General features: G+C 43.5%; 3 protein-coding genes and 1 long non-coding RNA gene across 12 annotated transcripts; 2 read left to right on the plus strand and 2 right to left on the minus strand.

Moving 5' to 3' along the window:
* Positions 1-8,380: 8,380 nt before the first annotated feature.
* On the plus strand, positions 8,381-45,977 carry LONRF1 (LON peptidase N-terminal domain and ring finger 1). Its single transcript, XM_082715494.1, has 12 exons — positions 8,381-9,290; positions 20,369-20,487; positions 21,427-21,549; positions 31,257-31,406; positions 31,917-32,157; positions 32,258-32,354; positions 33,497-33,611; positions 36,517-36,638; positions 38,962-39,120; positions 39,206-39,368; positions 42,187-42,339; positions 44,651-45,977. Exons 1-12 carry the CDS (start codon positions 8,576-8,578, stop codon positions 44,807-44,809), a joined length of 2,316 nt encoding a protein of 771 aa, XP_082571620.1. The 5' UTR covers positions 8,381-8,575; the 3' UTR covers positions 44,810-45,977.
* LOC309855330 (uncharacterized protein) lies at positions 36,650-155,445 on the minus strand. 5 transcript variants are annotated; one of them, XM_082715508.1, is made up of 9 exons: positions 155,214-155,445; positions 154,271-154,416; positions 152,937-153,044; positions 151,261-151,373; positions 148,363-148,599; positions 125,454-125,580; positions 39,644-39,750; positions 37,769-38,508; positions 36,650-37,552 (listed from the first exon to the last, which is right to left on the minus strand). In XM_082715508.1, the coding sequence occupies exons 1-4, from the start codon at positions 155,274-155,276 to the stop codon at positions 151,277-151,279; spliced, it is 414 nt and encodes a 137-aa protein (XP_082571634.1). In that variant the 5' UTR covers positions 155,277-155,445; the 3' UTR covers positions 36,650-37,552; positions 37,769-38,508; positions 39,644-39,750; positions 125,454-125,580; positions 148,363-148,599; positions 151,261-151,276. The 5 variants fall into 5 exon arrangements, 3 of the variants coding, with proteins under 3 accessions (XP_082571634.1, XP_082571635.1, XP_082571636.1); XM_082715509.1 differs by lacking the exons at positions 36,650-37,552; positions 37,769-38,508; positions 39,644-39,750; positions 125,454-125,580 and adding an exon at positions 144,117-144,679; XM_082715510.1 differs by lacking the exons at positions 36,650-37,552; positions 37,769-38,508; positions 39,644-39,750; ... (1 more) ...; positions 148,363-148,599; positions 151,261-151,373 and adding an exon at positions 152,015-152,183.
* Positions 155,446-173,568: 18,123 nt separating this feature from the next.
* Positions 173,569-220,309, minus strand: PRAG1 (PEAK1 related, kinase-activating pseudokinase 1). Its single transcript, XM_082715637.1, has 6 exons — positions 220,199-220,309; positions 215,336-215,826; positions 211,509-213,343; positions 192,142-192,299; positions 180,921-181,678; positions 173,569-174,927 (listed from the first exon to the last, which is right to left on the minus strand). Exons 2-6 carry the CDS (start codon positions 215,663-215,665, stop codon positions 173,734-173,736), a joined length of 4,275 nt encoding a protein of 1,424 aa, XP_082571763.1. The 5' UTR covers positions 215,666-215,826; positions 220,199-220,309; the 3' UTR covers positions 173,569-173,733.
* On the plus strand, positions 220,194-229,790 carry LOC309855399. Of its 5 annotated transcripts, none has more exons than XR_014306778.1 (4): positions 220,194-220,282; positions 221,109-221,300; positions 221,429-221,545; positions 221,778-222,756. It is a non-coding gene; the product is annotated as an uncharacterized lncRNA (long non-coding RNA). The 5 variants fall into 5 exon arrangements; XR_014306779.1 differs by lacking the exon at positions 220,194-220,282 and adding an exon at positions 220,553-220,715; XR_014306781.1 differs by lacking the exon at positions 220,194-220,282 and adding an exon at positions 229,532-229,790 and having other exon boundaries at positions 220,726-221,300; positions 221,778-222,709.
* The last annotated feature ends 58,568 nt before the right edge of the window (positions 229,791-288,358 follow it).

Raw genomic sequence — 288,358 nt, forward strand, 5'->3', positions numbered from 1 at the left:
TTACAAACTTCAAGGGAAGGTGCCTGGTTAGCTCCCAGGTCTTAGTAGGCCAGTGGCCTCTTCTCTAGGTGTCTTCCACATCTGTCCTGCTTCTCCTAGCACGCAGCCAGCTGGGCCAGCATCACAGTATCAGGGCTTGCTGGGCTGGTGGATTCAAGGTTCCAGATCACCACCAGCATATGGTGTACCTCCATCACTTCTCTTTTGCTGATCTGGATAAAGGCTGTCTCAAAGATCCGTGGGTACTTGAATATAGCACACTCTCCCTTGGAGAGTTGTCGCTCCCTTGTGTAGTTGTCGCTGCAGTGTCCCCGTGGAGGTAACACAAGTAGTCATTACGCACTGCTTTCCGCTGTGTTATATGGGTAGGCTCGCTGCTCAGGGCTATCTTTTACCAAGACATCTCTCTGTGGGTCCTCCATACCTCCCTCACCACACCTCACAAGGCAGGCCACCAGCACTCCCCAGGTGGTGGTGACAGGTGGCTGAGCCTGGTCTGTGCAGACCCCGTTTGGTTCCGGGGCTCTCCGAGAGGATCAGCCAAAAAGGTGTGGGCGTGCTGATTACCTACCACTCAGCCCTTTGCAGCCGGCCCGGGACAAGCCTCCCCTAGCCGCCCCCTTGGTCTCCACCGCTGCTGATTGTCACCCTTCAATGTGAGCCAATCCCAAACGCGCCTTTCTCCGGAGCCTTCCTTACAACCAACCCCAGGGCCACCTTTAACCCTCTCTTGCCCATTGTGACCTACAGACGTCCCACCACCCTCTGTCCTCCTTCTGCCAGGGCAGACCCCTACCGGTAGGGACTCCACCCCGCAGACTCAAAGACCCCGCCCACAGCCCGGCGGAATTGCAGGCGCATGCGCAGACAGCGCCTTCTACAGGGACTGGCAAACCTCTGGGGGCGGGAGAAGGGGGCTTGTAATTACAAAGTTAAAGATTTCACACGTGGGCCCAAACTGCATCGTTTTCCACTGGAAAATTATCAAAAGGCAGGTGCTGTATTTGTTCAGAAATTACAGTCTTTCTGAGCTGGAAGGGACTTCAGAAATTATGTATTACAACCCCCTCATCTTACACAGAGTTGGAGTAACTTTTCCCACAGGCACCCAGAATCCAGGAGGCTGACCCTCTGACTGAGATGCTTTTCGGCATCACGCAGTGTCTTTTAACTGACAGCATCTCTGCATTTGCAAACTTTCCTTATATATAGAAGTGGCATTTTCCCCCCCAGATAAACACAAAGCAAGTTTGATTTATCCTATGAACAAATCCAAAACATTCTTTGAAACGAGTTGTTTTAACAGATGTACGGTTGACCCTTGAAAACATGAGGGGGTGTAGGGGTGGGTAGGAGGCCTGACCCCTGCCTGTCTAAAATTCTGAGGATAACTTTTGACTGCCCCAAAACTTAACTATTGAGAGCCTACGGATAATATAAACATTCTATTAACGCACGTGTTATGTGTTATATGTATTATATACTGTATTCTTAAAGCAAGTAGAGGAAAGAAAATGTTATTAAGAAAATTATAAGGAGGAGAAAACACATTTATAGGACTGTACAGTATCTATAGAAAAAGAGTCTTCCTGGATGTGGACCTTCACAGCCCAAACGTACATTGTTTAAGGGTAAGTTGTAGATGGAAGCTTAGTGTTCACCGCTATTGAGAGCTGCATTTGAGCTATTTAGCTATATTTGGAATCAAGTAACTTGACTACATCAAATTTAGGAGAAACAAAAATGGAGGTGTTCTATCACTCAAAATGCCTCTTCTGCTCAGAAAGATTTGCTCTAAATCTGGAGGAGCACTTGCTATGGGATAGGCCTTAATTCTTTTAGGCCTGGGTTGATGTAATAAGGGAAATGATACAGTGATACCAGGATAAAGAAATCCTCCAAAGTTGAAGGCACTCGAAGCGAAGTCACCCTGGTAATAAATGGGTTTGCGGGAAGAAGCATTGGTTCCCTCCACACTGGATAAGAAGGATCGTCTAACAAATGAGTCAGAGTCAAAGATGTCAGGCCCTGAATTTTTACAAAGATCAGGGTCAGAATGAGATTAAAGTAGTGGCCAGAATTCTGGGAGTTCATAGGAGCTAGCCTGCTAAGAGGGAGAAGGGGTCGCCATAAAGCCATATACGTACCGGAACATACTCCCATGCTTCCCAGTTTACTTACAGCTCCAATCAAGACATTTTGGATTGTAAGCCAATTTATTCAGAGTTATTATGTGTTTGTGATTTGGTTTCATAAGGGAGCTAATGGGATGAATTAAGACATGACATAAGAATGTAAGAACGATCTTACGGGATTAGATCCCCAGACCATCCAGCCCAGTGTTCTCTTACTGACAGAAACACCAAAGAGTGAATCATGGGCAAGCATCACTGTCTTTCTGGGCTGACCTAAAACTTTGGTTGGGCCTGACTTCCCTTAGTAGTATTTTAATGTATCCATCATTCTTAAACTTGTTCAAAACTGTTTATTTTGGGGATAATAAGTTTTCCATACTGGATGACAGAGTCTGTGTTGTTTACTTAACTTATTTCCTGTAAGTCATAAGAATGTCTCTTCATCTAGCTATATCAGAGTTGCAAAAGGAATAGAAAAACATTCTTCTGTCTTCCCAAGGCCCTAAGCCAGCCTGGTCTAGAGCACACACTGGACACTGAATAAAGATGGTCTATAACACCTGTCCACCTGATACATTCCATATCTTCATCTTCCTCTGGTTTTCTCTTAACTTTCAACCTTAGCCTGTGGCTCATTCCACCATTATCTCCTTGCCCTGACTCTCTCATCTGTATATTTTCATCTCCTGGTTGTGAACTCTTACCTGAAGTTATCCTGTCTCCTTTTTTGGAGAACTCGTGGACCATCTTAGGACACAGGTCATCTGACCTAAGCTACTCATAGCCTTCTTAACGTGCTGAATCTCCTTCACCAACTCAAATGCCTACCCTCCCAAATAACTTATTTCAGTCTTTCAGAGGAAACTATACACATGTTCACTTTATACACATCATTCTTTCTTCTATGAATTCAATCTGAAATTTTTACAATTCAATAACTCCGATTCTAAAAAAGTCACCCAGGAGTTGAAAATGAGCCAGGCAAAAGTGCGTTGGAAGCCTTTATCCTCTGAGCCAAATGTTAGTCTGACCAAACTGTATAATCTTGGGAATGTACAAATGAAATGAAACTGCATTGGAGGGGGACAGAAGTGGGGGTTCCTCTATAGTTCATGGGTATGATGAATTTATTAGCTTTCCAGGACATACGTGAATTTTCCAAAAGTATATTTGCTTGGTGCTGTCCACTAGGGTTAGGGATTCCTTTTCAAGTAAGCTGACATTGGAACTTTATTTCTACTTCTCTTTCTAAATATAATTACTCTTTTGTTAGATCCTGTCAGAGGAAACTGTGTTGCAGGTTTCATGCCACATGCTTAATTCCATAAACTTCACCCTCCCTGCTAGTAGTGGCACAATGACTGCACCAAAGCATTAGTGCTTTATAATTTTCAAATATTTAAAGCTTCATTTGCTATGTTAGGTGGTTTTACAGTCGACCCTTGAATAATGCAGGGGATAGAAGTACTGACCACCCCTTACAGTCAAAAACTCGTATAACTTTCAACACCCCTAACTTGACTGCCGATAGCCTACTGTTGACCAAAACCTTACCAATAACACAAACATTTGATTAACATATATACTGTATATTCTATGTATTTATACTTCATTCTCACAATAGAGTAAGCTAGAGCAAATATTATTAAGAAAACCATAAGAAAAAGATACATTTACAGTACTATCCTGTATCTATCAGAAGAAATCCACGTATAAGTGGGGACCTGCACAGTTCAAACTTGTGTTGTTCAACTATGCGTTTCTTTGTTCTTCTGAAGTGCAAATACATATATAGTGTGGCTGAGTATAATTTTCTTTATATCTGTTTCCACTTGCAAGATTCTTATCTAAAGAATACCAAAATCAGTTGTGCTGTTTTAGTTGGAGAATGTTGGTGGCTTGGGCCAGGGTGACTGTGGGAGTGTGGAGCGAGGGAGGGACGGGGTGAAAGGTCATAGGGGGAGGGGGGCAGCAAGAAGGGGTCAGATTCTGGATATATTCTGAAGGCAGAACCCAAAAGATCTTTTGGCAGACCAGATGAGACGTATAAGAGGCAGAGAGGAGAAATGAAGAAAATCAATTGTCCTAGTGTGTTAGCGGTAAATATGTTTTCATCACTAACAAGAATGAAGACTATCAGGTGATAACATTAATTTGTCGGTGACTCATTCAACAAGGATTGTCCAGTGTCTTTTCAGTGCCCTAGGTCCTGGAGACACATCGGTGACCAGGATGGGCAGAAATCGCAGCTCTTCAGGAGTTTACATTCTCGAGAGTGGAGACAAATAATATATAAGGAGACGAGGATAAATGCTAAATGCATGGGGCAGGGTGCAGACAACGAAGGAGAATAGAGAGGACCAGGGAAGTTCATATGTGGTTAGTTCTTAGAGCTTATTAAATAATATCTGGGATTTATTCCTGCATCTGTTTCTAACAGCTTGATACTGGGAAATATATTCATTTTATCAATTTGACTACCAATACAATAGAATATGGGTCACATACTTAGTATTTCTAGATTTATTACAGTATTGGAAAGAAGAATGAAGAATAGCGCCCAGGCTAAGTGTAGTGTGCTCCCTGAGCACACGTACAGTGTTACCCGTGAAGATAACAGAATATTTGAATAATGAGTAGCAAAGTACTTGCTTAGACAGTAGTCACTGCAGACAATTGGGTTTAGGTATCTACATAGCATCACCTCTATTTAACCTACTCAGGTTGTCCTCATTAGGGCTTTTCACTTAGAACACCATTATAGCAATCATATACTGTATTTTTAGCATCTTATATAAACTTCCCTACAAATGCCCAAGTTATATAACCACCCCCCCCCCAGACTTTTCTCCAGCCTCTCAGAGACTTACAGTAGGGGCGAGGACATGTGCGTGATGGGAAGATCCCTGTTCTGGGATGGAAAATGCTCACGTCCTAGAGGCTGGTTCCCCTTTCCCTGGACGGGGCTGGGTGTGTATCTGCAAAATGTGCTTCCTGATACCCACTTCTATTCTCAGCCTTGCCTCTGCTGTTACATTTTCATGTAACAGGTGTCACGTTGCTGTGTTCCTGAGCTTGGAAGGCTCTCTGCCTCCTGTCAGTTGTGTTCCAACAAACCCCTGGGGCTCAGCTCCAGAGGCAGAGGCACCTGAGAGATGGTTCTAGTTCCCTCATTTCACAGATGGCAAATGAGGCTCAGGGAGGCCCGCTGACTTCCTCCCAGAGAGAGAGTACAAAAATGGGCAGCCTTAGGTCACCGGATTGCCCCTCTGGGAGGACTTCCGTTAAACCAGGAGTTTTGCAGATTTTAGTGTTCTCATACACATAAAATTAGGGCTATGTGAGAGGTGGTCTCTGAAGACCCTTTCATCTGTGCATTATGGTCAGATATGCTACTGGGTGTGTACTGATTATATTGGACTTTAGAGTTCACTGTGTTCCATGCAGTGGTTAGAATGTTACCAGGAAGAGGACATAATTTTGCTTGGCTCTTTAAAGCTTAAATTCAGTTTTTCTCTTTTAATGGTAAGAATGTGAAGAAACAAATGGTAAATTCACCCACGGCAAAAAAAAAAAAAAAGAAAGAAAAAAAAAAAAGAGGCTCAAATACACATCTTCAGCTGACTCATGTCCAGGAAAAGCACTATGTTACGTTATTCTTAAATAGGAGTTTACCTAACTATATCAGGAAAAGTCTCCTTCTGGTGTGGCTGAGGGGGGGAGGGCAGGGATACGGAGGGAATGATGGTGATAAGCATTTTCCAAATTAGGAAACAGATATGCTTTTCTTCTTACTCTCTTACATAACTGATCTATTTTAGAAGACAACACTAAAAAACTGAAATGAAATACAAATCTCATGATTTTACTACTTTGTTAGCAAAGACAGAAGCAAGTAATGCTCGCAGGAAAAGAGGGGAGAGCTCCCCCCCAGTGCTCTCCTTCCTGCCAGGGCGCTGTTCTCCCCGCTCCCCTGGGGGTTCCCTCTCCTCCACCGCAGCCTCCCGGGCGGGCGAGCCAGAGACCAAAGTCTGAATTTTAGAAAAATGAATGAAGAAAGGGACTCATTTTTCTCTTCTCTTCCTTTAAAAGGCAGTCACATCAAAGTGCATACCTCTCCTCTTTTGGTGGCACAGAATGATGGAAGACTGACCTGTCCACAGCCGGTGATTGTTTTGCCCCAGACTTCCTGTTTCAGAGGGAAATTGTGCAGCACACAAAGGCGAGAGAGGCGGTACAGCCTCTTACATAAATAAGTTACATAAATGAGAACCAGTTATGTAAATGTATAAACCAGCAAACATGAATTATAACCATTCACAAATGCCAAGGAGATCACGGCAAGATTCCTCCCACGGTACCATTTTTTTCCCCTCTCACATTATTGCAATTGTACCATTTTATTTCACACCAGAATCAGATGTAGTTATCTGTCACATTTATTAGGGAAAGAAACTCCAAAGGACAGATGATACTTCACACTACTTTCTGAACCACACATTTTACTTGGGGGGGAAATTCCATAAGAAAACCTGATTTGAACTATATATAAGATTTATCAATTTATACTTCCTGTGTAATCATGAACACATGCATTAAGTATTTACTAATGTACATTTTGCCAGCTGCTGGAATGTATGTATCACAAAAAGTCAATGTCCATATATATATGGATATTTGTTTTACCAGTTATGGTTTCAAGTCTCAAATGAGAATGTGGGCATCTGACTAAAGTCATTTTTAATAATATTGAGGGAAGGTGGTAATATGGGGGGGGATTAAATTCAAGATTATGCGTATAATTTAATCCCAATCTTCCCCACCTCAAATGATTGAGGAGCTGCTCCTTGTTTCTTGGCTACAGTTTCAGGTGAGGTGTGAATGGTAAATGAGGCTGTTCCCTCTGTACCCTGTCAGGAGTGGGAACCTCAGCTTTTCCCCAGCTAGCTTTTTCCTTGTTCCTTTTGGGGCAATATAGCTGCATCTTTTCTGAAGTCACAGAATTTGCTCATTGTGTAGTAGAAACATATGTAACTCAAAAAGCAGTTTTGAGCCTAACTGCCTGTTCCATATAAAGAAGGATGCTAATTAAACCTTTGCCAATTTCAGGCATAGCAGGCTCAGGTTAACATTTCATTTACCAACTTCCTTGATTTTGAAAATCTTGTGTAATATATTTCTAGGATCTAACACAGTAACCTAACAGTGAAATGAGAGTAGGAAGCAGAGCCTCTGTATATTATTAGCTGTGTGATTTGGGACAGGTAACCTTCCCTCTCTGGGCCATTGCTTCTAACCATCTGAAAAAGGACTGAAAGTTCTAAGTCACTTCCAGGAGTAAGTAACAATCTAGTGGCCTCTAATCAAATCTGTATTTTTAGCTGAGAGCTTTAAATTCTGACATCAAGTTTAAAGGAAATATAGTCCGTTATATAAAACCCAGATCTTTTTTTTTTCTTCCATTGGCAGTACTGCAGACCCTGCTTGGGTTGTAGTGTTATTGTGACTGACATATGAAAACTATTTTATCTTGGTGGTTTCTCTTTAAAAATGTCAAATATAGGGCTTAGCCAGCTTTACAGCGTTGAATGAGATGTGAAGAGTACCATCTGACACCTTGGGAACTTGTGGGCTTCCTTCCTGGAAGTGGGGGTGTTTTAAAAGGGAAAGGTCACAGTAACTTGCCAATGGAGGGAGTCGGCTCAGGAACGTGGATGGGGTCATTTCGTCTCTAAAGTTGACCTAGCCTAGACTTGAGGCGGCACTAAGTCATCAGACCGACTTTGCGCGTTCTTAGGTCTTCTGCCTCTACATGTCCATCTGCAACTTGGGTGTAAAGAAAATGCAGACCTGCACCTGACATCTTCACCGGGAAGCTCCCACCGGCCAGGAAGAGAGGGCGGGTCCCCACTCAGGACGCCGGCCATGTCAGGGGAGTGCTGGCGATCTGGGCTTTAGTCCCCGGGAGGCCAGCCGCCGGCAGAAAAGTACCAACCAGGCAGGCATTAGGAGAGAAGCCTTGGCAGGTGAGGGTACGCGTCCAGCGGAAAGGCGAGGTGGGTGGAGGCCTGGGCTCCTAGGGGCTTTGTTCAATTACAAGCCAGGCCCCTGTTTCAGGAGAAGCCAATTAGATCCCCGCTGGGGGATCATCTGACCTCGGGTTCCTCCCCAGGAGGGGCTTCGGAAGGGGCGGGGCGAGGCTGTAGGCTCCTCCGGGACCCGGGGCGCAGGCCGTGCGGGGGAGTCCCGGGCGCTTCAGCCACGCTCCGCCCCGCCCCGCGCCCGCCAGGCCCCGCCCCCGGGGCTTCCCGGGCGCGCGCCGCCCCGCTGTGTCCGCGCGCCACGCCCCCCAGCTCGCGGGCCGCGTGCGGAGCCGCGCGCCCCGGAGGCTCCGCGACCGTGGCGGCGGGCGGCGGCGGCGGAGCAGCCCTCCGCGGGCCATGTCTTCTCCGGACGTGGCGAGGAGCTCCCCAGGAGGGAGCCGGGAGATGGCCCCCACGCCGCGGAGCCCGGGCCGGTTCTGGGAAGTGGGCGGCGGCAGCGGCGACCGGCTGGAGCGCGCGGCGGCAGAGTCGGAGCGCTGGGAGCTGCTGCTCCGCCGCGGCGAGCTGCTGGCGCTGGGCGGCCACCTGAAGGGAGCGCTGGAGGCGTACGCGGCGGCGCTGCGCCGCGGGGCCCCGGTCAGGCCCGAGTGCCTCGGCACCCTGGTGGACTGCCTGGTGCTCAACTACCGGCTCCGCCACGGGCTTGGCTGGAGCGCGACCCTGGCAGCGGGCGCAGACCTCGGTGCCGGCGGGTTGCTCAGCTGCCTGGGCTGCCGGGGCTTCCTGAGCGAGCCGGTGACCGTGCCCTGTGGCCACAGCTACTGCCGTCGCTGCCTGCGGAGAGAGCTCCGCGCCCGCTGCCGCCTCTGCCGGGACCGGCTGCCGCCTGCCGCCGCCACTGATGCTGAGGGCACCACCCCGCGGCCGCCGCCTCTGGCCGCCGCCATCGCCGCCTCGGGCTTCAGAACCAGCGTCGTCCTCAACCACCTGGCCGAGAAGTGGTTCCCGGGCCAGCGGGAGCGAGCCCGCGCGGCTGGCCGGCTCGGGGAGCTGCTGCACCAGGGGCGCTACCGGGAGGCCCTGGCCGCCGCCTGCGAGGCGCTGCGAGCAGGTGACCGCGCGGGGATGCGGCGTGGGCCCGGCCGACCCCACCCTCCTTTCCCCGACGGCCCGGCTACCCGGAGCTCGTCTGCGCCCCAGGGAGACTTCGCTGCCTCCCCGAGGCCGCCCGACTCCCGCTTGTAGGGTTTCGGGGTCCTGGAGGGTGTGGGAGGGGGCGGCGCCCCGGGGTGCTTCGGTCACAATGGGGATCGCCTTCGGAGCCGAGTGTGACGCGGCGCAGGGAGGGGCGCACAGGCTCGGGGTTCCCTCGGCCGCGGCCTTGCGGTCAGGAGGGAGCGTCCCGAGCGGAGCGGGTGGTCGGGGCGAGGCCGCGGGAGCGCGGGATGGGGTGGAAGTTGGGCGAGCCGGAGCGACCGCTCGCTTCCTGCCGCGCTCTTTCCTGTAATTGGCCCGCCAGACCCGGCCGGGCCGGGTCCGCCGCGGGCACACGACAGCCGGGGCGGGGAGAGGATCCCTCTGGCCGAGGCTGGGCGTACAACGTTTACGGTCGTACCCCACAAAAGTCACTGGGGCAATTGGAAGCCGCGGGAGGGCAGAATTGCATAAGCTGGGTGGGGGGGGGGTTGTGTAACGGGTGACGTCCGGTGGGCGTGGCGGGAGCTCGGCGCCGGCACCCAGCTCCGGGAGGCCCCGCCGGCCGCTGGGCTTGGGGCGGGTGTCGGAGCTGCTCGGGGATGTCCAGGCTTACCTGAAAATGCCGGTTTACCTCTCTATTCCCGGATCACACTTATTTCGTAAACACACGTGGCTTACTTTTCGAATACCCCTAGTTTCACGGTCAAGATGAAGGGGTAGTCTCTGATGAGTTCTTAGACACCCTTGTTTGCCTTTCCACACTGGATCAAGATGTGGGGAAAAGCCTTTTAGATCTTTGGTCTGTTTCTTCTCCTCCAAGAAGCAGCTTCGGCTTCCTAACCTAGGTTAGCACTTTTTAAGATGGTTTTAGGCTGTGGAAAGGGACACTGCCAGACTCTTCTAGGGAGAATAAAGAGTTCTATAAATCGGTGGTTTCCCCACCCCGGGGGTGGGGCGGGGATTTTACCCCCCAGGAGGCATTATCTAGAGCGGTGTCTGGTAATACCTGGAGACATTTTTGATTGCCACCGATTGTGGGAGTAGTGCTGGTACATCTCATGGGTAGGGGCTGGGGATGCCGCTAAACATTGGAGAGAGCACCGGACAGCCTCCCACACAGTTACCAGCCCCCCAATGTCAACAGTGTCACTGTTACGTCTTGTGTTAAATAAGCCTATTTCAAAATTGGTGTCTTTATTGGCATGAAATAATGCTGGAGAGAATAATCCTGGAGAAAGACATCTAAAATATAAACGGATATTATCAGGTAAATTTATAAACTGTTTAACTGAAACTCTCTTTTTTTGTGGGATTTTTTTTTTTTTAATCCTAGGTGCTTAGTCATTTCGAATAGTGACAGTATACTATTTAATAATACCTTTAGAGTTCAAAACATAAACTTGGCATATTTTCATAGTCTTTCAGAATCTTTATGGGAAGTGTAGGTAGTTATAAAATGGAGTAGAATGATAGACCTAGAACAAAAGAGAACTAGTTGGAGTACAAAATTCTGATACAGACAGCTCCGCCTTTCTGGGTAGTTTGAGTGAGGAAGTGCAGACCATCTAGGCCACAGTCTTCATTTAAAAAAAAAAAAAATGAAGCCCAAGCTAGGGCAGTGAAATGACTTGTCTACAGTCACACAGCTAGCTGGTTGTAGAGGCAACATTGTATCATCCGTTTCTCCTGTTGCACGAGGGTTGGTCCTGGCTTTATAGCTCAACCATTGAAAATGTTTAACCAGTTCCCAGGGGAGTTTTGTCACTAGTATAAAATAAAGGCTGAAACTTTCTGATAGCACTATAAGGCATTAAATACTGCACTCTGTAAGAATTTAATCAGGACTTACTAGGAATTCAGGTCTGAGTCTACAGAACAGTGCACACATTTACTATTAGGTTTGGCTTAATGTTCTATAACAAGTAATCTTTTTAATTAAGGAAGATTTGGGCCTTGGATTGAGGATATTATTTTTAACAGAAAAAAAACCCATATCTGCTTTCCTTTTGTAAAGACAATTTGCATGGTCAGCACATGGGAATTTTGCCTGTTCAGCCACTGAAATCTTACTAGTGTGGAACTAGAACTCAAGTCTTAGTTCACCTCATTAACCTATTTTTTCCCTCTTCTGAGGTCTTTGAAAAATCATTAATTTCATACTCAAAAATGTATCTGAATGTTAGTAACAAGGTTAAGTTTTTTGATACCATAAATTTTTAGTGCAACATAAACTCTTAAGAGTTTAACAAATTGTAGTTGGTGAAATATAGATATCAAGTGTTCTAACAATTTGGAGGTGAATAAAAATGTTCAGTAGGGTTATAAATCTGTAGTTACGCTTTAACTTTTTCAGTGTCAGCTAGTTAACTAGATAGGCGTTTGAAATGTGTTTATATAATTGTACAGTTGTAGCTCCCCATGCTACTTTTCATTACTGAAAGACCTTCACTGTAATTTCTTTTTAGAATTCTTATCATGAAAAACAAAATACTATTAACTAGAAAAAGAATCTAGTCTGCAGTTAGCCCACACCTGTTCCAGTTTATCCCTGTTGACAAGAAAAGAAGGCTTGAAAACCTTTTTCCAAAATCAGAAGTTTCCCATTGAGATTACATAAGTTTCTGTTGAATTGAAATATATTCAGATAACATTTAATCTATTGATCTTTTGGTATTAACTCAGATGTTTCATAACTTTCTGTCTCTTTAGTTTAGGGCTATTGTGTAAAAGTCTCTTCTGTGTTGAGTCTTTATACTTACTGAAATTATCCCAGTTTGCTATGCTGTGTTCCCTTTAATTTTTAATGAGTTTTTACACTGACTTGCCTCTTCCCCATATATACCCCCCCTCCCAAAAGAAGACAAAAGAACATTGTAAATTAGTTTGAACTGTTCTTGTTTTTTTTTTTTTTGTTTGTTTGTTTTTTTAAGAATGTCATTCAGGGGAGAGCAGTTAATTTAAAATACTTGTACATTTTTGTCTTTAGTATTAATTATGTAGTTCTTGCATATTATCAAGCATTAAAAAAATTATTTAATCATTTGATCTTCACAAAGAATCCTGTGGAATACCCTTACCTCAGAAGGAAATTGAGGCAGCTGTCATTCGGGTGCAGGATGGCCTAGTGGTTAAAGCTGTACACCTTGGCAGCTGACTGCCTGGGCGTGTGTCCCAGCGCAGCCCTCCACTTAACTCTCTGACCTTGGGCCTGTTGTCTGACCTTACTGTTTTGGTTTCCTTATTTGAAAAGCGAGAATATCTGGTAGATAGATAACTCCCAGATGGATCACAGTAGGTTAACAACTACCTAGGGGTGTTAGGAGAACTGAGATGTAAAATGCTTTGAATGGTACCTGACAGAGTAATGCCTGGTAAATATTAGTTAAAAAATTTTAGGGGTGCCTGGGTGGCTCAGTGCGTTGGGCATCTGCCTTATGCTCAGGTAGTGATCTCAGGGTCCTGGGATACAGCTCCTAATTGGGGAGCTGGGCTCCCTGCCTCTCCCGCTGCCCCCTCCTCCCCCTGCTCATGCTCTCTCTCAGGCTCTTGCTTTCTCTCAAATAAAATCTTTAAAAAATATATTTTTTAAATGTAAAAGCTGTGCTGCAACTAGATGATTTAGCTACAATTAAAATCTAAATTTTATGACATCAAGTCCTGTTCTTTTCTCTCTCCCACATTAATAATATTACCAGCGTGAGGGTTAAATCCTGATTCTAGCCTATATATGTGAGTTAGTAGTGACATTTTAGCATCCATCAATAAAGTACAGATCCTGAAAGGCTTTAGTTATAAAAAGATGAGCCAAATTGTAGGTAAATGCTGAATACACTTACAGAAACTGTAAAGGTGTTTAATATCTTAACTCGGTTAAGGTAAAGAGATTTAAATTGATTTAATCAGTAAACTTAGTATGTCCTAACTTACTCTGTAAAACACTTGAAACAGTAAACATTGACATTTACTTGGTGTTTCATAGTGCACAAAATATTTTCTTTTCCATTATCTTAACTGATCCTTACAAAAGATCATGCGAGGTAGAAGGGCAACTTGAGCATTCCTAGCTCCGAGACTGAAGAAGAGTGCTCCAAGAATTTTAAGTGCCTTTCTTGAGGCAAGCAAATAAGCAAGTTAGAACTGAAAGCAGAAGCACCAAGTGTGTGGATGTTGCTTCTAAGACTCAAATTGATTTTAAAAATTAGCATACAAATCCTGAATCTCACGTATTCTTATTCGGCAGGTTTTTACTGAGGACTTACTACATACGTGTTATGTTTTAGTTGCTGAAAATAGAGAAGTGGACAAAATAAAGACCCTGTCCTTATGGAGTTTATATTTTTTTTATTTCATTTGAAATCACAGCAAACTTGTATTTATTGAAAAGGGGCTTATTGCTTACTTGACCTCTGACAAATCGAGCCCATATGCAGTACATTTCTGATTCACCCTTTTTTAAAATCAGAAGTCATGTTAAGGATTTTTGTGATGCCTCAGGGTCATTACAAAGACCAGTTACAGTGGCAGATTCTTACTGATATAGAAGATGGGAAAACAGGTTATGTAAATATTAAGTGTTCTGTTCATTCCTTTTCTTTGTTCATCAAACAATGCAGAATTTACCAAAACTCTTGTTATATTAGATTTCTACTTATTTGTATATAAACCTTTGGTGTATTCAGAATTTGTTTTTCTATGTAGTGGAATATTCTAAGAGGCTTAGATACATTCAAGTGAAAATTTAAATGGGTTTATAGAGTATCCCATGCCTTGCATTGTAAAGATATTTTTTCAAAATTGTTACTATGTTTAATTGTAGGTGAATGACTTAGGCTCTAAAATGCAAGACAGAAACTTCTGTTCAAATTCCACCCCCTCTCCCCCTTTGGTCAGATGGGATCAGTCTGGTCCCCCCACTTCCCCTCCTTTTGTCCGGTTTGCACTACCAATCCCTAAGATGTTTGTCACGCAGCAAAGATTTATTTGGGGAAGAGAAAGGAAAACACTCTAATACCTTGTATCAAGAGCTAATCTCATTGCTATTCAACTTATTTTGAAACATTTTATAATAGTAACAGTACCTATTATTTATTATTTGTGTGCCAGGCATTGTGTTAATGTCTGCGTAGTCCTTACAACTGTCTTACGACATAGGTGTCACCAGCATTGTATAGGTCAGGAGCCGGATGAATAAAGAGTAAGGTAAACTGTTCAACCTGGGATCTAAACTCAGATGCTCTGAATTCAATGGTTAATGCCAGACTATCCCATTCATAGTATACCAGTAATCAATCACTAATAACTTGTCAATTGGTGGCTTTCAGTTTAAAGATTTATTTTAGAAAGAGAGAGCATGAGGTGGGGGGGGGGGGCAGAGGCAAGAGGATGAGGCCAGAGTGCATCCCAAGCAGACTCCTTGGCTGAGCGTGGAGTCCAGGTGGGGGTCCCGATTTCAGGACCCTGAGATCATGAGTTGAAATCAAGAGTCAGCCTCTTTACCCACTGAGCCACCCAAGTGGCTTCTATGATAACCAAGCCCTACCATACTGAACTTGAAAAAGTGACAGAAGACAAGAAATTTGGCATTTTGGTTGGCCACTGAGGTTGTTGAAACAGCTCAACATACAAATCTAAGAAAAAGGCACTCAGAGGAATGAGTAAAAGATTATGAATGTGGAATGTTTATTCTTATGCATAAACAATGTAGCCAGTAAATATATAGTTTTAAAGGTCAGACTTACTGAAGAAATGCACATTAAAACAATGCTTTTTTGTGTTTTTCTAGGAAACAAAAATACACAGCTTGTGGGAATGTAAAAATAAGTTTTTATAAAAGGGCCAGCAGAATGTATTGAAACTTTGAATATATAATTTTCTACACAGCCATTCAACTTTCTAGACTAAGGAAATAGATATATAAAGGCATACAGATGTTCCTTGTAGTACCTCCTTTTTTTTTTTTTTAAATAAAAGATTTATTTTAGCACACAAATGGGGAGGTGGGGCAGAGGGAGAGAATTTCAAGCACGTTCCTGCTGAGTGTGGAGCCTGAGGCTGGGCTCCATCCCAGGACCCTAAGGTCATGACCTGAGCAGAAATCAAGAGTAGGACCATCAACCAAGCCACCCAGGGGTCCCTGTAGTATGCTTTATATTAGCAAACATTAGAAGTAAAAACTGCTGAGTAGTGTATTTTGAAATAGATTGTGAATATGGTAGGATATTTTGCAACCATTAAAAACCATGTGGATTTAATTACAGTGACCAAAAAGCAGGTTGTAAACTGTATATAGGGTAGAGTTCATAAAACTGTAAAATTAAAAATGTAATCTACACACATAGGAAAAACTGGCCAACACTGGTTGTTTCTTTATGGTGGGAACATTTCTTAATTAAAAATTTCTTTCTTAATATGTAGGTTTTTCAAATTGTGTAAGTAAACATTTTTATAATCTGAAAAAAAGTTTCTTGAAGATGAACTAAGGAAACTACCTTAGGATTGGAACAAGGACGATTAATGGGGATTCTGAAGAGCTCTCCTCGGCCCCTGAAATGCCTCGGCCGCTTAAGACCTGCTTTCCTCAGATGTGAAGCAGAATTTTATCTCTGTTTTTTTATTTGCCTGGTGACTGGCAATATTACTGGGTCTAAGAGAAGAGAAAATGGGAGCGTGCATTAAGGAGCATAAGGGACAGATTTTAATGAAGTTTCCCTTGTTCAGCAAACATTTAGCAAAGCCAGGATTTGAGGACACAAAGACAGGAAATAATGGAGAGAGCTCAAAAATAGATTTTAGACCGAATGCATTGCACATACAGTGAAGGGACACAGTCATAATAGCCAACATTTATAATGGACCAAGCCCTGTGCTGGGTGTTTTGTATATATTAACTTATTCTTGAGTAATACTGTGAGGTAAATACTGTTATTTGCAGAGGTGAACAGCAAGAACTCTCCGGCCAGACTGCCTGAGCGAGAATCTTGAAGCCACCACTTCCTAGCTTTTTGATCTTGGGCAAATTGTTTAAACTGTGTCCCGTCTCCTTATCTGGGAAAATGTGCCAGACCCACATAGGTTGTTCGGAAGGTTGCAAATCATAGGAAGTGGTGTTTCTTAAATAAAAATAAATTTGGGGAAACACTCTCAATTTTGTAGTTGAGGAAACAGGTACCAGAGGTGTTTGGCTGTCTGCCCCAGGCGCAGTGAGTGGAGGGGCCAGAAGTTGAACCCAGCAGTGTGAGAACCTCAGAGCTCCTGTTCTTGATCCGCAGTGATGTGCCAAGTGAGGGTAGACTCAGAAGAAAGCATCTTGAGAAAGAGATTGGTGAGCTGAGTCCCGATTGGTTGCAAAATAGTTCCCCAGACCAAGGGGAGGTGCGGTATTGAAGTAGAGCTCTGCCAAGGAGAGAGGTCTGTGAGCAAAGGAAGGAGGCATGAACTAGAACGGCAGACGTGGGGCAGGCTGAGTTTAGGTATTACTGGAACCTCAAATGGGAGCTGGATAATGATGGGAAGTGAGGCTGGAGAGGGGCAGGCGCCAGGTGTGTAGGAATTTGCGTGTTGTACTAATAGACCCACCTGATCTTCTGGATGGTGAGGATATAGGTAGGGGAAGACTGGAGGCAGGGAGAGCAGTTAGCAAGCTCTTGCAAAAATCTTGAGATTTAGATCCAGACCCTTAAGTAAGGCTGTTAGCAGAAAGATTGGAAAAGACCGGGGACAGATTTGAGAATTATAGGAAGTAAAATTGACAAAATTGGGGATTTGATTTGGGAAGTCAGTGGTTTTACTAGTAGAGAATACAGTAAAAAGACTTTTTTTTTTAAATAACGATTTTATTTATTTGAGAGAGAGACAGTGAGAGAGAGCATGAGCGAGGAGAAGGTCAGAGGGAGAAGCAGACTCCCCATGCAGCTGGGAGCCCGATGCGGGACTCGATCCCGGGACTCCGGGATCATGACCTGAGCCGAAGGCAGTCGTCCAACCAACTGAGCCACCCAGGCGTCCCTTTTTTTTTTTTTTTTAAAGATTTTATTCATTTGAGGGAGAGAGCACTAGCAGGGGGAGGGGCAGAGGGAGAGAGAAGCAGTCTCCTCACTGAGCAGGGAGTCCACTCTGGGGCTCCATCCCAGGACTCTGTGATCATGACCTGAGCTGAAGGCAGACACTTAACCCACAGAGCCACCCAGGTACCCCAAGATCTTTTTTTTTTTTTTTTTTTAAATGGAAATGTACTGTGTGTGTGAAAATTACAGCAGGCAGTTGGAAATTTGGTGAATCTGAAGGCAGGTTGAAAAGCTCAGAACTGAAGAGAAAGCTTTGGGAGTTAAATCATGCTTTTAGTACAATTAGCCCAAATCGTATTTCTTCACTTTTCAACAGATTGGCTCCGTTATGTGCCAGGCAGTAGGGTGCCCACAGTAGTGGCCTGAGAGGCCCCCCTCCAACAGCATGCTCTATGAGGTGACTTGTTCACGCCAAGGTCCTCAAGGCCAGGTGCAGAACATACTGGGAACATTTGTTGACCCTTTCAGACTTGAGTTCTAACACAACTGGGCTGATAGTTGTTTTTTGGGGAGTAAAGAAGAGTGGTTTATAGTTCCCTTTTACAGAAGTTTACATGGAGGGCAGACATTGTATGCTTTGATGATTCCAGGGTCTCAATTAGTGCATTTGGCTCTTTTTTAGAATTAAGGGTTTGAAATAAGTGGGCGGGATGACCCTAATCTCTTAAGAAGCTTTAGGAATTTCAACTCACTTGATGAGGTTTTTTCCCCCCCTTATAAAGTCATTTAAAATAATTATTCCATTAACATTTGATGTTCTTTTTTTTTTTTTTTAAGATTTTATTTATTTGACAAAGAGATCACAAGTAGGCAGAGAGGCAGGCAGACAGAGAGAGGGGGAAGCAGGCTCCCTGTAGAGCAGATTCTGATGTGGGGCTCGATCCCAGGACCCTGAGATCATGACCTGAGCCAAAGGCAGAGGCTTAACCCACTGAGCCACCCAGGTGCCCCTAACTTTTGATGTTCTTAACAAAAATGTTACAAAGTATTAGAGAGCAAGACTTTTAAAATCTAGCCCTCTTGTTGTTTTATGTGTATCTTCTGTCTTCTCCCAATACATACTAACTTCTTAGGCTGCCTTTAGAGCATCTCAAGATCCTGAGTGTGTGTGTGTTGAGAGGAGAGGGGAAACCATCTTTTTTCACTTTGGTCAGAGTGGAGAAGTGTGATACGTTGGCTGGGTGTTGTCAACAACGACAGACGTGGCCTCAGACACTTGCTACAGTGCTAACCCAAAGAAGCTGTATTCAGTACTGAAAGCATTGATAAAAGGGTTGGATATTCAGAAGTTTTGAATGTGTGGGGCATCAAGTGTGATGCAGTGGGGGACCTGCTGTAAAAGGAAAAAATTGAAATGAAAAAAGCCCCTCAGGGAACCAAGAATGGAAAGGGCTGCTTGCTGCCACAGTGAACTCCCTCTCTTTGAGATGCAAAGAAGGGAGGCTCAAGGATGCTGTTGGAAGCACCCGGCTCTGGGTGAGCAGACCTTAACGGGTCCAGGTTCTTTTGGTGCTTTTGAACTACTCATTCTTGGACCATTTTGGCACATGCTGCTCTCAGTTTTCTGAACTGCAGTAGTTTTTTCAAATCAAGATTACATGATCCATTTCATAATAAAATAAAGTTTTCTAATTGGATTGTAAACTCCTCAAAGATAGGGATAAAAGAAAATCTTCCGAGCACCAACAGGGTCAAGTTTTGTGCCAGGACTCTTCATTCTTGATTGATGAATCCATATTGAGTTTTCAGTTTCCATGTGTTTTTATTCAGAGATAATGGTTTCCAGTTACATTCCTTTACGAAACAAAAGACAAAATATTCTAGATGTGTCTTTTTTATTTAGGAAGCATGAAATATTTTCTTGAAATATTTCATTCTTCTTTGAAAATTTCCATTGGTATAAATTCGAAGAAACAACATAGTTCCAATTCTTAAGCATCAGCTGAAAAAGGCCAGTCCCATTGTCGGGAGTTCTCTGTAGGAAAGCAATCATCTAAAAAGTAAAGTAAACCAGGGAGCTATTGAGTTTTATTACCGTTTTGTCTTTTTTTTATTTCAATGAGGGTCTTTCCCCTCTTCACAATGAATGCCTTATTTCATAAGCATATATTTTTGAAGGCTTCAAAGATGACTAGCTTTAAAAGAGATTAATTTTGTCTGTAGATGTGCTGAAAATCAGTTTCTGGCTTAGACTTCAGATTTTGAATCTATGTACCTGTAACAAGTGATGGTAGTATCACAGACGGTGCCACCTAACTGAAATTCTGACCGCCACTGGGTACGAATTTGGTTTCTCAAGTACAGAGGTAGAGGACGGTAGTCAAAATATCCACAAAGCTTTTGTCTCAGAAACATTCGAAATTAGATGTGTTTGGCAGTGACAAAATATCATTTCTGCTAATGGCAGGAATTAAAATTTTGACCTCTTAAATTATCAATCCATTTCCTCCAGAATCAGGACCATTGTGTACCCTCCTAAGTTTGAGCCTTGGTCAGTCTTTGTTCCTGTGGAAATTGTATGTGGAGTAGTTGCACGTATGGTTGTTTGTCAGTGAGGATTTAGAAATTGAGGTTTGAAAAATTAAGATTTCCCACGAAGAGGCAAATCTTCGAAACCTCTAAGATCTGGTTTTCAGGTATGTGTAGAATGCCCTCTCTATTTTAAGAAAACACTTTTTTTCTTAGAGGTGATTATTTACATTATAAAATATTTTCAGTACTTAATGATCCGCTCCTGTGCTAAATTTATCTACATACAGTCTTAACGATTAAACGTCTAGATAAAATTCAACACTTACATGGGTTGCACCTATACTCTGCTTTGGTGGTTATTAGCTGGAATCACTAAGTCAATTCTTAATCTAGTTTGTATTTTGTGGATCTGACAATAATATTTTAAAAATAAACCTTTATAAAATATTTGTTTCAGAGCCCAGTGATGTGACTCTAAAAATTTACCGAGCGGAATCATACGCTGGTCTTCAAGAGTTTAAAGCCGCCATAGAAGATTTAAATGCAGTCCTCTTTCAACTGCCAAATTGGCCTGAGGTAAAGTTACTGTTTTACATTTACATATTTAAAAATTTCACCTGTAGGGAACATGAATTCAGTTATGGTTATAAGTTTAAACAAAATAGATTTGTTGGCTCTTTAAAAAAACATATAGCGTTCTAGAAATCTAGGGTTAGTATTTTGAGCAGATGGCTATAAAGCAATTTTTTAAACCCTAAGAAACCTTCATTTCCTAACTAAAGAACAACCTGGATTTAAGGCACTGAGGAAAAAAAGTAATAATAATAAGAGACTTGAGTATGCAAAATTTCCTCAAAGAGATACAACTGGTCCTGTTGGATCCAAACTGAAAATTGGTGGAGGAGGTGTACTGATGGGAAGGGAAGAGACTGGAAAATGGAGGCATCATCATGGGGACTAGATGAGGAGTGATTTAACACAGTAAATGGGGACACCAGAGGTTGCCTTGCAAAATATAAGTAATCAGTTTACTAATTCTTTATCCAATTGCCAAAGCAAATCAGTTCATGTCCCATATATGTTCTTCAAGCTAGAAGTTACTATTTTATATGACTTTTCCCCCATTTGAAACGATGCCTTTGAGGACAGTATATTAAGGATGCTCTAAAAAATTATAAATTAATATGAAAAATGATACCAAATCCCATGCTGGCTTGACTGGTTAGTATAAGGCAAATATAATGATTGAAAATGATCTGTATGGACAGCTTTAGAACTCTTAAAAAAGAAGGAATCCTCTGCATTTATTACTGAAGTGACAGTTTTGAAGTCATTTTCCCATAAGTGCTTCTCCAGGGAAGCATGTAAACATACCTTGAAATGCTCTGGGCTCCTCAGTTATTCAGAATTTCAAAATGCACATTTCCAAGCAAACCATTTTTTTTTTTTTGTAGATACTGATTTTTCAAAAATAATTGTGTCAGTAAAAGTTGTGTATTTGTGCTTTCATTGAAGGTCTACTTCAGGAAAGGAAAAGTACTCCAGGATGCTGGTTTTTTAGGTGATGCCTTACAGCTCTTTCTTCAGTGCTTAGCTCTGGATGAGGATTTTGCACCTGCAAAGCTAGAAGTGGAAAAGGTAATCGGTTTACCAATTATAGTAGTTGGAGGCAGGTCTGAGACACAGGTCTTTTTAAAAATGCTAATTATAATTAGAAACTTGGGGTAAGAACATAAGGAGTCCAGTAAGTCAAATTTAGCAGCAGTTTGACAAGTGGGCTCTCAGGGTCATACACTTAGTGTATCGAGTTTTTACTGAAATCAAAACATTTCATTTGCAGATACTTAAATGTGTTATTTTTGCTTAAATTTAGGTGCTTTCTACTGGTTTGTTTGATTGGAGCCAAACTAATCATCCTTAATTGTTGTCATGATATTCCTGCTCAGAATTTTTTTTTTCTAGTTAAAGCAAAACTGGTCTATAACATTACATGTTTCCATATACATTATAAGAGATACCACTAAAAGGCTGTTTACAATCCATCATCATACGGGGGCTCCCTTCCCCCATTTCACCTAACCCCCTTACTCTCTGATAAACACCAATCTCTTTTTCCATATCTGGGAGTTTTTGTTCTGTTTGTTCATTTCTTTTTTGTTTCTGTATTAGATCCCACATGTGAGTGAAGTCATACCATGTTTATCTTTCTTCTTCTGACTTATTTCACTTGTCATAATACCTTTAGGGTCCATTTGTGTTGTCACAAGTTTTTTTCTGGGCTAAGTGGTAGTCCATTGTATATGTATGACTTATCGTTATTCAATCAGCCATTGATGGACATTTAGGTTTTTTCCACTTCTCAGCTATTGTAAACAATGCTGCACTGAACATAGGAATGCACACGTCTTTCCAAATCACTGTTTTTGCATGCTGAGGATAAGTACACAGAAGTGGAAGTTCTATTAATTTGTTGAGGAATCTCCATACTGTTTTCCACAGTGGCTTTACCAAGAACGGTATACAGGGTCCACTTTTTACCGTATCTTCTCCAAGCCTTGTTATCTCTTGTGATAACAAGAATGGTAATAGCCATTCTAACCATTTGAGATGATACCTTATTGTGGTTTAGGTCGGTATTTCCCTGATTAATGATGTTAAACATCCCTTATGGTCCTGTTGGCCATTGGTATGTTTTCTTTGGAAAAAAAAATGTCTATTCAGATCCTCTACCCATTTTTTAATTAGGTTGTCTTTTTTTTTTTTAAAGATTTTATTTATTTATTTATTTGACAGAGATAGAGACTGGGAGAGAGGGAACACAAGCAGGGGGAGTGGGAAAGGGAGAAGCAGGCTCCCCGTGGAGCAGGGAGCCCGATGTGGGGCTCCATCCCTGGATCCCAGGATCATGACCTGAGGCGAAGGCAGAGGCTCAACCTACTGAGCCACCCAGGTGCTCCAGGTTGTCTTTTTGTTGTTGAGTTGTAGGCGTTCTTTATATATCTTGTATATTAATCCCTTAGCAGATATACAATTTGCAAAAATCTCCCATTCAGTAGGTTGCCTTTTTGTTTTGATGATTTCTTTTGCTGTGCTAAAGCTTTTTAGTTTGATGCAATCCCATTTGTTTATTATTGCTCTTTTCCTTGGTATTGGAGTCACAAACATACTGCTAAAGCCCATACTGAGGAGCTTACCACCTATGTCCTTCTAGAAATTTTATGATATCAGGTCTTATATTCAAGTCTTTAATCCATTTGAGTTAATTTCTGTCTCTGGTGCAAGACACTGGTCTAGTTTCATTCCTTTGCATGTGGCTCTCCAGCTTTCCCCAGCACCATTTATTGAAGAGACTCATTTCTCCATTGTAAATTAATTGTGTAAATTAATTGTCTGTATATGTGTGCCTTTAATTCTGGGTTCGTAATTCGGGTTCACTGATGGCATGTGTGCATTTTTATGCCATTATTATATTGTTTCAATTACTCTAGATTTGTTCTGTAGTTTGAAATCAGCATTGTTCTCCTTTCTCAAGATTGCTTTGGCTATTTGGGATCTTTTGTGATTTTTGACAATTTTAGAATTATTTGGTCTAGTTCTGTGGAAAAATACCATTGGAATTTTGATAAGAATTACATTGAATCTGTAGATTGCTTTGGGGAGTATGGACATTTTAACAATAGTAATTCCTCCAGTCTATGAGCATTCCTGGAATAAATCCCATTTGATCATCGTGTATGAACTTTTGCTGTATTTTTAAATTCAGTTTGCTAGTATTTTGTTGAGGATTTTTGCATTAATGTCAGTCACTGATAATGGCCTGTAATTTTCTTTTTCTGTGGTTTCTTGTCAGCTTGCTGGCCTCAGAAAGATTTGGGGAGTGTTCCTTTTTCAATTTTTTTAAAAAGTTGAGAAGGATAGGTATTAAATTTTCGAATGTTTGGTAGAATTCACTAGTAAGCCATCTGGTTCTGAACTTTTGTTCGTTGGGAGGTTTTTGATTACTGATTCAATCTTACTAGTAATTGATCTATTCAAATTTTCGGTTTCTTCATGATTCAGTCTTAGAGGATTGTGTGTTTCTATGAATCTATACATTTCTTCTAGGTTGTCCAATTTGTTGGCATGTAATAGTAGTAGTATCTTATAATCCTTTATATTTTGGTGGTGTCAGTCATAATTCATTTCTGATTTTATCAGAGTGCTCTTTTTTTTATTATTTGGCAGGGTTTTTTTTTTAACTTTTTAAAATTCTAGTATAAAAAAATAAATAAAATAAAATTCTAGTATAACTGACATACAGTGTTATATTACTTTCACATGTATACTATGGTAGTGATACAGTAGTTCTATACATTACTCAGTGTTTATCATTTTAAGTATATTCTTAATCCCTTCATCTATTTCACCTGTCCTCCCCTTCCCTTCTGGCAGTCACCCATTCTTTAAGAGTCTGTTTTTCTTTCTTTGTCCTTTTGTTTTGTTCTTTAAATTCCATATGGGAGTGAAATCATATGGTATTTATCTTTCTGCGACTGACTTAAATTTCATTTAGCATTATATTCTCTAGATCCATCCATGTTGTCGCAAATGGCAAGATTTCATACCTTTTTATGGCCAAGTAAAATTCCATTGTGTGTATGTACTTCTTCTTTTATCCATTCAGCTGTTGCTTCCATAGTTTAGCTATTGTGGATAATGCTGCAATAAACACAAGTGTGCATTATAACTTTTTAAATTAATGTTGATTTCTTTGGGTAAATATCCAGTAGTGGAATTAGTGGATCATATAGTACTTTATTTTTAGTTTTTTGAGGGAACTTCACAAAGTTTTTCATAGTGGCTGCACCAGCTTGCATTCCTACGCATTCCTTGCGTAAATGTTTCTTTTTCTCCACATCCTAGCCAACACCTTTTATTTCTTGTGTTTTTTATTTTAGTCATTTGACAGGTGTGAGAAGATATCTCATTGTGGTTTTATTTGCATTTCCCTGATGATTAGAAATATTGAGCATCTTTTCATGAATCTGTTGTCCATTCGTATGTCTTTGGGAAGATGTCTTTTATATGTCCTGTACCCATTTTAATTGGGTTATTTTGTGTGGGGGGGGTGAGTTGTGTAAGTTCTTTACATATTTTGGATATTAACCTCTTGTTGGTGTATTATTTGCAAGCATCTTCTTCCATCCAGCAGGATGTCTTCTGTTTTGTTGATGGTTTTTTTTTTTTTTTTTTTTTTTTTAGATTTTATTTATTTATTTGGCAGAGAGAGATCACAGGTAGGCAGAGAGTCAGGCAGAAAGAGAAGGAAGCAGGCTCCCTGCTGAGCGGAGAGCCCCATGTGGGGCTTGATCCCAGGACCCTGAGATCATGACCTGAGCCCGAGGCAGAGGCTTTAACCCACTGAGCCACCCAGGCGCCCCTCACATTGAGGTTTTTAATCCATTTTGGAACTTAATTTTGTGTATGGTATAAGAAAGTGGGTGGGGGGGGAGGTGGTCCAGTTTCATTCTTTTGCATGTAGCTGACCAGTTTTCCCAGTACCATTTGTTGAAGAGACTTTTTCCCATTGGATATTCTTTCCTACTTTGTTGAAGATTGATTGACCATATAATTGTGAGTTTATTTCTGGGTTTTCTATTACATTCCATTAATCTATGTGTCTGGTTTTGTACTAGTACCATACCGTTTTGATTACAACAACTTTACAATATACTTGAAGTCTGGAATTGTGACACCTCTAGCCTTGCTCTTCTTTTTCAAAATTGCTTTGGCTATTTGGGGTCTTTTGTGGTTCCATACAGATTTTATTTAGGATTGTTTCCAGTTGTGTGAAAAATGGTGTTAGTATTTTGATAGGGATTGTACTATCCAAAGATTGCTTTGGATAGTACAGACATTTTAACATTTGTTCTCCCAATCAGTGAGCATGGAATGTCTTTCCATTTATTTGTGTCATCTTCAGTTTCTTTCATCTATATTTTATAGTTTTCACAATACAGGTCTTTCACCTCTTCAGTTAGGTTTTTCCCTGGTATCCTATTGTTTTCGGTGCAATTATAAATGGGATTGTTTTCCTGATTTCCTTCTGCTGCTTCATTATTAGTGTATAGAAGTGCAGTGGATTGCTACACATTCATTTTGTTATTTTGCAACTTTACTGAATTCATTTATCAGTTCTAGTAGTTTTTTGGTGGAGTCTTTAGGGTTTTCTATATAGAGTATTATGTCCTACAAATAGTGAACTTTAATTCCTCCTCACCAATTTGGATGCCTTTATACCTTTTTCTTATCTGATTGTTGTGGCCAGGACTTCCAATACTGTGTTACAGAAAAGTGGTGAGAGTGGACGTCTTTGTTTCATTCCTGACCTTAGAGGCAAATCTCTGTTTTTTCCTCTCTGAGGGTGATACCAGCTATGAGTTTTTCATATAAGGCCTTAATTATGTTGAAGTATGTTCCCTCAAAACATACTTTAAGAGGTTTTTTCATGAATGGATGTTCTACCTTGTCGAATGCTTCTTCTGTCTCTACTGAAATGATCATATAGTTTTTTATCCTTTCTCTTACTGATGTGATATATCACATTGACTGATTTGTAAGTATGGATGTAACGGTGGTTTAATGGATGTGGTCATGCTGAATGATTTTGTTTAACGTGCTGTTGGATCCTGTTTGCTAGTATTTTGTTGAGGATTTTTTTATCTGTGTTCATCAGAGATACTGGCCTGTAGTTTTCTTTTTTTGTATTGTCTTCATCTGGTTTTGGTGTTGGGATAATGCTAACTTCATAAAATGAATTTGGAATCTGTCCTTCCTTTAGGTTTTTTTGGAATAGTTTGAGAATATATATTAATTCTTACATGTTTGGTTAGATTTCTTCTATGAAGCCATCTGCTCCTGGACTTTGATATGTTGGGAGGTTTTTAATTACTGATCAATTTCATTGCTAGGAATTGGTCTGTCCAAATTTTCTCTCTCTCTAATAATGCAAGAGCCCTTTTTTCTTTTTAGTCTTGACATTTGCCAATTTTATTAATGTGTCCAGTGACCCAGCTCTTAGTTCTTTGATCTTCCCTTTTTTTGTGTTTCATTTATTTCAGCTGTGATCTTTATTAATTCCTTTCTTCTAGGACTTTGGGCTTTCTCTTTTTTTTTCTAGCTTCTTTAGGTATAAAGTTAGTTTGTTTGAGATTTTTCTTATTTCTTGAGGTAGACCCCTTAGAACATCTTTTGCTGCATCCCGGAGATTTTAGTAATTGTCCCTCTGTTTTATCTCTGGCTATTTTTTTAAGTTTCTTATTTATCTGATGGTACAAAGATTTGTTGTTTTGTAGCATGATGTTTAATCTCCACATTTTGGTTGGTTTTTTGCCTTGTAAGTCATTATTAGTTTTATACCATTGTGGTTGAAGATGCTTGGTATGATTTCTTTATTCTTTAAGTGAGGCTTGTTTTGTGGACTAACGTGATCTATTCTGGAAAACGTTCCATGTGCACTTGAAATTTTTGGATGCAGTTTGGATACAGTGTTCTGTATATATCTCTTAAGTTCATCTGGTCTAATGTATCATTTAAGGCCAATGGTTCCTTGTTAATTTTCTGTCAGGATGAACTATCCACTGATGTAAATGGAGTGTTAAAGTCCTTCATTATTATTGTATTACTGTCAGTTTTCCCCTTTAGGTAAGTTTTATTTGCTTTATATGTCTTGGTGCTCTTGTGTTGGGTGTATATACGTTTATAAATATTATGTTTACTTGTTGGATCTTGTTTATCATTATGGAATGCCCTTCTCTACTATTAAAGTTCTCGCTTTGAAGTCTATTTTGTATGTTATGCATATAGCTATACCAGCTTTCTTTTCATTTCCATTTGCTCAGAACACCTTTTTCCATCCATTCACTTGCACTGTGTATGTGTCCTTATTTGTGAAGTGTGTCTGGCAGGCAGCATATGGATGGATCTTATTATCTATTCAGCCATCCTGCGTCGTCTGATTGGAGAGTGTGGTCTGTTTGCATTTAGAGTAAATCTTGATAGGTATGTGTATATTGCCATTTGGTTAATGATTTTTTTTACTCTTTTCATCATTCCGTGTCTCTTTTCTCTTTCTCTCTCTGCTTGTGGTTTTATGGCTTTCTTTAGTGCTTTGCTTAGATTATTTTCCCATTTTCTTTTGGATATTTACCATCAGTTTTTGCTTTGTGGTCACCAAAGGGTTCACATAGAACTTCGTTTGTATGTAATGGTCTGTTTCAAGTTGATAGCAACTTAAATTTGAACACATTCCAAAACTTTATATTTTTCTCCACCTGCTCACCTTTTATATTTTTATATGTCACCTTATACATCTAATTTATGCATTTCTTAACCAATTATTGTAGTTTTAATTTTTTTGACTTTTAACCTTTAGACTTGCTTTATAAGTGATTGATATACTTTTACTATTTTCCACTAAGATGTTTACTTTGATGTTTTCAATTAGTGCCACTTTTTTTCAGTTCTGAGAAGTCCCATTAACATGTCCTGTAGGGCCAGTACAGTGGTGATGTATTCCATTAGCCTTTGCTTGTATGGAACACTCTTAATCTTTTTTTCAGTTCTGAATGACAGTCTTGCTGGGTAGAGAATTCTCGGATGGAAGTTTTTTCATTTCAGCCCTTTAAATAGGTCATGCCACTTTCTTCTGACCTGCAAAGTTTCTGGTGATAAATCTGATGGCCTATGGGGTTTCCCTTTCAAATAATAAGTTTTTCTTTTGCTGCTTTTAGAAGTCTGTCTTGAAATTTTTCTGTTACCATTATAATGTGTTTTAGTGTGAATCTCTGTGGGTTCATCTTCTTTGGTACCCTGTACTTCCTGGACCTAGAGATTCTGTTTTCTTCCCCAGGTTAGAGAAGCTTTCTGGCCCTTTCTCTTCTCACTTTGGGACCCCTAACTAAGGAATTTTTATTGGGCTGCTTTTTGCTTTTAATTTCCAGTGTAAGTTTTGCTTATTTTCAAGGTGCTCATAGTAGTACCCCAATTTGTTTTGCCTTAATTTTCTCCATAATCCACATATCACTTTCCAGAGTTTGTTTTATGGTGTGTTAGTAGGTGTTAAGTAAAAAGGAGGAGTCCTCTGATTAAATGATTTTGGGGAACAATGGGTTAAACCAAGGTAAACAGGTTTCTTCAGAAGTTCTCAGAGGTTTTGCTCTGCTAACATGAGAGCAGCATTCAGCTTTTGTCAAACATATTCACAGAGCATCTGGAAAGACTAGAGTCTTTGAAAAATTTTTTGGGAATATCTGTCCCCATATAATTGTAGTGTCATCATGATGCTCTCTTCAGTATCCACAAAACATGAGGTGTTATTTATCACCTTGATAGTGTTTTTTACATTGTGGCTTTTTGTCAGAGTCACCTTGGGTGCTTGGTAAATGCAAAGATTCCTGGACTTCACCACAGACTGTTGGAATTAATCTCTGGAATTTGGGCATAGTTTTACAAGAACCCAGGGAGATTCTTGTGCATTTAGAAGGATGACAACTTTGAAAATGTTCTCAGATTCCCCCATGCCTCATGAATATGGCTAATAACCAGTATATCCTCCATGAGGCTTCTAGCCCATTGATTTAAGGAAAAATTGTTTACTATTGTGTGTATTCTGTTTTATATTTGTTAGTGGTCTCTCCCTGAGGAGACTGCAGACTTTTTAAGGGCTTATAAGTTTGCATTTTCCATGCTAATAAATATCCTTCTATTTCTGTAAATATTTAAAAAGTTGACCTTTAATAAGGTTAGGAGAAGGCAAAACAGCTGATGCTTTGAAATATTTTTCTCCCAATAGGCTTTTTGTAAATTGTGGTATACTTTACATATGATGCGTGGATTTTATAGTCCACTGTTTTGGAAATTATACATCCATGTAACAGCACTCCAATTGAGATGTAGAATATTTCCATCATGCTAGAACTCTCACTCATTTCCTTTTCAACAAATCCCCTGTATCCCTGCTCCCAGAGGCAATTATTGTTTAGATTTTTATTAGAGTATAAATAGAGTAGTTTTGCTTATTCTAAACTTCATGCAAGTGGAGTCACACAACATGTATCTTGTGTCTGGCTTTTTTTTTTTTTTTTGGCAGAACATAATAGTTTTGAGATATATCTAGCAATTTTTAAAAGTTTTCATTGTTCACTAAGCATTCCATTGTAGAAGCATAGCACAACTTATGGTATTAGTGATTTTCATTTGTGTTGTTACCAGTTGCTGCTATGAACTAACGTTCTTGTATAAGTTGTTTTGTGGATGTGTTTTTCTATTTCTTTGGTAAGTACCTACTGGATCTGCTGGGGCCTAGAGTAGGTGAGCATTTAAGACTCAGACCAGGGGAAATGTAAAAACATACAAATTTTAAAATGCTTGTTCATTAAAGGGGCATTGCTAGAGCTCCTACCAGATATTCTTTTATTTACGTTGACTATATCTCCTGTTTATTTACATTGTAATGATTCAGGACTAATCTCATTTTTGTGAGATCGAGAGAGAGTATAACTGAATGACCAAACTTCTGGATGTAGACTTTAAGAAATGCTCCGCTGTTCTTTTAATACAACTTATTTGACAAAGACATTTGAGCCCTTCTCATTTCCTTCTAGCCAGGTTCTTCCCCTAACTTAACCTACTGTGGTGGTGGTTGTTGTTTTGAGAGTTTCGATGTGTATAGATGTATTAAAATTTCTGGGTGCTTCTATCAGGAATAGGATGGCTGCCTTCCAGGTGCACTCCCAGCTACTCTGGGCCAGCTGCCGTAGGGTGCTCTCATCCCAGAGCTGGGCAGTGATAGCTGCCCGCGCAGGTTACTTGTTCAGTGAGTAGCTAAAGTTAGTATAAACCATGGAATTTTAAGAGTTTTGTAATTAGGTGAGTTCTTTTGTTCACTTAAACACTCAGAGCCCAGCCTTACAATACAGTTTGGGGTGAACTGTGAACCATTTTGACAGGATAGGACTCCCTAAAGTTCAGAGGTACATACGATCTCCTAAGATCTCTTCTTTTTACAATCCTTCATTAAAAAGTTGGTTTATATTTTGGGTTCCTTCTTGGGCTAGTAGTCTAGCTGCTCCCATACCTTCCTTTGAATGATTTCTTTGAGGTGATCTGACCCCCATTTAAAGCACACCTTGCTTTTACAAGACTTTCGAATAATTTGGCAGTTCTGCTTATTACTTAATCTCTTCCTCCTCTGCTCATTGTCTGCTAGGAAATTTTTCTAAAATTTCGTAAATATTAGATACTTTAAATTATTCCTAACCAAATATTTTATATTTTCCATTACTTTTATAATATTTCTCTTACAGATTTTATGTGATTTATTATCACCTGAGAACTTAAAAGAAGGCCTGAAGGACTCTTCCTGGAGCTCATTGCCATGTAGTAAAAACAAACATTTTGGTTTTCCTTCAGTAATGGAAGAATCTCATTCTGCCAGCGAGCTTAGTCCAGAGCAGGTAAGGGGTGAGGAAGGATTTTCATGGGTGTAGTGCATCTGTTTCTTTACACATTACGATTCTCACTTCCTTTGTTTGGAGTACTAGAATCTATTTAGGCACTTTTAATCTATAAAGCATTGTCTTAGATTTTTGTCTGTAGCCTTTGATTTCACACTAAACTTTTATGTAAAATACTTGATCATTAATCACAATTTTAGGTCACCCTGCGTATCAGAAAACTTTGGTGGAAAATATAGAACACGGTATTTATTTTAGTTGCCTCAGAGTTGGAACAAGTATATTAGCATAACTGTGTAAACCTCATTGTAATATTAGCTTGACGTCCAGAGCTGCATAATTAGTGGCAAACGTCATCTATCAGGGTATTAGAATTAATAGTTGGTGTTTTTAATTGAACAGTAAAATGAACCTCGTGAGACACTGGTATTTCATTTCAGTGGATTCTTGGTGAGAGCAATAAAGGATATTGAAGATACACAGTTACCCTTGTTTATTGTATTTTTGTAGAACGAAGAAGTACCAGAGGTCACGTCTGAGCTTATCAGAGGAAGCTTAAACCGCGCTTGGTCAGCACAGGCTATAAATTCAACAGAAATGCCTGCCAGAGAGGACTGTTTAAAAAGAGTGTCCTCGGAACCTTTACTGTCTGTTCAAGAAAAAGGTGCTCTGCTGAAAAGAAAGTTGTCTCTTTTAGACCAGGATGTGATTGTAGATGAAGATGGAAGAAATAAGCTTAAAAAACAAGGAGGTAAAAATGTCACTACAGTCATAGAAAACACATTTACTTATTTAGAATGGTCTTTAAACTTTTTCCTAAAGATAATAGTCCTGTCTCTTTGTTTTAATAGAAACTCGTAATGAAGGCTGTACATTTTCATTAACTTCTGGTGACATTCCAGAAGAATTAATCGATGTCTCAGATTTTGAGTGTTCTCTCTGCATGAGGTAAGTACATAAGGTTTTATCAGTGAGAATATTTTAAAGTACAGAGTAGATAAAGGTAACCCACTGTAATAATAGGCATTGTAAAGTGACAGAATCCTGGACTAAATCAAAAGATAGAAATACCTTGCACACCTTGGGCAAATAACTTAATCTCTGAACACTATTTGGATTTTTCTTACTTAGAAAGTGGAGTCAGTATTTGCATAGCCTACACTGCAGGTGGTGTAAGACTTACCCGACTTAAATATAAAAAAGTTACTAGGAAACTGGAAATACTGTAGAAGTTACACATATTATTGAAATGTAGGTACATCCATTTTTTTTTTAAAAGTAAAATTGGATAAAGATTTCCATCATGCAGAATGCTTGTAGTTCTAGAAGACTAAGAGTTTCAAAAGAACAGTTTCCACTGAGATTGTGGTGGAGTCAAGGGAACAGCGCATGGAGAGTCAGGAGACCTGGTGCCAGCCACATCGGGCTGGTAGGAACTAGCTGAGTTCCCAGCAGGCCCCCTGCCTCTGAGCCTTCGCGTCTTCGACTCTGAGCTGAGGGCTAGGGTAGATGACTGCTCAAGTACCTGTGTATCTAACAATACTTCGAGGCAGTTCAGAAGTATCATGTTTCAGGAAAGAATTAGAATGTAAGTAAAATCAGTCTTTTCTATATTCTTTATTACACATGGTATTAAACCTAATATTTAAGATTCAACTGTAAGGTTTACTGGGTTCTTGTTAATAAATTTTAGACAGTAAGGCTTTTATAAGCATATTAAGAGGCCATTTTAAAGTGATAAGAATCTATACAATCATGGTGAATATTTTATGTTAATTCTTTTGCACATAGTCTCTGAAATCTGGTGTGTGTTTTACATTTATTGTACTTCTCAGTTTGGACCAGCCACATTTCAAGTGTTCAGTAGCCCCATGTGGTGAGTGGCTGTTCCATTAGTCAGTTTAGCATTAGGCTTTTGGCAGGGTACCCCTGTTGATGAGAACTTTTAAAAGGTTCAGGAGGGCATAATTACCTTTGTCACTGCCCCTTCCTTCCTCTCCTGCCCCCCAGCCCCTCCTTAGAGAGTAGTGTTCACATTTTCCAATGGAGAGTTTAATGTGAAAACTAACAGGTATTTTGGTTGTTTTCAGGTTGTTTTTTGAGCCAGTAACAACCCCTTGTGGACACTCATTCTGTAAGAATTGCCTTGAGCGTTGTTTAGATCATACACCATATTGTCCTCTTTGCAAAGAAAGCTTAAAAGAGGTAAACATTCGTCTATTTATCTGCTTATTTGTCTTAAGCTTGGCAACGTTGATTTCTGTTTGACCACAGAAATAGTGATTATCGTGTTCAGAATAAATTACATTATGTAGGCTGAGTGACCAAGGAGGATGACATTTCAGTATCCAAATGCTAGTGCTGGAGAAATGTGAGTTTAGAGAGCACAGGGGAAAGTAGGGTGGTCCTAGAAGCCAAGTCCCACGTACTTACTTATTTTTGAAGAAGGTGGGGGATGGTCAAGTACCTGGTCTAGAACTGGTTCCATTTTAATGATGACACTATTGGGGAAACCCAATTGCCCTATCTCCCGCCCTTAATAGGTTAGATTTCAGCCCTAGTCCTACCCCCTTAAGGTATGGACCAACTCTGTCCAATAGAATTTTTTGCATTGTTGGAAATATCTGTGCTGTCCAACATGGTAGTCACTAGCCACATGTGGTAATTAAGCACTTGAAATGTGGCTAGTGTGACTGGGGAACTGTATTTTAGACTGTAATTCTCATGTAAGTGGGCACATGTGACTGACTGGTGGCTACCCTTTGGGCAGCCCAGCTCTAGAAAGTGCTATATTAGAAGAGAGGGAGGCACAACTTTCCACACCCCTTGTATGGTCAGTGGTAACCTGTGTTAGGGAAACAGCTAGATCCCAGGTGCATCTCCTCTGTCGCCAGTGGGAGGACCGCATTCTCCCAGTCCTGCTTGGGTGACTGGAGCCCCCATAAGCGGAGGCCCGGCTGTAGAACTCGAAGCTCCAACTGCAGGAATAGCATTGATCAGGGAGAGTGATCCTGTCTCTGTGGGTGACAGGACTGCTTAAAGAAAAAAGTGCCTTCCAATATGAATGAAAAATGGATAAGACATTTTGCAGTTCAATGTACATAGTTATTTTCTGTATAGAAAACTCAGCTCTGTACAGATACCGTAATAATACATACGTGCTATTACATTTGATATGGGTCTTACATAACAAGCCGGTATGTGAGACATAAAACCATATACAGAATTTTCATAAAGTCCAGAAACAAGATAAACTCAAAGAGTTTGCTAGTTCCATTCCAACTGCTATACTTTCAGGTGAAGTACTCTAACTGTGCTTTTTTCCAGGTTTTTAGATACTCTGTAGTATATTTATTATGCTTTCTCTCAAGTTAATAATTAAATATGTGGCTTCAAATGTAGAGAGAGCTCACCTTATAAGCATATTAGTCATAAATACCGTTAACGTACTGTTTGAAAATAATCTTACCCTGTGCCCTAAGGATACCCTGTATAATAGGTAAATTTCTAATATTTAAAGAACAAATTGATATACTCTCTAGTTTTACTTTTGCTTGTCATTTTCTTTTGCTCATTTTTTTCATTTGAATGTATTTTAAAGATAGGATTTTTATAGCAGCATAATAGTCCATTGATTTAACATTTCTCTTACATGTTGAGTATGTAAGTTGGTTTTTTTTTTTTTTTTTTTTTTTAAATATGCTATGCTTTACGTCTTTGACTATTTCCTTAGGATAAAATTTCTGGAAGGTTGAATTACTGATCAAAAGTCATATATTCATAAGACTCTTAAAACCAATTGCTGCGTTGCTTGGTCCTCCAGAAATATTGTACAAATTTAGATTCCTGTCGGTAATGTAAGAGAGGTTGTATTTCCCCAAATTTAGTACATGAGTATTACATTATATATTATGTATAACATATTGCACCCTGGTTTTCAAAATGTGTTCCCCTGCACTTGGGAACTTGTTAGAAATACAAATTCTGAGCCCCTACTGCAGAGCCACGAAGTTAGAAACTGTGGGCTAGGGCTCAGCAATCTGCATTTTAACAACCCTGACGGAGGCTCACGTTTGAAAACCACTCCTGTCCCCCGTTTCCCAACCTCTCACATTCCCCCCTCCTCTGTTCCTCATCGGATAATGACAAACCCTTATTTTTTTGCCGCATCTGCAGATTAAAAGTACGGCTTCTCTTTAATCCTGTGATTGTTTCCCAAGAGTTGTGCCTCGCTAGTTTTATGAAATTATACTGGTCATGTTCTTGTTCCAAAATCCTGGACACACACTCTGACCTGGTCCCCGGCCTCAGGCAGTTTTAAACTTACCTACAGGAGTAGAAGGTCTCCTTGTCCACCGAGGCGTCCGGGGCAGGCTGTGATGATGGCCTTTTATGTGGTAAAGGTGGTTAAAATGGGCCTCTTGGGAGATGGAAAACTAGTTAAGCAGACTTCGTGGAAAAGGTAAAGTTGCAGCAAGACAGGCAGGAGGGAGAGGGACGCCTTTAGCAGCTGCAGCAGAGAAGGACAGAAATGCGCGAGGGGCAGTTTTTCCGAGGGCTGAGGGAGAAATACAAATGCACGGTTTTATACAGAGGGGGAAAGCAACCGCTCCCTCAGGGTCTGAGTGATAGCAGGTGACGGTGGAAGGAAAATCTGAAAGAAAAATGATCTGGGAACTTCACCCCTGAAATAGGGAACCCAACTTAAACAAGGCGAGGGCCTTATTTTCTTTATTCCTTAGCTTTTGTTCCTTCGACAAAATGCTAGTTTGAAGTACCCAGGAGCGGCGGGAGAGAAGTTGGCCTTTGGTGTGGGAGAGGGCAGGGCAGGCCTGACTGCTGCTGAGAGAGGATTTGTGGCCACCGCAAGACCAGGGGCTTCTGTCCAGGGCGCAGTTTCCACTGCAGCCGTGTAGCCTTCAGGGTCTCAGGCATGGCCTGGGCAGGTGGACCCGTGTGGCACCATCCATTGTCATGTCCCCCCTCCCCCATTAACTCAGACTCGACTGTATAAATATGTCATTAAGGCTTTACTCTATTCAGTTCAACTGTTTTGCCTGTTTTATACCGTAGGAAAAGCACTGGAATGTAAAATAATATTGTCTTTTAGTATCTAGCAGATAGGAGGTACTGTGTCACACAGCTGTTGGAAGAATTGATAGTGAAGTATCTGCCTGATGAGCTGTCTGAGAGAAAAAAAATATATGATGAAGAAACTGCTGAGCTCTCACAGTAAGTTTCTTCTCATAAAGTTACTGTGATCCCCACCCCTTGACACAGTAAGGAGAGACCTCCTCCCAGCGAGCTGGATCCTGTCTGCAGTCCAAGCCAGTCTAGCCAGAGGCGCATTTTAAACAAACCGTGGTCAGCTTCCCCTGTCCTCAACAGACATAAGTTTTTAAGAGTTTCTCTGGTAACTTCCAGATCTTCCCCTGGAGGCTGGCAACTCGGCTCTTTGCCCCAAGCAGGTTTTTAGGTGGAGGAGGGATTTCCTGCAGGGACTTCAGGCCGTGGAACTGGGAATGGAGCCCTCAGGTGCCTCGGTGCCCCGAGGCAGGACAAGAAGAGGGTTGAGGAGAGAGGGCCCTGATTGGCAGGCGCGGGAGCCAATTAGAGCTTGGGGAAGGGGGTGGGACCTTGAGGCTGAGACTGAAATTGGAAGGAGTGACTTAGGGGCCAAATTCTCAGTCAGTGAGGATTATTGACTGGTACAGCTGGTATAGACCGCTGTGAAGAGCGAGCACACAAGGGCTAGTCGGGGCTGGGGAGGTCGGACTTGCTTCTGTTGCTCTGTATTCTTTCTTCCTCGTCCTTCTCTTCCGTTCTTTTCCCTTCATGTCTTTCCCTCTTGCTCCAGTCACCCGAGTCTCTCAAAATTTTCCTAGGTATTTAATTTCTTGACTTTTTCTTCCACCCTGAAGAACAGAATTGCAGTTTTTACATAATACTTTGTTTGCTTTCACTATTTTTCAAAATACATTTTTTTCTTACTTTCTAAGAAAAAACTGTGCTTGCAAAATTAGTATGTGTCCACTGACTGTCTTCACTGGGCCAGGGGCCTTCCACAGAAGAACGATTTCCAGTGTTCTCTGTACCAAAATGGATACTGATTGGTCTTCCATGGAACTCATGTTCTGTTGTGTGATCTTTAGGATAGAAAATATTTTGATACGACGATTATGAACCTTTTTGGTCAACAGTGTGAAAAGCCAGATATAAGAAAGCCTCAGATATAATTTAGAAATCTTAAATATAGTAACACAACCAAACTGCCAAAGACTGGAATCTTCAAATGACAGGAAGGAGTCACGGGAGGGGGTGCTGAGTGAGGCAGGGAGGTCGGAGGGAGTCTTGCCGCTTACCAACAGGGGATTTTTTAAGAGGTAGCTCATCCCCAGGTACTCGAGAGTTTTCCTAATTAATAGATCCACTGCTTGTCAACCTACGAGCTGTAAGAAGACCCAATAGAGTGCTCAGTGAGGGTAGAATACACATTTTCAAAAGAGGAACGAGCACTTGTATTATGAAATATTACTTTAATATAGTTATGCCTTTTTGAAGAAAAACTAGAAAATACTGTAAATGAGCCTGTGGGGAAAGGGAGGAGGAAGGTCACAATCTATAACCTGAAAGGAATCGCCCATGAGCATTTTGATCTATATCCTTCTAGATTTTAATATATGTATAAATACATTTTAAACAAAAATGAGATCATTTTATTCTGTTAGTCTATAATCTCCTGTTATTTATTTTTTTTTCCAAGTCAACATGTACACATCTTTTAATGAAAACAGTGTTTCATTTTGTGGATAGGCCTGTAGGATTTTAGTAGTCCCTCTTCTAAGTTTTGGTTACTGTATACAACGTTACAGTAAACTGTCCCAAAGTGCTTATAGAATTATTTCTAGAAGTTCAAAGGATATGAACTTTTTAAAGTTTTTGACACACGCAGCCAAATTCTTGTCCAGCAGGGTTGTCTGGTTTCAAACTGTGCTCCGCACTGCCGGTTTGTCCCACGAACTTGCCAGGACTGGGCGTTGCCTTTATGCTGCTTATTTCCTGTCAATCTGGCAGTGAAAAATATTCTCTAATTTTAATCATCCTGAAAAAAGAGTTAATCTGTTTTTCATAGTGCATTTGAAAATATTTTCAAATGCACTAAGAATCTTAAGGATTTGCTCTTTGTCTCTTGTGGGAGCTCGTTTTTCCTTCTCTAAGAGTATTTTATGGACAAAAGGTTAACTTGAACTTACATATATTTTAAACAAATTTTTAATACCAAATACTAATTATACCTTTTATTCGTAAAGATGATTTAGCTCTATATAATAACTTGGTATCTTAAATTCAGATTTACTTTGATAAAAGGATCCCAGATTTTTAAGATTACTATTGCATCTGGGAGAGTTTAATGAAGAGATGCGGATTCTTGCTCTTGGCAAAAATAAAAATCACCTCATTTAGAGCTAATTGTTTATATTAACTTATAATGTGGCAAGCTTCACAGATTTTTTTATGTTCTGATGTGTGATAATGAAACTTTTTTCTTCTTCAGCTTGACCAAGAATGTTCCAATATTTGTTTGCACTATGGCCTACCCCACTGTGCCTTGCCCTCTTCATGTATTTGAGCCAAGATACAGATTGATGATTCGAAGAAGTATGCAAACTGGGACTAAGCAATTTGGAATGTGTGTCAGTGACACACAAAATAGGTACGCTTTTCTGTGCATAAATATTTTTGTTTGTATCGGAACTCGCATGCCTGAGCTTTGATATTTATCAGAAGTTCTCTCTTAGTTTTGCAGATTATGGCTGTATGTTACAAATTAGGAATGTACATTTCTTACCTGATGGAAGGTCTGTGGTTGATACCGTTGGAGGAAAACGGTTTAGAGTTTTAAAAAGGGGAATGAAAGATGGATATTGCACTGCAGACATTGAATATCTGGAAGATGTGAAGGTATGAAAAGATGCTATTTTCACCACCTCAGTATCCTCTGCCCGAGTCCTTACACAGACATGCAGGCTGATACTTTTCCAGGCACATAAAACGCTTCTTCCTCTCAGAGATCCTCACTGATCTGAACTTTGGTATTTATCAGAAGTTCTCTCTTAGTTTTGCAGATTATGGCTGTATGTTACAAATTAGGAATGTACATTTCTTACCTGTTGGAAGGTCTGTGGTTGATACCATTGGAGGAAAACAGTTTAGAGTTCTAGAGTTAGACATTTTACCTGCAAGTTCCCTTTTTCTTGTCTCGTTCTTATGGAGAGTTCCAGGTGAGCCAGGGTGTCCAGAACGTAGGTCTTCATTTCTCCAGGCTCTAGAACCAGCATGGCGCCTGGAAGTATGTGGGCATGGTGGATGCTGAGTCCATCTAAGTTAGGAAAGCTGCTAATCCCTGCCCTTCTTGATTAAATTTAGTAGTCAAAACTGATACAATCAGCAGACTGAAATGTGACATAAATGTAAACACAAAATCTTTTAAAAACTGCTCTATATGTGTGTGACATAACCTTAATGATAAAGGGACATAGTTGGGTGATGTGTTCAAAGTCTAGGGCTTCACGGAGAAAGTACCATCACTACACTTCCTGGTGACGGCTTACCTGGGGAGGTTTATTGGGATGACCTTCTTGGAAAGGGTTCATGGGGCCCTTCTGATGTTTCCAGTAGCTCAGACACCATCTGCAGTTAGGTTAGGTACCAAATTAAAGGCAGTTTCTTTTGGAAGGACATTATAAAACCACTGAACTTACCCTCACTCTGTTCATGGACTTTTCCCACTGGGCCCTTCATTTTAATTGCTTACTGAATGTTAACATTAGGCACTTCTACAAACAAGCTCATTGAATTTGCAAAACTCAGCTAGCAGATGAGGGAGGTAAAAAAAAAAAGTTAATTTGCCTAAGATCTTAGAGGCAGAGTCCTAAAACTGAAAGCAAGCTTTCTGGCCCCTGAGTGCTCTGCTTTCATATGCGGTTCTGCCTCTCTGGTGAACTCGATTAGTCTGATAGTGCCTGTCCTAGCTTATTTAAAGATCCATGGGGACACGACACTTCTTTTCTGGTGGCCTATGGCACATATTTCCCTTCCCCTTCCCCATCACCTCAAAAGGAGTTGAAATTCTGAGCTGATTGATAACGTCTGTGCCTTGATAACCAGACACACTTGGTTAACGGAATCATGTGCTAAAGGCAATATTCCTTGTAAAAGTTTTAGCTTTTTGCAAGTTTACATCTTCACATTTGGATTTGATGACAAAATCCCTTGAGTATATAGCTAAGCCTGTGACTGTCGATACGGGGCAAGAGAATAGCATATTGAAAGCATTATGGATTTGAGGTTTAGAGACAGTTCTCTGTCTTTGTAGTCTTAGGAATGTCTCATAATTTTTCCTCCTCCTAAGGCCTCATCCCCATAATGATTTGTTGTCTTCTTTGGAAGAGCTTCTCAAGTTTGTTTTTTACAGCAAATCCTTTTCTTTTTTTCCTTAGTGTAGTGATTCTGTTTTCTGACATCTACTGAAGACTTCAAGTTCTACTTGCTTTTAGCCAGCTCCGTTTTCCATCTCAGGCACTCACCTTTTTGTCATTGTTTTCTCCAGCGCGTGGTTTCCTTGAATTTTAGCAGGGTGCAAAGTAGCAGTTTTCTTTAATACTTTTAACAAGTCACAAGTTTGTTTCCAGCTCCTGTCAAGACCAATGTGTGTTAGCAGGGGACTGAACCTTCTGTCATCATTCCAAGACCAGAATTCAATTGTATGGTTCCTCTGTCTTTTTTATTAACAAAATTTACCAGTTTAATCATTTTTAAGTCTGTAGTTCAGTGGCATTAAGTACATTCACACTGTGCAAAAAGCAGGTGATTTTTAATTTTTCATTTCCGATCTTTCAAAAATAAAAAGTATATTGTTTTTATAGTGAGTCACTCTAAAAGTATCAAAGGCTGAGTCAGGCCTGGTGTTTGTTCGGAGGACTTAATGTATGTGAAGTGGAGCACTCCCTGGCACGGAGCGAGTGGGCTAGAAGCGTGTGCCGAAGAAATCAATGCAGGATGGATGAGTTAATGCTCTATTTTTTCTCCTGGGTTCTGTGAGGCTACTCCTTCTGGATCTTAGGTTGCAAGGCGGATGCGTTGAATTTCGTGTTGTCTGCAGGATGCAGGGAGGGATGATGGAGGTAGCCCAGCCTTGGCCTTCAGAGGAAGCACTTCATCTTGGCATAATTTATTCTCTCTTTTCTGATGTACTGGTTTTAGTTTCTTGTTATTACCCAGTTCCCTGGTAAGAAGGTGTCCTCATGGTTTGCCTCCGTCCCATTCCTGGGTTCTGCTGTGGTAGCTCTGCCTAAAACTTTCCCCGCTGGTCTTCCCTTTTATTGTTCCACTATTTTCAAGGGCCATTAATCCATAAAGCCGAAAAGGAATGCTAAATTTGCATAGCCCTTTATCCAAGCACTCACCCTCAGGAGTCCCGCTCCCACCTGGAGGCTGTCGGGAGGGTTCCACAGTATTGTGGACAAGTGGGGTGGCCCTCCATGGTGCTTCTTCCGTCTGGCCGTGGGCAGCACGTGAAGCAGAAATGCACAATATATATATGTGATATATATTTTTTATATACATATATATACATATATATTGCAGAGTACTCTGATCCAGCACTGGAATAGGTATTGCCTCTTTCTAAATTCTTACTATTTTCTCATTTCTGTAGGGTTAGTGATAAGGGACCGGAAGACTAGACACAAGTCTTAACTGACTGTTGTGTTGTTTCTAGGTTGAGGATGAGGAGGAAATCAAGAACCTCAGACAGCTTCATGATCTGGTCTACTCACAAGCCTGCAGCTGGTTTCAGAATTTAAGGGACAGATTTCGAAGCCAGATTCTTCAGCACTTTGGCTCAATGCCTGGGACGGAGGAGAACCTGCAGGTGGGACGGCCTGGGTATCGTTTCCAAAAGTCTTCTTTAAATAAACTCACAGTAGTGGATTTTTAAGTTCTGTTTTCCTTTTGCACAGCATTTCCTTGTCCCTGCTGTCTTTCAAGTCATGACCCTGTTCTCCTTTGATGTCCACTACAGTTTGCTCAGGAATGGGCAAGGACAGAGTTGTTACCTGAGGTAGCTGTAGCTGTGAGTGCGTAGAACAAAGCCCTTCACAGGGGATTTGCTTGAAGGAGGCATAAGGAGTGGAAGGTAGAATATTCTGGTAAAATGGTACCCACCTAGTAAGTTGTGATTAAGAGACCTTGTCAGCCTTGGAGCCAGTCAGCTCTTCTGTGACAGCTGGGTTTTGTGTCTCTTCACATTTAACACTTCACTCCTCAAGAAACTTTCGTTCTGATGGTCTTGCTCAAGTACTTAAGGTTTATGCTTAACTTTAATGTATAGAAGGCACTTCTGTGCAAGCCGATCAGTGCAGTCGGCACTGTAAGACGCACAAAAAGAGGTATCCTCATTCTGGAAAATCTGATGACAGATCCATCAAAACACTAACTTTTAGACCTAAGCATTTTGAATTGATTAAAATGTTGATGGTCAGAGGGTAGTAGATTTCATAATGGAATGTCTAGAAAGAGATGAAGAGGGAGAGAGACTAGATCCCAGTGTGATGGACACTGCCTCTCATTCTGGTTTTCAAAGGCTCGCCTAAGTCTGTCTGAATCCCAGTTGAATCCTTCACCTGAACTTCTAACACCGGACCATCTTCTTTGAACGGAGTATCCCTCTGCGTCCCAGCAGTTGCCACACATTTGTTTTATCGTGGCTACCTGAATCTGATTAGCTGGGACAGAATGGCCTTTGATAATCGTCAAATTGAACAAGTAGATTTTAAATGTAAAAATCCAACCTTGCCTTCACACCCTTCCCTTTTATTATCCAGTCCTCTAGCACTGCTTTCTGGTCGTATTGTCGGGAGTCAGGACTCCGTCAGGAAAACAAAAGCGGCCGCGCTGTATGATCCAGGCGGGAGGGGTTTACTGTAGGACGTAGAGTTGACACAGCTGTTGGCAGAGCTGGAGGAGTGAAGATTAGGGACCTCATGGGTGGGAGATAGGGGACCTGCCACCATAGATCTCAGCCTGACGCAGTGAAGCACCATCTTCTCAAGAACTTGCAGGAAGTTTTTGTAATTCTTAGGAAGACCAGGGAGGTACCCACCAGTATCAGTCTGTAGCAGGTGGCTGCTAAAAATTCTCTGGAATGCTCCTGCGGATCTGCCAACACTTTGCAACAGTCTCAGGAGAACAATGGTTTCTTCTTTTCCAACTTCCACATCTCACAGAAGTGTGCCTCTCCTTAGCCAAGTCTAACCCAGAACCATGTGAGGGAACGGATTCTGGGAAACGTTTCCAACCCCCTGAAATGCGAGGAGGAGGAGGTGGTGATGCTGAGCTGAGCAGAGATAGTCCACGAACACAGCAACTTCAGTGTGATTCCAGGAGATTCTAGAGGGAGCACCTTTTGCCATTCTGAAACCTTGGGTTTCAGGTTCAATAAGAAGCAAGCCCATGTGCAACAGAAGTGCCTTAAAAATTCTTGTGTACAAATTCCAAGTTCTTCCAGTAGCTTGCAGACAGCCCTTGCAACACACCAGAGCAGCATCCGAAGGACTTCTTTGCTGGAAATGTTTATTTTTTAAACAAAGCTAGAGGCGGAGACCTTTTCGTATCTTGCCTAGGATTCCACAGTTCTTTGCAGACATTTTTAAATATCCACTTAACGTTTTAGATATGTATTTTAAGAAAGTAGTTCTGAGGACAGTTTGTCCCCGTGGCACATCTGGTGTGTCGCTGTCTTTGACGGCTCGTCTCCTCTTTCCCTGGCTACTCCATGTGTGTCTTTCCCATTGAAGACCTCACCCCTCATGCAATTCGAGAGAACTTTTCACTGCCGCCGCTGGCGTCTTAGTGGAGAGAGGTCAGACCTGCTGCTGAACAGGACACCAGGCACAGGACGGTCCCCAGAGGTCCGCAGCCTGAAGCAGAGAGACCCTGGCGCAAGGCAGCGCAGGACCAAGGAGAGAGGGCCGGCCCTGGCGTCAGGTCTGGGTTTTAGTCTGGTGTCCCCTTGCCCCTTTCATTCGGGCATAAGAGCCTTCCTTACCTGCCTGTTAGAAGAATTTGAGAGACACTCTTGGACACATAGTAAAGCGCTCAGTGACCAGTGGCTTGTTGGTTTGTTACTGCTTTTGTCCCAGAGATGTGCCTTGTATTAACACTATGAACTTGATCGTTTTTAGGCAACCCCTAACGGACCGGCTTGGTGTTGGTGGCTGCTGGCCGTTCTCCCTGTAGATCCCCGGTACCAGCTGTCTGTCTTGTCGATGAAGTCTTTGAAAGAACGGTTGACAAAGATACAGCATATACTGACCTATTTTTCTAGAGACCAATCTAAGTAAACTGACTGCTTGGATCTTCCTTTAAAGTTACCCTGATCTGGCTGTGCCAACGGCCAGATTGTCTGCTGCCTTTTGCACATCCAGTGCTGGTTTGAGAAATGTAAGGAAACCTTTCTTTTTTTCCCCCCCTTCCTTCAACCTCCTGAATCATGTGGTTCTGCAAATCAATACCTTCAAGTAGGACGGAGACCACTAAGAACTTGCACAGAAAAACACGCACTGAATGTGTGTCAGACCTCTACATTGTCATGAAGTTGCACTATGTACCATATTCTAAAATGAAATGAGACCCGTGTGTATGTGGGGTGTGTGTGTGTGTGCGCGCGCGTGTGTGCATTTTCTCTGGCTTTAAAATTTTAAAAGAAAAAAAAAAAAGCCATAGAGAGCAGACCTTGCTGAGGGTTGGTTATTGTCCGAGTTTACAACAGCAGTGAGACAAGTTTTTGGGAGTTGAATTCGCCTCAGATGTATCTGTCCTAAATGCTTCTATTTGCACAAGTCTGTAAGCTACGGTATTGAGTATCTCTCTCGGTTGGAAATCCTGCTCTTGCTGAACTGTCTTGACCACTGACTATGACACAGTTCCTTATTTATATAAATACTTGCGTCCTAGAGGCCGGCAGGCTGGGGATGCAGAATCTAGAGCCAGTTTTCAGGAACAATTGCAAACCTGCCATGGTACTGTGCATCTATTCATAAAACACTCAAAACTGTGAAAATATGGTTTACATTTAACTGTACATAAAGGTAAATGGAGAACTCAACTCAGTACCAGTTAGTTTGTACATTTTAGGGGGCTTTTCACATTAACTGCCCATCTATATAATTTATAGTTTGACATGATGTGTTAAAAAGAATTACATAGGATACACGCATTAAGGATCTGGGGGAGGAGGAGAAGCTTAATGTAGAACTAAGCTTTTAAAGTATGTTTTATTTTTTAATTCTGGTCTTGGTGCAAATGTTAGTTATGCCTTATTCATATCACAATTAGATCACCATGCTGTGACATGGTTTATATTCTTGCTGCCCTAGATACTTTTGTAATTATTTGTTGCAAACTTGTGACTGTCCCTATTAACTTTCTTTTATGTAAGTACTTTGTAAAAGTTTCTTAAACTTTTGCTTTTGCTTATTTAATTTTGAATAAAAGCTAAATTCATAATAATTTTTTTCTTATATGTTAGGTCAGTGTCCTAAAGATCAGATGAGTTTTGCTTATTGTTTTGTGACATGAGAAGCTTATAGCCTTCAAAATACTTCTTTTGATCATATTTGACTAAATAATCCAGTGTCTGAAGGTGGCTTTAGACCCTAAAACAAACCTTTAAAGTACCATTTTTCAACATTTAGAATTAGGGTAAAGACATGATTCTTCACATTACCCCCACTGGAGATTCCTAGATTAAACACCAGGCCCCAATTTCCCGGGTAGGATTTTCCAAATATAGATAAGTCTTTGAACAGCGAATATTCTTATAAAAAATATATTCACAAATGACTGTCTAGTGAACTCTCCTTTGCTCCCACAATTATGCTAATTTGTGCTAATTAGCTAATTTATGCTAATTATGCTAGTTAAGGATTTGTCGAAAGAGTGGGCCATTCCCCAAAAGTACCTTACTGGTAGTTCTGGAGTGGTAAACTTTCTTATAATAAACTATTGAATGCCTGTCGAGTAGTGTCCGGGTAGTAATACACATGCAGATTTTACCTGTAGTTCTCAAAATATGTAGGAGAAAGAAGTAGGATTTACCTGATGCTGAATCTACGGCTGATAAGTGCACACACAAATGGGCATGAAAGGATCTCTGTCTGCATGTACATACTACATGTACATACATACATGTACATGGGAATTCATGAGTTTTATCATTTGACCCTAATTTTGTGATGAATGTTGTTATTATATCTATAGATTTTCTTAGAACCCTGGACAATTATTTTCATCCTGTACCTTACGAACCATTTATCCAGAAAGGGAAACAAAGACCTGATTGATTTCTTACCCTCATCACTTGACATGACTAAGTACATTCACTTTTGAACATTTCAAGTCCAAGTAGCTAGTTGCTGCTCTTCCCTAAATACACCCGCCTCCACATGCCCATATCTTCCTGTTCTTCAAGGAACCCAGACGCCTTCGCTCAAATAGAACTCTGAACTCCATAGCACTTTCCTTGTACTTTGCTGATGGCACTGATGGGGGAGGTAACTGAATCGTGCATAAACCCTCTCACGAGTATTATGACTGGTGTCTAGCAGTTTAGACAGATTTAATAGGATGACCCCTGAACTGAAATAAATGCCCATTAAGAAGAGAGACTGTATGAATATGGTTAGACTGAGCAATGCCTTTGCCTTCTCTCCTCCAAATCCAACAAAATGACAGTAAAGAAAATGAAATCTAATGATGTTGTGAAACCAAAAATCCATCAGTTGACAAATGCTTTTGAGGAATTTCTGAGATAGGGAAACGACATGATTTAGAAGACGGAGGAGAGCACAGCTTTGTGGAAGTGGAAGACTGTCCCCCAAACTAGGGGAGGATCTTAGAAGACTCCAGAGGATTTCTGGGGGAGCTAACACCTGACAAAAGTAGTCATTTGGCTTCTTCCCTACTTGGGCTGAGCCGTAGGTAGCAACAGCAGTAGTTCTCGAGCCAAATCGCAGAATGGGGACACTGGGCGAGAGAAGGCCCGTGAAACATTAGCTATAGATCCCCAGTAGGAATGAGAGCCCACACTCTAAGACCGCAGAAGCCTCCTGCACTACCTCATGTGGCCGTGTGTCCTTACGTTCCCCCACAGTTAACGGAGGCAGGTGACCTGTGACTGAACCAGCAATTCCGAAAGAATGAACAAGGATCCCAAATGTCAAAGATAAATAGACAAGTCCTAGAAATTTGAGGAAAAATTCTAAATGAGACAACAAACTCAACAGTCTTCGATTTGAGGATGTGTAATTCCAAAAAATCGGGAAATCTAAAAATGTTTTTAGACAATCCCTGGTACCACAGAAACATTCAACAAAAGTTTGTTGAATCAGTGAATGAATCATAAAAATAAGTAGATGAGCAAAATAGAAGAATGCATGCAAAGAATGAATGAGTGAGGTGGAAGGTTGGATCGGGGCCCTTTCCAGAACACAAGGAGAGACCCGTTAAAGTGTGAGACGTGGAGGATTGGTTCAGATTTTAACATCCATCTAATAGAAGCCTTTTAAGGAGAGTGCAAGAGAAGAAGCAATTAATACAAGTAGTTTTCTCAGACCTCAAGACAAAAATAATCTTGCTTTCTCAGGGACCAACCTGACTCATTTAAAGGGAAAGAAGGCAAGCTTACACAGGCAGACGGAGGACAAACAGAATAGCAATAACTCCATTGTCTGGCATTGATCTGCAATGACAGGACTGGCCTAGTATGAATTCAATATAAATTTTCTTCATAAAAAATAAATTTTTTTCATAAACTAATGCTTAAATGCCAGCACTTTAAAAATGTTAAGTGGTTTATACATTAAACATTTATAACAGTTTAATAAATGAGTTATCTTGCAGACCTGCCTCCAAATAGCTTTTGGCTATTCACCAAAATTAAATGTATGCATAAGGATTTTTTGGGGTCCTGGCTTAGGGTATTGAAAAGAGCATAGGCTTACTTTGAACATGTAGTAAGACCATATTTAATCCACAGAAAAATCCTGTGAAGTAGGCATTCTCCTGTACGGATGAGAAAACTGGAAGACTAAGTAGTTAAGTGATTGTCAAAGGATTTACACAGGTAATGTGTGGTGAAACTGACTTTGAACCCAGGCATCTGGCTCGATCTTACCACCGTAAGAAGTTATAAAACATTTAAGAAGGTCAGTGTGTAAGGAAGGGTCTGGAAATGATTCACTTGACTTTCTGACATCACAGGCTTGACACATGATAGGCATTATACAGTGATTAAATTAAAGCTTGTTTTTAAGCAGCTCACCCAGGTTGTGAGATGGCCAAGTCAGGCTTGGCCATATACTTCTGGGAGCAGTGTAAATTGCTAATAACCTTTTTAGAAAGTTATGTGGCAGTGTATGTATCGAGGATCATTAAAATGGTCATATTCTTTGACCCAATCTTATTTTAAAGGAAGTACATTGATTCAAGAAAATAGAATCCACATGAATGATGATACTCTTAATGTCTCTAGAACAGCAAAAACTTAGAAACAACCAGTGCCTATTATTGGTAACAAATGGAGAGAACATGTGAAAAAGTACAATCCAAAAGTACAATTATACCACGATTACCATGGTATATTTAAAAAGTAGAAAACACTATGTAAAAATGAAATCAATAAATCAACAGGTGGTATATTTTTCTTTAGAAATTCCTGTATGTCTTTCCTGTAGGGATGGCTAGCCATCTAGAGCTCATCTGTTCAATCTACAACTACTTACTCCTTGGGATTTACTATTTGAAATTGTGATTCCGTGAACCTTTATGAACAGCATGGTTGCACTGATCAAGTTTGTCATGTTTCAAGTACACAAAAGCTTGAAGACCGGAAACTGGAAATAGTAGTCAAGAATGACTGTAGAGGGGCGCCTGGGTGGCTCAGTGGGTTAAGCCGCTGCCTTCGGCTCAGGTCATGATCTCAGGGTCCTGGGATTGAGTCCCGCATCAGGCTCTCTGCTCAGCAGGGAGCCTGCTTCCCTCTCTCTCTCTCTCTCTGCCTGCCTCTCTGCCTCCTTGTGATATCTGCCTGTCAAATAAATTTAAAAAAAAAAGAATGACTGTAGAGGCATATACCTTTAAGACAAAACAATAACAACAAAAAATCCTCTCGGAGTATTTGGCATTATCCTTCCACTGTTTGCTATTAGGGAATATCAAGAGAAGTGACTGTGAAAACCTAGGTTTAGTGGTAAAAATGACCACGCTAACCAAAGGACTTCCAGGAAAGACAGTGGAATAGGAAGATACCCAACTCATCTTGTCCCATAGATACTTCTACATAACACCCAACCAGTGTAAATAACCCAGAATGTGACACAAAGACTGGCAGGACAAACCCTCCAAAGTCAAATATAAAGATGCCACACCAAGAACAGTAATAAGAGCAGATGAGGTCGGGAACCAAGCTGACCTACAAGACTGTCTACAGGAGGGGCGGGGGACAACTAAAGGCACAGAAAAGGGTACAGATCCCATGCCAGGCACCTGAAGCATGGGGACCCCCACTGGAAAAAGGAATCCCCCCCCCCACATTTGTCTTTGAAAACCAGAGAGGCCTAACATCCCAAGTTCATATAATCAGTGATGTAACACCTGGAACTTTAAAAATAAGCAGACTCCACTCTGGGAGAGCAGGAGTGCAGTAAGAAACTGAGTTCCCACCTTTAAAGAGACAGCACAACAAACATGCACACTGAGATAAAGCATAGAAGCAGCAGTTTGAAAAAAAGACGGATATACTGGAAGGAAGTTTATTTACTACTCTCAGAACATGCTCTGGAAGGGCAGGAATCTTTAAGAGACTTCTTTGAGAACAAAAGAACTGTCAGATACCATTTCCTTCCTCCACCCCCCAGCCTAGACACCCAGACACCTGCAGGAACCAGTGCAGCTCCAACACTCTGCCTAGCATGCTCACAGTGAAACCAGCCCTTCTGTTCTACAGACCCACCTACTTTAACCCACCATCAGCAGGAGACCACACAAAATGGTGCCACAACTCTGGCAGTGTATTAGCAGCCCAAGAGGGCCAAGACCACTCCAAGGTGATTCAAGCCACTGGTGTGGGGAGAAATAACCACATATCAATTTGACATTTGTCCCAGCAATAGGTTAGGAGCAGACATCTGGTCTGACTGCAGGCCCCACCCACAACACAAGGACAACACAAGGAGAGCTCTCCACAGTTTAGTGCTACTACAGTTTTGGCAAATATCTGGTTGGACTCAACACAAGCCCAAGATATTAACATCACAGGCACCAAATCCTGCCCACAATAGGCAAAAAAAGCCACTGCAGACAACCGAAGTCAAACACAGGTCAGGCACAATAGTAGGATATGTGCAACCCACAGGGACATGGGGGCATTGTCCTGCAGGGCCACTACTTTCAAGAGCAGGAGACATAGCTGACTTTTTACTAACACAGAGAAACAGACACGGAGAGTTAGACAAAATGAGGAGACAGAAGAATAGGTCCCAAATTAAAGAACAGGACAAAGCCATGAGACCTAAATGAAATGAAGTAAAATGTGTGATAAAGAACTTAAAATAATGGTCATAAAGATACTCCTTGGACTTGAGAAAAGAATGGAGGATCTCAAAGAGATAGGAAACATAAAAAAGAACCAACCAGGGATGAAGAACTCAGTAACTGAAATAAAAATACACTAGAGGGAGTAAAGAGGAGACCAGCAGAAGCAGAAGGATAGATCAGCAACCTGGAGGACAGAGTAATGGAAAGGAATCAAGCTGAATAGGAGAAAGAAAAGAATTGCATTAAAAAGAAAATGAGAAGAGACTAAGGGAATTCAGTGACCCCCACCAAGCATAGTAATATGCACTTTATAGGGATCCCAGAAGGAGAAGAGAGGAAAAAGGGAGCCAAAAATTTAGAGAAATAGCCAAAAATTCCCCTCATCTGGAGAAACAGATTTCTAGATCTAGGAGATAGACACCCTCTAACAAAATCAGTCCAAGGAGGTCCACACAAAGGCACACAGTAATTAAAATGGCAAGAAGTTGTGATAAAGAGAATTTTACAAGTAGTGAGAGAAAAGAAAACTTTATGGGGTTTCTCTTCTATGTAACAGTTATCAGAGGCTTTTTCAGTAGAAACTGCACAAACCAGAAGGGAGTAGCATGTTCAAAGTGTTGAAAGAGAAAAACCTACATCCAGGAATAGTACATCCAGCAAGGCCATCATTCTGAATAGGAGAGAGAAATAGTTTCCCAGACCAAAAAAAAAAAAAAAAAAAAGCTTAAGGAATGCTTCACCACTAAAAATTATTATTAAAGGGCACTCTCTGAGTGGAAAGGGAAATCAATAAGCAGGAATAAGAAAAATAGGAAAACACAAAAGCAAATGATATATCTATAAAAATCCATTAAGGGTTTCAATAAAAGGTTAAAGTATGACACTATAGTTCTACGATGGGGGGTGAGGGAGGAGAGGGAGTAAAAGCTTAGTGCTTTTAGAATGTGTTTAAACAACCACTAATTTAATATAGACTGCTATATGCTCAAGGTATTATATATAAACCTAATAGTAACTATTAAATAAAAAAAAAAAACTGGTAATAGAATTTGCAAAAAATAAAGAAATGGAATACACACATCTCACTTAAGAAAGCCAACAAACCATAAAGGAGAGCAGAGAAGAAAAGAACAGAGTAAAAAACAATCATAAAGCAAACAACAAAATGGCATTAAGAACACACCTATCAATAATTACCTTGAGGGGGGCCCTGTGGCTCAATTGCTTAAGTGTCTGACTCTCGATTTCTGCTCAGGTCATGATCTGAGGGTTGTGAGAACAAGCCCTATGAAGGGCTCTGTGCTGGGTATGGAGCCTGCCTAAGATTCTCTTTCTCCCTCTCCCTCTACTGGTCCCGAACTGCCCGCTCGTGCTCTTTCTCAACTAAAAAATAATAAAAATTACCTTAAATGTAAATGATGAACTAAACATTCCATCAAAAGACACAGGGTGACAGAATGTATACAAAAGCAAAATTCATCTACATGCTGCCTACAAAAAACTCATTTCAGACTTAAAGACACATGCATATTGAAAGTGAAGGGATGGGAAAGCAGTTATGCAAATGGAAGTGAAAAGAAAGCCAAGGTAGCAAGACTTACATGGGACAAAATGGACCTTCAAACAAATAATGTAATAAGAGACAAAGAGGAACATTACATAATCATGAAGGGAAAAATCCAAGAAGAAGATATAACTATTGTAAATATTTATGCACTCAACGTGGGAACACCCAAATACATAAAGCCCCATTAACAAAGTAGGTAATTGATAGTAATATAATAGTAGTAAAATGCTTTAACACCCCACATACATCAATGAATATATCCTCTAAACAAAAAATCAACAAGGAAACAGTGACTTTGAAGGACACATTGGACCAGATGAATCTGATATAATCAGAACATTCTAACCTAAAACAGCAGAATACACATTCTTTTCAAATGCGCAGAGAACATTCTTCACAATAGATTACATATTGGGCTGCAAAACAAGCATCAACAAATTCAAAATCACTGAAGACATACCCCACATCATCCTTTTCTAATCACAGTGCTATGAAACCAGAAATAAAACATAAGAAAAAATTGATCGAACACAGATACATGTAGCTTAAATAACATGCTACTAAAAAGTAAGTGGGTCAACCAAGAAACCAAAGAGCATTTCAAAATTTACATGATGACAAATGAAAATACAATGGTCCAAAATCTGGGATGCAGCAAAATCTATTCTAAGAGGGAAGTTGATGGCAATATAGGCCTACCTCAAGAATCAAGAAAAATCTCAAACTAACCTTACACCTAAAGGAGCTAGAAGAATGACAAAACCCAAAACAGCAGAAGGAAGGAAATAAAGATTAGATCAGAAATAAATGAAATAAAAACTTAAAAATAAATTAATGAAACCAGGAGCTGGTTCTTTAAATAAACAAAATTGATAAACCTTTAGACAGACTCATCTAAGAGAGAGAGGACTCAAAACAGAAATAAAAGGAGAAATACCACCACAGAAAGACAAAGGGTAAAAGTATATTATAAAAAATTATATAACAAAATGGACAACGTTGAAGAAATGGATAAAATCCTAACCACCTAGCCACCCTAAACTGAAGCAGGAAGAAGTAGAAAATTTGACCAGACCAGTTACTGGCAATGAAATTGAAACAGTAATCAAAAAATTTCCAACAAAGAGAAGTCCAGGACCCTACACAAATACAAGCAAACACAGCCAGATATTTAGTGAAGAGTCAATCCATACTCTTCTCAAACTATTCCCAAAAAATAGAACAGGACACAAAGCTTCCAAATTCATTCTACAAGTCCAGAATTGCCCTCATACCAAAAGCAGATGAAGACACTATAAAAAACAAACAATAAAACACCCCAAACAAACAAAAAACAACAAAAACTATAAGCCTATCTCTGATGAGCATGGATGCCAAAATCATCAAAAAGTATTAGTAAACCAAATCCAACAATACATTAAAAAAAAAAAAAATCACTCAACATACCATGACCATGTGGGATTACTCCTAGGAGGCAAGGGGTTCAGTATTCCCAAATCAATCAACATGATACACCACATCAACAAGAGAAAGGATAAAAAGTTTATGTTCATTTCAGTGGACACAGAAAAAGCATTTGACAGAGTTTAAAGTCCATTTATGATACCTCAGAATAATAAAGTCCATATATTAAAAAACCCATAGTTAACATCAAACTCAATGGCGAAAACTGAGAGCCTTTCCCCTAAGATCAGGAATGAGACAAGGATGTCCACTCTCACCACTTTTATTCAACATAAGATTAGTAGCCCTAGCCACAGCAACCAAATAAGAAAAAGGAATAAAAGGCATCCAAATTGGTAAAGAAGAAGTAACTTTCGCTGTTTCCATAGGACATGATACTGTATACGGAATACCTTAAAGACTCCACCAAAAAACATACTAACACTGATAAATGAATTCAATAAGGCTGCAGGATACAAAGTTAATATAAAGAAATCCATTGTGCTTTTATGCACAAATAATAATCAGCAGAAAGAGTAATCAAGAAAATAATAAATATTAAATATTTAATTTATAAATTAATATGTTTAATTTATAAATATTTATATAAATTTATAAATATAAATTTATAAATATTAAATAATATTAAATAATAATCAGCAGAAAGAGTAATCAAGAAAACAATTCTATTTAGACCAAAAAGAATAAAATATCCAAGAATAAATTCTGCTGAAGTAAAAGACCTATACTGTGAAAACTATGAAATATGTATGAAAGAAACTGAAGAAAATATAAACAAATGGAAAGATATTTCATGCCCATTGACTAGTCTTAAGAACAAATATTGTTAAAATATCCATATCACCAAAAGCAATCTACAGATTTAATGTAATTTCTATCAAAATACAAGCAGCATTTTTCACAGAATAACAATCCTAAAATTGTATGAGCCACAAAAGACTCCACAGCCAAAAAGACTGAATAGCCAAAGTAGTCTTGAAATAGAACAAAAAAACTGGAGGTTTCATGATCCCAGATCTCAAGTTATACTACAAAGCTGTAGTAATCAAAACAGTACGGGACTGGCACAAAAACAGAAATATAGATCAACAGAATGAAACTGAGAGCCTAGAAATAAACACCCATTTTTGGGTCAATTAATCTATGACAAGGGAGTCAAGAATATCCAATAGGGAAAAAACCATCTCTTCAACAAAGGCTGGGAAAACTGGACAGCTACATGCAAAAGAATGAAACTGACCACTGTCTTATACCATACCCAAAAATAAACTCAAAATGGATTAAAGACCTAAATGTGAGATTTGAAACCATAACAATCCCAGAAGAGAGAACAGGCAATAATGTCTCTAACATTGGTCATAGCAACATTTTTCTAGATAGGTCTCCTAAGGCAAGGGAAAGAAAAAAAGCAAAAATAAACTAGTCGAACTACATCAAAATAAAAAGCTTTTGCACAACAGAAGAAACAAAAACAAAATTAAAAGACAACTTCCTGAATGGGAGAAGATATTTGCAAAGGATATATTCAGGGGTTAGTATCCAAAACATATAAAAAACATACACAATTCCAGACCCCCCACCAAAAAACCCTAATAATTCAATTAAAAATGGGCAGAAGATATGAACGAATGAATGTCTTCTCCAAAGAAGACATCCAGATGACCAAGAGACACATGAAAAGATGCTCAACATTGCTCATCACCAGGGAAATGCAATAAAAACTACATTGAGGTATGATCTCACATCTGTCATAATGGCTAGAGTCAAAAATAAGAAACAACAGTGATGGGGAGGGTGTAGAGAAAAAAGAAGCCTCATGATGGGAATACAAACTGGTGCAGCCACTATCGAGAACAGCATGGGAATTCCCCAGAAAGAAAGATAGGATTACCATATAAGATACCAGTAATGCCACCACTGGGTATATACCCAAAAGATACAAAAACATTAATTTGAAAAGATAATGTGCACCCCTATGTTTGTTGTAGCATTATTTACAATAGCTAAAATGTGGAAGCAACCATATTGTCTACTGATTGATAAATGGATAAAGAAGATTGGCATATGTATGCCATGGAATATTGTTCAGCCATGAAAAAATAAAATCTTGCCATTTGCAACAACAATGGTGGATCTGGAGAGTATAATGCTAAGTGAAATAAGAGAAAGACAAATGCCATATGATTTCCCTCATGAGGAATTTAAGAAAACAAATAAGCAAAGAAGAAGAAAGACAAATAAAAAACAGAATTTTACATATAGAGAACAAACTAGTAGTTACCAGAAGGGAAGTGCTTGGAGTGGGGGTGGGGAATAGATATAAGGTATTTAGAGTACACTTACATGATAAGCAGTGAGTACTACATAGAAATATTAAATAGCTATATTGCATATCTGAAACTAATATGACATGCATTAATCACATTGGAATTTAAAAAATAAATTTAAAAAAACATGGTACTCAGAATTCTTATAAGATTTTTCCTTTTGTAACGGGAACAATATAGAAAGTAAAGTTAAATGACTTTTTAAGACTGACACTTTTACAACCTATTAGTTTTATAGATTATAGTACATTCTTTCTGTATAAAGGATACCACTTTGGGGCACCTGGGTGGCTCAGTGGGTTAAAGCCTCTGCCTTCAGCTCAGGTCATGATCTCAGGGTCCTGGGATCAAGCCCCGCATGGGGCAATCTGCTTAGCAGGGAGCCTGCTTCCTCCTCTCTCTCTGCCTGCCTTTCTGCTGACTTGTGATTTCTGTCAAATAAATAAATAAAATCTTAAAAAATAAAAAAGGATACCACTTTAAACAACCAAATTTAAATCCAGGCCCCTTTACTAACTAGCTGTTTGGGCTTGGGTAGGTGTTTTCAAATATATATAAAACCTCAGCTTTCTCCTTTTCAAAATAGGGGGTTAGAGACAATGTATATAAAATATGCAGCAGAAGAGTAAGTACTCCAATGAGAAATAACCACGATTATTGTAACTATATGTCTAACACGAACATCTGAAGATAGTCTTCTACAGAATCATTAAACAGGAATACTCAGGGAAGGCAAGAATACAGAAGGGCCTAAGTGGAGAATGTTCTAGGCTATCCAACCTGTGGTATTAAAAACTCTACTCATAAAAAGTTTGACTTGACATTGTCCAGCATCAGTCCTCTGCCATTCAGTTTTATATTCCCTGAATAAATTTTTCATTTATCCTTAAAGAAGAACAAAAGCGAGAAATACAGGGAAGATTCAACTCTTGTTTTAGAAGACAAAAGAAAAGTGGGAATTGTCATGGCTTTCGGGGGTTAGCTACGGCTCTTTAGTTTGCAGCAATATTGAAGGAGTGAAATTCAGCAGAATAGAGAATGTGAATCTGGAATTTGGGTTTAATTTCCACTTCGGCAACTCAGAAACAACACTGGATGTCTTAGAAATTTATTTTCAGGAAGTGGCATTATCCAACACTATTACCTTCCTCTGAGTTAGAGCATAAAGTTCAATTTATTACTTTTTGACACATGAAAAATCTTTGTGTAGAGTGAATTTTGTTTATATTCAGAAACTGCACTATATAATTTGGAAAGGTGGCAAGATAATTCATTGATACACTTGTGTTCTCCTTATATGCCTACCGCTATTAAAGTTATTTCAAGGGGCGCCTGGACGGCTCAGTCGTTGGGCATCTGTCTTCCGCTCAGGACATGATCCCAGGGTCCTGGGATTGAGCCCCACAATAGGCTCCCTGCTCAGCGGGAAGCCTGCTTCTCCCTCTCTGACTCCCTCTGCTAGTGTTCCCTCTCTCGCTGTGTCTCCCTGTCAAATAAATAAATAAAATCTTAAAAAAAAAAATTTCAAGTAGGTCAATTTTTAATTTCTGGCTTCAAGGGATTTAGGCCTGGCAAATATATACGTATATCATATACATATACATGTGTATTTTGTTGCAAAAAAAATGTGATTAATAAAAGCCTTTCAAGTATAAAATATGTTATATAACCTTCTTGGAAGGATAATAGAATGGAATTAAAGAAAAAAAGGATTAAAGAAGAGATTGTATATTTTTGAAAAATGGTTATGGGTAAAAATCAAATTACTTTCATATTTATTCCATTTACATTTAAAAATAGTCTTATACTGCTTTATTGGAAAATATTGTTACTGTAAGCTGAAAATTGCACTTTTTTGTCATTATTTAAATTTATGATAAAAAACATACATCTCAACTTAAAATATGTGAAGAGGAACTTTTTCCTCAAAATTTTTAGGGACTTCATGAACAAAAATGTTTGAAGACTACTTGGGTAGACCACCTCTTCTCATGAATTTTTCTGATAGTCTCTCCCTGCATCATTTACCCCCTTCACCACGTCAAGAAAAACGTTCCTAAATTCTGATGCAATCATCTTGCTCCCTGGCTTGAAAACCTCTGATAGTCCCTGTGCGGTCAGAGGAAGGATAAAGTCTAACCTCTTCAGCTCTACCTTCAGCCTACAGTGCTTCTCAGCCTCTTACTGCATTTTTTTCCACATATTTCCTGACACGATCTCCAAGAACACTCCACTACCAGCCCTATGCATTGGTTTCTTATCTTAGAAGCCATATTTCTCTACACTGTATAGTGAAACTCTACTTATCCTCCAAGGCTGAACTAAAAAATCACTCTGCTGTCAAATGCCTAACTTATCAAGTAGCACGAATGGTCTTTCTGCTTGGCCCTATTTTACTTGCTGCCTGTCCTGATTATAACAGCCATCATGCATTGTATTTTTTCCACGTTTTGTATTGTTAACTCAGATTTCACGTAGGATATTCTTTTTTTTTTTTTTTAAAGATTATATGTATTTATTTATTTAGTCAGAGAGAGAGAGAGTGCGCAAGCACAAGGAGGCAAAGTGGCAGGCAGAGGCAGAGAGAGAAGCAGGCTCCCTGCTGAGCAAGGAGCCCAATGCAGGACTCGATCCCAGGACCCTGGAATCATGACCTGAGCCGAAGGCAGTGGCTTAACCGACTGAGCCACCCAGGTGTCCCTCATGTAGGATATTCTTACCCCTTCGTGTAGTTTCAACTAGCAGAGATCTAAATTAAAACAAAACAAACAACAATAGAACAAAGGTATATGGCATTATGTGTTCCAGATTTAAAATAGCTTCTGCATTCTTTAAAATGCCTTTATTACTCAGTACTCAATGAATAATTACCAAACTTTAATCCATTTGATTATAAACCAGTGCCACTGAAATTAGTCAAGATACTCCAAGGAAGCAAAAGCAGATCAGATACTTCCAAAATGCAAAGAAGGAAGGATAAGAGAGAGGAAGGAAGGGAGGGGAAAAAAGATGTGTGGCTGTGGGGTTACTGAAGTGAATTTTACTATCATGAACAAATTGAGTATGGAGGTAAAGAAATAATGATGTAGCAGCATACAGTGTAATTCATTGTTGAAAGGTAGAACATGCTAGAACATGTTTAAGCAAGGATAAAAACAAAATGGCAAGGTGAAAGGTTTTAAGAACTCCTTATGCAACCCAGGGAGTGAACGAAAAACATACCTTTAGTTCCAAGAATATTTCCACCTCAGTGGAGTTCGAACAGACCTGTGATTTACCTCTTGCTCTCAAATGCTCAACCCCCAAACAGGGCAGTAAGTGGCAAGTGAAAGAGTTGCAAAGGTTGTTATTCACAACCTTTGTGTGGGGGACCCCGCAGCAGGCATGGACGTAGACATGTGCATAACAAAGAACAACAATCAGTCTGGCAAGTGACCTAGGTTTTTACCTGGAGCTTCCAGCTTCAAAACAAAAATTCATTCAAGTCTAATAGTTTCTAAGGCTTGGACTCAAACTTGAACATTATAGTTCAGTTTTCTTAGGTAAATGGTAGACTCTTAATATGAATATTCAGACCTTTTATTTCTAAAAAAAAGTTCTCCTGAATATAATGTAAAAAAATAATGTGCTGATTTTCTACTCTTGGTGGTTTATCCCCTATCTTCTATATCTCTTACTTCCTCTTGTATCCTCCTCACCTCTTTGTTTTCAGTTCTCTAGGCTGTTTTCATTATCCTCCTCAAAGTCAGTCGATAGTCACTTAAATCTGTTCTTATTTGAGAACTATGTTATTAAGTCTTCATCACTAAGATGATTTTCTTCTATTGTCTATCATAATTCAGGTTAATGCTGATTTTTTTTTTGTTGGGGGGGGGGCATGTGGACGGAGGGGCAAAGGGAGAGGGGAAGAATCTCAAGCAGGCTCCATGCCCGTGTGGGGCTGGATCTCACGACCCTGAGATCATGACTAGAGCCAAAAATCAAGAATCAGATGCCTAACCGACTGAGCCACCTAGGCCCTATGGTTAACTCTGATTTTTAATATTTTGATTTGAAATGCTCTTTAATCATTTCAAACATGGGGTGTCTCGGTGGCTCAGTGGGTTAAAGCCTCTGCCTTTGGCTCAGGTCATGATCTCAGGGTCCTTGGATCGAGCCCCACATTGCGGGGGGGGGGGTCTCTGCTCAGCAGGGAGCCTGCTTCCCCCCCCACCTGCCTCTCTGCCTACTTGTGATCTCTGTCAAATAAATAAATAAAATCTTTAAAAAAAGAAACATGCTACTTTAATGATAAATTCATTCCAGAGTCTTGTGTTATAATTTTTCTCTATATCATTGTTCTCTTAAAAATCAGACTTATTCCTGGCTGCCACAAAGATACCAAAAGAAAACTATAGACCAATATTCCTTATGCATATAGAGGACTTTGTTTTGAAGAACTGACCAAACCAATCCTAAAATTAATGGAAATGCTGACACAGTTATAAAAAAGTAGAAGGACTCACACTCCCTGATTTCAAGATTTACCACAAAGCTGTGGTAAACAAGGTTGTGCACTTTGCTCCTCAGCCTCAGGACATTAACACAGCCTTCCTTTCAGACTGATAAGGATTATGAGGCAAAGGCTCTGTGGGAAGCATGGGGGAAAGCCGGTTGAAAATTCCCTTTCTTAAATCATAACTGATTCTAGTAACTTCAGGTGGAGGATCTGTAGGTAGAGATAACATTGCCAAACACAAGGAAAGGAAGGACGTGGAGAAATATTAGCAGGTCAGACTCAACATAATCATGCTTTTGGGTCCCAGAACATCTGTTTATCATTCCCCTCAGTGTGGCTGGTAAATGTGAGGCACGGCCAGGAAAATCCACCCTTCCATCCCAAGTCAAAATATCTGAATGCTTCTAGCACCTTGTACATATCGTCGTTACTCAAAAAGCACGTACAGAATGACTACAGAGATTTGGATATACATGAATAAATGAGTTCACGTTACCACCAACTTGGTAAGATTTTCAAAATTTAGACTAGGGGCGACAAGGACAGAGGAGGAGGATCGTAGGCTTCTCTTGCCACACGGATACACGTAGATAACACCCAGTCAGTGTGACTGATGACCCAAAGACTGGCGGAACAGAGTATCCAAAGCAAATGTAGGGAAGAGGCCACACGGAAGAGGGCAGAGATGGGGTCAGGAGCTGGACGGCAGGAAGGTCCGTGGGAGGGAGGGACGCCTCGAGCACACAGACCGGAGAGAAGGAGACCCAACAGCAACCACCCCGGGTGCTGGGGACTCGCACCGAGAAGACAAACCCCTGATAACATTTGGCTTTGAAAATCAGAGGGGCCTAACTTCATGAGTTCTTACAATCAGTGGGGCTTAACACCTGGAGCTTTAAAAGTCAGCGGGCTTGGCTCTGGGAGAGCCAGGAGGGCAGGAGGAACCCGAGGCTCCTGCCGTTGAGGAGACAGCATGACAAACAGACCCGCTGAGTACAGCATAGGAGCAGCCATTGGGAAGAAGCCGGGAGTATATGGAAAGATTTATTTGCTAATCTCCAAGTGTATGCCAGAAGGGGCAGGGATCTTTGGAAGATTCCTCTTGGGACAAAAAGCTGGCAGGTGCCACTTCCCTTGCCTGCCCCCGGGCCTTGACACAGAGATTTCTGAGAGAACAAGCACAATTCCAACATTCTCCACCTAGCTTGCTAGCAGGGTGCTTTATGCCCGAGTTCTCCTGCGGACTCGCCCCCTCCCACACACCTTGCCCAGGGGTCTATCCAAACGAGTACCACAGTGTCACAGCATGTAAGCAGCCGCCCCAAGGGTCAGCAGCACCTCAAAGTGACTCCTGCCCTGGGGAGAGGGGATGAAACCCACACGTGCCAGTTCAGCTGCTGCCCCAGCGCGGGGCTGAGAGCAGTCACATGGTCTGACTGCAGCCTGCCCCTCCCCCAACAACAAAACCTTCACAGGTGACAACACAGGGAAAGCACCTGCAGTCGGGTGCTACTCATCTCTGGCAAACACCTGGCCCGACTCCACTCAAGCCCAAGGCAGCTCAGACTGGCAACAACACAGGGATCAAAATCTGCCCACAACAGGCAAAGAGAGCCATTACGGATGATTGGACTGAAGGCAAAAGCAGCTCAGTCACAACAGCAGGGCCCAACCTGTACACCCAGGAGACACCCCCAAAGTGCCAGGATCTGAGCAGGGGACATTGCATCACAGGGCACTCTCGGACCTCTTCCGCATAAGGCCACTACTTTCAAGAGCAAGAGACTTGGCTGACTTTTCCCAACACACAGAAATAGGCACAGAGAGTCAGACAGAAGGAGAGGAACAGAAAAGCATGTCCTTAATGAAAGACCAGGACAGGGACAGAGCACAAGAACTAAACAAAATGGAGAGAAGTAATCTGCTTGATAGGGAATTTAAACTAATGCTCGTAAAGGATCAGAGAGAACTATAAAAACAACTGTAAAACAAGTAACAAAATGGCAATAAGTCCATACCTAGCAATAATTACCTTTGAATATAAATGTACTGACTGCTCCAATCTGAAGACATAGGGAGGTAGAATAGATTAAAAAAAAAAAAAAAAAAAAAGGAAGACCCATCGATATGCTGCCTACAAGAGACTCATTCAGCATTAAAGACACCTGTACCTGTAGTTAAAAGTAAAGGGATGGAAAAGCAGTTATTATGTAAATAGAAGTGAAAAGAAAGTGGGTAGTAATAATTATATCAGACAAGAGACTTTAAAAAAGACTGTAACAAGAAACAAAGAATAACACTACATAATCATAAAGGGAACAATCCCACAGAAGATACAACAGTTGTAAATATTTACATACCCAATGTGGGTGCAGCCAAAACAACGCAGCTAATAATAAACATAAAGGAAAACATTGATAATACAATAACAGGACGAGACTTTAACACACCACTTACATCAATGGATAAATTATCTAAATAGAACATCAACAAGGAAGGGGTGGCTTTGAATGAAACTTTGCACCAGATGGATCTAACAGATATATTCAGAACATTCCATCCTGAAACAGAATACATATTTTGTTCAAGTGTGCATGGGACATTCTCCAGAACAGATCACATGTTATGCTCAAAGGACTCAACTAATCCAGAAGGTTTGCTGTCCTATCAAGCCTCTTTTCCGACCACGCTATGAGAGTAGAAATCAGCCACAAGAAAAAAATCTGGAAAGAAAACAAATACAGGTTAAATAACATGCTACTAAACAATGACTGGGTCAACCAAGAAATCAGAGAGGAATTAAAAAAGAAATACCTGCAGACAAATGAAACTGAAAATACAATGGTCCCAAATCTCTGGGGTGCAGCACAAGCTGTTCTAAGAGGGAAGTTAAGAGCAATACAGGCCTACCTCAAGAAGCAAAAAAAGTCTCCAATAAACCTAACCTCATACCCAAAGGAACTAGAAAAAGAACAACAGATAAAATACAAAACCAGAAGGAAGGAAATAATGATTAGAGCAAAAATAAATGATATGGAAACTAAAAACCCTAATAGAACAGATGAATGAAATCAGGAGCTGATTCTTTGAAAATATACCAAAATTGATAAAACTTTTGCCAAACTCATTGAGACATAAAGTCAAGGGCGGGGGGGGAGATAGACAGAGACAGAGAGAACAAAATGAGAAATGAAAGCGAAATAACAAACACATCACCGAAAGACAAAGGATTATAAGAGAATATGATGAGAAATTATATGTCAGCAAATTGGACAACCTAGAAGAAATGGATGAATTCTGAGAAACATAAGCTCCCAAAACAATCAGGAAAAAGAAAATTTGAACAAATTACCAGCAATGAAATTATATCAGTAATCAGAAAACTCCCACAAACAGAAGTCTGAGCCAGATGTCCTCACAGGTGAATTCTAGCAAACATTTAAAGAGCAGTTAATACCTATTCTTCTGAAACTATTTCAAAAAATAGAAGAGGGGCGCCTGGGTGGCTCAGTGGGTTAAGCCGCTGCCTTCAGCTCAGGTCATGATCTCAGGGTCCTGGGATTGAGTCCCGCATAGGGCTCTCTGCTCAGCAGGGAGCCTGCTTCCTCCTCTCTCTCTCTGCCTGCCTCTCTGCCTACTTGTGATCTCTCTCTGTCAAATAAATAAATAAAATCTTAAAAAAAAAAATAGAAGAGGAAGGAAAGCTTCCCAATTCATTCCACGAGGCCAGCATTACCCTGAAAACAAAACCAGACAAGACACTACAAAGAAAGAACTATAGGCTAGTATCTCTGATGCACATAGATGCCAAAATCCTAAAAAAAAAGTATTAGTAGATCAAATCCAACAACACATTAAAAAAACAAAACCAACCAACAAACAAACAAACAAAAAAACAACCTTCACCACAATCAAGTGGGATTTTTTTCCTGGGATACAAGGGTGATTCAATATTTGCAAATCAATCAACGCAATCCTTTCTCTTGCTGATGTGATATATTTTTAAGATCATTTTAATAGATGCAGGGAAAGCATTTGACAAGGTACAATGTCCATTCATGATACAAACCATCAACGTCGGTCTAGAAGGAACATGAGGGAAACTCTAGAGGCAACACAGCGGAGGGGAAACGGAGAACTTTCCCCCTAAGTCAGGAACAATATAAGGATGTCCACTGCCACCACGTTTATTCAACATAGTACTGGAAGTCCTAGCCAGAGCAATCAGACAACAAAAAGAAATAAAAGACATCCAAAATGGAAGGAGGAAGTAAAACTATCACTATTTACAGAAGATGTGATACTATATACAGAAAACTCTAAGATTCCACCAAAAAACTACTAGAACTGATAAATGAATTCACGAAGGTTGAAGGATACAAAAATTGTGTGGAAATCTCCTGCATTTCTATACAGTAATAATGAAGTAGCACAAAGAGATGTTAAGAAAATCGTCTCATTTACAATTGCATCAAAGAGAATAAAATATCTGGGAAAAAACTTTACCAAAGAGTTGAAAACCCTGTACTGACAAAACTATAAAACATGGCCGAAAGAAACTGGCAGAGTACACAAATGGAAAGATACTCCATGCTCATAGATTGGAAGAACAAATATTGTTAAAATGTTCCCACTGCCTAAAGCAATATACAAATTTAAGGCAATCTCTATGAAAATAGCAATACTTTTCACAGAGCTAAAGAAATAATCCCAATTTCCTACTTGTATGAACTGCAAAAGACCCCAAATAGCCAAAACAATCTTGAACAAAAATGTAAGTATTGTAATCCCAGATTTCAAGTTATATTACAAAGCTGTAATAATCAAACAGTTGGTACTGGCACAAAAATAGACACACAGATTAACAGAACAGAATGAGAGCCCAGAAATAAACCCATGCTTATATGGTCACTTAATTTTCAACAAGGAAGAATATCCAATGGGAAAAAGTGTCCTTAACACAGGCTATTGCAAAAACTGGACAGCTACTTGCAAAAGAATGAAACAGAAACCACACTGTACTAATTAACCAATACCATACACAAAAAGAAACTCCAAAAAGGATTAAAGACCTAAATGTGAGAACTGAAATCATAAAAATCATGCAGAGAGCACAGACAGAATTTTCTCTGACATTGGGCATAGCAACATTTTTCTAGACAGGTCTCTTAAGGGAAAGAAAAGCAAAAATAAACTAGTGGAACTACATCAAAACAAAAACTTTTGCACAGCAAAGGAAACAATCAACAAAACTAAAAGATCACCTCCTGAATGGGAGAAGTATGCAAATGACATATGTGATAAAGGGTTAGTATCCAAAATATATAAGGAACTTCTACAACTCAGCACCAAAAAACTCAAATAACCTAATTTTTAAATGGGTAGAAGACATGAAGAGCTAGTTCTCCAAAGACATACAGATGGCCAACAGCCACATGGGAAGATGCTAAACATCACTAATCACCAGGAGATACAAATCCAAACCACAAGGAGCTATCCCCTCACAGCCATCAGAATGGCTAAAGTCAAAAACACAAGAAACAAATGTTGACAAGAATGTGGAGAACAAAGAACACTTGTGCACTGCTGATGGAAATGCTGATGGAAATACAGCCACTTTGGATTACAGTATAGAGATTTCTCGAAAAATTAAAAATAGAACTACAGTATCATCCAGGAATTCCAGTACTGAGTATTTATCCAAAGGATATTAAAACATTAGTGCAAAAATCTCTATGTACCTCTATATTTATTGCAGGATTATTTACAAAAGCCAAATTATAGAAGCAACGTTCATTGATAAATGAACAGATAAAGAAAAAGTGGTGTACATACATATGTACATACACATATACCCATAAACACAATGGAATATTACTCAGCTATAAAAAAGAATGAAATCTTGCCATTTGCAACAACATGGATGAATCTAGAGGATATAATGTTAAATGAAATAAATCAGTAAGAGAAAGACAAATATCATGATTTTTCTCATCTATGGAAGAAATAAATGGAATAAAAAAGATACAAACAAAATATTTTTTAAAGATTTATTTTAGTGGGGCACCTGGGTGGCTCAGTGGGTTAAGCCACTGCCTTCAGCTCAGGTCATGATCCCAGGGTCCTGGGATAGAGCCCCACATTGGGCTCTCTGCTCAGCAGGGAGCTTGCTTTCCTTCCTCTCTCTGCCTGCCTCTCTGCCTAATTGTGATCTTTGTCAAATAAATAAATAAAATCTTTAAAAAAAAAAAGATTTATTTTAGAAAGAGTGTGTGCATGTGTGAGTTGGAGTAGGAGGAGAATCTTCAAGCAGATTCCCCACTGAGCATGGAGGCAGACATGGGGCTCCATCCCATGACCCAAGAGAGCAGAACCTGAGCCAAAACCGAGAGTCTAATGGTCAACTGACTGAGCCACCCAGGCACCCCCACAAAACAGATTCTGAACTATAGAGAACCACATGGTGGTTACCAGAGGGGAGGTGGGTGGGTGAAAGTGATTGAAAGTACACTTACCATGATGAGCACTGAGTAATGTAGAGAATTGTTGAGTCACTCTGTTGTACACCTACAACTAATATAACACTGTATGTTAATTATATTAGAATTAAGATGTTTTAAAGAAAAGGCTTTAAATATTAAAATATCAATGGGATCTACAGGGAAATAAAAATTCTATGAAGTTATAGGTATCTATGTATTTATTGGGACATGCTGTCTGTCTTTAAGTTATTTTCATTCTTACTTTTGCAGATTCTAATGCTACCTGTGTTTCGTATTGCTGACAATGCATCAAGATTAGGAATGCCAAACAGAGAAAAATCTAGGTCTCTTTAAGTGACATACTCTTGTTCACAGTAAGATCTTGAGTTCTGACAATACGCATTAACATCTACCTTGTGCTCAACTCTGGGACTGATATTTGGGATAATCAAATCAGCCTTTTAGAAGCTTAGAATTTTTGCAGGAGAAACAGGCCCATAGATGTGCTAGGTGCCCAATTAATGTGCCAGGATTGGCCATGCTATCTGGGGAGTAGGCGGTAGCTGTGAAGTAGATGAAGTGAGCGTAGCAGGTTAAGTGATAAAATGGCCAGCACTGGACAGGTGGAACAACGCTGGGGGCGGGGGTTAGTGGTCCACATAAAGGGGTGAGCAGAACTACAGGGAGCTTTGTATGGTTTACAATGTGGCCAAAAGGAGAGTGGGGGAGGGGAGAAGCTGGCCTAGACTGAGCTGAAGTGGTGGGCAGTGTCAAAAAAAAAAAAAAGGCCCTAGAAAGAACTAGATCTTTCTCCTAGAAAGCCTCATTTCTCAGATATTCATCTATTCATCTCACTCTGATTTTATTTGCATGTGACAGACCACAAAAAGCTACATTAGACTGAACCCATGTTATTTCTGCGCTCAAAAGTTTATAGCAAATATATGCAAGCCAGAATATAGAATTATCAAAATAGCTCTAATTAGTAGATGACATTGGTCAAGGGATTTACTCTTTGTTGAGCTTTTGATATGTAGATAGCATTTAGATCCTAAATCTCATGCCTGTTGATTTTCAATCTCTGGGTTATTCAGAGATATTAAGATTTATATGTATTTTAACTTTTTAATTCAAAGTGTAACAGACATAAAGAAAAGTGAGCAGACCATTAATGCATGGCTTAATCAAGTATCACAAAATGAAGATACCTAGTCGAAGGACGGGAACGTAACTACTACCTAGAAGTTCCTGTTGTACCCACTCTGAATTACTAACCTCATCTCTCCCAATTCAACTCCCTTAACTTCTAAAACGATTGCTTCATTCTACCTGTTTTTGAATTTATAAAAATGGAATCATATATTCTGTGTCCAGCTTATTTCAATCAATATTATTAGTTTATTTTCCTTGCTGCATAGCATCCCATTTTATGAACCTACCACAATTTATGTCTTCTACTGTTAATAGACATGTTACATCTTTTTTTGCCCTTATTAGTAATGCATATGTGTATGTGTATATATATATATATATATATTTTTTTTTTTTTAAAGATTTTATTTATTTACTTGACAGACAGAGATCACAAGTAGGCAGAGAGGCAGGAGGCGGGTGTGGGGGGTTGGGTAGCAGGCTTCCCATCGAGCAGAGAGTCTGATGTGAGGCTTGATCCCAGGACCCTGGGATCATGACCTGAACTGAAGGCAGAGGCTTTAACTCACTGAGCCACCCAGGCGCCCCATGCATAAGTGTATATTACTTAATGAGGACACAAGCACACATTGGAAAGTCAAAAAAGGCCCTGAGTCTAAGTGTGGTGGCATCACTTTCAACTATTGGGAAAATCCAGGAACTGGTTGGGGCTGGATTTTGTGCCATTCTGTGTTAAATTAAGGGAAGGTTGATTTGCAATGTAACCCCAAATTTGGAAGGAAACAAATGTTTCTCAATTATGCTGCGGGGAAGGCTAGGTCTAAGACATGTCTTGACTTTTTACCACATGGAGGCACCCAGAGATTCGGAATGAGATGAATATGTAAATACAATGCACATTTTCATAAGTCAGTGTCCATAATCTTATACATGAGTTTGGAGTTAAGATATGAGGAAGTTCAGACAGATATCAGAATGTTATCTTTTCCTAATTGAAGAGAAAATAGAATTTCTTACCAAGATAAAATTTTCTGATCTGCTCATTAAAATGTGTCAAGAAAACATATACTCCATTTCTCCTTGGGTGAATCTGGTGATTTGTCAAATGCTTCTAATTTTTAAAAATTTCTGTCTAGATGGTTTCCCTGTAGAGACACACAAGTGCCACCTAGTGTTCAGGAACATCAACTGCAGGCTGAGATGTCCCGCTTTTAGAGCTCTTTCTAGCCTGTTTTCCTGCAGAGTCTTTAGGGGCTGGAAAATAAGGGGACTTGGTTGCAAGCGTCAAGGCTCAGACTTCCCTTCCTTCCTCTCTCCCAGAACGGCTTGTAAATGCAGTGAAGAGTACTGCCCACACCCTAAAAAGTGAGGGTTAGGCAGATCACCTACTACAAGCTGAGTTAGATATTATTCAGTCCATTTGTTTTAGTATAACTATAATGCACATTTTTAAGAGAAAATTAAGGGGCTGGTAGTTCAGTTGTTAAGTGTCTGCCTTTGGCTGAGGTCATGATCCCAGGGTCCTGGGATTAAGACCCACATCCGGCTCCCTGCTCAGCAGGAGCCCTGCTTCTCCCTTTCCCACTCCCCCTGCCTGTGTTCCCTCTGCCACTGTGTCTCTCTCTGTCAAGTAAATAAAATCTCTCTGTCAAATAAATAAAATAAAATAAAGAAAGAAACTTAAATTATATGGGCATTTAAAAAGCAAGAAGCAAAATTTCTCTGTCACTCCAATTATCCAACCCTGTAAGTACTCTGTTCATTGTTTGAATGTGTTTTTAGACAGAAGAAGTTTACCGGAGGTTTCTTCATATGAAATTGGTAGAAAATTGGGGGAAAAAAAAAACCCAATGCAGTAGGAAACACCATCTGCCACATTTCGTCAGTTGTAGCAATAAATATTAGTAAATCTAAAAATTCCCCTCCATGAGCTTTCAAATATCCAAAATTTGTAACAATTGACACTAATAGATGAATAAATACCAAATCTAAGCTTCATGCTATCTATTAAAATGATAGCATTTAGGATTATTCCAGTTCTGTGAAAAAGGTTGATAATATTTTGATAGGGACTACACTGAATGTGTAGATTGCTCTAGGTAGCATAGACATTTTCACAATATTTTTTCTTCCAATCCATGAGCATGGAATGTTTTTCCATTTCTTTTTGTCTTCCTCAATTTCTTCCACAAATATTCTACAGTTTTCTGAGTACAGATTCTTTGTCTCTTTGGTTAGATTTATTCCTAGGTATCTTATGGTTTTGGGTGCAATTTTAAATAGGATCAACTCCTTCATTTTCTTCTGTCGCATTGTTGGGGTACAGAAATACAACTGATTTCTGTGCATTGATTTTTATCCTGCCACTTTGCTAAATTCCTGTAGGAATTTGTATGGAACCAGAAAAGATACCAAATAGTCAAAGGAATGTTGAAAAAGAAAACCAAAGCTGGGGCCATCACAATTCCAGACTTCAAGCTCAGCTACAAAACTGTAATCATCAAGATAGTATGGTACTGGCACAAAAACAGACACCTGGCTAAACAGAACAGAATAGAGAGCCCAGAAATGGACCCTCAACTCTATGGTTACCTAATCTTTGACAAATCAGGAAAGAATACTCAATGGAAAAAAGACAGTCTCTTCAACAAATGGTGTTGGGAAAATTGGACAGCCATATGCAGAAGAATGAAACTGGACCATTTTCTTGCACCGTACACAAAAATAAATTCAAAATGGATGAAAGACATAGATGTGAGATAAAAATCCATTGAAAAACAATCTGAGGGTTTTGAAGGGGCGGGGGGTGGGAGGTTGGGGGAACCAGGTGGTGGGTATTGGAGAGGGCACAGATTGCATGGAGCACTGGGTGTGGTGCAAAAACAATGAATACTGCTATGCTGAAAATAAATAAAAAATTTTAAAAAATCCATCGAAATATTTGAGAACACAAGCAGCAACCTCTTTGACTTCGGCCACAGCAAATTCTTGCTAGATATGTCTTCAAAGGCAAAGGAAACAAGCAAACAAGGAAATGAACTATTGGGACTTCATCAAGATTAAAAAGGTTTGCATAGGAAAAGAAATAGTCAACAAAACCAAAAGACAACTGACAGAATGGGAGAAGATATTTGCAAATGACATTACAGATAAAGGGCTGGTATCAAAAATCTATGAACAACTTACCAAACTCAACACCCAAAGAACAGTCCAACCAAGAAATGGGCAGAAGACATGAACAGATATTTCTGCAAGAAGACATTCAAATGGCCAACAGACACATGAAAACAAGCTCAACATCACTCAGCATCAGGGAAATACATATCAAAACAAAAATTAGAAACCACCTCACACCAGTCAGAATGGCTAAAATTAACAAGTCAGGAAATGACAGATGTTGGCAAGGATGTGGAGAAAGGAGAACCGTCTTATGTTGTTGTTGGGAATGCAAGCTGGTGCGGCCACTCTGGAAAACAGTATGGAGGTTCCTCTAAAAGTTGAAAATAGAGCTAGCCTATGACCCCCTAATTGCACTACTGGATATTTACCACAAAGATACAAATGTGATATGAAGGGGCACCTGCACCTCAATGTTCATAGCAGCAATGTCCACAATAGCCAAATTATGGAGAGAGCCCACATGTCCATCAACAGATGAATGAATAAAGAAGATGCAATACACACACACACACACACACACACGAATATTATGTAGCCATCAAAAAAGAAGTCTTGGCTGGGGGCAAGATGGCAGCAGAGTAGGGGACCTCATTTCATCTGGTCCTCTGAATTTAGCTGGATATCTATAAAAACATTCTGAACATACATAAATGCAACCTGAGATGTAAGAAGATTTATCTGGATTTCCACGAGCAAAAAAAAAAAAAAAAAACTACTACTTTTTGCAAGGTAGGAGGTGCAGAACCTTGAATCTTTGGGGGAAATATCAGAAGATAAATGGGGTGGGGAGGGAGCCTCCATAAGCCAGCCACTGGAAAGTGACAGAACTGGAGCAAAAAATTGGGACCCTCAGAAATGTGCTCTAGTGAGAGGTGCCCCCTTCTGAGAAGGGCACAGGTGATGAATAGGGCAGAATCTGGGTGGATTTTTGTTGTCTTAGGATTCCAGGAGACACAGAAAGAACAGGGGAACCTGAACCAATGGAATGTCCAAGCAGTGGAGCCAGAAGACTGGTTATGGTCAGCAAGCCTAGAAGAGACTCTTAACTCCAATCACCGTAAACCATGGGCCAAGCCTTTTGACAAGGGATGGGGCAACTCCACCCAGGCAAAGACACCTCCCTCTGGCATCATTGATGCAGGCCCCTCCCCCAGAAGACAGGTGAATGATAATTGCGATTATTTCCCACAGGACTGTAAAACTCCAGTGCCGGGGGAAAATAATAGAGGGAGCTCCATGAGGGTGTTCCTTCATGACTCGCTTACACTTCAGGCTAAAATTTTACATTTCTTTATTAGTTTCTTTATTTACATTTTTTTTTACCCCGTTCATGTTTCAAATAGATTTCCCAACCTATGTTTTTAAGTAACTTTGTAGCTTTTATTTTTTTCACATCTATGTTTTATGCACTGTATTAGCCTGTTTTTCACTCCATTCAATTTTATCTTGATATATATAAATATATCAATATATTGATATGTTGATATATATATAGATAAATATAGATTTATAGATATATCTATAACTATACATATATATTCTGATTTCTTTGCAATTTTGGGATATAGTATCTTCTAACACACAGATCAAAAATCATTCAGGAACAGGCATATCACCTTGTTTTGTCCACCCTGAGGGATTATAATCTCCTCTCACCCCCTTTGTTTTTCCTATTTTATTGTTTTGGATCATCTTGGCTTTGGTTGCATATCTGTGGTAACTTTTGATCACTTCAGATTCTTTCTAAGGTGCATTTTGCTTGGGTCGTGGTTGATATTTTGGACTCTTCATTTGCTCAACCATCCCTCAACAGAATCACTAGGAGGAGCAATTCTCAAACAAAGAAAAGACCCAGAGACAATGTTCTCTGCCAAAGAACTAATAGATATGGATATAAGCAAGATGTCAGAGATAATATAGAATCTCTATGGGCAAATATGAGATCTAATCAGGCTGAAATTAAAAATGCTATGAATGAGAAGCAGTCTAAACCAGATACTATACAAGTCATGTAAATGAGGCAGAAGAATTTATTAATTAATTAAACTGATAGAATGGAAGGAAGTGGAGGAAAAGAAGGATAGGCTGCTAGTAGCCCATGAAAATAGATCAATGATGCCATGAAACATTCCAATGTCAAAATTATTGGGATCCCTGAAGGTATGGAAAGAGAGAGAACTAGAAGGTATATTTGAGAAAATCATAGCTGAGAACTTCCCGAATATGGGGAAAGAAACAAGAATTCCTCTCCAAAAGGCAGAGAGGACCCCTCCCAAAATCAATAAAAATAGATCAACACCCCAACATATAAGAGTGAAGCTTCCAGATTATAGAGCCAAGGAAGCTATATTGAGAGCAACTAGGTGGAAGAGATTTCCTATGTATGAAGAAAGGAACATCTGAATAACATTAGACCTATCCATAGAGACCTGGCAAGACATATTCAGAGTACTAAATTAGAAGAACATGAAGCCAAGCATACTTTATCCAGCAAGGCTGTCATTCAGAACAGATGGAGAGATAAAGAGCTTCCAGGACTGGCAGAAACTGAAAGAATATGTGACCATCAAGCCAGCTCTGCAAGAAATATTAAGGTGGATTCTACAAAAGAAGAAAGACCCCAAGAGTAATATAGACCAGAAATTAACAGACAATCTACAGAAACAGGGACTTTACAGGCAATACAGTGGCTCCAAATTAATATCTTTCAATAGTTACTCTCAATGTAAATGGGCTGAATGCTTCCATCAAAGAACACAGGGTTTCAGATTGGATGAAAAAGCAGGACTCATCTATATGCTATCTATAAGAGACTCATTTTAAACCTAAAGACACCTCCAGATTGAAAGTGAGGAGGTGGAAAACAATTTACCATGCTAATGGACATCAAAAGAAAGTTGAGATGGCAATCCTTGTATCAGACAAGTTAGATTTTAACCCAAAGACTATAGTAAGAGATGTAGAGGGACACTGTATCATTCTTAACGGGTCTACCGAAGAAGAAAATTTAACAATTGTAAATATCTATGTCCCCATTGTGGAAGCCGCCAACTACATAAACCAACTAATAACCAAAATAAAGAATCATACTGATAATACATTAATAGCAGGAGACTTTAACACTAAACTCACAGCAATAGACAGGTCATCTAAGCAGAAGTTCAGCAAAGAAACAAGAGCTTTGAAGGATACATTGGACCAGATGGACTTCATAGATACATACAGAACATTCCATTCCAAAACAGCAGAATACTCATTCTTCTTGAGTGCACATCGAAATTTCTCCAGAATAGATCACATACTAGGTCACAAATAAGAGCTCAGATGATATCAAAAGGTTGAGATTATTCCATGCATATTTTCAGACCACAAGGATTTAAAACTGGAACTCAACCACAAGGAAAAATTTGGAAGGAATGCAAACACTAGAGTTAAAAAGCATATGGATGCTAAGATTTTCAATAAGATCCTAGCTAATAGGATCCAATAGTACATTAAAAAGGTTATCCACCATGAACAGGTGGGATTTATCCATGAGATGGATGTAAGAGTACATCAATATTCACAAATTAATCAATGTGATAGAACAAATCAATAAGAGAAGGGAGAAGAAGCACATAGTCCTCTCAATTGACGCAGATAAAACATTTGACAAAATACAGCATCTGTTCCTGATTAATATGATTCAAAGTATAGTTATAGAGGGAATATTCCTCAACTTCATAAAATCTATCTATGAAAAACCCACAGCAAATATCATTCTCAATGGGGAATAACTGACAGCCTTCCCTTTGAGATCAGGAACATGACAAGGATGTCCACTCTCACCACTGCTGTTCAACATAGTAATAGAAGTCCTAGCAATAGCCATCAGACAACAAAAATAAATAAAAGGTATTCAAATTGGCAATGAAGAAGTCAAACACTCTCACTTCACAGATGGCATGATACTTTATATGGAAAACCCAAAAGACTCCATCCCCAAACTACTAGAATTCATACAGCAATTCAGTAATGTGGCAGGATACAAAATTAATGTACAGAAATCAGTTCCTTATATACACTAACAATGGAAATATAGAAAGAGAAATTAGAGAATCAATTCCATTCACTATAGCACAAAGAACCATAAGATACCTGGGAATAAACTTAACCAAAGATGCAAAGGGTCTGTACTTGAGGAACTATAGAACACTCATGAAAGAAATTGAAGAAGACACAAAAAGATGGAAGACCATTCCATACTCATGGATCGGAAGAATAAACATTGTTAAAGTGTCTATACTGTCTAGAGCATCTATACTTTCAATGCCATCCCGATCAAAATTCTACAGGCATTTTTAAAAGAACTGGAACAAACAATCCTAAAATTTGTATGGAACCAAAAGAGACTCCTAATTGCTAAGGAAATGTTGAAAAAGAAAAACAACACTGGGGGCATCATATTGCCTGATTTCAAGCTTTACTACAAAGCTGTGATCACCAAGATAGCATGGTCCAGGCACAAAAACAGACACATAGACCAGTGGAACAGAGTAGAGAGCCCAGATATGGACCCTTAACTCTATGGTCAACTAATCTTCGACAAAGCAGGACAAAATATACAGTGGAAAAAAGTCTCTTCAATAAATGGTGCTGGGAAAATTGGATAGCTATGTGTAGAAGAATGAAACTCAACCATTCTCTTACACCATACACAAAGATAAACTCAAAATGAATAAAAGACCTCAACATGAGGCAGGAATCTATCAAAATCCTAGAGGAGAACATGGGCAGTAACCTCTTCGACATCAGCCACAGCAACTTCTTTCAAGATGTGTCTCCAAAGGCAAAGGAAAGAACAGCAAAAATGAACTTTTGGGACTTAATCAAGATCAAAAGCTTCTGCACAGCAAAGGAACAGTCAACAAAACAAAGAGGCAACCCACGGAATGGGAGAAGATATTTGCAAATAACACTCCAGACAAAGGGCTGATATCCAAGATCTACAAAGAACTCCTCAAACTCAACACACACTAAACAGATAATCACATCAAAAAATGGGCAGAAGACATGAACAGACACTTCTCCAAAGAAGACATACAAATTTCTTTCTTTCTTTTTTTTTTTTTTAAGATTTTTATTAATTTATTTGACAGGGAGAGAGAGATCACAAGTATGCAGAGAGGAAGGCAGAGAGATAGGGGGAAGTAGACTCCCTGCTGAGCAGAGAGCCTGATGTGGGGCTCAATCCCAGGACTCTGAGATCATTACCTGAGCCAAAGACAGAGGCTTAACCTACTGAGCCACCCAGGCATCCCTAGACATACAAATTTCTAACAGGCATGTGAAAAAATGTTCATTATCATTAGCCTCAGGGAGATTTGAATTAAAACCACATTGAGATACTACCTTACACCAGTTAGAATGGTAAACAACAAGTGTTGCAGGGGTTGTGGAGAAAGGGGAACCCTCTTATACTGTTGGTGGGAATGCAAGTTGGCAGAGCCACTTTGGAAAACAGTGTGGAGATTCCTTAAGAAATTAAAAATAGAGCTACCCTAAGATCCTGCAATTGCATTACTGGGTATCTACCCCAAAGATACAGCAGATCTTTGTGAAAAGAAGGGCCACCTGTACCCCAATGTTCATAACAGCAATGGCCACAATTGCCAAACTGTGGAAAAACCAAGATGCCTTTCAACGGACAAATGGATAAAGAAGATATGGTCCATATATACAATGGAGTATTATGCCTCCATCAGAAAGGATGAATGCTCAAATTTTATATCAGTATGGACAGGAATGGAAGAGATTATGCTGAGTGAAATAAGTCAAGCAGAGAAAGTCAATTATCATATGGTTTCTTACTTGTGGAGCATAAGGAATAACACAGAGGACATTGGGAGATGGAGAGTAGAGTGAGTTGGGGGAAATCAGAAGGGAGGGGATGAACCATGAGAGACTGTGGACTCTGAGAAACAAACTGAGGGTTTTGGAGGGGAGAAGGGTGGGGTGTTGGGTGAGCCTGGTGGTGGGTATTATGGAGGGCACGTATCGCATGGAGCACTGGGTGTGGTGCATAAACAATGAACTTTGGAACACTGAAAAGAATTAAAATTAAATTAAATTAAGTTAAATTTTAAAAAAGCATCCTGCTAAAGAATGAATGAGTCAACCAGGAAATTAAAAAGGAACTTAAACAATTCATATAAACTAATTAATATGAAAACACATCAGTTCAAAACCTATGGGATCCTGCAAAGGCAGTCCTTAGAGAGAAGTACATAGTCATCCAAGCCTCGCTCAAAAAGCAAGAAAAATTCCAAATGCATAAGCTAACCTTACACTGAGAAAACATGGAGCAAGAACTGCAAATAAAGCCTAAACCAAGCAGGAGAAGTAAAATAATAAAGATTAGAGGGGCGCCTGCATGGCTCAGTGGGTTAAGCCTCTGCCTTCTGCTCAGGTCATGATCTCAGGGTCCTGGGATCAAGCCGGGCATTGGGCTGTCTGCTCAGCAGGGAGCCTGCTCCCACCACTCCCACCCCCACCATCTCTGTCTGCCTCTCTGCCTAGTTGTGATCTCTGTCAAATAAATAAAGAATCTTAAATTAAAAAAAAAAAAGATTAGAGCAGAAATCAATGAAATATAAACTAGAAGAACAGTAGAACAGATCAATAAAGCTTGAAACTGGTTCTTTGAAAGAATTATTAAGATCAATAAACCTCTGGCCAGACTTAACCAAAAAAAAAAAAAGAAAGAGAGAGAGAAACGACCCATATTAATAAAATCACAAAAGAAGAGAAATCATGAACAGTACCAAGGAAATAGAGACAGTTACTAGAACTTATTATCAGCACTATATGCCAACAAACTAGGCAGTCTGGAAGAACTGGATACATTCCTGGATACTTACAAACTACCAAGACTGAAACAGGAGGAAATAGACAATCTAAACAGACCAATAACCAGGAAATTGGAACAGTAATCAAAAAACTCCCCCAAAACAAAAGTCTGGGGCCAGATGGCTTCCCAGGGGAATTCTACCAAACATTTAAAAAAGAAATCATACTTATTCTACTGAAACTGTTCCAAAAAATGGAATCAGAAGGAAAACTTCCAAACTCCTTCTATGAGGTCACCATTAATTACTCTGATCCCCAAAACAGACAAAGACCCCATCAAAAAGGAGAATTACAGGCCGATATCCCTGATGAAAATGGAAGCAAAAATACTCAAGAAGATCCTAGCCAATAGAATCCAACAGTACATTAAAAGGATTTTCCACCATGACAAGAGGGGATTTATCCCTGGGATGCAAGGGTGGTTCAACATTCGCAAATCAGTCAACAGGATAGAGGACACTGACAAAAGAGACAAGAAACACATGATCCTCTCAATCGATGCAGAAAAAGCATTTGACAAAATACAGCATTCTTTCCTGATTAAAACTCTTCAAAATGTAGGGATAGAAGGAACATACCTCAATATCATAAAAGCGGTCTATGAAAAGCCACAGCAAATTTCTATCTCAATGGGGAAAAACAGAGCTTTTCCCTTAATGTCAGGAACACTACAAGGATGCCCACTCTCACCACTTTTGCTGAACATAGTACTAAAAGTCCTAGCCTCAGCAGCCAGACTAACAAAAAGAAATAAAAGGCGCTCAAATTGGCAAAGAAGTCAAACTCTCCCTCTTTGCAGATGACCTGATGCCTTATGTGGAAAATCCAAGAAAATCCACCCCCAAATTACTAGAACTCATACAGCAATTCAGCAACGTGGCAGGATACCAAAATCAATGCACAGAAATCAGAGACATTTCCATATACTAACAATGTAACTGAAAAAAGAGAAATTAAGGAATTTATTCCATTTACAATAGCACCAAAACCATAAGATACCTAGGAATAAATCTAACCAAAGAGGTAAAGGATCTATACTCTAGAAACTACAGAGCATTTAAGAAATTGAAGAAGACACAAAGAGATGGAAAAACATTCAGTGCTCATTGATTGGAAGGATCAACATTGTGAAACTGTCCATGTTGCCCAGAGGAGTCTACACTTTGAATGAATTTCCTTTCAAAATACCACAGACATTTTTCACAGAGATGGAACAAACAATCCCAAAATTTGTATGGAGCCAGAAAAAGACCCTGAATTTCCAAGGAAATGTTGAAAACAAAACCAAAGCTGGGAGCATCACAATGTCTGACTTCAACCTATATTACAAAGCTGTGATCATCAAGAGAGCAAAGTACTGGCACAAAAACAGACATATAGATCAATGGAACAGAATAGAGGACCCAGATATGAACCCTCAACTCTATGGCCAACTAATCTTGGCAAATCAGGAAAGAATATCCAATGGAAAAAAGACAGTGTCTTCAATAAATAGTGCTGGGAAAATTGGACAGCCACATGCAGAAGAATGAAACGACCATTCTCTTAAACCATACACAAAGATAAACACAAAATGGATGAAAGACCTAACTGTGAGACACGAATCTATCAAAATCCTAGAGGAGAACATAGACAGTAGTAACCTCTTCACCATTGGTCAGAGTGACTTCTTTCAAGACAGGTGTCTAAAGGCAAGGGAAACAAACAGAAATAAACTTTTGGGACTTCATCAAGATCAAAAGCTTTTTTTTTTTTTTTTTAATTTTTCGCAGGCTCCCTGCGGAGCAAGGAGCCCGATGTGGGACTCGATCCCAGGACGCTGGGATCATGACCTGAGCCGAAGGCAGCTGCTTAACCAACTGAGCCACCCAGGCGTCCCAAGATCAAAAGCTTTTGCACAGCAAAGGAAACAGTCAACAAAACTAAGAGGCAACCCATGGAATGGGAGAAGATATTTGCAAATGACATTACAGATAAAAGACTGGTATCCAAGATCGATAAAGAACTTCTCAAACTCAACACCCAAAAGACAAATAATCCAATCAATAAATAGGCAGAAGACATGAACAGACATTTCTCCAAAGAAGACATACAAATGGCTAGCAGACACATGAAAAAATCTTCAAGATCACTCAGCATCAGGGAAATATAAGTCAAAACCACAATGAGGCACCACCTTACGCCAGGTAGGATGGCAAAAATTAACAAGACAGAAAACAACAAATGTTGATAAGGATGTGGAGAAAGGAGAACACTCCTATACCGTTGTTGGGAATGCAAGCTGGTGCAGCCACTCTGGAAAACAGTATGGAGGTTCCTTAAGATGTTCAAAATAGAATCACCCAATGACCCAGTGACTGGACTATACTAGGTATTTACCTAAAGATACGGATGTGGTGAAAAGAAGGGGCACATGCACCCCAATGTTCATAGCAATGTCCACAATAGCCAAACTGTGGAAGATGCTGGGATGTCCTCCAACAGATGAGTGGATAAAGATGTGGTCCATATATACAATGGAATATTACTCAGCCTTCAGAAAGGATGAATACCCACCATTTGCAGCCATATGGATGGAACTGAAGGGGATTATGCTAAGTGAAATAAGTCAAGCAGAGAAAGACAATTATCATATGGTTTCACTCATTTGTGGAACATAAGGAAGAGCATGGAGGATGACAGGGGAAGGGAGGGAAAACTGAATGGGAAGAAATCAGAGAGGGAGACAAACCATGAGAGACTTTGGACTCTGGGAAACAAACTGTGGGTTGTAGAAGGGAGGGCGGTGAGGGGATGGGGTATCGGGCTGATGGGTATTAAGGAGGGTCCATGGGGAGATGAACACTGGGTGTTATACATAACTGGTGATTCACTGAACATTACATCAAAAATTAGGGCGCCTGGGTGGCTCAGTGGGTTAAGCCGCTGCCTTCGGCTCAGGTCATGAGCTCAGGGTCCTGGGATCGAGTCCCGCATCAGGCTCTCTGCTCAGCAGGGAGCCTGCTTCCTCCTCTCTCTCTCTCTCTGCCTGCGTCTCTGCCTACTTGTGATCTCTCTCTGTCAAATAAATAAATAAAATCTTAAAAAAAAATTAATGATGTACTAGATGTTGGCTAACTGAACATCAAAAAAAAGAAATCTCCCATATGCAATGACATAGAGGGAACTGGAGGGTATTATGCTAAAATACGCCAATCAGAGAAAGTCAATTATATGATCTAACTGACACGTGAAATTTAAGAAACAAGACAGAGGATCATAGGGGAAGAGAGGAAAAAATGAAACAAGATGAAACCAGAGAGTGAGACAAACCATAAGAGACTCTTAATCTTAGCAGAAAAACTGAGGGTTGCTGGAGGGGGTAACAGGGTGATGGACATTGGGGAGGGTACGTGCTGTAATGAACACTGGGTCTTATATAAGACTAATGAATCACAGACCTGTACCCCTGAAACAAACATTATATGTTAATTAAAAAATGATACTATTTAAAGACAAGATGTGGCACGTTTTCATCTTCAACTCAATCTTACTAGTTTGTACACTGTTTGGTTGATACTTCTTTGCTATTGATGGTAAAGTATAAAATACTGCATTGAGTTGTCAAGTGGAACTTTTTAAAGATTTTATTTGTTTGAGAGAAAAAGAGAGAGGGTGACGACAAGCAGGAAGAATGGGAGGCAGAGGGAGAAGCAGGCCCCCACAGAGCAGGGAGCCCAATGTGGGGCTTGATTCTAGGAACCTAGGATCATGACCTGAGCTGAAGGCAGATGCTTAACCAATTGATCCGCCTGGGCACCTCTCAGATTGAAATTTAAAAAAATAATTTCTCTAGTCCTAAAGACATGTGCATCTCTGTGAGCTAGCTGAACTGGTGGTTCTCTCCTTTGATTGATACTACATTGATTCTGTTGACAAGATCCTGCTTTTAGGTTCAGGAAACTAACCAGAGGATTCTCCTCCAATGATCTGTGACCATGTTATTGTTTATTTTGTTTGTTTTTTTTAAGATGTTTATTGAGAGAGAGTGAGAAAGAGACAGGGAGAGCGACAGAGAGCGAGAGGGAGAGTGAGAGTGAGAGAGAACATGAGGAGGGGGAGGGGCAGAGAGAGAGAGAGAGGAGAGAAAGAGGGAGAGGTAGGCTGCCCTCTGGGCAGGGAGTCAGACTCTGGGATCACAACCTGAACTGAAGGCAGTTGCTTACCTAACTGAGCAACCCAGGTGTCCCACCATGTTATTGTTCTTTATGCCTCTTAATGACAGTGCTTGACACTGTCATCCTTGTGACATCCTTGACTTCTGTCACATCTTAAATTCAAGCCAGTCCTTGACACTACAATCTGAGAGATCTCTGAGGGCCAGGAGAACTTTGGTTATAGAACCACATTTAAGTATTCTTTCATGGCAGTTGTGATTTCTGTATTCATTCACACCATGAACATTTAGTTTGTCCCACCAAATGCTTGGCAACAAAAGTAACACCAAATCCCTGCCCTCAGGGAGAGCTCATTATAGTGGAAACAATGAATGGAGAACCACCTGGGGCATTATATAAATTCTAAAGATGGTCAGTTGATTGGTATAATGTTGGGTTGGGTGGCAATGGTGTTGTACCAAGACTCCTGGAATTAGGGACTGTAGGCTGTTTTAAAGAATAAATGTATTTAATTGGGTGACGAGGAATGAACTCTAGATAGAGCAGCATGAGCAAAAACCTAGAATTCTCTAAAAACTACAGTAATTACTAAGGAAGGAAGGTACACTTGGGCACAAAAGCCCATTGTTAGCCTGGGATGGTTCTCCCAACCTCCTAGATGAGAACTCAGACACTATCTGAAATTTCATAAACTTTCCTACATCAGTAAGCACTTATAATGTTTGATTAGCTCATAAATACAAAGAAATGCATACATTTATCTCTGCTTCAAACTTATTAGAGGATATTAGTTTATGTATTGATAAAATAAATGTTAGGAGTTTAACATGATGAGAACAAGAAACTAGTAAGTTATCTTCTTTGTATAATGTGTGGTATTAATGCCTTTGATTTTCGGGCAAACCTAGCTGGCAAGTCATGAAGATTTCATCTCTAGTAGACTAAGAGAACAACTGGTTTACCAAATTTAGGTAGGATGATTGAGTCAGGTGAGTAAAACCAGGTGTCTGGGTGGCAAGAGGAATTTTTCAGAGTGGTGCTATTTAATCTTGATGACTCATCAAAAGGTATAATCAGATAAGTAAAGATCTCTTTATAATGAAAGCCGGCTCAGGAGAAAGGCCAAAGACTCTTTGACACAGTAATACCAGGATTATAGTTTACAAGGAATTGGGTCCATGTGAGGTAATAGAAAATATAGGCATTTACTGAGTAGACTGGACTGTGTAACATTTGGAAGAAAAATATAAAGCAGATAAGATAGGAGATTCACTAAATGTGAAGGATCTACCATCTTGGAAAAGTCCATCTGACCTCCCAGTAAAGAACACAGACTCTCTTCTTTTATGGTAATGTGCTAGTTAGCAGTTCAATATATGATCACTGTAGTTTTAGTTATTTATGTTGTGCTATGACCTTCTCCACTGGATAATAGCCCAAATGGAAGAAATTGTAAGGGCCTATTTAGCCAGAGTGATTCCATCCCGTTAAACAATGACCTTGTTGTTTAAACAGTAAACTGTCCCTGCCCCTCCTTCCCCCAGGGGACTTACTTAAAACAAGTCCCAGAAACTAGTCCTCGGTAACAAAACCCAAATACAAGGGTGGGTCAGGCCAGGTAGAGGTATTCAATCAGTGGGGGCGCATACTGTCTCCCTAGCTACCAAGGAGTATGGACCCCGCCCTTTGGGTGCCTTTTTGGTGCCAATTCTGACCAAGGTGATAGGCTAGTTCAAACACCTACTATAGGGTAAACTGTGATTCTATTGGTCACTCATGTGTGACCTGTAGCTTTCTCTCTGTGTTACAATCTCATTGGCCACTTGTGCATGGCCAGGCCCAGCCACATGGCCTTTGCCCTTAAAAGTTACTCTGTGAGGCAGAGAGAGGTTGCCTCTTGCAAGAGACGGCCCTGGCTGGTCAGTTTGATTCTCAGTGCTTGGTGTGAAATAAAGCTTTGCTTGACCTTTGCTTTGTATCAGTCTCACTCCTTTGATTATGGACCCAACAAAATGGCTCAGCAAGATTTGAAAAAGAAAAAAAGTAAAACTCTGGGCTTTCTAGGGAGGAAGCAGAATGCACTGTAGGGAATAGACCAGAGTCATACGCAGGCAGGTCCCTAAGACGGCGCCCTGTGCCCACCCACCCCCCTTGCATCTACAGCAATCCTAGAGAAAGGGCAGGAGGGAGTGTTCAAACTGACTGAAAAAAAATTTTTTTAACACACCAGGGAAAAAAGGGCTCAAAATACAAATTCATTTATCAGTCCTTTAAGAAAGAGTGACGGAGCATATTCTCAAGCCAATATTAAAATATAGCATTAAACTATAATGAATAATAGGGAAAACGTGGTATTGGCCTAGAATAGACAAGTAGATCAATGGACCAAACTACCACATACCATTCATTATATAGTCATTTCACCACAAAGAGAAGAGGTTAAGCTATTCAATAAATAGTGCTGTTGCTGCCAGTGAATTCACTTAGGAAAACATAGTAAAGTAAGTTACTGTACCCATCGTTAATTTCTGAAGAATAAAGTGCTAAATATAAAAAAGTAACACAAGATTTGCACGGAAATATACAAAAGTCTATTTTAATCTTGCAGGTAAGTAAGACACAAAACCTTTGACTACATACTTATTACACACTTCTGTATAATCAAGACATCTGAAAGACAGAAGACAAAACTGATTAGAAAAAAATATTGGCAACTTGTGAGATAAAAGCCTCTATGCAGAACACATGAAGAGCTCCTAGAAATCAAGAGAAAAATATAATCCAATAGAAATTTTCAAAGTATATGAATGGCCAGTTCACAGGTTATAGGACAAGAAATACAAATGACAAACTGTTCAACCTCAATAATTTTAAGGAAAATGTGAATTAAGATAATAATGAGACCTCATTTTTATAGCCTATTAGGCTGGAAAACAATTTAGAAGATCATTAGCATCCAGTATTGGCTAAAGCATGGGGAAAATGGCACCTTGAATTCTGCTGGTGGCAGTGCAAATTTGTGTGCTGGGAAGAAAAGGCAACCTTTGAATTTTAAATTGAAAATGTTCATATTCTGTGATCCAGAAATTTTGTTTTGAGGTATATTTCTTGGAGAAATAGTAAAACATCTGCAAAGACAAGGATTATAGGATATTTATAGCAACATTATTTGTAATACCAAGGAACAGAAAACACTTCAATGATCACCAGAGAAAGGAATAGTTAAATATGCTATTTAGTTCTGGACAATAGAATATTATAAAGCATTTAAATATGAGCTGTGTTCAGAAAACACTTTTTTCTAGTGTACATGGAACATTCTCTAGAATACATCATGTGATAGGTCACAAAACAACCCTCAAATTAAAATGGATCAAAGTCATACCATGCATCGTTTCTGAGCACAACAGTATGAAACTAGAAGTTAGCCACAAGAAAAAAGTCTGGAAAGACCACAAACACATGCAGTTTAAAAAACATGCTACTAAACAATGAAAGGGCACCTGGGTGACTCAGTTAGTTAAGCGTCTGCCTTCATCTCAGGTCATGATCCCATGGTCCAGGGATGAAGTCCCACGTCAGGCTCCTGGCTTAGTGGGGAGACTGCTTCTCCCTCTCCCCACTGCTCTCTCTTGCAACTAAATAAGTAAAATCTTAAAAAAAAAAAAAAAGAAAGAAAAAGAAAATCAAAAAGTACACGGAAACAAAAAAGAAAACACAGCAGCCCAAAACCTTAGGGATGCAGCAAAAGTGTTCTTAGAGCGAGGTTTGTAGGACTACAAGTCTATCTCAAGGAGCAAGAAAAGTCTCAACCTAACTTTACATCTAAAGGAGCTAACCCTAAACCAGCAGAAGAAAGAAAATAATGAAGATTAGAACAGAAATAAATGACACAAACTGAAAAATAGAACAGATCAATGAGACCAAGAGGTGTGTTCAAAAAGATCAAGAAAACTGATAAACCCCTAGCCAGACTCATCCAAAAAAAAAAAACCCACAAAAAACAAAAAAAACCTCAAAATCAGAAATGAGAGAAATAACACCACCCCAGAAATACACTTGTAAGAGAGAATATGAAAAACTATTTGCTACATAAATTGGACAACCTAGAAGAAATGGATAAATTCCTAGAAACATATAGAAATATAGAAAAGGATAAATTCCTAGAAACCTCCCAAACCTGAAACAAGAAGAAATAAAAACCTTGAACAGATGGATTACCAGGAAGGACACTAAATCAGAAACAACAACAAAAAAACTTCTTCAAAACAAAAGCCCAGAACCAGATGGGTTCACAGGTGAATTCCACCAAACATTTAAGGAAGAATTCATACCTATTCTTTTTAAACTGTTCCCAAAAAATAGGTGGAAAATTTCCAAATTCATCCTATGAGGCCAGAATCACCCTGATACCAAAACCAGATAAAGACACCACAAAAAAAAGAACAGGCCCGTATCTCTGATGGACATAGACACAGGAATCCTCAACAAAACATTAGCAAACTGAATCCAACAATACATTGAAAACAATTTGCCACAGTCAAGTAGGTTTATTCCTTGGATGTAAGGGTGGTTCAAGGTTCATAAATCAATCGACATGATACATCACAACAAAAGACAGGATAAAAATCTTATGATAATTTCAATAGACACATTTGACAAGTACAACATTCACTCATTATAAAAGCCCTCAACAAAATAGGTCTAGAGGGACTATACCTCACAATAATTAAGGATATATATGAAAAATCCATAGTGAACATCATACTCAATGGGCAAAAATTGATAGTTTTCTTCTTAAGGTCAGGAACAAGACAAGTATGTCCATTCTCACCACCTTCATTCGACATAGACTGGAAGTCCTAGCCACAGCAATCAGACAATAAAGAGAAATAAAAGACATCCAATTTGGTAAAGAAGTATAACTTTCACTATTTGCAGATGACCTGATACTCTATATAGAAAACCCTAGAAACTCCACAAAACAAACAAACAAAGCCTATTAGAACGGGTCAATGAATTAGTGAAGTTACAGGATACAAAGTCAACATGCAGAAATCTGTTGGATTTCTACACACTGTGAATGAAATAGCAGAAAGAGAAATTAAGAAAACAATCTCATTTACAATTGCACTAAAAATAAGAAGGTACTTAGAAAAAAACCTAACTAAAGAGGTGAAAGACCTAAACCCTGAAAACTGTAAGACACTGATGGAAGAAATTGAAACTACACAAATAAATGGAAAAACATTCCATTCTCATGGATTGGAAGAACAAATATTGTTACAATGTCTGTACTACCCAAAGCAATCTTCACATTTAATGCAATTCTTATCAAAATACCACCAGCATCTTTTATAGAACTGGAACAATAATCCTAAAATAATCCTATGGAGACATAATAATTTCAGACTTCAAGTTCTATGACAAAGTGGTATTGATCAAAACAGTATGGGTACTGGCACAAAAATAGATATCCTAGATCAATGAGACAGAATAGAAAACCCAGAAATAAACCCACAATTATATGGTCAATTAATCTTCAGCAAAGCAGAAAAGAATATCCAATGGGAAAAAGTCTTCAAATGGTGTTTGGAAAACTGGTCTGCTACATGCAAAAGAATAAAACTGGGTCACTTTCTAATACCACACACAGAAATAAACTCAAAACGGATTAAAGGCTTAAATTTGAGTCCCGGAAACATAAAAATTCTAGAAGAGAGCACAGACAATGTCTTTGACACTGGTCATAACATTTTTCTAGGTATGTGTTCTGAGGCGAGGGATATAAAAGCACAAAGAAACTATCATGACTACATCAAAATAAAAAGCTTTTACACAACGAAGGAACCAACCAGCAAAACTAAAAAGACAACCTCCCGAATCACAGCAAATATTTGCAAATGATATTTCCAATAAAGGGATATATATAAAAAGATATATAACGCAAGTACATAAGTCAACAACCAAAAACAAACAGTCCAATTAAAAAATGGGAAGAACTATGAATAGCCTTTCTTCAAAGAAGACATCCAGGTGGCCAACAGATACATGAAAAGATGCTCCTCATCCCTTACCCTCAGGGAAATGGAAATCAAAACTACAAAGAAATATCACCTCATAACCTGCCAGAATGTCTAGAATCTAAAATGGAACAAAAAAGTTTTGGGGAGGATGTGGGGAAAAAGGATCCTTCTTGCACTGTTGGTAGGAATGCAAAGTAGTGCAACCACTGTGGAAACTGTAGGAAGTTTCCTCCAAAAGAAAAAAAAAAAAAAAAAAAAAAAAAAACAGAGCTACCCTAAGATCCAGCAATCGCACTACTGGATATTTACCCAAAGAATACAAAAACACTAATTCAAAGGGATACACGCACCCTGATCTTTAAAGCAACATTATTAACCATAGCCAAGATACGAAAGCAGCCCAAGTGTCCATTGATTGATGAATGGGTAAGGAAGAGGTAGTATTATGCATTATATTATACATACGCACATACACTTTACATACACACACACACACACGAATTGGGACATCATTCACCATAAAAAAAGATTGAAATCTTGCCATTTGCAATGACATGGATGGAGCTACAGAGTATAATACCAGGTGAAATAAGTCAGAGAAAGATGAATACCATGTGATTTCACTGATATATGGAAAGTAAGAAACAAAACAAATGAGTAAGGGAAAAAAAAGAGCAAGAGAGAGACAAGCCAAGAAACAGACTCTTAATTCTAGAAAACAAACTGATGGTTGCCAGAGGTGGGTAGGGGGTTGGGTGAAATAGGTGATGGATTAATGAGTTTGCTTGTCAAATGAACACCAGGTGATGTAGGGAATTGTTGACTCAGTATATTGTCCACCTGAAACTACTGTAACACTGTATATTAACTATACTGGTATTAAAATAAAAAAGTAAATTTTAAGAAATGACAATGAGCTTTGTCAGCTCACACGGAAAGCTCTGTAAGAACATTTCCCAGAGGGGCGCCTGGGTGACTCAGTTGGTTAAGCATCTGCCTTCGGCTCAGGGCATGGGATCAAGGGCCTGCTCAGCAGAGAGCTTGCTTCTCTTTCTCCTGTTCCCCTTGCTTATGCCCCCCCTCTCTGTCAAATAAATAAAATCGTTAAAAAAAAAAACCCACTTTCCTGAGTGGGATAACCAGTCTCTTTTTTGAAAGGTTTACCAAGTATGCATGATAATAAGTGGTTTGAAAGACCCCACCAAGATATGTCATTGTGAATTCACATACCACGTATTTTCTCTTCTCTTTCTGAAAGTTCCATTAGACAGATATTCTCCCCTTATTTTTGTTCTCAACTTTTTCTTTTGTCCCTTATTCTCCACCTACTTTTTCTATGTTCATGGAACTTTGTAGAATTCATGGAATTTCCTCAAAGTTAGCCTTCAAAACCTATGATTTAAATTAGCACTTTTATAAATTTCAAGGAATTCTCTTTTTGTTTTTCTTTTTAAAAAACGCATTTCCTTCAGACACTGTAAAAAAGTAATGAGAAATCTCCCTAAAACAGAGTCAGGAAGTTTCGACAACGGGAGCAGTTGTCTGCAGTCAATTGCAGAACCAATAGGAAGAGAGGGAGTTGACCTTACATGGATTTGACCTTGCCCATGGATACAACCTTGCTACTCCAGCCAGCGGAAGACATGCTTTCTTCACTGGCAATAGCTCAACCAATGAAAAACCACCATCCTTTGAACTCCCAGCTTATTCCTATAACTGTGTTCCAAGTAGCATAAATCCTACGTATATTTAACTCATTCACCAAAGAGAGATGGTTTTTGGACATGAGTTCACCATCTTTTCAGATTGCCAGTTCCCTAAATAGGGCAACCTTTCCTTTCCTACCAATGCTTGTTTCAACTGAACTTTGGTTTTGGTAAAACTCGAATGGACTTTTAGTTCCTAACAGCCTTCCCAACTTACCTACTTTCTCCTTAAAGTGTGCCTCTCTTTTGTTCCTCAGACTTGTCTATAGTTTTGCCACAGCTTGTTTATTTTAGTGTTGATCAGAGACAGGATCTAGAGAAGACCACTGACAGCTCCAGGGTGGGTGAGCAGACAGGTGCAGTATCCTTGGAGCTATCTGGGCTCACTGCTTCCTCACCTCTGAAGTTCCCTCTGCTACCTCCTCTCCTGGACCTTTTCCAATTCACCCCTTTAAAGTCAAGCCTTCTGAAGATCTAAATAGAACCCAACTTTCTGACCTGGTCTAGGCTGAACTGTGAGCCCTAGTTAAAGAGCTTCCTGAAGTGACTGAGCATAAGTTTGCAAAAAATTTAATATACTTATTCAAACTTACCAAGTTGGTCTCTCAGATATGTATCAAATGGTCACATGCTTGCTGCTGAGGGTCAGGCTAAACACTGGATGAAACTAGCCCAACTGGGAATATCCTGAATAGAATTTAGAGAAACAGATCCCTAACTTTTGGCAAGATGCTTAAAAAACCTCCTGGAAATCTTCACTGAGAAATTATAATGACTTCCTAAGTCTGCTGATTGGAACAAAATTCAGACTTATACCCAAAAGCCTGATGAACCCATTCATGATTATTACAACAGACTCCAAATTGTCTTTAAGGAGACTTCTGGTCTTCTTTAGATGTTGAAATCACCGGGGTAGCATTTAACTATACTTTTTAATGGGTAATCTGAGGTCTTTTCCTTTTAGTTAGAGGACCAGGATAAAATGGAAAAGGAGGCCCACTGATTTAACTGACCTGGCACACCAGCTTGTTCACATGTTAGATCAGTTACTTGAAAGAAGGACTGCTAATATTTTCAGCGTACAACTCCAGCAAGGAAGGTCCCTTGACAAAAGGAGAAGCTATTATTGCAAGAAACCAGGACATTGGAAAAAAAAAAAAAAGATTGTAACAAATTTAAGAGCTTCAGGTACCTTCAGCCCTCTAGCCAGCGTCCTCTTAAGGCCCAATGATGGGACTGTAAGGAACTATAGGGGCTCTTCCCAATCCTCTCTTAATTAGCTTGGGAATAAGGCTCTCCAGATAAGGAACTAATATCTCTGCCTTTATGGACACTAGAGCTGCCATCTCAATTCTTTGCCCCACTACTATAAAGCAGCCCCTGCCTCAGACACCAAAACAGCTTAAATAACGGGAGGCTTTGATAAAACCTCAAGAGGTTCCCATCTATGAATCTGTTCCACTCTGTCTAGGTTCTTTGAGAGATTCACACTGTTTTCTCCTTATTTCTTCCAACCCTGTTCATTTACTGGACTGAGATTTCTTAGGAAAATATCATGCCAGAATTTTTCTCAAAGGGGGAAAATAAATTCCAGTATTTCACAGTAGGACCCAAAGTAGTGAACAAGGGAAAATAAACAACCCCTTGCCATCCTGTGTTCTGTCTCTGATGATAGCATATAGCTGAGTCTGGGGTTGCTAGTCATTTATTCCTACAGGATCAGCTACCATCCTCTTTATGGGCAAAATCTTCAAATGATATTGGCAGAATCTATAGTGTACCTTCCATCAGGATCCAACAAATCCCTCAAAACCTCTCCCTAGAATTAATCAGTGTCTTATAAGGAAGCCTTTCAGGGCATCAAGCCTATAATAGAGGACTACAAGGCTCAGGGCCTTATTATTTCCTTACTAGTCCCTAATGGCCAAGGCTGGAGGTTTGTCCAGGACTTTCAAGCAATAAATAGCGTTGTTATCCCTCGATATCCTATTATTCCTAACCTTCATATGCTCACATGCAGTCCTACTAAAAGCAAAATTTTCACTGGAATGGACCTATGTGGTACATTTTTTTAGTATTCCAGTTGCCTTCTCTTGGGAAGAATGGCAATCCACCTGGACAGCAGTGCCCTAGGGTTACACAGGGTGTAACTTTTCACAAACCTTGGAGATAGTGAAGTTTTCTGCAGTTTCTGCTTTGTTCTTATATGTAGATTATTTGCTTCTCTGCTCCCCTTGTCAAACCTCTTCATAGGAAGAAAGCATCCATCTCTTAAAACTTTTAGACTTAAAGGGATGTAAAGTCCCCAAAGAAAAGTTGTGTTTTGCTCAAGCTCAGGTTAGATATTTAGGGCACGTGGCATCAAAATAAGGACTAGATTTAGATCCTGGTAGAGTTCAAAGAATCTTGAGTTTCCCAAAACCTAAAAGCTAAGGGCCAGTTATGAGGCTTTCTCAGGCTGGCTAACTATGGTCAAAACTGGATTCTAGGATCACATGGCTAGATTTCCAAAGAAGATGGCAGAGTAGGAGAATCCTATGCTTGCCTTGTCCCATGGAGACACATAGATAGATTCACATCATTGTGAATAACCCAGAAAATGACCCAAAGCCTAGCAGAACAAACTCTGCACAGCTAAACGTAGACAAGAGGCCACACTGAAGATGGTAGGAAGGGCAAGGGCACATTCAGTAGTTAAAAGGGGCCATGGCACTATCTGTGGGAGGTATGGATGCCCATGGGGGTGGAGGGAAGCAGACCTCAGTAGAAACCTCCAGGCACAGGGAACTCACCCAGGGAAGACAGATTCCTAACATTTGGCTTTGAAAACCAAAGGGGCCTAATTACATGAGCTCTTCTTCTTCATCATCATCTTCTTCTTCTTCTTTTTTTTTTTAAAAGATTTTATTTATTTGACCGACAGAGATCACAAGTAGGCAGAGAGGCAGGCAGAGAGAGAGGAGAAAGCAGGCTCCCTGCTGAGCAGAGAGCCCGATGCGGGGCTGGATCCCAGGACCCTGGGATCATGACCTGAGCTGAAGGCAGAGGCTTAACCCACTGAGCCACCCAGGAGCCCCTACATGAGTTCTTTCAATCTGCAGGGCTTAATACCTAGAACTTTAAAGAATCAGAAGGTTCATCTCTGGGAGAGCCAGGAGGGCAATAGGAAACTGAGTCCTCACCCTTAAAGAGACAACACAATATCTAGCCAATGGAGATTCAACGTAGAAGAGTTTGAAAAAACACTCAGGTTGTTAGCTAATCCCAGAACACGTACTGGAAGAATAGAGGTCTTTAGGAGACTTCTCTAGAACAAAGGACGTGGAAGGCAGGCACCATTTCCCTCGCCCAGCCCCCAGCCTAGATACACAGACACCTGTGAGAACAAGAGCAGCTTGAACACTCTCCACCTAACGTGCTAACAGTCCAGTGCTCCTGTGTTCTGCCCCTTCCAGCCAGGCCTGGACTTCAGGTCCCCCACAACAGACCCCGACAAACCCTGCTAATACCACGGGGCCCACCCCCAAACTCTTCTGTAGATCTAACCCCGCCAACCTGGCCAACCTTATCCCAGACTTGTAGGTTCCCTTCTCCAGGGGACCACACCTGGCCGACACCATAGACCCCACTCCAGCACTCTCCTGAAGACTTGTCCCCTCCAGTCCTGTGGGAGAAGTTTTCTAAACTGGCTCCAGGTCCCCTCCCACAACAGACCTGGAGCCGCTAACCCCCTGTGCCCTTTCCCTGCATTCTTCTGTGGATCAACCACCCCCCCACACACACACAATTGGATGGTCTCCTGCCAGACACCTAAGGGGTACCAGAATCCTGGCAAGTATGCAAGAAGCTCTAGCAGAGGCCAGCACCACCCCAGAGAGACTTATGCCTTGGGAAGAGGAAAAGTATAACACACACTCCAGTCCAACTACAGCCCCAGCAATGGGCTGGGGGAAGACATCTGGTCTGACTGCTGGCCCCACCTACCCATAAAAGCTTTGCAGGGGACAACACAGGGAGAGCCCCCTGGAGTTTGCTGTGATTGCAGTTCTGGCAAATTCCTGGTCTGACTCAACCCAAGTGCAAGGCAGCCCCAGAGTGGTGCACTAACACCACAGGGACCCAACCCTGCCCACAAAAGGCAGAGAGATCCATCGTCCTTGACCAGACTGAAGGCAAACACAGCTCAGCCACAAGAGTAGTGTGTATGCAACACACATAGGAGACATGCCTGTTGTGCCAGGATCTGTGAACAGGGGGCACAGCATTGTAGGGCACCACAGGACCTCTTCTGCATAAGGCTACTACTTTCAAGAGCTGGAGACATAGCTGACTTACCCAACACATAGAAACAGACAGACTTAGACAAAATGAAGAGACAGAAGAATAGGTGCCAAATGAAAGAATAGGACAAAAACACAGCAAGAGAGCCCAACAAAATGGTGAGGATATACCAGATAGAAGAGTTAAAGTAATGGCTTTATAAAGATACTCACTGGACATAAGAGTGGCGAATCTCAGTGAGACCCTCAACAAAGAGAAAACATAAGAAAGGACCAATCAGAGATGAAGAATTCCATAACTGAAATTAAAAATACCCCGGATGGAACGAACAGTACACTAGACGAAGCCAATGAACGGATCAGTGACCTGGAGGACAGAACAATGGAAATCCATCAAACTGAAAAAGAGAGAGGAAAAAATAATAAAAAATAAAAAGATTTCGGGAACTCAATGACTCCATGAAGTATAGTAACCTTCACCTTCTAGGGGTCCCAGAAGAGAGAGCAAAGGATGCAGAAAATTTTGAGAAATAACAGCAGAAAACTTCCTGAATCCGAGGAAGGAAACAAAAATCCACATCCAGGAGGCCCAGAGAGCCCCCAACAAAATGCAAGGAAGTCCACCCACACCAAGACACATAATAATTAAAATGGCAGAAAGTAGTGATAAAGACAGAATTTTAAAAAGCAGCAAGAGAAATGAAAACAGTTACATACAGTGGAACTCCTGTAAAGCGGGATTTTTCCACAAAAATCTTTGCAGGCTAGAGGGAGTGGCATGACATATTCAAAGTGCTGAAAGAAAATAAAAACAAAAACAAAAACAAAAAACCTTGCAACAAAGACTACTCTATTCAGCAAGACTATCATTCAGAATAGGAGAGATACAGTTTCCATACAAAAAAAAAAGTTTAAAAATGCATGACCACTAAGCCAGCCCTACAAGAAATGTTAAAGGGGACTGCTTGTGTGCAAAGACCATGAGTAGGAGTAAGAAAAGTAGGAAGCACCAAAGCAGTAAAATTAAGTATGCCTATAATAATCAGTCACCAAATAAAAGGATATAAAGTATGAACCCATAAACCCAAAAAGTGGGGCAGGGGGAAGAAAAGGAGTAACAAAGGGATTCAAACTTAAGTCTATATCAACTTAATATACATTGCTACAGGCATACAATGTTGTAGGTTTCTAATAAAGATTAGAAATAAACTTAAAAAAAAAAAAAGAAAAGATTAATGAAACAAAGTTGTTTCTTGAAAAGATTGAGAAGATTAGTAAGTCTTCGGCCATGATCATCAAAAAAAAAGCAGGAAGTGAGGACTCAAACAAAATCAGAAATGAAAGAGAAGTAACAACCAACACCCAGAAAGACAAAAGACTGTAAGACAATATTATGAAAAATTATCTGACAACAAATTGGACAATCTAGAAGAAATGGATAAATTCTGGGAAACATATAATCTCCCCCAAAAGAAATAGGAATAGAAAATTTGAACAGATTGGTTAGCAGTAATGACATTGAATAAGTAATTAAAAAAAAGAAAAGAAAAAAAACAAAACAAAACCTCCCCAAAGACTAAAGTCCAGGATGGGATGGCGTCACAAGTGAATTCTACTAAACATTTAAAGAAGAGATGAAGAGTTAATACCTATTCTTCTCAAACTACTCCAAGAAGTAGAAGAGGAAGAAAAGCTACTAAATTCAATGAGGCCACTGATACCTTACCCTGATTGATACATTGATACATTACCCTGATACCAAAAGTAGTTAAAGACAATACAAAAAAGAGAACTACAGGCCAGTGTCTCTGATGAGCATAGATGTCAAAATCCTCAACAAAATTTTAGCAAACCAACAGCACATTAAAAAAAAATAATAATTCACCATGATCAAGTAGGGTTTATTTCAGGGTTGAAAGGGTGGTTCAATATTCACAAAATCAACATGACACATCACATCAACAAGAGAGGATAAAAACCATATGATCATCTCAATAGATGCAGAAGAAGCATTTGACAAAGTACAACATCATTTATAATAAAAGCTGTCAACAGAATAGGTTTAGAGGGAACATACGTCAACACAATAAAGGCCTTACATGAAAAACTCACGGCTGATATCATCCTAAATGGGGAAAAATAGAGATTTTCCCTTAAGGTCAGGAATAAGACAAGGATGTCTACTCTCACCTCTTTTATTCCCCATAATACTGGAAGTCCCAGCCACAGCAATCAGACACAAAAGAGAAATAAAAGGCATCCAAATTGGTAATGAAGATGTAAAACTCTCACTATTTGCAGATGATATGATGTTAGATCTAGAAACTCCAAAGACTTCATCAAAAAAAAAAAAAAAAAAAAACCTATTAGAACTGATAAATAAATTCAGTAAAGTCGAGGATACAAAAATCAATGCACAGGAATCCCTCGCATTTGCATACACTAACACACTAATAGTGAAGTAGCAGAAAGAGAAATTAAGAAACAGTCCCATTTATAATTGCACCAAAAATAAAATACCTAAGAATGAACTTAACCAAGATGTGAAAGACTTGTTCTTTGAAAAGTATAAAACACTGATGAAAGAAATTGAAAACAAAACAAACGGAAAGAGATTCCAGGCTCATAAATTTGGAAAACCATTATTGGTTTTTTAAAATTAATTAATTTATTTTCAGCATAACAGTATTTATTATTTTTTCAACACACCCAGTACTCCATGCAATCCGTGCCCTCTGTAATACCCACCACCTGGTACCCCGACCTCCCACCACCCCCCCCCCCCGCCACTTCAAACCCCTCAGATTGTTTTTCAGAGTCCATTGTCTCTCATGATTCACCTCCCCTTCCAACTTACCCCAACTCCCTTCTCCTCTCTAACTCCTCATGTCCTCCATGCTTTTTGTTATGCTCCACAAATAAGTGAAACCATATGATAATTGACTTTCTCTGCTTGACTTATTTCACTCAGCATAATCTCTTCGAGTCCCATCCATGTTGCTACAAAAGTTGGGTATTCATCCTTTCTGATGGAGGCACAATACTCCATAGTGTATATGGACCACATCTTCCTTATCCATTCGTCCATTGAAGGGCATCTTGGTTCTTTCCATAGCTTGGCGACCGTGGCCATTGCTGCTATAAACATTGGGGAACAGATGGCCCTTCTCTTCACGACATCTGTATCTTTGGGGTAAATACCCAGGAGTGCAATTGCAGGGTCATATGGAAATTCTATTTTTAATATCTTGAGAAATCTCCACACTGTTCTCCAAAGAGGCTGCACCAATTTGCATTCCCACCAACAGTGTAAGAGGGTTCCCCTTTCTCCACATCCCCTCCAACACATGTTGTTTCCTGTCTTGTTAATTTTGGCCATTCTAACTGGTGTAAGGTGATATCTCAATGTGGTTTTAATTTGAATCTCCCTGAGGGCTAGCGATGATGAACATTTTTTCATGTGTCTGATAGCCATTTGTATGTTTTCATTGGAGAAGTGTCTATTCATATCTTCTGCCCATTTTTTGATACGATTGCCTCTTTTGTGTGTGTTGAGTTTGAGGAGTTCATTATAGATCCTGGATATCAACCTTTTGTCTGTACTGTCATTTGCAAATATCTTTTCCCATTCCGTGGGTTGCGTCTTTGTTTTTTTGACTGTTTCCTTTGCTGTGCAGAAGCTTTTGATTTTGATGAAGTCCCAAAAGTTTATTTTCGCTTTTGTTTCCTTTGCCTTTGGAGACATATCTTCAAAGAAGTTGCTGTGGCTGATATCGAAGAGATTACTGCCTATGTTCTCCTCTAGGATTCTGATGGATTCCTGTCTCACGTTGAAGTCTTATCCATTTTGAGTTTATCTTTGTGTACGGTGTAAGAGAATGGTCAAGTTTCATTATTCTACATGTAGCTGTCCAGTTTTCCCAGCACCATTTATTGAAGAGACTGTCTTTTTTCCACGATATATTTTTTTCCTGTTTTGTCGAAGATTAATTGACCATAGAGTTGAGGGTCCATATCTGGGCTCTCTACTCTGTTCCACTGGTCTGTGTGTCTGTTTTTATGCCAGTACCATGCTGTCTTGGTGATCACAGCTTTGTAATAAAGCTTGAAATCAGGTAGCGTGATGCCCCCAGTTTTATTTTTGTTTTTCAATATTTCCTTAGTGATTCGGGGTCTCTTCTGATTCCATACAAATTTTTGGATTCTTTGCTCCAGCTCTTTGAAGAATACCGGTGAAATTTTGATCGGAATGGCATTAAAAGTATAGATTGCTCTAGGCAGTATAGACATTTTAACAATGTTTATTCTTCCGATCCAAGAGCATGGAATGGTCTTCCATCTTTTTGTGTCTTCTTCAATTTCTTTCATGAGTGTTCTGTAGTTCCTCGAGTACAGATCCTTTACCTCTTTGGTTAGGTTTATTCCCAGGTATCGTATGGTTCTTGGTGCTATAGTAAATGGAATTGATTCTCTAATTTCCCTTTCCGTATTTTCATTGTTAGTGTATAAGAAAGCCACTGATTTCTGCACATTGACTTTGTATCCTGAAACATTGCTGAATTGCTGTATGAGTTCTAGTAGTTTGGGGGTGGAGTCTTTTGGGTGGAAAACCATTATTGTTAAAATGTCTATACTGCCCAAGGCAATCTATAGATTTAATACAAATTCCTACCAAAATACAAATAGCATTTTTCAACAGAACTAGAGCACAAAATTCTAAAAATTTGTATGGAATGACAAAAAAACAAAACAAAACAAAACCAAAAAAACCAACCCTGAATAGCCAAAGCAATCTTGAAGAACAATAAAACTGGAGGTATCACAATCCCATATTTCAAGTTACATTACAAAGCTATAGTAATCAAAACATTATGGTATGGACACAAAAATGACACATAGATTAATGAAGCAGAATAGATAGCCCAGGAATAAACACATGCTCTGATGGTCAATTAATTTACGACAAAGGAATAAGAATATGCAATAGGAAAAAAGTCAGTGTCTTCAACAAAATGTGCTGGGAAAACTAGACAGCTACTTGTGAAAGAATGAAACAGTGCCACTCTCTTACACCACACACAAAAATAAACTCCAAATGGATTCAGGACTTAAATGTGAGATCTGAAACTATAAAAATCCTAGAAAAAGCACAAGCAGTAATTTCTCTGACATCATTTGGCAATAGCAATGTTTTTCTAGTTACATCTTCTGAGACAAAGGAAAGAAAAGCAAATACAAACTCTTGGGACTACAGCAAAATAAAAAGCTTTTGCATAGCAAAGGAAACAATAAAACAAAAGACAACCTCCTGAAGATATTTGCAATGACATATCCAATAATGGATTAGTATCCAAAATACATAAAGAATTTATAAAACTCAATGCCCCCAAAACAAATAATCTAATTATAAAACAGACAGAAGATATGGACAGCTATTTTTCCAAGGACATACAGATGGCCAACAGACACATGCTCAACCTCACTCATCATCAGGGAAATACAAATCAAAACTACAATGAGATCACCGCATACCCATTAAAATGGCTAAAATAAAAAACACAAGAAACAACAAGTGTTGGCGAGAATGTGGAGCAGGATACCTTACATACTGTTGCTGCAAAGGCAAACTGGTGAAAACACTGTGGACGTGCCTCAAAAATTTAAAAATACAACTACTATATTACCCAGGAATTCCATAACTGGCTGTTTACCCAAAGAATATGAAAACACGAATTCAAAAATATATATGCACACCTGTGTTTATTGCAGCATTATTTACAATAACCAAATTATGGAAGCAGCCCATGTCCATCAATAGGTGAATGGATAAAAAAGATGGTGGACAGGATGCCTGGGTGGCTCAGTGGGTTAAGAGAATCCTTCAGTTCAAGTCATGATCCCAGGACCCTGCGATGGAGTCCTGCAGGGAGACTGCTTCTCCATCTGCCTGTTATTCCTCCTGCGTGTGCATGCATGTGTGCTGTCTGACAAATAATAAAATCTTTTTAAAAAAGCCAGATATATACAATGGAATATTAGCCATAAAAACAAAACAAAACAATGAGATCTTGCCATTTATAACAATGTGGTTGGATCTATAGGGAATGCTAAGTGAAATAAGTCAAAGATAGAAAAATACCATATGATTTCACTCAGATGTGAAATTTAAGAAACAAAACAAAGGAAAAAAAGAGCCTAACAAAACACCAAACTCTTCAAAGAGAACAAACTGATGGTTACCAGAGGGGAGATGGCTGAAACAGGTGAAAGCAATTAAGAATAAGGACACTGACGATGACGAGCATGGAGTACTGAGTTGTAGCATCGCTCTATTATACACCTGAAACCAACGTAACACTGTATGCTACTGGAATTTTTAAAAAATTGGATTCCAAACTTCTGACTTTAGGCTCAGCCTCTGAATATTTTAGTGAAAAGAGATAATCCTAACCCTACTATTTGGAAACTGGGGTGGGGAGTGGTGGCAACACAGCCTTTCAGACTTTAAAGAAAAGTCTAACAAATCCCCCTGCCCTCGGCCATCCTAATTCCCAAATTCCCTCTTGCCTCTTTTTAGGTGACGTGAGAGGAAGTGGAATGTCCTTGGAGTGCTTGCTCCAAATGTAGGACCATCACCATGCCATAGGATACTGTGGCCAACAAGTAGTCCCTGTGGCTTGGTGACATCTCCCTTACCTCAGAGCCATTCCGTCACTGCCCTTTTGATTAAGCCACTGAAGAAACAGTCGAGGGTTTCCTTTAAGCATCCTGTGCCTTGTGCCATTCCAAGGTCTCGTCCCACTCAACTGTTTCCAGCCGACTGCCTCATCTCCCAGGACGTTCTCCCATTAACTGCTCCTCCTGTAACCTTTTCTCATTGCCGAAGCCTTAACCTCCTCCGTGGATGAAACCCCCCCCCAACTGCTTAATGTTCACAGATCACCTTTTGATTCCCCGTGATAATTTTTAGAAAGCTCTAACCAATGCAGACTTTTCATGGTTTACTGATGCTTCTTTTTTATTTGAAGGATAAAAATGGTAAAGATCATGGTGGGTATAGGACTGCAACTCCCTTTGAAGTCACTGAGGCAGCATCTGTACCTTTGGCCACGTCAGCCCAACAGGCTGAATTATACTTCTATGCCCTTACTTAAGCTTCTTTTTAGCCAAGGGAAAAACCAGACATTTATATTGATAGTTGGTGTGACTTTGGGCTAGGTCATGATTTTGGAACATTATGGAAGCAAAGAGGTCTCCCTACCTTCAGTGGGGATAAGATTCAAAATGGCTCCCATGTCCAAAATGCAGCAGATGTCACGCTTTTGCTGGCAGCGCGAGCTATTGCTAAGATTCCTGGGTATTCGAGACTCAACTCCCTGGAGGCCAAAGGAAATCACCCTGCTGATATTTCTGCCAAAAATGCTGCTCTCAAGGAGACCAATAGCCAAATCTCTGTCATCTTCCAAAGGGAATTGGATAATTTTGAGATTTTCCAAATAATAATTTGGAGAAATTGACCAAGGATGCCCAACAATTGGCCCCAGAAAAGGAGAAACAATATTGGAAATCTAGTAACTGCAGCTTGGATAAAAAGAAAGAAGTCTGATTTGGACCAAATAACAATCCAGTCCTACCAGAAATTCTGAAATTCCCACTACTTACAACTGCATATGCATTAAATCATTGGTCTCCTGACAAAATGATAGCACTCGTGAGCCAATATTGGTGGATAAATATTAAGAAGACTACAAAAGTGTCTACCTTATCCCACTTGTCCAAAATACAATCCTGGGAAACCCGTCCATCCTGCCTGCAGGCCTTTCCAATTGCCCAACGGACCATTTGAGTTTTGACAAATATATTTCATGTAACTTCCCATCTCATGGACAGAATTATGTTTTAGTCATGGTTTGTATGTTTTCCCACTGGTTGACCAAAGCTTTCCCTCATAGACAGCCCAATTCTATTACAAAAAATTATCCCTATCTGGGGAACCCCTCTTAAACTGCATAGTGATTGGGGAACCCATTTCACTGGCCAGGTGCTTCAACAAGTCGTACTGCTTGGCCAGTCTTACCACACTTTCATTACGCATATCATCCTCAGGGTTGGTCAAACACAATAACTGCTCCATTAACACTCAGTTGGCAATATTTGTCAGTACCTCCCAAGGCCCTGGACAGTGGCATTGCCATTGATCCTTCTCAATCTCCGATCCATCTCCTTCAGATCTTATAAACTCTCACTCTTTGAGATAGTCACAGGATGTCCATTGCACTTGGCCCCTGCCTCTTCTGACCCAGAGTTGATACAGGAGATATACTTCAATACCCTAAAGGTATGGTTGCTTCTATTAAAAATAACCATGCTTTGAGAGAGCGATCTTTTCACAGTACACTCCCAGGAGACAATGATCTTAAGCATCCCACCTTGAGACTTGATTTTGTCTATTGTCTAGAAAGACTCTCTTCAAATTCTCAGGAGAGGCCCTCATTAGGTACTTCTAACCAACCCCTGGCCACCAAATTCCAGAGAACAGCCTCTTGGATCCATGGGACACATCTAAGGAAAGCACCAAGCCCGAACAGGACCCATACTCCATCTGGGAACCTAAAAGTAAAGGTTTCCTGGAATTGGAACAGACAAGATCTGGAAAGAGAGCTTTCCCAAGATCTCCAGCCCAGCCTGTACACCTTTATCTGTTGATTCTTCTCTTTTCGTGGAAAGAAAATGTCCTTTATCTGCATCTCCCAATCTCTTGCAAAAGGGGAAAACTTCAGGGGATCCTGGGTAGCTCAGTCAGTTAAGTGTCTGCCTTTGGGCTCAGGTCATGATCTTGGGGTCCTGGGATCCAGCCCTGCCTCGGGCTCCGCACTCAGCAGAGAGGCAGCTTCTCCCTTTCCCTCTGCCCCTCCCCCTGCTCCTTCTCACTGTCAATGAATACAATCTTTTTAAAAAGGGGGGAACCTCTTTTGAATATAACATTTTCAGAAACAGCTTCATCATGATCCTGCAATGAATAAAATCTTTTAAAAAGGGGGGGGCCTCTTTTGATTATAATATTTTCAGAAACAGCCTCATCATGATCCTGCAAGCATTTCCAAAGGGTTAGAAGGTTCAGAATTCACAAAACTCTTTTACTTGAACTATTAACAGACTCTGGATTCTATTCCAAATTCATCATTTCTGAATTTACAACTTTACAGACCACTAGTGAGCACACACAGGGCTCTAAGCAGCTCTTTTGAACTAGCAAAAGACATCTTTGAAGTTTTTTCTTGCAAAAAGTTCATTAACTATCGCTTCCTGTTTGTAAGCGTGCTGTATCTTCCCAAACATGCTTTGTTATTCTGTTCCATGCTTCTGCCTCACAGGGACTTCAAGAGGAAACCTGGAGTCAGGTTTGCCTTCATAGGGAAAAGCCTTTCCTCTCTAAGTGCCAATAAAGACTCTCAGTTGGCTACTTACAGACCTAGGGTCCTGGTTTAGAACCAACATACAGTTTAGACTCGCCATGTTGTTTTTGATTCTGTGGTATGTCTTTTGCAGAAAGGACGTGCCCAATAAAGTCAGGCTGCTTGGTGCCCACAACCTGGGGAAGATATAGACTTCAGAGAAGAAGTGCCTGAGCCATTCTCCCCCCTAACCGTCCGTTACCCAAATGTGGCTTAAGCAGTTTCCAACTGCTCTGCACCCTTCCTCCCATGTGAGTCAAGACAAGCAGCCAAGGTCCTTCCTGACATAAGAAAGAAAGCCACGAAATAACTAGCCATTTCTACTTTTGGGGAAAAGAGACACTATGAAGTGGACCTTTTGTTTCCCTCCTTGTATATTCTGTTCCCACTAACTTCTTGTTGGTTTTGATCTTCATTCTTTCATATTGCTGTTTCTCCCAAATCTGTGATGACTCTGGGCCACCCACTCATTTTTAGAGACTCAAACAAGCAGAGATGGGCTGTTGAATGCTGGCCTTATGGAAGATAGCAGCCTTCTTCCTGAGGTACTCCTGGATGGCCAGAGTCTCCCCCAGCGCCCTTCAGTTCCTCCAGAAAGGAATGTGGGAGCTGACTGTGGGAAGGATGTGGAAGGCACACCAGTCATAGTGTGGATTTTCCTTCCTCATCCCCCCGATCTAAGCAGGGTCTGTTGTCCTTGACTTCACAGCCCCGAGTGTAGACCTCCTGACTCCTATAGGGTGGCAGGTTGGAGACCGTTTTAATTCACCCCATTTTCCAGTCTCTGGCTCACGCCTGCATTCATACATCATAATGCCTCAGCCCTGAGCCCGGGCTCCCATCCCCTATGCCCTCAGCGGGCTAAGGCGTCTTACTTCCTGTTAAGTCCTTTTGTACTCTTTCGGTCTGCTCAGTATTTGTGGAAGAATTTTTCCCAAGTAAGGGAAATAAACAGATTTGGTCATTTCATCTTTCATTGGAAGCCCCGGATTCATCTTGGTCGCCCTTAAAAATGGGGATCATTGTCCAATGAAGAAAATCAACTCATAGGTCTATGCCTCTTGTGACCACTAGATGGTGCTGCCACATCTTAAGATGAGACCGCGCCCACGCCCTCCACTTTGGAGGAAGCTGGATGGGGGTATATTATATTAACATATACTGTATTATTTGTTTCAGGGGTACAGCTCTGGGATTCATCAGTCTTACACAACTCACAGGACTCACCACAGCACATACCCTCCCCAGTGTCCATCACCCAGCCACCCCATCCCTCCTACCCCCTCCTTTAGGATAAAAAATACGCTTTTAGATAAGGCCAAACTATGTGTAAAGACATTTTCTGTTAAAAATAGCCTTCCTATTACAAGTGGAACGCTTTTTAATCATAGTCTCTGAAGCCTGAAAGATAAGTGAAGATTTTAACTAATCGCTGCTAGATGTGAAATCTTCCAGGGGTTCTTAATGCCCAAGCACAGCTCTTTCATGTATAAAATGGCAAAATAACTAGTCACGAGGGGGAAGAGGGTCAGCGGTGTCTCCTCAATCCTCAGAAGGCATTTTTTATACAAAATAATAATAATAATAATAATAATAATAACCCCAAGCAAGCCACTCCCTACAGTTGAGAGTTACTCAGAATAATTTATTGACAGGTGGGATCTGACAGAGATCTGCCCCAGGGTCTGCCCTACTGGACCTCAAGCACAGCTTTCATGAAGTGAGGGGCAATGATGGGTCACGGGGCAGTTATCTGAAGTTGTGTCATCTGTGCAGCCGAGAAGCTCTGCTAATTATCTTAAGTGGCCCCATCCGTGTGGGGGTGGGGACAAGATGGAGGACACAAGATGGAGTCAGGGTTGTCAGCACTCCTACACTCCACCCCAACATTTCTACCGCCCCTGTAATCTTGGTCTGCCAGTCTTCCTTGAGGACCCTAGACCTAGATATCGGGAGCGGGCATGCATCCCTACCCCACAGCTACAATATAACGTGAGTGATCTGGTAGAGTGGTCCTTTCCTCAGACTTCACGGTTGTAGCGATTGTGAGCTTCAGTGTAAGTGGGGTTCTGTGACAGGAAGACGTTTCCTGAGGCAGCAGAAAGAAACACCAGCAATGTGAGGCCAGTGGCCGTAAGATGCTTTATGGGCAATAGGACAAATCTCATTTTAGCACAGTAGCTGTTTGGTCTCCGTGAGCCAGGACCTGCCCTGGCTTTGGCCATTCCTCATTCTCGAGGTGTAAGGGTGATGATTGCTCTAGCTACCGCCTGCTGGAAAGGGGGCACAGATCATGATTTGGGCAATAAAATGGGCTTGCATCCAATTGCTGATGTTGCCTAGCACTAAGTTGAGTCCCATCCTTCGTAGAGCCATTATTTTGGACCCTCCTGGATGGTCTGAGACAGCACCTGTTCCGCATTTCATAACAAGGTCAATTAGGTCAGGTCAGTTAAGTGGTCTCATTTCAGGAGATGGGCCTGCCACTGGGTTTTTAAAGTCAGGCTTATAGTGTACAAGCGACCAGGTAGAAAATTAGCCAGATATGCAAAGAAACCGGAATGCAGGATCCGGCCTGGTTTTATAGATAAATAATAAACATTCAAGGACAATTAACCAGAACTAGAATCTAATACCCACAGAGGTATGTTACGGCAATAATGTGGTTTTTCTTCTCCAAAGTCACTCCCCCTTTTGGCAAAGGTACCGAAATTAAGACTAAGTTGTTTGTAAAACAAGTCCAGTTTTAACCAACTTGGTCCGCTTACATTAGGGCAGTAAGAACAGTGACTGGTCATTCAGATTCTTTTTAATTGGCTTTGCTAGAACTTTTCATAAGGAATTTCAGAGGAAGCCTTTAATAGCCATTCAAGGCAAGAGCCAAGTCAAATCCTCACCGTCAGACTTGGGGCCATATTTATAGTTTTGGATTACTTCCTCTCTTCTGGAGGTCCCCCCTAAGTCTCCTGAGGTTCCGGAGCCTGCCAGGAAGTGACTTCTCTTACTTACCTGGTAAGGCTCCCAGGAACTCTGTAAGCAAGGTACCACTTCAATTTCCCCCCCAAGGGGGTTCACTGGCTCCATCAAGTTAACCCGAGTTCCTCAAAGCTGTCTGGTCAGACCTGAGTCTAGGTGTGTGTCTCTCAAACACAACATTTCAGTCAAAGCCTTGGGAATACAACCAATGCTTCCAATGGTGTCATCTTAAGAGAAGAACAGATTTCTTCTTGAACTTATCCAAATAATTGATTTCCCATTTGTCCTTGCCAGAAGTCCCTGACCAAACTCTCTGGCTATGAACTTGTTTGTATCTCACATCTGGCATTAATACCCCCATGACCTGTATTTGTTTTACTACCATTTTTGCCATTAAGCAAGCCTCTTGTTTAGCACTCAACCCCTTCTTAATCGAGGCATATAAAGGTCTCCAGTAACCCAGGAAACCAACTAAAACTTGTCATTCCTTTAGTGTTTGCGGGATTGGGAAGGCTTGCATTTATGTCAGTGACCACTGCCAGCAGCACCTTGTTCTTCCCCAGGAGCTCAGGGATTGACGTAGTCTTTGGATTCTGTAGGTATTTATCGCCCATGCTCATGGCTGTAAGTAGGCCTAGAATGACGAGACCGCTTGAGATAGGGAGGGTAAATCGTCACAAATTACACAATTCACCTGAATTCACCTGTGGTTGAAGTTAGATCCTGATCCTGTAGAACATCTACACCCCAAATGTGCACAGGATTGAGGGAAATGTGCGCTAGAAAACAGTGGGGAGGGAGACTGCCAACCTGTAGGCGACGACTAGTTGGTCTGATCTGGACAATTCGTCTGTCATGACCATCAACAGCCTTTGTTTCTCCCCTAAATTTTGAGAGATTTCCATGGGAGAGAGTACCTTCAGCTCCACTGTCTAGAGGATCTAGGACAGACTGTTAGTGGGAGACCAATAAATGGCTAATTCCACTTTGGGGGACCCTCTGGTTGCCCCCTATCACTCATACTAGAGGGTAACGCTGGCCTAATCCCCCCCATGTCGTTGGGGGTAGCCAGCCCCTAAAATCCCAGGGGGGTGGCACTTTGGGACCCACCTGTCTTGTTCGAGCCTTCCACCAAGGGAGAAAACCACTCTCCCTTAGGCAATGCTTTCAAGGCTTAGCAGCACTGAATCAGGTTGTTTAGATTTTCTCTGGCGGTGGGGGTGGGGGAGTCCAGGATAATATTAGATCTCACCACAGCTGTTTACGGGAGACCTTGATGGGCCCCCTTTCCACCATTTTGTCATCAGCAAAACGCTGTTTTTCCGATTTTCAACCCATTTGTTTCCACCTGTGGCAATTCCTTCCGTCTTACTTACATCAACCGCCACCAGGGCTGCTGTAGTGATAGGCTGATTAACCCTAGGGGCAAGAATAGATACTCAAATCTCAGACCACGTGCCCAGCACTGTAAGATACTACCTTTCATACCAGAAGAAAATAAGTCTGTGTGTGGGCCTCTAAAACGCTGGGCACAGAGCTCATGTTTCATTCCCAGTTCACCAGGAATCCCCTACAGTTCTTCCAGAGACCGCAAGCCTGGCAGAGGGAACAGCCCCCTGCCCTTTGCCCAGTTATCTTAATGCGGGCACTTATCCAATCAACCAAATGAGCTAAGTGCTGACAGATTCTCACCCATGCCTACGGTATACAGTCCTTTTTGCATGTCAGGTTGAGCAGTGACTGAGACCATTTTATATCCTCTCAGACCCATTTCACATAACGGCATCTCCCCCAGGATCGAAACACCGCACTGCCATTGTCAGACCATCAGCTCAGAGCGGCTCAGAAACTCCACCAACTGCAGGGACAACAGGTTGTGCCCCGCCCCCTCCCACTGCCCAGGTCTGGACAAGAGGCTCTCCTCTGGCAGGGACAACCTGCGCTGGCCCCTTGCAGACCTTGGGCTTTCCCTCAGGTTGGCCCCTTTACCCTTGTCTGCTCCCTTCTGGGTACCCTGTTGACTAAGCCAATGGTTATTAGGTGGGGGAGGGACAGCAGCATATTCTCCAGACCCAGAAGGCACTTTGAGACCAGAGAAGGAAGCAGGTCACTCAGTACTGATCACACGGTTATTCAGGATAACTTACCGACGGGCAGAGCCCCCAGCCCGTGGATCCAGACAGAAGACGGTCACTCTCCAAGCTAGTCTCCACCCAGCGCCGACCTCCGCCCCCAGCTTTTATGCAGGGAGGGGCAACGTGGTGGGGTCACATGGTAGTTACCTAAAAGGGGCACACCTGAAGTCCTCCCTGAAGAAACACCACATGGGGCATGCTGGGCCTCCCGGTCAAGTACATGATCAAGTCCCTAGAGCAGATCTATTTCTTGTCTCTCTCTGTCCACCAAGGAATCTGAATCATTGAACTTTTCCTGGGGGGCCTCCCTCAAAGGTGAGGTTTTGAAGATCCTGTCTGTGTAAAAGCAGACCAGGTGGGCTGGTGAGCCAGGTTCAAGGCACTTGTTGCCGACAGAGATTCCAATGGACAGGTTGGTCTGGGTGTTGAGTGCTCTAAGAGGTAGCCACTGCCTTCCGTGGGGCCATCACACTGGCTGAGTTCTCCATCATTCCTCTGCGGTGAGGCTACTGGGAAAACGACTGGCAAGCGCCACACTGTCCCATGCAAGGTGACCGGCTGCCGTGGCCCTGTGCTGGCGCACCTCATCCCTGCCCCCAAGGGCACTGACAGCATCTCAGCCTTTACCCAGGAAGTTCCTGGTGATGGCCCATGACTGCTACACCTCAGCTGTCCTGTCACTGTGGGCAACTTCGCCAAGGCCACTTTTCATGCCATTTTCGAGACCTACAGTTCTCTCACCCCTAATATCTGGGAAAAGAGAGTATTCACCAAGTCTCCCTATCAGGAATTCACTGGCCGTCTTGTAAAGACCACATCGTGGTCTCCGTGTGGAGGACCCAGGCTCCAGTGGTGATCACCACATTGTTCAAACAAGAAAAATAAAGTGAAGTAAAGCCTATTAAAAATGTTAGAGAAAGACAGAAAGAAAGAAAGGAAAGGAAAAGGAAAAAAGAAAAAGAGCTGCCTGGGCAGCTGCGCACCAGAAGATCTCCACTAGTTATCCAAAGTGGCGTCACCTATGGGCCCGAGGGGAGAACAAGATGGAGGACCAAAGCCAGAGCTGACTGCTGTCAGCACCCCTCCACCGTAGCTCATGTTTTGTAGGAGTGAAACATGTACTACGTATCTCACAGGGGCAGGCAGTGGATGCACAAAGAATGCTAAGAATGGCAGCGCAGAATAAACATTCAGCTTTCACCCCCCAAGATGGTCACTTCAAAGGTCAATATAATTTCTGGCATTATTAGTTTCAATCTGGATTATTTCTTCTCTCATTCATATTTCACTTGAGTGGTAAAGGATTTTTTTTTTTCATTTTTGTTCCCAAGTGAAACAATGATCGTGTTTTTAAAATTCTGCAGATGGTTATGTGTAAAAGTGCTACGGGTCCCGTGAAGTGTTCTCTAATCAGTGCCCCACGTGACATGGGTCCAGATCTTGGGCACTCAGCAGGTCACAGCACGGACATTTCTGGGGTTGTCTGGACAACTCATGTGGATTTCCCCCTCTCTGGGAATTGCCTACAATCCTCAGAAACTACTTGTTTTTACTAGGAGACACCTTCCCGAGTCCTGGTTCTTGAATTCTTCCTGGAGTTCCAGTAGAAACCAAATTCTTCTTACAACACATTCCTTAATCTGCTTATCTTAGTTTCATTTGGATTCTGTTACTCATCACCAAATGACCTTTAACTAACGCTGCAAGGCGAGGCAACACATTTCTCTTAGGGATGGAACTGTTTTTGCCTGAGAAAAATACCTTGCAAAGTAGCTTAGAATTTGTGGGTAAAATGCTTAAGCTGTTATGGACAGGAAAGAGTTGAACTGCTTACGAAAGGATCCAGCAGGGCTGTGACGTTGGAGGAGAGCAGAGGTGTGTGTGTGTGTGTGTGTGGCCCCTGGGGGTCAAGGCAAGGAGGGTATGTGCAGTCCAGATCCCCACGAGTTAAACAATTCAGCAAAAATGGAAGGCGATCCAGAGCGACCCCAAACCAGGCTCCTCTCCCTAAACCCCGAGAGAATTGGCAGGATTCCGAGAAATCACACCCATGGAGTAGCTTTACGCCACTTCTCCTTTGATTTCAAAGGTTAGGCTACTTCTGACACTGGAATTACACCTATTTGGACAAACCTGAATAAGCAGATTTTCTGGTTCTAAAACCATCAGTTGTTACATTATTATCATACCCGAATAGCATCTTCAATTCATTTTCCCTAAATTTCCTATGTCCATTTAACCCTTAGTGATGATCTCACTTATCCACCCAACTGGCCAAACCAAACGGCACGCATTTACTAACAGCATCTTCTAGGCACTGAAATGACAAGTTGAACGTCACCGAGATTTGTGGATTTTCAAGTCTAGCAGGAGGGAGAGAAGATTTATTGCAGCAATAACCAAGCCATATAAAATTGTCACCCACGCTATCAAAGGATCAAATAGGATATGAAGAGGAACAGGGCTGGGTGACCTATTTTAGATACGGTGGTCAAGGAAAACATTTTGATGAGCATGAGAAGCAAGGAAGGAAGCCGGGCACGGGAGGAGGGTTACAGGTGGAGAGAGAGCGCGTATGTAAAGGCTCTGACGTGGGGAAATTGGGTTGTGTTTGAGGGCAGGAGCCGTCTTCTGCAGTCGCAGCCCTGCATCAGAGGACTTGGGAGGGAAAGCCCTTTCCAGAAAATTTTCCATTCCGGTGAGCAATTCAATCACCCCTTCAGGCACGATAATAGATGTATTTCCTATCTTTAAATCACTTCCTCTGTCTCCCAGAACATAGGGCTAGACTGGGAGAGATGACTTTATACAAAATGTGAGACCCCCCCTCTGTTGTGAAGTGTGTCAGAAAGCTGCCACCACTAAAGTGCGTGCACGTATCCCCCTGAGGTTACAATGGGTGCTACAATACGCCCTCATTCCTCTTTGCTTCCAAAAGCTGCACGTGAGGACTGACTTCACGGTGTTGGAGCCCCATGTCACAGCCCATGAAAGCACTAAACAATGAGCATAATCACCGTGAGGCAGGGCAGCTCCCCTGGGATCCCTTGATTCCCATGGAAAGGGGAGAAATTACTAGAAGACAAAGCTGAAGCACTACAAAGCGGAAGTGAAAGGGATCCTCTGGGTTGGATGATACCTCACTGATGGGAACGATGTTATTTGCCTTTTATAGCAATCCCGTGACAGTTGGCTTGCAGAAAGTCATGCTATTAAAATTCTCAAGATACTGAAAGGAAATCTTATTCTTCATGTGGAATCGTTATCACCGAGTCCTTGGGGCTTTCCTGGAATTCCTATTATCTGATACCAGTTGTGGCCAAATGCTTTTAGATGATAAGGAAGAAATCTGGGTCTTCTCCAAACCATGTGATCTTGGGCAAATCTTTACTCTTGGGGGGCCTCATTTTCCCCATCTCTATAATTAAAGACTCGGAATAAAAGCTTTCTGGCATTTCCTCCAGTTCTAAATTCAGTGATACTATGGGAAAGCACAGTAATGTAAATGATTGGGGAAGATTGGAGTCAGCTGAGTTCAGTGTGAGTTTTAACACTCAAACTTTGTTGGACTCTCAAAAAAAAAAAAAAAACCCTCTTAACCTTTTGAATCTCAGTTTCCTCATTTCTAAGCCAGAATCGTAAAAATAATATGAAACTTAATTACATCTGGTTGAGGTCAAACGAAACGGCAGACAGGGAAACGCTGTTAAGCCCAGAGCTCAGCATATACGAGAGTTTTAGTACTATAATTATGAGGATGAAAGTCAAAATAAACAAAACCAACATTGACTGATAATCTTAAAGGCTGTGAATAGGGGGTCCCTTAATCTTCACGATGACACGACGGGATAGTACAATTACTATCACCATTTCCTGGAGGAGGAAACTGAGGCAGAGGGCTTTAAATGACACATCCCTGACAAACAGGCCACACAGCTGGGTGGTGGCCCACGGCAGTTGTACTCCAGGCCACAGCTTGCTTTCTCCATCAGCTCTAATCTGAAAAACTTGATGTGAAGGGACATCATAGGCTAGTTAAAAAAAAAATAAAAATGTATTTATGTATTTTAGGGAGAGAGCACATGCAAACAGGGGGTGGGGAGGAGGAGCAGAGGGAGAGGGGGAGTCTGAAGCAGCCTTCATGCAGAGTGTGGAGCCTGCCATGGGGCTTGATCTCACAACCTTGCGATGATGACCTGACTCGACACCAAGAAACCAAGAGTTGGACGTTTAACCAACTGTGCTGCCCAGGTGCCCAGGGACATCATAGGTTTAATGTGACCTCCAAGGATGGTTAGTTCTACTCCTAAAAATTCTTCAGTCATACCCTAAATTGAAAAACCTATATATTTTGTCTTGGGTTAAAATGATCCCAAATGATTCATGTCTTCACAACCCTGCAGCAAAATATACTGGTTTTTAAACTTTTCCTAAGTCATACATTAAAAGAAATCAGGATGACCACCAAGTAGAATTCTTATTCACAGATAAATTTGGGAAGGAAAATGTAGCAAGTTTGAACGTACAGTTCCAAAGTCTCAGAAAACCAAAATTATACACACACAAACAAGAAACACCAAAACACTGCCCACGGTTAAGTTTTGACATAGAACCTTAATCTCTGTTAAGTCATCTCATTTCCTCTCCCCATCCTCAGCAAGCACTTAGGGAAAATGGCTGTCTTCAATCCAACTCAGGCTTCTTGCACAAAGGCTGCGCTAATGACAGGCATGTTTCTGTAGCAGAGCTTCAAAAGCAGCAGGCAACAATTTAATTAGCTCTAAGTCAATACATCTCCATGAACTCTAGCAAGTCAAGAGACCATAAGCCTCACTAGCAATTATCAGCAAAAGATTATTCATGGAGAACCATGATGTGTAACATTTGGTGATACCCAACATGAAATATTTATAATTTTCTGAGAATGACTAACAATGAAGAATGGCATTAAAATGCATCAGAATTAATTCTGCTAGGATCCTTGCTTTAAGAAAAAAGCTCACACAAAAGGATAAAAGCACAGGAAACCCCCAGTTGATGAATGGTCAAAGGATAGACAATTCACGAAATCATTTCACAGGTGCTTTGAAAGTTGTTCTCCAAAAAACTGACTGCAGGAATATTTTATGTAGGAAAATGTAGTCTTGGTGGGGGTGGGTGACCCTGTGGTTACTCATAGATGTATTGTATATAGATGGGCATCATCTAATTCCCTCGCTGAAATAATTCCTTACCACTAAGTAGCCCTTGGAATCTGCCCCAGATCTCATCTATGGATGTTAAACACTTGCTTTGGGTTAAGAGATGATTTCTGTCTTCGACGGAAGTATTCTGATTTGAGAATTTATGAGAGTTTTCATCAAAGAATCTGATGGGATAAGCCAGAGGAGCAGGCATACCGGGCCCCCAGCTTCACCTCCCTCGAGGTACACACACTGTCCCCACACAGCCACCACACCCAGTACCACTCAAATCCAGCAAATGTACCTGGTTCTTCAAGGTTGACCCCTTGACTACCTGTAGGAAGTAGAATGTGAGATTTCCCCCTACAGAGCCATAAAAACAACTCCCATTTTCAAGAGTGGTAGGCTAGGGGAATGTTATTTTTCCTGTATTCTCATATGATTCCTCTTGGTTTTTTTTTTTTTTAAGTTTTTTTTTAAGTTTTCGCTCCCCAGTCCGCTGATCTTGCTAATCAGCACAGGTTAGGGTGGGCTGTGAGTGATGGAAAACTCAAAATAGCATTTTCTTGAACTGGATAGAAGTAGGAGTCCAAGAAGGTAGTAAAGGGCTGGTGTGAGGGTGGGCAGTGAGCCAGAGGCCCACCATCTTGTTGCTCGGCAGGTCCTGCCTTGCCTCAGGGACCAAGATGTTAAAAGCCACAATCCAGGCAGCAGGATGGTGGGAAGGAAAGGCAGTGAAAAACGCTATGTGCACACACAGCCTTGAGAGGAAGGGTTTTCGTGATGGTTCTAAAACTTAATCACAAATCCCTCAACACTGCCATCAAGAACAGGTGCAGAGCGGCATCTGGGTGGCTCAGTCATTAAGCATGGGCCTTAAGCTCTGGTCATGGTCCCAGGGTCCTGGGATAGAGCCCCACATTGCTCAGCAGGGAGCCTGCTTCTCCCCGCCCCCCTCCTGCTCCCCCTACTTGTGCTCTGTCAAATAAATAAATAAAATCTTAAAGAAAAAAAAAAAAAAAAGAAGAACTGGCATAGATAGGTTCCCTCCTCTTGAACCTGGCCAGGGCTTTACAAGGTAGCAAAAGTGATGCTATTTGATCTTTCACGTGGGTAGAAGCAGCCATGAAACTTCTGCCAGTTTCTCTTGGGACATTAATCCTGGTAGCCTGGAGCTCTCAGGAATGATTTCTACCTACTAGGACGTGTCCATGGGGAAGGAAGAGAGAGAAGTGGATGGGAAGAGAGGCGGAGGGGAGAAGGACAGAGGCTGGCAGGGGGGGAGAGAGAAGCTGGGAAAGGCAGCTTATTTGATTATCCTGAGCTGTTAAAATTTCATTGCTATTTTGAAACAGGAGCAATTCTGGACTATTACTATACATCTGTTACTATCCTAATAGACAAGAGTATTGAGTCTTCTGACCCATGAATATTATATATATCTCCATTAATTTGGATGTTTACTTTCTCTCAGCAATATTTTGACATTTTCAATGAACTGATCTTACACATCTTCTCAAAGATCACCAAAAGTATTTTGTATTTTTGCTACTATTGTGAAAGGTATTTTAAAAATGTTTCAGGGGCACCTGGGTGGCTCAGTGGGTTAAAGCCTCTGCCTTCAGCTCAGGTCATGATCCCAGGGTCCTGGGATCGAGCCCCGCATTGGGCTCTCTGCTCAGCAGGAAGCCTGCTTCCTCCTTTCTCTCTGCCTGCCTCTCTGCCTACTTGTGACCTCTGTCTGTCAAATAAATAAATAAATAATTCTTTAAAAAAAAAGTTTCAATCTCCAACTGTTTATTGCTAGTATATAGATATGTAACTGACTTCTGGATATTGACCTTGTATCCTACAAACTTACTAAGTGCACATATTAGTTCTAAACATGCTTTTGGCGGATTTCCTAAGATTTTCAACATCATTGTGTCATTAGTGAACTGGCAGTTTCACTTCTTCCTTTCAAATATGAATGTGTTTCATTTCTCTTTTTCCTTATTGCACTGCCTAGAACCTCCTGTATGGTGTTGAATACAGGTAGTTCAAACATTCCTGCTTTGCCCCTTACCATTAAGTGTGAGGTCAGATGCAGGTTTCTCATAGATACACTGTGTCTGTTTGATGAAGTGCCCTTCTTCTTCTTTTTAAAGATTTATTTATTTATTTGATATGTATAGAGAGAGTATAAGAAGGGAGCACCAGAGAGAGGGAGAAGCAGGCTCCTACTGAGCAGAGTGCCTGATGTGGGGCTTGAACCCAGGACCCTGGGATCATGACCTGAGCCAAAGGCAGGTGATTAATCGACTGAGCCACTCAGGCTCTCCTATAAAGTGTCCTTTGTTTCTGAGTTTGTTGGAAGCTTTTATAGGAATGGATGGTGGATTTGTCAATCCTTTTTTGCATCTATTGAGATGATCATATGTCTGTTTTCTTACTTAGATTGTTGCTATATTTACCTACATTGGTCAATTTAAAAATGTTAAACCAAGTTTGAGTTCTTGGGAGAAATTCAAGGTCTCTGGCCCCTTTCAATGGCTCCAGGATACAGGCTTTGGTGCCCCGTCTGCAGGAACTGCCTTCCTGCCTCCCCAAAGCCCTCCTTTTCAACTCGAAACCTTAGCTCCTGATTTTCTCCTGGTCCTCTTCGTGGGCAGTGTGGCTTGAATCTACTGTCCCACCTTGCAGCTCAGCTTACCCTCCAGGGCAACACTTCTAGCATTTGCCTTCTGGGGGATCACATTAGAATTTGGGCCAGAGGCACCCATCTCAGGCTTTGTGGGACCAACTAGGTTGTCCCTTCCTCTCCAGCCTCTCTCAGCAGAGTGGCATATAGTTTCATAAATTTATTTATCTGTAATTTTATTAGCTCTCCCATTTATAACACAGAAGAGAAAATTATAAATAAAAATAAGATATGTAGTCAACTACATATATGGTTACATCTACAAATATACACATTAATATAATTAAAATTATATTATTAAATAAATTAAACATAAAGTAAACTAATGTAAATATAAACATTCCTTTGAAATATTAAACACCAAAAATCCATAGTAGTATAGAAAGGAATTTGCTTTATGTCTAGAGTAGTATAAAAGGAATTTGCTTTTTGTCTGTAGTTTCCTTTTAATAAATAATCTGTGACAATAAGGCAGAATGAAGTGGATATCTAATAAGGCTCAAATATTCCAAATTCCTGACTTTTTTGATGTGAGTTTTGTGCCTGTGTATGTAACTGAAGGAAAAAATCGCTGAATGTAGAAAACTTGTTTCAAATTGCCGCACAGTTTCAAATTGCTGCACACTCCCAAGACTATCGCATAAAGCAAAGCGGCTAAGCCAGACGGAGTAAATTACTCAGAGGAAATGTCCACACAAGAGGAAAGTTAGGAATTAGCAGAATGGCCCATTTTTCTGAACACAAAGACTAATAACTATGGACTGCTCCCCACACTGCAAACACTGTGTTCTAAGAGCACACTTTCAAAGGCTCTTCTGGACCTCGGGACACGTTCTCTGTGGAAACAATGTTTTAACAATTTCCAGGCTGGTCTTTAAGACCAGTGGTCCCTGATCTACTACTGAAGCCAAAGAACCAGATATTGACAAACAGAAATGGTAGGAAAAATACCAATGTACTACTAGGAATTAAAAAAAAAAAATGAACATGCAAGAAACTATGGAATCCTTTTTTTTTTAAAGTGTAAATTCTGTGGGGAGCTGAAGAGGGGTCTCTTTCTGTTCACGCGGGTGAGGAGGTAGATGAAAGACCAATCCAATTCTGAAGGACATTTCTGGGTGTTAAAGATCGGTGTCGCTACTTATTGTCATGTAATTGCTGGTGAGGATGCGTGGATTTCCTTACCACGCCTGCTGGTGAGTTACAGATTTTTCCTTTTGTATTGTGTTTTTGTTTCTTTTTCTTTTACCTTCGAAAGGTAGAGGGGAGAGGGGTACTCTCTTGTCTGCCAGATGGAACCGGCAAGGTAAAAAGGAACAACTGGAGAGAGGAGTTACACAGTTACTGTTACACAGTATCGAAAGAGGACAAAGAGGAGGCGGGAAAACTAGGAGGATGCGATCTTCTGAAAGGAAGAGGAAGAAGGCAGGGTGTGACTGAACCGGTCTCAGGGGACATTGTCAGAGGACATCCACCAGGGTGACACCTGCAGCCTTGCGTGGGGCAGCAAGGAGCCTTCAGAGAGAGACCCCAGTGTCACGTGGAAGATCATGCACTTATCATCTAAAGAGTGAGAACCTAGCATTTTATGAATACATAGTTTTTAAAAATCGTATCAGTAGGGGCCCCTGGGCTCTGCCTTGGGCTTGGGTCATGATCTTAGGGTCCTGGGATGGAGCCTGCATCCGGCTCTCTGATCAGCAGGAAGCCTGCTTCCCCCCTCTCTCTGCCTGCCTCTCTGCCTACTTGTGATCTCTGCATGTCAAATAAATAGATAAAATCTTTTTAAAAAATTGTATCAATAAAACAAAACAGGCATATAAATCTACATGTTTCTAGAGACCAAACAGAAGCACGGTGAAGAACAAACCTTCAAAAGAAAAAGCCCTTAATGAATCACAGATAAATATTTATGCAGATCTTAGAAGCTTTGCTGTTACCTTTCAGTTTAGAATGCTTTGATATATTTTTTTTCTTTAAATTATTTATTTATTTATTTGACAGAGAAAGATCACAAGTAGGCAGAGCAGCAGGCAGAGAGAGAGGAGGAAGCAGGGTCTCCGCTGAGCAAACAGCCCGCTGTGGGGCTCGATCCCAGGACCCTGAGATCACAACCTGAGCCGAAGGCAGAGGCTTAACCCATGGAGCCACCCAGGTGCCCCTAAAATGCTTTGATATTAAGGTGCTATCTGAAATAGGGTTCCTTTTGAAAACCATGGATTGAGTGCAAGAGAAAGGGCACTACTGGGAGTACTTCTGGCAAGCATTTCTTTCATACCCACTCAGCTAGGGACAGGGGATGTCCACCACAGCGTTTCCTCCCTGGAGGAGCTCACGACACATGGGACAATGCAGACACAGACTCGCAGTTGTCATGGGAAGTGATATGTGACATTTAAAAGAGATATATACACTGCTGTGGAGTACTGGGGAGAGCAGAAGGACTGACAAAGCAAAAGAGTCCAGAAAATCTCCTCCAAGATCTTTGAACCTTTGTCTTGGCCCGGGAAGAACTGCCTCCCAGCAAGCCCCGCGAGCACGTTACGCTGGCAGCTGCTGCTGTTTCTTGCATTTTCTTCCTGCTTTTACCCATGTCTCCTGCAGCCACCTGAGCCTTGGCAAGCAGCCGGGGGGAAGGGAGAAAACCGTTTTAGTGGAGCCTTTTTATATCACAAGATGCTACATCTGTGGATACAGATAGAACAGCCTCAGTAAAAATAGCTTCCGCTAAAAATATCAAGGGAGCTGCAGTGACCCCAAGTAATTCTGTATCCACTCCTGCGTTCCTCAAAGGCTAAAACTAAGCACAGCATATGGAACACATGGGCTCCATTTGCCAACGCCAGTGTCGTCCTTCACCAAATAGGTGCCTGATCATCGTTTGCTGCTTGGAATTCAGCTGAGGTTAAGCAAAATCACTATTCAGAGAGCATTAACGCAAGACACGGTAAAGTAAGGCCATGGATTTGTGTCTAACACCCGACCTTGTACGATGGAAATGAATGAAATTCAGTCTCAATTAATGAAAATAAAAGTAATGAAGTCATATCTTTTCAGGGAGAGACACAAACAGCAGATTGGGAGATAAAATTCCAAAGATAACAAAGATAGCCCCATCGGTTGTATTAAAAAGAGAAAAGGAACAACAGCCTGATTAAGGTGCTGGTCTCCGCTGCCTGGAGGCCAGGCTTCCTGGGAAAGAAGGGGGTGTCAAGGGGGGAAAATTGGTGGGCGGAGGGGAGGCTGAGGTAAGTTCCTTACACTTCGAGTAGATAAAAGAGGCACCTACATGCTCCCTTAGGTGACTCCAGAACTAAGCAATGAGTGAAGAAAATCAGCTTGAGACCATTTCTGGCTGGAGAAATCTTCATCACTGCCAGCCCCAGAAATGGTCATTTCTGGAAAAAGGTACCTAACCAGGAACTCCATTCCTGAAGCCTACAGCTTTTCTTCGCACATTCAGGAAGTGTTTTTTGAGCACCTACCATGTCCTGGATGTTTTCCTTTGCTTTGGGGCAAAATCCCTGAACTTGAGTTCCTCTCAGCATACTTTTAAGTTAATTAGAATTTTCTAGATATGATGCATTCAAAACCAAATATAGAAATGAAGTGGAGAGTGAGGATAGAAATATAGCTACCATTAGTTTGTTTTAATTAAAATGCATTTATTGGTCTCATGGATGGCCTTTTTAATACGTGAAAGTGATGCTTTGAACTTTAAAATAATTTACTAATAACATAGTATTTTATCAACTTTGCATATTGGAGTTCCATCACTGAAATAGTTGAAAACCACTGACCTGTGCTTGTGTCCTACACCTGACAGGAATCCATTCTGATGGCCTAGATCCATGCTCACCTGTCTTGTCCCTCCAGGGACAATGTAGCCCATGTCCTTTTTGGAAGTTCTTTTCTTTTCTTTCTTTCCTTCTTTCTTTATTTCTTTCTTTTTTTTTAAGATTTTATTTATTTATTTGACAGAGAGCGAGAGAGCACAAGCAGGGAAAGTGGGGGAGGGAGAAGCAGGCTCCCCACCGAGCAGGGAGCCCGAGGCAGGACTCTATCCCAGGATCCTGAGATCATGACCCAAGCGGAAGACAGACACTTAACCGAGTCACCTAGACATCCCATTTTTGGAAGTTCTCCTGGAAATTTTTTCTTGTTACTTTATTACCTCACGTGTGGATTTTTTTGCTGACCGACCACTCGCGTTGCTTTCCATAAAATTTCATGGCGGCATCTGTTTCTGTTCTGTTTTCATACCTGTTATTACAGAAGCTTCTCTACTATAGTGATCTAGTTAGACTTTGCGAAAGGAATGACCCCAAAACTTCCAGGCTTAAAACAAAAGCAGTTTAGTATGATTTCATGATTCTGCAGGTTGACTGGTGGTTTTCCTGGCCATGCCTCGACCTGCTCACAGGTCTGTATTCTGTCAGCAGGTGGGCTGGGGGACCAGCCAGGGGGCTCGGTTCCTCTCCCTGTGACCTTTCCACGCTACTAGCGTGGGTTCCTTTGCAACTCGTCAGTCTCAGTGTAGTCAGACTTTTACATGGCAGCTGGCTCCCTGAGAGAGAAAGAGCTCGTGCTGCCAAACTCTTAAATCCAGGGCTCAGACCTCCCAGAATGTCATTTCTGTTGCAGTCTGACAGGGACCGAGGTTAAAGCAAATAATACAAATTGCAAGGCCAGGCCAGATCCAAGAGGGGAGAGGAAACGAATTCCACTGTTGCACTTGCTTGAAAGCAGCAAGAACAAGAATCCAAGGTGAGAATGTTTGTGGCCGTATTTGCATACAACCAACCACAGCCTGAAAAGCATTTTTTTCTTCTTCTTCTGTAGGTTCCAATGGCCAAGAGAGGTTTATGGCGGTGGTCCTCCGACGGGTCACTGCAGAGGTGAACGCATTATTCTTTTAAGACCTTTAAAATCAGATAGGATCTTTTCCTCCCCGCTGATGTAAGGGAGCCCAAACTTACCTTCTTATCTTTTTGGGGTCCCCAGTTGGGTCCAAGAATCAAATGGAAGTAAGATTGATTAAGAGGAGAAAAGCATACACATTTCTTTTTACATGTACGTGGAAGTCTCCACACACACACACAAAAGGCGGGAAGCCTGCTTCTCCCTCTCCCACTCCCCCTGCTTGTGTTCCCTCTTTTGCTGTGTCTCTGCCAAATAAATAAATCTCAAAATTAAAAAAAATGACGACTCAATGAAGTGGCGTGATATAAATGCTTTTACAGCGAGTTGAACAAAGACAAGCAATTATGAAAAAGCAACCAAGCCACCTGGGGAAGCTAGAGGAAGCTGGGAGTCATTGAACACAATCCCTGTGTTCGGAATCCTCTTGGTTTCTACTCCCTCCTCGCTGGCGATGAGAATGTTTCTTCGTATCTCACATAGAGGACGTATCTCACAGAGAGTTTTTATGTTGCTTTCAGGAACAAAAGGGTTGGTTAGGGCACTTTTCTTGGCCCTGCTGTTTTTCAGTGCCTTTAGCTCCAAATGAGCCTTACACCAAAGTGGCCCATTTCGGGATGGCATGTTCTGCTCCCCTTCAGTGGTCTAACTTCTATTCGACACCTATTTCCAAATCAGATCAGTTTCACCCGTAAGGAAAATCTGTCCGCAGACACACCCTCTGCAGGATGACTGGCACTAATGTTGGAGTTATCTCGCAATGTTTGTTTACACAGATTGGTCCCCCAGCTCAAGTGGCGAAAGGGCCTTCACCCCTGTGTGGCTCTGAGTCTTCTATCCATCTTGGACACAGCACCACAGTGTGCTGATCCCAAGAGGCCTGGGCGTCCATGGCTTGTCATCAGGGCTTGTCACCAAGCCTAGTGATTTGCTCCTTTCCCCATGTTCATTGCTGGGTGACCTACGAGCCTTTTTCTCAAACCTGCCAAGCACCAACCCTCCTCCCCCTACCCCCACCCCCCATGTCTTTCTGCCCCTGCCCCCAAGTTTGGTAGTTTTTCTTCCCAGTCTTTTGCTAAACGTGACCGACTGGTTAGAGTAGCTCTTTCAACACAGTCTTTGTGATACTGAATTGTTCCTCTGGGTCGATGAGTAATGTCTCCAGTGCACGTGCTTTTCTGACACGTTTTCGGTTGTTTCTGTGGCTCTTTCCATTGTGAATGTGTGTGCTTCTTCAAACCAACCTTTTAACAACCTTATTGTGTTTGCATTTATTGGAGGGAATGGAATAAAAAGTGCTCCTAAAAGGACCTACATGCTCAATGTAACTACAATAAACACACCCTAGACTAATGGCTAACACCTGGGCAAAACCATGGAGTTTTGCTCTATTCAGACTAACAAGAGGGTGCGTAGCTGATACTGCCCTCTGCTGGTTTGTCCTGATTTTTGCTCTAAAAATAGACATGTTCCTATTTGTGAAGACTTGCACTTTCCAAGTTCAAGTATCAGAGTTTCCGAATGTGACTAGAAAGAACAGTCAGTCTTCTGGAGACTCTGTGGAGGATGATTCACTGTTTCACAAGCGCTAATTGTCTGCTTTTAGAGCACTTAAGTAATCACACAATTTTTCAAGTAATTGTGTTTTTGTAAAAATAGCATTTTATGAGTTGAATGAGTCTTGAAAACCTTAGTGAACATAGTTAAGCCATCCCAGTCGAATGATAATCCTTTTTTTTTTTTTTTGAGAAAAAAGATTCTCCAGCACTTATAGCAAATAATTTTTGGATTAAGTTTCAATGGAAAGACACTTTGCCTAGTTCTGTTTACCTCTGTTGAGGCTACTACAAAGGGGGCTCTTTCTCTTCATTTTGAGCACAGCTCCACCTGTCTTAGTTCTCAAAGCCTTTCCACGTGGTTCTGGCCTAACACGGCTGCTGTGCACGCGGCTCCCGTGGGAGATGTTGCCTTTTCTTCCTTGGGGGCCTGCAGGGCCCAGAACCTGTTTCTGCTGCACGGAAGTCACCTTGGTGAGTGTCCCAGCACCTCCTCTTGCTCGAGGGGAGGCTCCCCTGAGGTCTGTCTTTTCTGAATCACTGCAGCACCTGTCTGAGCACCGTAGCACGTGTTTAATAAATATTCCTGGGAGAAAATAAGTGTCTTAACTATTCCTCAGAGCCTGGTACACCACCACCTGGGCCTCTGCTTTCTGGCTCTGGTTCAGGTCTTTTCTAGGCTCTCCAACAGCGCTGTGGAAGTGGAGGAAGCCAAAGTGTTTATTTTGATGATGGTTGCTATTTTCAATTTGATCAGTGCTGCTTCAGAAACGAGGGCGGCCCGTGGTTGCTCCTTTTAACTATATTTCCACCGAAACGGCAATATTTAAAGGCTGGTGGAGAAATAGCATCTCCTAGGTTTTGAGCCAGAAGCCAGGGACTGGTAGCCAGCTGTGAGGGGACACGGGGGTCAGGAGTGCTGTCTTGACCACTTCCTGCTGGGTTTGGACATCCTTCTCACATGGGCTCCAATTCCCTGCCTTTCCGTGAGAATCTGGATTGGATGACTTCTTGGCTTTCAGCCAAGTCAATGACCTCCAATGCTACTGAGGTTTTATCATGCGGAAGAGCCGTGACTTGAGTCTCTCTCTGGCTTTGGACGCCTGGTCCAGGGATCTTTCCATGGCCCCAGTTAGTTTTTCCTCCTTCCATGCTTTTCGGAGCCTCTACCATTAGAAGCAAATTCACTTTGAGAGCGTGGCACCTGAGTGCTCATTTAAAGGCAATTTCTACTAGGATTCTCTTCTCTTTTTCTTGGTGTTTGATAGCCATGCTCGCTCATAGCAAATGTTCCTTTTTCCGTCTTGACTTTATCCTCTCTCTGCAGTACTCTGCGCTTCCTCTGATTTAACTGAATTCTGTTTCTGCTACCTTTCCAAAGCACTAAATTTCCCTTGAATCAAAACCTTGTGAATATATCTTCTTCCCCAGCCTGCATGTATATTTCACTCGGCTTCCTCATCTGAGTCACTGGTGAAAATCTAATACTGTAGCTGAATAAGTGAAATAAAGCTTCCTGGAAGTAGTTTCCTCATGCCCCCCCCCCCCATGAAAAGCCTGCATTCCATTCTGTCTTCCCCAAACTCTTTTGTATGTTTGATCCCAGCTGTGCAAAGGCCCAGTGAGTCAAGGAAAGAGGCCTGCATTCAGAGTTGCTGGTTGCGGGGAAAGGGGAGGAAAGGAGTAAGGTGTGAAATTACGGCAGTCGCCAAACAAGGCTTTTACAAAGGGGCTTGCATCAAAATTGAAGCGTAGGTACCTGTACGAGGTCAACATGAGGATGTCTGGAAGGCGGTTGTTCTGAGGATGGAGGATTCTATGGAGATGTCTTGGCAGAATCATGAACATAAGGATGCCAGCACCTGCCATGGGGTCTCAATGGAAGGCTAGGTAAAAAGAGAAAAATAAAGTTTCAGAAAAAACAACTTTTTCGGTTTCAGTTTCAGGAACTAGGTTCAGAACCCTAAACACCTCTGACTTTTATAGGATGGAGAAGATTGTTCTCTTTATCCTATAGGAAATGTTTTTTTTTTTTTTCAGATCTACAGTAACTATATTTTTAAAAAGAATTTATTTATTTGAGAGCGAGAACTCAAGACAGAGAGAGAGCATGAGTGGGGAGGCAGAGGGAGAGGGAGAAACCTGTAGCTGAATAAGTGGCTCGATCCCAGGACTCTGGGACCACGACCTAAGCAGAGGCTTAACTGACTGAACCACCCAGATGCCCTTATGGTAACTTCATTTCAACAGAGAAACCAGGCTGCAGTAAGTCTGCATGATTAGAGTAGACGATCTTTCCCAAGGGTGACGCCCGAGCCCAGCTGGCAGCACAGAAAGGTTAAAACCGAAGCCCAGATATTCCTCTTTCCCGGTCGTGCCCCACATTGCCTGCTCATGATGGGAGGTGAGAGTCTGCACAGCCACACCAAATGAAGGCAGATGGCATCCTGACAGGAGACCAGCTCTCCTCGTAGAGGATGCAGAACCAAAAGTACAGTTGCCCACCCTGTTCTCTGATGAGAAATGCCAGGGGATCGGAGGAACGGAAGATCAGGTTCTTTACTCTTCAAATAAGTAAATCCTGTAGGATGGGGTTGCTGGCCAAGCTAGCGGTAGACTAGGATGAAAATCTAGGCTAGGTGTAGATCTCGGCATCTCAGGAAAAGAATAGCAATGATAAGGGAGAAGTGAGGGACGTTAAAATGCCTGAAGATATTAAAAAGAAGAGCCCCGCCCCCATTTATTTTCTTAAATAAGACAGGAAGCAGCATTTTTTCCTTGCCACAGCGGCAGCAGCCCTGCTGGTTTTCAGGCAGCAGGATCTCTGTAACAAGGGCTGTTGATAAGCTTGTGGGATCGAGGGAGGACAAACATGTTCTCCTGACCGAATGAGCTCTTCCCACAATGCATCCGATGGGCCCTAATCTCAAGCTGGGTCTGCAGAGATACCCCTAGCACCACAAGGGGCTGCAGTCAAAGCTTCTGGAGTATCGCAGTGGCATGATCAACTGCTTTTGAAGGGGGGTACTATGTCTCCTTGTACATGTAAACTCTTTTGGAATAGTCAGAGTTAAAGGATGAGCCGGAGTTTGGGTTTTGAGCCACAAAGTTTCAGATACCCACCACAGATGCCCCTGTCCTATTTCACTACACATTCTTTTCTGAGAAACACAGTCAGTGGTTGAGTGTTAGGGACTATGGTTGAAACCAATGATCTGCTCGCCACCGTCTGCGATCCTTTCTCTGTGTGACTCTCACAGCAGTGGGGTCTGTAGGCGGGAAGGCTGTGTCTGTTCCCTCTCAGCAGGGAAATTACTGGAGACTCTGGTGAATGGCACGGATAAGGTGGCCCAAGTGGCCGGAGTTGACCCCAGCCACAGACATGTGGCTGTCCTTTGTCATGCAGATGGAGAACTCCTTGGTCATCTTCCACCGGCTCAAGCTTTAGTGCTGGGAAACAAAACATGCCATCTGGTCAGTCACGGGCTCCCAGCTGTGGAAGGAGCCGCCCTTCTTGAGGCTGGAGACCAGCTGAGGCCCCATGCCCATGATGCAGCCAGCCATGCCTTGGACTTCCTGCCACCATCAATTTGCAGGTCAGGGCTGGTCAGGATGATTGAGGCAACCCATGCCCCATTGATTAGACAGCTGGAATATACTGGATGGATCAAGATCTTTAACTATGACTCCACACTTTTGGCATCAGTGTCTCTGCAGACCACAGTGAAGTCTCCCACATGCCCACCCATGTTCTTGGCACAGGACTGGCAGAGACCAACATGAATGCCCTGGTTGATGAAGTGGCCTACAGCCCACCATCTTTGTTACCATCACCACTGGCAAAGCCTTGGTTGAACATGTCAAAGAATGCGAAGAGATTGTTTTCTCCACCACTGTTGCTATTTCCTTCCGCTGCTCAGGGCGAGGGTCCACTCCCTCAGGGCTATGGGAAGTCCTGCAGAAGAACACTTTGCTGTGGCATTTAGGACATGTCCTCCATAGCACCTGTGACACCAAAGCTGCATGTCTTGGGGGTCATAGTAATGAGAACCATGTAGCTGCATGCCAGCATCCCTGAAGATGGGTGTGTGGTTTCTGCAGGACTGTTTGGGCAGGAAGACAACTTGGCTGAACTTTAAAAATCTTTGAAGAAAATTAGCTCCAATTCTCCAGGCCCCAGTTCCAGAAAGGTCTGCGGGGTGACATAATGGCTATGTTCAACACATGGGGAGAGATTGTCCTCACCCAGGGATAGTTTTTTATGTCTTAATGAAATTCAACAAGTCCTTCAATGGGCACGTATTCTTTGCCCAAATTTTTTGCAGTAATCTGGGCCTCTGCCTTCTGAACATAAGGAGCACATAAAGCTTTCCATGATCATCCTAATGGGCACCCACTCTCAGATGCCTCTTTTTACTGTTGGCATCTCTCTTAAGGGCTTCCGAGCCACCTGGGTGGGATCTGGGGCCCCGTCTCCACATGGGCCCATTAGAAGCTGGCTCTGGCAGAAGCCACAGTAGCAAAGTCTGGGTGGGAGGTGGTGGCGACCCTGGGTGGGATTCAACTAGGATGTGGCAGGGCCATTGCAGGAGACCAGGGTGGGAGCTGAGGGGAGGAAAGCAGTGGGCAGCTATAGGGCAGAGCAGAGGGCCACTAGTGGGACATCTTTAAGCAGGAGAACGACGTGATCATATTCTGATGTGACAAGATCAATGTGATTGTGGTGTTTCTTTCCCCCTGAAGCTGTGTGTTCTAGCTCTTTCTGAACACCTCAGGGTACCTACCATGTGCTATGAGATTTGCTGTATAGACACCTGATGATTATGAAGGAGTAGAGAACAGCAGGCCCCAAACCAGCCTTGGGCAGACAATGTTCTGATACCTCCTCTGTGTTCCTAACAGCCTTAAAGTTCCTTAAGCACTTTTCTTTCTTCTTAAGCCAATATTGATTGAACGGAATTCCAACTGTACAAACATCCTTCATCATCTGCACCTTGTTAAAATGAACCCACTTATTTCTGTTTATGTTCTACACAGACATCAAGTAGAGTCAGGGATCAGTTTCCTTCCTCTGTTGAACAGTTACTTACTGAGCACCTGCTAGGGTCTAGGCATTGTACTTGGTTTGAGAAGAAGTCCAAATTGCGACCAGCACTAACAAAATCACTTCAATACCAAGGGATGATTATATTTTATCAAAAGTTCATATGTGGTATGAGTACTCTTAAAGTATTTGGGGGGGAGTACTCTTAAAGTATTTTCCAATAAGAAATCAATTACAAGTGACAGTTAAGTTTTCAAATGAGTCCAGAAAGTCTTATGTAATTTCAGGGTGGTAACAAAAGAATTAGCTCAAGCCCCTTCTCTCTCCCTCTGTGTGTGTGTGTCTATCTTGATGGTAAAGAGGTTACACAATGCTTCTTTTTTCCACATATGAATTTCTAGCTCACATTCTGAAATAGATGAGGTTGACCTCTGGTTTCCTTCCATTTCCCGCCGACACTCTGTCACAGTGGTTGTGCTCCCTGTAGACCCCCAGGCCTCCCACCTTCTCCTGCAGCCTGGGCTGGGGCTAGTCCCCCGCTCACGGGTAGCTCTGCACTCAGGTCCAGCCCGTCCCCCAGAGATGTCCTGTCTGTGTGGACAAATGCACTCAGGTCACCTTCAAATCCTGACCCTACCTAAGGAGCCACACAACTTTGGAAGCATTACTTCACCTCTTCAAGCTCCAGTTTGCTCCACGGTAGTACGGGGAAAACATGGCCGCCTTTTATTGTTGTATCGATAGGTTGATTTGACTTCAATAAGCAAAAACCCGTGCTTAAACCAGCTTAAACAATAAGGAGATGTAGCATGTCACAGGAAGGGTGGTCGATCAGAGCCCTGGTTGCATTTCTCTGAGATTCTCTCAGTCCCCCCCCCCCCCGCCCTTGTGAAAGCTCCAACCCCAGGCAAACAGCAAGATTCCAGGAATGAGATTTAAGTTCATCACAGACTACGGAAAAGAAGTTTCTTTCCATGGCTCTCTCTTAGGAGTGAGGACACATTCCCAGAACCTCTGGCACCCTTCCCCGTCAGACTCTGTTGGCCAAAATGTGGTCATATGCTCCTTCCTGAAACAGAAATTGTCAGAAGGAATGGCAGGAGCCTCAGACAAACCAGAGCCAGCCTTGTGCTGAGTGTGGGGTGACTTCTCCTGGGGCACATGGTTGGGTAGGTGGGGGATAACTGAACAGAATTAGGGCTCTCTGGGAAGGGAGAAAGGGGTCACAGATGCTGGGGAGGGTCTGCTATTGAGTGTGGGAAGCATTCAGTGAGAGCCCTTATCACTGTGCTTGACTTCTATGAATAGCTAACGGACTTTAACTTGATAAAAGGGCAATGAGGGAAGCTCCTACAGTTCTACAGAAACCAAATAACTAATATATCCAGACCAACACATCTCAGATCAGTGGCACTTGCTGTATAACAAACCCCCACCTCTTCCCCAAGAATATCCTTTCTATAACAACGGGCCTGGCATTGAGACAGGTACCCGGGAGCAGGAGGAGCTATGACACCTAGAAAGTTCTCTGGAAAATCATGCAGTATGTGGAGGGTCAAGAGTCATAAACTGAGAGCTGTTCCATCCCTAGAGAAAGTCATCTTGAAGCAAGATGCCTGGGTTTCCTCCAGAATCTTAAAGACCCAACACTTTAGAAACCAGAAGCCAACTTGGACCCTACAAGCTTTCTGTCTCCACCTTCCTTCAGCAAACATCCTTACCATGCTCCACAGATCCCTGCTATACCTAGCAACTGCCCCCCCTGCTCCCCCGCCTTGCCCAAGAACAACTTGCCCTGAACGCTGGATCCCGGCAAAGGCTAAAGGCTTGTAACTCATCCACTGTGACAATGGGCACCATCTTCCATCTTGGAAATGCAAGCTTCAGACTTCTCTAGAGCCTTCCACCAGGCCAATCTGGGGAAACCCTACAGCAGAAAGCGATGATGATGGCAAGGTTGGTGTTAGCCAGGAAACCCTGGTGATGGCAGGGTTGGCGTTAGCCAGGAACTATTTTAGTTTTTCTAAATGCAGTCAGCATGACCTCAAATAGTTGCCTCCTTGGGTCGCGCCTGATACTCTCGCTCGGTGGTTCACCCCATTTAATTTGCTTTCCTAACCCATTTGGCGCCTTACCGTAGTTTCTACTTGTTATTTGGCCCCTGGGATTGCTGACCCGGGTAGAATGTTTGCTTTGGCTCTGACCTTGCATTCCTCTGGGAACGTGACTTTCAGTATTTACCTGTCTGTACACGGCACCTCAACTGCCAGCTACAGATGCCTCATTCTTCAGCCCCATCCCAGCCCTAGACCAAGACCAGTCCCCCCTGCCCCAGGAAGGCAACGACAGCAGAGAATTCTGGGCGGGAGGCTCATCTCTCCTGCCCCTCTCCCCCGTGAATGCTCTGCTCCTTCAGGGCTCTACCCATGTAGGAGGAAAGCAATCTGGCTGAATCAATTCCATCTCATGTGTTAATTACTGATACCTGCTCTACACTTACACTTGTATTTTAGCATATTTCTGGGTTTTATTTTTAAAATTTTATTACTTTTTTTAGGGGGGGCAGAGGAGCGAGCGAGCGAGGGAGAGAATCTTTAAGCAGGTTCCATGCCCAGTGCAAACCCTCCCCCCACTCAGGGCTTGATCTCATGATCCTGAGATCAGGACATGAGCAGAAACCCAGAGTTGGATGCTTCACCGACTGAGCCACCCAGATGTCCCTATTTCTGGATTTTAGAAACAAACAAAGGTTACAACACAAAGTGAAGTATTCAGTTTTGAGGTTACAAGATGTTTCAAGCTGGCAGAAGCCACTCCTACCTGGGAGGTAAGATCTCCCGGGTGTAGCCCGAGCTGCCTCCATTTTCACATCTCTTACTCTACTTCTGAAATCACAGAGCCCTTAAATGTTTTGGGTTTTCAAATGACTTGTATGGTTGTCACAGTGGGTACACAGGTAAGGGGAAAATGTGCTCCTTCTGTGTGTGTGTGCGTTGGCATATAGCTTGAACGGTCACTCCGGTTATTACCGTTGCGTTTTTCTGTCTCACTTAATAGAAGAGCTCCACAGAATGAAAGGCAAGAAGAGGAATAAATTAGACTTATCTTAATAAAGGGGTAAGTTGGGTTTTAAAGTGCCGAAGAAGTTCTTGAATTGTGTCTTGAATTTTAGTACAGTAGCCCCCACAACCACTCACCTTGTCTATGGAAGATACGTTCTGAGGCCCCCAGTGGATGTCTGCAACCAGGACTGGTACAAAGCCCTATAGATACTATGCTTTTTTCCTGTACACACATGCCTGTAACAAAGTTTAATTTATCAGTCAGGCATAGTAAGAGATTAACAATGGCAAGCAATTAAAGGAAAGAACAACTATACAATATTTAGAATATACAATTATTACAATATACTATAATAAAATTTAGGTGAATGTGGTCTCTCTAAATATCTTACTATACTGTACTCACCCTTCTTCTTGGGATCATGTGAGATGATACAATGCCTGTGTGATGAACAGAAGTGAGGGGAGTGACATAGGCACCGTGATGTGGCCTTAAGCTATCTAAACCTTCCGAGGATACATCAGAAGGAGGACTATCTGCTTCCTGACTTTGGTTGACCAACCATGAAGCCATGGAAAGTGTCCTTTGGCCCCAATTCCTGGCACTTGGAATTTCCTGGGTGATGGGAGTGACTCTGGTTCGAATGAGGAGAGCCTGAGTGGTCCTGGACAGTTTCAGGTTGGGGGCTGGTCACCAGAAAGATCACACCATGATTAGAAGCCTGGAACTTTCATCTCCACTCCCCATTCTCAAGGGAGGGAAGACGGGCCAGAAAACAAGTTAATAATTAATCATATCTACATGATGAAGTCTCCATAAAAATCCCTGAAGTGTTCCAGGAGTACCTGAGTTGGTAAATATATTCATGTGCTGGGAGGGTCACAGGTCATAACCCCATGGGGACAGAAACTCCTGTGTTTGGGGCCCTTTTAGACCATCCCCTGTATCTCTTCATTTGTGTCTTTTACCATATTATTTATTATATAACAAACTGGTACATGTACGTAAGTGTTTCCCTGAGCTCTGCGGGTGAACCTGAGGTGGGGGTCACTAGAACCCCCAACTTGTTGTAGCCAAATCAGAAGGAAAAGTGAATGACCTGGGCACCAGCACCGACAATCGAAGTCTGAAGTGAGGCTGTCCTGTGAAACTGAGCTATTACCAATGGGATCTTCTAACCCCAGACAGATAGTCTCAGAGCTGAGCTGAATTGTAGGACACCCAGTTGGTGTCAGAGGATTGGTCAAGGTGAGAAAACCCCCACACACCTGGTGTCAGAAGTGGTGTGAGTGTAGAGCAGAGGAAGAGAGTTTTTCCTTTGATTTAGTAATGAATGGTTATCAAGGCCATTACCAGAAGAGGTCTGATTGTACACATGAACCACATGTCGATCCTGAGTCAGGGATGCATATAAAATTTTGTGGGATCTTGGAGACTCTAAAAATAGAAAAAATATCTGTAATTAACCATTTACCTGCACTTTCCACCAAACCTCGATAACTGCCAAGTCTGGGTCAGTATGTTGTTAGGCCAGATGTTGTTAGGAAGCTGACTCATAGTTTAAATGAACTTACATAACTTCTCCCAGTATATAAGATCTGTAACTCTCATCACATAAATGGATAGGACGATACTTTGGAAGCCAGCAAAGGAAACAGACCTGCTTTGGGGTCTTATTTAGTGTCCAAAAGCAAAGACACTGGGGCATGCATGACTAAAGTCAAGAATATTTCCATGAGCCAATGATTTTCCAGAAGCTGCTTAGGAGGAGAGATTTCCGCCACTCTCAAGTTCATACCGATTCCAATATGCAAGTTTGTTTCAACCAGATGGGCTTCAAGTTTGAGAATAAGCACGCTCTTGACGTAGAATGTTTATCTTCCTTCCTAACGTGATACTAATTGTGTTATCTCAAAAAAAAAAAAAAGAATGATTTCTGGAACATTTATCTGTTCACCACAGCAAAGCCAGGAAATAGATCTATTGACATTCAAAATAAGAAACATATTTGTAGCTGGGGGAAAGAAACACAATAGGAAAAAATAGTTTCCAGAATTGAATACCTTTCAAATGTACATAGATTCTTTGTTTAATTTGAAACACTGACAGTAGTCACGTGGCATGCCACTTTTTATTTTCTGTTTGAGAAGCACAGACTTGAAAGGAGCCAAAAGACTGAAAAATTTAAAACTATTAGGAAACTACGCTCATTTTTCTTCACTAAAGAGTAGGCTATTCTGCTTCAGAAATGGTCTGAAACAGTGACTGTTTCATAAGAAGTGTAATTTATGGCCACCCTTGACGGGGTTAAGAGATTTAAATGAAAAGCCTTAAAGAATTTTTAAAAATTTTAATAAAATAAAGACTAATCACTTGGAGTTCATTCATGCTTTGTTTGTAAAGAATACCGCTAGCTTGGTTTCTATGTAAAATAAAATACATTTGCTTTCGCACTTAATGAACACACGTCTTCTTTGCTTATCCTTGGCAATGTAGTCTGTTCGGGATGACACCAAATTTCCTGATTAACGGTGTCCAAGTTAATAAACTGTTGGCTTTGCCCATTTCAGGTGAGAGATACATCAATTGCTGGCTTTTGGGGGGGATTTTTTTTTTTTAACATTCCCAGAAAAGAATTTACAGCTGCCTGGCAAAATGATGGCACATTTCTCCTATGGCCACCAGAGGTCTACTCACCCCTACAAATATTCCAGGCCTTATTGCTGAAATGTGAGCCAGGGGCAAGCAGCATGGGCAAACCCACTAGTAAGAAATACAGACTCTCTCTCTGGCCATATCTTCCCCCACCTTGACTTACTCAATCAGAACCCACATTGTAACAATACCAGGCCATTTGTAAGGGCAGGAAAAGTTTGAGAAGCACTATTCTAGGTTATGGAAAGAAAACATTTTATGTTCTATAAATGATCAGAATTAGCAGATTTGAAAATTCAAAGGATCTTGCCATAGAGTTCCAAGCTAGTTCTCCTGTCACCAGATTAGCTGGGTTTTCATAAAAGCATTACAATCAAAAACTACTCAAAAAGCAGCGTCTGGGTGGCCCAGTCGGAACAGCATCCTACCAACTTGATTTTGGCTCAGGTAGTGATCTCAGGGTCCTGGGATGGAGCCAGAGGGCTTCATGTCCAGCAGGGAGTCTGCTTGAGGATCCTCTCTCTCTTCCCCTCTGCCCCTCTGCCTACTCATGCTCTCTTCTTTCTTTAAAATAATTAAATTTTTAAAAATTATTTTTTGCCCCAAAGAGTTTCTTTTGTGTAAACTCTGTTCCCGTAAATTATCATAGTCATGAATGCTTTTTACTTAAGCTCTGATTTATAGATTTTTGGAGGTGAAAGAGCCCCTAAATTTTCTCATTTTATAGAAGAAAGCCCTGGGCAGAGGATTTTCAGAATACAGCACTCTAAATGAGATTCCCCTTCCCTCTAGTTCCAAATCCAAAAGATGGGCCTCTCAAGAGCCAGGATCTACTGTGGGTGTAAATGAGGTCTTGACTCTCAGTGGAGACTCCCGTTCCCTGAAGCTTCCCTTGCTTAGGAAGTAGTGCGGAGCTGGGTGAGCTCGGAGAAAGAGACTGGGCTCATCAATCAAGATGTAGGCCCCAGGGGTAGGGTGTCTACCATATCCTACTTGAGCTTGTAAAAATTCCCCAGGGATATAAAAGTTCAAGCAAGTCTTCCCTGCCATGGGTGCTGGGAGAGCCCAGGGTGACCGGAGAGCAGGGCTGCTTCCTAGGTGCCTCAGAGAGGGCTGTCTGCCTCTGTACTAGGCTCGTGGGAATGAGACCCTTTTAGAGCAGATCTAAAATAAACAGGCTTGAACTCCAATTGGCCAATGAGCTAAAAAAACAAAATAAAACAAAACAAAAACCCCAAAAAACAAACAAACAAAAAAGAATCAGGGACCTAAAGATGACCAGAAGCCAAAGAGGACAAACAGAGTCAATCATCACATTTCACACCCAATGCAAGAGCCTTGCTGGATCCAATAAATGGGTTTCTTAAAAAAATAAAATAAAATAAATTTTTAAAAATGAAAAGAATTCCTTAGGGACAAAACTATGGAATAACAAATGAACACCTCACCATTTCAGTGCATGAATGGGTTGATGGTGACTGGTGATGAGATTTGTGTTAGTTTGTGTTAGTGGCCTTTGAGATCACAGACCATCCAGAAACCACAGCGTAAAACACGCCACGAGCTGGAAATCACAAGGTTACAAGGTGAAAATTTGGGAAATGGATGCAGGATACCATCTGTTTGAATGATAGACAAGTTTTTGTTTTTTTGAGATTGTATTTATTTATTTGACAGAGATCACAAGTAGGCAGAGAGGCAAGGAGAGAGAGGAGGAAGTAGGCTCCCCGATAAGCAGAGAGCCCAATGCGGGGCTCGATCCCAGGACCCTGAGATCAGAACTCGAGCCGAAGGCAAAGGCTTTAACCCACTGAGCCACCCAGGCACCCCTTGAATAATAGACATTTTAAAAGAAGAAAGAAAGTATGAGATAGAAGAAATAATTTTAAATCAGGAGAAAATTTTCCTAAGCCAAAGAAAGACAAGTTTGCTGAGTAAAAAATGTTCAGTTTTCAGTTAGATTGATGAAGCAAACACATGCTTGGGCATATCTGGGTAAAACAAGTTCCTAGTCTTTTACTTTTTTAACTGTTGCTGGACTTCTTATCTGCAACACTGGAAGCTAGAGGAGATTGAAAGAACCCCCCAGAATCCTATACTAGGCTTTTGCTATTGTTTACCTGTTAAAGGGAGCAGAAAATACTCAAGGACATGCACTAATTCAGAAAATAAATCACAGAATGCCCCCATCTAAGGCAAATACCTGAGAAAAAGCCCTTTCCAGAGACCAGTGAACCGGAACAGAGACTTCAAGATGAGGAAGGGGAAAGGAGAAAACAATCAGAGATGAATAATGCATTGGTTTTAGTAATATATCATTAAATATTAATAGATAAGAATATAATGGGTAATGTAAACCTTGTATGTGGACCCTGAAGACAGACAAACACAGAAACAATTGTGAAGTAAAATTCTACATACAACTATTTCGGCAAAGCCTCAGAATTAAGAGTACAAGAGGAAGTGAAAACATTCCAGGCTTTAATTAGGGGGCAAGAGATGTCTGGAAGAAAGAGAAAAGGGGAAAATGAAAGAATTCTAAAGATTTCATTCCATTAGGCTCTGAGCAAAACGTGAGGAAATCAGCAAGAGGAAATCAGTAGGGAAAGAGTGGGTCTTGGTGGGAGAAATAGCTTTGAAATAAAAGGGCAACAGACGCCTCAGTCCGGGAAAAGCCAGGTTATTAGTTGAATGGCACGTGATGGTAAGAATTCTAAATTAGCAAGATGAAAATGGAATGCATAGCCCTATTATCAGACCAATGAAAGAAAGAAACGAAAACTGGGAATAATGCCGTTAAGTGAAAACTGTACAGTAACAGAAAAGGAGTAGTATTTCCCTTCTTCTGCATTAGTTGGCCTTTTTTTTTTTTCCTGGCACTGGTCTACCTTCTTAAACTGGATGCAAGCTCATATATTTCCTTCTTTTTGAAAATGTAAGCATTTAAAGCTCCCCCACCCTTTCCTAAGTATAGCTTTAACTGCAATGGTATGCAGCATTTACCTTACTTTGCAATTCTAGTTTCTAAAAAAATTGAGACTTCTTTCGACCTGCTGATTATTTATTATTATTTCCCCAATTCAGGTACTTTGAGGGATGTAGTGACGGATTACCTTTTTAGTATTGGTGGCTACTTTAATAGTCCTGTGATCAGACATTGCCATCTATATGAAGGAGATTTTCTTTTTTTTAAGAGAGAGAGAAAGGAGCAGGAGGGGGCAGAAGGAGAGGGAGAATCTTAAGCTGACCCAGCACAGAGCACAGAGCCTGATACGGGGGTTCAATTTCACCATCCTGAGATCACGACTTGAGTGGAAACTAAAAGTCAGATGCTTAACCGACTGAGCCACCCAGACGCCCCTATATGAAGCCGATTTTAAAAATTATTTGTTGAAATAGAGGCTTTATGGCCCCAAACATGATTTTTAAATATAATGACCTTCTAATCAAGCTTACTTTTTCTTGCCTGCTTGATCTGTCCATTGCTAAAGAGGTAGCACTGGGATTTCCCGCTATCATGGCATGTAAATTTAATATGTAAATTTCTTCTTTTAATTCTTCCAAATTTTGCTTTATATACTTTGAGGTTATTTTATTTAATCTAGACAAATTTAGAATTGCTGTAATTTCCTGGTAGAGTTGAAATTTTTATCAATATGTAGTGATCTTCTTCATTGTCATTAATACTTTTTGCTTTAAGGTTTCTTTCATTTAAGATTAAAATGGCCACCCTACTTTCATCTTTGTAGAATTTGCCTCATATTACCTTTTTTTTTAAATTCAACCTTACTGTGCTTTGAAGTTTTGTTTCCTGTAAACAGAATGTAGCTGTATTTATTTCTTAAGAAAAAAAAATATGTATTTGAGACAGAGCATGTGCAAGCAGGGGAAGAGGCAGAGGGAGAGATATAATCTCAAGCAGACTCCCTGTTGAGCATAAGGCTTGACATAAGGCTCAATCTCATGACCCTGAAATCATGACCTGAGCTGAAATCAATAGCCAGACGTTTAACCAACTGAGCCACCCAGGCAGCTCTGTAGCCACATTTCTAAAACAAATCTGGTCTATCTTTATCCTAGAGACTGGAGATATTAGTCTACTTATAATTAATGCACTTATTATTTCACACTTTCTAATTGTTCTCCCCCACCCACCCTCTGCCCAACCCTTCTAAGTTTATCTTCCTTTTATGCTTTTCTTAACTTCCTTTGGATTACATTTTTATTCCATACCTTAACATTGTCTTTCTTGTATTTTCTAAGTAATATTTTGCTTCTATTTTTTAGTACTGACCCAGAAAATATAACATGGATATTTCATTTAACAAAAATGTAAAATTAATCAATACCTTTACTCTCCTCCAAAAGCACTAAGAGTCTTAATTAGCTTTTTAAAAAAGTTACCTCCCTTCTGGACTTCTTTGCTATTTTTGCACAGAAATTTAGATCTGTCTTAATTTTTGTAGCCTTATACGTTAGGCATTATTATTATTATTTATCAGTCAATGTGAATTTTAATTTTCTTCGTTGACTTTTTGGCCTATCAGACTCCGTCTGGGCTCATTTTCCTTCTCTTACAAGAAATTTGCTTTTGAGAGGGTCTGCTGACTGTGACTTCTCCATTTTTGCTTATCTAAACATGTCCTTTTTGACCTTTATTATTTTTTAAAAAGATTTTATTTATTAAGAGAGAGAATGCACACAAGCAGAGTGGAGGGGCAGAAGGAGAGGGAGAAGCGGACTCCCCAGTGAAGCAGGGATCCCAACAAGGAGCTCAAACCCAGGACATTGGGATTATGATCTGAACCAATGGCAGACGCTTAATGGACTGAGTCACCCAGGCGCCCCAACCCTTATTATTAAAAGAGATTTTACTGATATGCAATTCTAATTGAATAATTTTTTCAGTACTTTGAAAATATTATCCAGTGTCTGCCTGACTCTCCTTGTCCTTGCTGTCAATTAAATTGTTATTGTTTTACAGATTTGGTGACCAGACACTCTCCTCTGTCTGTTGCAGACCCAGATTATGCCCGTTTCCCTGGTCTCCTGTTTGGTTAGCATCCCCTTTTCCTTCTCAGAAGTATCCTGGTTTAAATGACAAGGTATGTATTCAGCCAACTAATGGACAATCTATCATTTCCCTCTGGCTACTTTTAAGACAGTCTTTCTTTATTTGTAGTGTTCTGCAATTTTATTATATATCTTCGTGCTGAATTTCTTTTTATTTACCCTGCTTGGGATTGGCTGGGTTTTCAGAACTCCAAGACATGGTTTTTCCATCAGTCCTAGAAAATTCCCAATTACTATCTTTCTAAATTCTTCTTTCCTCTCCTCTCTGGTTTCTCCTTTAGGAAGCAGTAGATGTATTTTAACATTGGCCAATTTTGGTCCACTGTCCACGTCGTTTAGTGGCTCAGATTTTCCATTTCCATGTTTGTTTCTGCTGTCATCTGGGAAATGTCACCAGCTCTATTTCCCCATAATCAACTATGTATCCAGTCATTAAGTTTCCAATTTCCAGGTTTTCATCTTGACGTATTCATTTGGTTCTTTTTCATGTCCATCTGGTTGATTTTCATAATCTCTTATTACACTGTCATTCTTTCAATTTGCCTTTTTCTCCCTTTAGGCATACTAAACATACTTTATATTCTTCAACAATTCCAATATCCATCCTCTTTGCATATCTTACTCTATGGTTTCCTGTTTCTGCTGAATCCTCCTTATTAATAGCCCCATTGTGGGACGGAGGTCTGGCTTTAGAGGGTGAAGGTCCTACCAGTGGTCTGAGAACACTATTCCCTTAAGGGTCCTACCAACTCAGGATCACTTTAAATGTAAACTTATGGTTTTTCAGACCACACAGAGAGTAGAAATTCTGGTCTTAAATACTTGTTAGTATGGTCTTGAGGTTAGAAATTTTCATAAAGAGTTTTTTTTCCCACCTTCCTCTAGTTACATTGTACCCAAACCAAAATCTAGGCAGTTCTGCTCACTATCTTCCTCTCCAAAGGAAGTTCTCTGTCCAAATTGAGCATGCCACTCCTGGAGGTACAGTTTTACAAAAGGGGTCTCATATGTGATCCCTTTCAAAGTTCAGGCTCTAGGCTTTGTCTCCCAACACCCATATGTGGGCTATTAAATTTCAGGCTCTCTGTCGCCAGGTCAACAAGGTACCCCCAGAGAAAACTCCAGTGCCAGTGCATGCCCCATGGATTCAATGTCATTTCTGGACTCTAGAGAATTTCCTTACTTCTACCAGCTAAGTTATGTGATTATCTCTCTATCACCTATATATCTTTACATATATGTTTATATAAATATACATCTAGGATTTTTAGATGAGTTATACTTAAAGAGATTTATCTGATTATCTTGTCTCCCTTTTTTAGATGAGTTATACTTAAAGAGATTTATCTGATTATCTTGTCTCCCTTTTTTCCAGAAGCAGAACTGGTCTTCTGTAAGCATGTGTGTGCTTACAGGACCTTTCCCTACTGCTTGAATGATTTCAGTGTCTTAAGTGAATTGCCTCACCCTCATCCCCTCTTCTATCTGCCCCGATACCCTGAAAGCATTCTCAGATAGATTTTTGCCATGTCCACTGGCAAGAATTCAGAGGCTGTTCTCCAGTGGAAATATAACATGAGTCTCACATGCTTCACTGAATTTCTGGGCTATCGAATAATTTAATAATTATACTAATGAATGCCTGCCAAATACAGAAATGAAGGCACAAAAAGAAAAGGTAGGTCTACGTCAGGAACCCCAAAACATAGACATACCTAAGTCTTAGAGGACGCTGGGATATTGACCATTAATGACTGATTGTGAGGTGGTAGAGAACTTTGCAATGACACTCCAGGTATTTGAAGTATAGTTTAAGTAAGGAAAAGTATCCTCAAACTAGGCATGCCACTCTCTTGACTAAGAAAACATTTTCAACTCCTATAGATAAACATGCAATGACAAAGCACAATATAATTTCTTTAATACGGTAACGGAGTTCCATGTGATTATCTATCACCTATATATCTTTACATATATGTTTATATAAATATACATCTAGGATGTATATTTCCTACTTCCTCTTCATTCCCTACTCCGTTTCCTTCTTCTCTGTGCTCAGCGTTCTAACTTTCCGTCAGAAGCTACCTCAGAGTCTTCTTTTTATCAAGCTAATTGTGTCACCTGCTTGTTAAAACTCTACGTGTGCGACTGTCTTAATTTCAAGGCAATATTTACTCCATTCTTCCAGCTGTCTTGAATCCCATGTTGTAAAGTGATTGTCCTTGGGTCGTTTTGCTTGGAGGAAACTGACTGATCTTCCTCCGAGCGTTATTCGGTGTCACCCCGCAGACTCACTTGTACAGTGTCATTCCATCACATGACTTCTGTCATTAGCATGCACATCTGGGAAACGAAGGAAAGAGTTTTCAGGAGTTAAATTACCTCGAATCAAATTAAGAAATTATTGTGGGTTAAGGTTTTGGTTTCTTAACTGATGGGATGCGTGGTGGGATAATTCACTGAAAAGATAAAATGTTTCTTCTTCCTGTTTCCCTATAGTGTTCATAACTCCTGGACGCTGGCCCTTGCTGTAGGGGCTTCTGACAGGGCAGAAAGCAGAAGCTCATGGAGGGCAACATTGCCACCGGCCTTTTACAAAAGTTGGAACTCACTGGATTCAATGTATTCTGTGTCTAGGGAGGGGAGAAACTCTTTCTGTTGTTTTCTTTCTTCCTTCCTTCCTATCTTCGATTCTCCTCCTTCTTTCTGTAGTGAGATCATGAGGTACAGATACATTGGAGACCCACACGCTCTCTTTGGCAGTCCCACTGGGGGAACCCATGTTGGCGTAACGAGACACCTGTGCTTCATGGCAAAGCAAGAAGAATCTGCTTGAATTGAGAGTGTACTCCTGCTGGGGGTCACAGGCTCAGAGAATTGTGTGCTCAGCAATAGTCAGGAAGGGCTCAAAACACAGGTGGTCCTTCTGCCTTCTGAGTACCATTCAGACCTTCCAGGCTCTTGGTGTCTTAGAGAGGAGAGAGGGACACTGGTAACCACAGAAACAGAATTTTCTGCTGCTCCCCTCAGAATAGGAATCCCAAATCAGAATTACTTTAGTTAAGGAAATGGTTCCATTCCTGGGGTCCATGGATTTAGGTTTGCAAATCCATGTGTCCCACAAGCATCTGTCATAGAAGAGAGTGGCACTCTCCTGGTCCCACGGCCACGAGGAAATTTTGAAGCTCTTCAGACAAAGATACCCACCTTGGAGAGTCAACTCACCTTTGAGAAAATGTATGTAAAAGTCTCTGTAAAGCATAAAGTGCTAAAAGTGATTATAATTTTAAAATAAAATATGTGTCAGCTATTGCTTGAAGGCCTTGGAGTAAGAATCCCCTATGAAACAGTACTCAGAAAATTGCTTTAGAGATTTACAGAACTGGATTTCCAAAACGGAATTGTAACCCAAAACATCATAATAGGTCTTTAAAGCCATTTCAGGAGGCCCGGTACCAACACACCCCAAATCTCACGTTTGCCAGTTTCCCGCACTCTATGAATTTTCTTCATCTGCTTGAGTGCGGTTGAGCCAGTGAAATGGCCATTTTGTTGGACAAAAACTGTAGCCTCTCCATGATTTCATATTGTTTTCCTATATTAGTGAGAAGATTGCTGGTTTCTGGTCAGACATGGGAAGAGCGGGCAATGCATCACTCCTGTCCTTCCAAGAATAAGGGGGAGCAAAGTAAAGATCAACAACTCTTCTTGGATCCGTCAGAGAACGGAGGTCCTGAGCCAACAGCTGCCCCTCACACTGGAGAGAGACGGGTAGGTAGCAAGAGTCAGTTTACTTTGAGAGTTAGAACTACTCCCCGAGACTGGGCGCCCCCATACTTTCATGAATTTGACCTCCAGGAGCTCTGCCAAGTTCTCCTGTGAAAACTGAAGAAAAAGTGTGTGTCTGGCAGTGCATTTTGAATGCACCCAGAGCATTTTGTTCTCCTTAACAAAGACTGCCCAAAGGGAAACTACTTTATCCAAGCCTCACCCAGCCGCCTCACCCCCTCCAGCTCCCTCTCCCTGACAGACTGAGACCTAATCACAGCATTATAAATGCCTCCCCTGCCCCCACACCGCACCACCACCCCAGCAGGGCTCCCTTGTTGCCAAAGGGGAATACTACTAAAGGACTGCAAGCCTCAGCCCCATTTAAGAGTTCTTAGGAATTTTCGAGAGACAAGAAGGGGCACAAGAGCCAGGACACTTAAGGGAATTTTAGCCTCAGACATTACAGCTATAGCAGACGGCAAACACAGACAGATAAACATAAAGCCTTACACAAGGCCTCTGTATCCCAGCTCCTTTCGTCCCACATAATGGGAAAGGCTTGTGGTCAGGAAGGGCTCCAGGATGATCTTAGAGGCGAGGGTGGGGACACACTGTGCACCACTGCCCCATTGTTACCCATAGGCTATGAGCTCCATTGCACACAGTCCCAAAGACATGTGATCCGTCTTGATGGCTGTCCACCAAGCTCTGGGATCACAGATTACCAGTATGGGACAGACTCATCCAGAGCTGGTCCAATCCTCACGTTACAGATGAGAAAACTGAATTCTAGAAAGGTTAAGCAACCGCCCTGTATCATATAAACAGTGGGAGAGTTCCATCTCGAGTCTGGCTTTCCTCCCTGAAGACATGTAGGTGCAACCAGCAAACTGATGAAATGGGCTGGACCCTTGGGGTGTTCATTTAAAGCAAAGTTTATTTTATCTCCCACTGCTCCTGTGTATTTGCTCAGTGGTAGAAGTTCCTTCCTTACCTCTGAATGAAAAACACATTTACTTTTCATTAGCAAATTCTCAAGTTTAGTCATTTATAGTGCCCAGGCCTCCATAATAAGCAAAATTTCAAATGTGACTCAGTAAAAATCTCATGTTGTCCGATCCTCTCATGCACACACCCAAGCCCGGGCTGCTGAAGCCTGACCCCTCACGACGGGAAAGGAGGGCTGGGTCCAGGCCACTTCTCCTTCTGCCACAGACATTTCGGACCCTGTCAGGCTGATACAGGGGGAGCAAGAAGCAGCAGTGGGCAGTTGTCAGATGGTTATTCGCTCTAAAACAGTTGAAGTCTGACTCTTCTCCCTCCTAGGAGCATTTCTGAGCGCTTTCTGAAGACCTTCCCTGGCCATCTGCAAATGCTTCCTGTGAAAGACCAGGTAGCAAATGTCTGAGGCTTCATGGGTCATACAGTCTGTCATGGCTACTCACTTCTGCCACGGACAAGACATCAAAAAGAGGGTATGGGTGCGTCCCAGTCAATACGTCTTCACAAAAGCAGGCAGCAAGCCTGCTGGCCATGGTTTGCCAGTCCCGGGACTCTCCCACATGGGGCAGCTCCCAGGCAGGCTTCCCTTGGCCTGGGCAAATGAAATTTGTTTTGGGGTTCCTCACTCTCCTCTCAAACCTATAGAAAGAGGAGAGCACCTTCAGCTTCTCCTCTCCTGAAGGCTAGAGGCCCCCTGAACGGGTTCAAAGGCAAGACTTGATTCCTAAGCGGGGGCTTAGCAGATGAGGTCAATGGGAAAGGCTCCTGGATTATTTGCCTACTCAAACAGCTGAGTTGACCAACCCATCAATCTCCTTCACTCTGCCCTTAGGAGAGAGCAGGGCCCTCTTGGACCTTATGTTCCTTGGCCACGAGTCAAATCCAAATCCACTCCATCTAATGTTGGGATGCAAGGTTTCTAGGTGGTCCTTCCCAGCCCCTGTGCTGCTCTAGGTGAGAGGCATGGGCAGAACTTACGACACACTGGCAGCAGTCTCAAAATAAGTCATCTCCACAGATCCCTTCAATCTCCGACCATGCAACTCTTTTGGCCCTTGGCACAGGTGAACTGACATGGTGGAAAATATCCATGGAATTGTTTATCTCACCCGACATGCAGCATCTACTGTCTTCCTGTGTCAGCAAACCAAGGCCAGAAGTGCCCATTTTCACTCTGTGCAAATCAAGCCCCCATCTTTGGCTGGTGCTCAGCAAATGTCAGTTCCTGTGTTACTCTTTCTTCCATCTGAATTCCAGTCCCCCAGCGTGTCCCACACTGGGGTCACCTCTTTCCCTAACACAAATGTTTATTTTTATCATAACGAGGCTCTAAAAGGTGTGATGAACACACACAACAAATTAATGCATGCATGTTCACAATCTCCCACTTTCCCCCACTGCCCGGGTTCAATGGTGGGGAGGAGTGGGCAGAACAGGAGAGGACAGATTTGAGGCGGGAGAGGGAAAAGAGACAGTGGAGAATAGTGGTGAGACAACTGTGTGGCGGGAAGAAGGACGTGATGGGGGTAACAGGAGGCCTTTTGCGGTGGGGACTGGGGAGCCAGAAAGGGGAAGAACAATTTTTGGAGGCTTGGTGGTATGCATAATGCACTCCTTGAAACCACTGAACCCCCCTTTCAAGAAAACCTGTAAGAAATATCTGTATAACCCTTTGCGGTTTCTGGAAGAATCTGCACTGCACTATTATTGTCAGGGAGGGCTGGTGTCAGCAGAGGAAGGTTTCAAGGTGGCTCAGTGCTACTCAGGCCATGCTGTGAGCTGTTTGAGAAACACAGTATGGCCACTAGGTTTAGTCATACCAGGCACCTTCAGGTAGGGGATCTGTGTGGCTCACTTGATCCTAACAGTCCCTGTTACTATCTCTTGTCCCAGCACAATAACTAATAACACTGTCTTTCACTCTCAAAAGTGTCCTGGTTTGGCAGACACAGGATATGGCCGCTTTTCCTTTAAGGGACCATTTTTAGCCCCATTGCGATGCTCCTCACAGCTCAGACCCCCGAAGATTCAAATATGTTTTCTATCGTGAAAAAACAGGAGTCACCAATCATTTCTACGGACAAGAGCAATTTGTGTTTAAAAAAAAAAACAAAAAAACAAAAAACCAACGCTCAGAGAGTCGGTCACACATGTGATCCCCCCAGTCTGGGGAAACGACGAGTAATTTAATCAGCGCCTGTTGCAACAGAAGGGATTGTGACTCGGCATAAATGTGGCCCAAATGTTGCCGAGGCTCACCAGCCTGGAGATGCGTCAGTGTCAGTAACACAGGCAACTGATCCAGCCCACACTATCCTGGCTCCCTGCACCAAGACCTCCCTTCTGCCTCCTTGCAACCGCAGTACTTCTGGGACTTTCCCATAACCAGCTTCTCTACAGCATAACCCCCAGAGGGATCTGTCCCATTCTTCACTTTGTATTCTGCCTCTCGCTGGTCCAGGAGAGCTGCCCACCCAGGCACTTGAAGGAGCCACATTCTTGCTCTAGCTGACTGAGTCACAGATGCCTCTCTCCTTCCCCCCCGCTCCCCCCGCTGTCCATCCGGGGGGCCGCGGCAGAGTTGGTCCCCGGCTTCTACAGCAGCAAGTTCTCGAGAGGAGTCCTTCATTTTCTGGCTCTTAATCCTTATCTCCTTTGGAGCTCCAACCAGGCTTAAGGGCTTGGTAAGAAACTGTGTGGTCTTTATTCTCTTCTCTCCTCACCCCTTGGTCAAAACAAGCTCCCGATCACATCACTCCGTGCACATGGAAAGTTAGTGAGGGACATGCAAATTTTGAAAAGTATCCAATACCTCACCCCATCTTATCACATCAGAGCTTTTCAAGTAATTAGAACTACTTGAAAATAGAATGGCATGTCTGGTTAGGTCACGATCTGTCCATAAAACTGGCAATTTTCAAGGACTAACTGGATCGGGGTCATTCTCCAGAGTGTTACAGGAATCCCTTCATTGGGTGAGAACTTCAATGTCAAGGCCACCAGGACACCTGCAATTCTGGGTCTGCTATTCAAAAATGAAGCTACTGACTATCCACAGACACACTCAGAGATGTGAAAATTTTGTTTCGATCATGGCACATGGATTAGATCACGTGATTTACAAACTGAAAAAAAGAGAAGGGATAAAAAATGTATTTCCTAGGCAAAGCCACCCGTTCGCTTGCCTGATTATGCTTCTCCCCTTGCTCTTAATCAATATTTTGGTTTGGGACAGACATTCATTTCGGACCCTTTATACTCTTGACTTAACTACACAGACCTGAATGTCAAAACCCTTTAATACTCATACTTTATGGGGCTCAGAGGCTGTCTGCAGTGGTCTGAGTGACAGATGAGCCTGGCCCCCACTCTTTAGTGTGCATGGCAAGGTGCCCGGTATGCCGTCACTCGACGCTCCACCTTCCTTTCAAGGAGATGGGGTTGGGAGGTCTTTTATCACTTCCTAGTTTCCCGTCACATACTGTTCATCGGGGCAGGGTAACTGACAGGATGTATACCGAGTTATGAGTAATAGTCTTTCCCTAGCAGCTCCTAATCTTTTATTTGGTTGCTGTTGCCATACCAATAGCATTTCTTACCAGGGGGAGAGGTCCTCTGAGCGGAAGTGGGGGGAGGCCCTGTGCGAGGAAATGAAGCTGTAGCAAAGGTTACTCCCTGCCTTCCATTTGCAGAAAATGCACGACTTTGGAGAATTGAAGCCATGTAAGGCAGTCTAAGTAGTTTTTGAAGGCTCAGTCACACCCTCACATTTAAAAATACCACCTTACGTAAGCTGGGCGTATGTAGACCATATGCGATCTCCAGACCCTTTTGCTCCTCGTGAATGAAGGAGCTGCGTACAGCCTGGTGGGGGGCTCTCTCTCTTCCTCCACCCCGCAGCTGGATAGGCACTCAAGCGTTATGAACATGGAAATAATTAATTCTGGAAAATGTAACCATCAATTGCCATCATTCAAATGTGTTTATGCATACAAATATTTGCATTCACCTTGCAAAGATAATACAGTCAGATATTAAAAAATATATTATTTCCTCTCACCTGCAAATAATCTAGGAGAGTGACTCCACTCTGCTGGGGCACAGTGGCACAAAAGCATTTTCAGCTGAGCCAGGTCTGGCCAACCGGTGTTGTTCTGTCTTCCTGAACCTTCCCCGTTCCCTTCCTCCATTCCCATTCCCATTTCCAAAGCTCTCCTCTGCTTTGTAACTTCACAGTGAGGCGTTTGGAGTTTTTCAGCTCTTTATATGGTTCTAGAATGTCTGGAGAAAAGCTGTTCTAAAGAGAGAGAGGGAGAGAAAAGAGAGAGGGAGATTTCTTTTCATTCCTTTTATCTTTATTATTGCCTTTCGCCTTCTCGGTTTCTTTATCCTGGCTATCTCTTTAAAATCACTTAAACAGTCTTATGTCTAAACACACAAGAAAAGCACATATTGATGATTCACTACTTATACAAAAAATATTTATTTATTGGCCAGCTGGTGGGATTGAGAGCTACTACCCTGCATGTTTTTTTCTCCTCTGGCCTGTAAGTTTCTATCCCCGTTTGGGTTCCAGCCCAGGGTAAAGCAAGGAGCACCAGAATCAGTCTTGAAAGACCAAAGTCTGAATTCCTGTCGCACTCTTAATTCCCCATTTCCCTTGCCATGCAGATTTAAGATTTATGCAAATACACACGTGTAGATACAAACACATATTTTATGTACTTATACAGTCAGTATAAAATCCATTCTCTTCTGCTTTATTCGTTATAAATTGACAGAGACTTGGGATGCCTGGGTGGCTCAGTCAGTTAAGCATCTGCTTTCAGCTCAGGTCATGATCCCAGAGTCCTTGCATCAGGCTCCCTGCTCAGTGGGGAGTTGCTTCTCCCCCTGCCTGCTACTCTCTTTCTCTGACAAATAAATCTTTTAAAAAATTGATAGAGATTTGTTTGGCCCCAAGTTTTCTGCAACTAACAGAGTTGATTTTTTTGAGGGCAGAGTAATAGTGTTCTCCATTTTGCTTTCAAATAAGCAACCAACCTTGGGAAATTGAGGTGTATCGTATGTATAAGCCTGTGCTCCCCGAGTGGGAGGTGTCAGCTACACACTAACTCTCTGTTGTGTAAAGAGATCATCTAAATCCCTTGAGTGGCTGTTCAGCTAAAATTTAGAGGCTCTTAATCTTATATTTGATGCTAAACCAAATAGGCCCTTAGGGAAGAATTAAGAACAAGCCAGACAGTATAAAATTCTTATTTTGTGAAAGTTGAATAGTATTTGTTGCATTAGCTATAACCGGAGTGATCACCCTGAGGGTTAGTTGTACAGACTATCTGCCCTTGAAAATAAAGTGCTCTAGGATCCAGACGGACTAAAGAGATTCAATACTTTCATCTTACTATTTGCCATTCAGAGTTTTGCCCTTTCAGAACCCAGAATGTCACTGAGATTAATAGATAAGGTCATGACTCCAAGACCACAATGAATCAAAACGGGGGGGTGTGCGGGGGGGGTGGGGTGGGGAGGGGGACTGGAGAGGTGAGCAGCAGATCTTGACCTAAATGCCATGAGCTTTCTTTTTGTACTCTCGAGTCTTGGATTTTATCCACAGAAACACTACCATTATCCCAAACAACAGAAAACAGAAAAGATTCAACAGTAATTAGCAAAGCTTTAAGGAAACAAAAATGAACACGGATTTCTAAGACACTAATTTTTTTTTTTAAACTCGAACTCTCCTTTGGGTTGATGTTATCATCACTTAAAATACCTTGTCTCAGAAAAATTTATTATCTGTGAACACGTTTTTCTTTTAAAACACAGATTCTGCCTGAAGTCGAAGTTGAAATGAAAGCAACTCAAATACTTCTCCATAAGACTAGTTGAATTTGTGGTTTTTTTTTAAGGTCATATGTACTTATTGCTCTTGCCACAGATCTTTTTTTTTTTTTTTTAAGATTTTATTTATTCATTTGACAGAGATCACAAGCCGGCGGGGGGTGGGGGGCAAGGGGCATGGGGAAAGCCGGCTGCCAGGGTGAGCAGAGTGTCCAGTGTGTGACTCGATCCTAGTATCCTGGGATCAGGACCTGAGCCAAAGGCAGAGGCTTAACCCACTTAGCCACCCAGGCACCCTGCCACAGATCTTTTTCCCCAAGGATTCTTTGGGATTTCTTCCTACATTTACTTGTGAATAAAATTATTCCTCTTGTTTACATTTCTTCTGTGTGGCTACAGCTTTGCTAGACATGTCAGTAGCGACCAAGCCCTGTCGTTGTTTCTAGATACTACAGCAGCTTTTGTTGGGTACCAGGATTCTGGTGGGGACTTGCAGCCCCTTCTGAACACCACACTGTGTGCCCTGAGGGCTAGGACCCACCTGTGGGTGCCACTGTTCTCCCCGTTCTCTTTCCCCCAGACATGAGGCACTGAGATATTGACACCTCAGGCTGAGGGGTTGGTTGGGGGGTTTCTGAGTTGTAGAATGTTCCTTGAACAAGTGGGAAAGAATCCTTCACTTCCTTTTAGTGCTATCCACCTATACACTGGCCCAGAAACTACACACCCAAGGGTTTTGTGAAACGGCTCTGTATTCAGCTGCCATTACGCTCATCGTTTGTTTGAAATGAGATTCAGGCCGAATGAGTTCACCGGGGCTGCAGCCGGAGACAGATCTGGAAGCTAAGCACAGCCATTCACTCCATCTCTAGTCTTAGAAGAAGGCGGTCTGCCTGCCCTCCCCTCTCTTAGGACCAGTTTTCTGTATGGGTAGGTTTTTTTCTCCCTTAGGACTCATTCTGGCTGTCATATAAAAAGAATGTGATTTACCCAGGCCATGTCTGAGTCCCAAACTTGGACTTCAGCAGGCATGACTCTCCATATAATGCGACCCTCTCAGGTGAGAAAAGGAAGAACACGAGACAAGAGTTCTCCAACCCCCTTAAGGAAACTTAACTCTCTGTGAACTTCTGTTACAACACATGCAGCCCACTAATTCCTATCCACCACATACAGCCATTCTTCACTACTTTACTTCCCTTGCTTCCAACTGTGCCTCGGTCTCCCCATCTGTAAAATGGGGATAATAAGACATAGGATTTCAACACATAGGGTTTCCGTGAGGCTTAAATGAGTTAATATGTTTCATGCTTAGAAAAGGACTTACACTGTGACTGCTAGTGAAGTGCTTACTTAATTACTTAAGTATATTAAATTTACTTAATTTACTTAAGGGTTTACTGATCACTTCCCCAGCTTTTTCTGATTCATTTTGTCACATCCTGTATTTCATTAACTTAGTGGTTTTCACAGGTGAGCTAAGTTGGTTTGCTTTTCCCTTTCCCTTTTTTATTTTTGTCTCCCTACTTCCTGTGTGAGGATTTTCCTTTAAAACATCCTTCCTGCTTTTGTTTCGCTTGTTTGCTAGGATTCCCGAGAGGTCTGCTTTCTCATTCCTATAGCTGCTGATCTAAACTTCTTTTTTTTTTTTCCTTCCCGCCCCAGGCAAAATGGGAAGGCAGGTCATGCTTCAGAGTCAAAGCAAGGACTAGCAGGACTGGTGCCAGGGAGCCCGGATCTAGGAGGGAGGGATGTATTAATTAATTATCCCAGAGGAGGAGGCAGGAGGCAGCTGAGAGGAAAGTGTGCCACGCTTCCCCAAATTCAGGGGTAGGGTGAGCCTTTCACAACGGGACAGAGCGGGGACAGAGGGTCAGCATGTGGAGACACCAGCCCCGCCCCAGCTCACCTGGAGCCCTGAGCCTTCAGCAAACCCAGGGGGGCTCAGCGGCTCAGCGGCGCTTTCTCCAAATCAGCATGCTCCTCGCAGCCCGGGCCCCAGTGCATTTTTCCCTTCTTCCCAGAATGAGGCCCACCTGTCTTTGGGGAAATCAGCTCAACCTTTCAGGTCCCGACTCCTGGACAAGAGGTCTCCCCACCCCACCTCCCTGAGGGCATACTGTTTGTTCTGCTGTCCTTCCCTCTTGCCACAGTCACAAAATTTACGTGGGGTCCTCGTGATGCCATGAAGGCTCTTCCCTGAATGCTAGCAGGAGTCCCTGGCAGGATGGGACTTTGTATCCTCAGGCCTGCAAAGGGTCTGGCACACCCCGTGCCCACTCAGCCAGGTGGTGGCAGGACAGACTGAATGAAGGAAGGCGTAGGATGATAGAAGAGACGAGGGGTGATAGGTGAGATTGTCCTTGTGGAAAGGATGTGGGACTGAGTATGGGAAGCCCAATTTCCCGTCCCTCTAGGGCAGCAGGATAGCTCACTCCTGGGAGTGAGGCCCTTGGGGTCTCACCCTGAAAACCTGCATCTACCTGGCTGGTGCAGCTGGGGCTCCTCCATCTAACCCTCAGGCCTCAGGGTGGCTGAGGTCAGGTTCAAGGCTCTCCACCCCTTCCGGATTACGCAACTGGCCCCTCCCAGGAGGGGGAGGGACTCTGAGAACGGAGCCAGCCTGTGCTTATAAAGTTGGCTAAATGGGCATCCAGGGCCCGCAAAGCCAACCGGCCTGCCTACCTGCTAGAGGGCTCCTTTTCCCATCACCGGGCAATGCGCTGCTCACAGCAGTGGCTTTTAGAGCCCTCGGAACCTGGGGCCTCACGCTCCGTGCTCCAAGCAGCCTACCTATCCCAGCCACAGGATCCTGGCCCCTCAGTGTCACCCTGGCCGGGAGGTCCAAGTCCAGGCACTGGTTCCATCTCAGTAAGGCCTGAGGCATCTCTGTGGAAATCACTGTGAAAGAACAAAAATTCAACCAAGGAACTGGAGATCAATTTACTCTATCTAGAAAACAACTTACCAACAGGCAGCATCCCATGTAGCAAGTAGAGGGGAGCTCTGAGGCGCCGTAGGAAAATGGAAGGATTTTCTAGGAAGGAAGTTATTCGCTAAAGAAAGTAATGGACTCTTCCAGGCGAGGTCTCCTCTCCTCAGGGGAAGGGGCAGAGGGTCCTATTAGGAGGATGACCTCATCTTTCCTCGGGGGTTGGAGAGGGCCCGCGGGACATTCACCTCATGGGTGCTGATCAGAAATTTCCTACCTGACCCTCTCAGACTACATTTCTGGGGCAGAGTGACATTGCAGATCGCTTAGATGTTAAGTCCTCGTTCGGTGATCTGGCCTCGGTGACGCCATTTTGGGCCTGTGGTTTTCTTTTCCACACTACTTTTTTTTTTTTTTTTTTTTAAGTCATAGGCCGTGTCCCACAATTAGGCCACTGTAGTCGGGCCTCCAGCTGCCGGATCTCATCAGGGAAAGTGCTGAGCTCATCAGTGCCGTTTCTGAGTCCCTGAGTTGTTCTGAGGGGCAGTTCCTCCCGTTGAGAAAATGTGACTGCAGGGGTAAGAGGGAGGGACCTGTGGACGCGAGGGGGGCGCGTGCAGACCTCCCATTCCTCAGCTGGGTGGGTCCATTCTTTACTGACTGCCTACCGCGTGCCGGAAGCCGGGTACCCCCTGACCTTGACCTCCACTGCGCAGAAGCTCCCTTCCTCCCGGAAGCTGCTGCTGGAGACAAGTGGCCTCTCCTCTTCAGCTCCCAAGAAGCCGGAAGACCAAACTCATCCACGCAGTCAACGCACGTTTTGATTGGTCAGAAAGAGCCGGCGCAGACTCAATGGGCGAAACGCGGCGGAGTCCCGCCCCCGTGCCCCAGAGCAGAGGAGAGCGACCTGCTCGTTCTCGTGGGGGCGGTGCAGCCCGGCTTTCTTCCTTTTCGTGCTTCTGGGGTGCAGTTTTGCTCACAGCTTGGCAGGGCTGCGTCATATCCTCTGACTCACACCCTTGACAAGGGAGGGTGTGTCACCTAGAAGCATTCCTTCGGGGCTGACCTCAGCAGCTGGCCCTGATCTCAACCCCCCCTCTGCGAGGGCATAGTTCATGACCGCTGCCGCTTCCGCCCCCCACCCCAACCCTCTCTCTGAGAGTCAGCAACCTTCCTGTGAATTCGGAAGTCTCACCTTCTCAGACACTTTCGCCCCGAGAGGGAGACCTGTGCAGAGCAGACCAGGAAGGGGAGCTCACCACAGCAGTGCCTTGGGGGTTGCGTTGTTCCACAGTTGGGGTCACTTGTGGAATAGTAGGACACGTTCTTGGTCACAGGCGCCTGTGTGGTGAAAGAGGCTGCTGAGGGACCCTCCCCTTCAGCCAGTCTAGGGGGAGCACCAGGAAGGCAAAGAGGGGCTGAGGGAGAGGGGTGGATCTGGGGGGATTCTTCCCCATCTCCATGAATCTGTGTGGAGAATCTCAGTGAAGGTATGAAAACAGAGCCCTCTGAGGGGCAACGGGAAAGGTTAGACTGGTTCAAGTAGGTCTACTGACTGATGAAATGTTGAAAGCAAGCTGAAAATGTAGTTCTCACTTGGCTCCTGAGTCATTGCATAACCAGATGATGTGGTGACTTTTGTGTCCTCCTGTTTCCTTCTTTATGTAAGTGGAGCTCGTGTCACCTCCTGCCATCACCCAACAGGAGACAGAAAGAACATAAGCGCTTAGACGGTGGTGGCATTATAGTCAAACCCTCTATAGAGTTTGGTTATGCCAAAGTGGGATTTGCGTTGACCTGTTAATATGACCAGGAAAGAAGAGGTGTAGTGGAGAAATTTCTTGGTGGGTTTTCGCTGCTGGGTTAGGATTTCAGGGGTCCGGCTCTGCCTGGGAAGGTGGGCAGATTCAGAAAAAAATGCACTGCGTCCCCTGAGGGCTGGCCCCCTAAACAGGGTGGATGGGTCAACTGTCAAATTCTTATGGGCCGGGGAACACCCAGGGCGGTATTCTAATGGGTAAAAATGTCTCCCCACTAATGGAAAGTGGAAGAGAAAGAGAAAGGCAAAGAGGGTGAGGGAAAGATAATGTGAGAAGAGGAAAGAAGAAAAAACAATGTCCCTCTGTAGGGAGACTCACCGTCAGGAGAAAGCCAATGTTAACATTTGAGGCAGTCTCTCCTAGAGTAAGCCATTCAGCCATCTGGGGAGGAATGGTGGTGAGAGAGAACAGGATCGAGACTCTTCTTTAGGGCGCTTAATTGTTAATGGTTGCCGTAGAGGATCTTAATTGTTCCGATATTTAAATAACTTTAGCCATAAGTTAAAAGAATGGTTACGCCCAACCCATATGCCCAGGACAAGACCCTCAGAACACCTACGACTCCCACATTAACCCGGAACCACCGACCACATAGACAGCTAGAGCTACAACAAAAGGCAGATTCTAATTCTAATTCTAATTCTAATTCTAATTCTAATCAGTGTCCCTCTGATTAGGGTCCCTCACGAGCCAGGAAGGCCTCATCCCTTGCACACAGCCCTCAGCTGTGTTTAAAAAGAACCATGTGTCTACTCCCTTTTTAGGCTGGAAGGAGCCATTTGTCCAAGGACATAAACCTCAAAATACTGCCAGACTGTCCCTATGAAGAAGCATCGTGGGTTAAAACTTGACAGGAAAGATAAATCCCAGAATTGTCAAGCTAAATGTCAAGGCAAGGTACTGGGGTTGCATTAATGATGAAGTTCCCTAAGGTCTGTGAAAGGCAGAGACATTCACTGCTGAACAGACAGAAGCAGCGGTCGTTTTTTTTTTGTTTGTTTGTTTTTCTTTTTTGTTTTTGTTTTAAGGAAATAGCATCCCGAGAGCCTCAAAACTGGAAAAGACATTACAGATTATCTTCTAATGCAAACCCTGGGCTAAATTGTTCCCCCAAAAGATTTTAGATGGACTCATTATAACAAAAATAAACATGTTTATAAGTGTTCCTAATAATGAGCGGTACTTGAGAGACAGAAAAATATAGTTTTAATCAGGTTATAAGATACAACAGGTTTTATGATTGGGCCAAAAGACCAGCTCATGGTATGGAAGTCAGCCCTGGGTCCTCAAAACTGTACCGTCCTGTTTTCACCATGGTCTGTGTTTCTAGCTCTCTGTCCCCACCAGATTCCTGCTCTCTGTGAGTGGAGTCCTTCACCTTGGAGAGATAGTGTTAGAGTTAGGGCCACAGCAGAGGCCGATGGTAATATTGGGAAGCCCTCAAAGATGCTTTGCACATGTGTCCTGGGAAGGGTTGTATGTGGCGACTTTTGGTACAGGAATTTTCAGGGAGGTGAGGAAGGATTTTAAAATGTGAAGGCCAGAGTGCCTGGGGGACTCAGGTGGTTTAGCATCTGACTCTTGATTTCAGCTCGGGATGAGCTCAGGGTTGTCAGATCAAGTGCCTCATAGGGCTCCTGCTGAACACAGAGTCTGGTTGGAATTCTCTCCCTTGCCCTCTGTCCCTTCCCCGGCTCACTCTCTCTCTTTCTCTCTTTCCCTCTCTCTCTCAGGAAAAAAAAAAAAAAAAAAATGAAGGCCAGTAAGAGGAAGTCTTTACTATACTCCTTACTATACTCCTATACTTAGGAGCATAAATGAATGAAGAATTTTATGCAAACCAATTTCCCATATGAAGCAAGAGGTTTAAAAATGTTCCTATTGCTTTAGTGATTCTCTCCCAAAAGAATCATCAGAAATGCTCCCTCCCACCACAAAACAAAATTTTAGTTTTGAAATTGAAATTAAAAAGGCTGGCTGGGGCAAGTCATGTAGAGGAACCAGGCCTCTCATACGTTGCAGGTGAGTATATAGAACAGTAATTCCACTCTGGAAAACTGTTCAGCAGGTTCTAAAATGTTAAACTAACATGTGCCCTATGACCGTCATTCCACAACTAGGTACTTACCCAAGACTTGTACATAGGGTATTCTCAGCAGCAATTTTATAAAACGAGAAGCAAACTCAAATATTCATCAAAAGGTGATGAATACCACTGGGGTAAATCCATACAATGGAAAGCCGTTCAACAATAAAAAGGAATGAATTACCTCTAGGTTAGTCTCAAAATGATTAATGCTGAATGAAAAGGGTACACGTTCTATGATTCTGTGTATACACATTCTAGCAAAATGCAAGTTGATGCAAGAGTGAGAGAAAGCCTATCAATGGCTACTTTGGGGCTACCTTGAGTGTGGGCCGGGTGGGGCAAGGCAGGAGGGAAGGATTACATGGCCACAAGGAAACTTTTAGGAGGGGTGATTATGTTCAATATCTTGGATTATGGCATGATTTCATGGGTGCACATAGATGTCAAAATTTACCAAATCTGGGTTGGCTCAATCGGTTGAGCATCCGACTCTTGATTTCAGCTCAGGTCATGATCTAAGGGTCATGGGATCGAGCCCTGCATTGGGCTCCCTGCTCAGTGCACAGTCTGCTTGAGATTCTCTCCCTTTCCCTTTGCCCTTACCCCTGCTTGTGCTGCTCTATAAATAAATAAATAAAATATTTTTAAAAAATTACTAAATCTGAAATTTAAATATCCACAGCTTAATTATATATCAAATAAATATAAAAAATAGCTTTTAAAAAACAATATGTCCTTTTCATCCTTGTCTATCTTACATTGTTTAAATTATCCTTCAGAATTCGCCTCCATACGTCTTCCTCTGGGATCTCTCCCAGTTCCTCCCCTCCCTCACTTCAGAAGACAAAATTAAATTTTCCACCTCTGTAACCCCCTTGTACCCTTTTGTACCTAGCTCACATTTTTATGTTTCTGGTTCATTGTTATGTCACTCTAATAATTTCTTCATTGCCTCTTCTCTTCAGCTATACTGGGGACCATTCCTGTTGATTGTCTAGTCAACATAAGGATACTTAGAAATGTTTATGATAAAAATAACATCCTAAAGATTACATGGCCAGTGCCATGGGCTCTTAATTAGGTGGAAAGGTACTGCAGAAACCTAATAAATCATAAATAAATGCATCAAGCTGTTGTTTAACTAAAGACAAGCAACTCTCAGGACATAAATTCATAAGGCCTGGTGGAAGCAGAAGGAACAATGCAGTTTATTAGCATAATAGTAAAGGAAAAGCTGGGGATAGAGAACTTGTCTTGGACTTGGGTTTTTTTGTCATTAGCTTTAAAAATGTTTCCCTGTTAGACTGCTTTCAATTTCTAATCAGTGTTTTCATTTTGATTAATTCCTTTAAAAGTTGTAAAACACTGTATTTTGAAAATTTGAGTACAGTCTAAAAGCTAGAGACACTGTCTTAGGCTCCCAGTCACTATCTAGGACTTGGAGGAGTAAAATTATAAATTCAAGATCACAATTTTCTTTATTAAACTAAATCTTTTGGGTGATCTTAGAAAAAACCAATTAACCTATTCTTTTTTAATTAGACCATTTACCAACCCACTGACTGGAAAGTCACAAGATGGAACTAGACAACTTCATCTTCCACAAGCAAGCCAAGCTCTTGGACTTCCATTTCCTCATCTTTTACATGGAAACAGCAGCCCTTGTGCTCTCTGAATCATGACGTGAAAACACTTAATAACACCAAGTATGACCCAGCAATTACACTCCTAGGTATATACCCCAAAGAGAAAAAGACGTCTGTCCACACAAACACTTGTACATGATATCCACAGAAGTTTTATTCCTAATGGCCAAAGAGTGGAAACGATCCACAGTGTTCCTGGACAAATCAAGGGTGGTATAGCCACACAATGGAATATTATTTGCAATAAAAAGAAAGGAGGTACTGATACATGCGATGGCATGGGTGAAACCCAAAAATATGCTGAGTTTCAGAAGACAGTCACAAAAGGGCTTATATAGTATGGCTCCATTTATGGGAAATTCAGAATAGGCAAAACTATGAAGACAGTAGATTAGGAGTTGTGCAGGCCTGGGGGAGATGGGAACTTGGGACATGGTAGCTACCTCGTGGGGAGGGGTTCTTTTGGGAGTAATACAATTGTTTTAAAATCAGCTGTAGTAAATAAGAAAATTTAAATAAAATAATATAAAATAATAAAAATAAAATAAAATAATAAGATAAAAAAATAAATTGTGGTGATGAATATAAAACTGAACCAACTAAAAGCCACTGAATTGTGAACTATAAAATGGGTGATTGTATGGTGTATGAATCATATCTCAGTAAAGTTTTTGAAAAGGAAAGCATTTCTATGATAATTGTTAGGCTTAAAGGCTGGTGATCTAGAGATACAAAAGGCACACAGCAGCACTTCCTACACTTGAATGTGTATACAAGTCACCTGGGGATCTTGTTAAAAGGCAGATTCTGATTCACTATGCCCTGGGTGGAGTCTGAGATTCTGCAGTTTTAACAGGTTCCCGAGGCAGCAGAAGCCACTGCCTCAACATGTTGAGAAGGATGTAAAAGACATAAAACATGGCCTCCCCCTCCCCCGCCAAGAATTTGAATAAGAATTGGTAATATGTTACCCAGAAAATTTTAAGAAGATATATTTGAGGGGCATCTGGGTGGCTCAGATGGTTAAGCAGCTGCCTTGGGCTCAGCTTGTGATCTCCAGGTCCTAAGATCCAGCCCCACATCTGGGGTCCCAGCAGGGAGTTTTCATCTCCCTCTGCCACTCCCCCCTGCTCATGCTCTCTCTCTCTTTCTCACTCTCAAAAGAATAAAAGAAATCTTAAAAAAAAAAAAATGTTTGAGAGGTGTGTGTACAGACTTCAAGTGCAATACAATATGGTTAGGCTTGTCCAAGTTCCAGTGGTTAGGACTCTAAGAAAATGACCATCACTTCTTTCAAGCCCTGACTCAGTACTGACTTAATTTTGGCCATTGTTTCCTGACTAAGCCAATAATCATTTCCTTGCTTCACTCCATCTCATGTATAAAAGTCACAGGACTTGGGCATGCCTTTGATCTCCAGTTTTTATATTTCCCATAGGGTCACCCTGTTCCTAATTAAGGATGCTGGGCAGACACCTCACAGCCAAGAGTTAGGGTCTTTTCTGGGTGTAAAAGTGACATAGGGAAACCTTCTAAGATTTTCATAGCTCTTAATAAGTGAACATTGCTATGAATGTCTATCAATCAATCAATGACTGAGGAAATTGCTGAGGGCTTGAGACATGGAGCAGTGATCACATTACAGCTCAGTGATTGACACTGAGGACAATCTCACCCCAGGACTATGGCATGTCACATGTTTCCTTGACTTTTGAATGCAAACTAGTTTCCTGAGGATGTCTATGGATGCAAGAATGAGATAAATAGGAAGATATATCTATTGTTACATCTTATGTATTATTTTAAAAATCTATTTTTAGCATCTCTCAAGATCCCAGATTTTACCAGGAACTGAATAGTACCAACTAAGAAGCTTTAATAGAAGTTTTATGAACTCTATGGCACACCCAACAGCCTCAGCACACTCTGGAGATCTTCAGTTCTTGTCAAGATCCTCGTATTGTCTTAACTTCCTCCGAACTTTCTAGATGACAGGAGCTGGGAGAGAGGCACAGCTCCTGCAAATCCACGCTGCGACAGCTAGAAAGAGTCCACTGCAGTCAGCCCCTGGCTCTGGATGCAGAGCATATAGCTGTTTGCAGCCAAAGAAAACACTTCCCTATCTGGGAGGCCCACTGAGTGATGCAGACATCACTGTCCCCCACCTCCCGAGAGCTATTTGTTTGGAGGCAGGGCTGGGAGAGGGAAGACAGTTGTCTGCTAAGCTGTCCTGCTCTCCTATGTTTGCTTCCTGCAATGCGATCCCCAGGAGTTTGGGTAGAAGCGATTCCCCTGGCACTTTAGAAAGGAAGTTGCTTCTGAAACCAGATTCTTCTTGGCAGCGTCCTGACATGACTTTATTAAGGCGGATGGAATAATCTGCTGAGCATTTAGCTCACTTTCACAGACCTTTCTGACCCAAAATGGAGAAACCAGGCAGAGGACTGAACTCCAACCAGTGTGGCTGTCAGGGACCCTGGTTGAGACTCAAGAAGTTTGTGGACGCCTTTATCCCAGGATAAAGATACATTACTTCGGAAAATTGAATTCCTGTCATAATAGCATAACACTTAGAAGCCGCTCAAAAACAAGGCACCCTTGTGCCATGGCTGAGAAATGAGAGTGTGACTTAAAGCTCTTCCAAATCTGGGGAAGCCTTGTATAATGGGTATATACAGGACCCTGTATAACGAAATTTTCCCCTCAACAACATTCCTGTAAAGTCACTGACAAACATTTCAGTGATTTGTAAGCTTCTGTACACTTAAGGATTTAGGTGGTTCTCAGAAAATTTCATCTGAATTTTTGCCTAAGCATTAAAGAAAAATGTACTTCCTGTAGAGGGAATCCTATGTATAGGGACTCGTGGTGTAGGGAGTTCTCTACTGCAAGTCACTTAGTACATGTGTTTCCTATAGGCCTAAGATTACAGTGTGTTCACCATTTCTTTCAGCACTGAGCCCTGCTATCTGGAGCCCCATTAAGAGGTTCAATTGCTGGGACGCCTGGGTGGCTCAGTCGGTTAAGCCGCTGCCTTCGACTCAGGTCAGGATCCCAGGGTCCTGGGATCAAGTCCTGCATCCGGCTCCTTCCTCAGAAGGGAGCCTGCTTCTCTCTCCGCCTCTGCCTGCCACTCTGCATGCTTGTGCACATTCTCTCTCTCATTCTCTGACAAATAAATAAAATCTTAAAAAAAAAAAAAGAGGTTCAATTGCTGGGAACATTGAGATAGCCTCATCATAAAGCAGAGATGTCCCACCCAGCTGGTATCATACTAATATTCAGACTTAGAAACAATAACAGGGCGCCTGGGTGGCTCAGTGGGTTAAGCCGCTGCCTTCGGCTCAGGTCATGATCTCAGGGTCCTGGGATCGAGTCCCGCATCAGGCTCTCTGCTCAGCAGGGAGCCTGCTTCCTTCTCTCTCTCTCTCTGCCTGCCTCTCAGTGTACTTGTAATTTCTCTCTGTCAAATAAATAAATAAAATCTTTAAAAAAAAAAAAAAGAAACAATAACAACAATAACAACAAACCTTACTACAGTACAGAGTGTAGAATCAGCAGCTTGGGACATTTGAAGATTCTTGCTCCTTTTCTGCCCGGTAGCCTCAGTTTGGTGCAGAAAATGGAAACTGGTGTCTTATGATGGTCTGGCAAAAAACAAAACAAAACAAAACAAAATGACAAAAAAACAAAAACAAGCAAACAAAAACCAAACAAACAATACAATTTGTACTACTTTCTTTGTCCAGCTGTCCTGCTTGAGGCTGGCCACCAGGCTGACAACCCTGAGGGAGGGAGACATCTCAGGAAGGTGCCATGGAATCACAGCTATTTCAATGAAGACATGCTGCCTGGGGGCCCAGAAGCAGGGCCTGGGCAGGGCTCAACTGGGCAATCACCTTGGACATCCTCCATATGCCCATCTGAGAGGCCCCATGAAGCCTTCATGAAGCGGGGGCTGGTGGTTTGGCAGAGCCAGTGGCCTGGGGAAGAGCAGATGGTCCGAGAGAGAATGTGCTCCCTCAGAGGGTATGGCACAGGAGGCATCGTCGCTCTGGGAGTGCATCTGAGGTAATTCCATGAAAAATTGTTCTAATAAAGCTTATGTGCATCTGTTACTACCCACCTCATCACCACACATTTCAGAGAGATGACTGGTATTTGCACGACATGCCTAAAATACATAAAATGTTCCTTTGAATTTAACTTTTGAAATTAATAATGGAGCACCATGCAGTCATTATCGCAGTGGAAACTGCCCAACAGAGCAGCTTTGGTGTGGAAGACAGAGACCATGGGGGTCCCAGCAAGTGCACGGAGCAACCGCACAACCATGGGGCAGCTGTGTTGTGGGGGGTAGGGGAGACACTGGGCTTAAAGACTGGTTCCAGTCTGAGTCCTACCACTCATCAGTCACAAGGACTCTCTGGCAAGTCACTTAGGCTCTCTGAAGCTCGTTATCATGCTCTACACTTGGGGATGTTTATGAGCCTGGAGGGTGGTATAAGGTAAGCTGTAGAAAAGTGCTTTTTCGGCCATAGAGCAGTGTGTGACTTGTGAGGCGCCATCTTTCCAAAGTGGTGTCATCAACCGTAAACCATGCATCACCATAAATGTTATTGACACAGTTATCAAGCACCTAATGCATACAACATAAAGGACTAAGGAACGGGGAAAAAAAGTGGCTTCAGACATGGTCACTGCTTCAAGGGGCTCATAATCTACTCAGTGAGGAAGAATACTCTGCATTACCACTCTCATTGTAACAAGATAAATATACAATACCCATCTCCCCAAAAGTGATCAGTAGCGTGTCAAGAGTACTGGGTAGAGAATGACCTAGAAGTGAGTAAGCACAGAGGAGAAAGGGACACTAACTTTCATGGTCAGGGTAAGACTTGAGTTGAACACTGAAGGACAGCCAGAATGTTGATGGGTCCCCAGGGGACATCTGACCTCAAACATGGTAGAGTGATACTTGGCAAAGAATAGAAGGCATGTAGCCTAGAGACTTGTCCTGGGTTTACACTTCATCTATTGATTCATCTTTCTAGATCTCAATATTCTCTCAAAATGTGTGTCACCTCTCTGGATTCCTACATATATTAGAGAAATGTTGTGAGAAGGTAAAGTAATATTTCATATACCAAGGCTTTAAGTCTTTTGGAACAGAGAGGTCAGGCAAACAGACTATTATTATGTCATTGATTGTTTTCTGATATTTTCATTAGATGCCAAACCGAAAACTTCTGTTGAGGCAGTCCAGGGAGTCTATGAAAGAAGGTTTGCTTATTATGTCAAAAGAAATCCAGAGGAGCAATACTTGTATCAGACAAACCAGATTTTAAACCAAAGACTGTAACAAGAAATGAAGAAGGGTACTCTATCGTTATAAGAGGAACTGTCCAACAAGAAGATCTAACAATCGTCAATATTTATGCCCCCTACTTGGGAGCACCCAAATATATAAAACAATTAATAACAATAACAATAACAATAATAATCAGTAGTAATACAATAATAGTAGGGGACTTTAACATCCCACTCACATCCAAAGACAAATCATCTAAGCAGAAAATACACAATGAACCAATGGCTTTGAATGACACACTGGACCAGGACTTAACAGATACATTCAGAACATTCCATCCTAAAGGAGCAGAATACACCATCTTTTCAAGTGCACACCAGACAGTCTCCAGAACAGATCACACACTCTGCCACAAATCAGACCTCAACAAGTACAAAAAGACTGAGATCACACCATACATCTTTTCTGACCATAATGCTGTGAAACTTAAAGTCAACCACAGGAAAAAATATGGACAGACCACAAATACATGGAGGTTAAAGAACATCCTGCTAAAGAATAAATGGGTAAACCAGGAAATTAAAGAAAAGATTAAAAAATACATGGAAGTACATGAAAATGAAAACACAATGGTCCCAAACCATTGGGATGCAGCAAAAGTGGTTCTAAGAGGGGAGTATATAGTAACCCAGGCCTACCTCAGGAAGCAAGAAAAATCTCAAATACAAAACTTAACCTTACACCTAAAGGAGTTAAAAAAAGAAAAACAAATAAAGCCTAACGGCAGCCGAAAAAAGAAAATAATAAAGATTAGAGCAGAAATAAATGATGTAGAAACTGAAAGAACATTAAAAACCCAATAGAACAGATCAATGAAAGCAGAAGCTGGTTCTTTGACAGAATTGGTGAAATTGGTAAACACTTTGCCAGACTTATCAAAAAGAAAAGAGAAAGGGCCCAAATAAATAAAATCACAAATGAGAGAGGAGAAATAACAACCAACATCATGGAAATACAATTATAAGAGAATATGATTAGAAATTATATGCCAACAAATCTGACAATCTGGAAGAAATGGATAAATTCCTAAAAATGTATAAACTACCAAAACTAAAACAGGAAGAAATAGAAAACTTGAACAGACCAATAACGAGCAAAGAAATTGAATTGGTAATTAAAAATCTCCCCAAACACAAAAGTCCAGGGCCAGATACTTCCTAGGGGAATTCTGCCAACCATTTAAAGAAGTGTTACTACCTATTCTCAAACTATTCCAAAAAATAGAAATGGAAGTTCAGTCTCACCCTGATTCCAAAACCAGACAAAGACTCCACTTAAAAAAGAGAACTACAAGCCAATATCCCTGATGAACATGGACGCAAAAATTCTCAACAAGATACTGGCCAACAAATCCAATAACACATTCAAAGAATCATTCATTACAGTCAAGTGGGATTTATTCCTGGGCTGCAAGGGTGCTTCAGTAGTCACAAATCAATCAACATCATACATCATGTTAATAAAAGAAAAGATAAGAACCACACGATCCTCTCAATAGATGCAAAAAAAAAAAAAAAAAAAAAAGCTTTTGACCAAGTACAATATCCATTCTTGAGGAAAACCCTCAGCAAAGTAGGGATTGAGGTAACTACCTCAACATCATAAAGGCCTTATATGAAAGACCACAGCTAATATGATCTCCAATGGGGAAAAACTGAGAGCTTTCCTTTATAGTCAGGAACAAGATAGGAATATTACTCTCACCACTATTCTTTAACACAGTACTAGAAGTTCTAGCCAGAGCAACCAGACAACAGAATGAAATAAAAGGCATCCAAATTGTCAAGAAGGAAGTCAAACTTTCACTCTTTGCAGACGACATGATAATCTATATAGAAAACGCAACAGATTCCACCACAAAATTACTGGGACTAATACATTAATTCAGTAAAGTCACAGGATACAAAATCAACCTACAGAAATCGGTTGCATTTCTATATATCCATAATAAAGCAGCAGAAAGTGAAATAGACCCCATTTACAACTGCACCAAAACCTGTAAGATACCTAGGAATAAACCTAACCAAAAATGCGAAAAATCTGTACTCTGAAAACTATAAAACACTGATGAAAGAAATTGAAGACGACACAAAGAAATGGAAGAACATTCCATGGTCATGGATTGGAAGAACAAATATTGTTAAAATCTCTGTACTACCCAAAGCAATCTATACATTTAAGGCATCCCTATCAAAATACCACCAGCATTTTTTTACAGAGCTAGAACAAGCGATCTTAAAATTTGTTTGGAATCACAAAAGACCCCAAGGAGCCAGAGCAATCTTGAAAAAGCAAAGCAAAGCTGGAGGCATCACAATTCCACACTTCAAGCTCTATTACAAAGCTGCAAGAGTCAAAACAGTATGGTACAGATGCAAAACCAGACAGAACAGAATGGAAAACTTAGAAATGAACCCACAACCATATGGTCAAGTAATCTTCAAGAAAGCTAGCAAAAATATCCAATGGGAAAAAAAAATCCAGTGGTGTTGGGAAAACTGGACAGGTAGGGAGTCAAAACTAGACAAAGGACCTGGATTACAGGCCAGTTTTTGTTTGCTAAACAACACGGTGTCCATTTTCAGACACACAGCAGAGCCAAGCCACAGGCGTTCTGAGGGTTTGGGGCATGCTCTTAATACCATCATTCCAGGAATATCAAGTGTCTGCCACCTTTCTTTCCCTTCACTGTAACTTTAGAGGTATCACCAAGGAGAAATTCTGGACCTGACAAAGCTTGTCCCAGGAAGGAGATAATCCCAGCCTTCTGGCAACCTGCTCCGGGAGAGCCGCTCCCAGACACTGGTGTGTGCCCACGTGAAAGTCTTTTCAGGAACCCTTGTGGGCTGTGTGTTGTTTAGAAATGGTTATCCTACCACAGCTGCAGTCCCCATGTAACAGCGCCCTTGGTTTTCTTCATTCCAGTGCTTTCTCCAGTGGGCTGCTGCCTTTCCAGAGTTGAAACAAAGAGGGGTGTCCAGGGAGGAGCTAGGGAGCAGCGGCTGGCGCATGCCGAGCCTGGATGCAGCGTGAGGGCTGCTATCAAACGCGTGATTCGGAGCTGGATGAGGCTGCTGAGCCCAGCTGCAGGGGTGCAGTCGGCCCTTGCCAAGGAAGGCACTCCCTACGCTGCACCCTTGCGTGCCTTCCTTGCCCAGAATGGGGCTCGCAGCCCCCACGGCCCTCCCCCCAACCTTGCCATCACAAGAAACCTTTCCATGGGACAAAACACCCCGCAAGTTCCTTCATTCTACCCATCTTTCATCGGGTCCTTAAAGGAGCACATGACTCATGTCGGACTCTGCCAAGACCAACAGCATCAGGCTTCTTTTGTGTACGAGTTAACCCCAAGTTCCAGAACCGATTTCCATGAGTGGAGTCCTTGTTGTTTACATTGCAAGGCTCTGAAGTCAGGCAAAGAGAGGACCACACTGGGACCCCGGAAAAGCCAAGCCTCAGGGAGTCCCATAATCTGTTTCTACTTCGCGGACTTTCTGGGAGATTATCCTGGAGGTATTTTCCTTGAAGACCTGGCCAATGTCTCTAGGTTGGGTTTGGCCTAAGGGATCAACGCAGAATTTATCAAAGAAGTGTTAGGTTCCAAGTGCAAGGACTAGCAGAGTCACTCCAGAGAGGAGTAAGAACGTGAGATGAATGGCTGCTGCTGACTGCAGTTTGGGACGTCTCAGGGTTTCCATCTGGGAGGAAAAGCAGTCCATATCTCCCAAATACAATAAAATGGGTTGTTCTGAGAACCAAGGGGTAATACCAGTAAGGGATCATTAAAATATTGATGAATTCATGCTCCCCAAACAGCACAAATGTTGATTTTACCATCTTGGTGGGTGATGAAACTATGTTAATTCTCTGAGTTAAGCAAGAGATCAAGTGACCTCCCTGCTTTAAAGTTCTTGTTGAGGGGCACCTTGGTGGCTCTGTGGGTAAAGCAGCCACCTCTTGATTTTGGCTCAGGTCATGATCTCAGAGTCCTGGGATCAAGCCCTGTATTGGGCTCCACACTCAGTGGGGAGTCTGCTCAAGGATTCTCGGTATCTCTCTCCAGCTCCCTCTGCCTCCACCCCTACCCTCTAAAATAAATTAATAAATCTTTTTTTTAAAAGATTTTATTTATTTATTTGATAGAGATCACAAGTAGGCAGAGAGGCGGGCAGAGAGAGTGTGTGTGTGTGGGGGGGAGCAGGCCCTCCGCTGAGCAGAGAGCCCGATTCGGGGTTTGATTCCAAGACCCTGAATCATGTCCTGAACTGAAGGCAGAGGCTTAACCCCCTGAGCCACCCAGGTGCCCCATAAATTAATAAATCTTAAAAAAAACTTTTAGTTGAGACACTGCTAAGAGAGAAAAGCAAAGTGCCCTTCTCTCTGGCATGCTAACATTTATGTAAGAAAGAAGAAATCATCTTCTATCTACTCATTTGTGCAAAAGAAACACAAGAAAGATAAAGAAGAAATGAGTGAGTTTGGTTACTACTGCTGATAGGTGGAAGCCAGGGAAAAGGGTGGAAGAAGGGGACAGGGCTTGGGGGAGAGATACTTCTCTGAGTATATCTTTTTGGGTAATTTTGGCTTTTAGTGATATGTGATTTTTGTATACTCAAAAGATATGAAACAAGTAAAACTGAGGGGTAGGGGAGAGGAAATCTCTGTTATTTCATTGGGAAAATAGAAAATTGTCCCCATCATCATGGTGATGAGAATAGTAAAGAAAGGACATAAGTAAAAGGCAAATTCTTAAAGCCTTTCTGACTTTTTAAGGAATCTGTTACAAAGTGAAATTGAACTCTATACCACCTTGTGTTCCGTAGAGCCTCCACATCCCTGGTGATCTTTGAGAATAGAATAGACATACACATGTCCAGATAATTCCAGGAAAGGGCTGATAAAAGTGCTACCCTAGACTGAATATTCATTCCCCCAAAATTCATACATAGAAATCTAATTCTCAAGGGGATGGATTAGGTGGTGGGGTCTTTGGGGCATGGTTAGGTCATGAGGGTGAAAACCTAATCAATCAGTGGGATTAGAGCCCTTAAAAAAGAAACCCCTGAGAGCTCCTTTGCTCTTTCCACCAAACCAAGACACAGCAAGAATATGGCCACCTATGACTGGGAAGTGGATCCTCACCAGACCCAGATCTATTGGCACCTTGATTTTGGTCTTCCCAGCTTCCAGAAGCATGACAAATCAATTTCTGTTGTTTAAAAGTCACCCAGTCTATGTGTGTGTGTGTGTGTTTTGTTGGTTTTTTGTTTGTTTGTTTGTTTGTTTTGCAGTAGTTTGAACAGACTGAGACTCATGAATCCCCTTCTGGGGTTGTGGGAAGTTATCTGGGCTGGTTCCAGGCAAGTAGTAAAGCAGGTGGTTTGTCTCTGAATCTTGCTTTCTTATTTCCTGTCTTCTCTTCCCTCCTTACACGTCCATGCTGCATTCTGTCCATCTGTCTCCATGCCCGATTATCCCTGCTAAGGCAGTAAGTCAGAAATCTGAAGAATAACCTTCAAGAAGTCCTAATACAGAACATCTAAGTTTTCACTGTTCAGGACAGTGGTTTTTGTTGTTGCTTTTTGTTTGTTTTGTTTGTTGTTTGTTTGTTTGTTTTTGAAATAGCCATACTCATTTCTAGGAAAGGATCTACAAATATGTGAACCCAGCATTTTATAACGTGTGCTAACACTGTATGTTCAAATTCCCACTGGTATATTCAATACCAAGGTGGTTTGTGGCCCTGCAGAAAGCTTCCGAATAAACTCGACTTTGCCTTCCCCACTCCAGAGAGCTGGAACAGGTGTCGTTGAGCTCTGGGAGGAAAAGATGTGGATCAGAGAAGACTGAGCAACCAGTTCTCAGGAAGGTTCCAAATGGACCATGGACCAGAACTGGCCAGATCCCAGTTCTCCCTAAATAAATGATATCATTTTTAGGTTAATTTGGACTCCTTTCCTGAGGCCCCAGAACCCATCTGGCTACCTTCTAAATAACCTTCCAGAGCGTGAGTCCTTCCAGAACATCTTTAGTCTGCAGTAGGTCTCCTTGGCTGTCCCTTAACCCGCATTAATCAGCACTGGAGAAGAGAGGAGTCATTGTTCTTAACAAATATTCGCCCCATGGTACTTTCCCCAGTCATTTAATTCTTGTCTTCTATTTTTTAGCAATGACATCAGTCGGGTTAAATTTTGGTTTCTAATGAATCAATTCTATTCACATCGCCCTCTATTAAGTATGCCAAGCAGGTTTTATATGACAAATCTACTACTTTTAATGAGATTAATAAGCTTATCCTGAGATCTTCAAAGATTTATAGATAGTCAGCAGAGTGGGAAAGGCCTGTCTCATTTATTGGCTGTATATTTAAAGAAGGGATTTCAGAGAAGTCATTAAAGTAACATATGTCTTCCTTCTTCCAGATCATTTTAATTGTTTGTGTGCAAGAGCATATTACAAAAGAGATCTCTCCAGCCCCGAGCTCTGGAAAACCAGGAAGTATTACACAGACTGGTAACTGCAGCTCCCCAGAGCCCTGCCTTATTAGATCTGAGCCACGTGTTACGATAAATAAGTAATCACCTGAAGTGCGTATCTTGCTTCTGGCAAAGATAGAATAATTCAGATGTGTGGCTTCGTAAGGCCTACGGGAAAGAACGGAGGAAAAGAAAAAAGATTCCACATTTTGGCATGAAAACGGGAAAGGCTCCATTAACAACCAAGATTACAAATGAGAACAGGATATGGGGGCGACCTGACTCAGAGCTGGAGAGAAAAAACAAAAATCTGGAGATTTAAATACCAGTAGCTGGGTCTTAAGCCAAGCAAAAAGGAGGCAATGAGTGTACAGATGCCAGGAGCGTAGAAGAGCCAAGGGTTAGGAGCCTGGCCTCATACCGAAGTCCCTGCTTGTTTCTGAACTTCAGCCCTAGGGAACAAAATATTGTTTCTGGAATTCATCTACTTAGCGCTTGAGCTTTCTGGGAGATAAAGTTGTGCATTGCAGGTGTATTTTGAGGCAAAAAAATAAAAAGATAAAGCAAAACTCCAAGGGGCGCCTGGGTGGCTCAGTGGGTTAAGGCCTCTGCCTTCGGCTCAGGTCATGATCCCAGGGTCCTGGGATCGAGCCCCGCATCGGGCTCTCTGCTCGGCAGGGAGCCTGCTTCCTCCTCTCTCTGACTCCCTCTCTGCCTACTTGTGATCTCTGTCTGTCAAGTAAATAAAAAAAAAAAAAAAAAAAAAAAAAAAAAGCAAAACTCCAAAACCCAATTACGTTGAGCCTTGAATTCAGAGTGATTAATGCTATTTGCCCAACGGGAAATGTGCAGTTTTTATGGAAAAGGTCAACAACCCATGGAGACGAAGGGTGGCAAGTATCCTGTATAGTGCTCCCTGATGGAAATGGGCGGGGGGACTATGTTACCCACTCGGATTTTGCCAATAGTGAATATAAGAAATTGCCCTGTCTGGGAAAATGTCTTTAAAAAAAACCAAAAACCAAAAAACATCCCTGCTATCGGGGACATTATCCAATGTCTTTAAACAAGGAAACCCTTGACAAATTCCCTTCAGCACCACACATTGGGAAAAGGCCTGTTCCTCATGACGAACTAAACTGCCTCCTACCATCCCACAAAGAATTCCGCAAGCAGCTGTTTTCTGCTTTTTCTGGGTTGGCTGACAGCTCAGAAGTAGGTTCGATCTTTGTTACCATTCTTCTCAATTGGACTTTATCACGATAATTACTTCTCAGCTTTACCTTTGGATTCATTTTGGTTTTAAAACCTTTTCCACGATGTCAAAAATTTTTTCCTGAAGTGGGTGGCATATCCAAAAGATGTCATTGACTCAGAGATTCCAAATGTGCCTTCTAAGACGTGCGTTTCCAAGAGGCACTGCATTCCCTTGGCAGAATGTTTGCTTCTTCCCTCCCCACTGTTTATTTCCTTGAAGTGAGAAAAGACGAGAAAGCAAAGACAGCAAATGAAGGGCGGAGGGTGTGCCTGGAAAATTCCCAGGAATAAACCACTGACAAAATATTGCCTCCAAAACAGATAGGTCCTATGAAGAAGAATGATTTTCATATCCGAAGGCTCTTTTCTGTTGTCTAAATAGAGTTGGAACCTGGCCTATTCAGTTCTTTCCTCAATGCTCAGGCGACAGCCGACAAGTGTACAGGTACTGTCTTCATGACTGTCACAGGGAAATGGGGGCATACTTACCTGTAGTCCGAAAGGAGTGAAATTAACATGCAGAAGAGGACCTGTGAGATTTCCCTGTCCTGGTTGCTAACCACATCCCCAGATTTCTAGGACATCCGTTAAGATCTTTGCATTTGTTTTACAACTGTCCATAGTTATTAACAAGGTTTTAAGAAATTAATTAGCTCGCAAGGTGGAAGATTACCCTTTAGGTAGAAATCCGAGGGTCTTGGGGCTTTCTCCCTTCAAATGAGTAATTAGTAACATTTTGTGTGTCTAGTTTGTGGAGGAAAGATCCGAAGCTTTCTAATTTTCTCCATGTGCTTTAAAGGCACAGTGACAAATATTGACTGCAGTAGGGAGTGGGGGCCAGTAAGCGTGTTGAAAACAGGAGTTTTATAGATGGAAACTGAGTGGAGCTTAGGACAGCAGGGAGACTGCTATCTGGAAGTCTGGCAGCAGGGACACCTCTGTTTTATTCTGGCACCTCTGTTCTCTATCACAGTCAAGGGAAGAGGCAGCATGCTGCCTGCCCCGTGTCCCCAGCCCAGCCTTCCCGTTCCCTTCCTGGCGGAGGCCATTCCCACCAACTCCATCCGTGACCCCCTCCCCACCTTGGGCTTGACCTGGGGATGACAGGTCGGAAAGGGAGGGTGAATAGCTAGTTCACCCACCTCAGCCCCTGCTTCTGCCTCATCTTTTCCTTTTTGCTCTTAACCCTGCCCATGCCTTTCTAAGTGGCCCCGTTAGAGTTTCTTCACTTGAACCATCTGGAGTGGATTCCAATTCAGCCAGGGCTCTGATCCATACAAAGGGCAACCTTTAGCACAGTGGAAACAGATCTGGAGCAGTGGGGTTGAGTTCTGGACCTCTGCTGGGCTCACAGCTGAGTCCGGATTCTTTCCAAGAGACTGCTGGGTGAGGAGGGGAGCAGGGAAGGTTAAGTGGTGCCCACACGCCTGGGGGCATGTGGCCTGCCACAGCAGAGTGGCCTGCCTCTGTATCTCAGTAGAAGTGTGAGATATGGACACCTCAAGTGGTCTTGAAGCCACTGCTCAGAGGCTTAGATGCAATGTAACCCACCAAGATATTAATGCACCGGTGCCCTTGGCAATAAAAGAGCTTTGCTAATGACTCCATTCCCCATTTTTTTCAAAATGTTTTTTGTTATTATTTTTTTTTAATAGCCATTTGATTAGAGAGTGAAGCGATCCCATGATGAGGCAGCCGAGCCAGAGTACAGGCTCTGCTCTGTTGGCAGAACCGTCCCCAGGCCCTGGTGCTGAGCCAGAAGTGGCCATAATTGTAGGAGGAAACTGGGGGGAAACGGAGAGGCCAGAGTGGGCAATGAATGACAGCCGCTGTCTTTCGGATTTAGGTATTTTATATATATATTACATCCAAGTCTGACAGTCGTCGGTACCATTTCCTGGGGGGCAGGCAGGTGTGTCCAAGGCAAGGTGGGGCGTTGGGGGAGGGTGGTCTGGGGTCAGGGAAGTGGGCAGCCCAAGGGCGGGGCTGGGGGCTGCGCTCACAGAAGCTGCAGGAGCTTCAGCGACTGTAGGAGGGCCCCCGGCTCGGCGGACGCCAGATACTGGCAGCACAGCCAGTCCTCCAGCTCCACGCCGCGCCTGCGGTCCACCGCCCTCTCGGCAAACTTCATCATCATCAGCGCGCGCTTCATGTCGATCCAGTTGTGCAGCGTGGCGCACAGCAGCTCCTCCGACGCGCCCGGCGGCTCCACCAGCTCCCGCCGCGGCCCCCACAGCAGGCACTGCAGCACCCGCTTGGCCTCGCCGATGCGGATGCGCTTGATGGGGTCGGCCTCCAGCAGCAGGTGCGCGAGCTGCTGCAGGCCTGGCGAGTAGAGGGACAGGGCGGGCAGCGGGGGCAGGTCTTCCTGCCGGTAGTCCTGCTCCCGCAGCTGCGCGCGCACCTCGAAGGGGTTGGGCTGGTGCAGCAGCTCGTAAATGAGGATGCCGGTCTGGAACTCGTCGAACTTGCGGTACTGGGAGGCAGACACGATCTCGGGCGCCAGCCGGGCCTGGCTCTTTTTCTGCTGCAGGTTGGCGCTGCCACCTGGCTTCTGCTTGGCCTTCAGGAAGTTGCTGATGATGAGCCGGGGCAAGCACTTCTCACGGGGCCCGTCCTGGCAGGCGGGGGCCACCGAGAGGCTGGGAGTGCCACTGATGGGGGCAGCGGCAGCCGGGCAAGGGGAGGGAGCGGCAGCAGGGGAAGGGGTTGCGGCGGGGGCGGGGGCACTGGAGGTGGCTGCGGAGACAGGGGGCGTGGGGGTGGCCGTGGCGGGGCCGGGGGAGGCCTGCGGGGAGCAATGCACCAGCAGCAGGTTCTCCAGGCACAGGTCCCGGTGGATGATGCCGTGCTCCTTCAGATGCTCCAGCCCGTTGCAGAGCTGCAGAAGCAGGAAGCACACGCGCCTCTCGTAAGCCTCGGGTTCCGACTGATGGCTGGTGGCCGAGTTCCGCACAAAGTCAGAGGCGGTCTGGTGGGGCACCTCTGGGGTGATGACCACCACGCAGTCCTGCTCCTGGGCAGGGGGGTGTGAGGGCGGTGCAGGCAGAGGGTCCTTGAGTGCATCCGGACTGGTGAGCATGCTGGAGGGCACGGAGGCGACAAAGTGGCCACAGTCCTGCTGGATGTTGAAATGCACGGGCACAGAAGGGCTGCAGTAGGAGGCTGTCTTGGGCTCAGGGGTTTTGCAGATCTGCAAGGAAAAGGCAAAGTCAGGTCAGGAGGGGACTCCATCATCCTGTTCAACAAATGGTGTTGGGACATTTGGGGGATCGTTTTGCAAAAAGGTGAACTGAAACCCTTACTCTGTACATGCAATGGATCACGATGACTTAGGCGTATGAGCTCAAAATGCGCATTTTCAAAGAAAACACAGGGATCTTTGATACTCTGGGCTGGGCAAAGAGTTGTCAGATACCACACCAAAAGCATGGTCCACAAAAGAAAAAAAGTAGATAATGATCAAAATTCTTCTTTTGTGCTTCTAGAGATACCATTAAGGAAAGGAAAAGAGAAGTCTCAGGCTGGAGAAAACACTTACAAAATATATAGCTGATAAATGATTTCCTTGGTAAAACTGAACAAAAAACTCTGACAGCTCAACAATTAGTTGATAAGCTACCCAATCAAAAGGGAGCAAAAGATATTAATGGGCATTTTACCAAAGACATGTATAAATGGCCACAGGCATTTAGAAGATGCTCAGTATCAGTATTCTTTAGGGAGATGCAAATCAAATCCACAGTGAGCTTCTAGTTGACGCCTGCTAGAACGTCTACAATAAGAATGACAGAAAGTAACAAATGTCTGTAAGGATGTAGAGAAATGGGAGCCCTCATGCATTGAGGATGGAGTGGAAAATGGTGCCATCACTTTGGAACACAGTTTGGCAATCTCTTTAGAAGTTAAACACAGGGGCGCCTGGGTGGCTCAATCCGTTAAGTGGGTGACTCTTAATTTCAGCTCAGGATGTGATCTCAGGGTTCTGGGATCTAGCCCCAAGTTGGGCTCCGTGCTCAGCAGGGAGTCTGCTTGCAATGCTTCCTCTCCCCTCGGCTCACCCTCCCCCGCACCCACCTCTTCCCCTGCTTGCTCATCCTCTCTCTAAACTAAATAAATCTCTTGAAAAAAAATTAAACATGAAATTCATAAACAACCCAGCAGGAGTGGGGTTCCTCAGTAGGAAGACATCTGTCTGCTCACAGTGTGACCTGGACAAGTTCTCAGGAAGCCAGACAGGACCATGTGAGGCTGTGAGCCTGACTCCCCATCCCTCGCGCCCGATGGCAGCTACCTGACTGCGAGTATGTCTGACCATGGCGGTACTCCCTTCTTAGGGAATCTCAGAGACAGAAGCAGATCCCCCCGAGGATGTGGCCCAGGTCCCTCGGGCTTCCCCGGTTTCTCTAGCCAGGTAAATATGCCAGGCCTGCGAGCTGCCATGGCCTGCGGGCCAGCCGATTTTATTGGCACTGCTCTACGGCTCTACGGAAGCTGCACGCTATAGCCTCTGAGGCTGAGTCTCAGAGCCCAAGGAAAACAGAAAGCTCTCCAGGGTTAGGGATGCCAACATGCCCAAGGCACCCTCGAAACTGAAGGTAGGAATAAACAAGCAGGTGATCTTGAGCTCCTCTGGGGAACCCCACGAGCGCCTCTCCCCTGCCTCTCAAACATCGTCCAATACTGATGACAGCACCAGCCACCCGAGCGTCTCGGGCAACGCTCATTCTCCTCCGGCTGCCACAACCGGAGGGTCTCGAGCCAGACATCATAGCCCTTGTTCAGGCCTCAATGTCCTGTAATGACACGAAAGGGGCAGAAGATGGTCTGCGGTCCCAAAGGATACGCTGCAGCCTTGGCCGCGCTTTATGGCAAGGGTGACGATTGGTGTGCAGGCTCACAGAGAGAGGCCCCTCGCCTCTACCTGTAACGTATGGTCCTGCAGACGACCCAGGATAGCCCCTTGGGCTGCTGCGTTGCCGCACACGAGGGATCACAGGAGTGTCTGTGAAGCGCCACCTGCTTAAGGGGGAGGGACACCTTCAGGAGTCCTGCTGCAAGCATCTTCTCCCAGAGACTTACTGGGACTGCGGCTGTCCACACCTTCTCAGCGTAACAGAGTCCAGCCTCTGAGGAAACTTTTAGAAACGGTCATGGGAGGGAAGGAGGCAGGGGACGCCCTCAGGCCGTCCTCTCTCTCTCACAGAAGTAAAACGGAAATCAAACAGCAGCACGTTTTTCTCTCAGACACTGCTTCCTGTTACACTAACAGAAATGGTTCTGGAACACCTTCATTTTAGCCCACCTAACTGTATTTAGTTTTTAAATGGAAGTCTTCTGAAACATTATTAAGCAGGGGGGCACCGCGTGGCTCAGTTGCTGGAACATCTGCCGTCGGCTCAGGTCATGATGCCGGGGTCCTGGGATTGAGCCCCTTGTCCCTCTCCCTCTGCCCCTCCCCACTGCTTTTCTCTCTCTCTTCCTCTCAGATAAATACATTTTTAAAACTCTCCCCCCCCCAAAAAAAAACTCCCACAAAACACAAAAAATGAAAGGGAATTTACAGTTCTCAAAAAGTGGTCTCACATCTTGATCCCAACTACAGTGCACGGACCTGTCGAGGTCACTCTCCTGTGAGAGCTTCTCGGCCACTAGACAGCAGCCTCATGCTCGCATGTGTGAGGCTCTGTGCCCGCCAAGCATTTCTCACACAGTGTCTCATTACATCTCAGACAACCTGAAGAGGAAAGAGGAGGCAGATGCTGCTTCGGAAGAGGAAACAGAGGCTCAGAGGGGTGAAATGATTTGCCCAAGACTGTACAAGTGAGCTGTGTTCCGGCGGCGGGAGTGAAAAAGACCTGGGCTCACCTCCGAGCTCTGCAAACACTGGCAGTGATTCAAGTAGCCACAAACACCATTCCAGTGAACACCGACCCAGTGCTCTGAAGCGAAACAGAAGGCAAAGTTCTGACAAGCGTCCGGTCATGGGATTTTTGCCAACTCGCCAGTACGGAACCTCATTTTGTGGGTGTTTCCGTTTAAAGACTCTTTAGCATCTGGTAGTGCTGATTCACTAACCGAGAACTCACGGCAAAAAGCACCTAACTCAGTCCCAAACGAAGCTTCTCTAACACTCTCCCAGGGCCCACACCACAGCCCTCTGGCACCCAGGAACTCCAGACAGGACTGCAGCGCCTAGCTTGGTCATTTTCAACAGTGAAATCATCAACCCAAAACACAGACGTGGGAGGAACAAGGCCATCGAGAGACCACAGCAAGGACCCCTAGTTAACAGGTGGGCACTGAGACAGGAAGCCAGGACCTTGCCTTGTCACACCCGGGCCAGGAATTCATCCATTGGGTCACTCAAATCTCCCCCTACTCTGCGCATGCAGCCACCACAGAAAAGGGTTTAGGGTTATAAATAAATTCTAGAGAGTGGATGCAAAAATACAGAATCCACAAGTAATGAGGACCGACCTGGTGTGTCTCAGTCTGGTTTCTCCTCTGCACTCAGGGCCATGATGGGTCCCTTTTCCCCGGGGGGCCACAGTGAGCGGTCCGTGACACAAGGCAGGTGTGGCTCCCAGCACAATGCCTGGCCCGAGGTGATCGCTCACTGGAAAAGGTTGTCATGGTGATTGCTCTGCAGGTCTGGCTGGAGCCACAGGGTGAGGCAACCCAGAGCTGGATGGGGGGTTACTGTACAAACCTGGAGGGTGCAGCTGGCCAGGGCCTGGGAACTGTTTCCAAGGAGCCCTTTTCTCAAGGCTATCAAAGGCCGGTGGGGCCCAGCAAACAGGCAGACAGCTTGCACAGACATGTAAATGAAGGAGCAGGGTAAATGGCTAAGGGGCTGGATGCATTTCACAATCCGTGAGCTGGGCTGCTGCTAGGACCCTTGGCTTCGTCGCTGCCCACATCGGCGAGGCGTCAGCACAGTGCAAAGGTGGGGGGCCCTGGGCGGGCATCCCCCGAGATGGCTTTCATAGCACTGCACGGTGGGGGTGGGAAAAGGAAGGGGCGCGGGGGCGGGGAGGCTTCCTCCCCACCCTCCACCCCCCCCACCTCATCTTCAGGGAGTTTATGCTTGGGTTTTGGTGCAAGACCACACAAACCTTTGGTTCAGCTCCAATTTCAAACGTTCTGCTGAGCCAAGTCTCGCTTTTAACTTCGGAGCCACAGCCCGATTCGCGGTTAAAAATCTGGGCGAAGTCACGTTTGTTAAATAAAGAAGGCCCAGCTGACTTAACACAGGTCCCTAATTACCGAACCGGAGTTGAAGCTGACTGAGGAATAAAGCAGCTCCAGAAACTCGCACACAGCTGATGATTTTTTTTTTTTCTTTTTCCCCTACCGCATATTCCCGGAGCAGGGCTCTGAGAGCTGGCTTTAATCTCCTTGCTGCTGCAGGGCGCTGAGCCCACAAACAGGGGGCCCGGCGTCTCGTGGGAGCAGGTGCAAGCCTGCTTTTGCTCATGGGGACTCGGCACCAGGCTCCTGCTTCCCAGCCACAGATGAAGTGAGCTGTGGACAGGGAGGCAGCGGCACAGGAGGGGGCCCGCTCCGGCCCCCCGCGTCCAGATGACTGAGTTCCGTCTAGACTGCGGCGTTAATGAAGTAGAACAGCTGCACGTGGGAAAGGATGTTCCAAAAGCCCCCACCCCACAATTACCCAGCCCGGCGTGCTTGCAAATTGATGCCGTTGTTCCCTAGACTCTGAATATTTGAAGCTGTTCTCCGAATTTCCTTCTGGTACATGACCGAGATAGTCCTTGAGCTGCCGAGTCTCTGGCAAAGTCAGATCAGACACCCGGGGCACGGCCTTCCTCAGAGGGCGGGGCCTATCTTCTGTCTCCTTATGGCTTACATTTCTAATGAGATAAGGAGGAAGGCTTGTTTTTCACCTCCTCTGGGAAAGGGGGTGTTATGCATTGTCCTTCAGAGAATGGGGCTAACTGCATTACTATAGGAGGGCCCAGATATCCCAGCTCTCAGAAATACAAAGCCACCTGGGTGGCTCAGTGGGTTAAGCCTCTGCCTTCAGCTCAGGTAATGATCTCAGGGTCCTGGGATCGAGCCCTGCATGGAAGGTGGGGGGAGGAGGTTCTCTGCTCAGCAGGGAGCCTGCTTCCCCTTCTCTCTCTGCCTGCCTCTCTGTCTGCTCGTGATCTCTGTTAAATAAATAAATAAAATCTTAAGAAAAAAAAAAAAGAAAGAAAGAAATACAAAAACCATGGGGCACCTGGGTGGCTCAGTCAGTGAAGCATCTGCCTTCTGTTCAGGTTGAACCCAGGGTCCTGGGATGGAGTCCTGCATCGGGCTTTCTGCTCAGCGGGGAGCCTGCTTCTCCCCTTCCCTTTCCTTGCTGCTCCCCCGCTTGTGCTCTCTTTCCCCTTCGCAACAGCCCTGATCCGGTGGCAAAGATTCAAGAGCTGTGTTACCTTGGGCTAGTCTCTTAACTTCTCGGAACTTCCTTTTTCTTAACTGACAGGACGGTAGCAGAGGTGTTGCAGGCAAAACAAAGTATGATTCGCAGCCACCTCAGCTGCTGGCTAGCTGTGGGCATATTACTTAATCATTTTGTGCCTCCCATCCCCCATCTGTAAAGCCTATTTGCATTGTGACGCTGTGCAGTCATGGAGTGAATACACCCGAGAGGCTTGTTGCTGAGCGAATGCTTAATCGATACAATTACTCTTATTGCTCAAGATGGTGCTTAGGCTTGGCTCTCTCCAGCTCTAACACGTGCAGAACAGTATCTTCAGTGGCTGTCTCCCTTCCTGAATTACAAGCTCCAGAGGAACCTTATGTTCCCCTCTGTCTACTTAGACCTTTACAAAACACCTGGCACACGACTGGCACTCCGTAAAAATCTGATGAATAAGTGAATCCAATGAACTCTCTGCTGCCTTAAAAAGACAACTTGTCTCCCTAATCCAACTAGACCACATGGGCTCACTCCCAAACGCAGAGGAGGAATGCCACGTTCACACTACAAATCTTCCCACACAGTGCCCCGGGCCAGGCTGAGCGAGAAATCAGCGAGCACTCCGTGTTAGCAAGAACTCTGGCTTTGAGCCTGCTCCGGCGGCCTGGACTGTGAGAGGACTCGCCCGAGCTGCAGCCCTGTCGCAGCCGTGGCTGCAGTGCAGAATGGAAGGAGGGGCGTGGGTTGGTACCTACTTTCACAGCATAGGTGCTGCCGGGGTCCTCAGAGCAGGTGGCACAGTAGTAGATGGCATCCCCCGAGTCACAACAGGGCTTGTTACAGGTCAGTTTGAAGAGCGACCAGTTATTCTCATTGAAGTGCAGCTCCTTTTTCTGGCCGCCCATGAAGAGGTCCTCGCACTTGGCCGCAAGGCGGACCAGGGACTGGGCGTAGAGCCCCCCGAGCTTGGCATAGGTGCCCTCCTTGCTGCTGATGCTGCTCAGCAGGCTGTGGAAGTGGAGCTGGGAGCTGCTGGCAGACGGCTGGCTGGACGCGCTCAGCTGGGAGGAGGTGGCCGAGGGGACCCCTCTGCACCGGAGGCTGGGGCTCCCGCAGCTGCTCTTGCTCCCCGCCAGCCCTGGCGCTGGCACCCAGTGGCCGTTGCTTCTGAATGTTTTCTCCAGGGGCTCAGAAGAGGAGAAGATTGGATGATGGCGGCTCCCAGGGCTTGAGGAGTAGCTGAAGTGGGGATCTTCGTGAGCACAGACATTGGTTTCTGAGTGGCTGAGGTTCAGCTTGGGACTTGCCGTTCTTGGCTTGGGGGACCCTTGGGTCCAGAAGAAGCCATCAGGGGAAGAGGCGGCCCGGCTCACTAACTTCTTCTGGGGGAGAGGCGGGGGCTGGAGGGGGCCGCTGGGGGACACATCCTCAGTGGAGCCTGAAGGGAAGGGAACAGGAGCAAAGAGCTTCTTCCCACTGCTGGTGGGTGAGTGCGCCGGCTCAGACGAAGGGCCTGAAACAGAGAAACAGCAACGATCAGGCTAGAGGCCAATGACACTCAGTGAGGGGGCCCGCCAGTCAAAGCAATTTATTTTATTTGTACCTATTTCTTAGAGACAACAGATGCACACCGAACAAAATTCACAATGCAAGAAAGGTATACAGTGCCAGTGGAGTCTTCCCCCTCACCTGTCCCTTAGTACCCAGGCTCCCTCATCAGAGGAAACCACTGCTGGCAACCTCCAGGGATCCTTCCGGAGATCTGCCAAATGACCCAAACAAATGCACAGCACACATTTACTCAAAGAAGGTATTTCACACCAGATGTACAGATCTACCCTAATTCTTTTTAACAGTGACCCATAATATATCATCCTATGCAAGTATCATAATTTAGCTAACCGATCCCCTCATGATGGACACTTAGGTTGTTTCCAACATTTTGCAAGCAGTGATGACAACAGCAAACCTTAATGCTTGCTTTGAATGGACTTTTTTTTTTTTTTTTTAAGTCAGGTTATTAGAGGGTAAATTTACCTACAGCAAAATTCTCCCTTTTTGGTGTGTACTTCTACGAGTTTTGACAAACACCTTGGTGCCTTGAGGGGCAGGGTGGACCCAGAAATATCTTAGAAGGTGGAGGTACGTGATTTGATAAATGACGAAACAGATCTCAAGGGAAAGCGAGTCTTTCCTAGACTCCCAGTTCCCAGAGTGGGGCACACAGGATGCTGACCCTGATGGGGGGCAGGGTGGGGGACTCCATCACGGCCTCAGCCCCTTTGCCCACCCCCAAAGCATGGGGATGTTCAGAAGCATCATGAGGAGCTGGAGGGCCAGTCTAGACAGGACGAAAACTGGACTTCACTCTTCATATCAGCGTAGACAATGGAGTTTTCCCAATGAAACAAGAGTTCAGGTAAAAACAGGCAGGAAAAAAGGCATTGCCACTGGGCACGGAAAGGGGCAAACTGAAATAGTCCTCCTTTCCTTCACTCTCAGAACCGACTGGAAGATGTCCCCACTCTCCTGATAGCAGCTTTGAGGGCAGTAACAGAAGCACTCACTGTATTCACAGGTCGTAAAATGCCTCCCAGGATCCCGAAGGTTAAAACGTGGGAGCAATCCGGGTCTTACATTCAAGGACACGGCACGGGGACATGTGCCCCTGCTGGAGTTCCCCAAGCCGTGTCATCCTAAGGGCAGGGCACGCGGTGTCCCTCTGCACCTCTCTCTCCCCACCTCAGCAGCAGGACCGGTTCGCAAGAGCTGCGACAAACATGTGGGCCCCGGCGCGCAGGGAAAGGCCCCCAAGGAAGCAAACTAGGAGCTCTGCGTCGACGCGCACCATCTTTCCAGGGCTGCTCCCGCAGTGTCAACAACTTTCTCTGCCCACGCTGAGTCTCCCTCTGCTTTCTCCAACCAAAGTGGGGACAGAAGGGGCCCCGAGGGACAAGCACAGGTGCCAGGCCCTTCCGATCAACACGGGGTCTCCTTACTCGGGACACTCCATAGGAAGAGAGTCCCTCTCGGAGCAAGGGGCACACGCACATCCTCGGGGCTCCCCTGGCCCTGGGCAGCGCAGGCACTGACACTGATGCTGCAGCTTCGCCAATAACAGCACCGTCAGGGAGCCAGCCGTGGGGGCCTCCTGCCTGGGACAACCCCGGATGCAAAGCTCACTGCAGGGTAAGGTAGATGCAGGCAGCTTGAAGAACACAGGGAGCCAGGAACCAACAGGCTCATGGGGAGAGAAGCCCACACAGCACAGCGAGGCCATCAGGCTCCACATCAGCACCTTCCCTGGCTCTGCTGTCTCTCCTCCCAGACCCCAGGGAAAGCACAGTGCTTCTCACGCTCCCACATCTGCACAAGGCAAGCACTCAGGCTGCCCAGTGGCTTATCAAGATCACAGTCAGTTTTCCTTCCCACCTCACCCTGCGTTGCTAATGACAGGTGGGGCCCCGGGCCAGCAAGGCTGCGTGACTGATTTATACCCTTGCAGGAGGCCAGGTTGGCGATAAACTAAGCAGCCGTGGCACGTGGTCAGGCCAGTCAATTCTACACACCGTGTACCTCCCCTCACAGCCAGAAGTGGGGCGAGCGAGAGCCGGGCAGCCAGAGGACCCGAGCCCCTGAGCGCAGTTGATCTCAGCAGGTCCTGAATCCCTGGGTTCCGTGTGTCCCCTACCCCACACTCTCAGAAATTTCTCCTCTCAAGGGTGCAGCCAGCAGTGAAGGCAGCAGAAGGCACTCACTTCCTCCCTCTAGCAGAGGCCGAGAGAGCCGGGGGAGGATCCCTCGCTAGCTCCTGGGCTGAAGAATGGAAGAGCAAGACCCCTCACATATGTGGCTCTCAAAGGACACTAAGCCTAAGCCATCAGGTTCCCAGGTGATGAGCAGGAGGGCAGCCAGGAAGAAAACAGGTCCATCTTCTGCCCTTTCTGCTTTCTGGACAGCAGAATGGGTCTAAGTGTCAGATTCTCCATTTGTTATCAACAGACGCGGGGGTAGGCGGATGTGGGGAGGCAGGGAGCATGTGATCGGAGTCTCCGGTCAATGCTTGAATCCGTGTCTCCAGGGACAGGGACAGCCTGCCTATGGAGAGGACTCCTCCTGGTCCCCAGTCCTGCTGGCCGGGATGTGTCTGACAAATCAACTTCTGGGCTCGCTGCCTCTTTAAGGCCTGTGCTATTTCCCCATCCTTGCCTCCCTGTACAGCTCTCCGGGACACCCCCACCACCGCCTTTTCTGCCTTGACTCCAGTCTGAGGGCGGACAGCAGGACCAGCCCCGAACTCACTGTTGCCCTCATTGGACTGAGTTCCCTCATTTAAAAACTGACTGAATGGCCTCACAGTGGAGGTCCCTTCCAGCAGGGAATAGTCTATAATTTTGGCCACTTGCTCCATTTTCAACCCCTCCCAACAAGCATTTTGTCTCAAAGCTGCCCTGGAAATAAAATACCGCTAGACAGAGGGCTCTCTCCCTTCCAAGTTTTCTCTATCTCTAGCTCCCTCAGCTGCCCCTGGGGTCAACTTTTCAATCTGTAGGGATAGCAGGAATCGTAAAAAAATAAAATAAAATAAAATCTGTAACACTTCTTATTCCCTAGATTACCAAAGAGAATCGAGAAGTTCTGCTTCCACACCAAAAATAACTTGTGTGTTCAGGCAGTGGGAAGGAAGTGATTTTCTCCCTTACCCTCTGGGTGTTCCCTTGCTCTCCTGTGTGGCTTTGATCAGATCGATAGGTAAATCTGGAAGGAGGACTGGGTATGAGGTGGAGAACGGTTCATTTTTCTTTGGTTCTTAGATGTTATGTGTCTGTCACCCAACAAAGCATGTACTAGTGAATGGCACTGCCTCTGAGTGACCCCTGACCACACACGTCCCCAGCAGGGCAGGGCTGCCGTCACCCAAACCTCATCCAGGGAAGTAAGGCTTACCCGAAATGTGCACCTCACCCATATAATTGGGGATTTTGTACACATATGGTGATTTTGAGGTTAAAAAAAAAATTGCCTAATTCTATAACAGGCACAACCACCTTCTAACAAGAGGCATCCTTCTTAAGGTCTTTTCTTTTCTTTCTTCTTTCTCTCTTTCTTCTTTCTTTCTTTTCTCTTCCTCCCCCCTCCCTCTTTCTTTCTTTCTCCCTTCCTACCTTCCCTTCTTCCTTCCCTTCCTTCCGGTTTCTGGAAGTTTTCCTCCAGCTTTGGAACCACAACGAGTGAGAAGCCCATCCTTCACTCTGAGAGCCCCGGGCACCCAGGTCCACATAACAGCTCAGCTGGTGGTATCCTGGGGCTACTCCGAAAGAGATGTCAACGTGAGGCCCTTCTCAATGAAACTGCAATTCCTCCACCATGAAACAAGCAGTACCTATTTGCTATGGGGCCAGAGGGCACCCCTAAAGACCCACTCTGATTCCACCAATTTCTTCAGTCTCTCACAGGGGACCCTCCTCATGAACGTGGCTGTAGGCAACATAGCAGCTACGTTCTTACTGCAGCAGACCCTTGAGCAACATGGGGTCAGAATGAATGGGTCCACTTATATGTGTTTTCTTTTTTTTAACAAATACAGTACTGTACTGTACATGTATTTTCTTTTCCTTTCTCCAGCTTCCTGTACTGTAAGAATGCAGTATATAATACCTACAACATACAACATACGTTTGAGTTGACTCTTCACGTTATCAGGCTTCTGGTCAACAGTAGGCTTATTACTAGTTAACATTTCTGGGGAGGCAGAAGTTATATGTGGATTTTTGACTGTGCGGGGGTTGGTGTTCTAACCCCTATGTTTTGCCAGGGTCCATCCACTGTATTTGCAACAGCTACCACACTCTGCGTTCAGGAGAGCCAGAAAAAAGAGGGGACAGATATGCCTTGATACCTAAAATAGATACAGAAATCACAGGCAAAACACTGGTTCAGGAAAATGTGCCTAAAAAAAAAAAAAGGAAAAAAAAACCCAACCCTAAACTCCTGAAAAAACTTTGGCCAAAGCCCACATTCTCAGGACTCAGCTTCAACAGCAATGAGAAGAATTCAAATATATCCTGGTTTTATGCTGGTGCTAGATCACCCTGTTTCCAAATTCTGGCTTACAGCGAAGAGTGTAAAAAGAGGTGAAAATGGAAAATACTTTTCTGGGAAGTTTGCCTTTATCATAGTTACATCACCGGTAGGTTTTGAAATGACTTTTCATACTAATTGGGCCAAAGAGCTCCAAAAGTTCTTCTTCCCATTTCTAACTCTATGTATAAAGCCAGTAGCCAACTATAGAGTAGAACATGTCTGTATCTCTATAGGGTGCGCATTTCAGGGAAGAAAAAAGTGTTTCTGGTGGAAAAGTTACATATCACATACGGGACACCGGGAGGGATCCTAAAAAGACCAAGGGGAAGGAATACGAGTTTGGTGCCATTGTATTTAGAAAGCAGAGAAAAAAATCAGGATTTTAGTGGTTGGGATAAACAGCTTAAAGCCAAGGCAGAAAGGGAGGCCAGAAGTTCAAACGTAGTACTGGGATGTTTTCTTTTATTATAGAGTCCTCTCTTCTTGCTGGGTTTTAATAGGTACCTTCATTGTTCTCTTCAGCCAAAATGAGAGGCAGGCTTAAGGAGGAAGTGGTCAGTCCAGTTTTGAGCTGTGTGAATGAGCCCGTCTGTCTTCCTCGGTGCACAGCTCTGCCTTCTGACAGCAGCTGCCCAGGACAACTGTGGAGGCCGAGCGCAGACTCAGGGCCAGGAGCACCCAAGCTCCAAATTCTTAGCTTTTGGGTCTGGCTATTCTCCAACTGCAGGTAAGGTGAAGCAAATGGAATTTTCTTTTATTTGAAAAACTTGGGAGTGTTCCATGGAGATTTTTTTTTTTTTAATGAGGATATGGACTGTTCAGCTGGAAATGGCTGTAGAGATGTACCTGTTCATTCAATGTTTCCTGAGCACCTACTAAATGCAAGGCACAGGGCAAAAAGCAGATGGATCAAACCTCTCCTACAGCCCATGGCCTCATTCAGAGAAAGCCATCTATGCGGGCCCCTTGCCCATGGCATGCAGAAATGGCACTCTTGATGGTTTCTACTAAAGCCTCTCTTCCTGGCCCTTGATACATGAAGTGGGTGGCAGAGGGAATGGTCTAGCCTCACATGTAGCTTTTCCTCCAGGGAAAAACTGTGCAAACTCTTCGGTCCCATAATCAGAAAGACTCAACTCTAAATGTTAAAAAAAAAAAAAAAAAGCAGTCAAGTATCCCTTCAAAAAGAACGCTTGCTTTCTCAAGAAGGTAAACGTGGTCTGAAAATGGAAGCATGTTATTAACATTTTACAACTGGCAGGGAGATGTGGCATTGGTGAGGAGTCTCTCCAGAACACTTAATCATCCCAAGAAACAATCATGGAGACGTGAATGCAATTTACATGCAAAAGAGGAGGTCTCAGTTTGGAAACAGGCACATAGCAAACATTCCATGCCCACCGCCCCAGTGCGGCCCTGGACTCCTGGGCTCCCCATCTCCTGTGAGAACACAGTATCATTTAGGGGTCTTCTTCCAAATTAACAGTAAGATTAACAATTAGTTTGAAGCCCTTTCCCATGCTGTTGATGGAAGTGTAAATGGACATTTTATAAGAAAATTTGGAAATGTCTATTTAAAATGTGTCTGTTTTGACATACCGATTCCACTTCTTCTAAGAATTTATCTTACAGATATGCTCACCAAATTATCTTAAGGTGTGTCACAGGATCTTACCGGAGACTGGTAATGAAGATCACCTAACCGTGCATTGTTTAAGAGAGGGGTTTAACCGCTTTGCACAATGACAAAATACGCAGCATTAACAAAAATGAGATTCTGATTCAAATCAGAACCTCTGATTTGAAAGACTTCAAGATATATTAAGTGTAAGAATGTGTCCTATTGAGGTTTATGACATTTTAAATATGGATAAAAGGGGAGACTGCATGGCTCAGTCAGTTAAGTGTCTGCCTTTGGCTCAGCTCATGATCCCAGGGTCCTGGGATGCAGCCCCATATCCAGCTCTACGCTCGGCAGGCAGCCTGCTTCTCCCTCTGCCTCTGCCTGCCACTCCCCCTGCTTGTGCTCTCTCTGTGTGAATAAATAAAATCTTCTTAAAAATTAAAAAAAAAAAAAAGTATGGATAGGAATTTCTGATAAGATATAGAAAAATATCCTCAAAATTTCAAAGGTGGGAGCTCATTTAGAGGTTATCTGATGACTCTGACTTTTCCTGTCATATCTTTCCCCATCAAGTGAATTGTTATTCAGAGACACGTACTGACTTTACTAAAGTGATAAAATATATTTTAAAATTCAGTTTAAAGGGAATAGTTTAAGCTAAGGTAAAGCTTCACTTTGGTGATATTGTAAGGGCTCAGGCCACAGATATTCTTAGAAATGACTATCTTTTCCTTTGGGATATCTTCTTCCTCCTTCACTAATCAATCTCCCAGAACAGATCCCATGACTCAGTGTGTCTCCACAGGGGTGGGGGATGAGGTGGGCCTCATCCCTGTTAGAGCAAAACACCAAATGGAATCTATTAGACCAAACCCGCCAATATAGGATCAAGCGCTCTGAGGGCCTGTTTGACAGTCAGAACACACTATTTTCAGCCAGGGAGTCTCTGAAAAAGGCCCTGAAAAAGGGCCGCCTTTTCTTCTTACGGAGTCTCAGGTAACAGCCCAAGTCGAGGAGCAAATGCTCAGGGAAGGTCAGGCTGTCATTCCCGACTGATGTCTGATCTGTGTGGACTGACGGTCTCTCCTCTTGACAGATCCGCCCAGCCCTTCCCGCCCACTTCCTGGCTTGATTCTTCATAGCATTCACTGCCATCCGACACACTGGCTGTTTTACTTTAGCCCTTTATCTTTCTCCTTGTCCATCTCTCCCCACTGGAATCGGAGAGAAGGAACTGGGCCTTTTTTGTCACTGCTCTACATTCAACATCTAAAATCGTATCCAGCACGAGGTCTGGATTCTACAAGTATCTATCAAGTCAATGACTGAACTAATGCATACATTTAAAAAATCCTCTTGGGGGGCAGGGTGTCTGGGTGGCTCAGTGGGTTCAATGGCTGCCTTCAGCTCAGGTCATGAGCCCGGGGAACTGGGATCGAGCCCTGCGTTGGGCTCCCTGCTCAGCGGGGAGTGGGCTTGTCCCTTTCCCTCTGCCCCCTGACCCTGCTCGTGTGTGCTCTCTCTTTTCAATAAATAAATAAAATCTTAAAAAACAAAACAAAACGAAACAAAACCCCTTGGCATAACTACTGAGGAAAAGAAGCGGACTACCGTTCTTTCATTAACCTGGCTATATTTCTGGTCTGCTAGCTATAAAAACACGAATACTGACCTTCATGTGAATTCACACCTAAATTCACTGTGTGGCCAGACCTCTTACCTGTTGCTGGTGCCAACAGCTTCGGTTCCACAGAGCACTTTCTAATCTGCTGGACTGAGGGAACCTGGCGTCAGGGATGTGTGTTAAATTGTGGCACTGAATTTTAACGTTACCCTAAATCGAAGAGGAAAATGATCTCCATGGGGCATTAGGTTCACCTATTTGAAAGGAACCATTTACAGCATGAGAGTCTTCTGATGACCATTTGTGGTGATCATTTAGCTGACCTCTGTGCCTCCCGGCTATTCCCCACAGGTCACCTCTCGGCGGCGTGCATGGATCTGTCCTGACACGTGCGGTTTGTCCCTCCAAGCCAAGCACCAACCAAACAACTGCTTTCATGGATTTTTTTCCTTCCACTGAGTAGACTCACTGTTCAGCTGAATTGCCCACATGGACAGATGGGATAACAGATGTGCTCTGAGGGGTGTGACATGGGGTACAAGCCTGAAGAAGTGACGTGAACAGTGACATAAAGATGACACTTTGTAAAGCTAAAATTTAGACACATCAGTTTTTTAAATTCAACAAAGTAATATATTCCAATTATGTTTGTTTTTCTTATAAAATTTTTTAGAAAGATTTCTTTATTTGAGAAAGAGGGAGAGTGCGCTAATGCATGGGAGAAGTGGGGGAGGGGAAGACGGAAGGGGAAAAGAGAGAACCTCAAGCAGACTCCCCGCTGAGCGCAGGGCCCAACGCAGGGCTCCGTCTCATGACCCTGAGGTTAGGACCTGAGCTGAAACCAAGAGTTGGACACTTAACCGACTGCGCCACCCAGGTGCACCCCCCATTTTAAATGAAATTTAAAACTTTTTTTTTTGTCACAAAACCCAAATAGTAGAAAACTAACTTTAACCACTAACCCTGACAAGCTTCCAAGAAATTTACACAAACTATTATGATACACTCTGGAGTGACCTTGTCCTCAGCTCACTCAGGTCCGTCTTTACTGCAGATACAAAAAGTTTGGAAAATGTGTCTTTTTTCACTAGTGAATTCTTACCGACAAAACAAATAGTCTAATGATATCTTTTGATTTAATATTAAAGAAGACATTACATTCTGGTCTCCAGGAACTTGAGCTTGAACTAACTCTACCTCCCTTCAGATCCACTCTCTCAGCTTCAGGGCTAGATACAGTCACAAAAGGTATGATGGGTAAATAGTTCAATATTCTTTCTATGAGGTAAAAGCGAGTAAGGATTCATGGGATTGAAAGGTAACTGTTTAGGAATAGACCGGAAGCAAGCCACCTTGATTAACGATGAGAAGCAGACTGACGGCTTCTTCACTTTTCATGACCAGTGTGGTTCTAGACGGTCTCTAGACTGATGTTTAATAGCTATGACAAAGGGAGGGTGGGGAAAGCAAGCATGGTCTAGGGTGTAGAGCCATAAACAGGAGCCATAAGCAGGAGAAAGCATAAGCGTTCATAAGCAGAATGAAATCTTTCATTCTAAGGGCCCAAATTCTAGTAACAAGGCATATACTTTTTGTTGATCTAGGAATGCCCATTTTGAAGTGCATTCCCATTGAATAACTGGCACATGATAAAGACAGAACCATAAAAAGGGGAAAATCTGCAGAGTAAGAAAGCCCTCTTTTGCCACATCCTACCCCAATCCAAACTAAGCAATTTGCTGTTTTAAAGTCTGAGCTATCAGAAGTTTCCCAGAAGAACACACCACAGACTGACACAACATACGCTCTAGACTTTGCAGTACTCATCTTTCCAATAGATATATGTTGGTGACTGCGACTTTACGATGGAAGTCTCGACTCCAAAATTGCCTACTTGGAAGAAATATTTCCACTGGAGTGAGAGAGGTCGTCATGTTAGCACATGTCGAAAACTAACATGCTAAAGCGAGTTTAAGAGAAAAGCAGAAGAAACACACAGACACACACACACATGCAAAGAATGTTGAAACGGTGAGACGTGTTAACACTACCCATTACGACTACAGAAACACAAGAGTTCCTTCTCAGGAATGTGCCCAATCAGGACATACCCACATAGTACACCTTAGAGCTCTCTCCACGGAGTGGGATGGCTGGTAGTCTCATGAAGCCTCCATGCTTTAATTCAACAAACATATACGTAAGCGCCTGCCGTTTCCAAGTGAGTGTGTGCACGTGTGCATGGGGGTGTACCCTCATGCACATGAAGGAGTGAAGAAGATAGTGGAGAGAGAGAGAGAGAAACGTGGAGGGTAAAAGCTTGTGGTTGGTGGTACTAATCCCCCAAGAACACATCCCGAGGACAGAAATGGAAGACAGACCTATACATAGATAGCTCATCACCCCAGGAGCCAGTGGACGCACTGTGTGTCCGTAGAAAAAGCAGGGCGGCATGAGGTGCCTCGTCACGTATCCAAAAGGGAATTAATGGCAACTGCCCCTCTCGGTGGAATCTACCTCAGGGTCAAAGTAGGACCAAGATGGTAGGTCTAGCTCAGCCATTCCAAATCCTAGCAGTGAGACCATGGCTGGCCTTCCAGACTTGGGAGAATCTAAGCCTCTTCGTCAAGGTCAAGTCTGTTACCTCCATCACTGCAGGTCCTGGAGTCTGAGGCCAGGCTGTCCGTGGAGCCCGTGTTGAAGCTGACGTGGACGCCCCTGCAGGGAGGACTGAGGCTCTCTGCAGAGCCCTGGCTTACTTTTTCCAAATCAGAGCTGCTCTTGTTCATTTTTAAAAGGTGCCTGGAAAATGCAAGAACAAACAAGAAAAGTGATTAATTTGGGTTCAGTTCAAAAGCCAGGCAATGGGTCATGAACCTACTATGCTCTGGAAACCTGAAGCACCAGCTAAGTTTTGAAAAAAAGATGATCCTGGGAAGAGAGAACGGGCACACTTTTGAAACCTTATGCACGTGAATGGTAGGAGATTTGTCAAGTACGGTTAGGACGGGTGAGTCTATGAAATTTTGACAAATCCAAAATCATGATTTAGGAGGAACCGCCTTCATATTCTAACCCTGTTGGCCAAAACATATGTCCCCTATTGTAGACTGTACAACATCTCTATGAAGAAAAACACGAACGTTATCATACGAGTCGATTACAGAGATATACGGAGATTGGGTAGCTTCTGCAGGATCACAGGGCAAATGAATTGCAAATTAGGCCTAAAAAGGTGGGATTTCCTCTTGTCTGGTACTCTCTTAACAGAGTTTCAAAGGGTCTAGGTTATTCCTTGGAATTAACGAAAACTTTCTATCAATTTAACCAGACTTCTAGTACAATGCTCAGAAATATGTTAACATAACCCTTCTTCCTGAAGCATAGAATCTGCCCTTAGGCTTTCTATGAAATCTTTTGTTGCATCTCTAAGACACCATTACCAACATATCATGACCGGAATACCAAGTTCAAGAGATAAATAACTTGCCTTGGAGAAAACACTGCCTGTTATCAGGTAAAGCAGTTAGCTTATTGATTTCTCCTTCCCTTTTCCCAAGGACTACATGAATATTCAATCTGACCTGACATTTTTGCCACCAAGTGAGGCAGACCACAATCAATCTAGCTCTCTCCCTGTTGGTGGTAACCCAGATTTGTCCAAACTGGTATTTCCTGATGACAGTCCTGTTCCCACTACAGCAGATCTATATCTCAATATCGGCTGTAGGAAATATACAATGCAGTATTGATCTGGCATCAGAGCTGCCTTATTTAATGCACATGACCTTACAGTCAAGAATGTATCGACTGTTCTTTGTGTTCAACATTGCCAGACCCTCCATTGGTCTTTGCGGTCGTGGGGATGCTGTACTGATCACCAGAAAAGTTTAGAGAAAGTTTGTTAGCTCCCATGAAAATACTCTTCAGGGACACGTCCTTCTCCTCACCCCCAATTCTTAGAACCCACATTGAGAAATAGCTTACAGCTGTCAAGTGTAAGCTGTGACAGTGATGGCCAGGTCACGACCAATAGTATGCCTTACGTTTTAATGTCACTGTAGGGCTCTGGGAAATATCAGATCCTCAGGAAGTGCTCTGGCAGTAGATTATCTTTATTTTACCCTCTGGCAAAATAAAATCATGGAAAGTTTTGTAAAATATTTTTATTCTCATCTGATCTATCAATCATGGCTTTTGCAGATAAAGCCTAGGTATGCAGCTGTGAGTAATGACAACTCCTGGGTCTAGGACAGAAGTCAGCTCTGTGGCAATGCAATGACCCAGCCCCTCCAAAGTGGCCTTTGGAGTCTCTTGCTCCTCAGGCCCAGAAAATTGCCAAGGGAGAAATTACAGCACCAGAGCTGCTGAGCTGGCAAAGCTCCCCAGTCCATAAACCTAGAAAAACACTGAATGGAATGTATACAAACAGATAAAACTAAAAAAATATGTAAATGTGTGTCTGTGAAGACACACACACATACACACACACACACCCCTTGGATAGATGTCCTTGAGAAATGTTATTCAAATCACTAGTAGTGAATGTGCAGCCCAGTCAATTTAGTGAGTCATGGCAATTTACCTGCAGTTTAACAAAATAGGCTCCTATGGGACCAGAAAACACGAAAATATTTCAGTAAGGATTTTTGAAACATTGTTTTGTGAAACTTTCGTTTCAGGTGTGTGCCTACTGGGTCATGATAGCCAACACATTTCTTATTGTGGGTCATTGTTAAAAAATGGCTAAAGATCACTGCTCTAGAATAGGGGTCAACAAGCATTTCCTTAAAAGGCCAGATGGGTGATATTTTAGGATTATGGATCATATGGTCTCTGTTACAACTATTCAACTCTGCTATGGCAACAGGAAAGCAATCATCAACTCTATGTAAATGAATGGACATGTTTTCCAATAACTTTATTTACAAACACAGATTACCATACTGTAGATGGTAATTACTGGCCCTGATCTAGACCAGCCTTGTCCAAAAAAATTACAGTGCAAATCATATATATATAATCTTAAACTTTTTAGTAGCCAAGTAACAGGTGAAATTATTTTAATAATATCTTTTATTTAAACAAAATATATAAAAATACTGTCAAGTTAATAGGTAATGAGTATAAAAATCATTAATGAGATATTTTACTTTTTTTTTTTCATTCTAAATCTTCAAATTCTGGTGTGTATTTTATACACACAGCACAATGCAATTTAGAGTAGCTGCATTTTAAGCTACTGACTATTGTACCAATCAGTGCAGATCTAAAGAAAATCTCATACATGGACAGGTTCTTCATGGTGTTACTAAGAGTAAAAACAATCATAAACAGTCCAGTGTCCATCAGTAAAATAATGGATACATTGTGGTATAATCTTATAATGGAATATGACATATAACTAAAAAATAAATGAACTTGACTTAATGTACTAATACTGAAATGATTCTTAAATGTTGAATGTTAAAAGCAGCTTGGGGAAAATCAAAATTGCAATGAGATAATGACCTCACACCAGTCTGAATAGCTAGTATGAAAAACATAAGAAATAACAAGTGTTGGCGAGGATGTGGAGAACAGGGAACCTTGTGCATTGTTGGTGGGAATGCCAACTGGTACAGCCTCTGTGGAAAACAGTGCGGACATTCCTCAAAATATTAAAAATAGAAATACCATATGACCCAGTAATTTTACATCTGGGTATTTACCTGAAAAAAAAAAAGAAAACCCACTAATTTGAAAAGACCGAGGCACCCCTATGTTTACTGTAGTGTAATTTACAACAACCAAGATACGGAAGTAACCAAAGTGTCCACTGATGGATGAACAGATAAAGAAGAAGTCATAGGTATATACAATGATATCACTCTGTCATAAAAAAGAACGCTCACCATTTCTAACAACCTGGATGCATCTAGAAGGCATCAGGCTAAGTGAAATCAGTCAGAGAAAGACAAAAATATCCTAGGAGCCCACATACATGTGGGATCTAAAAAACAAAATGAGCAAATGAACAAAAAAACAGAAAAAGAGACTCAAAAACAAAGAACAAACTAGTGGTGGCCAGAGGGGAAGAAAGGGGGGAACGGTTGAAATAGGGGAATGGGATTAAGAGGTACAAACTTCCAGTTATAAAATAAGTAAGTCACAAGGATGAAAAGTATAGCACAGGGATTATAGTCAATCGTATTATAGTAACTTCACAGGGTGACAGATGGTAACTAGGCATCGTGGTGAGCATTTCATTACGTATGGAATTGTTGCATCACTATGTATACCCGAAACTAATATGATATTGTATGCCAACTATATAGTTCAATTAAAAAAAGAAAGTAATTTGCAAAAGGTCTCAAGTACAGTGTGATGCCATTTTAATATATTTTTAAAAATACATAATGATGCTGCAATTTTTTTGTTTATCCTATATATGCAGTCAAATGGAAATAATACTCATCACCTTCAAGTTAGTGAACACTCTGGGTAACAGTGGGAAATGGAAGCAGAAACTAGATATGAAGTCCTTTTCCCCTGAACCTGTAACGTTTTCATTTTCAAAATCTAAAATGACTAATAACACTTGAAAAATCTTTGGAGGACACATGACAGCTAAGTTATTCTTTGAACTTCCCTGTATGCTTAACATATTTGATAAATGGAGAATGAACATTTCTAGGAGGACAGAAAGTCAGGAGGGCCTGCATGAACCTATGGGTGGCTGTTCTCGTTGACCTGATGCTGAGCCCCAGAAAGGCGACGGACAGAGAGGAGGACCCAACAGGGTTCCCACCAGGCCCCATGGTGGGACGGGCAGATTCAGAGAAGGTTGGTAATACCACAGAAGAGCGTTATAGATGGAAAACGGACCTAAGCAACTCTTCTGAGACTTCCAAAATCAGTTTTTCTGCGTCTAGTCACGAGCAGGGAGAAGTCACAGTTTTGAACTCATCACGTGGATGCAGACAAAGTTATTCTCGGGGTTGCAGGATAAATTTTCGGCAGCATGTGTGTACATGTAGGGACATGGGGAGCCTCAAAATTAGACTTGGGAAATCTCAGTACCTACGCACAGGGGGAATTTTCATGTTTTCATGGCTTCTGGGAAGACGACCATTTCTCTACTAAAAAGGCTTGAGCAGCCCAGGCTCCCGCTGGGTAACAAAAGCCCAGTAGGCATCTGGAATGCTCCGGTGTAAACGGGGAAGCAAGGGGTAACCCTTTCTCATCATAGTGAGATCTTGGGAGCGATGACTCTTTTATATGAATTGCATCAAAAACCTTCTTTCTTGGAATCCCGTGGAATCTGTGCTCTTAACGCGTTGCCATTTTAAGTAGGGAATGAGCCAAACTAGCTCAGATTTCAGAGTGAAAGGGGAAGCTGACCGTCAGAGCACACACCTACAATCCAGCTGCTTTTGTGTGCTCCATCGGTGTAAGCAAGACATTGCTTAAGAATCCCAGGGAAAGGCTCACTATTCCAAGGGTGACTTCTCTGAGCACCATTGGTTTGTTCTGTCGGACCTAAGGCCACAGCCAAGACTCTACCAGTTGTTTCTAAAGGCGCTTTCCCCTCATTAACAATAATTTGATCTGCTCTTCATAAAACTGGTGCCAACCATCTAGAATTTGCAATCTGATGTCATGTCATTTAAGGAAGTGGCTTCAACCGGCCGAAACCACAGACTTCGGTCTTTCCTCTCTGGGTGGTGAATAACATTCTTATCAGCGGCAGGGAGAGCACGGCCTGCACAGATGTCTTTGCTCCCGCAGGGTGATAAACGACTTGTTCTTACTCAGACTTCCTTCCCTGCCTCCTGTCGATGAGCTAGAGTCACAGGAGAGGAGGATGAAATACACAGCTTGCGCCCCGTGTCCTTAGAGACTGAGCCCTGCAGCTGCCGCCCGGTGTTTTCAGAATGGCTTTTCCCCCCATTGTCCTTCAAGAAAGAAGCCCTGCCAGTGTTTTCTCCGAACTGTATTGGTAGAAAGCTGGGGAAAAAAAAAAAAAAAATCCAGGCACAAGAGCCATCTGCCGGACTTCCTCATTCATAGGAACAAGACTCATCTAAAAATACCCACCAAGCTTCCAGAATGTCCAAAATTCTTAGCGGATTCCCAGCCCCAGCTTGCGGCGGGGACCGCGGCTCAAGCTTAGCACATCCACCAGGCTCTCATCGGACATCACGGTTTGTAAAGTGTGACGGAGGCCAAGTGTCCTTCTCACTGTCCTGAACTGTGTTCAGTTCACACACATTCAGTTGAGAAGTTTTTGCCTCCGGAGCAGAAGCTTATGAAACCCCAAAGGATGCTAGAGCCTGATTTCAGACCCAGGACTCCAGACCCAGGTGCACCTGCACATCAAGCCTTCGGGCTGGTTGAATTCACTGCTAAGTTTGGTGATGACTTGGAGAAACCCTCTGAACTAGATCTGAAAGCACACACGGGTTAGAAGACGCTACATCCATTTTTTAAAATTACCCAGAAGAAGTGAAAACAGGCTAGTTTCAGATGCAAATAAGTCGTGCCTAAATCAAAGAAGGAGAACCTCTTACCATCCTAAACTCTGGCGCGTCGCGTCATCCTCATTGGCAAGGCCCCCCAGAGCCCAGGGACGGGCTGGGCCAGGGGCTACAGGGTCCCATGGAGCAGCCCCGAAGAGGAGGGCCAGCTTCGGTGGCAGTGCCGGGAGTGTGTGGTCAGCCGGCTGGGAACTCACCGCTCAGAGCTCTCCTTTCCCCTTAGTTCCTCTCTGACTTTTCTATAAAATGCACTTCCTGCAAAAGCACAGGAAAACAGGGACGGCTCTGCCTCTGACCTGCAGCTCTCAATCTCCAATTGTCTTGTTGGGCTCCAATGTTAGCGGCAATTCAAATATGCTCTGAAACACAGTCAGCCTCACCCCACTCACTCTCTACTATGTAGCCACATCCTAAGGTCAAGATCATTAAATGATTCAAGCTGAGCTTGCTCGGTGAATAAAAGCACCTCGTTTTTGTTTTTGTTTTTGTTTTTACTTATCCTATGCCTCTATTAGCTGCAGCACGTCCCCTGTCCTGTCTGTCCTGAATAGCATTCCCAGGTCTTTCAAGACATAAACTTTGACTGTCTGTTCTGTGCTGAGCACTGTGTTAAATACTGCGGTTACAACAGTGAGTAGAGATGATGCCATTCTTGCTTCAACAGACCTATGACCTGGGAGATAAATACTTATCCAGCTCCCCTAAAAAAGTATATAGAGGGTTCAGTCTATACCTTCAGAATACATTTGCAGTCTTGGGAGTTGAGCATCCTGACTCCAAATCTCTCTAAAACACTGCTCTCATAATGTCAGCTGAGGCTGATGAGCTCTATACAGAGCTCTTGTTAAGTATGCTTAACCTCGGCCATCATATGGGATCTTGGGTGCTCTGTGGTGACTGAAATACATACCCCAGATATTCTTCACTAATCTCAATTTAAAACATTTTCCCCCACTGTTTATATATTGGAATATATAGCTAGACTTCTTGTTTGGGGAAAAAAATGATTACCATCTTGTTTATATACTATTACTTCTCCTCCTTAAGCCTTTGCTCCAACTGGCCTAATCTCTCATCGTCCCTAAAGCACTCTGCATTACTGTCCCCTGCCTATCTTAGCTCTGAAGAAACATCTGTCTCTTTCTTTCAAAGCTTTATACCCTCAAACCCAGGGTCCATATCACTTACCTACAAATCCCTCCCAAATCCCTGCAGTCTTTTCTGACTGGCCCGTCTCCTCTGGAAAGCACACCGAGCTGAGTCTGATTCACATCACTGGGCATTAGGTTATAATTCTGGTTAGATTATTCTAATTGTTTCATGTGAGACAGGCTTATTACCACGCCCAAATTATAAATTGTTCGAGGAGCTGTGTCCTACTCAGAATATACTGGAACACACAGTAATTACTAAATACTTCTTGACTAAGTTTATCTGCTTCTGTTTTAATAACTTGGTGGCATCTGGGAACATAAATGTTTCCTTTTGGTAAAGAATTACATTTGCCCAGCAAATCTTGCAAAAGGCAGGAACACGGAGCAAACACCCCCAATAAGGCTGGATTCAACAGCTGAACCTTTCTCATATTTACAAAATACAACAGTCCCCAAATATCCTGAACTTCTACAAATCTTCTAGTTAAAAAAATTATTTTTTCTAAAAAAAAAAAAATTCTTTTCAGGAGATGGGTTGAAAAGGCAGGTAACTATGCCAAAGGTTTTTATTGTTTTTATTTTTGGCTCTCTTTGATGAAAATGCTAGGGGAGTTATATTCCAAGTATCTCAGTGTCACAGGAAAGGGTTAATAAAGTCCAGTGTACTCGGGGGGCATGCTTCCCCCCTGATTTATTAGCATGTATAAAGATATGAAATCAGTTTCATTTTTGGTCAGAAGACCTCAATGTTCCCCACAATGCAAATTAATAAATTTGCATTTGCAGTTAATGCACTAGTGACTTCGATAGCTCTACAAGCTGAAAAACCCTTTGGTTCAACCTGATGATGAATGCAGTTTGCATTCAATGCAAACCACTTAAAAACAGGAATAAACCCATACTTATTTTTAAAGATAGGGATGTGCACATGTACACATTTAGGTCAGTCTTTAGTTTTAGGGAAGGATAAAAATGCTTGAATTGGTCAAATGGAAATTTGAAGGCGTTTGCCCTGATGATATACAGATCTACTTTGGCAATGAAAGATATGTAGGTTTTTAAAAGATCACCTTTCAGGTCTCCAAAAATTAAAATTCCTTAATCCGTGGCCCCAGGCGGCCATGTTCTTTTGTGTACTTAACTAGAGAAGGTCCGGGCAGCCTGATGCTGAAGAAGGCAGGCAGAGGTTTGGCGTTACCTGGCCTGGGGAGCTTTGAGCTGAGGCTGAGGACAGGCCAGGAGCTGTCGGGGAGCAGGTAAGAGAGACCCCACCCCCAGTGCACCACCTGTTATCTCCAATAGAGGTAAAGAGGCCCTGAGTCCTGGCCTGGCAAGTCAAGGAGGATGATCTTACAGGTTCACACGCGGGCAGAGAGGAAGAGAAGATGAAAAGGAGACGAGAAACAAATGGATGACCAAGCAGCTGCAATCCAGAGGGTTACCCTGACGGCTGGGCCGCCTATGGGCGAGCACGGTGTGGGAACACCTGCGGGAGCCTTTGGGAGGAACAGCGTGCAAGCATTTGCGGAACTTTCCAGAAGGATTTCAGAGTCATCTAGGAAGGGTTCTTATGGGGAGGTTATGTGAACCCCAAAGGGCTTTGCTGCCTGGCTTGGATCCTGGCTCCACGGCTTACTGGCTGGGCGCCTCAGCTCTCCGTGCTTCAGCTGCCCGTCCAGCCCGTTTCTCCTAATGGGGTAAGCGATCATACTTATCTCACCGGACTGTTAGGCAAGAGGCAATGAGTTAATATTTGCTACGTGCCAAAAACAGTACCAGGTGCACAGAAAGATGGATGGTTGGATGGAGACAGACAGACAGAGGGAGGACTTCAGCAGCCTCTAGTAAACTGAGTAATTCCCTGGATAGAAGCAGAAAAAGGCACATGGGTCACAGATTTCACTCTGAAATCTCTACTTTTATTATGGTCCTTGAAGAGACTCAAAGGGGGCACTTGGATGGTTCAGTTGGTTGGGTGTCTGATTTCGGCTCAGATCATGATCTTGGGGTCCTGGGAGGGAGCCCCAGGCCTTGGGCTTTGTGCTCAGTGGGGAATCTGCTTCTCCTTCCCTCTCTCTGTACGCTCCTCCCCCCACCTGTGTGCTCTCCCACATACACACACACACACACACACTCTCTCTCTCTCTAATTAATAAATAAAATCTTTAAAAAAAGAGAGAGAAAGAGATCAAAGAAGAAAATTCATCAGGATGATGCTTTGAAGATAGGCATTATTCTAAAGTAATGAAGAAGAACCAATCTGTCCATCAACCAGACCTCAGTATGAATCTATGATTCCAGATGTCACTAAATTGTAGTGTGGCCCCAGGCTCAGGGCTAAGGTACTGCACAGATGACCAGGTTGCTTAGATCCATTACACACAAATTAAGAAACAGACGAACCTCTTTTCTGGTATTAGCCTGTCTCTCCTCTGCAAAAAAGAACCTCGCATGATTCCTTCCCTGTTCACAACACCTCTCCACCCTCTCACCAGGACTCTGGTGACTGAGTAAACCAAAGCAGCAGCAAATTCTTACTCATCAACTTGGGAATTACTGCTCTTCCACTCCTGACCTATCTCTCTTGGAACCCATCCACCAATACAATCTGTGGCTGACCAGAAATCTTTCTGTTTCTAGACTACTGGTTTTGGCAACAATGCTTTCAGAATTATCTTTCCCTCTTTCTCTTGATTCAGCAAATGCTCCAAGTCCACTCTGTTGACCCAATTTCTGAGCCCAACTATTGGCTTAAGAAATCCATGTGTATTTACGTTAGACTTTGTTCTTATCCTCCTGGCTTGGGAGAGTGAGGCTATTTGTAACAAAGCCACTAGATGATCTTTTCCACTCTCTACTCTGGCCCAGTGTGTTGCCCAAAAAGGATGAGGTTTCTTTCCCACTCCCGGGTCACCTCTTCAGCCCTTTGTTAGCTGCGCTCTCCCCCCACCCCCCATCTCCCACAGCCCTGGCTGAAACCTCCGGGTTTCAGGAGGGAGGGTTCCCTACACCACAAATTCTCACCAGCTGGCTGTCCTACCATTGAACTCAGTGCTGACACTAACCATCCAGAGACAGCATCAGATTCTCCAGGTTAAGGGCTCAGTCCCCACTAAACTGCCCCCTGTGGCAGATGACAATCCCAGGTCCACGTCATCACCTGTGCTCTGACCGACCAGCTACAGATCGGAGGTTCCAATGATCTCTTCCCTGGGTCCGATTCATTTGCTCGAGCAGCTCAAGGAACTCACAGAAGCACTTCACTAACAGACTATAACCCAGGAGCAGCCAGATGGAAGCCACGCACAGGGCAAGGTGTGGGGAAAGGGCTCGGAACCACCCATGACCTCAGCAGGTCCACACCACTCCACCCGCATCTCCGAGGGTTCACCAACCTCATAGCTCTCCAAACGCCATCCTTTGGGTGGTTTTATGGACGCTTCGTTCCAGAGGCACAGCTGATTAAAGCATTGGCCACAGAAAGAAGAAGGATTCAACCTCCAGCCCCTCACTGCTCCCCAGAGGCTGGGGGGTGGGGCTGAAAGTTCCAACCCTCAAATCGCAGGGCTGATTTCCTGGCAACCAGCCCCCATACTTAGGCGGGTTCAAAAGTCACCTCATTAACATAATAAAACACACCTTTATGGCTCCTAGGAAATTCATCACCTAGCAAACTCCAGGGGTTTTAGGAGCTCTGTGCCAGAAACAGGGAATGGAGACCAAACGTTTACTTCTTACAAATCACAATATTGCACCAGGTAAGTTCAAACACTTTCCATCTTCACTCCTGCACCAGGCAGCCCACTGCTTCTCCAGGAAAGTGCATAACCAAGAAGCTGGGGACCTCAATTAATAGATGCTTCCTGCCTTCATCGAGCTCTTGGGGCTCCCTGGCAATCCTTGCACTTGACCTCTCACGCAACAAAGCAACTATTTCAAACATTCAACAGTTTTCTTGATAATCTTAGTTGCCTTCCTTCTTTCTTTTTTTTTTTTTTTAAGATTTTATTTATTTATTTGATAGAGAGAGATCACAAGTAGGCAGAGAGGCAGGCAGAGAGAGAGAGAGAGGGAAATAGGCTCCCTGCTGAGCAGAGAGTCCGATGCAGGACTCGATCCCAGGACCCTGAGATCATGACCTGAGCCGAAGGCAATGGCTTAACGCACTGAGCCACCCAGGTGCCCGCCTTCCTTATTTCTTGCAAGTAAGTCCCCATTCTCCATGATTCAGTCCTTCTTTATGTTCTTACTCACTTCCAGGGCAGAAGGTGAGATCTGGATTATGCCATACACCTTTACACAGATCTGCCTTGTTTTGGCTTTTCCCTTCCTCCCCATCTCTACACTAACCCTCCACTTCAGTTTCCCACTTGCACGTACTCACTGTGTTTCCTTGGATGTATACCCTTGGATTGATCTTTTAAAAAGACACGTTGTTGCCTTATGTGTTTTCAGTTTATAGAATTACACTGTGTTAGAGATCCTGTTCTGTTTCTTAGTTACTTCTCCCAAGGCTAGTTTAAGTTTCTTCCATGTTTCTGCATATATATCCAGCCCATAATGTCTGACTGCCATTAAGTATTTCATTTCATACTCATGATGTTTTACTTTTCTGTTTTCCTAGACCTTTTACTTTCTGTTTTCCTAGATAGGAATACCTGGGCTTGCCCCACCTACCCTCTACCGGGAACAATGTTGTGATGATCTCCATCATATGTGTTCCTCTACAGACCCAAATGTTTCTCTGAGGCATACAGGGAAAAACGGAGAGTGCAGGACATACTGTATTTGTATACTGAATTTTACTCAGTAACTCATATTAGCTCTACCTACTCTGAGTCCTCAATATTTAGTGACTGATCAACTGTTAAAACCAAGAAAACTTCAGAATCTGAACTGTAAGAAGAGCCTCTTTCATTATGGTTCTCTGCTTTTATAAGAGGCATGGGCAAGCATCGGAAGTAGGATAAGAAGTAGGATCAAGGAGCTGGATTTAGGATTCACTGGTAGAAACAATTTCTGTTTCAAGTTTTGGAGAGGACATAAAGGCGTTTTGAAAGACTAAAAGGGAGGTCACAAAGCAAATGTAACAGACCAGTGAATATTCTTGTCCTGGCTTTCTTGTACTTGCTCCTCGGGAGACATGCTCCATCCCCAAGTTGAACATCTCTGAAACAGACAACCTAGCTCACCACTAGCCCGGAAGATGCAGAAAAATTATATCTACTATGCATTATGAAAACATGTATTTATATTATAATATATTTATGTTATATTTATATGATACATCTATAATATTTACATTTATAATATGGAATTTTCATTTTCAAACTATCTGGACTTTGAGGTCATAATCAAAGAGAGACCATAGTCCGCCAAAGTCTGCTCAGGACGACCTGAGCTGGACAGAACAGAGATCCTCTCCCAGGTGTAAAACCCTTGAATTAGTGTAGGGAATAGTTGTTAGACCTAAATTAACATGTATCTGGCACACATGTCTACCCCCTGTGCTGGCATAACGTGCTGAGAGTACTGACTGACCACGGTGAACCTTCCTCCAGGGAGGGCCCAGGGTCTCCCTGTTTTCCATGTGGGGCTCAGGCTGTCACTCCCGTTGAGGGGAACTGGTATGGACAGTGCAACCGCACTGCCCTCACGGTTCAAGAATATGCCATCACAGAATCTTCCTTTTGAGCTACATATATGAATAAGCTTTAAGTGACATCCCCACTGTGACCAGTTCTAAAATTCCAAAGACTTCCTCCCTTTTTCCCTGATCTTCAAGGTCTTATTACTTACTAATATATCAAGTTATCCCAACTATCCTTGGGTTTATCCAATGTCATTGTATTTTTTTCATTCATTTTGACTACCATCCAAAGCTCCCCAAAGAGCGGAAGCCATTCTGAAGGGCGTTCTATAACCCGGGAACATACATGGTAACACTGCCCATTATTTGCCTAGCTTTCCAACTTCAGATAAGTTTTTATAGTACAAGCATACATGAGCATGAAGTGGCCAAAAACCGAACTACCAGGAAGTCAGGGGATCATCTGACAGTGATAGGTACTAGACAGTAAGATGAGTAAAAAGGGAAGGATTTCTTATAGCTATCTTCAGTCTAGAAGTTCCCCTTTTCCCCCCAGGAAAGAACAGTTGTTTCTGGGAGTCAGCCCGTTAGAGAAGCACAGAGAGTCCAGCCATCCAAGCCAACAGACAAAAGCTCATCAAAACGGAGAGTTTTACAAACTTGTATGGAAAGAGCATGAACACCCCTAACAACTGACAGCTTTAGGGATGAGACCAAGAGTCAATATAAAAAAACAGTGAGCAATTCTAGTGCAGAGGATGAAGACTGGTCTTAAAACTCTGAAGGTTATCAGCTGCAGAAAGGGCCACGGAGTATTCTCCGTAGTTGGTCTATCAACGCTGATAAGAGAAAATCCCTCCCTGAGCACACCGGAGATCCTAATACAGTGTAACAAACGACTTGCACCACAAATAGATAATTTCTCACCAACTGGTGAGTCCTATACCCAAAAAGTAGGCTGGCTATTTTAGGAAAAACTCCGCCGGATCACTTAATGGTCGAAGGGGGCTCGAGCATACGGCCCACCCATGTTTTCCAACCCACCTCAGGAAGCATGAAGAATCTCTTCCTAAGAGCAGTGAAACCACACCCAGACTTCCTTGCGACTCCCTGGTGGGGAGAAAGGTGCTTAGGTGATAACTACCTGAAAGGAACATTCTTATGGCAAGTGAGAGGGCTGGATCCACACACCTGTTCAGCTTGGAAAAAAAAAAAAAAAGAGCAGAGTATGAGCCCAGTTGCAAAACCGAAATGTATAAGCACTGGAGAGAAATTAATCCATGAAAGGATGCATTGTGCCTATAGGGCACCTTGAAATGCCCACCTTGAAGCATTAATAATTATTAACTTCGGCTTCTTCCGCTCAAGGTGACTGTTCTGTTGAGCAAGGCTAGGCACAGAATTATAAGAGGATATCTAGTGAAAAATCAGGCCAAGTTCTGTAGTTCTCTCTGGCCTTTTGCCCCCCCCCCTCATTCAATAATCCTTTATTGAATATCTACTATGTCCCAGGTATATGCTGAGGCACCCTATGGGAAAGTCAAAGGAAAACATACAGAACATGGCTCCTACACTTCCAGGAATTTACAAATTCTTGACAAGATACAAATAGGGATCCAATTGAACATGGTGTAAGACATACTGTGTTAACTGCCTAAACAGAGTACTGGGGCAATCCAGAAACCTGGGTTTCAGAAAAAATACTTGGATATAAGAGTTTAAGGCTACTTCTTCCTTTCTCAACATTTCCTAATGTCAAAGCATAGTGCTTTTGCAGAAAGTGAGATAAGCCGAGCATGTTTCTCTACCTACAATTCAACATGTATTTCTTGAGCATCTATTATGTACCATACTCCAAAGAGGTTACTGTGTTTTTACAGATGGCTAAGCATGCACTTGACCTTCAAGGAGCATCTGCCTCCCCATTTTGCCTTTTAAAAAATAAATGGTTATCTATAAACTGGTACTAACCTTGATCTTGAATGGGGTCAAAAGGCACTGAAAGGAAGGACTATTCTTTCACTCCTCTGGGACACCAAGCTGCACCTACCTCTGTGTTACCCAACAGAACAAGGATGTGCTGAGACTCCAGTTGCTGTGATAATGAATCTCATCAAAAGGAACCAAAACAACAAGGGCAGAGCCCATGGTGGTCAGGCGACACATTCGCTGATTTAGTTTATACCCACTCAACCCTCGAGGGCCGTGAGGGCCAGAACCCAATCACTGGTGTTTTAGCACCTTACACAGAAGTAGACACCTGAGGGATTACAGAAAGAATCTAATCCCTACCTAGCCTTACCCATGGATGTATGCTCCATAATGGAGAGAAGTTCCAAATTCTTGATATAGACTACTGTTCAAGCCGGTGATTTTTCTAAATTTCAGAATAGAAATAAAGGAATCAATTTCAATCCTCCCTGGTCCAGACAGCATCATTAGATGTCCAGTGTTTTCAGTTTCTATCCATAAACTCCGGGGAAGAAGCCAACTATTAATTTGCCCCTGGCAGGGAGAATACAAACGTGCCTTGCTGGTGTGCTTTGTTCTGTTTGCCAAACTCTGAGTGTATATGCGGGAGCAGTCTCTCTCCCTGAACTCTCCCCAGTGTTCATTCTTCCCTGGATCGATTCGACCTCCAGCCAACTTATTTCAGCTTTGTCAAAAAGGCTAAACACAGCCAGAAAAGATTCTCAGAGCACACATAGTGCTTTCTAATACAAACTGTGATTCTTAAAATGCCACACAGAAAAGCCCATTACACATCAAGACTATGGGATTTCCTAGTAAATTGTTGCCATTCTACGGTAATCCACTGTAGCAGAAAATGCCTCAGGAATAAAGCATCTGCAGCTTAACTCAGATTGGATATGGAGTCTTGAGATAAATACCGATTTCCATCATTCCATTTCCATCCTTGGGGCTCATGCTGAGAGACCATGTTACTAAGAGACCACACAATGAAGTCATTTTGATTTTGATTCCAATGGCCCAGTGGCCACTTCTGGGGACAGAAATGTGCTCCATCTGTGACACCGTCACCACCTGTCTGGGGGGCAGTGACATGGGAGAGAGAGCAGGGATTCAAGAATGAGCAGAAGCCCAAAGAGAGACTAGGTCTCTGCTTCCCAGAATCCCTGCAGAGGGCGGAGTATGTAGTTAAGCAGTGGGTTAAAATCACAACGAGCATGAGTAACAACGTCAAAAGTAAACGTCTGTCACTTTCTTGGGGGAAACTCTTTTCTTTTGGTTAGTCTTATCTGGGGCCAGACCCTTGGCCACTAAAACCATATAAACCTGTCTTCATTCTTATTCACCTGCCATGCTCTCAATCCTCCTCGGAGTTCAGGCCTCTCATCCTAATTTGGGGTTCCTCTATGAAATTTCTGTCTGTGCTAATCAGAGGATTCTCCCTCAACTGACCTTGTCACTCAAAAGCCGTAAGTCTTTTAAAACCAGGTTTGCATCTGTGAAGAAATAAAAGGCAGAAATAAATTTGATTCTTCTGCATCTTAATTATTTCCCCAGGTGCTGCCGCTCTCATGAAACTGCCTTAAGTCTTGAACGTGACATTGAAACTAAGAGGCCCATGCTTGTTTCCCTCGGTGAGGTCCGTTGGTCTAAGTCAGTGAGCTAGAGCGTGAAGGCAGCCACCTTGGTGGACCCAGACCATGCCTCATCTGCTGGGAGGAACACTGGGTGCACTTAAAGACCTCTAAAGGGTATGAAATGGGCATTGAGAGCCTCTAGCCTATATGGCATTGTGGCAAGAGTCTTCTCCAGAACCCCAACAGAAGCTTACAGAGGACAACATCTCAGACAAACAAAAAAGCTACTGCCAAACATCCACAACGAGATCCCAGGAAAGCCAAGACAAACCCCCCCCCCCTTTTTTAACTCCAAGCCATAAAATGATTCTTTGTTCTTCCATAATAGTACAAGAAAGCAGAGGATCTGAGTGAAGGTAAGTGAAAAGTAACACTGTCTTACATGAAACAGCCCCTTTCTCTAGAGTGTTGAGTCACATGAGATTGGCTATTTTTGTTCACGGGTGAGGCTGATTCCTAGAAATAGGACCCATTAACAGATGGGCCATGCAAAGAAATTGAGTTAACCTTCAATGTCATTCACAGACCTTCCAACATTTTCCATCTTGGAAAACTGACATCAGCCTGCCGTAGTTACCAGCGTAGTACTGGTATTGGTCCTGGATCCCCCGTGGGCTCTATTCTCATAGAATAGCGTGATCTGCCTTCACCCTGACCTGCTAGATTCAAAGACTATGGGTTTCTGGCACCTTTCTCAGAGGGATTCAGTAAGTACCGAGTTCCAGAATTAAAAGTCAGCTTACGGTCCCAAGCCCACCCTCTTATCTACGAGGGAGATGAGATGACTCAAGAGCTGTCAGTAATGCTTAAAACATCTTCCCCAAATGAAAAAATATCTATGTATATGAGTTTGTTTGAAAAAGTACCAGGCGCTCTTTGCTCTTTTCTAGGTTCCCTTAAGCTATTTTTTTTTTGGTTCCCTTAAGCTATTTTTATTTCCTAGATTTTTTTCCCCCAAAAGTCCTGAAAATAAGAACTTTTTTGGTTTGTTTGTTCTTGTTTTTAAGAGCTGGAACCCAGAACCTCTGAGATTCCCACCTGGTTTGAGCTGTATATAACCCAATGGTTTTATCGTTACAAACTGGGCCAAAAAACTCTCATCTCAACCCGGCCGCTAACACAAACCCTACCTGAGTCACATTGCTGTGGCAACTTGGTTTTGCCAAGTCCTTAATTCTTCCATGAGAAAGGTTTAGTTTCTTCTCCAAGGAACCAGGTGGTGTTCAGACGATATGCCTAGGAGTGGGTCAGAAGGTTCCCATAGGGTACGGGTGTCTCTGCACCGCCAGTAACCCTATGTGGCTCTTGCCTACATAATAACTAACCTCTCAGGATGCCTGGGTGGCTCAGTTGGTTAAGTGTCTCCCTTAGGCTCAGGTCAGGATCCCAGGGTCCTGAGATCGAGTCCCATATAGGGCTCCTTGCTCTGCAGGGAGTCTGCTTCTCCCTCTGCCTACTGCTCTCCCTGCTTGTGCTCTCTCTCTCTCTGACAAATGAATAAATAAATCTTTAAAATTTATAAATAAATACTTTAAAAAGCAATAATAATAGTAGCTAACCTCTCTACTGGAGTCTGTTCATCACACTCGAGTCTTTCAACAACAGGGTGTTATAAAAGCATTGTTATTCCCATCCAATTTTAGGGAGGCTCAGTCACCCCTAAGTGGCTTGCTCAAGATCACTCAGCCCATAGAGAAGACAGATGCCGTCTAAACTTGATTTTCTGATCAAGTTCAAAGCGCGTGCATCCCACTAACCTAACGAGGCCTGAGGCAGACAGATCCAATGCCCATGTTTTACTCTCATGCCTTGTTCACTTCCTACACCTGCTGAAGTGCTCTATGTGTTAGGAGCAGAGCTGTCCAGGGTAACCTTGGCAGGTGACATCAGCTCCTTTTATCTCTACCTTGTCATCTATAAATTGGGGGTAGTAATTCCTACCTCCTGGGGCTGTTCTGAGGATCAGATGAGTTAATAGGTCTAATTCCCTTAGCTCTACGCCGGGTCCATAGTGAGCACCATTTAAATGGGAGCTATTCTTAGCTGCTGGCTCCCTCATTCACTCAGGAAGTTAAAACTGGGGCCAAAAGGAGTCTGCAACCACCTGAGGACCTGGAGGACGTCTACGCCGCATGGCAGGCGGCCAGTGCAATACCAGAACAAAGCAGCGGTCATGGAAAAAGCCCATGTTAGAGAGCATCACAGCCCGAGACGCCTTGATGTTCAAAGTCAAGTGTCACAGCTGCATCTCTCTGTGGACAGCTCCCTGCTTCCGACAGCAGCCCAGAGGCACATGGGTTGAAACAGAATCACTGGAAATGACACAACTAGAAAAGGCCTGTTTGGAAAGGCTGTCATTTTAAAAACAAAACAATAACAACAACAACAATGAAAAAACACAGCAAGGTTTCTCCTTTCCCTGGTAGAAATCCACTTTGCTGGAATAAGAGGGAAATTATGTTTTCCCAGAATTTATATTCCATGCACAACTCAGTATCTTTAAAAAGGCACTTATTTTTTCTTAGGCCTTTGAAAGGTACTTTAAACTGGCAAGAGACTGCAGAGAAGCGGTAGAAAAGCTGTAAGTTTCAGCGTGCTCAAATGAACTCCTTTTTTTTTCCTCCCCGTAAAAACCCACATCTGAAGGTTACTAACCACGTGCAGAGCCTCCCAGTATTCTGCTCTTGGCTCTAAGGCCTAACTGTTTCTGGAACACATTTGGCAGCACCCAGGGGCCTCCCCATCTCTTTGACTCTCCAAATGCTGCCTTGTAGTCTCCCCTGGCCTTCTTTTGCATGGGGCCTTTCCCCAGAAAAGCCTGCTAGAGAGACTTCAGAGAGAGGGGGAGGAAAACAGCACCAGTTTCCATAGCTCTGAGCACCGGGAGAGAGGAGGACCAGCTTGGCAGTGCTTCTTGGAAAGAGTCGTTTCAAAAAGACCAGGCAGGGCCCTCCTGGTAGGCTTGTTTGCTGAGCACAAACATGAACAACTCAGAAGCTTATATAAAGGCACGAGGGCCTTTGGGCTGATGCTGATGCCCAGAGTGCAGGACTCAAGAGCTTGGGCCTGAGGGCTTCTGATCTAGGACAAGAGCAAAGGTTTCTGGAAGGGCCCCGAGGACACACAGACCATGTACTCACCTCGACTTTGGAGGCGGTGGCGGAGGTGAGAATACCTCAATCCCACTTCTGTCCTTGGGGAACTCGAAGGCAAAAGAGGCCGACTTACTCATCCCAGTCCCAACTTTGCTGCTCTGCGCAGAGGAGCTGTCCGTGGGGCGGAGACGGTGCCAGGTGGAGGAGCTCGAGGGCTCCGCGGTGCCATTTTCCAACTCTCTGCCCCAGCTTTTACTCAACAGCTCGTGCTCTACCTCCTCCTCTTCCTCTATCCGGCACTGGCGGCTCCAGGCTCCCGTCTGGTACCGGGGCCTCCTCTGGTCCAAGGTCGAGGCGGCGGCAGCAGGCGGGGGGCACCGGGCAGAGTCACCGGTGGCGGCGACGCTGTTGGCCCGGCAGGAAGCAGCAGAGTCTGTGGGGGCCCTGGAGGAAGCCTGGGGCCCGGGACCACCTGTGGCGCTCCCCTCGCTGAGGTCCGAGAATGGGGAGGTAGACGGCGACACGGGGGACCCTCCAGGGCTACTCTTGGACAGCTTGGGGGGAATGGCAGGCTTCCCCTTGGGTGTGTTCTCACTGGCATCGGGACGGGCGCCTTCCCTGGAGCTCGTCCCCTGTCCAGCTGAAGCCTCCTCTTCCCCTGCCTCAGAGTCCTGGCTCATGGGCCCGCGTGGCCACTGTACCCCCACGGCGGAGTCAGGGCTGCTCAGGTAGATTGTCCGGTGGTCCTCTTCTGGGTGGGCTGCCATGACTGTGATGGTGGCTGCCCCCGGGGGAGCCCTGTCTGGGCCTTCCCGGTCCCGGCCCCAGCCAGATGCTGATTTCTGAGCCCAGGCATTAGCTATCCGTACCTGGCCCTGGCCTTGGCCCTGGCCCCGAGCAGCTGCTGCCTGTTCCACTGCAGCCTGTGGCTTGGAAGGTGCCGGAGCCACCTTCTTCCTCTTGGTGCTCTCGGCATAGATGGGTTCAGGCTGTACTGCCTCTTGGGGGTGGGCTGGAGGCTGGGGTTCCCCCGTTAGTCCAAGGCCTCTGTTAGAGGTTGCCAAGTGGCAGCCTGAGTCCTGTGGCTTCCCTGGCACAGGCTCCTTCGTGAGGGAGCAGTAGTCACTGTCCAGATGAGGTGCGAAGGGGCTGCTGGCCCCGCTGCTGGCGCTCCCACAGGAGAGGCCGTCAGAAGAGCTGGCAACCTCGGAGGTCAGGGACAGCTTCTTGGGGGCCAGGCGGGGCGGGTTCTCTGCGGAACCCTCCCTCCGGAAGCCCAGAGCCCGCTTCTCCTCCTCGGGGGGCCCCGCACACACTCCCTGCGCCCAGCACGGCGGGGAGCGGTCCCCTCTGCCGGGTCTACACCGAGAACTCTCGGCCTGTGACGTGTCCGTGGCAATGGGGCTCCCGGGGCAACAGTCCAGAATGGAGCAATACTCGCCCCCTTCGCTGTCCCCCGAAGGTGAGCACCTCTGATCGCTGTCACCCTCCAAGGGCAGGGACTCTCGCAGGGGCTGCGGGGAGGGGCAGGGCCCAGGGCCCTTGTGACAGCCAGAGGTCATCCCAGCAAAGGCAGCCACCTTCTGGCGGAAGCTCTCCTGAGCAGAGGTCAGCTCTTGGTAGGGAAACATGGGCTTCTCTTCTCGCCCTGCCTTCTCAGGGGAGAAACTCACGGGGTGGAAGGCGGTGGGCCGCTCCCCCCGGGCCTCTAGGCTGTGCAGCCCCACCATGGCATAGGCGGGGGGGCAGCGAGTGTGCCCATCTGTGGAGGCAGAGGGCCCGGCGGCCTTCTGGATGCCTCGGAAGCTGCCCAGGTAAACTATCGGCACGTCGTCCTGCTGCGGGAGGGGGAGCTTGCCGGGGGCTCGTCTCCAGATGACCTACACAGCCCCAAGGTTAAAAGACTTACATTAGACCTTGTCAGAGAAAAAAGGAAGAGAGAAAAAGTGAGAGGGAAGTGCCATGACATTGTGAATGGTCTTCCGTGCGGCAGAGCTCCCTCCCTGCAGAGCACGCCTACCTTCTGATCTCCCCACAGACTCTCTTCATGCCTGGGGACCCCCTGGAGCCAGTGGTCTTCCCAGACACTGAGCTGTGCTTCCCACCCCGGGTCTGTAATTCTTTTGGCTTAAGTCTGTGAGGCAGGGGGAAAAAAAAATCTAAAAAAGGACATTCTGCCTTCTCCCTCAAAATGGCCCGATGAGAGAAATTCTCCTAAGAGTTTTGAAAACAGAATTTTGAGTTTAGTTGCATTTTTGTTTTATGTCTGTTAGTTTTTTAATACCCGTGTCACAGTACAATCCTCAAGAAACCAAAGTCATGGGGCTTTTTGAAACAGCTTGGGAGGGTGGTGGGGCAGGAGAGTGAGGGCTGGTTTCTGAACTGGGTCCCCAGTCCCCTTACTGCTCTCTGGGCCATGCCGAAGAGCTACTCCCCCTCCAACTTACAGGCAGCGTGACTCAGCCCGAATTGCATAAGGGGTTGGACTAGTTGAGCTCTGAGACAAAGATGCGGGTTGGTCATGGGACACCTGGGTGGCTCCCCTGGTTAAGCGTCCAACTCTTGATTTTAGCTCAGGTCATGATCTTGGGGTCATGAGGTCAAGCCTCATGTGGGGCTCCATACTAAGTATGGAATCTACTTGAGATTCTCTCTCTTCCGCTGCCCCTCCCCCCACTCATGCACACCTACACACACACTCTCTCTCTCAAAAAAAAAAAAAAAAGAAGTAGATTGGTCATTCCCATTACTGAAGTCACGGTCCCCTTGCCCTCCCCTTCTAAAGCTTCCCTGTACCCCAAAACTTTAAGAAGTTGAGCCACCATTTGCCTCCTTTCCAAGATGATTCTGAACCGAAGGAGTCCCCAGCTTATGTCTGCGAAGACCAAAGGTCCTGAGTGCAGCCTAGTGAATGGGTGTAACCAGCTTCCGACTGATGGAGTGGTTCTGGAAGGACATGGAACTAAGTGCAACCACAGGAAATGCCGCTCCTCAGTTAAGCCTCCTCCAATTTAAAACTGACCTCTGATTTCACATAGGCTCAAACACCCTTCCTGATCCACTCAGCATGATGGTTTAGGAAAAGCAGAAGAGGCAAAAAGGTCAAACAAGTCCCCAGAGGTTCTTAGATATCCTAGACTTCCAGCTTCCTGGACCTGTCTAGAGGCAGCAGGCTCTACATGCCCTCTAAATAATTACACTTCTGTAAGGGGGACCTAATCTCTGGGGATATAACGGTCTCTAGGGGTCCCAGGTCAAAACTGCTGAAATCCAAGCTTCACAACGCGAAACATCAACAGCGGCTGGGAAGTGGATATGAAGGGATGACCACTCACAGGTCAAGTGTGATCATGGCCTTGTGGTTCCCTTTTTTAGGAAGACTTTATTTTTTAAAGACATGGGCAGAAATGGTGCAATGCCTGGGGTGTGCTTTAAAATCCCAGGGAGGAGAGGGTGGGGCTGGGGGCAGAGAGGAAGCAAGACGGGGTCATGAGTTCATCCTTGGACACTCATGGCCGTGGACGTGGGGCATTCCTTATGCCATCACTGCTACTCGTGTATGCATTGTAAACTAGCAATAAAAAAAGTTTAAAAACTTTTTCTTTTTAAAGCTTCATTTTTGTGTGCCACCAGTTACATAATTAAGACACTCTCCAATGCCACTTGTGGGACTGGACTGATGGTTCTCAGCCTGAAGGGAGCGCAGCTAGGAACAGAGAGCAGGAGGTGGGAAGGAGCAGTCATGGGGTGGGCCGACCGGAGGCCACCCCTCGGGAGTCATGCTCTAACAGCCCTCCCTGGCTGCCGGCCAGCCATCCCGTTATAGCAAGAGCAGCCCCTGTAAAAATACCACAGGCGTTAGTCAGCCTCACCTGCGAGACGTCGGCGCTCAGGTTTGCCTCTGTCCACACATCGGAGGCGTCGGCGCTCATCATGGTGGGCTTCACGGCGATGGTGGGCTTGGAGTAGGGCGAGCCGTTCACGGCTTCATCTTCCAGGCGGCAGGTGTCAGGCCTGGGGGGCAGGCGAGGCGGAGGGGGCAGGTGGCCGGCTCTGGGCTGGGGCTGGCCGGGCGCCAGCTGATGGTCACTCCTCAGGCAGAAGCAGTTCTTGCAGGACCCGGGCTTCCAGATGTGCTCCACAAAGTCACTGCACGCAGACATCTTCGGGCTCTCGGCGCTCAGGCGGACGGTCTGGTGCATCTTGAGCCCGGGGCGCGCTGGTTCATCTTGCGCTTGGCTCTCCGGCGTGGGCTTCTGGGGGACAGAGGTGGGTCGCAGGGTGGCCTCCTGGAACAGTAGCAGAACACTGGGCTGATCAGAGGGCTGCCCAGCCCGAGGACAGCTGCATTACCAGCCGGAGTCTGATTATTTCGAGGGGGAGTAGAAGGGGGAAGGAGGAAAGGAGGAGAAAAAAAAGGGAAAGATTAGCATTCTGCGTTTTCAGAGGCCCTCACCTATTTGCCATAAGGCTCTTAGTCACTCTCCGGTGGGGCGGCCTTATCAGAAGCTGTAAAAACCAAACACAGCTCTGGGACGGGAGTACAGAGCCCAGTCGGCAGTTCAGTCCCCAGGGCCGGAGGGGTCTAGCGCTGGGGACTAGAACTACAAAGCTGTACGGCAAATAAACATGGTGGCTTCCAGAGGACAAGCCGCGACTTCACACCAAGGACTGTGTGAGTGGACAGGAAGGCCTGGGCCCTGAGCCTAGCTCTGGAAGCCATACCTCTGCCCCCCCCCCCCCACACTGGATGGATGAGAAAGGGGAGAGGTGTGGCGCCGGCCTGCCCCTCAGGGGAACTGCGTTAGGAGGTGCAGCATCTTGGCAATTGGCCCTCCTCCCCTTACTTCAACCCAGCGCTCAGGGAGGTCAGCAGAGCTGGGGCTGCAGGCCGAGGAGGGAAACAGAAAGAGAAATGCCTGATGACCACAGCCCTCTGATCTAAGCGTGGCCAGGTAAAATATAACAGAGGGAAGAGGTTATCACACAATTATTTTTCCCTACGATAGCCCTGGGGGTAAGGCAGCCTGTTTGTTGCAAGAGTTGTCTCTGGGGGCGCCTGGGTGGCTCAGTGGGTTAAGCTGCTGCCTTCGGCTCAGGTCGTTATCTCACGGTCCCGGGATCGAGTCCCGCATCAGGCTCTCTGCTCAGCAGGGAGCCTGCTTCCTCCTCTCTCTCTGCCTGACTCTCTGCCTACTTCTGATCTCTGTCAAACAAATAAATAAAATCTTAAAAAAAAAAAGTTGTCTCTGACAGCGAAACAGGGAGCAGAGGGTTCTCCCAGAGAACCTAGTAAATTCACCTATTGAAGATGAGCTCAAAGGGGTTGCAGACATTAGCCAATTAGCCTGAATAACAGCCCAGCAGGGAGCTGTTATCCCCATTTTACAGATGAGGAAACAACAGCAGTGACATAAACTAAGGCTTGTCCAAAAGACGCAGGGAGTTTGGTGGTTCTAGAAGGCAAAAGGCCAACTGTGCTGGAAGCCCTTCAACTTTCATCACGTCATTTATGACACACGGTGGCTGCCCACTGCTTGTTTGCTGCTCCTCACTCTCCTTCCCTCATTTAAATGAACTGGCCTCCTCAGAAGGAAAACGTTCGTGAGAAAATCATCTCTACAAACCGCGGGCGATCAGATTCTCATCAAAAAGGGAGTTCTGCCCTGGGGGTTGCTCTCCACTCTCCTCCAATGAGAACTTGCTTTGGGGCAGATGCCGGACAAATTATCAACAGGACTAACCCGGTGGAATGAGCCAGGAGCACATTCCAGCATCTGCGGGAAGAGTGCTCTCTTTCCAGTGCTCCACACTCACAGACTGGGGTGTTTAGTCACCAAGGACCAGAGCTCAATTTGCCTCCTTTCCCTCCAAGGATCACCGTGAAGCCACTGCCTCGTGAAGCTAAACGAACACTCTGAAATAAAGGCAAGTGTTTGTCTTTCAGCAACTGCTGGTGGGGGCTTAGGCATCCCTCTCTTTAAGACAGTTGTGGGTTGGGTTCTTCTCCTCCCCTAAATACACCCAAGTAGCAGGTTCACGCCTCACCAAGTTCCCCAGAAGAGGTCACTAAGCTTCAACAAGCAGAGGAGGAGAACAAGGATTTTTCTTTCCTCCCATAATCTTGAGCCACAGAGAGCTTTAGGCTCTGCTGCTGAATTTGGGGGAAGTAGAGGAAGCACGCTGGTATTCAGAGAGCAAGTGTCCATATCCCTGCCTCAAGGCGGGGAGTTGGTCCTCTCCTGGAGAGCGGTTGGCTTCCTGACCACAGGGAAAGAGAGGCTCCCCTTTACTGCAGGCAAAGGCTCCCAAGCCCCGTTGGTGAAATGGGGAAAAAACACTCAGAAGCCCGTTCTGTGGGAGCCTTTCACATTCCTGCAGCTCCTCATAAGGCTGAGCTATCTGTGGAGATGGGCATCCAACCACTTCCTCAGGGCTACCACAAACTCACAGAGAGGCAGTCTGGGGTGGCCGCCCCTCATTTCCTCCCCCCGCAGGCAACCCAGAGCACAAACCTGTCACATCTGCTTGGTGCCAGAGTGCCCCATTCTCTGTCCCCAATGGCCCACAACAGCCCTGGACTTTGGATCAGCTCTGGCTGACTGAGGTACAGGCAGCTTCCTTCAGAATGTTTGCCTGCTTACGCACACTGTCTGGGCTCCCGTGCCCAGCTCTGAGATTCTCTGACATGGGCACAGCTCTCTACACCACTGCTGAGAGATGCAAAGGTTTTGGGGGGAAGTCTTTGACTACGAGAACAGAATGAAGCTATAGACTTCCACCATCCACAGACTCACTGCATCCTGTTAAAACTGGTTTCACAGTCACAGCAAACAGAATTTACCATCACGTCAAGCCAGAAAAGATCCTTTTCCAGTTCTGTCTAGAGAGCTCTTTGCCTGGAATTATCACCTATTTGTTTTCAGTGAAAGATGGTGAAAAACTCAAGTGGCGCTCTCAGAGTGGTAACAGTGCTGGGCCCCCCAGTGCCGATTCTCCACAGCCTGGGAATGGCACCTTCCTGCCCACATTCCTTACCTCAGAGGGGAGGCAGCCCCCAGAATTATGCAAATTCCCCCATTTCAGTGGGAGGCAGCAGTGTAAGATTAGAAAAAGATCCCAGCATTCTTTCTGATCCAAGTCATGATAAAATAGCTTTGCCTCTGCAAACTTCTGCACGGGATTTGTGGCTACAGTTTGCAAGACTGAAGTTGTCAGTTGCTCTCCCATCCCATTTTGAAAGAATCTGAAGAATGGTGGCCAGATCCATAAAATTAAATCTTGTGGCTCAAAATGCCCCTCACACTTGCATCAAAGGCTGTTAATGCCTTACCCTGAAGGGACAGAATTCCAGAAAATATTCACCTAATAAATAAATATATATATATCATATCTGTATCTTTATTCATATATCTATATCTACCTCTATATATTTGAAGATTAAATTAATGCAACATTGAAAAAGAAAAGTACATGTGGAAGGTGTCTGGATTTCAATACTCCACTAGCAGGGGTTGCCCAGGCAGAAAGAACAAAATGACAACCTTAACACACCTCCCTAACACCCCCCCAACCCCTCCCCCCCCACACACAGGGTGTCACGATATTTGCCCGACTTTTAATTTTATTTTTTCCTTCTGCAATGCTATGTAATCTAATCTCAGTGGTAGGAATGTGATTTTCATGGGTTACACTACAGCCTAAACCAGTAAGAAGGATAGCCGAATTCCACAGGATCCCCTGATAACAAAGTAGCTACAGAATTCCCCAGGGCTTCCTGTCAAATTTCCCTCTCAAAAAGGAAAAAGGCTGCCACCATAGCTCGGGCCAGTGATAATAAGGTCCGTGGAGCCTGCTCTGCCCTGATCTCATTGCAAAACTCCTGGCTGGTAGACCTTTGGGCTTCCCAGCTCTGCAAAGCCATGCCTTCGCTGGCTGAGCTCTACCTGAGAAAAATAAACACATTTAGCCGGCCCTGCCTCCATTCCCTTTTACAGGACGTGAAAGCGGAGAGGTGGAGAGGCTCTGTTTTCTCAGTGTGTGTGTGTGTGTGTGTGTGTGTGTGTGTGTGTGTGTGTCTCCAGCTGGGGACACAAGCAGCAGGAGCAAAGGTTAGGAACATGCCCACAGTATGCCTTTCAGGGGGCTCAGCCAGCGCTCGGGAGAAAGGCATCATCTCGTTCCCTCTGGGGACTCGGAGGCTGACATCTAAGCCGGGGCAGCGCACGAGGCGGCTACCCTGGGGCCCCAAACCATCTCGCCCCCGGGGTCCCAGTCCTAGCAGCCCCGGCGGCCTCTCCCTCTCCGCTCCTTTGACAATACTCCTGCCGCAGAAATGAAGTCTTCCCCATTAGCAACTCGCAAAGCGCTTCGGTCTCTTGCCCCAGACAGAACAGCGAACCCAACAAGACCGGCTGAACAGGCGGCTTCCCGTTCCCGAACTCGAAGGAAAGTTTCCCCGTTTTAAAAAAGCGCGATTCTCGAATGAATCCAAAACACCCTCCGGCTCCCGTGTGCTCCCGGCTCAGCGCCTCCAACCTCGAGCACAACCCCCGGGCGCACGCGGTCCGCACGCTCCACCCTCCGCCAGCGGCCGCCTGTCACCCCGGGGGAAGCCGACAGGGGAGTCGCCCTCTCGGGCACCAAGGCGCTCCCCGCCGCCCCGGAGCTCCCCTCTGCGGCCGCGTTCGCCAGACAAAAAGAGACGGGATTTGGAGAAAGCGTCGCGGGCTCACCTCGGGGCCGCGCTCCCCCGGCCTCGCCGCCGGTCGCCCAGCCGCCAGCCGCCCCGCCGGGCGCCTCGGAGCATTGTTTGGAGAGTGAGTGCGCGCGGTGCGTGCCCGGCCGCGGGCGGGTGTCCTCTGCCTGGGCCCGGAGGCCGAGTGGCAGCTGCGAGCGCGGCTCCGCCCCCTCCGCCTCCGGTTCCGCCGCGCGCCGGGGCTCCCGCCGCACCTCCGCAGTCCCCGCCGCCGCCCCGCGCGGCCCCCGCCCCCCGTAGGCCCGCGCGCCTCCGGCTCCCTGTGGCGGGGCTGCGGCTCCCCGGCCCCCAGCGCTCCCAACTCTCCCCGCCCCGCCCCTCCCTCCCTCCCGCGCCCACCCGCCCGCCCGGGAGGCCCCGCCCCTGGCCCGGCGCTGGGTGCCTTCCGACCCGCGAGCCGAGCCCCCACCTGCCCCCGCCCCAGAGGCGGCGGTGCGCGCCTCCGCCGCGGCGGCGATCCGGGCTTGCCGCCTTCCTGTGAGCACAATGTGTGTGTAGGTATCAGAGGTGTCCCGCATCCCTTCATCCGGCCGGCTCTGCTACACCCCGGGGCGGTAAAGCCCGACCGCTGGGCGGGGGAACGAGAAAGCGAGGGGTCGTGAGCGGAACAGCGAGGTCGGGAGCCCCCCGGGTCGCGAAAGCTGCGGGACTGTGGCGGGGGAGGAGGCGGGTGGGGGGACGCGAGGGAGCCCGGCTGGGACTCCCGACCGCGGATTCCTGGTCCCGCTCAGTCCCGGGACTGAGCGTCAGGCACGTCGCTTCACCCCCGGGAACTTCAGTTTTCTGGACATAGAAGGAAGGGTTGGGGCTGGGGAGAGCTGGTCTAACACCTCGCCTGGACCGTGAGCCAGGGCTTCCGCGGGCCCGAATTACACCTGTGTTTACAGTTTTCCCTGAGTGACTCACGCGCTGAGATAGACTGAGTTCGAGAGAGTCCCCGGGCTAGAAACTCTTGTAACAGAGTATGACCGGCTGCCACCTAGTCCGTCTCCTCGCCTCCTCCAGCAGCCCGAACCTTGACCTGGGTGTTTCCTCAGGGAATTCGCGAGCGCCAGGGTCACCACCGTAAGCCTGCCTGGGTAAGGGCAATGTGGTGGAACGGAATAGAAAGAAGACCCTGGAAAAACACCTGCGGCCTCCCCTCTGGCCCTCCTGCTCCCCAGAGAGGTAATGTATGGCAACTCCAATTAGGTTCTCTGCCTTGCAGTCCACAGGGATGAGCCCCTGAGCCTCCAGCCAGCTGAGAGGCGCAGGACTGGTTTCCCTTGAGATTCCTGGGCTTGCCATGAGATCTGGCAGTGACAGCAGGACTGAGGGTGAGGAGGTAAGCGGAGGGGAGACCTGTTCTTGAGGTTTGACTTGGGTGCGGGAAAAGGGGAACAGTAGAGGGAAATAAGGAATACTTCCTCATGCTGCAATGTCTGGATTTCTCCGTAGTGTGAATAGAACTAGGGGGAGGGGAGGTCGCATAGAGGATGGAAGGGGAACTAACATTACTCAAGTGCCTACCCTGTGCCAAGCCACCCTACGAGAGGGACGCCATCCCCATTTTACAGGGAAGAAACCTGACGCGCAGAGGACCACAGAATTTGCCAGGGCCTGTCAGCTGAACAGCGGTAATACTGGGATCGGAAGCCACAGCCATCTGGTTCCACGGGTGGACAGTTCCGGTCTTGCCGTGCTGCCCTCTCCAAGTCCTGGCAGTCCAGCCCGATTTTTCCTTCTTCTCTAAATGAGAGGAAACCATGCGAACAAACAGGGAAGGAAACTCGGGCTAGCCTCCATCAGCATCCAACCAAACAGAAGGGGCCAGGCCTCTCTTTACCAAGACCTATTGGTGGAGGGAGGGCGCAGGGGGCCGGGGGGGTTGATAAGCAGGTAGGTACAAAGTGGTCTGTACCAGAGAAATTAAAAAATGGCATAAGGACATGCATGCGCTTCAGTTACAGTGGGAGATGGCGCATCCCCGGGGTTTGAGAAGTTCCTTGCTCCCATGATTCAGGCTAGATGCGCCTCTAGTTCTCCCTCTCTAAGGCCTGGTTGGGGACACCCACCTCACAGGACTGAGCATAGAGAAAGCATTCCTGTTCCCCCTTGATCTTCCTCTCTTTACCTAACGTATCCCTAACACACAAACAGGCGGAAGAACATAAGGGTCAGAAGCAAAGGCAACGGTGGGACGAGATTGGCAGTTCTGTGGCATGAGACGGCAATGGAAGGGTTAATTCAGTCTTTCTGCCAAATAATCCGTGTCCCCAAGTGTTTTGCTGCGCTCACACAAAATAAATGCATTATTCCATAGTTGCTGACATATCACGTGAATCTTTTCATGCCAGCGACATGGCCTTAAAGATGGCTTCATCTTGCCTAATGAAAAGAATCAAAAAATACTTCAAAAGACCCACTTAGAGCCGCATAAAATACCCGTTCTCTCATGCAGGGTTCCACCAGTGACTGTTAAGTATGTTATCTCCTCGGTAAAGCCGCGGTAAGCTCATGCATTTTAATAAACAAGTCTTGCTCGAACTTCCAAAATGCATCCTGCAATGCAATGTCTTTGGTGTGTACACAGCGTTCTGCTTCTAGCTACTTATCGGTGCGATTCATGACACTTCTAACTGCAGGGCTCGGGTTCCCAGGTACAGATCAGACCTTGAAGCAGAGTGATTCCCTTTAGGGTTTTACCAGTCTGTATAAGACAGCCGTGAAATGGGGGGAAATTAGGACAAAGGCCGGGACAGGTAGTGCTTTGGTGGTCGGTAAGCTAGAGTCGTTTGAAATCAGAACGGCAAAAAGGCAGAATGAGGAAGTGTGCACATGAAAATATACTGAGAAGAGGTTAGTTGGGATACTGGAGGGGTTGGACCATGGGAAGTTTGAACCAAAGTAATCCCATGCCTGATTTCTCTCCAGCCGGAAAGGAGAGCTCCAAACAGCAGAGAGGTGCCTCTCCCCTTAAGGGGAGAAAGGGGTTCAGGGTTAGTAAACAAACACTTATTGAACACTTTTACTTACAAAGTGCAGGATGAGGTCCTACAGGGAAAAGAGGTCTGTGAGCCAGAGGTAATGCAGCATTAGTGGGGCTCAAAGAACGAAAAGACAGAAACCCAAAAAGTGGTTTCACAGAGGCAGGGGGGCTTAGGAGGATGAGAAGGATTTCAATTTGTGGACAATGGGAAATTTCCAGACTGAGAGAATGGTATCCACAAAAGAGTGGTCGGAGGAGAGGCAAGAGACTTTGCAGAGATTCCCCATGCGGTTATGGCTGGAGCGTGGTTATAGGAGATGAGGCTGAAACCTCAGCGTGGGACTGGCAGGAAGGAGCGAACTTACCAACGGGGGAGCACCGACTTTTCTGAGCTACCGAATGACGTCATCCAAGCTAGTTTATCATTGGCTCTACCTGGATCTTCTATCCCAGATAGATTAGGAAGTGGGAGAAGGGGTGAGAGACAAGGAGACTGGCTTGGGGTTTCTATCTGTGGTCCAGATAGGAGGTAAGGGGCGGTGGGAATGGAAAAGCAGGGATGTGGGGTAGATGGTTTGGAAAGATGTGAAGAGGGAGATCTGGGGACTGACTGCTTAGTAATTCACGAGGGCACTAAGATATTTACAAATAGCAGCTTGCATGGCGGAGCATTCGCTCTGTGTCAGGCCCTATGTGCTACCGGATTTGTACGCCTTTTATCACAGGAAGCTCACAGAAATTCCCAGGTTGGTGCTGCTATGGGGGAGAGGAAGGAATCAAAGATAACCAGCAGAATTTTAACCTCCAGAGATTGGTAGACTAATGGTTGTGCTAGTACAAGTTGGGAAGTCAAGGTACTTACGCTGTGGGCTCTCGTGTCTGGTGTGTACAGCAGCCAACCGGAGGAGGACGGTATCCTGCCAGCTGTGGCGTTTGGAACCATAGAAAAAAAGGAAGGACATTGGAGAAGAGATGATATGAAGTGGCAAAGCGTTGGCAAACACGTAATCTAGAAGACGCCATGGAGAAAAGGAGCATGGGCCCTCTCTCTGATACCTTCTGAAACCCAGAGCTGTGAGCAGAGGGAGACTAGCCAGGAAGGAGGGGCATGAAGGAAATTCAGGTTGCAATGAATTGTGTCAGATGGAGAGTGTCTGAGACCAGCTTAAAGTCTTAGTTACTCTGCTTATAACAGCAGGAAGTTCCAGAGGAATCCATAGAAGAAGGAAATCAGGGACAGAGGAACATGGGATGGAGAAGGTGGGCTCCTCCAGTGGGCTGTTGTCCAGAAAAGGGCGTTTAATGGGGAGGAGGATGGGCCGCTGAAGAGATAGGATGGAATCACTGAAAGCCATAGGCAGGTGCCCAAAGCCACCCCAGAGGGGACTGGTCAGGGAAGAAACAAAGGAAAAAGTTCTTTTGAAAACTGCTGGGAGGGACACATCTGAGCTGGAGGCTGGTTGTCTCAGCGAGCCAGCCAAAGGTTGGTCCAGCACGTGTGCACAGCCCCACTCACCTCCTTCTTTCTCCGCAAGTGATAATCAGCTCTTTCGGTTGCCAACGCAACTTATCTTTTTCTTCTCTGAGCTGTGGAAATTCAAGGAATCTTATCAGCCAACCCCTGTCCTGTGATTATGACATTACATCCTTGTGTCCCAGTGTTTTAAAAAACCTTTTCCAACATCCCACTCTCCCCTCCCCTCCCCGACTCTAGTCCTAGGCAATTCTCCACCGGATAAAATATTCTAAATAATTGACAGTATCATATTCCAAGCACTGAATAGATTTTTTCCACCAAAACTGAAAGCTATTATTTAAATAACTGCTGGATGTCAGAATCTCAAACCACATGGGACTGAGAGCCAAGGGTTCAAGATTGTTATGATCTTCCTTTGTGCCCAAGTGCTACAGAGCTCAGACATCAAGGACTGAAGAAGGAAAACACTTTCTTTTCTTCCTTTTATAGCATAAACATGGTTAGTTGTATATTTGGTGACAGATACCTTATTGCAAACCTCATTTTCTTCAAAAATGTTACTGTTATAGGTTGATTTGTGTTCTCCCACTCCCCCCAGAAAGATAAATTGACATTCTAACCCCAGTTTCTCAGAATGTGACCTTATTTGGAAGTAGGGTCTATAAAGAGGTAACCAAGTTAAAACGAGGTCATCCAGTTGGTCCCTAATCCAATGTGACTGGCGTCCTCATACAAAGGAGGGAAGAGACAGACACCCAAAAAAGGAAGACTGTGTGAGAACACAATAGGAGAAGAGGCCATGTGGCTAAATCGATGCTTCTAGAAGCCCGGGAAGGCCAAGAATTGCCTGCGTACACAGAAGCTAGAAGAGGCGAGAAAAGCTTTTACCCCAGAGCTGTTAGGGAGAGCCTGCCTCTTGCTTCCACCTTGATCTCAGACTTCCAGCTTCCAGAACCTTGAGGCAATACCTTTCTGCTGTTTTAAGCTGCCTGGTTCTTGGTACTTTGTTAGAGCAGCCCTGGGAAAATAATACAGTTACTAAAATGAAATTGTGCCAATGAATGATATACACTCCTGCTTCTAGACAGAAGATAAAGATTTTCAAAAATCAGCTCCAAAGAGCATGACACATGCTCTTTTAATTAATGTCCCCTAAGGATATAAGGCCAAACAGCTTTCTGTAATAAAGTCAGCATGTCCCCTTGTTCAGCCTGCCCTAGGAAGAGAATGGCCATTCTTTCACTGATAGCTCTCTCTTTCTCCCGTTTCAGGGCCCATGGTTAGGAGAAAGTCCTGGTTCCCTACCTGGGTTGGCATTTGCATGGTTGAGAAACTCTTTATCTCCACACCCAGGCAGTATGAATCAAGATGAACCTCAAAGCCCATCAAAGGATTGTTCTGGGTCCACGTACATTCCAGAGATATCATTAATGGACAGGAGAGATCATCCAGGTCTAATCCTTCAGGGACAAATGGAGATGTTGAGGTCCTCGATGTCTTGCCCAAGGTCTCCTGAGACATTTCATAACCCTGTCCTTCTGAGATGTCAAGGTTGTTTGGTTTTAATGTGGACTCACTGTGAGTTAAGGGTGTGAAAATGAGAACTATTTGAGGAATTAATTCATGACTCCTGCTGCTTGGCTTTCTGAGTGAGCTAGAGCCAGGGTTGGAAAGAAGCAGAATATTTAATGTTAGGAAGAGTCACAAAGGAAAAACAAGCCCATTTGAAAGATCTGCTTCATTACTCTAAGAAAACCTCCTAATGCTACAGCCACTTCGGGAAATATAGTTTAACGGCTTCCTAAAAAGTCAACTATAACTTTGTCTTCTGGCCCAGCAATTCCACTCCTAGACATCTACCCAAGAGAAATGAAGCTAACGACACACAAAAACTCCCACACAAATATTCACACAGCATTATTCGTATGAGCTAAAGAGTACAAAAGACCCAAATGTCCATCGACTGGTGAATGAATAAGTACATGGTCTGTCAATACAGTGAAATACTGTTCAGTAATAAGACGATAAATCCCTGATACAACATGGATGCATTTCCAGAAGCTTACGCTACCTGAAAGAAGACAGGCACAAAAGGTTACTTAACGTGTGATTCCATTTATAGGAAATATCAAGGAGAAATAACTTGACGGAGACAGAAAGTAGAAGAATGGCTGCCTTGGGCTGGGAGTGGGAATGGGCTCTGGAAGTGGGAACTAACTATCAATGGGCACGGGGTTTTCTCACTCCAACGATGGAAGTGTTCTACCAATGGACTGTGAATCATGATCACACAACTTGAAAAATTGACTAAACATCGTTGAATCGTATACTTAAAGAGTCGAACTTCATAGGATGTGAACTATATCTTAATGAAGTTGTTTATGAAAGGAAGAAGAACGGAATATGATTCAGCCTTAAAAACGAGGGAAACGGACACCTGGTACACCACGATGAAACTTGAGGATGTTATGCCAAGTGGGATAAGCCAGTCACAAAAGGAAAATTGCTGTATGATTTTGCTTTATGTGAGGTCCCTAGAGTAGTCAAGTTCACGGAGAGGGCAAGCAGAATGGTGGTTGCAGGGGGGAAATTATGCGTGAGTGGGGAATTATTGCTTAATGGGTGTAGTTTCCGTATAGGAAGATGAAAAGTTTCGGAGACGGGTGGTGCTGAGAGTTGGGCAACTATGTCAATGTGCCTAGCACCACAGAGCTGTACATTTAAAAAAGTTGAAGTGGTGTATTTTATGCTACATATACTTCAGATAATTGAGAGAGAGATTGAGAGAAACACTTATGTTTCTGTAAGTGAACTACCTATTGCTGAGTGAAACAGGTCTGGGAATGCTCATGTTTTCTTTTTTCTTTTTTTTTTTTTTTTTGAAAAAAAATTTTTTTTTGCATGTTTAATTTTTTATTTTTTATAAATCTTTTTTTTTAAATTTAATTTTTATTTTATTTTATTTTTTAAGTAGGCTCCACACCCAGTGTGGAGCCCAACATGGGGCTCGAACTCACAACCCCGAGATCAAGACCTGAATTAACATCAATAATTGGATGTCCAACCGACTGAATCATCCAGGCACTCCAAATGTCATGTTACCTTTAAGTCAGGGAGCCTTAGTCATTCAAAAGACCATCAGTTTTTAAGCTCCTGTAGGAAACAGATCGATCCACAATTCTATAAAGCCACAGAAACTCCAGGCCTATTTGCCGCCTGATAAATCATGGATGAGAAAACATCACACGCTTTACCGTTCAACCATCCCACCGCTGAACATCCTTCTCCTCTTGTCTCCCCAAAGACAGCTTTGGTTTTACATTTTACTAGGTCAGTAGACTTCTGAGTGTCCTGACCCCTGCCTGCGTTGTTTTTGTTGACTTCCACGACCTAGTCATCATTCGTCATTATATGGACTGTCTCTAAGGGGTTTTACTTAAAACGTAAGCCAATGCTCTGAATCATGTTTTCCCAAGGAATGTTTAATGGTAGAAGAAAAGAAAGTTTTTTATTTTTCTAGAAAGATACATCATTCACCATCTATTGCAAAGTTGTATAAGCCCATTGATAAGCAAACTGTTTCCTTTACTTATTCACCCTGAAAGTGAGGTGGTCTGTCCTCTTTCCTTCTTTTTTCCTTAGGGTTCTCATAGGAAATCTACTACAAAAGAATTGAAAGACCATCTTTTGGACACTTACAGCATTTTACTAATAACCAGCATCGGCCCTTTCTAGGAGTAAAATCCCATTTTGGTACAGCCCAAGTGACTCTGAGGACATCTTACTTCTCTCGATGGTCCACCACATGAGGAAACCAAAAATACTTTTACCTGCTTCCTCCTTTCATGCTTCTGAGAGCATGAACTGAGTGAAGGGACCGATGGTGCCCGGTTTCTGCGCTGGGTGGAGTAGGGTGACATGGGGGGAAGCAAACAAACCTTCCTCTCTAGGACCTGCAGACCCATGCAGGCTTCCTTCAATTTCAGGTCCACACTATGTAATTGACATACATTATTTAGAACCTTCTATCCAACCCCAGAGCCTTCGCCAGACAATGGCGCTTACCAGTAAATGAATTCTCCCCAAGTCAGAACCTCCTAGAATTAGCATTCCTATATGGGGTGGATTTACATGGTCAAAACAGTCAATAATCATGTATAGGAGACTGGCGGGGTCGGGGGGAGTGGTTTATTTATTTGCTAGAAGCCCTGTTTAAACTCCCAGATAGCACTGCCCACAATATTCCCCTTGCTGTACTTTGTGTAGGTCAGGCTAATCTGCTTGTGGATTTACAGTCCTAACTGGTTCTGACCTATCAAGAGAGTAGCTGAGAGGCTCCGGGAAGAATGCTTGGTAGAATGTCTGGTGGTCACAGAAGGTAGCGGAGTCACCGAGCTTTGCAAGTGACCAATGATGGAGGGAGGCGACCACCCTATCTCGAAAGGGGGAGGCGAGCAAAACCTTCAACTAATTTACTGGAAAGCCCCAGGCTTTGTTAAGGAGGCCTTAGGATAATGGCCCTTTTGACCGACTGTTCAGTTTTTTTCCTCCTTTTAGAAGTGGCAGTGGTGGCTGGCAGGGAGAGACGTGAAGCGAGCAGGGCAGGAAAGGGGTCAAAAGACACGTGATGGGGCTGATTAACAAGCAGGCTTTTTAAACAGTGGCCAGGGGACACCTGCAGCTCTTCCAGACTTGCTGGCCCTGTAGGGGTTGTTTGAATGGGAAAACAGCTTCCAAAAAGATGTAACACAAGAGCATAAAAGGGAAAAAGAAAAACGTGCGTTTGTGAGATGAGGGAATTGTAGAGTTTTACCTCTGATTCTTCTCAAGAGAAACCTTTGATTATGTAATATTCTCATCCGTAGGTCAAGGCTCACAAGATGAGGAGAGAGGACTCATCACCAGGGCACATTGCTGGTGTTTTGCTCCAAGAGGAATTTGCTTTCAAACAGACATGCATTCACTCATCTCTTTTCTTAAAAAAAAAAAAGAAAAGAAAACCACAAACACAAAATCTCTTCCAACTCAGCTGACTGAGTCCAAGTGGGGACGACAGCACCATTCAGTTGCATGATCCCACAGAGCCAGTGTCCAGAATGAAAATAAATGTGACTTTTCAAATCAGGGCATAGTGTCGCTTTGTTTGTAATTCAATTAAAAGACCAGCATCACAATGTTATTGTATGAGAGGGAAGATAATACAGAGATCCACAGCTTTTGAGCTGTAATACACCAAACCTGGGCTTGACAGATGGGCATCAGTATCTTGAGAAAGCCAGAAGGGGACAGTTCTTGATCTCCAAAGGGCTATACTGAGTGTGGTGGCAGGTGGTGGGGACGGGGGTGGGGGGGGGTGGGGAGCAAAAGGACAAAACCCACGTACCTTCCATAGTTAACCAGCTTAGCCCGGATCTATACCAGATGGTTATGTCTCATATTAATATTTCCTATAGTTGATAGAACCTTCCTTGATAAATATCAATTATGTGAGCATATACATGAGATACTTATCTGTCTGTCTATCTTTCTCTCCCTATTAAGATGCTAACCTGCCAGAGAAACTCAGTTACTTAAATTTGGTTTGGGCTGGACTTGGAAGGGATTAAATTATCATAAATCTTATCATTGTCACCTTTGGAAAGCCTTTGCTGCCTCTTGGTGCTTTTCCTGGACTCAATTTCCTTGTCTGTAAAACACAGGAAGTGATACCTTCCTCAAGAGATTGTTTTGAAAATTAAGCAAGCTTTGTAAACCACCTAGTTCAGAACCTGGTGTCTTAGCACCCTTGAGCTATTACAGCAAAGTACCATAAACAACAAACATCTATTTCTCACAGTTCTGGAGGCTGGAAAGTCTAAGATCAAGGCAGGTTCAATGTCTGGTGAGAACCCCCTTCCTGGTTCACAGAAGGCTGTTGTTTTTTGCTGTGCCCTTATATGGCGGAAGGCGTGAAGGAAGCCCCAGGGTCTACTTTATAAAGGCACTAATCCCATTCGGGAGTGTTCCCCTCTCATGACCTAATCAGCTCCCAAAGAGCTCCGCCTCCTAATACCATTCAATATCTGAATTTTGGGGTGAACCAAACGATTAATCTACAGTTCCCAGAATATACTATACTCCGTGAGTGATGGGTGTTGTTAGAGCAGGCATCATCACTCATTCAGCACTTTGTTACTGAGGACACACCCTGTGCCAGGCTCCAGGCAAGGCCCTGATGATACAGTGATGAGCTAAACAGATAAGCTTCCTGACTTTCTGAGCTGGACAGTATAGCAGAGAGTGGGGAAGTGGGGGGATGGGGGATGACCCGGCCAAACAGGACCATGCGTTCTTTTTAATTATATTCCCTTCTTTAAAATTTTTCTTATTGAGGTGTAATTAACATATAGTATTATGTCAGTTTCAGGTGTAGGGATGGTGCATTTTTGATGGCAAATAATGACATCCTTCCATGTTGGAAGGAACAATACTCTAAGGTCGCAGAGCAAGGGAACCCCACTCCCAGGGAGTTAACGAGGTCTTCCCTAGGATGGATGCTGTGGCTTGGGTTGCAAGCACAACGGGTGGCCACTTGGAAAGTGAAGCAGGATACGGAAGCAGGATGTGGCTAAGGGCATCTGTTCTGTTGTGGTTGTGTTGTGGTTCTCTATCAGTCTTGTAGGATTAGGGTATTTATTGGGATGGATTTGGAAGAACCAAGTTCCAGCCCTTTTCCTGGCATGTGAGTTGTTCCCTCTGGCATCACAGGGAATGCAGACGAGCAAAGGAACAGAGGCTAAGGGGTCTGCGGGGAAAACACCTGGGGGAGAATTATGGAGGCAAATACAAAGGCACCAGTAAGATCCTGAAGTAAACCCATAGAGCACTGGACTGAGTCAGGTGAGCTGAATCCCATTTCTGGCTAGGAGTTCCAGCTTACAGATGAGAAAACTGGGATTCACAAAACTATATTCACCCAGAATATACACCCAGTAGGTGGTGGAACTTAGACTATAATCCAGTCCTTTTTATTCCAGGTCTTTCTTTATTTCTTTTTTTTTAAGATTTTATTTGCTTTTTTGACAGACAGAGATCACTAGTAGGCAGAGAGGCAGGCAGAGAGAGAGGAGGAAGCAGGCTCCCTGCTGAGCAGAGAGCCCAATGTGGGTCTTGAACCCAGGACCCTGGGATCATGACCTGAGCCAAAGGCAGAGGCTTTAACCCACTGAGCCACCCAGGTGCCTCCCAAGTCTTTCTTTAATAAAGCTCAAAATTATGAGAGATCCCCATGGTGTTTCCTTAACAGTGTAACAAAAAACAAGAAGGAGGAGGAGGAAGGGTAAGGTAAGGAAGGAGAGGAAAGGGGAGGGGGAAGAGGCAGAGAGAAAGAAATAATAAAAGAAAAGAAAGGGGAAAAAATCTTAAATTTTATTTACGACTTTTCCCCTTTGGAAGATGTCCAATTTAATCATTTATGAAACCATGAAAATCCACATCAGAGCGATCACCAGTTGAAGGTTCTGTCTCCCTCTCATCGTGAGGGCAATCACTGGGAAAGACACGGGACTCTCCACCGTATTATCAGAACGGCTGTTCCAGCCAAGGCTCGGTTATCTGTGCCAAATGCGGGGCAAGCCGTGGAGACGTGAACCCCGCCGAGAGTTCAAAACTGTTCTGAGTCATTAGCTCCAATAAACTCGCAGCTCCCAAAGCAGCCAAGCTGGAGGTCTCCGCGGAGCCTCATTCGTTTAACCTCTTCCCTGCTCTCCTTCCGAGTCCAGGGGTTAAGAAATTGAAGGCAGCACACAGCAAAAGGAAAGGTTTCCTTTGCCCTCAGGGTAGACAGCAAGTTCAGCCGCCCAGCTGACATCGGCATCTGGAGTCTGGGCAATTCCTGGTCCTTTCATTGCTTGCCCCAGACCTTCTTTTGGCTGCTCCAAGTGTAAGGCAAATACGTTTCTCCTGAAGGCCTTTTTGGCATTTCCTTACTGCCCTTAGCCACAGTGACTGAAGATGCTGTTCTTGGTGCCAATGCCTGTCTGCCTCAGCCGTCCTCCCCCGCCAGGCACACTGGCTTTCTGTTTACACTTTTGTGAAAAACGCAAATGTGTTGTCCTTTAAGCATCATTTCAAAGCCTCCAAGGTGTCTATTTTCTGTTTATTAGAATTGTGACAAAAAATTGTGCTTTGTGGTTCTCGTGGCATTTAAGTATTTTAAAAACAAAATGTTAGTGAGAGACGCGTATCTCCTGTTCACCAACAAACAAACAAACAAACAAACAACCCCAAACCTTCATCTGATAAAATGAATGTTTAAAAAAGGAGAATCTGGGGCGTCCGTGGCTTGGTGGGGAGAGGATATGACTCTTGATCTCAGGGTTGTACGTTTGAGCCCCATATTGGGTATAAAGATTACTTATGTAAATAAATAAATGAACAAACAAACAAACAGATAAATAAATAAACTTTAAAGATTAAAAAGCAGAATTTGCTTTTTTTTTTTTTTTTTTTTTGGTGGAATAGTTACTCAGGAGTGACAGGAATTTGTTATTAGTATTATGTAGCAACAACTCCTGGGCTCTCTGTGGTGTCGAAGGAGAAAGTACCTAAAACTGAGGTACTCTGAGGTGACACTCCAGATAAAAAATTAATCATCTATAAAAACAGTTATCTTAATAGTACACTTATTTTTAACCAATGTTAGAGTACAACAGAAAGATCTCAACATTTATCCCAAATTCCACCATCCGAGACTTTTCAAGAGGAATAGCTAGAAATGTACAGACCAGAAAGTTAATGGCTTTCCAAGACCACTGAGAAAGAAAATAAAGCCAGTCCCTGTTAGCACACAAACTATTTCAAAGAAAACCAGACACTTTTAAGCAGTGAACGACCCTGTTTTGGGGACGAGGCTATTAGAAAACGTTTGTGTTCAGAAATATCATCTGTGTGTCAGGGGATCCTGGGTCTAAGATCTAAGTCAAGACCACTTACGTTGGGTTTTATCGTTAGAGATTAATCTCATGGACTTCAGAAAAGAAAAGATATTGCTGCCTTTTGTGATGCTAACATCAGATCAGGATGTAGACACATCCCTAGTTTCTCTTAGCAACCTATCCATTGTGTATAAACTGCAGGGTTGTAGTCACACTTTTGAAATACATGTTTATTTAGTCTGTATCTTTTAAAGTTAACAAGTTCTATAAGGTTTCCAACTATTCTGCAAAGTAATACTTATTTTGTTTTGTCCAAATGCTGTCATTTTCTACCTCCAAAGGGTAATTTGACTTCCCCTCTGGGCTCCAGAAAAGCAGTTCAGACTCTCCTCCCCCTCTGATTCCCTCAGATCTCTCTGGGTCTTCCCCTCAGCTTCCGTACCTAGTTCTCGTCGACGTGCCTCCTTAAATCTGTCTTCTGTGACAGATGCGTTCACTCTACTGATGAGTGTTTCCTTCCAAATTTTTTATTTTACTCAGTTCTACCTATAAAGCTCTTTTCTCACCCCCCACCAACCCATCTAAATTCTATTCATCTTGCAAAGTTCATTTTGGGGTCATTGCCCCCTGCCCCGCACCTGCACCATGTCCTTTTGCTCTTAGCACCATCTACTGTGACCTCCAATACCATTTATGTTGGTCCCCTTTCGTCACTTCCATGCCTCCTAAGATGGTTCTTAACCATTTTACAAGTTTCTTTCAAAGGTCAGAAACCTTGATTCACACTCATTTCACGTCCTGCTTCTCCTGTAGGAGTGAACTTCCCATAGAAGAAGAGTCATACGTGCATCTCAGAGTCTCTGATGGTTTCCCTGCCAGTCCTTGTCAAGAAAATATTTAGTGGAAGTCTGTCCTCTTTTCAGATTTGTTCTCCGTCAGGATCATTGTCTTGCTGTCTATGCACACAGGATACTGGAGGGAACAGCAGAAACTCATTATTTCAATATGAAGAAGCAGAAAAGAGATTCAGCGGACCATTGGGCTGATAGATGAAGACCATGCAGTCTATGGTGCACCTACAGACTCCATGGAGGCATTTGATGAAGAATTCCAGGACATCTTTGTGTGAGAGAGAGAAAAATAAATTGTGTTGTGTCCAAGTCATTTCTGGATCCTGAAGCAGTGATCGCTCACTCTCAATGAACCCACTGGCCTCCTGGATTTTATACAGTGTATCAGTTTCATAGGCTTGTCCTGCCACACACTGCAGGGCTGACGTTCAGGGTGCTGAGAAGAATCTGGGTTCTCTGACTTGGTCAAGTCCACAACACCTGGTTCTCATCACCACTTTCATGAGCCAAGGGCCTCACCTTTTCCTTTGCAGTCTCTCACATTACAGGCTTGATGTTAAGCCAACCACAGACTGATGAGTTGCCAAAAAGTCAAGACAATGTTAGCCCCAATGTAAGGGTGGGTGATGGGGTACTGGGCAGAGCTAAGGCCTAGCAGAGTCAAGAGTCTGGAAACTGTACTCCCCAGAAAAGAGGATTTGATAGAAAGAGGAGGCAGCAGGGTTATATTTCACTGATACATGATAGAAGGATAATATGGAACTGGGCCTTCATTTATACGAAAGCTAGGACTAATGAGGGTAGATCATAGGGAGGGGCAGTAAGTTTACGGACCCTGACAGCAAGCTCCCCACCTTGGTAAGATGTAAGGACTTGAGTTCAGATAATTCATCAAGGTATTATGGAAGAGATTCCCGCATTACATGGAACTAAAAAGTAGGTGTTCCCTAATGCTATATACAAATTACTCCAAACTTCTTTCAGTGTATTATGGTTTTCAGTTCACTTACATCTTTCTAGGGGTGGAGCACCTATAAAAAAGCAAGATTGCAATTTCAGATGTACAGATAAATCAAGATTTCATGCAAGGGCAGGATTTGGAAAGCTGGGGGGGAGGGTGTATGGGAAGGTTTGTCCAACTTCCCAAGAGTAAGTCTTTCTTGAGAACATGGTGGTTTTGCAAAAGGCAATACTATTTCTGTTTCTGCCTTCACATCCAGGATACCACTCAATATATTCTCCAGGTTTTAGGCATGCCAAAACCTCCAAAAGTTTGAAAAACACAGATCGGTTGCTTTAAATGTGTCCAGCCTTCTTCCCATGTCCCTTTACCATGGGTAAGAATAGCAAATAATTAAACTTTGGGGGGGATTATTCTTTGGAGGAAAAAATGTGATTTGTAGCATTATTTTCATACCTACGATCCCATTTATTTTCCAAGATGATTCTGTCAGATAAGCGTCATCATTCCAATTTTACAGTTAACAGAATTGGGGAAAGCACGCGACTCACATGAGTTCCCACAACCATGAGGTTGTAGAGCTTGTATTTGACTCTCTTGGACAGCCCTAGTCACACATCCCGCATGTTTTTGAAAGATAGAAGGCGATGTTTAGCGATGCCTATTTCTTCTGAAAGGAATGGCTTGGCTTTGCAACGATAGAGCAGTCTTTGCTTAGTGGGCAGGAACTCTGGCTTTGGCATTGGTGTGGGTATGACTGTGACTGTCAGCTTTGCCCTCTAAATAGCTGGGCACCCTTCAGCAAGTTCATTAATTTCTCTAGATTGCTGTATCCTCATTTGAAAAATGGGAGTGCTCACAGTACCTTCCTCATAGGGCTGTTTTTGATAGTCCGTGAAATAATACACGGAAAGCACCGAGCACAGTGTGAACACAGAAAGTAAGTTCCAGACATTGCGAAGAATATATATTCTTTACCTTCTGTCTCTCTACTTGGAAGGGGGCTGGTAGGGGTCAATAGAGATCAGTGAAGAACTAAGTTACAGGGAATCACCATAGGAGAGAGAGACGGGACAGCAGATTGCCCCTTAGAAGTGAGACTTACTGATAACACGCTCTTATAGGCTTGAGTAATTCCTTTGCTAACTTACTCTAGCAGCACCCTTCCCCCATGCACCTCGCTTTTGTAGCCCTTCAAGGCAAATGAAAAAATGACTTTCCTTTTTTTTTTTTTTTGGCCTCCCTGCAATACCTGCTGAGATGCAGTCCAGACACGGAAAGAGGGAAACCAGACTCCCTTGCTGCTGTCCCTTTAGTGCCCTTATGAAGCAAGAGCCGGAAGAAGGCTTCCCATCCCGGGGTGGGTCATGATTTCAGTCTCTTCGTGCACCGAGAAGGTCAACACCGACTTGATGTTTTCCACCTTCAAGCAGATAGTGAGAGTGTTTGGTAATAAACCAAAGCACTGGCAAATCTTAGTAGAAGCATCTAGAATGGGGTGGAGAATAAGGTTTGCCCTCTGCTTGCTCCCTTAGTCTTCCTTCTTCACTGTTCCCCTGAGGTCTGGGAGAGCATGAGAGGTTAGCAATGGCCATTCTTTCATGTGCCATTCTGCATTTGTTGGGAATACTTGTCTTTGGCTCTCTCCAGATGTTTGCATTATCCTACATCTTTTTTTTTTTTTTTTGACGTCACGTTTATTGAGGCATAACTTATATACAGGAAGTTCACCCTTTTGAGGTGTTGCCGGTCTATGAATGTCGGCAAATGTACGCAGTCCTGTGACCACCGCTACAATCAAGATATAGAATAGTTTCATCACCCCAAAGAGGTCACTCATGCCCCTTTGCGATCAGTTCCTTCCTGCCACCTCCGGCCCCTGGAAGTCGCAAATCTGATTTCCGTCCCTAGAGTTTCTCCTTTTCTGTAATATCATATTAGGAGAATCATACATTGTGTAGTATTTTGTATCTAACTCCTTTCACTTAGTATTAGGCTTCTGAGATTTATCCATGTCGCCCCACATAGTAGCAATTTGTTCTTTTTTCACTTCTCAGCAGTATCCATTCTGTGGCTATACTGCAACTTCTTTATCCCTTCGCCAGTGGATGGATATTTGATTTATATGTCCATTTTCGCAGCTTCGAATAAAAATTGATTTCAAAAGGGGTTTTTGCAAGTTAAGTCAATATATATATTTTGTAAGATTTTATTTATTTATTTGACACAGAGAGAGAGCAAGAGAGCACAGGCAGGGGGAGCAGCAGGCAGAGGGAGAGGGAGAAGCAGGCTCCCTACTGAGCAGGGAACCTGATGCAGGGCTCCAACCCAGGACCCTGGGGTCATGACCTGAGCTGAAGGCAAATGCTTAACTGACTGAGCCACCCAGGTGCCCCTCAATATTGTTTTTAATAACTTATTATAACTTACTCATATAGCAATTAGCAATTTGCCTTTTCAGCAGAAGCATTTGTATGAAATAGGATGAGAACCAAGGCCACGGGAACCTGTCACAGACATTGCAATAGGCAGCCTTCTTTCTGTACTTGTCATTCCAGGCCCATGACTCCCCACAGGGAGAGCAGAACACGGCTTTCTCTCCCTATATGAATAGGTAAATGTGCTGCTGGCTAAAGGGACTGAGAAAGTGGTGGCTGCAGCTGCCTGAGATCCCCTGGTCCCTTTTGCAATAAAGCTATGATGTGAATAATCATACATGAGCAGGTTTGCAATTTCACTCAGAGAAAACTAGGGACTCGACTTTGATTCTTCAAACTCTGCTACGTGTTGAAAAATGCATACCTGAGAAGCGAGGAGAAAAGCACCCATAAAGACTTCAAAGTACCAAGATATGTTAAGTGCTGAATTATTATATAGTGTAGGCACTTAAAATGGAATTTGTCTTTTAGATACATTTGCCTCAAGCATCACGGTGTTGCGACACGCTATGGTATTGGATTGCAAAACTATCCCTGTTGAAACTTCTCTCTCTCTCTCCCCAACCTCCTTCTTTTCCCAGAAGGAGGGGGTGCGGAAAAGGCAGAGAAAAGGGGGTAGGGAGTGCAGAAGGAAGTAGAAAACCTGAGTAATTGTACAGCGCTTTTTATCTTAGCATCTCGAGAATTCTTTTCAGAATCAACTCACTTGCTCTATTACCTGATTGCCAGGACATGGAAAGCTAGGGAGGAATTGGAGTGGATTTTTGTGGAGAACCACAACATGGTGGTTAATTTGATGTGTCAACTTGGCTGGGCCATGGGTGGACCAGATATTTGGTCAAACATTATTCTGGATGTTTCTGTGAAAATATTTTGGTGATGAGATGAACATTGAAATCTGTAGACTTGGAGTAAAGTGGATTACTTCCGTAAGGTGGGTGGGCCTTGTCTAGTCAGTTGCAGGCAAAAGGGAGTAAAACCTTGACCTCAGGAACAAGAAGAAATTCTGCCAGCCAGCTGCCTTTGGACTTGAACTGCAGCTTTCTCCTGGTTTCCAGCTGGCCCTGCAGATGTTAGATTTATCACCCCTCCACAATTACATGAGCCAGTTCCTTAAAATCTCTCTCTCCCCTCCAACTTTCCCTTTCCTCACACACATACGTACATATATACACATACCCTGTTGGTTCTCTGGAGAACTTGACTAATATAGACTGCAAGTCAGTGGCAGACGGAGTGCAGTGGTTGATGACAGAAGCTCTGGAGCCAATTATCTGACTTCAAAGGAAGGTTCTGCCAGTCATCAGCTCTGGGCTGTCTCCTTATCTGGGTGACAATTCCGCCTACCTTACGGAAATGTGGAGGAGCAAGGGCTCTGGGAACCTAGCTGCAATTATCATTATAATTAATATCTGAGTCCGAGTCTGTCTGTCAAAATTGGCCCACAAGAGGTGTACTGTTTCTAGAAACCCTAAGATAGCAGAGTTCAAAAGTTTTGGGAGGGCCAAATAGTTTTATCTAGGTCCTCGTTTCTATCAAGATTTATCTACTTGTTGTCAAATATTCAAAATGCATCAGTGACTCTGCAAAGAGTTTTACCCAATGTAATCGGTCCTCCGAATACACAAGAAGCATCGTTATCCCAAGTTTATAGGTGAGGAAACAAGCAGGTTGGGGAAGAACCTTCTCTGAGATCATACAACAAGAAAATAGCACAGCTCTTAGGGGACTTGTCGCCACGATGTCAAACCAAAAGCAGACACACACACACACACACACACACACACACTCACAAACTCCTAAAGAATCACAAAACTCGCACAGCTGGGAATATATTAAAGACCATTTCCAACCCTCCCTGAAGCTGTAAATCTCTTCTCTGGCATCTACTTAAACAAGCACTGAGCTTCTGCTGACCGTTCCTGCCCAGGAACCGAATGGCTACTGAGGCAGCTCTTTGTATCTGTGGCTTGTTCTAAATGCATCACATTTTGAGGCTTTATTTGTTTCCAAGACAAGCCCCATCTATGTAGCAATGTCTTCTCCCCTTTGGCACAATCCTGTACCCGGGGGCTAGGCAGGCTATTTGCACACAGGTGTGCATCCCTCTTGTCCAATTCATCTTAATTTGAACGATCTATGTGGCAGAGCAATTTCGCAATATTAACTAGTTTTGTGGGTGTGTTTGCCTCCACCACATTTCTATGTACCTGCTGTGTCCTTCCTTCATAAATCACCTAGGACATTCCTGCCTACTGCCTTGAGGAAGGAAAACAGTGGAACACTGAGCACAGAGTCTGTTCTGGGACACGGCAGAAAGAAAAGAACGCTGCATTGGAAGGAATGGGCCTCTGTAGTAAGGAGGAAGGGGACACGGATGTGCCCGATGAGCAAAACTCACACAGCTGCCTCCCCAGATGGGCAGTGGCCAAGGACGAGATGAATCCCAGACTCCACCAGGCCCTAGACACAAAAATCAGGCACAAGAGGTCACCTGGTATTAACTGGATTAAAGTCCCTACCACTGAGAAAAGGTACGAAACAAAATTTTAGCTGGGTTATAGGAAAATCTAGTTACATTCCTTGCTCAACTAAGTGTATAGAATAAGATCTACATTCGCTTTGATCCATCACTGAAAAAGAAACTAGAGAAAGTGATTCTTTGCTTTGAGACTAGTCTTATCCCTGGACGGGTCTGGATATAAAGTTAGGGAATCACGATTCCAACGAAATAATACCCCAAGAGTCACGGACATGTAATTTTATCTTCTGTTGGTTCTTCATTCTTTCCGGTTGACAATATCCCTTCAAAAAGCATTTAGTAAGTGCTTGGTGCATGCTCGTCAGTGCGCTAATCACTGGGAAGATCAAAGACAAGGGGGCCCTTGTGACCAGGAGGAAAGCTAAACTGTGAAGAAGCAGAACGGAATGACAGTACGACATTGGTTTAAAAACATGTAAAGGGCGGCACCTGGGTGGCTCAGTGGGTTAAGCCTCTGCCTTCCGCCCAGGTCATGATCTCAGGGTCCCCATATCAGGCTCCTTGCTGAGCAGAGAGCTTGCTCTGTTCTCTCTCTCACTGTTTGCTTCTCTGCCTACTTGTGATCTCCATCTGTCAAATAAGTAAATAATAAAAAAAAAAAAGTAAAGGTCTCAGTTTCCCTTCCTTGGCAGACCTGAAGTTTTATCCTTGAAAAGGGACTATTAGGTAACCAAGTTGCTACTGAATCTATCTCTTGAAGTTTGTGAGACCCTGAAAAGGTAGAAATTCTGAGGAGCTGAGCTTTATAACGGTCCGAATCACCCTGTAGCGTGTAACTCTCCTAAAGGTTCATAGGCAGGCAGGCGAGGCAGCGCTGGACTTTCTTGCTGATGGTCGTGGCCTTTTCCAGGACAATGTAAATGCATGAGATAGATAACATTATGCAGCAGTGGCACTCGGGCCTTGACACATATTATTTGTGTAATATCTATATGTGGGTGACATATTTTAATCCTCAAAGCAAACCATGAAGTCAGTATCATAATATCATAACTGGTATTACTGACAGGGAAATAAAGGTTTAGAAGGTAAAGTAACATGCTTAGTGTCACACAGGTAATTAGGGGCAGGGCAAAAATTCAAATCCGGGTCTGATCCAGAACAAAATCATTAACCTGCTCTATACTATTGTACCTTAAAAAAATGCAGAACAGGCGTTTTAAAAGCTGAAGGGTTACAAATCTTTTTTGTATTTCTGCTGTATCATCAACTCTAACAGGAATCAGCAAACCCTGCACCTGTTTTTGTAAATAAAGTTTTACTGAAACACAGTCAGGAGCATGGACACATGTCCATTTGTTTACGTCTGTCCTGTGGCTACTTTCATGCTACAAAGGCAGAGTTGAGTAGTTGTGCCAGAGACAGGATAGCCTGTAGTCCTGAAAATATCTACCATCTGGCTCATTCTAGAAAATGTTTGCTGACCTGTAATACAGACAAAATATGACAGTAATATCACATGTAATTTGACCAGGTCATATTTTCCTTAATCAGGACGCTCTGTCTTCCACATCTGTCTGGAAGTTGGCCTCCTTGTATTAGATGTAAAGGATTTGAGAAACATCAGACAATCTTGCTAGGTCTCTGTAACCCAGCTTACCATATTTGAGCAGAAGTCAGTTTTCCTATGTAGCATCCTTCTGGATCTCTTACGAGTGCCAATATCATGAGTAACAGACTTCTCAAGGATCTGATTTTTTATCAGTTTGGGAATTAGTCATATGACCCAACCACCTTTGAGAGAAGGACAAAAAATATTACTTTAAAAGTTGGAACATCATCTGGGTTTGGGAATGACGAAGTACATGATTCTACTGGGATTATCTCTTTGGAATTAGCACAAGTCATGGCATGCCAAGAAAATTACTCTCGAAAGCAAGGAAAATGTGTCTAGGGTGGCTGTTACCCTCGTTTACAAAACAATGTTTATGCCATATGCAGAGATATGTATGCACACATATGTACACATGCATATGCACACACACCACACATATGTACACACACACACACACACACACACACATACACATTTCAGGCACCCCAGCTGAGGTTTGTTTTTCCATTTCTCGTTGCTTCGGAAGACCAGCATTAACCCTGTCTTCATTCTAGGGCTCTTCTGTTCCACTTCGAGACTGACTATATTTGCTTTGGCCTTTTCCTCTGGTGCTGAACCCACACTGAGGATCTCAGAGCACCTCGCATTCAGTCCTGCAACTCATTCTCCTCCCCCACAATTTCCCGTCACCCCTCCTCATCCCCGTTCTCCCAGCTCTTTAGCTTTGTTTCCTGGACAAACGTCCAGGCAGTGCCTGGGAGAGTCACGCACTGCTGGCGTAAGGACACCATAAAGACGTGCCCCCACCCCGAGGGTGATGCCTGTTTGTAAGACGTGATAGGAACATGGGGGCGGGGTGGGGATGGGAACAGCTAGTTATCCCGGCACAAGGGATAACTGGCAGACGTGGTATCTGATAAGGATCTTAAAGAATGAGTAATAGCTGTTCCCAAGAAAGTGGGGAGGAACCCCATGGAAGGGCAAGGAAGAGTCTGGACAAGGCGATGTGTGAGGTCACATGTGTTGGAGAGCCTTATCGTGATGGAACTCCTGGCTCCGCCCTCCTGCGCACTACCCGCAGGTGCGGATGCTGCCAGGGGAAGATTGAGGAAGCCATCCCTGAGATGGAGAAAGGGCCTGTGACCTCTGAACTCTGTCAAGCTCTCACGGCTCTCTGTCTGTGTCTTCTGCTAACAGTGCTTTATAGGGGGAGACCTGCAGTCAGCATTTCCCTCCATTGGGGGGTGGGCTCACCGAATTCCCTTTATCTGGGCCAGCCCAGAGGCCAGACCCACCAGTGGTACATGGAATCAAAGACCTGCCCTCGGGGCTTTCCTTATTTAGTGAAACTATTGTTAACAAACCAAAACTGCAGGGCAGACCCAACACCCAGGGTTTAGCCAAGGCAGATCATATACTAAGCACATTGTGTAAGTTACAGCGTCTTTCTTTCCAGAAATCATTGGCACCGGAAAAGAGAGTTCAGATGTCGGTCTGGTGGTTTCATAAACATCTTGGATTAAGATTCATGTGGGCAAAGTTTCTGTGGGATCTGATTTAAACGTGAGACAGCGCCCAGGCGGGCATATGTAATTCACATGTAAATATTTTTTCCCTCTCATGTTCACACACTTAGAAATGTCTCTTTGCTGAATTAAATAATAAAAAAGAATTTTAATAAAACGCTTCCTGACAAAAACCTTTAGAAAGTCAACTGCTAACCTTGATCGTTGGAAGACGGGGGCTGATTAACAGTCTCAGAGCTCACATGTCAGTGTTAAGATTTGTCATGGCCCTTGTCAAGACTACATAATATGGTTTTGTGTAGTGACATGGGCACTGCCTTACCCAGCAATGTGACATGGGTCCCTGATACTCAGCACATTTTGGAGCAGAAGCATGACACTAAGACCCTTCTGAGAGGCTCCCGTTTTGCCCCTTTGTGGCGTTACAATGGGGACATTGTTTTTCCAAGACAGTCATGAGACCAGCACTATCAGATTATGGCTTGATAGCTATGTATCACTTGGGGTTGATGTAAAAACCAGGCATTTCTAATCCCTCACAATTCAGAAAGGCCACAGTGCTTTTTTCAGAGAAAAATGTTTTTTAAAAGGACTATTGAAAAAATTATTTCACAAACTTTTAAACCCTAAAAGAAATCTGGCTTTCCACTCAAATGTTTGGCTTATACAGGAAGCAGTTAAATGTGATCACTTTTCTAAACCCCTTCTGTTTTATGTATTTAATGCGGAGAGGGCCAGAGGACAGAAAGAATGCATTGTTCCTTTCAGGATTTATCATAGGATTTATCACAAACACTTTGTTTTTGGGGTTTTGTGTGTGTGTGTGTGTGTGTGTGTTTTGTTTGTGAGTTTTTTACCTCTAGGAGGTTTTACAAAGAAAAGTCAGGACAAGATAAGAGGGAAGGGTTGGTTGATTCCATTACATCTGATGTATTTGTCAAATGATTAAAATGACCGGACTTCAGATGTACCTCAGGGCAAGGAAGCAATCCCCGCAAAGTAATAGCCAAATGTCAGGTGAGGGAGGGGATGAACCCTCCCCCGTCCTGAGTAATAATAGTGAGGACTTCCCCCACCCCGAGGAACAGCCTTCTGTCCTAGTTGCCCTCATAAGCATCCTTTGCACGCCTCTAGCGTAATATGCATTTAATAAGGATTAATTATCTGCCCATCACCGGCTTCTCCTACTGGACTGGGAGTCCTTGATACCAACCATATGTTATTTAAAATGTTTTCCCCAGGGGCACCCGAGTGGCCCAGTCCACTCAGCATCTGCCTTCAGTTCAGGTCATGATTCCAGGGACTTGGGATCCAGCCCCAAGTCGGGCTCCAGGCTCAGTGGGGAGCCTGCTTCTCCTCCTCCCTCTCTGCCTTTCCACCTGCTTGTTCTCCCTCTCTCTCTCTCTTTCTCCAAGAAATAAATAAAATATTAAAAAAATTAAGGAAATAAAATAAAATGTGTTCCCAAATCCTGGCCAGAGTAGATGTTCAGTAAGCGTTTCGGAGGAAGGAAGGAAAGGAACGGAGGGAGGAAGAAATGATTTCACTGACAAAGTCTAAAAAGGTATTGGACAAAGTAGAACATGTGTTTAGTTTGAGGACTGATTTTATTAAGAGCCGGTTATGATTTACTCAGTATTAAAACACAAGTTATAATTTAACAGGTACTATGGGCCTTATGTAATGAGAAATAAATGCCATACATTTTGAAAGGCTTTCGAGTACTGAACATAAACTAAACTGATGAGATTTTTCAGCCTCAAGAATTACCCAGGATATGAGCTTTGCAAAGAGTAAAAGGTAAAAAGAGGGAGATTGCTGAAATGAAGCCAAGTGGATTATTTGCATAAATATTAGTCACTACAAACTTCCAAAGGATTTTAAAAGTGAAAAAGAAATATTTCTAAAATAAAGAGGTTTTATTTATCACCCTTATATATTATGAAAACAAAATATTTTAGTAAGTTTTACCCAGGAGTGGTCGATTTCATTCTGTGTCAATGAAGTTCTTTTTTTCCAACATGGAGAATGTAAATATGTCGGTTAATCATTAGTGACGCCCAGTCTTTGTCTTTGTTCCACTCCTTAAACGAGGAGATTGTAAATCCTTGAAGTTTCCTTGGAGTTAATCTTAGGCAAAGTCCAAAGTTTAAGGTAGTATTCTACACACCATAAACCGTGCTACCAAAGTACTCCTAACGGCAGAAAAGGGCCAAAAGACACCCTAACATTCGGGGATATTCCTACTCAGTCTGCCTTCAATCTGTTTCTTTAAAGATTCATCATACTTGGCCTTTTACCCATGACCTATCTAGATTTTTTTAAGGTTAAAAACATTTTTTATTTCAGAACAGTCTTTTTTTTTTTTTCCTGAAAAGTTTTAGATTAGAACACTTACAACTGTGGTACAGAGGGTTTCCATACATCATGTACCTGAATTCCCCTATTATGAGCACCCTACATTATATTAGTAAGTTCATTTGTTATCATTAATGAACCAATATGGATACATTATGATTAACCAAAGTCCTAGTTTATTCATATTTCTTCAATTTCTACTTAATATTCTTTTCTGTCCCGGGATCTGTTCAGGATCCCAGATGACATTCCATTGTCTGATTTTCTTAGGCTCCCATTGGCTGGTAACGGTTCCTCAGATCTTCTTTGGATGATTTTGACTCAAATCTTCCCTCATTTGGGGTCCGTCTGACATTTTCCTCAGGGTTAGACAGGGCTTATGGGTCTTCAGAACAAGATCACAGGTAAAGGGCACCGCCCATCACATCATATCCAGAGAACATACTAACCAATATGACATCACGGCTGCTGTTGACCTTGATCTCCTAGCTGAGGTAGTGTTTATCAGCTTTCTCCACTCCAAAGTTACTCCTCTCCCCTCCTTTGCATACTCTCCTCCCTTCAAGGAAGTTAGGAAGTTACTAAGCACAACCCGTTGTTAAGAAGTGGGCAGTCAAGCTTCACCTCCTGGAAAGCAGAGTACAGAAATTACTTGGAATTACTGAGATTTGTCTCCTTCTTGCAATTTATTTATTCAGTCATTTATTTCATTTATTTATAGTAGCAATAGGCTTATGGGTATCTATTTTTTTTCCTTTAGATAATAATCCAATTCTACTTTATTTTGGTACTCAAATTGTTCCCATTTTGGCTCTCATTAGGAGGTCTTTCCGTTGGTTCCTGTGTCCCTTTGACGTACCCCTATCATATGGGGTTTGGTTTTGGGATTTCTTTTTCCTCCAGCATTTTATAACTTTCTGGCACTCGAAGATATTCTGGGCTCATCGTGTGTGTGTTTCCTGCCCTGCTCCTAGAAGCAGCCATTTCTCCAAGGAGTTCTGCCTGGTTCCTTTCACTGGAGACTACTCTAAGAGACCAAGATTCTAGGTGTGCTGGCTTCTGGGTCCTCTCAGCTGTCAGAGGAAGGAAATAGATATGGGTATACTAACTCCTATGTACACATTAATAAATATTTGCACATCTATATGTATCAGAAGTACATACAGGTGTATCTATACCCATATTCAGCTAAATGTAAGCTCGTACAGGGTTTCCAGTGTGAATCCATTAACACACAGATCATTCTAGCCTTCTCCCTTTGCTTATCAAGAATGAGAAAACTGATTCCTATCACTGGTTGTCCTTCTATTGATTTGTTCATTCTCGGTGTACATGTGTACCAGTAACTATTGTTAATCTGCACCCCTATGGAAAGCAACTTGATTGACAGAGTGCGAAGCTTATGTACAGTTTGTTTTGCCTTTAGTATAGACTCTCCTCATTCCAGAAGTTCCTAAGGTCAGAACCACCCCCTATCCTCCCCACCCCACCGCGAGCACACATGCCCTCCGCGAAGTCATTTTTTGTGTTTCCATTCTGCATCTCATCCCTGGGATCCCTGATCTCCCAGATAATTTTTTTTTTTTAAATCTGCATACATTCAGGTTCATGCTTAACACAGATTTATTTTAATATTAAAATAATGTATGGGGTGTTTGGGTGGCTCGGTCGGTTTAAGAGCCGACTCTTAATCTCAGCTCAGGTCTTGATCTAAGGGTTGTGAGTTCAAGCCCCTCATTGGGCTTCATAGTGAGTGTGGAACCTACTTAAAAAAAAACCTAATAAAATAAAATAAAGTTTTAAGTTATTTAACAACCAATGAAACTGACAAACCACAGAGATTTATTAACACAACAGATATTTTCCAAGTGCCTCCCTTATGTCAGGCCTTATAAGGGTGTCTCTCTGGGGGGAGAGGGGCTCCATCTCGTAGTGTCCTTGGAGCACCCTGTAAAAGCAGGGCATAGGCACGCCAGTTCAGGAAGCACAGACTAAAGAAACTAGATGGTGCTCTTTATGGCCACATCTCTCAAATTCTAGGATTCTTTAGAATTGTGGAACCCTATCTCCCACAGTGGCTCCAGAATCTGCAAAAATAATCTATTTGGAGAACTGCATTTACATAAGGTTAGAATTTGTTTTGTTTTGTTTTGTTTTGTTTCCTTACTGCTCCTTTGCTTCTAGTAAGAAAGTGATTTAAACTGCAGGGAAGAATAATAACTACCGAAATCAACCACTAGCTTTTGTCTAACACAAATGCCATCAGACTTCAGAGACAATCCCCTTTGTCATTCCGGGTGTGCTGAAAACAACAATTAAGTTGCTCTACACTTGCAAGTGATCTACTCTATTGTTGTTTTATGGGCTTTATTCCTTGCACCCGCCTTATTATCTAAACAGCTAATGAAATTGAGAGTGTAAAATTATGCCAATAATGGAAGGAAAGGCCATCATTGTTTGTGGCTCTTATCTTTGGGGCAGGGAAGAGGACATGCAGGCATTAGCAGATTCACCAATGGATTAGCTTTCTTCAGAACGTCAGTGTTCTGTGAAGCTTTCCAAGGTCATCTTGCCGAACTCCTAGGGTGACCCTCCACCTCCGGGTTTGTCCCCAGTCGGGAAGGCTTATCTCTAACATTGCCACAACAGGTTGAGGACTTGGTAGGAGCAATGCCCTGGAGTCCCAGGACTGAGTGAAAAAGTAGGAAAGATGACAATCGTAATATTTACCTACCAAGATCCTGGGTCATATCATCTGATGTGCAAACCTCTGCCATGCCGAGGAATACAGCACTCTCAGGGGGGGTGGAGACTCCCCGTGGCCGGAGGACTGTCGGCGGGATCTTTCAGGGCAGTCGTGACAGACCAAAGGACTGCCTCCATACAAAGGGGAACTGGAACCCGGAGAAGGAAGGAGTCCAGGCGCCAATCCTTGGGCTTGAGATGCTACCAGCTGCTTAAAAATGCTGAGGAGTGGGGCGCCTGGGTGGCTCAGTGGGTTAAAGCCTCTGCCTTCAGCTCAGGTCATGATCCCGGGGTCCTGGGATCGAGCCCCGCATTGGGCTCTCTGCTCAGCAGGGAGCCTGCTTCCCCACCACCCGCCTGTCTCTCTGCCTACTTGTGATCTCTGTCTGTCAAATAAATAAATAAAATCTTTAAAAAAAAATGCTGAGGAGTTCCGTGACAGCCGAATTCTACTATGAAAACAGACAATGGCTTCTCCCCAAACTTTCCCGAATATTACTGTCGTTCAGGGGAGGTATGTTGACCTTGTTGTCCACACATTTGTTTTTAAAAAATTAGGAGCGAGAACCAGCTTTGTCAGTAAAAACAAGCTTACCTGAAATTCTGTCCACTTCAGGCTGGAAGGATGGAGTAAGACAAGGGATGGCTGAGCTGGGATCCTGAAGCCTGGTCTACGTCATCGCCCATAAGAGCCGTGTTTTGAGGTGACCTGTGGCAGCCACTGGGAGAGATCCCAGGGCTCCAGTGATTGCGGTGCCCATGCTCTGAGGGGCGGGAGATGCCTGTTTAGAAGGGTGGGATTTCCCCCAAAGGGAAGAAACAACCATCACTCATTCTAGCAGAGAGGGAGGGTGGGCTTTCAACTGGCAAGATAAGGTTCTTCTTTTCTTTCTGGGAACTGAGTTGGGCTTGGGCTCTGAGATATGGGGAGGCTTCTGGAACCTAAGCCAGGGTTCAGAGGTTGGGTCTGAGCCTAAAATGCCAACAGTATACAGTTCTAGAAGCAGTTGTGAATTTCCCTTAGCTTGTGACCCAGTCTTCTGGTCTCCAGTATACCACGTGTGGTGTGTAGGTGCACCATAAGGACAACCATTGCCTTCCTGCAGCTGCAGAAAGAGATGCTTAGGATGACAGAGATGACTGGCCTAGAAGAGCTATACTCGATTTTGGCGGGGTGGTGGTCAGAGGGGAACTTTATTGGGAAGAAACATGGTCACACGCAGTAGTCATGCTTTTCCTCTCATTCTTGGTCTTGTGCACGCGTGTGCGTGCGCGCGCGCACACACACACACACACACACACACACACACACACACACACTCATCTCTAGCTTCTGCCACATTCATAGCCCAGTTTTCAGCCACAAGGGTGGGACTCTTCTCAGTTCCTCAGACCAAGAGGCAATAGGGACAGAAGAAGGTCAAGGGGGTGAGCAGTGACCTGGTTCAGAGGAGAGTGTTCTCAGGAACAGGGTACAGAGAGCAGTGGTGAGGTCTCCAAACCCATACTAATCCTCTCTGTGGAGAGTGGGGGCAGAGCAAGGGGCAGGAGTGGCTCAGTTCTGGGGCTCCTCAGGAGCCTCACCCCTTCTCCCCTGGTGTTGTCAGCCGTCCCCAGCACCAGGTTGTCTTGCAGTCCCTGTGTGATGAAGGTGCTGTCTTTGTAGGAGTCCTTGGTGAGGGTATGCAGGTCAGCCATGGCCTCGTCCGAGGTGGTCTTGGCCAGTGAGATAGCCTCCTCTGGGCTGTGGGGATCTCATAGGAGAAGACCATAAGGCTCCTTGAGACCAGGTCCAGGCCAGTGGGATTGCCAGGCAGCCATTTCCTTGCTGAGGTCTATGGGCTCCTGGCAGACTGACAGGGCAGGGTCGATGATATGCTTTCGGTCCTACCTCAGCCAGGTAGTGGTGTAGTCACCCTTCAGTTTCCGGTGGAAGACCTAGCTTTTTAGCATCACCGGTGCCTTCGATGAGGTGGTGTCCAGCGGGCCCACCGCACCGTCACACACCTTCTCCCAGTCCCCGGACCCTTCCCTTCCTAGCCCTCCTCATTGCTTTTCTGCTGGGCATGACAGGCCCCTCCAGGCAGCGCTCTGGCCTCCCACCACATCCTCGCAAGCCACTGAGAGAAGGTTTCAGTCTTCACAGGGTAGCTCCTTCCCTTTTCCACGGCACCCTTCACGAAGGCTGACATGTCCCCATAGCCTTCGCCTGCTCTGCCAGCATGGCCTTCTGGATCACAGGGGCTCCCTCCGTGGCAGGACACACAGGCAGGCAGTGGGCTAACTGGCTACCTGGGGACCAGTGTCAGACTCTTTCAGGGCTGCACTCTTACAAGGGGCAGCAGCAGTAAAGACTGCAGGCCAAGGAACAGGAAATAAACAAAACCAAAAACTTGCTCCTGAGAACATACATTTTGGCACCTTGAAAAGCTTCACACCAGCTGATAGGCATGGGACAGGGATGTATGTGGGTGTTGGGGAGTGGGGACTGCATTCAAGTAACTAAAACTGGAGGGGTTCATGCATTAACATCTTGGGTGTGCAAAGATAGTAACCTGTCTTCGGTTCAAGGTCATAGTTTGGGATGCCAGGGACACAGAGGTCACACTTCATTTTTATCAGCTTCCCAACACTTTTCTGCAAAATTTCTGCCACGGACGGTATGCTATTTCTCATCAGAAACAATTTCCAGACTTAATTTAAAAAAAAAAAAAAGCATTTAAAAATAGAACAATATTTTAAGTATTTGAAGATGACGGCAGCCTGTAGGAACCACGCATCCCCTTTCTCCGCAGAGCGCCTCGCAATGTGTGTCCACGGGCACGCACAGTCATTGTTCTCTCTTAAACATCCCTCGTGCAGCTGGAGGACTTATGTTCTTACAACCTTAAAACCTTCGAAGATAACTCACGCTACAATAACAAAGGTAATAAAATGTGTACGTGGAAGCTTGCCAAACATTTATAGAACACCGTACTGCTCATACAAATATTTGATCTCATTTGAATAATACGTTTCTGCCCGTGTACTGTGAGAGGTTTCTTTCTTTTTTTATTTTGCTTTATTTTATTTAACCTAAGATATGCACAACAACTCATTTAGAAAGACTAGGCAGATGTTAGCTCTGCCCAGCACTCTGGATTTAGCTACCCAAGGAGAACTATGTTCCATTTCCTTTTTTGGTATCACAGGCCTTGATCTCTAAACAAATACATGAAGTGGGTCTCTAAACTCGGAGTGGAAGTAAGCTAATCATTGACATTCGAGACACTCTGCTACTTGACACACTTTCACAATAAATGTCCAGCCACTCCACCAACTAAGTTCCTACCGTGGCAAAAAATTATCCCCTTAAGGGGCCTGTGCAGCTCTATTGGGGTGTTTGGTGGCCTGAAACCTCTCTGTTTCTTTTTCCGTGTCCCTCAGAGTACCCAGCTCAGAGATGGACACAAAAGGAGTGGTTACTGTGTCTTTGCTGAACAGGGAAAAATAAGATAATTGTCACCGATGGAACTCTGTCCATCCCACGTGTTTGCTAACAAGTGACAGGTTGAATCCTCTTAACTACTAGGTGAGATATTAATCATAATCTTATTCACAGCTGGAGAAACTGAGGCTGTGATATACCGAGAAATACATATTTGGTCTTTGTCCTCAGTTCCTGGCACCGAACTCTAAAACTCTTGTAATTTCCTGAGCGAGACGGGTGATAAGGGCATCTTTTGTTACAACATTTGGTCTTAGTCCCTGACTCCTGTCCTGACACAAGAGAGTTTTAAGCTGTTGGGATCTCTGGAGGGACAGGAATGTGTTTTGCATGCCCATGAGATGACTGGTGGTGGGGGACCCCCAGATAGCTCCAGGAAGGGGGAAGATCACCAAAAAGACCAAGACATGGTTAGAAACTTGGAACTTTCACTCATACTCCCTGACTTCAGGGGGAGTGAGGGAGAGGCTGGAGATGGAGGTAATCACCAGGGGCTATGCCTTAATCAATCATGTCTATGTAAGGAAACCTCCATAAAGATCCTGAAACTAGAAGGTGACTGGGTGGCTCAGTCAGTTAAGTGGCTGCCTTTGGCTCAGGTCATGACCCCAGGGTCCTGGGATCAAACTCCACTTTGGGCTCCTTGCTCAGCAGGGAGCCTGCTTCTGCCTCTCTGCCCTGTTCATGCTCTCTTCTCTCTGTCTTAAATAAATAAATAAATAAATAAATAAATAAAATCTTAAAAAAAAAAAAAAAAGGATCCTGAAACATGTTTGGGGGCTGGGGGATGGTCAGAGAGCCTCCTGGTTGGCAAATACCTCAAGGTGCTGAGTGGGAAGTGAATTTGAAAAGGGCATGGAAACTCCAGGCCTCTTACCCATATATCTTGCCCGTTGCCTCTCTTCAGTTTGGCTATTCCTGACTTGTCTCTATCACAAACCACTCATGGCAGGTAACGTGCCTTCCTAAGTTCTCTGAGCCACTCTAGCAAATTACAGAACCCAAGGAGGGGGTGGAGGAAATCCCCACTTTGTAGCCAATCACTTGGAAGTTTGGGAGACCACCACGACCTGTGCTTGTATCTAAAACAAAGGGAAGATTTGTGGGCCTGAACCCTTAATCTGTGGGGTTTGACACTATGTCTGGGTAGCTAGGGTCAGAATTGAATTGCATTGTAGGACACTCACTTGGTGTCTGGAAAGTTGCAGAATTGCTTGGTGTGGAAACCCCTCATTTAGTGTCATATGTGTTATGAGTAAAAATGGTTTATAGAGGCCCAGAGTGGTTAACTCATTCAACTGCCCACACTACATGAGAGTGGGAGAGCTGGGATTTGAACCAAATAGGTGTTGGACAGGTGTAGGACAGGTTTTGTCTCCTGTTTTCTCTGTTTAACTACTGGAGTATTCGTATTAATGCTAGTGTTGATAAAACACATATTTTTGAAAAACCCGCACAGTAGCTCCACAGAATGAACATTTTTGTGTCCTTTACCAGAGCAAAAACAGCCTAAAGTCACCGCTGAACATCACATTGAGTTTATCTGACTAGAGTGCTGTATCTGGAAGTCAAGACCTGCTTTCCAGCTTCCCTATGGACTAATAGTATTACTTCTCACAATCTACGTGGTCTCTCATTTTGGCTCATTTTCTTCTACCCTCTCAAAATATAAGCAACTCATGATCTGTGTGTTTGCTTCTGAGGTAACAGGAAGCTTCCAGAGATCACATTGTTAGCTTCAGTGGGCCCATTTGGAAGAAAGGTATGAGAAAGAGATAAAGGATCACCTCCCACTAACAAAAATTGAACCACCACAACCACCACCAGCATCATGGGTGTCATCACACCCCGATCCAGTTCTCTTAGGTAAAGATGGCTGTGGTAGGTTCCTCCTCCATAAGTGAATATCGCAAATGATTTTCCTTTCACTAAAAAGTTGTATCCCGTCATGACCCATGCCTTTCAAACTTCAAATATTTTAAACACCACTTTGACAGGGCATGGACTTTAGTAAATAAGAACAAATATCCAAGCCGTACTCATGGCCGAAGTAGTTTACAAACTTCTCTCTTCGATCACATTCTTCTCGTTGTTTATTGGGAAGTGGTCAGCTTCAAAAATGTCTTCGAGGTAAGTTTGAATCTATCTTTTTGCCCGACTCATCCCCTTCTCATTGCTCAAAACATATACACACACACACTTGCTTCTATAACAACAGTTAGCTCTTGCTTATGGAGTCATGTTCTACATACACCGATGTCTCTCTCAATGCCAGGTTTTCAAGGTTCTCGATTAATATTCTGTATGTCAAATAAACCAGTGATCAGCCTGGCTCTCTACAATGCAGCTTGTCATCTATAATAACCTATAACATAAAACAATCTCTATGCTTAAAAACTATAACCAATCAATAATAACTATTAATTAATTTCTTAACATATTAGATTTTGAGCACACGAACAGATACGGTCCTTTTCTGAGTATCAGTGTGAAAAGTGTGTAAGAATCCATCGGAAACTGCCCTCAAAGTCTGGGGTGGCAAGCTCTCTCCATTCAAAATGGATTTGATTTTTGAAAAAGGTCTCATTCAGAGGCAAGCTGTTGAGTAACAGGAATCATGAAGCTGAGTTTTGATTAGAAATAAGCTTTTACTAAAATATAGCAGTGATTCTCAGTGGGAAATAAAAATTCTGGGGATGATGGGGCACCTGGGTGGGTCAGTGGCTTAAGCTTCTGCCTTGGGCTCAGGTCATGATCTCAGGGTCCTGGGGTCGAGTCCCACATCGGGCTCTCTGCTCAGCAGAGAGCCTGCTTCCCCTCTCTCTCTGCCTACTTGTGATATCTCTGTCAAATAAATAAATAAAAATCTTTTTAAAAAATAAAATCTATTAAAAAAATTCTGGGGATGGCACTTTGGTGATGTATTTTGAAAATGCATTCACAGATGGGAAATAGGAAAAAAAAATCCTGATTTCATTCAATAAACAACAAAAAATAAATTTCAACTTTAAGTTTAAACTTTCTTGGGTGATAGGTCCATGATATGGGCCTTAGGATACAGAATAGTTGATGGTCTTTTTTTCACATTTCGAAAGATGTATATATTTAGAATAGTTAAAAGATATTGTATTAGGACTGTGTTTATGTGGCTCCTATTCTGACTTTAAAGGCAATTCGCAAAATAGAAGTCAAGAAATATTTTGAGAAATGGCAGCTTCATTGAAATACAGCTCCAGTGTTCTGGAGCAATCGTTTTGAAGGTTAATGCTCATTTTAATACTTTTTTAGAAAATATGTATTTACCTATTTGAGAGCTAGAGAAAGAGAAAGAGCAAGGGGCAGGGGCAAAGGGAAAAGGAGAGGGAGAAGCAGACTCCCTGCTGAGTGCGGACCCGGACTCTGGGACTTGGGCTCGATCCCCGGACCCTGAGATCAGGATCTGAGTGGAAGTCAGATGCTTAACCAACTGAGCCACCCAGGCTCCCCCCATTTTAATTTTTTTTAAAGATTTTATTTATTTATTCGACAGACAGAGATCACAAGTAGGCAGAGAGGCAGGCAGAGAGAGAGGAAGGGAAGCAGGTTCCCTGCTGAGCAGAGAGCCCGATGCGGGACTAGGTCCCAGAACCCTGAGATCATGACCTGAGCTGAAGGAAGAGGCTTTAACCCACTGTGCCCCTCATTTTAGTTTTAGAAGTTCTAGTAATCTCGCTTAAAAATTAGATGAATATTTAATAATCATCTTTTTTACCCAGATGCTTTCACTAAGAATTGAAGGGCTTTGTAGACTTCAGAATAAATTTTTCACAATCCTTATGAGAAAAGAGCAAGTCATACAGTATCTCTTTACATGGATGCTCAGGCTCTCTGAGAAGTTCAAGTCTTAGAGAAATACCAGTTGTAATTCGCCATAGTTGGGGTGGTTTTTGTTGTTGTTGTTGTTGTTGGTGGTGGTGGTGGTGGTGTTTGGGGCCAAACTTAGTCCCAGGTGTTATATTCGTAAAATGAGATCCTGCAACTTCTGTTGACATATGTAAGCATGCTCGTGATTTCTTCTGAAGGAAAATGGGTCTTGCAAATCTAAACTAGCACCCCCAGGCTTTTTCCTGCCCAGGCAGAATCACTTGGAATTACCAAGCACCATTTTAAAAAAATTTAAAAAAAGCCAAAAACACTGTGATAGAATCTAGATTAAACACACACACACACACACACACACACACACATACACACGCACACACACATATGCTGGCTCCCGCTCTAGAGTTCGTCTACTGTCTAAGCAGAGAGGCAGGGCAGGCATCAGGGGTGATGCTTTACTATCTCCAAAATGGAAACCAAAATGTACTTCCTGCCCCTCCCAAGTCCCCTGTTTTGGACATACAGGTTTTGCCAATGTCCATTTTCATAGACAAGAAAGTAGTCAGTCTGGTTCAGGGTGTCCACCGACCGCTGTTTCTAGAATCTAAGACCCTTTGTCTCAGCACTGTGTGGCACATTTGTGTCGCTAGGCAGCTGTGCATTCATGGCGATCCATTGATGTCAAATGTTGGGAAGGAATTCCCTGATGGGGCTCGGAACAGGATTCAGCTATTTTTAGGGTTTCAGCTGCTGTCCTAAACAGTTCCATAGGATCAAGACATTACTTGTCTTCCTTCTCTTGAGATAATTTGGGAAATGGGTATTCGGTGGAATGTTAGTCTTTTTTAGAGCTCTATGGCTGCCTGAAATTAAACAAGTTCTTACACTTCCTTTTAGCAGGCTGATAAAATGTAGTTGCTGAGTCAGGTGTGGGGGGGCTCAGGAAATTATGGGGAAATCAACCGAAGTGCTGGAGAATCTCTCACTGCCATTGCTTCATGAGTGAGTCAGAGAGTAAGACTCATTTTGGATCCTCTTGCAGGCTAATTTTCACACTGGGCTCTGCTGAGCATTGTCGCTGTGAGGCATGACTGTGAGGAGGAAGGGCAGGCACAGCCCCCACACCCCCGGGGTGCTTGTTAAGATTTAGAGTCTCAGACCCACCCAGATGTTCTGATCAGCCCCTGTTCTATCCACTCCCAGCTGATTCTCACATACACTAAAAAGAGCTTGAGGAACACCACTGACTCGGGTTCCATAGATCTAGGATTTGGAAGTTGGGGTTCTGGGATGTCCCCACCCCCATTTTGAATTCATCTATTTTATACACTGGAATCTCCTCCATGCTTTCATTTGAAGAAGCTCTTCCGTGACCAAAACCAAAACCCAAACCAAACCCTACTTCAGGACAGAGAAAGCTACTTCCTTCGTCTACTGCAAGGACACCACTCTGTACCTCTAGCAACAGATCTGTACAACTCAGGGGTTCCTGAATGAGTGTTAGCTTGAGTAGCTGAGATTAATGCTTTATTCTCCATTGCACACCCAGGACTATAACTGCCCCCTCCAGGCCTCAAATCTGGCTTTCGGTTCAAGAGTTCCTCATTTCAGACGAGATCTGGCGTCTTCAGGGTGGTATGACCGTAGACTAGAGGTCCTCATTTCAGAGGTTCAGAGTTTCAGAAGGTGCCATGTACAAATGTGATAATGGAATGCATCCCAAATGCTGGTTTTCAGGTCACACAGAATGAAGACATTAAGAACGTGTTAATATGGCTGCTTGCAAGACTATTTTGTATTGTGGTTTTTGCTTTCCTAGATGCCTGAAGTAAGTCTTCCCTACTGTGTTAAATTTAGCAAGAAATCTAGATGGTGAAAGAAACTAGTGGACTTCCAAATTTTAAAACCATCCAAAATTCATCTAACTTTCCAATGAGTTTCTTATGTTATAAAAACTCATTCACGTGATTAGGTCAATTGGGTAGCATAAAAACTTCAAACCCATAAAATACAATACATAGTATCTCACATATTGATTTATTAAGCACCTACTATATACAAAGCTTATACTAAAAATATTTTAAGAACTACAAAGGAGGGGTGCCTGGGTGGCTCAGGGGGTTAAGCCTCTGCCTTTGGCTCAGGACATGATCTCAGAGTCTTGGGATCCAGCCCCACATCGGGCTCTCTGCTCAGCAGGGAGCCTGCTTCCCTCTCTCTCTCTCTGCCTGCCTCTCTGCCTACTTGTGATCTCTCCCTTGCTCTCGCTCTCTCTCTGTGTCAAATAAATAAATAAAATCTTAAAAAAAAAAAGAACTACAAAGGAAATAATATACTTGGGTCAGGTCTTCAAGAAGTGTACAATCAAACAGGATGTAAGAGGAAACAAAGAAATGCTCATACTACACTCTGTAGCAAATGCAAGGATTAGAGCTCTGCTATTATATAGAGAAAAGGGAAAGTCAGAGGGCTATTTTAGATGTTTTGCTCCCACAAAGGTGAGGTACACAGTTTAAAGACGTACATTTTGCCTCGGGTCCTGTGTGTGTGTGTGTGTGTGTGTGTGTGTATTTGCAATCCCCTGTGCATGTATTTTTCTCTGGGTATTTGGTTTTGTATAAAGCTTTTCTCCTGCTTTGATAAGTCTTTAAAAGAAATCTTGCTTTTGAATGTATATGCACTAGAAAATTTTAAAGCTAACCCTGAGTCAATTAACTGTTGTGAATTTCGTGTCTCTTTCAGAGCTACCCTATAAAAATAAAAGCATAATGTATGCACATATTTTCAGTCCCTTCTTTTAAAAAAAAAACAATAAATAGTATATATGACACACACCATTTTTTATTTTACCTTGGAGATTAGTTCAAAGAAATACATACATAGCTACTGCATTTTTAAAATGGCTGCATAGCGCCCAATTATCTGAACTGAATTCATAGTATTTTACTATTCATAATTGTTTTAACCAATTCTTTATTGATAACCATTTATAATGTTTCCAATATGTTGGTATTCTTGTAAATTCCTAGAAGTAGAATTAAATATGTGCATTGTCTTTCTTTAATGGTTACCTTGGGAAATTTTTAAGTGAAAGTACTTAAAGTCTAAAATCAGCATCTTTACATTTTCACAAACTATCCAGTCTATGAACACTTCAACTCCAATCACTTCCTCCTTACTTCTATACCATTGTTGTATTTTAATTGTCTTTTATTAACTCTGAAAGGGTATATTACTATTATTGTTTTTCACATTATAAGTTTACATATACAGACAATTTTACTAATTTCTCTACCGTTTTTTTCTTTCATCTCAGACCTTTGGTTGAGGATTAGTTTCTTTCTATACGAAATGCCTATTTATAACTTGTTGGAAAGGTCTATTTCTTGGAAACTCTATTAGTGTTGATTTGTCTTAAAATATCTTTATTTCAGCCCCATATTTGAGTGATAGGGTATAGATACAAAACTTTAGTTTTTTGAGTTCACTTTTTCTCGGCATATTGAAAAATTATTCCACCAACTTCTGATTTTACTTCTGATAAGAAGTCAGCTGGCAGTATAGCTGTTGGAGAACTCTTCTTTGACCATCTTTTCCTTCTGGCCACTCTAAGACGATCTCATTGCTTCCCTTCTGCAGTTTGGTTATGAGGGGTACAGTTGTAAATTTTTTAAAACGTAACTTTCTTTGAAAATGTCTTTCTTTTTCAATGTTTTTTAACTTTTTAAAAATTGGAGTATAATTTACATCCGGTTTATATTTGTTTCAGGTGTACAAGATGATGAATCAACAACTGTGTACATGACTCATCAAGATAAGGGCGCTCTTGATCCCTTTTATCTAGTCACCCCTCCCTTCATCTCTGGCGATGACTGGTTTGTTTTCTGTCTTGAAGACACTGTTTTTTGTTTGTTTCTCTTTTATTTCTTTGCTTTGTTTTGTTTCTTAAATTCCACGTATGTGAGATCATATGGCATTTGTCTTTTTCTGACTGACTGACTTCACTTTGCATAATATCCTCTAGGTTCATTCGTGTTGTTGCAAATGGAAAGATCTCATTCTTTTTTATGGCTGAGTAATATTCCACTGTATATACACATATATTCATCTTTTTAGTATGAGTATGGCAATCTGTCAACAGTAACAGAAAATTATGAGCCATTTTCAATTTAAATTAAAAAAAATATTACCTCTTCTCCATTTTCTTTATTACATCCCTCCAAAATTCCAACTGTGGTTTTATGATTCTACAACTCATTCTATATTATAAGGTTCTTAATGACTTTTAAATTTTTTCCACCTCATTTCTTTCTGTGCTACATTCTGGGTAATTTCTGCTACAATATTTTCCATTTCACTAAATTAGTCTTAAACTGTGTCTACTATGAATATTGGGCTTGACTTTCAATTGCTCTTTTTCTTTTTTAAGTCATTCTTTTGGAGTCTTTCAAATCTTCTTGATTGATTTTATAATCTGTCATTCATGCCTTTCATTTATGTGTTTCTTGTGATATTGACTATGGGGACTTATGTTCCCTAGAATTTTACCTGTAATAATTTTTGAAGCCTTGGTTGAAGGTAAGTTCCTTCAAAAACAATATACATTTTCTTCTACTTGGTACCAATAGGGCATTCCCAACTAAGGGCTACTTTAAAATCAATTGTAGATTCGAAGTACTATGAATTTGAGCAGAAAATGCCCATGAAAACTGGATTCTACTTACGAATTCTCAGGAGAAACATTTTTTCCTTCAACCCAGCTTCAAGGCTGAAAGAAACAAGTACTTTTTAGCAGTGTTTTCCCTGCTTTCCGATTTGTCTGACTTTCCTAGATTGCTTATACGTTTTCCTTTCAGATTTTTGCCTCAGTGGCCTCAAGGATTTGTCTCATGTCTTACACATTGCAGAGCAGTTAAAAACAGGAGTTCAGAGTAATCAGGGTTTAATACATTACCTCGGAGCAAAAGCCAGATTCAGTGTTTAGTTACCTCTATATATTTCTCCTTTTAATTAACTTTTACCTTCCATTGATTTTCTTTCCTTTATAACTTACTCTTGCATGCATTTTGAAAGAAATTTATCTTTAAAAAATAAATAAACAAAAATAGCACCTATCTTTGTTGTTTTCAGTGGGAAAGTAGATTATGTCAAGAAACAGAAGAAACAATTATGTCAAGAAACAGAGGTCTATAAAAATTCTCAAGTGCTGAACTCCAGTTTCTAATTACTTCCCACAGATACTTCAATTCTTGCCTCTCTGAGGCACATCCTAAAACCACAATCATGGGGGCAGTTATGATACAGTCCACTGGGGAAGCCGGTGCCTATCTGAGGGAAAAGGAAAGGTCTATAGGTCTGCTGTGTAGGTGGGCTACACTGGCCCTGTGTTTCTTACTTGCCCACGTGAGGGGGACGTTGTCTGAGTTTCTCCTACCACCAAGTATTTCTGACGCTACTGAAATTTGTTACCTAACACAATTTTGTGACCAGCTCTGAAGAAAGTATTAACTTGATGTTGAAAGACTCTGTCTGTGTGTTTATAGAGTTGAGGGTACAGGAATAATCTGGAGAGTGTTCTGAGAGTGTCTTAGTCAGCTGAGGCCGCCATATCACAATACCACAGACTGGGCGGCTTAAACAACACAAATTTATTTTCTCATAGCCCTGGAGGCTGGAAGTCCCAGATCAAGGCCTGACAGGGCTGGTTTCTGGTGAGTACTCTCTTCTGTCTGGCAGATGGCCACCATCTTGCTTGTGTTCGTATGTTGTTTCCTCAGTGTGAGCACACACATACATATAAACACACACAGAGAGACACTGAGAGAGAGAAAACATGATTTCTCTTGTGTTTCTTCTTGTAAGGACACTGGACCTATCTAATCCATTTGGATCAGACCACCACCTTAATTTAGCCTAAATTTCTTCCTTAGAGACTCCATCTCCAAATATAGCTACACTGGGGGTTAGGGTTGTGACATACGAGTTTGGGAGGACACAAACATTTACAATAGAGAGTCTCCTCTGAGCTCACTTATACAAATGGGAAGGTTTAAGGGACTATTACGGGTTATAATTTGAGGCAGTGACATCCAATTTAAGACCTTTTGGAGGGCTTCGCTCTACGTTTAATTGCTTTGATACGTTATGTCTGTTCCCCAAAGGGAAATGGATCATCTGTCAGGAAAGAGAGTAAAATGTTAGTGCTCTATTTATAATTATTTCATCTCATCCTTCTATAATTTATTTTGTGGTGTCTCATAATACGTGGAATGTACTGGTACAGTTTTATTTGCATGTGTTTTATATAATCATAAACATACTTATAACAAGGAACATGTCTAGAACAGTTACAGATGGGTGTGTATTGCAAAGGCTCAGAGAAACAAAGATGGCCTTTTTCATGGTGTAAGCATTCATGAACACAGTTAAGATATTAAAACTTGGTAGCAGGAATAGGTCACAAGAAAAAAAATCATCAGACAAATAGGGAAGTTTGATAAGAAGCAATGAAAAGGGAACCCCCTGCCACCCCACCACTAGAGGAAAGGAAATGGGAAATGAGAAGAAGAAAATGCAATTTTTATGTCCCAATATCTTTTAGTTGTCTGCTTTGTGTGCCCAGCTTATTCTTAATAATCACCCTGGTGGCGTGTTTCCAACGAACCACAAACGATAATCATATAAATGTTCGCATTTGTAGGGTACAATGATTTCTTGCAGTAGGCTCTGCACTGCTCACAGAGTTTATCCTGAGCCATCTATGCGTTCCCAATAATATTTGGTCTTGATGCAAACATTCTTTTTGTTGCTTGATTAGAGGATTGAGAAACAAAGCTAACTGTACCTCCATGATACTCTTGAGGTCCTGGAAAACCCATTAACTATTTTTGGGGGGGACAGTATTTTAAAACTTGATGTGTTGAAGTCCCTTCTGAAAAGGGAAAAAACTTTTTTGCCTTTTTTTTTTTTTTTTTTGGAAAAAGCCAATCAGAAGATTGGCTACCCTGCAGTGAGGGGTTGGGAAGGAGTCCCCTATGGGCTTATGAAGAGACCAAGAGCCTCGGTCCTTCCCTAACTGGCCCCATGAGGCATGTAGAGTTTTTTTGTTTTTTTTTTTTAAAGATTTTATTTATTTATTTATTTATTTATTTATTTATTTATTTGACAGACAGAGATCACAAGTAGGTAGAGAGGCAGACAGAAGGCAGGGGGGTGGGAAGCAGGCTCCCTGCTGAGCAGACAGCCTAATGTGGGGCTCGATCTCAGGACCCTGGGATCATGACCTGAGCCGAAGGCAAAGGCTTTAACCCACTGAGCCACCCAGGTACCCCAGTATGTAGAGTTTTATGTGTAGCCTCCAAGTTGTCCAGAAATCAGAATGGCAGCTTCTGATCAGCTCCTACAAATGGTCAGGGCTTTTCTCTCAGAAGCAAACACAGAGGGACGCAGTGCCCAAAGAACAAAGTCCTCATGAGCACCCACATTTGCAGAGAATCTGGGGTGTATTAAAGGGAGGGGAAGATTCTCTGTCTCTTATGGTACCACAGAGAGACATTATGGGTATGGGGGCTGGGTGGAAGCAGGATGAGGCTAACTCAATTATTTTATTCTCTGCTAGGTGTTCAATGTACCAAAATAAGTAAAGCAATTTCACTTCCAGGAAGAATTCACACACAGTCCAGGACTCAGTAATCTCCCTACAGTTGTCCTTTTTTTTTTTTTTTTTTTAATTTATTTATTTGAGAGAGAGAATAGGGGGAGTGGCAGAGGGAGAAGGAGAAGCAGACGCCCCACTGAGCAGGGAGCTGGATGCGGGGCTTGTTCCCAGGACATTGAGATCATGACCTGAGCCAAAGGCAGACACTGAACCGACTGAGCCACCCAGGAGTCCCTCTCTACAGTCTTCTGATAAATTATTTATGCATTTGGATATGTGCATTTGGTTTTCCTGGGGAGGCAGTTCTTACTTGCAAACATGTCTGTGATCCTCCCAAATGTTAAGAATGTTTGTCCTAGAGGAATTAGAAGCCTACCAGTGCTTTTTCTTGGGTGACTTTTCATTCCAAAAGGTGTTAGTTCTTAGATGCAATGGTCAAAGACATGCAGAGTGAAATAGAAGGAACTGGAACACCTTTTCAGAGGTCAAGCCCTCTCTGACCCCACTGCTGAAGGGCAAGACAAAATGTTCTTGGAAGACGAAGGCAGTGGCATCATTGCTATTGGGAGATTTTATTTTTAAAAGAATTTAAGGCTTTTTTTTTTTTTTTGACATTCAATTGGATGACTGATAGATTTCTCCTGAAAATCAAAATTTGTTAAATCCCAGCCTAAGCACTTTGAGTAGAGAGAGAGGGCTCTATCACAATATTTTAAAACTTTTCTTCTCCTACACATTTTCAGGGAAGACAGCTCTATGCTGAGGATGACATGTGTGGCGGGGCACTGATTTGTGAGAGCCTTTCATCGTAGCGGTTCAGGGCACAAACTCGGAGCCTGAGGCCCAGGTTCAAACCCCAGCTCCAACGATCTGGCACTACTTCGCCTCAATTTCCTCATCTGTAAAATGGGAATTGCAATAGTGTCTGCCTCATTGCTGTGATTTAATGAACTAAGGTATGTAAAGTCCTTAGAATAGTGCCTGATTCATTGTAAATGCTACATTCCTGTTTGCTAATATTATTATTATTATTATTTTAATTTATTTGAGAGAGAGTGAGCGCTCAGGCAGGGGGAGAGAGAGAGAGAGAAGGAGAGAGAGAATCTCCAGCAGACTCCCAACAGCGTGAAGAACCCATCACGGGGCTCATTCACAACCCTGAGGTCATGACCTGAGCTGAAATCAAAAGTCGGACCCTTAACTGACTGAGCTACCCAGCACCCCTACTTTTGCGTTTGCTAACGTTCTTAACAATACTTTCCCCGCCAGTTCCCTCTTGTACCTTACCCCTTCTCTCCATTCCGTAATTAGACTGTAGCAGGTAATCACTGGTCCAGGGAAGGGATATAACAGGAAAGATCAGAGGGAAAAATGTCTTCATGGGCTATGAATTTCAAAAGAACAGACCGTGAGGAAACAGAAACAAGGCAGAGGTAAATAGGCAGATGAGAAGTAGGAAGGCGCCCCCCCTGACCCCCACATACACGCTGGTTATGAAAGGGTGTCACAGGTGGGGAGGAGAACCAATTAGACCAGGGGAGTCATGAAAGCAGAGAGCTGGTGGGTGTCCGAGGAGGGAGACCTTGAACCCTGGTCCCCATGTCAAATATTAGAGATGCTTGGAAACTAAAACCAAATAAACAAAAACAAAAACCAACCAACCAACCAAAAAACCTTCACACGTAAATTCATAGAATCTACTAGACTCTAGAATCTAAAGCGAACCTGTGTCCTATCTCTTTAAGGTTCCCGGGAAGGGGCCATGACTCTCAAGTGTGATTTGGCAGATGTGGTCTCAGTCAGCCTTCAGAGTTCCAGGCCCCATTCCGGCCCCAACATGGCTTTTTGGCTCCCAAGAACAGCACGGAGGATGCGAATGATGCCACCTCAGCAAGCACATAGGTGGTGGTCATCTTAGAGGAGATGGGGCTTCCCAGTAGGATCCAGAATGAACAGATGACACAGAGAACGTAGACCAGCTACTTCCTCCTGGTTACTCAGTCCCTCCTGGTACTTGTGATGCCGCCCTGGGGAAAAGGGAGTGGACAGAAAATGGACTCTGCCACCCTAAGGGGGGGGGGGGAATGAGACTTGAAATAGAAATTAAATTGAATTATGAAAACATCAAGACACTTTTTTTTTTTTTTTTTTGGTCCATTCAGACTTGCAGAGATTCATACCTGCTCTACCTGTTTCCTCCATGACTCAGACTTCGGGAAAATGAAGTCGGTTTTGGCTGGGAAGATTTAACTCACCACCGGCAACGTGTGAGTCACCAGAGCATGTCTCCACTGCCTGTGAGGGCCCCACAAAGATGAGAAGAGCCTAGGAACTTGGGAGCAGCTGACAGCGTGAGATCACAGTGTAGCCCGTGAGGCTGGGGAGGTGGGGATTGTCATATGTGTGCTTTGAAGCTCTCCATCATGAGGAAGAGGAGGGCAGCTGAGACCTCTGGACCTCTGTGCAAGGCAGGAACTAGGGAATATCCGTGCCTGTCGGGTTGGAACACTGTTACCTCCATTCCGACTCTTTACCAGTCAGGACTCTCTAGCCAAGTATTAATGTCTACTGTATTCCAAGCATTGTAATTGGATGCTAAGAACATTCCTGGGTGAATGGGGCAAGGTCCCTGCCCTAGGGTCCCGTCTAGTCTCCCAAAGAGGTCCTTCAATGTCAAATGGGCAGTAGGTGCGATGGGAGTCCAAGAGGAAGAAATTTCATGCAATTTCAGGGCTCTCGGGGGAAAAAAAAGAGAGCTCTTAAGCTGGGTCTTGGAGGATAAATGGGTGTTCATCCAGCAGCAGACATGAGTGGGACAGAAGTTTCTGCAGATGACACGACCTGCGCAAAGTCATGCAGGAGAGGAACAGCAGAGAGGACACAGAGAACAAAGCGGGCCGCTTCTCTGAGCTGTCAGGTGGAAAGGTGGAGTTACAGGTGGGAGCTTGGGCCAAGTCAAAGATGCCTTGAACACTCTGACTAGGAATCTAGTGTCTGTTCTGGAGTTGACAGGCTACTGACGGGTTTCTGGCAACAGAGTGGGATTGCCAGGTTCATATTTGACATGTCTGGCTGCATTTGGGGGACAGGTGGGTGGGGACGTGAGGGACAGCAAGAATGCCACTTGGGATGGCCCTGAGGCCCTCTTGCTCATCAGCTCGAGCATGTCCCCAGGTTGGACCACGGGCTTCGCACACTCATCCACCAAGTCTTGCTTGTAAAAGGAGGTCCCAAGGAGGTTTCCAACTAAATGGGAATCCTATTCTGACTGAACGGGATCAGGCACATCTGAGCTGACAGCAGGGACTTAGGCTGGCTTCTAAGGACTAAGAGAAGCAACAGACCACTCTCCTCGGCTTCCAGATGTCTAACCTGTTTCCCCCCTGGCAAACTCACAATCTAGATTCCCCACCTCCCAGCTCCCCGGCTGGGAATAGCCTGGCTGCTATGCAGAGTTCTGTCCGCTCTAACCATCCCAGCTCAGCTCTGCCCTGCCCAGTGGGACTGTGATGATCTTGGAATGAGAAAGCTGGCCATCTAGTCGGTCATTGCACTGGCTGGCAGGTGCAGTAGGTGGGGCAAGCATCTTGGCATTTTCTAGAACTCCCAGCTTTAGCCTCAAAGCAGAGTACGGAGCTTTAACCTGCTTTTGGATGATTGCAGAGCCTCACCTACTCAGAGCTGCGTTCTCATAATTAACAGTATGTCTGGGGCTTCTGGGGTTTGGGGTAACTTGATACCACCTCTTGCTAAGTCATTTGGCTGTATCTCTGAAATACTGTTCTCAGTTCTGATCGACTTCAGTCTGGCTCTCCCAAATCATTATTCATGCCTGTGTCTCAGATTTTCACATCCTCACAGCCACCGGTGGCCCAGCAATACTGGCTGGAAGGAGTAGGGGAGGCAGGACAGTACAGAAGAAAACCTGGCCAAGGGGCCTGGGGGCTCATGGCAGTTGGGCGGTCTGGGGATGGTGGGACTCAGGGATGGATAGGTTAAGAAGGAATAAGGGGCGGGGGCTGGGGGTGGAGTGAGGGGGTAGGAGGCTCCAAGAGACTAGAGAACAGGGCAGAGGGAAGTGTGGCGCTGCCCTGGAAATGGAATTATGTGACATGATTGCAAGATCAAAATGCAGCGCTTGCTCTTGATTAAATTAGTTTATCTCTGCAGCACAGAGCTGAGCGGCAAAACGGAAGTCGGAGCTGGGTAGGAAGAGGCAAATGAGCTCGCCCGTGCAGCTTCTGAGAGAAGCAAGAGGGGGCTTTGCTGCTGGCCTGTTTTCTGAGGAGCCATGATGATTCGCTTTAAACAATAGATCGTCCGCCCCCCCCATCAGACTCCTCACACTTTCGTTTGCATATTCTGATTAATTGCATTGACTGTTTCAGCAGATCCTGTTGGTACTGTGGCCCTACTGACTTCTGCACATGGAAGGGTGGGCTGGGCAGGGTGCACCAGCTGACACTGGGGAGTGGGGGTGGGGGGTGCCCTGAGATGAGCAGCAAGCCGAGCAGTGCTGACGCTGGACAGATCCTGGAGCTCCCCTCACCCCACAGTCCTGCACCCAGCCTGCACCGAGCCTGGGAGCTTCGGCGAGGAGGGGATACCCAAGTCCAGTTTCCAGCCCCTGAGGTTTAATTTGACTGGTCTGGAGTCAGACCCTTGCATCACTATGAGAAAAAGAAAATCAAGCGAGTCTACCAGGCGGCCAATGTGGAGACCCCAGATTTAGCCCAAACTTCTCTTTCCACCCAGAGGAAAACTGAGGCTCCCAGGGATACTGTCTCATGCCCTTATTTTGACAGCTAAGAAAGGCAAGGGTCTCCTGATCCCCCAGGCCTGGGGTCACGTGGCTAAGCTAGCTATATCTTCGCATGAGTGACTTCAGGCAGGACGTCTGACCCTTCGTATGAAGAGGCGACTGAGTGGTCACTCCTTAACATGGCCATTTGGAGCTTCACGCCCTCCAGGGAGGTGAATTCCAGCTCCATGAACATTTTGCAGTACCCTGAAGAGAGGTCCGCCATGTAAGTGCCTCCCACACGGCTGCACACACGCCCACCACACACACACATACCCAGGCACACAAAGGGTCAGCATTGCTTTGCTTGTATTTGATGGCAGGTGGCTTTGTTTCTGAAAGGTATTCACTGCTGTTGATTAAAAAAAAAAAACAAACAAACTGTGGAGTGAAAAAAGTGAACCAAGGGAGCCCTAGTGCTGATGTCCCATTCTAGAAGCATTCCCTTTGATCCTGGCTAGGACAGGGCACTTCTTAGAAAGCTTCAGACTTCATACACATTTGACTGAACAAGGAGACCTGGGGATGGTAAAAGTGAACTCTGAAGTGGAGAAATCAGGCAAAGGGATGCATGTCTTTCTTTATAGGAAAAATCCAGATTATTGATGGTGTATGGAATTTCAAATGCAGAATGTATAGCTTTCTCTTTTTAATATCCAACTTCAGATGGCTTTTCCTTTTCCTTTAAAAATATTTTTACAACATAAATAGAATAGCTTTGCAGCCTAATAATACTCAGGACAATTATTCCATGATAAATTATAAATAAGAGATTAATTTGACTTCACACAAGGCTGCATTCTATTTTGGAAGCTCTTTTGGTCCCATTTGAGGGCAAAAGGAAAAGATAACAGATGAAATAGCTTAGTATGGAAACAAGCTTCTTGAACATTTGTTTTTATTCATGCTTAAATCCAACTGAGCACGGCATAGAATAATGCTTTTCACAACAATGATGTGGGGTAACCCACTCCCACAGAATGTTTCCAGGTACATCTTAAATCTTAGACCATGGAAGAGGAAAACAGCCTCTCAGAACACACCCGTCAGGTGACAGCGTTCACTCCTCGGAGAAATACCTCCCCTAAATGTTATAACCCGAGGCTTAATTTACATATCATGGAATTCATATTCATATGTGCTCCATTTAGGCTTCTTTATGGTTACAAATCTTCTGATGAATGAGACATCAATAATCAGAGGAACTATAGATGCAGGAACAGATGACAAATAGAGGCCACCATACATGACCATAAACACCAGCCTCTGTAGGCAGCATTATGGAGTCTCAGACGATGACTGCGACGTTCGTTAACCTGCGGGCAAAACTGCCAACTATTTACCTTAAAAAGGGACACTGGTAATTTAAATTGCTTAAAAACAGGCATCTCATGGGTGCATTATTGAGGTTTTTTTTATGACTTCAGTGGGCAATTTCAGTATCTTCTCCCAAAGTTTTCCAGGCAGAATTCCTTCCAAAATTCTATGAGAAAGAAAAGCTCATGACTGCAGACCTCCATGGGCCCTTGAACTCTGTGCAGAAGACGGCCTATCACCTATCGGCTGAACAGTACTGTAGTACAAAGTTGTGTCATCCTGTCACATCACTGTGCATTTTATCATTATAATCGCTATGATGTATACGTTTGACAGTTTTTTGATTTAATTTTTTATTTTTATTTTTGAAAGATTTTATTTTTTTATTTGACAGAGAGAGACATAGCGAGAAAGGGAACATAAGCAGGGGAGCTCCCTGAGCAGGGAGCCCGATGCGGGGTTCGATCCCAGGACCCTAGGATCATGACCTGAATTGAAGGCAGATGCTTAACGACTGTGCCACCCAAGCGCCCCCAAATTTTTTTTAGTTTTAAAAGGTATTCTCTACTTGTGGAGGCTAGGAACCATTGGCATAAAATTTGGGAGTTTGGTGAACCATTTATTTGTGTTTTAATGCATTCCCAAAACTGTGTTCTAAGCAAAGTCTTGGTTCTCTTCTGTATGGGTTTTTTCTTTCTTGGTGGATGGGGAGTCTATTCAGATACTGTTCCTTGTTGCCCCTTAATTTTCATAACGTAACGCTAAGTCCTGTGGACCTTCATAAGCACTGTTGAGTTTCTGCTTTTCAGTTTCTTATCTGAAAATCTAACCCTGCATGTTTTCTACCTGCTGCATTCATGGCACCCTTCCTATGTGAATCCCCAAGCTCACAAGTAGGCCACATCTGACAAGTTACTCTGCTTCATGATCCTTGACCCAGTGATCGCTCCAGCGGTGAGGACATGACCTACACTGGCCCGCTTTAGACTTTGTCTATGGGTTTTCTAAATTTAAAGTGGAAACTAGTTTTTCTCTTTCTTCTTCCCTTGAGGACTCTGAAGTGCCTAGCAATGGTGCCTGGCACATATACCCTTGATCTTAGCCAAAAGGCCGAGAAGCGATGTGCCTGGCACATATAAAGAGTCTCTTCCTGTTCTTGGTAACAGGGTGTGCCTTCAGGGCTGCTGCTGACCGTGGCCCCCCTATCCCATGAAGGAGCCCGAATGAATGGAGAGTATGCAAACAGAAGCTCAGTTGAGAGGTGAAGAAAGAAGTCTGGTAGCATTCACGTGAAGCTCTCCTTTCTGTGGTCTCAGGTAGTTCCCCTGTTCTTGCTTAATCTGAGTCGCCATTCTGCCATTTGTATTGAGAAATTCCAACAGTAAAAGTAACATGATGTTATTTGCCCAATGCCTAGAAGTTAGGAATAGAAAAATTAAAGAATAAGGCAGGAGTCTGAGTTAGTAGAATGGATGCCGGGACCAAGACGGAAAAGCCTGGGAGACAGGTTCTAGACACGATGGTAATGAACTTCATTTCTGGCATACTGAGTTCGCGGATCTTGGGATCTTGGGATTTTCCCATGTGGAACTGCCTTTCAGGTGTTTGGAAACATGCATAGAAAGTGAAGGGGAGGGTTCAGAGAAGGGGAGGCGGATGGGAGGCAAGAGCTGCAGCCCACGGCACCAAATGAGGTCAAGACTGAGGCTGGGAAGAGGCAGGAGGCATGGAAGAAAAACAGGCAACAAGAGTGATGTGCCCAGGGAGCGAGAAGGATGAGGAGAGTCAGGATCTAGAACGTGAGACAGGTCGGCATTAACAACACTCTCAAATGAGGCCAAGAGGCTGGGCTGGGTGAGAGACCAGAAGAGGCATCCCATTTTTGTTTGTTGATACGTCTGCCCTGAGAGAAAATTTCAGTGTAGCAGGAGCCAATCCTAGGCTGCATGGGGTTGAGGCAATGGCCTGAGCAATCCATTGGGGGTGGTGGGGAGGGTGTGGACAGAGGAAGTTAGTGAAAAGCAGGAGAGGTGTGGGAATTCCATAGTTTGGGTGGAATCGGATCCCCTCTTTTTTTTTTTTTTTTAATTTTTCTAAGAGTCTTTGTGGTACAAGCACATTTGCATGTTGAAGAGAAGTCAAAGGGCAGGAAAAAATACATCAAATGGGTAATGATTGAAGAAGCAAGCTAAAGAAGAAGTGATAGAGGCTAAAGGAGGAGCCTCAGAGAGGAGAAAATAAGTTTCCTTACATAAAGCCACAGGATGAGGGAAAATGACCATGATGAGTCCGGGAAAATTTAATAGAGGAAAGTGAACGCTCGCTGAAAGTCCACCAAATGGTGCTGATCTCAGCAGGACAGATGACAAAGGCCTGCAACTGCGTGACGGATGCACGAAAGGGCTTTAGGGTGGACAGAATTTGGAATCGCTATGAGAAATTAATTGGATTTATTATAATAATTCTGGAGCAGCCCCGAGATTAGAAAGAACAAAATGGCAGTGGATTCAGTCCATTGCTACGAGCAGCCCGAGATAAGGGATGGCAAAAACCAAAGCCGTGTGTGCCCACTCCAGTGGAAAATCAAGGAACAAGGACAGCAAGGATGTCAGGGAGTCTTATTGAGCTAAGGGGACACATTTGTCTCATGTAGTAGCTTGATATTGCGGACTTGTCTTACTGCCAAGACAGTGTAGCACAGTATCTGGCACTTCAGGGATAAGCAATAAAGATTTATTTCATTGAATCAAAAGGCACTCTTTAACTTTTATGATAGACTCTTTCATCTAGTTTCAACTCAGAAACACAGGAATCACTTCCCTTTCCTCCCTACATTTGTTCTGGCAGTTTGATTAAAAAGAACAAGATGTCTTTGGAATCACCCCTGTGGAGAGATAGGGCGGTGATGGCAGTGGGAAAAATGTGAAGTAGAAGTTCAAGAAAAAGGAAAGAATGTATTTGCAGTAGCATTGTGAAGAAGGAATTGGAGGAGTTCGGCGCATGTGTGTGTGTGTGTGTGTGTTTTCTCGGCACAGTGCTGACGATTTGAGATGAAGCAGTGATTGAGTCAGGCAGAGGTGAGGATTTATAGAGATAGATGGTAAACAAGCATCTCTAGGTACTATGTAGGGTGACCAACTGTTCCAGTTTGCTCCAGATGGACAGTGGACATGGGACTTTCAGCGCTCAGCTGGGAAAGTTTCAGAGAGAGCAGGGTGATTCGTTATTCTAACATGTGCAGAGAAATATGAGCAAGTATATTCACTATCCATTTCTCCTTAAATAGAATTCAGGGGGTTTCAGAATGCCTGGAGACTTTGTGGGAAGTTGGTAGCCTAGAAAATCCTCTGGGAAGGGACATTTGATTTTTATTGGCAGACTAAAAATTGTTAACTCTACAAACTATACACATTTCTAAATTGAGCTTCTTGGAAGATTTCTAAAACTTCCAAGTAATTTATCTGAAGCTGAAACTGTAAGCCTAGCCTTTATTATGTCATCTTAGATATACTATCCTATTGCCCCATCCTTACTTTTTTTAAAGATTTTATTTATTTGAGAGAGAGAGAAAGAGAAAGAGTGAGAGAGGGGTGAGGGACAGAGGGAGAAGCAGGCTCCCTGCTGAACAGGGAACCCAAAGTGGGGCTCGATCCCAGGACCAGAGATCACCACCTGAGCTGAAGGCAGACACTTAATGGACTGAGCCAGCAAGGTGCCCTGTCTTGCCCATCTTTAAACATACTATTTTTATTCACCATGAGGCTACTCACCAACTGTCTTGCAGTCCAGTCTACAGAATACTGGGGGAAATAACTGATTCTCTTTTCCTACCCACGCTCCCCAGGTAAGGAAACCGTGGTGAAGACCACCAACTGTCTTGAATGTTAAGTCTTCCAGCTGGTGAAACACTTGGGTGTTTCATAAGGCCAAACAAAACATAATCACATAGGGTTTTATTAGCTTGCTTTGGTGCTGATGTGAACTGAAAGCTGAATAAAATGCATCAACATAATAAGCACTATAGACAAAATTCGACAGAAGAGACACATATACGATGGAAACACAATTGTTTTTAATTTAGAAATTCACAGTGGATTCCAAGAGAATAAATAGAGCCTCCTCCTGGATCTTCTTTAACACTTCCTTAACACCAGTCCATGAATTCAGGGACGTTAACAATTGGATGGTAGTAGAGGTGGGTGAATGGTAGGAGGATCAAGTGTACTCAGAACTTCTTTTGGGGAGAGGGAAACTGCAGTGGACAGTTGAGGAAGTCATGGTGGGAAAACCTCTGAGCAAAGGAAATGGGGTGACTCCTAGCACTCTGAATTGATTGATACTCTCACACACTATCACGTTCTCACAAATGGTATGAATGACTTACTGCTTCATTCAAAATTCTTGCTCCAAATCAGTGGATCTCAAGCTTGGCTGCACACTGAAATTACTGGAGGAGTCTTAAAAAAGCTGGTGCCTGAGTCCAATCCCAGAGATTCTGATTTAATTGCTCTGAGCTGTAGACTTGGCACCGGACTACTTCTATGCAGCTCAGATAGATAGTCACTGTGCTACCAACCAGGAAATCAGGATAAATGGCTGAGATCAGAGGTTCTCAAAGTGTGTATGTCTAAGAATCACCTGGAAGGTTTGGTAAATAGTTTGCAGGAGCCTATCCTCAGACTTTTCTGATTCACTGGGTTCAAGATCCGGCTGGCGAATCGGTATCTAACAAGCTCCCAGGAACTGCTAGGTGGAAGACCACTGGTCTGGGTGGATCCTGTGTTATTATGTCCCAAGACAACTAAGCCATTCAGCATTTCTTGTTTGCCCACCTCCCCCCTTCCACTGCTCCCCACTCCCGACCCCCACTCAGAGCCAAGAAACAAAGCTCCGTGGTGGGAATGCAAGTTGGTGCAGCCACTTTGGAAAACAGTGTGGAGATTCCTCAAGAAATTAAAAATAGAGCTTCCCTATGACCCTGCAATTGCACTACTGGGTATTTACCCCAAAGATACAGATGTAGTGAAAAGAAGGGCCATCTATATCCCAATGTTTATAGCAGCAATGGCCCAAACTGTGGAAAGAACCAAGAAGCCCTTCAATGGACGAATGGATAAGGAAGATGTGGTCTATATACACTATGGAGTATTATGCCTCCATCAGAAAGGATGAATACCCAACTTTTGTAGCAACATGGACAGAACAGGAAGAGATTATGCTGAGTGAAATAAGTCAAATAGAGAGAGTCAATTATCATATGATTTCACTTATTTGTGGAGCATAACAAATAGCATGGAGGACATATGGAGTTAGAGAGGAGAAGGGAGTTGAGGGAAATTGGAAGGGGAGGTGAACCATGAGAGACTATGGACTCTGAAAAACAACCTGATGGTTTTGAAGGGGCGGGGGTGGGAGGGGTGGGAGGTTGGGGGAGCAGGTGGTGGGTATTAGGGCACGGATTGCATGGAGCACTGGGTGTGGTGAAAAAACAATGAATACTGTTATGCTGAAAAGAAATTTAAAAAAAAAGAAAGAAAGCAAGCAAGCAAGCAAGCAAGCTCCATAAACCTTCCTCCACACGTGCTTGGAGGGCACATCCCACATCAATCCCCCCCCACCCCCAAGCCAACTCATGGGGCTTAGTCTCTCTTTCTCCAACCGGGAGGTGTGAGGGCTTTATTCTTTGTTGCTCTCCTCGATTTTTTGGAAATCGTCTAATTATCATCATGGGTGTCAGGTTCCCCGATCCAGCAAGCTGGACCCGCAGTGTATTTGGAATCCTGCCCTGGATAAGGCCCGTGATGCTCAAAAAGCGGGGCGGCCTGAGTACCGTAGTCCGTGACTTCCGGCTTTCACTTTCCGGGTGGGTCTCAGTTACCCACGGCCAACCGCGGGCCATAACCAGATTCTCCTCCTTCTGACGTTGCAGCGTCATGACGTCAGGAGACAACAAAACTACGTCACGTCGCCTACGTCAATCACCTCGCTTCCTTTCATCGCCTTAGTAGGATCGCCTCTCGGCGTCTCAAGAAGAGGGGTGAGTATGGTACAAAAACTTGTACAATTTAGTTGTTAATTTCTTGCTTCATCTAGTTTATAAATTAAACTTTCCCCCAGATGTTTATGTAATAGAAAAAAAATCGTATCTGGAGGGTTTTTATTTTTTTTTTTATCATGCCTGGATTCAGGCATCCACTGGGGGTCTTGGGATGTATCCCCTGATCCACCGGGGATGGGGCAGGGGGATGACTGTAATGGAGTAAATGGAATAAATCCTTGCTACATTGTGGGGCATTTACTGCCGGAAACTATGGTGTCCCTAAACTCAAGTCATTTAATTTAACACGCACTTCTTGAAAGATGGGAACTATGATGCCCATTTTATAGAGGAAACTGGGGCTCAAGCAGGGGGACCTGCCCAAACTTTAACGATTGAGGAAGCGGGGGTGGGGGGTGGGGGGTGTGGCTGGCTTGGCTCCAAAGCCCATGCCTCCCCAGCATGGCTTTCTGCCTCCCTTACGCCGAGGTGGAGGAGTATGGAGGAGGGGGGTTGGACCCCGGCAGCTAAATGCCTGGCTGAGAACTCCCAGAGGCAGGCACCTGACTGGCGGCCTTTGACAGGTTGCTAAGTGCACCCTACTTGCCTTGGTCCTCAGATCCTTATCTCTGAAATGGGGGAGGGGGGTGGACCGGATGGCTAAGGTCCCTTCGCACTGGTACTTCTTAGAAGTCTCTCTGCTATTGGGGCAGCCGTGTTCTACCTCTCCCGGGACTCTGCCCTGCCTGGTGATCACATTATGTGAGCAGCAGACCTGTTTCCAAGGAGACCTCTTCCTAAAGGTCCAGGTAGAGCTCCGGTGGCGCCACTCAGCCAAAGTAGCTGGAGGTTATGTCCACCTCTCTGAAAGCCTCTTGATGACAATTTATAACCTGGGTGTAAAATGTCCATTTTCTGGCGAAGCCTGGTATTCAGTTATCTGAGACAGAACAGGATTGAAAGTTGGTCACCTAAAACCCAAAGTGGCCAGAAATCAGGCACACTCCAGTGCGTGGCCCCTCTGGTCGTCAGCCCTAGAGCAGCAGCCTCGGAAGTATGCTTCCTGGAGGAGGCCAGGGTGATGGCAGCGTGCCCCAGCCTGTGGAGCTCAGGTCTCTGTCACCCTTCACCCAGGGCCAGCAGGAGTGGTGTGATAAAGGAGGTTATAGATTTGTACTGTGCTAGTTATCAATAGTGTGGGTTACTGCTATGAGTGATACACAGATGATGTGCCTCTTTCCCCCAAGAAAACAAACTTGGACCTGAAATTAGGAACCTGGAGAGGCAGTTGACCATTTTGTTCCAAATGAGCCTCATTCCTCATCTGTAATGTGGAGGAAGGGGTGAGGATGGACCCTCGATCTCCAGTCTTTCCAGCTTTAGTCCTCTCTCAACCTCCATGAGGTTTTGATAACAGATCAGAGGGCAGACAGATACAAACAGAAAAAACACAGGGGCTCTGAGGGGATGGATGCCAGGAAACCTGCTTTCTAAGCAGTCAGGTAATATAAACGTTTTCTGTTTTTGTTGTTGACTCTTCATTTACATATATATATTTTTAAATTGTAGTAAAAAATACCCAGTACATAAAATTGACCATCCAAACCATTGGAGGTGAACAGGGCAATGGATTAAGTACATGTCCATTGCTAGGGACCATCACTGCCATCCAGCCACAGGATTCTTTATCACTAAAGAGATGTTAACAGTGTTTGCAGAGCACTAAAAATAACATCTCAAAAAGCAATAGTGTTTTGAGTTTATAAACCTCCTTTGTAGGAATTCAAGGCATTTCACAAACATTATCACATCTGTCCTCACAATGACCTTATATAGAAGCAGAGAGAATAGGAGAGTGGGCAGATCAGAGAGAGAACAAAAAAGAGGGGGAAATGTAATTTTGCTCCATTTCACCGTAATCCAAAGAGGCTCTGAATCACCAGGCTCAGGGTTTTCAGATATCTGACAATCTTAGAACTAGGATCAAGTATCAGTCCAAGTTTCCATTTCCTGAGATTGTGATTGTAGCGTTGACCAGAGAGGGAAGCATATATTTTTGAAGTTACAGAGTTGCCATCCCTTATGAGAGGATTTTTCTTCACAGCACATTGCTGGGATGGGTGTGTCAGTCTGGGAGTGGGGACTGGGGGACAGGCATGCTTTGGCAGCGGCCCCCGGGGGAGGGGGGGTGCAATACTCTTTCAGGTTCTGTTGGTCTCTGAGCAGCTGCTGATAGTGAGCTTTGCATAGTAAGGGCTGACTTGGTTTTAAGGCCAGGAGAGGAGCACTCATATGTGTGAAAGTTTTCATGGTCTGGAAATTAAAGCTGAATGACTTCAGGTTGTGTGTGCATGTGTGTGTGTCTGTGTGTGTTTGTGTGCAGGAAAGACAGACAGAACGTGAGCAAGCGCTAGATATAAAAAGTATATAAGAGAAAGTACATGGTTTGTCCTGGCTGTAGATGCAGTGTAGATGCAGGAACAGATGGAGAAGTTAGTAGTCAAAATTAGTACCTTGCATTTGATTCTTTTTTTTTCAGTTTGCTGATCCTTTTATTAAAAAAAAAAAAAAAAAATGATAGTCCCTGTCGGAGAAGGGTAAAGAAGAAAACTGTATTCATGTAAAGTTGTGTTTCAGTTAGATTCAGCCTTTTGGTGACTGGAAAATTTCCGGTGAATTTCCAGGAACAAGAAAATGTCAGTGTTGCAGGTGCAAGCATTAAATCCATACAGTCCAGGAATAATCATGTGTAAACTGTGATTAAAAGACAGAAACAAACCTAAGGAAAAAAACCTGTCAGTTAGAGCCAAACAAGCAGGATACTGTCATTTAGCCTGGAACATACTCTTTAAAAGTTCGTAGGGAGCAGTACTCTGCTTCTTAGTTTATGGAATACAGAATTAATTGGTTTGGCAATCTCCACTCAACCACTTACCTGTTTGATTGGCTTCTCATGAGAGCGCACAATAAATATTAGCTTTCTTATTGTGACTTTTGCAGTTGGCCGTATTCTGGAGCATCAATGGGGAGCCCAAGAGTAGTTGTCTTCAGACAGCCTTCCTCCCCTCACTACATTTATTCAGCATCTGCTTTGTACTGGGCACTATGCTGGATGCTGTGTGTAGGGTATCAGCCTTGGCTTTGGATGAGTTTACAAACCAGCAGAGTGAGACAGACATGTAACTATACTGGTGCTGCCAAGTGTCATTGATGCTGTGAAAGAAGAGTGTGAGGAAGGGGTCAAAAGGCACAAATCTCCAGTTTTAAAACAGTTAAGCCCTGGAGATACAATATACAGCACGGTGACTACAGTTACTAATATGTATTATGCATTTGAAAGTGCTAAGAGAGTAGATCTTAAAAAGTCTCATTATAAGAAAAAAATTTTCTAACTTTGTGTGGTAACAGATGTTAACTAGACGTATTGTGGTGGTCATTCTGCAACACATACAAATACCAAATCATGTCTGTACAGCTAAAACTAATATAATACTATATGTCAGTTATATCTGAATAAAAAGGGGCGTCTGGGTGGCTCAGTTGGTTAGTGGCTGCCTTCGGCTTGGGTCATGGTCCCGGGGTTCTGGGATCGAGCCCTGTGTCGGGCTCCTTGCTCGGCGGGGAGTCTGCTTCTCCCCTTGCTTGTGCTTGCTCTAGTGTGTCTCTCGCTCTCCCTTGCTCTCCCTGTGTCAAATAAATAAAATCTTTTTTAAAAAATAATAAAGCGTGTGCAGAAAGCACAAGGAAGGAATTGATTAGCTTGGTGCATGGTGTAGAAGGAGCAAGGGAGGGCTCTTGGAAGAGGTAACATTTAAGTTCTGTGTGTGTGTGTGTGTGTGTGTGTGTGTGTGTGTTTTTAAGTAAATCATAGCTTTCGAGGCTGGAAGTGTTTGGGAGGACTAGTTAGAGGCTCCAGAGGGAATGTGGAGCAACTGAAGTGGAGGTTCAGACTCCCTGCATGATCTTTTCGTGAGGATTACCAGATGGTGTGGGGTTTATACTGCCGGAAGGGAGCTGGCCGTGAGCAGGCTTCAGATCCTCCAAAGGGTGGAGGAAGGTGAAATTAAATAATGGAAAGAAGGAAAATGGTAAAAGAAAAAGCAGATGAGAAAAGTTGAATGGTAAATGAGTAAAGACAAGTGGAAGGTTGAGAAAAAGCATCTCTTAACCCCCAAATGAAGAACTGCAAAGTGGTCAGAGTTGAGCCAGAAGATTGATAGACAGGCCTTTCGAGTTTCAAGCTAGGGATCATGTGGTCTGCATCCGGCCAAAAACCTAAACAGAGCTAGGATAATATGGTACTACCTTGGCAGCAGTCTCAAAAAGACCAGAAGCCATCATTTCTTTTTGTCACGTGCATCCTGGTCCCAGTTCCTGGTGGAGCTATACCCCCAAGAGGGAGGGAGAGCTGAGTGGGCAGTAATGAGGCCCATCCTCTGGTCTGTGCCTGTAACGGCCCTCACCTTCTTTTCTGGGGGTAGAGGAGAGGACTGGGGAGGGGGCCAAAAGTCCCAAGTGGCAGAAACCCTACTAGAATCTGGCTACCACCTGGACACCTGTTGTCCGTTTTTACCTCCCCTTATCAGGACTATCATGGCTGACTTTTTCCTAGGACATAAAATCACAGAACCACAGAATTTTAGTGTGAGAAAAGAGCAGGAGTATCTCCTAATTCAGTGTTTTCAAACTGTTTTGATCATTTACCCAAAGTAATAATACTAATTTGAACATATAGCCTCAATTCATGTACAGTTATTCATTTTAAATGCCATATTTATATTTCTATACTAGTATATTTATTTAAAAAGATATACAAAAATTATATTTAAAAATAAACAAATTTATAATATTTTCTTCCTATACCCTAATGGATTGTCTCTGTTCCCTCTGGGGTACATGAAATCTATTTTGGAGGCAACTCATCAAATTCTACCAGATGTGTTCGTCTCCTCTATAACTCTCTTCCAGAAGGAAAGCTAACCTTTCCTTGAACACCTAGAGGGACACCATTCCATTTTTGGAAACTTCTGGGAGTTCCCTGGTTACCATGTCCCAGATGGCCAAGGGAGGGGTTTCTCACACCTTGCATTTGGGCCAGAGCTGAATACCTCTCTGGGCATGCAGAGGGAAGGAGCCCTTGTTCTGCATTTGGCTCTCCCTGGGTCCCAGCACCAATGAGTACCAGGGCTGTGAAGACAGCAGGAAGGGCCTTTCCCTGCCACTGTAAATATTATCACTGCCTCTGGTATGCAGAAAAGCAAGAGGAGCAGCGTTTGCTGCTTCCAGGTGGCAGACGAACAAAAATGAGGCTGGGGTGGGAGGAGACAGAGGGTGTCTGGGAAAAAGAGATCAATAAAACCTCACTAGTGTGCAATATTTACCATAAACAGCCCAGGGTTGTTTGGGGAAGGGAAAAATGTCAACAGAGATCAGTTCTCTCTCAGTGACTGTGGGAGCAGGTGTTCCAGAAGGAAGGATAAAGAGGGCAGCCTTGGTGGGACCAGTGATCAGACTGATGGCCGCAGTCACTGAACGTTCATGTGAACAGGCAGCCAGTCCCACAGCGCACAGGGCCCCCTGCCATTTTTTTTAAACAAACATTTCAAGATCTTAAATTGCTACAACATTTACATATTTTCAGACTATGTACTATTTCCTCAGTTCTTCAGCAGAGTGTTCCCCAAACTCACAAATGCTACTGGTAGAGCTTGTTCGGGGCCAAGAATTCTTAACTGACAAAGTGCAGAAAGGTTTAGGTAGGTTTTAAAAAAAAATTAAAAAGCAAGCATATCTTGCCCTAAAACATATCAGGACTCTCAGAGAACTGACTGGAAATGCTTCTCTATGCAGCTTCTTGTGAAAGAAGCTGAGAAAGACTCTTTGAACAATTAAGCTGGTGGGGATTCGAAATGCTCTCTCTGCCCCTTCCCTCTTCCAACTGTTTTTGAGTGACAGACTAAGCTGAATCCTGAGGCCAGATTTAAAATTACTGTGACTTTTACCTTGATTGCATACTGTTAGATAATGAAAGAACAATATCCCTTTTGAGGTGAGTGCCCCATGGTGGAAGCGGTTCTGAGTTTCAGGGAAAGGAAGAGCCTTCAGAGTCTGGGGAAGAAGAGAAAACTCAAAGAAGAAACAAGTCGATTTTTGTTGTGGGGTGGGGTGGGGTGGAGGGGTATGGGTTAGACCGCATGCCTGGAAAGCTTCTCCTAACTTTGCAATCCCAGAAACATGCTCTACTGGCCTGGGGGTGTAAGCACTCATGGGGTTAAGTGTGTATTCTAGGTCTGGACGGTCATGAAATTCATCTTCCTGACAACAGTGACCAATCCAAGGGTTGGGCCCATGACCAAACAGGACATTATTAAGGTCTGATGTATAGATATCTCGCATGGATGTAAATGGGAGGGTATGATTTGGAGCTCTTGGACACTGTGTTATTACCTGCCATGTGGAGAATTAGAATGAAGCCAAAGACAAGCAAAAGTGAAAGATGGATTTGTGCGTTTATGAGGATGCATGGGCAGGGAGAGAGTCCTCGTAGCCGGGAGGCAGCCCTGTCCCGCTCTCCCTGCAGCTCAGCAGAATCCGTCAGCAGGTCCTTTTATGCCCGCCTTTAAAATAGAACCAGACCCTGATGACGTGATGACATCTCATCCTTTTCTCCACGGCAACCTAATTCCAACCAGCATCTTGTCTCCCCTGGAAAACAGTAGCCTCTTACCTGCCCCCCTGCTGTTGCTTGGCTTCTCCACATTCAGTTTTTTGTTTTTTTTTTAAGATTTTATTTATTTATTTGACAGAGAGAAATCACAAGCAGACGGAGAGGCAGGCACAGAGAGAGGAAGGGAAGCAGGCTCCCTGCTGAGCAGAGAGCCCAACGCGGGGACCCTGAGATCATGACCCGAGCCGAAGGCAGCGGCTTAACCCACTGAGCCACCCAGGCCCCCTCCACATTCAGTTTTGCATACAGCAAAGCAGTCATTTGGTGGTTTGCTTGCACAAAGTTTCGAAACATTAATTACATCCTGTCACTCCTCTGAATCCTGCAAAGGATTCTCATCTCACTCAGAGTAAAGCCAAAGTTTTAGAGTGGTTTACCCTACAACCTGCTGTCTCCTTCTTCTTGGGAGCTCACTGGACTCCTCACTGCTTTTGAACAAGTCTTCATCCTCTGAGGTGGATATCTTCTTATTTTTACATGCATTTGTCTCTCAGTTTTGTGTTGTTGTTTTCACGGCTGTGTCCCACACATCCAGGGCCCCCAGAACAAGGTGAGCACCATGAATTCCAATGCTGGTCTGTACGGTGCTGGCTCCCTCTGCTCTTCCCTTCATTCTGTTGACTAGCCTAGAGGCCTCCCCAGTTACCTGAGCCTACAGATTCCCTCTTCTGCTTCAGCTACTTGGAACTGTGTTTGAGTGATGCCGGTTTTAAACCTGGAAATTTGGGGCAGAGCTGTACATCTCTAAATATAAGTAGATTCTTCCCCCCAGCTTTTGATGCTAGTTCAATCTAAATGTTCTAAAGACACCAAGAGTTGAGCCCTCCAAAATCTTAGAGCTTATTACTATTTTTTTATGCTTAAATTGCTTGCTCTTAAAATCTGTGCTACATTCTGAAGCCTGTCTTAGTATGTCTTAGGGTCAGCATTTTCCTTTGAAAATTTATGACTGAAATCAGACCTCATTCAGTGAGCAAGTGGGGATTGATTTAGAAAACTCCTGTGTATAGTCAACATTTCAGGCAGCTTTCACTGTTTAGAAAAATGAGAATCACTGGGATGCTAGCATTCCATTTCTTTATCATCTGGATGATGTAGGGCTCAAGTGGGAGGAAATACAATGAAACATCCAGGAATCACTTTTTTTTTTCTTTCTTTTTTTTTTTTTTTTTTTTTACCAGGAGTTATATTCCTCCATCACTTCCTCTAGGCTGGAGACCACTGGTTTTGCTTCACGTGTCAGAATCCCCCAGTTAGCTTTTCAAACTCCTGCATTTAAGCCTCACCACAGCTTGGTGAAATCAGATTCTCGGGGGTGGGAAAACAGCAGTGAAAACACTAGGCATCATTTACTGAACACGTACTGTGTGCTTATGCTACATGCCTTACCCACAGGGTCCCATTTTATGCCCCAACAATTCCATAAGGCAGTACCACTGTGAAGGCCCACAGACATGTGAGGGGACAGCTCAGGCCCACAGAGGTTAAGTATGTTGCCCAGCATCCTATAGCATCTGGGAATGAGGACCAGTGACTAATCCAGGCATGCTGATGCCAGAGTCCAAACTCTTCTGGGATTTGGTTTTTGTTTTTGTATTAAAATATATATATATATATATGGCTTCAAGAATCAAGTAGTTTTCTGAGCTCATTACCGAAAACATCAATCCGTCTGTCCTCCAGTGACACCCCCAGCCGTCCTATTTCTTCTTCTCAAGGCTATCACTTTCAGTGGTTTTACCTTTTGTTTTCCTGTGTGTGTGTGTCTCTCCCCATGATTGTTTATAATGGGACTTCTTTTTTCAGTTTTAAGCATTAGCTCAGATCTTCCCACATGGAAGATGACGGGAGAGATTTTGCTGCCTCTCCCTGCCCACTTCTGTGTAGTTGCACCAGGCTTTGGATTATATCATAACAGATTACGTGATGTAGATTATGTAAATACAGTTTTCGGCTGAGCGGTGTAGTCCGCTCAGTACATGGTTACACTTTCCTTTCTTAAACAACTCCATGCTTGTTTCTAAGTTGTAGTATCTGTTGTTATCTCTTTGGGAATGATAAAGATCAATTTCCTTGTTGTTTGTTTTTGACAAGGGCGGGGGAGTAATTCTCACGTCCTTGCCTAGTATCTGTTTACTCCAAGGTGTTTTTTTCTGTTTATCTTTCGTGAAATCTGCTTTTCATATCTGAGACCTGCCTCAGGTGTCCGGTGGCCCTTGGATGCCTGCTCCTAGGTGTTGGAGGCAGCAGACTGGGAACTGTACCTCGGGCCAGCTGACTGGCTTCACCGTGCATTTCCACAGGAAACCAAGCTCAGTGTCTTTGGGTCTTTCCTCTCAGTCTTGATCGTATTCCCCAGAGATGGATCTTCCAGTCTTCTCTCTGAAGGGTGATGGCCTAGATTCCAGCATTTTTGTGGTAGGGTGGAGGGGTGGGGATATTTCTGTTAATCCTCCTGTTCTCGACCAATTACTCTTACCTGCAACTGGTGGTGTTCCCTGGTCTGTAGATTCTGTTTTGTCCTCCCTGGAGAATAAGCCTTCAATCTCCTAGGGGCAGGGGAGGGCACGGGGAATCCAGACAGTGTTGGGAAGGGGACTGTGCACCTCACTGCTTTGTAACTAGACTTTTAACCTACTCCTCCCTTTTTGGCCTCTCATTCACCCTCACTTCCAAGGGCAAATGTGCTGCCAGTTCCTGAGGCTTCTCAAGGTCTGTATGCAAACTGAGTCGTCTCCCAGCTTCCCCCGCTGCTGGCTTAGAATGCACCTGCTGGAATATGCCAAGTGCATTACCATTCGTGCTTCTGCTTTTTAAAAATGTTACATATGCATGCACATATCCATTCCCATATGTGTGTGCATGTATTCGTTAGATTGTCTTTTGTCCAATCTCTTTGTCCCAGTAACTTAATGGCTTCCCCTCATTTTACTGAGGACACAGATAGGAGAGGAGTTAAATAAGTGTGATCAATCATCATCCTCACGGAGGAGTCAGAGCTCTTCATCACCACCTCCAACAGAAGTACAGAAAATCAGCTCTTTGCACACTACTGAATGTCAGTATCAGCACTTTCCAAGTCCTTGATCCATTGGCTTTTCTCAGCCTGGTTAGACAGATCACGAGAGAGATCCTGGTATGAGCTATGCCCATACCATGGATGAAGAATGCCATGCAAACAGTGAGTTCCTGGCCCAAGAGCACATCACAGGTCTCCCAATTTCTAACCTGGTACCATTTGCATATTTTCGTATTGTGTCCTGGCCTATGCTTAGGACACCATCTGCCACTAGGGAGAATGATGCTCTCGGGTCCACCAAAAATTATGGGAAACCGTGACTCAGCTTATCACCTTGACTCAAATTTCAAGTTCACTGCCTGAGTTCATCAAGAAGAGAAACAGAAGAGGGCAGCCTGCTCTGAAATGCTTTTATTCCACCCTGGCCCTTCTTCATCTGCTCCAGCTCTTAAAACTGCTTAACATTAGGAGCAGATAAATGCCGAGATGAGCACATTTGTGGTACAAAAGGTGATGAAAGGCCCAGGGATTCCCAGGCCCTGGAAGAGTGAGTGAATCAGGGAACTTTGTTCCCACACTGGAGAAAGATGCTGTATGGAAACTGAACTGGGCCCACAGGATGGCATTTGGAAGCCAAATGAACTGCAGCTCTTTAAGTTCGTGAGGTTAGTGGTGCAGCTAATTGTGGAAACACAGGCACTCCCCACTGACCCAGAAATCCTTGCAATTCATGGCTTAAGGCTGCACATTGTGAAGGTGATTTTTGCAGTTCATTTGAAAATAGAGAGACCTGGACAGTTCTGGTTGGTTCACAGGTCCTTTGTGGCCTTCCCTTGAGGCTTAAGAACATGTGCGGAATCCAGCTTTTTGCCCTATATAATAAAAAGAGACCGAAGGATAAAAAGCAATCCAAACATCACAGTGACTGGGCTAGACTTAGTGAGGCGCATGCAGAAAACCACTGTATTTTCTCCCTGGTTTGTTCAAATCCATTTGGTAATTCTGTGGGCTGGTTAGGTCCCCATTGCTGGGGGGAAACTTGGGCAGGTCCAGTGACTTTGTCCCTGTTAGTAATAAAGAGCCCTCTGGGTTCTCTAAGTCCCAAAATGAATCTCAGTTTGAAAATTGAGCATTTCAGTAACTAAAATGGCCAGTACAGCATAGACCTCAAGACTGAAAACTTCATCCAAAACTAAAGCTTTTCTCCTCCCATTTTGTGCCTGCCTTGGGCTCAAGGTTTGACATTAGGATTTTCCTTCCTATTCCTGCCACATGAAACTGGTTCTGGTTTCTCCGAGGCTGAAGCTGGGGCAAGGGAAATATGAGAAGGGGCTAGAAGTCTTTCTGGAGGGGCACGGATGTAATCAGCGGATCACACATGGGGCATGGCGGATGACAAGTTTTGCTTCTCTCTGTTTAGGGGTTTAGGGTACTTCTGGGTTGTGAACCTGATGGTAGGGGCGGTGCTGTTTCTCTGGGCAGGTCCTTATGATAATTCCTTCTTCCGTCTTGGGGCTTCTCTGCATGTAGGTCCCTCTGTTGGATCGCAGTGCCCCTCCTGGACACCACTTGGATCTTCCGGGCCTGAGGGGCCGTGAGCAGCACTTCCCACTTCCCGCAATCCCTCTGCTCTCTCTCTTGACTCTTCCTGCTCAGCCAGTGCAGCTGCACACTCAGGGGGATGGAGTCAAGCTAAAACTCTGTCACCGGGCTCTACTCTATTCCTGGTAGCACTTTCCGTGACCTAGAGAAGGGGAAAGTTCTCTGTCTTCCTCCATGGAGGTTGCGGGGGAAATGAACAGCATCGTGATGAGCCTCTCTGACATCTTCTGCATCCACTTCTGTTTATACAGGCAGATGATTCCAGTGGGTGATGGTGTTTGATGTTTGACTCTTCTTTTTCCCTCTGTGGATGATTTTTGAGTCCTGCAGTGGTCTTCAGAAGCTGTAGTCAGCTGAAAAATGTCCCCCAAAGACATCAGATGAATATTACCTTATATACCAAAAGACATGGTTAAATGAAGGATCTCGAGATTATTCATGCAGTCTTAAGTATCTTTATAAGAGGGATGCGGGAGGAGTCTTGACACATAGGAGATGAGGGTGTGATGTGACCAGGAAGATAGAATTGAGAGAGCTGTGACCACGAATGCCAACAGCCCCCAGAAGCTAGAGGAGGCAAGAACCCACCAGCCCTGCCCTAGAACCTTCTGTGGGAGCACAGCCCTAATGTTGCCTTGACTTCAGCTCAGTGATACTTACTTGGGACTTCTGGCATCCAGGGCCATGAGGAAGTGCATTTCTGTTATTTTAAGCCACCCAGTTTGGGCTGATTTGTTACAGCAGTCGCAGGAAACCAATATAGGTGCCTCACCTAAAGTAAAGCAGAAAGAATCCTGTTTTAAATCTGTCATAATAGAAATGATTTTAAAATTGTCTTAATGCCTTCGACAAGGATTGCTTCTCACTTTCACAAGTCAGTGTTGATATATTTCACATCTAATGTGTACACATGAGTCTGGGGGATGTAATTTGTCTGGCAGTGTCTGCATTTGGTCCTGCTTCTGAGGAAGGGACAGCAAGACCTTCCTGAAGGTGCTTCTTCACTTTTCAGCCTGTGCAATTCTGTCTTCAACATTGTCTCTGTACACGGAAACTTCTTTTTTTAAAAAAAAAAAATTATTTATTTATTTATTTATTTGACAGAGAGAGAGGGAGAGAAAGATCACAAGTAGGCAGAGAGGCAGGCAGAGAGAGAGAGAGGAGGGGAAGCAGGCTCCCTGCCGAGCAGAGAGCCTGATGTGGGACTCGATCCCAGGACCCCGAGACCATGACCTGAGCCAAAGGCAGAGGCTTAACTGAGCCTCTGAGCCACCCAGGCGCCCATATAGATGG

Source organism: Mustela nivalis, assembly GCF_964662115.1.
Source record: "Mustela nivalis genome assembly, chromosome: 20".
Classification (NCBI taxonomy): Eukaryota; Metazoa; Chordata; class Mammalia; order Carnivora; family Mustelidae; genus Mustela; species Mustela nivalis.

Coding starts and splice junctions, on each gene's coding strand:
- LONRF1 (XM_082715494.1), top strand. CDS start 8,576: ATGTCTTCTCCGGACGTGGCGAGGAGCTCCCCAGGAGGGAGCCGGGAG. Junction 39,369..42,186: donor AATATCTGGAAGATGTGAAG/GTATGAAAAGAT, acceptor TGTTGTTTCTAG/GTTGAGGATGAGGAGGAAAT. Junction 42,340..44,650: donor GGACGGAGGAGAACCTGCAG/GTGGGACGGCCT, acceptor GATCGTTTTTAG/GCAACCCCTAACGGACCGGC.
- LOC309855330 (XM_082715508.1), bottom strand. CDS start 155,276: ATGGCTGAATGGCTTACTCTAGGAGAGACTGCCTCAAATGTTAACATT. Junction 154,417..155,213: donor ACATTGGCTTTCTCCTGACG/GTGAGTCTCCCT, acceptor TTCACCACACAG/GCGCCTGTGACCAAGAACGT. Junction 151,374..152,936: donor GGATCCTGTGGCTGGGATAG/GTAGGCTGCTTG, acceptor CCCATTTTACAG/ATGGGGAGACCGAGGCACAG.
- PRAG1 (XM_082715637.1), bottom strand. CDS start 215,665: ATGCACCAGACCGTCCGCCTGAGCGCCGAGAGCCCGAAGATGTCTGCG. Junction 213,344..215,335: donor TGAGCGCCGACGTCTCGCAG/GTGAGGCTGACT, acceptor GGGGCTGTGTAG/GTCATCTGGAGACGAGCCCC. Junction 181,679..192,141: donor CAGGACCTGCAGTGATGGAG/GTAACAGACTTG, acceptor TCTCTGTTTCAG/GCCCTTCGTCTGAGCCGGCG.